Source organism: Xiphophorus couchianus, chromosome 2 (assembly GCF_001444195.1).
Source record: "Xiphophorus couchianus chromosome 2, X_couchianus-1.0, whole genome shotgun sequence".
NCBI lineage: Eukaryota > Metazoa > Chordata > Actinopteri > Cyprinodontiformes > Poeciliidae > Xiphophorus > Xiphophorus couchianus.
The window spans coordinates 27,320,252-27,524,530 of NC_040229.1; the positions used below are offsets into that span (position 1 = coordinate 27,320,252).

At 39.9% G+C, this 204,279-nt stretch overlaps 10 protein-coding genes across 15 annotated transcripts; 9 read left to right on the forward strand and 1 right to left on the reverse strand.

Moving 5' to 3' along the window:
• Positions 1-18,754: 18,754 nt before the first annotated feature.
• hsd17b12a (hydroxysteroid (17-beta) dehydrogenase 12a) lies at positions 18,755-41,814 on the forward strand. The gene is made up of 11 exons (XM_028037784.1): positions 18,755-19,108; positions 29,977-30,023; positions 30,835-30,910; positions 33,672-33,779; positions 35,201-35,265; positions 35,421-35,465; positions 35,830-35,864; positions 36,637-36,718; positions 37,599-37,664; positions 38,589-38,738; positions 40,503-41,814. The coding sequence occupies exons 1-11, from the start codon at positions 18,931-18,933 to the stop codon at positions 40,641-40,643; spliced, it is 993 nt and encodes a 330-aa protein (XP_027893585.1). The 5' UTR covers positions 18,755-18,930; the 3' UTR covers positions 40,644-41,814.
• Positions 41,815-43,286: 1,472 nt separating this feature from the next.
• Positions 43,287-55,844, forward strand: alkbh3 (alkB homolog 3, alpha-ketoglutarate dependent dioxygenase). Its single transcript, XM_028001241.1, has 10 exons — positions 43,287-43,436; positions 44,127-44,215; positions 45,227-45,333; positions 45,414-45,448; positions 45,591-45,638; positions 46,268-46,371; positions 50,437-50,525; positions 50,607-50,816; positions 52,136-52,234; positions 55,121-55,844. Exons 2-10 carry the CDS (start codon positions 44,137-44,139, stop codon positions 55,244-55,246), a joined length of 897 nt encoding a protein of 298 aa, XP_027857042.1. The 5' UTR covers positions 43,287-43,436; positions 44,127-44,136; the 3' UTR covers positions 55,247-55,844.
• A 16,323-nt stretch (positions 55,845-72,167) lies between these two features.
• Positions 72,168-73,634, forward strand: c2h11orf96 (chromosome 2 C11orf96 homolog). The gene has a single exon (XM_028025705.1). The coding sequence runs from the start codon at positions 72,489-72,491 to the stop codon at positions 72,861-72,863; it is 375 nt and encodes a 124-aa protein (XP_027881506.1). The 5' UTR covers positions 72,168-72,488; the 3' UTR covers positions 72,864-73,634.
• A 5,789-nt stretch (positions 73,635-79,423) lies between these two features.
• ticrr (TopBP1-interacting, checkpoint, and replication regulator) lies at positions 79,424-97,766 on the forward strand. 2 transcript variants are annotated; one of them, XM_028040165.1, is made up of 21 exons: positions 79,424-80,587; positions 81,660-81,897; positions 82,522-82,754; positions 83,905-84,139; positions 85,212-85,350; positions 86,368-86,486; positions 86,670-86,858; positions 86,947-87,092; positions 88,185-88,285; positions 88,393-88,483; positions 88,562-88,644; positions 89,096-89,320; positions 89,493-89,580; positions 90,568-90,640; positions 91,541-91,672; positions 91,837-91,927; positions 92,044-92,102; positions 92,611-92,879; positions 93,641-95,549; positions 97,057-97,182; positions 97,271-97,766. In XM_028040165.1, the coding sequence occupies exons 1-21, from the start codon at positions 79,910-79,912 to the stop codon at positions 97,387-97,389; spliced, it is 5,343 nt and encodes a 1,780-aa protein (XP_027895966.1). In that variant the 5' UTR covers positions 79,424-79,909; the 3' UTR covers positions 97,390-97,766. The 2 variants fall into 2 exon arrangements, with proteins under 2 accessions (XP_027895966.1, XP_027895957.1); XM_028040156.1 differs by having other exon boundaries at positions 79,425-80,587; positions 97,054-97,182.
• A 2,119-nt stretch (positions 97,767-99,885) lies between these two features.
• Positions 99,886-115,287, forward strand: LOC114158560 (creatine kinase U-type, mitochondrial-like). The gene is made up of 9 exons (XM_028040178.1): positions 99,886-100,197; positions 103,590-103,788; positions 104,794-104,889; positions 105,736-105,957; positions 107,593-107,678; positions 109,892-110,015; positions 111,147-111,281; positions 112,407-112,532; positions 114,358-115,287. The coding sequence occupies exons 1-9, from the start codon at positions 100,052-100,054 to the stop codon at positions 114,469-114,471; spliced, it is 1,248 nt and encodes a 415-aa protein (XP_027895979.1). The 5' UTR covers positions 99,886-100,051; the 3' UTR covers positions 114,472-115,287.
• A 4,178-nt stretch (positions 115,288-119,465) lies between these two features.
• pdia3 (protein disulfide isomerase family A, member 3) lies at positions 119,466-127,434 on the forward strand. Its single transcript, XM_028042771.1, has 13 exons — positions 119,466-119,775; positions 121,228-121,306; positions 121,398-121,515; positions 122,236-122,343; positions 122,428-122,551; positions 122,670-122,786; positions 123,486-123,611; positions 123,697-123,879; positions 123,976-124,084; positions 125,254-125,382; positions 126,418-126,497; positions 126,620-126,677; positions 126,824-127,434. Exons 1-13 carry the CDS (start codon positions 119,642-119,644, stop codon positions 126,944-126,946), a joined length of 1,488 nt encoding a protein of 495 aa, XP_027898572.1. The 5' UTR covers positions 119,466-119,641; the 3' UTR covers positions 126,947-127,434.
• Positions 127,435-128,081: 647 nt separating this feature from the next.
• Positions 128,082-132,642, forward strand: isg20 (interferon stimulated exonuclease gene). Its single transcript, XM_028001730.1, has 4 exons — positions 128,082-128,215; positions 128,822-129,460; positions 130,338-130,538; positions 131,827-132,642. Exons 2-4 carry the CDS (start codon positions 128,846-128,848, stop codon positions 132,010-132,012), a joined length of 1,002 nt encoding a protein of 333 aa, XP_027857531.1. The 5' UTR covers positions 128,082-128,215; positions 128,822-128,845; the 3' UTR covers positions 132,013-132,642.
• Positions 132,643-139,225: 6,583 nt separating this feature from the next.
• Positions 139,226-149,590, forward strand: rlbp1b (retinaldehyde binding protein 1b). 2 transcript variants are annotated; one of them, XM_028045100.1, is made up of 8 exons: positions 139,226-140,270; positions 142,239-142,311; positions 144,714-144,842; positions 145,727-145,931; positions 146,830-147,008; positions 147,524-147,682; positions 147,767-147,877; positions 149,151-149,590. In XM_028045100.1, exons 1-8 carry the CDS (start codon positions 139,993-139,995, stop codon positions 149,277-149,279), a joined length of 1,263 nt encoding a protein of 420 aa, XP_027900901.1. In that variant the 5' UTR covers positions 139,226-139,992; the 3' UTR covers positions 149,280-149,590. The 2 variants fall into 2 exon arrangements, with proteins under 2 accessions (XP_027900901.1, XP_027900910.1); XM_028045109.1 differs by lacking the exon at positions 139,226-140,270 and adding an exon at positions 140,290-141,810.
• Positions 149,591-150,046: 456 nt separating this feature from the next.
• On the reverse strand, positions 150,047-164,959 carry abhd2b (abhydrolase domain containing 2, acylglycerol lipase b). The gene is made up of 12 exons (XM_028045086.1): positions 164,538-164,959; positions 164,335-164,421; positions 164,189-164,237; positions 161,658-161,885; positions 161,393-161,568; positions 159,991-160,158; positions 159,642-159,825; positions 158,281-158,373; positions 158,013-158,114; positions 157,861-157,930; positions 157,581-157,665; positions 150,047-151,820 (listed from the first exon to the last, which is right to left on the reverse strand). The coding sequence occupies exons 4-12, from the start codon at positions 161,867-161,869 to the stop codon at positions 151,618-151,620; spliced, it is 1,293 nt and encodes a 430-aa protein (XP_027900887.1). The 5' UTR covers positions 161,870-161,885; positions 164,189-164,237; positions 164,335-164,421; positions 164,538-164,959; the 3' UTR covers positions 150,047-151,617.
• Positions 164,960-169,265: 4,306 nt separating this feature from the next.
• mfge8b (milk fat globule EGF and factor V/VIII domain containing b) lies at positions 169,266-196,856 on the forward strand. Of its 4 annotated transcripts, none has more exons than XM_028039437.1 (11): positions 169,266-169,481; positions 180,502-180,624; positions 180,822-180,953; positions 182,404-182,436; positions 188,180-188,293; positions 189,432-189,613; positions 189,831-189,986; positions 191,061-191,205; positions 193,074-193,276; positions 193,382-193,537; positions 195,647-196,856. In XM_028039437.1, exons 1-11 carry the CDS (start codon positions 169,412-169,414, stop codon positions 195,788-195,790), a joined length of 1,458 nt encoding a protein of 485 aa, XP_027895238.1. In that variant the 5' UTR covers positions 169,266-169,411; the 3' UTR covers positions 195,791-196,856. The 4 variants fall into 4 exon arrangements, with proteins under 4 accessions (XP_027895238.1, XP_027895245.1, XP_027895255.1 ...); XM_028039444.1 differs by having other exon boundaries at positions 193,092-193,276; XM_028039454.1 differs by lacking the exon at positions 182,404-182,436.
• Positions 196,857-204,279: the final 7,423 nt, after the last annotated feature.

Sequence of the window (204,279 nt, forward strand, 5' to 3'; positions counted from 1 at the left end):
TTCTCAGATGACTGACAAACCCTGCTAATGCCATTTAGATAAATATTAAAAAATGTGATTAAATATATAAACGTGGTGACTTGCAGAGGAAAAGCTGTGGCAAGAAATAAAATAATGACCAAAAAAAAAAAAAAACAACAATCAAAATGTTGGTTAATTTTTAAATTAGACATTTGGTGACATCTCCCTTTAAATCGGTTAAAGAAGGTAAATCTGAGTCAATTTTTGGTTTTAAGAGAAAAATAAAGCAAATTTAAAAAACCTGAAATGCTATTTTTGACTTCCCAGTCAGTATCAGATAATATATGAAATTTCTTGTGGTAGTTTTTGAATTTTTCATTCTGTCACGTTACAACTACAAACATCAATGGGATTTCATGCAGACCAAGACAAGCAGACACATTTTTTTTATTATTTCATAAGCACAACAATGAACAGTAAACTAATTTGTGTCTCTTTTATTTAGAGGACAACTAGTGCGTGAAGAAAATAATGCATTCACTCTCTTTTTTTTTTTACATTCGAATTTGAGTCAGCAGAAAGATGTTGAATACGGATACACTTTAGACATTTTTATATATATATATATATATATATATATATATATATATATATATATATATATAAAATGTACTAATAAAAAAAGTGCGTGATTTAAAATCCAGTGCAAGCGATTTGCTCTAGACGTCAAATTAGTCAAGTAAAATTGATTTGTATGGAATATTTCAGCAGATCTAAGTTGTGTTATAAAAACACAACACAGTGACCAATTATGACAAAAAGCAACAAACATTACATTTTTCATCAAAATCACCAGGCAAATACACATTGAATATATATCAATGTTCCAGTTTTTATTAATCAAAGGCGACTTTAAACAGCTGAGCTTTAAGCCTTGATTTAAAGGAGCTCGGTGTTTCAGCGTTTTTGCAGTTTTCTGGAAGTTTGTTCCAGATTTGTGGTGCATAGAAGCTGTTATTGCGCAATAGCCAGCCGCGCCCTAAACCTCACAACTCCCAAGGACTGACTACTGACCAGCTCTCCGTCTAACGGGTCCGGAAAATCTCTAACCCACCGAGTCTTATCCTAAAGCAGGTCTGGGCGAGATAAACTTCTTGATCTGCTTTTTATTACATCAACTCTTTGTATAATCATCAGTAAATCAAAGTACAGAAATACATTTCTAATCATCAATCAGTAATCACAATACAAGAATATACAGTATATTTATATATTTTAATCATCATTAAATCAAAATGCAAGATTACTTATGTCTCTCAGGCCTTCATGCTCTGTTTTCTGCGTGAACCTGGAAAGATCTCACCACTCTGTGCCAGTTTTCACGACAAAGCTGAAGAGGTCCGGACACAACTTTCACTGAATTAGTGAAAGTCTTCTTTGTGATCTGACGTTAGTACAAAACCGACGGCTCAGTGAAGAGAACAAGCTATACTTACGGTTTTTTTTAGGTAAAAACTTTCAAACCAGGTCAAAAAACAACGCCGTGCCTCTGCAGAGGATCTTAGATATGAGCTTCTTATCTCACAGGTAGCAATAAACACCATCCTGTCGTCGTCAGCTGAAATGCCGAACGCGATGGAGATTCTATAGTAAGAAAAAAGTAGCAAACAAAACAGTTAAAATGATGAATAAAACGTAAAACTATACGGTTTCACTTTTACTTTATGTTTTGAGACGCTTGAGACCAGATCTTCAGGACTCTGCCTCATTAAACTGACTACATTACCAATTAAATGACCAATTAGTCGTATTACCTTTTAGAAGAGATTTTAAACAGACGTACATCAATCAAATCATCACCAAATGAATCTGCGCTTCAGTTACATGTTTACATACTGAGCTATTTGCAGCACAAAGTCCATCTGATGTTTGGTAAATCTTCGTCTTTCTCTCTTCCTGTCTCTTACCTCTCCTTGGCTCTTTGTTCATCAGAGGCCTGAGAGGAAACGGAAAACCCTGACCGAATGAAACCTGGACGACAACGTCTCTTGCCTTCAGCTCCACGTTCCCACGTCTGTTCTTTCTGCTTGCTCTCGTTCTTCAAAAGCTGCTTTGTTCGTCTTCTCTACAACTCGTACGTCTCCGTCCACTCATGACCGTCCCCGCAGTCCTCCAGTAGAACTCAGTGCTTAAAATATGAAAAGCTAAACTCGGATGTTTTCAGACGGACCCTCATTATTAAATCCGAAAAAATAGGAAAATCTTGATATAGGTTAATTGCTTTTACATTTTATTTTTGCCATGAACTCACCAAACACACATACGTCTAAATATATGCATCCATACATCCATACCCACACACACTCATATGCATTAGCCTCAATTTACATATTAGTGCTAACTCTGACCCATATTTTTATAGCTTGTGTAATATTTCATTTTAAATTGTATTACATTTTTACTTAGCTTTAACTCATTTAACTTGTTCCATAATTTTACACCATGAAGTGAAATAAAAAAGCTCTTTCTTGTTGTGTGTAAACTACGAATCCTTAAGTTTGAGTAACCCCTCAAGTTTCTCTTTCAAGAAACATGCTGTGTATGAGCTCAGGCTGCAGTTTATTTGATACTTTAAACATAATTTGAGCCATTTTAAACTCCACCAGCTCTTCAAATTATAGATTTTAAGAATAACGGGTGTGTGTGCTCATAATAACCAACATCATGGATGATTCTAATGGCTCGTTTCTGTAGGATACCCAGTGGTTGTAATTAATTCCACACACTTCTGAACAATATGTTAAATGTGGCAAAATCAGCGAGTTATCAAGAATATGAAGGACATTCAGCCAGGACTGATATGCTTCTACAGAGTTTGTTCTGTAAATGTTTCGTAAAACAGCCACGAAAACAAATTTCTTTTTTTCTTACCACGTCACACGAGTCACGTGACCAACAGCCGGTTGTTAGTAATGGCGAAACGCAGAAGAAGGCGACAGGAAGTGGTAGGAGGATAAAGGTTTGTTTTGGGTTTTTTGGGGGGATAATATGCAGCTGGCTCCACAAGAGCTCTCACAGCTTAGCGCAGCTCATAAAAAGTTGTCATTCAAACGTGTTGAATCCATAACTCCTCGGTACAATTTCCCCAAGACGCCGCCTACGTAGCCGCGCCCGCCCAGGTGTAAGGGGCCTGTCCCCGCAGCGCCTGAATAAAAACACTGGTAACAGATGGCGAGTTCTCGCGCCGTGGCTGAATGGTGAACATACCTCATCTGTTTACATCCGTCGCTGCCATTATTTTTAATGACTTATAACTGGCTTATTAATGCGAGATTTTAACTTCATTTCTGGAAACGTCCGCTGGAGGTAGGCGCCAGCACCCGTCGCCACCTTAGTACGGATGAGCGTGTACGATAATTAATGGATGAATTTAATGGAAACGCTGCAACTGCAAAATTGTGGATTTTTTATTTATTTTTTTGACATTAGCAGAATATTAACAAAGATTTGCGCACATTTGTAATTTAAACGCAGCTGCTGTTTACAACACGCAAGAGACTTTTGATATTCATAAGTTAGTAAATGTCTTCAAGAAAATACCTACCTGAATAAATTCAGCCGTACCTTCAATCAGTGCAATAGGAAAAAAAACAACTCAATCTGACTAACAAGGCTGGATGACGAGTCATGTTTACCTTGACAAGATTACATTTTGACAACTGTAGCATCTTGTCTGTCACCAAAAGTCCATAGCAAACATTAGATCATATCCAGATCTTGAGACGCAAGCCAGGGCAAAGCCTTTTCTGTCCTAACCGTCTCAGTTCCCGGTCCCAAATACCAGAAAGTTACTGTGGTTTGAGCTGAAGAGACGAGAGGAACCAGAACCAAACACATTCAGCTAATGTGCTCCGCTAATCTGGAACAAACTTCCAGAACTCTACAAAACTGCCGGAACACTGAGTTCCTTTGAATCGGAGTTGATTCATAATAACTGGAACGTTGATCAGCATATTTATTGTACATTTGCTTGATGGTATTTGACAAAAATGTAATGATTGTTGCTTGTTTCATAATTAGCTTCTGTATTGTGTTTTTACAAGCACTTTGACAGTCTTTATTGTTGAAATGTGCTTTACAAATAGACTTGACTAGGAGAGGATCTAGGACTCTAAGATCTACATCAGAGGTTGGCAACTTATACAGTCCTAAGGCTGCCCTGGGTCTAGTGAAAGAAAACTCATTAATCAATCAGTCAGTCAATCAATTTTATTTATAAAGCACCATTCATACTAAAAGCAGCTTAAAGTGCTGTACAGATCAATAAAAACAAATGTTACATGAGGTAGTTTAAAAAAAAAGAAAGTTAGATCTAATTCATTTATATTTCTTAAGTTAAAAAAAGAAAGTAGATATGTTTTCTTCTTTGGGATGTTGATATTTGTGGAAAATGACATAAGAAAACGCACATAGTTTTCTTCCAGTTACAAGAAAGCAAAATTAGTCAATGAAAAACGAAACCCACTGAAGCTCTGCTAAAACCTGCAGGTGTTAACATATCTATATTTAAAAACAGTAGTTGGTTCTTCATTTTTAACGAAAGATATCAGGAACCATTGTAAAAGATGCAGGAAAAACCTACGTTGAGAGCCAATGAAGTCTCAGATTTCCAAACTTTTTACGGAGACAGTTTGTGAATAGATAATCAACCAAATCTCTGTCATAGGCATTGATATGTGGAACACACTTAAAAAGTATAATTCTTAACGTGGAATTTTTTTCCCCCACTTAAAATGTGCTCAAATTAAAGGTTTGCTTTTTTTAAAAAAAAAAAACAACTATTTTTTCAGCATCAGATTATGCTTCTCCAGTCAAAGTGGCACTTTATGCGTCTTTGGAGAACGCTGAACACACACACACACACACACACACAAGTAACGCAGGGGACAATTAATAGCACAGGTTGGTTGTCCTTTACTTTTCTTACTTTTAAAACGATTTCCTTTCAGTCAGCCCTGATGATCAAGCTTACCTACGAAAATCCAGCCTCGCCGTTTTGTCGCGTGAAATGCGTCACAGAGCTGAAGAAAGTATGAGCACAGGACTCTGTCGTCACAGACGCTGTTCTTTAAAAACGTTAAGGGAGGAAAGTTACTCTGTAATCTAACAAAATACTTACTCTTTTAGAAAAGCCTAAATTGTTCTGGTTGTAGGTCATCACAGGTATGTGTGTGTGTGTGTGTGTGTGTGTGTGTGTGTGCGTCTAGTCTTTTATTGCTGATGTCATAGTTAGCGGCGGTAATGACTCACCTAAATCGCACTCAGGCGTGTTTCTGACAGCTTTGCAGACGTGAATCAGGAAATGGGATTTCACTGTGATTTTCAAAGTGGAACAAGGTGAAGGTGTTTCAGTTCAGATGAAATCTGAGATTTCTGGAGCAGATTTTTATTTTTTATTTATTTTTTATTTTTTTGGTCTGTACACAGAATACAACAGCACGACCCCAAAGGCGTCCCGAGTCTGTGACCCGGGTCAGATTGCGGTCCAACACAGGTATGTTAGCAAAGCTGGATAAAAGCTGCAGTAAAAGGTTTAAGTAAAGAATATTGACGTTTCAATATTGAGCTTAAAGATCTTCACAGATCAGAAAGCATCTTCGGTTTTGTTCAGGTTTTACACATCTACCAAGAACTAATCAGAGTTTACAGATGACTAAAACTTTATATATAAATAATCATGATTTCATGTAATAGACCAGCACAGAGTCGTACATACCTGTGAAATGGAAGAAAATTGCACATAAAACTGATTTTGGGGCACATGTGTATTCATTTGTATTCAGCCCGGTCCAGTCAATACTTTGTAGAGCCACGTTTGCACTGAAGACTGAAACTCTTGCACATTGTTTTATGTATAATAACTACAACTCAGTTAGACTGGGAGGAGGGCGTCTGTAAACAGGAGTTTTTAAAGAGATGGGATTATGTAAAATAGATTTTTTTTAATTTAATTTAATTTTTTTTAGCTTTACATCATGTTATAATGTTATTCCCTCATCAAGTGTTGCTTTGATCCTTTCACGCATGTTTGAGAAATCCTTTAATCTCCCGTGGCAGTCATTCAGCTGTGCAAAACGCCTGTTTGGACCTAGCCCCGCCTCCGAGCCGCAGTTTCAACTCTTCTGAGCTTCTGCCTCACAGGGCAGCCCTCCGCCTCGTTGCTCCTTCAGACTAGCCAGCAGCAATTAGCAAACACCTGGTGGACCTGCACGTCTACTGAGCTCATTATAGGAGCTACTTCTCAGTTAAACTCTGGTAAAAACGAGTTAGTAGACGGGCCACGTTGTGGCGACTTCCTGGAGGCGGAGTCTCAGAAAGAGCAGCAGTTTTTAAAGAGACAGAGGAGCAATTTCAAGGTTTTAATTTGCAAAGTCAACTTTCTTTTATTTTTAACTATAGTATTTTTATAACACCTGAAGTTAACAGAGTTACTTCATTGTGCTTTAAAATGATGTCATGTGCCTAGAAACGACATAAAATCCATAACACCGCCCTCTTAATTTTGTCACAAGTTGTCAGTTGGGTTAAAGTCTGAATTTTTGACTTTTTACATCTGCCTGGTTTAGATCCCTGCATGATGCTGCCACCACCATGCCTCACAGTGTTTTGTTTTATCACAGTGTTTTGAAAATGGTTCCACTAGATTTTCTTCAGAAGTGTCAGAGTAAAAGGGGGTCGGATATACACTGCTCAAAAAAATAAAGGGAACACTTAAACAGGTGTTTAACACTTAAAGTGTTTCCTTTATTTTTTTGAGCAGTATATTTAACACACACCGAAATTGGCTGATTTTCATTTGAAAATCAAAATAAGTGGAAACTGCAGATCAGTTTCCTTCTGCCTCACAGTTATGCACTACTGCGTTTTTCTCTCACATGCAATCCCAGCAAAATGCGACGACAGAATGTGACTCACTCTTTGTTTCTGGATTTCTCCTCGACGTTCTTTTGAACGAAAAAAACAACAGCGACAAAATAAAACGCGTTTTAACCGGTTTGCAGGTTTTCTTCAGCCTTCTTAACTACAGTAGCCGTTCAGTCTTGCGACACATTTTACACCACTTTTGGCGTTTTATTTTATTTTGACAATCTCAAGGTCAGCACTTGACATTTTGTAGAATATGTGTGAACAATAACGAACATCGTTAGCTACATTTATCGCCTCATTCGGCACATTAAAGTATTTATTATTCCAAAAGATCTTGATTTGAATATTGAAAATTCAGGTGATTGCAAAGAGGCCTGGAGCTCATCACCAAAAATAAATCATCAAATTTTCAGCGGAAGCCTTCGTTGACTCCCATTCATTAATGATACATTGTTTTATGTAATAAGTAAAACGTAAATTTTTTAAAAAAGATGCATCGTCGTTTGCCAGTCCCACGTCCTGTCAGAAACGAACGTCTCGGTTGAATAAATATCATTTTAAATGTAAATCTGTCGACTGTATGAATATTTTTGGGCTTGTCTGTCTGTCGTTTTAACAAGGTTTCCTTCAGATGAGCAGAAATTTTGATTTAGTAGGAATTTAGGAGAAGCTGAGAACCGAAAACTGAACGTTTCTCCGTCTATTCTTAAAATCGGCATCACGCTAATAAAAATAATAATGTTTTTGTTAGTTAAAAGTACCATTTCTTTTTCTTTTTATATATTCTGTAGGCTATGGTGAGATTTTCTTTTTGTTTTTTTTACATGAACACCCCGTGGTGTGTATACGTGTGTGTGTTTCCTGAGATGGTATATTGTGTATACGTGTGTGTGTGTGTGTGATTTCTGTGATTTCATAGACGTAGGCTTGTCATGTCTTACAGAGATCTTCATTTACGCGTAAATATTTGCTCTCTTTGTTATATATATTTTTTTACACTTTTGCATCACAAACTTTCATTTAACAAAATTGTTCATGTAATGCGCACTTCCTTACAAATACAAATGTGTCAACTGATGCTTTTGTTTTCTGTTTTTTTGCTGCCAGTTTTGAGGAGCCAAATTTAGATTTTTTGGTAAAATGCTGAGTTTATATTCAAAGCAGAGGAATAAATCATCAATTCGATCCATTATTTTGTTGTTTTGTGATTTAGTTCAGTGAGATGTGAAGGCAGGCTGGTTGTTTTGTTGCGCACACGTCCTTCACATACGTCAGAAACCAACAAGTTCTCAAGTAAATTCTCACTCCTGCTGCGGCACACTCACTGAGTCACACTCACACTTTTGTCTCCACACACACACACACACACACACACACACCCGCGCACACCAACTCACACGTTCATTGAAGAGTTAATTATGAACACAATCGGACAGATTCTTGAACATCTTTTCATTTTTCAAAATCTGTTTAATAAAAGCAGATGAACTCAGATAACAAGAAAAGGAAAGAAATATTAATAACCCCAAATAACACATTTTTCCCACTCATAGTGCGTTATGTTCAGCTCACTCTTAAACTGTTCAAACAATCACCTCCACCTTTCATGTTTATCCATTTTTTCAAACATCTAGAGCTGCAACTTTGCAAATGTTTTACTTTCAAATCCGTTTTTTTCTTTCTTTCTTTCTTTTTAAATCTTATTTTGTTTCACTGACAGTCAAAATGTTACAACATTTTACACAGGAAACAAAAATACAACCCTATATTAATTGTATCAACCATCATGAAGGGCTTGTATGTTTTATTCTTAGTAACAATTAGAAAACTTTGTCTTCAGGTGAGGAAATTTGTTCAGTTTCTTAACATTTTTTTATTTCTCAACGAATACAGAGTTTCGGCTCTTACATGATAAGACTGAAAAGGCCGATTACTGCCATAAGAAAACAGTTATTATCTTACAAAGTCACTAAACGTCCCTCCTGCGACTCGCACTAATCTAGTAACTAACCTCCTGCTCAGAGTTCAGACTGAACCGACTCACGTTTGAAGCACATAAACATCGCAGCTGGAAAAGGAAGCAGACGTTCAGTTTACAGGATCCTACATGCATACGGGAAGTCTGAATCTGCAACCTTGAGATACAAAAATGCAGAAAATCACAGCAGACCGAGTGCTAGTTGTGCTCAGATTGCAGGTTTTCAGTTTTCTGTTGCAGCCTGTTAAACGTTGGCGCGTTCTGCAGACCCCTCATACGCAAACGGATTCAAATGAATCAGAATATTACAGGAAAGTCACTTTATTTCAGGAAGTTTCTCGCTGAGTGAAACGCGTCACGGTGACACCCAGACGGATGCTTGAAAGCCTCCATTTCTGTAAATGATCACAAGTCTTCTGCTTACAGTTTATGAAAACATGCCGTGTAAAATTAGAATATTGCATCAGACAAATAAAAAAAAAGTAAAAAAATGTCTTTAAATGCAGAACTGCAGCTTTATTGAGGTTGCTGTTTTCAAACGTTTAGTCTGACCAAAGAGCTCCATCGAAATATTCTCATTTATTGAACACGATTGTGCTGTGTAAATGAAATCAAATAGGTTTAACTGATATTAAAGACAGCAGTGAAGGTGTTCATACTCCTATGTTGAAATTTTAGCGTCTAAGATTCTCTGCTGATTTTTTTTTTTTTTTAAGCGCATCTTCAGCATGTCAGATCCCTCATTAAGACTCTGGACTCGTCATAATATTCTCAACACTCCGTATGAAATAATTGATCTTCAGCTTAGTGAGTTTTAGAAGGTTTATTTTTACCGCTTGCGCCGTTTTTCTTTTACTGGTTGTTTTTCTGAATCCCTTCCGACAGCAGCTCTGTGAACTCTGATGAACTTCATTGTGTTATAAATAAAGTTTATCTCTCTCTGGATTCTCCAGTTTATTAAAAAAAAAAAAAAAAAAACCTCACTCTGCATGCAGACTTTGAAGCAAAGCACTAATGCAACGCTGCAGATTTCAACTACTCCATAGTTTTTCTCATTTTTAATCGTTTTTCAGTGGATATGAATCATTTGCAAGCACCTGCTTTACCGTCATGAAAACTTATGAGCAATAACAGGCGAAACATGTTGCTGGATGTTGCCACTTCCTTCTTCTTCTACAGAGGAGTTGATTATTTTTAATGTAGAAACCAAGTGATAGGTTGGACACCTGTTTCTGTAACATAAACGAGGATTTGCAGCGTTGAACTTTATCCTTTTATGTCCTTTGTGGTTCTGCAGAGGTAAGTATGGAAATCCAAATTTGTAAAAAGTTTCCATTTGGATGAAACTTTGCTTTTCCTGACAAATCACAGACCTGACCCCTAACTCTAACCTTTCGCAAAAGCCTAAGCAGTTTAGTAGACGTCGTCCCGCTTCCTGTTTCGGAGTTCACGACCTTTGACAGGGGGGCAGGAAAACGTGGCTCACATGCACCGAGGCACGCGCCTCCTCGCTTTTTATTTGTCGTCCTCGGGTTTTAGTTGAGAGTGTTTTGATCTGAGCGCAGCAGAGGGCGGAGACTGTAGACGGTAAGTATTTGAGGAAACATGAAAAGCAATTGCACATTTTGCTGCTCAGAAAAGATTGAGTTGAGTGCTGCTGCAGACATCAGGGCCGCTTTCAGGAGAAATTCTGGTAATTACGGGGTTTTTTTTTTGTTGTTGGGTTTTTTTTTTCTTTTACTCTGTTCGGCTCATGAGACGTCACTGAGGACATTAGGAAACAAGCATCTTTTTCCAATAAAAATAATTTATACCAAAAACCATACTGTGCACAGATTTATATTAATTTTCTTCCCTACCCAAAACTTCAATTCCATCATTCAAGGTTATCAATATTTCTCTTTTATTTTTAAGGTAATTTTGTTTATATTGCTTGTTTTCAGCAAGGGCAGTTCAAAGGGCTTTCATTGTTAATCCTTTTTTTTTTTTTTTAAAAAAAAGGAGAAGAAGAAAGTTGTCCTAATGTTTGAGCTCACTGAATGTTTTTAAATTGCAGCCAAATTGTTAACGTGTCAGAAAAATGTAGGATTGCACTGCAGCAAGAAACAAATACAAAAAAAAGAGAAAGAAAAACTTGGTCTTTAAATTCTGTTTTTCTAGTGTTTCACTCCAAAATGCACAGTGTTGACAAAAGCCTAATCCATTTTGCCGTCGTCATATTTAGGTTTAAATTCCTGTGCAGCAGATTTGGGTTTAGAAGTTCATCTTGTCTTTTTCTTGCAGAATCGCTCCACAACGCTAATGATGGAACTGCTGGTAAGAATAGTGAACTGGAGTAACTTAATCTACATTCAGCACCCTGTGAAATTACTCGCGGGTTTGGAACTTGTTTATGTTCCGACTTGTAACAACCACAAACCTTAAAGTATTTTATTGGGACTTCATGTGAAAACAGACGTTAGAAGATGAAGTGTCTTTAAAAATATGTTTTCTTTCAAAGGTCTGAAAAATTACTCAGTTAACATAAAAATCTGTTCGTAGTTTCCTTTAGAGGTTTTTAAGAAAATCGATTCTGGTCTGGTTTTGATCTGGATCCCCAAAGGTTGAACTCGACACGTGTTTGGGATTGTCAAAGTTTCGGACATCGCCGTGGACTAAAGGCAGGTTTTACTGTTTTGGTTCAGGTTGTGGGATTCTGTACGGCGATATTCATTTCTTTTGGTGCTTTAGAATGCTGCTGCTGGCGTTCTCACTAAAACCAGGAGGATAGATCACATAACAGTTTTAAAGTCCCTCCACTGGCTCCCGGTAGCTCAAAGAATAGACTTTAAAATACTGTTGTTAGTTTATAAATCACTGAACGGCTTCGCACCACAATACATTAAAGATCTGCTGTTGTTGTTTCAACCTTCCAGACCTCTCAGGTCTTCTGGTTCTGGTTCTGCTCTGCATCCCCAGAACCAGAACCAATCGAGGAGAAGCAGCTTTCAGCCTCTATGCACCACAAATTTGGAACAAACTTCCAGAAAACTGTAAAACAGCTGAAACACTGACTTCTTTTAAATCTCGACTAAAAACCCACCTGTTTAGGATTGTATTTGAAATGTAATCAATTACAAATTTATTGATGGAACTTGACTTAATGCTGTGTTTTGATTGTTGATCCTATCTTGCATTGTGTTTCTGTGTTTGTAATGATGCAAAGCACTTTGAAATGCCTTGCTGCTGAAATGTGCTATACAAATAACATTTGATTGATTGATTGATTGATTAAAAGATACATTTGTAGCTTGACATGTTTTCATCCATTTACACGACATTTAGTGAAGCTGTATAACGACTAGCGATGCACCGATCCACTTTTTTACTCCCGATACCTGAGGTTTAGTATCGTCTGATACCGATCCAATACAGCAAAACAAAGCTGATTTGACTACAAACATTTCTCTTTTTAAACAGAAAATGTAAATTCAGTACATTTATTCAGGACATAAATGTAATGAATTATACATTTATCTGGTAACTCTGCACCAGCACAGCTCACTGAAATACAGCTTCACAGGTTTGGTCAAACTTGTAAAAATGACTTTAATTTGTTCAGTTTAATTAGGAGTAAAACAGCCGATGTAGAATAAATAATAAGACCAACTGCAAAAACAGAAACAAACAAGTTGAAATACAACATAGAGGCAAAGAAGAAATCAAAACAAATGAATATAATGTTTATAATTGAAAAAAAAAACCCATCCACATTCACGTCATTATATACATATAAGGAAGAAAACATGCACAATCAATACAACTGTTAGGTACGGTGGAGAGCGTGTGGTGCTGCGGGCTTGCTTCTCTCCAAATGATATCATGAACTATATGAAATAGTAAAAGAAAACTTTACCTCATGTCTGATGAGGCAGCGGGGAGTAATTCGACAATCAATCAATTTTGGGTATTTTGAATGCAGTTACCTTTAAAAAAACAAACAAACAAACAAACGCAAGACGACCGTTTTGATGAAACACCTTGAACGTCTCTGCGTGTTTAAAATCCAGACAATCAGATTACAACTTGAACAGAGCAGAAAAACGACTGAATGAACGGAAGCATAGTTTTTTTTGTTTTAGTCGTACAAATGGATAACCAGATACCAGTTTTAGTCGATTTGGATTTTTTTTTTTTTTTTTAAGTCTCCTGCCTAACAGAGACGTGTAGATTTGTGTCGATAAGCCTGGATGTGGAGTGAGAGAGAGGGAGGGGGGAAGATATTTCCAAACCTCGTTCAGTCCAACACAATCCAGAGAGACTGTTTAGGATCTGAGGAACGTTTCAAAACCCTTTAAATAGCCATGAAAACAAATGTCACCAATGTAGGTACTTAGAAAAAATAATCAGCTTTTCTTTTCAGAGTTTCAGCATAAAAGTTGTCAGGGTGTTTGTTTGTTTTTTTTTTTTCTGTTTTAATATTTTGAATATGCATTTTGCGAAGCAGGACGGTCTGTCTGATGAATCCCAGTAACGCCTCCGAGACGCGCTTCCTGTCGGAACGACGCTGGAAACCTCTCAGGAATCCTTCTGTAGTTCTTCTTCTGCTGTCCTTCGCATTTACAAGCTAGTTATACAAATGTATATTTAAAAAAAAAGAAAAAGGAAGTAATTAAATACATAAACAAAATACAGCCCGACATGATCAAGCTCATATCGTTGACAAGCTGCAAAAAGAAAAAAAAAAAATACACATCACATCACTGGTTTAATGTACATTTCATAAGGAATATCCAACCTGCTCATGGATCGATAAATGTTCTGACTGCTTTAATGTTCAGACGGGTTGACAGACGTGTGTGTGTGTGTGTGTGTGTGTGTGTGTGGGTGTGTGACGTTTCCAGAGTCAGGAGGATTCATGTTGGTTGGTTTCCAGCTGCTTTCGTAGGAATTTTCAGACATGAAGGAGCATCGCATGTGACAGTGTGAGAAAGGTGTCCAACATGGGTGTTTGCGTGGGCGTGTGTGTGAGTGTGTGAAAGAGAAAAAGTTGCTGTACGTCTGGAGATCAGCATAGAGGCATATTGGGAGCGTATTCTCCTCAGTGTGTGTGTGTGTGTGTGTGTTCAGTGTGTTTATCTGTCTGTGTTTTTCTTCCAGGATGAGCAACATGGCCTCCATCTTCCTCGTGCTGAGCAGCCACACACTCGGACTGGACACACACACACACACAGGACAGGTGTGTATCCGTTGCTTTTCACGGTCAGGTCACGTTAAACACAACAAACAGGAACTCCTGGCTGAATGTGTGAATTTTAAGCACTTTACAGTGAAATAAGAGAAATAAGAGAGTCGTCTTTTACTGGAGTGCTGATTCAAATCAGACAAGAACACAGAAGTTGGTGAAATGTTATTTTCCTATACAGACGGTTAAATGTCTCACCTCCTTTGTGTTTTCACGCATGTGAATGTCTGTAATTGTTAAAATCTTAGAACTAGAAGCGCACAAAGCGACTAGAAACATTCAGATCTGAACCTTATTTCAGAAATATGTTAGACGATCAGAGGTAAACATGAACCTACAGGTGTTTATTTTTTACTTCTTTTACAAAATATATCCAAACTAACACAAAGTCTGAGCTCTGCTGCAGCTACGTGTGCGCGCGTGTGTGTGTGTGTGCGTGTGTGTGTGTGTGTGTGTTTGTGTCCGCAGTTTTCTATTGGATAAATCGTTGGATTGATCGGATGTAAATCAGAACACGTGATATTTGAGTTTCTAGAAGTTTGTTGTGTTTTTCCCTGAGGTTGTTCGGACTACATCCAGCTGTTCAGGGTTCAGAAAGTAAAGTTCAGAATCCTGTCCGCTCCCTATGGAGCCGACTGTGTGTCGTGTCGTTGTGCTGTAGATTTAATCTGAGTGTATCGAGGCGTGTGACGCATGCTACACCTCGTGTTTGCCGCGCGTAAATCACGCAGCGGGAGCGCCGTGCCGCTTCTGGGAGAGTTTTGGAAACTCCTGTCCAGGTCAGAAGAGAAGAGAAAAGAGAAACAAAAACTCCTCATGCAGGTTTCAGCGGGAGCTCTGCTCGCTCTTAAACGTCTCGGATCAGATCTATGATTTATCTTTAATTTATGTCTGCAGAATTGCAAAAGAGAGAAACGAGGGAGAGAGGGAGGGTTTCTGCCGACTTCTCCCGAGACAAATTCAGCTTTTAAAATCTGTCGGTCGTTGTGTGCTTCACCGCGCAGTGACAGCGGAAACGTGGAAACGACATGGCGCACGACAGCCACGCCGTCTGCGCTGAAAAATGAGAAGGGAGACATGAGAGCTGCGCTGTCCTTCCGCAAAGCGCGTTTCAGCACCACGGAGCTGGACAGCAACACACGGAGCCGGAGGGTCAGTGATGAAAATATCACGTTTGAATCTTTAATACAAACCTGTTTACACAAACGCCTCGTATATTTGTGGCAGTTTTTTAAAAGAAGAAGAAGAAAAATCAAATAAAATCGGCTGAAAAATGTTTTGTCTGCGTGTGGAAACGATAGAATAAGGAGTGTTAGAGTGGAGGATTGATCTAAATAAATCTAAACTATATGACACGCAGTTACTGCGGGACGTATGAGACTGAAGTGAGAATGTGAGAGGACCCAAGGCCCCGCGGTGCACCGGAGAGGCTACGGGAATGCGCTGTCAGCCCGGACAGGGCGATGGGGTGTGTGTGGGGGTGTGTGTGTGTGAGAGAGAGAGATAGAGACAGAGGGGTCAGCGTGGATACTGTGGTAAAGACAGGGGGACAGAAACTTCACCAAAGCTTTCAATTTAAAGACGATGGTGGGGTGTTGTGATGTGTGTGTGTGTGTGTGTGTGTTCTTGCTGCAATAGCCCACGGGGGGAGTGGGTTTTACGTGAATGAAGGGCGATGAAAGCGCTGCTTCATGAAGCAGTGTAAGTTTTCATTTTGTTCCTTGTTTTAAATTCCTCTTGGTGTTTTAAGCATTGAAAGTGGCCGAGCTGCCTGTGAAGGTCCACCATCAGTTTTCTGTGTGTTTGCAGCTGTTGCACATTCCTGCTGAAGAGATGTAGAGAAAAACAAAGTCTGTAGATTTTACTGCAGCAGCACATTTATTTAAAGGGGAGGAGAATGAGGGATAAGCCATGTCAGGAGAGGATTGTTTTTATTTAAAAAAATAAAATAAAATCAAAAATCACCACCAGCTGATTTTTTGGGTGTTATCCTCATCCAGAAATCCCAGTTCTCACTCGACTGGTTTTTCTCCAGCCTCCAGTTCTGGGGGCTGGAGTCCAGTTGCCCGTTTCCTGTGTAGAGTTGAGCTTTGGTTTTGGATCGATTCCTTGCTTGAACAGAAAGCTAGTGTTGAGCCGCCTTAGTTTTCTGGCAGATTCTTGACTCAAGACGTCTTGGTGTTTTTCAGGCACTCTTGCACTCGTCCACCGTTTTCAGCCGTTTGCTACTGAAAATGTCAAAGTTCTTCTCGCCCCAACAGCTCCGGCTGGAGTGAAACGCACAGAAAGCTTCAATGGTTTCGTGTTTGTAGCTGGTAGGGCAGAAAAAGAGGCTAACCTCCAGTTAGCATGTTCGTTGACGCTGTCCACTGGTTGCTATAGAGACTGGATGGGTGCAGTGTGCCAGTCTGGCTGTAGTTCTCCAACAATAACTGTCTAACACTTTTAAGCGTGTTTTTTTTGTTTGTTTGTTTTGTTGTCGTTTTTGACCGTCCTGCTCCGCTGCTGCTTCCGGTTCGTCGTGGCTGCGTTCGTTTTATGAAGCGTGTTAAACTTTGGCCGTTAACGTACACGCCGTCACGTTTAATTGAACGTGTCTTGTGGCCGTTTGCTGATTTATGGCGTCCACACGGTTTTCAGTGCAGAGGAGACAAATGTTTTCTTGTCTTTCCCATTTCGAGGAGCTGCCAGGAGAGACGCTGCTGCTGATGCACAGCTTGAACACATTTGGAGAGAAAAACAACAACAAAAAAAATAATGAAAAGTTATATTTATATTGCAGGTATTTAATGCAGCAGTAATTGTGCCATGAATGATTTTGCTAAAAACAACAACAACAAAAACCATTATCATTAATAGGAATTTTTTACACATTAAATGAATTTTTCCTAAAAAAAAAAAAAAAAAAAGAAAATTCATATAATTTATTTTAAGTCTGTTTATTGGGTGCATAAATGTGTATATATCATTAGAGCATTATGAAAAGCTAAACGTGTTCTTGTGTCTTTGCAGCTGTGTGGATCATTGCAGTGATGTGAAGGTGGACTCCCTCTCAAGTCTAACAGGAGTGTGTGTGTGTGTGTGTGTGTGTCTAAATATTAAAGTGTAAAATTAAAGATGATGATGGGATGTATTTAAAAACAGCTTGATGCCATTTTATTTTTGCTGGTGCAACAATAATCACACTGTATATTAGTGCATCGTGTTAATTTGACGATATAATGTGAACATTTTCACATCTTTCTTTAAACTTGTAAGTTTTTTTTTTTTTTTTAATACTGTACAACTGTGTCCCATGAATTATGTATTTTAAAGATGACATTTGTGCAAATATGTATTTTTATGTTGTCGTTGCGACGACATGGAGACATTTTGTTCCTGCTGAGCGTGTTATGAAACTGTTACACAACTTGCATCTCCTTCCTCTCGGTTCCCAGAGCTTTGTGTCCAATTTTGCGAACAGCAGCGCGATTCACTTTCGGATCCGGACCCATTTTTATACTCTCGCCCCTGTGCAGAGTACACGACAGGCTTTGCCTTCAGCCCCGGAGCCTCGGTCTGCCTGCATTTCGTGTTCGGTTTGCCCCGTGTGGATGGACGGGTGGATGGGGGAGGAGAGGGGTGGTGGTGGTGATGGGGAGAAGAAGCATGGCGGCTTGCATGCAGAGAGAGAAAGAGAGAGAGAGTTTATTCCTGCACTTTCTTCTCCTGAAAAATAAAAATAACAACAACAAAAAAAATTGTGACAGTTGTTCGTGGAACATGCATTCTCTGTAAACAAGCGTGTGTGGAAATTTTAAAAACACTGTGAAATAAAAGCGATGGAAATTTACAAGCGTGCCTGAATGTTTATGTAACTCCCGCACACACACATCACATCCCAATGTTTTGGATGGGAGAACGAAATACTAGTGGGTAATCTCGCGAGAGTTCGGGCGGATGTTCCAGCTGGGGTTTGTAGTTTGTTTTTCTTTTGTTTTTGTTTTTTTAAATCTCATAGTTGCAGCTCTGCCGGATCTGATCGGTGAATCCAGGATGTTCACCTTCACCTGTTTCTTTCTTTCTTTCTTTGTTTTTTGTTGTGATTTCCAGCAGCACGGTGCAGACTGAATACCTAAAATAGTGGAGTGAGTCACGCTTAGCTGACCTCACAGACTGGCGTCCCTTCAGCCAATGGAGAGCCTTCAAACCGTCTCCGTCGGTCGGGAGGCACGCGCACATTCCTCACCAATGAGAGCACCGTTTCATTCATAAAGTGGTATGGGCAGTTTCTTCTTCTTTTTTTTATTATTTATTTATAGAAAGCGTGGGTTCGGAGGGTTTCATAATTCTAACTGAAACCGTCCAACCTGTTCGCGTCGGGAGCCAATCACCGGCCCCGAAGGGGACGCTGCCGCAGCGTTGCTCCAATCACAGCGCCGCTCCGGGTTCCGAATCGAACGCTTTTCTTTTTATTTTTTTTCCTCCCCCATACAGAAAAACCTAATGAATGAGAGAAAGCTCCGGGGGATGATTGAGGTGGAGAATCAGCCAATGAGGTGAGGCGGACTGGAAGAGGGACGCCTGCCGCAGCCGGTGAGCAGCGGAAGTGGGCGTGGCACCCTCAAATCAGGCTAGACAAGTGTTGGAGGAGGGGGTGTGGGCAAGGAGGAGGGAGAGAGGTAGGAGAGTGTGTGTGTGTGTGTGTGATGCTACAACCTCCTTATAAAGGAACTCTCTCTCTCACGTTGTGGCTTGGAAACTAGAGCACATTGCCTAAAAATTGAGGTCTCCAGTATTACGCACACACACACTCACATACACACTACACACAAGCCGGAGTCACCGAGAAGCCGCTGCCATGAACCGGGATAGCGTGGATGAGATGATGAGCCGGGCCGAGACGCCTCTCTTCTGGGTCGGCGCGTTCACGGTGGCCTCCCTGGCTCTGTGGCTGCTCTACAGGCTGCTGACCGGCTTTAGGATATGGATCCTGGGGAACGGGCAGCTTCTCACCCCGAGGCTGGGAAAATGGGCAGGTGAGTCGGGTTTCAGCAATTATCACCTCTTCCTCCTCTCCACCTGCCAGTTACATGGCGGACACACAAAACGCCCACCACAAAAAAAAAAAAAAAAAAGTGGAAGGTACAAACTTCACTTTGCCCTCTGTAAAAAAAAAAAAAAAAGAAGAAGAAAGAAGCTGCATCCTGATGTCGGAGGAGTGAGAAGGGGAAGGTTGTGTGAGGTTTGGGTGACTGACTTCAAGGATAGGATTTGTGTTGCGTAACAGGCGCAGGTGAGCTGCTAATTGACTGACAGGATTTTGGGGTTTTATTTGCTCCACTTTTTGGGGGGGAAACAAACAAACAAAAAACCATGTGGCTTCAATTGGCTCCCAATCAACCCCAAAATGGAGCCGTGTGGAGGGGTAAAGTGGTGTGTGTGTCTGTGTGTGTTTGGGGGGGGAACGGGTGCCCCATTTTTTTTTAGCCGAAATTGCGCAGGCTATGCGCACTTTTCAGTGTGGGGGTCAGCGCTCAACATTTTTTTTATTTTTATTTTTTATGACAATAAATATCTCTGAGCCACAGACTGCGAGACAAATCCAGGTACCTTGTAGTTAAAAAAACGCGACCCACGACTGGAGAGTTTCCGACGCTTTTGATTGACACGTGTCCCATTAAAGTTGTCGGTCCATCGTCTTTGTCGCGTGCGTCTTCAGTCCCTCGTCATCTTGGAGTCGCTTCACCCTGAAATGCTGCTCGGATGTTTGAACTCCGTCTGGATTCTGTCGGTGGAGTTTCTGTTATACTGGGAGCAGTGGTGTCGCCCCTCTTTGGTTTTGACCCACTTCTCCAGTCTCTGGTGAAGACTGCTGCGCAAATTTTATTTATTTATTTATTTATTTGGGTTCTTTCTCTTTGGCGTCGGGATAATGTTGGTATTCTGCCGGTTTCATCCAAGGAGAACCTGGTGATTTGGGATGGCTGTCCATTCTGACGCAGTTCTTCTCCGAACTCCTCTAAAAATGTTGTCTATATGATTTTAATTGCTTCTATAAGAGGGGAGATAAATTCTTGCCCCTTCAGGAATGACTAATGCACTCCCCACCCGCTGGTGGCTCTGACGGAGTATGCGGAGGAATGCCGCTGCACTGATGAATCATGCTTGTTCATCGTCATCAATTGGGTCTTACAGATTCTGATCACCCCACCCTCCTCCACCCGCTTCTCTTCTCCACCCAGAGAAGGAAGCCATTTATATTCAGGTATGGCACTAACTTCTTACCAAAAGGTTTCTGTCCTGCGTGCTGCGTAACAAGAAGTGACTCATTATGCATATTAATTGTGATCCTCCTGCAGAGTTCTTCCCTCTTCTTCTCCTTTTATTCATTTTTTTTGTGTGTGTTTGTTTTCTGCGAATCGAGCATGACTCAGGGCTCTGGCCCCTTCAGCCGCAGCGTGGATTTACCTTCATCCTAACTTTTCCACGCATGTTCTTTTGCGAAACATGTGAAGTTTGCATGCCACTCCCTGAAACCAGTGACCGCCACCAGTCTGACGAGTCTGACGTTCGTTGCCGATCGCAACGGCTAAAAGGATGGCTGTCTTAGGGTGAACGGGTGTGTGTATGTGTGTAAGCTGTGCGCCATGGATGAGCTGTTCTCAGCAGGTTGGACCTGAGGCGCCTGTGCAGCCAGTTCAGCCGGCGGTGGCGATTTTTGTATTTCTTTTTCCGAAACACAATGGGGGGGGTGACTCAACAACTTAAAGGTTTCAATCTGAGTCACTTTTATTGCTCTCTTTTTTTTTTTTTAAAGTAGTTTTCCCTTAATTTAATGAGACAAAAGTTTGAAGTCCTGCTCAGCTTCGCATCGCCTCTTAAATGAGACAAAAGTTTGAAGTCCTGCTCAGCTTCGCATCGCCTCTTAAAAGTCTTAATTTGGGGGCCTACTTAAAGTAAATTGATCTGGTTACGAAATGATGAAAATTGAACAAAACCAGCAGTGCTTATTAAACTGTCGACTTTATCTTGGATCCCACAGAAGTGTAGGTGTGTGTGCGTCCTGTTGAGTTTTTGGCAACACACGTGTAATGGCAGTGTCTTGTGACCAGAGCCGACCCAAGAAATTATGAGGCCCTAAGCGGAATGAGTTAAGGGGGCCAACTTCTGGTTTAGCCCATAGCCACCACAGCTCAACTTACCTTGATGCTTTATGCTGTTCATTTATACCTTCCCCCCATTAATATTATTCACAGTTGCATGTCAAACTTGAGGCCCATGGGCCAAATTTGGCTCACGATTACCATTTATGTGGTCTTTCAAGAAAACAAATTGTGCTTAAATATTTATCGATCAAATCAGTTTCTATTTATATAATGCCAAGTTGTGTCGATGTGAAAGAATGGCAAATAATTGTTTTAATTCTTCTAAGTACTCGTGGAATGCAGATATCTGTATTTCAACAATGTAATGGCTGCTTTTCTTAACGCACTCCTAGCTTCATGTCGCCCAAAATGAGTTTGACTCGCCCGCTTTAAGGTACGACTCTGACAGCAGCCTCAGGGTGTGGAGGGTCTGTTTAATCAAATTTGTGCCCAAAAAAACACAGTTTGTGCTAGAAGCGGTTTGTAGCACAAAGTTTCTACGAGCAACTATGGTGCTGACTCCTGCAGCCACGCGAGAAATCCGCCAGTACTTCAAGAACATTTGCTGATGAGGTCGTAAATCGTGATAAAAATCAAGTATCGGCAACAAATTATTTCATTTCAACCCATTCTCACTCCCTACTCATCATATATTGACGCTTGTGCAGGTCCCTCAGCGTCACATGTTGACGGGTCGGGTACCCCCTGACGCGTCACTTTGACACGTGGGGGTACCCGACGCATCAACATGTGACGCTGAGGGAACCTTCCCAAATCGTCACATATTGACGCGAAGGGGGTGCCCTACTGACGCATGGTCAGAACTAGTCCCAACTCGTCAATATATGAGGAGTCGGGAGTGAGAATGTGTTGTTCATATCGTCGGGAGGTGGGGGGGAGGAGTTGCTTGTTTTGATTTCAAGCCTGAAAAAAAAAATCTTGCTGACTTGGCTGATTACCTGGTAGTTATGGTAACTGGCATTTCCTGGTTGGACAGGTTTGAGTTCGACGAGGAATGCTTTCTTATAAAGGTGTTCTGTTTGTTTTTTAACAGGGACGGGTTTTTGTCTCTGTTGAGAAACGGAGTGGTAAAAAAAAAAAAACAAACTCCGAAGCTTGTGTGTGTGTGTGTGGATCTCTGCAGCTCTTACAGGCAGCTCAGGGATTCCACAGGAGTTTCTATTCAGATGACTGGGACTCCTAGTGGCAGAATAGGAGCATTGCAGCATGAATTAAAACTATTTCCTCTGCTTCTCTTCTTATAGACAGGCTGTAGCTTCCTAACTGATGATGAAGCCATGAGCTTGACGCTCTCAATTCACCCTCGTCCCCTCCCTCGTTGTCCACTTGATTACAAAAACAAAACAGACTGTATCTTCTTGATAAGGTTAAGCTGTTTACTTCCAAAATAAAAACGACACAAACGTAAATTATGGACAAAAACGAGTACAATAATTATACAACTGAGGTGAAAAACCGCTTCAGTAACTCCCCCACTAACAAAAAACCTCATGTAATTCAATACTGAATGACATATTAAAAGAAGTAATTCAATATGCAAATTTACAAGAGGAACTTGATCTCTAATATTACAAATCCTTTTTTTTTTTTTTTGCGTGAGAGTTTTGAACCTGTAATTTATCATCATGTACTTTTTTTGTACAAATCATAAGAAAGATGAACTTAATTTATCCTGAAGATCTGAACGATTTTATCTGAATTTAGACTTCCACACCAAGTATTTCCCCTTTTTTTTCTTTCCCCCAATGCTCAAGTCAGATTCACTTTGCAAAAATGAAAATATTAGTGTAGTTTTCTAAGCTGTTAAAACGTTTTGGGTTTTTTTCAAATCATTTTCACATCTTTCTAGTCAGATTTGCAGCACTCCTTGGGCTTACCTCGCTCCCCCTCCCTTTCTCCTCCAGCGTCAGACTCCAGCTTGCCATATTATGTAATCGAGCAGTGGCGTCTGCTCCGCTGCCTGCTTGTAAAACGTCATTAGAGGGGAAATAAATTTAGACCGAGGGAAGCTTTTTTTTAAAAATGTTTTCTCTGTGTGAGGATGGGAGTCTGATGGGACGCTGCTCCGCTTCCACCCCAACTTCCTCTCTGACATCAGTTTATTCAGAAAATGTCTGTTGTTATGCAAGGAGGATGCAGCCATTCATCAGCACAACTCACGAACCGACAATAAAGGCAATAATGGGAACATTATTTGTTTCTAATGCCAGTTTAGAAACGGCGCCTCTGAGAACACGGACATCCGTTTTTAACTGAAGGAAACACTTTATGAATCGGGGTTTCCATGGGCACACATGTGAATGAAATCCATCCTCGCGCGCGTCTCAATGGATGCGGGGTCTCTCCTTTCATCCTCGTGAATGTGCTTCCCTCCCTCGCGTGCTCTGGACGTGTGTGGGCAGCGGGAGCGCGCACGGCTGCTCACGTGAACACGCTCTGTCGCCGGGATGGAGGAAACGCAACGACCGGTTCGAGTCCTCCTCTGACCTTTCGCACACATTCTCCGTCCTCAAGTGATCCCTCTCTGCATCACCGTCCCTTTTTTTTTTTTTTTCTTTTTCTTAGCCCTCTCACAGCTGGTAATAACGATAGTAGGTTTTTAGCATTTCTTTATTCCCCTACATTTGGTTAATCATTTTAAAAAGACTCACTTTTCCCCTTTATAATGGTTGCTTTGACATTCCTGAATGCCAGCATCAAAAGTGTGACGTTTAAAGCAATTCTTTCCGTGGTTAGGTTTTACTTGTCTTAAATGCTTGTTTTTGAAATGAAACTATAGCTTGCTGTAGAGACGCACTATGATATCATAAATACAGAGCCCATATTGCCGATACTGATACTTTTTATTACTATTGTTGGGTTTGACATATCATTAAACGTCTGATCTGTAGGCATTTTTTGGTTTGAATTTTTTAAAAAAATATTTTTTTAAATTCAAATCCAGGACAGAATTTGAGCAAAGGTCTAAAAATACTTCAACATACTAACATGACAAATGGTAACGATATAAAAAAGTACAAAATATTATCGTTTGAGAGTCAATTGAAACAATCTTTGAAGGAGAGTTGGGGGAGAAGCATGATACTAAAATAAAATTTCAAAAGAATCTGACACTGAGTATTTGAAACATTATGTTAGTTAAATGTAAATTTATGCTGCAAACAAAGAGAGTAGAGATAGTCGATACAAAACATCAATATTACCAAGTCGGTCCGATGCCTGCGGCGACTCTGTATTAATACTGATATCTTGCATCGACTAGCGCTACTTTTTGTTTGCAGCGTAAATGTACCTTACCGTCTGAAGGAAAACATCTGGACAGTGGAAGAGAAATGTTTGCATGTGTTGGAGAAAGGAAACCTGAAAACAAGTTGTTCCTGTTGTTTTCAAGGTTTATAAAAGTTGCTAACTCTGTGGAAACTGAATTAAATTGAATTGCAACACATCCCCACTTGCAATCACCATTTCCTTACCATATTGGTGTGTTTATCTCACCTCTCAAGAGATAAGTGCATCAGTGCAACCGTCTCGGTCACGCAGGTTAAGCTTGAACCGCCAGCGTGGCTTGACGCCATCTTGCTTGTCCAAAGAAAATGTGGTCCGTTCAGTTTCGGATAGTTCTTCTAGGACGTTCTGGTAGGAATGTTCTGTGTCAAGTTACGCTGTTATCGCATTACATCACCTAGGCTGTGCCCAAATGTTTGCAAAAACTCTCTAGATAAACATGAGAGTTTATCTGGAGAGATAAACCCATTGTTGGGTTCAAATAGCTGAACTTTTAACTAGTGTTAGAGGCCGGCTTTTAAAGGTTTCTGGCTGCAGGATTAAGAGATTGAAAAAATACAAATGACGGCTTTTGATTTTTTTTTTTCTTTTTCTCCATACAATAGGTGTTGGGAGTCCTGCTCCATAATGAAGTTTTTAAAACAAATAAAAACAAGTAGGCAGAGATGAATAGGGCTGCTTGTAATTGTCACTTTGGAGCTACACTGCTGCTTTTAGAAAGGAAGAAAAACTGAATTATTTATTGTTCTCTTCTCCCCCAAAATAGATGCAGGTTTTATCTTGAGCAGCTCTGAAGTACATGTTCTGTTATTTCCCTCCCTTCCCTCTTCACTCCAGTCTCCTTTTGGCCTGATAGAGATTTATTTTAGTCTTGGTTTGATCCCCTCCCTCCTCCTCCTCCCCCTTCAGCCCATTTCTGTATTTTGAATGTGAACGGTGGGGAGGACGAGAAGAGGTGGGCGATATGGACTTAAAGACATATTTTGTGGTTTTGTAACGAAGTGATAAGAACTATTTATTACTACTTTTTTGTTGTTTTCGGTGACTGCATGGCACAGCAATCCTGGTTCCACAAATATGTTGCTCTTGAGAAACATCCCCATTTGTAAAGAAGTGTGATTTGTACACAGGAACTAGATATTTTTCATATTTATTCATGCTCTTATTGAAGGGAAAAATCGTAAAAGTAAGAATCTTGAGGATACGGTCAGTTTCGGGACTTCTTAAAAGTCCCGATAAATTCCACTTAACACATCGTTAATTGGAATTTATCGTCACCGCGATCAATCAAAATCCTAAGAAACTTAAGACGATAAATGATACGATAAATGTCCACCCCTAAGGTTGTATTATTATTATTTTGGGGGACGGGTACCGACCGATTATGTAACGCGGAGCATCATGATGACTGCAGCCTATTTGCAGTCGGCTTCACTAACGCCGGTGTTGTCCCTGTCCTCTGTGCTTGCAGCGGTAATGCAGGGTTGGGTGGAAGTCTCTGGACCGAGCATCCTCCTCCTCCTCCTCCTCCTCCTCCTCGGCGTGGCGGCCACAGTGACAGGTGGCGGCGGTGATGAGGAGGTCGAGGGAGGGATCCGATTGGTATTCGGGTGTTGCGGCAGGCAGCTCCCGGACGAGCCAGTGCAGGCGCTGCTATTTTTACTCCCCTGGCTGCTTTTTTTAGACCGTCAGAATAGTGAGCGAGCTGCAGGCAGGGGCTGCTCGGCTGCGGAGGCAGGAGAGGGCAACGAGAGGAGGGGGAGACGGAGAAGGCTGGCTGGGGGGGTGTCTTACACCTCCTGAATGTGTTGAGGTGCAGTGCAAACGCGCCCCCTTCAGGTCACACCGGATCCCTGCAACGTTGGGAGCGCTTCCTTCAGAAGGTGCTGGGTATGGGTGGCAGAACATGGACAGCGAGGCAACAGCCAGCCCCCCTCATTACACACACACACACACACACACACACACACACACACACACGCTCTGCTGTCGTCAGTGCTGCTGTCACTAAACATGCCGGCTTGCGTACACCGCCTTTGTTACGTTGGAGCTTCATGTCACTGATGTCATGCGATGGTCACGTGAGGTGTGGGAGACGGGAAGGGAGGGGGGGCTTTAATAATGAAGAAAAGGCATAATGAGCTTCTGATATTATCATTATTATTTATTTTTCTCTCTACAGCGATGAATTTCTTAGGACTCGAACGCAGCAGAGACAAACTCGGTTGCTGGGCAATATTTATTGAGGAAATTATATAATGGATGTGAGGAGGCTCGCTATTCAGAAACTGGTTGCGTGAATAAACATAAGCTGCATGTGTGTTTTATTTTATTGCCCGACTCCTCCGGGCAAATCGCCTCCGTGTCGCCTTCGCTGTAATTCCCTCCTGCTGTTAAAGCAGCTAAATTGTAATCGGGGTTTAAAAGGTGACAAATCAAGATGTTTAATCTTGAAATGTGGGGACGCGTATTTGAGTTCCTGGACAATTTCTGCGGTGCAGATTTTCAATGTACCGCGACTGTCCGCCTGTTGGATAAATACCCGTATCAGTGTGGTCCTGCTTTTAACCCTTTAAAAAAAAAAATAATGTTCAGGGGGGAAATATTTATTTCATGCAGATCACATCTAATTTACATGTAAAGGGGAAAAAAAAACCAAACAGTTACACAGTGGAGGTTCTTTATTAGAAGCGCACACTTGGAAAATTACAAACCGCATTCCTAAAATGCACGACGTGTCTGACAGGAACGTCAGTCTGAAGCGAACGGGTCAACACGGACTGGTTTGAGGTCGGAGAGCATTCCTGCATTACTGCTCATCTACGTGAGTGTGCGTATGTCGTGGTTCAAGCTCATTTTTGCCGTACGTGCATTTTGGTGCATTCTTGCTCCATTCCCAAAAATGAGCAACATTTTTTCTTTTTGCACCTGATCGCCAGTCGGTCCAGTGCATCCTGACTGCCATTTTGGGGGGAGGGAGAAACGAGTTTCTGATGCATTGAGACTTTGGTTAAAAATGTGAATTTCTTTTACTTGGTTCCTTGAAGGAGTTTCTTGCCGTTTGTCAGAGGGTCTTCCTCCACTTGGACAGATTCTCTTTCCTATAAAAGTATGTCCAGCGTTTATTTTTTTGTTTTTTTTAATTGCTGCAAACCCCCTGTTCCCTTCATGTCGGCAGGGGGTACCACCCTCTTCCTCCTCAGCCATTTTTCTTTGCAGCATCTGTAGCCTCCCCACCCTCCTCCACCTGCAGCTGCAGCCTCAACCAGATTTGGTTCGACCCGTTCAAGCCCATTGAGGCTTTTCTGCCTGGGAGCGTTTCATTCTTAACATTGGGGGTAAAGGAGGAGGGAGGGTGGAGGTTTAAAAATAACCAGGGATTCTTGCTCTCTCTTTCCAGCTCCTCTCATTCTCTCTCTTCTTCTTCTTCTCCTCCGCTCTGATCTCCATTCTGTAGATCTCCACTCTTTTGTTCTCTTGCTTTGCTCCAGTTCTATTTTTAGCCACCCCTAGGATCCCTCCCTACCCCCACTTCACCCTCCTTCCTCCCTCTCCATGTTCGTCATCACTCCCCTCCTCTCTGCGTCTCCCCCGCACCCCCCACCTTGTCATCTTCTTTTCTTTTTTTTTTTAGCCTTTTGCAAGAGAATGTCCTCTACCTGCATAAATCTTTTTATATTTCATGTCTTTTAAATACCTTTTTATATTGACATGTAGATAGATGTTTTTACAACACATCGTGTGTATGCGTTTGTACACTTGTAAGCAGCACTAAACTCCATGACCGCGCTCTCTGATCATTCAGTTTGGTTGGGGTCGATGGGCAGCACAAGTTTAAAAATAGCTTCTTTTTTTTTTTTTTTTTCCCTTGACAAGGTGAAGCTCTTACTGCCTCCGTCTCCTCAGCCCTTCCTGCTGTCGACTTCTACGAGAATCGGCTGCTTTTACCAAACCCTTTCTTCTCCACACTTGACTTGCCGCCGGTACTTTCTGTCCCCCGCTCGTTTTCTGAACTAGGGAGCATCGACGAGTACGTCACAAAAAGCAAAGTATAGTATAGGGTTTGCTCAAAATAATAAAAAAAGAAACTTTATTGATACCAAGCTAAATGTTGTAGCTCATGTTAATCCAAGATCCTTCTGAGCTGTTGAAAGCTGTGGACAGGAAGGATTCTTCGCCCTCTGATCTTGACTTTGAGCTGATTCGGTACGCTCCTCGGTAACTCCATGTCTCGCACCCTAGATGCTCTATTTTTTTTTTTTTTATCGGTTTCTTTAGATCAGTTTTTTTTATTTTATTATCATTTTTCTGGTGGGGATGGTGTTCACACAGAAGTACATGCCGTCCACACGCTCAGTCATGGTATAGATGTCGTCTTCATGAGGCTGGCAAAGAGCAATCCGATCTGTAACCTCAAACCAACCCGCAGGGGTGGGCAATCCTGGTCCTCGAGGGCCGGTGTCCTGCAACTCTTGGATGTCTCCCTGATCCAACACACTTGAATTAAACAGCTGAATCACCTCCTGAGTGCAGTCAAGTTCTCCAGATTCCTGCTAATGACCTCATTATTTGACTCAGGTGTGTTGAAGTAGAGATCCATCTAAAAGTTGCAGGAGACTGGCCCTCGAGTAGCCCACCCTTCCTCTAGGGCTTCTTTTGGTTTCACACTGTCTCCATCCTTTTTGATGGAGACAGTGTGTGTGATGCAGATTTTTTATTTTTATTTTTTTTACCCAATTTTTGAAGTCAGCAATATGTTTACAATTTAAAAAGCAGAAATATTGTCTGGTTACTTGCTGTCTTAGTTTTCTCATTTATTTGAACAAAGTATGAACCAACTGAGAACAAAATGGGGGGATGACAAGAAAATGTGTATTATTCAGGACATGACAGGAGTGTAAGTGAGGAAAGAACAAACCTGACGCACACACACACACACACACACACACACACACACACAAAAAGCTCAAATTGGCTGATTTAATGAAACACCTCTACATCTGGATGCACAGACTTTCCATATCCAACCCATTTTCCCCAGCAGGTGAATTTTATTGCAGGGTGTGTTCAACTGAATTTGCGTCGACTGTCTTTTTGCACAGTAAGATCTTCTGGCTTGACTCCATAACGAGGCGTTGACTGATGCAAGTGGCTAAACCTGCTGCTGGGTTGTAACTTTTGTTTGAACAAAGATCTGATTTGCGACTGCCTCATCGAGAGGAAATTCAGTCACTAGTTATCGTTGTTGTTTTTTTCTTCCTGCATTGAAGTGTGACTGAGTCATTGTAACGGTCGGCTTATATTTGTCACACTTGGAAATTGTGATTTCAGTTGAAATATCTTACGTCCCAGCTTTGAGACTCTTGATATCACCTTGGTCAGAGTTGTACTGTGAGCTTGTCAACATTAACCTCCACTGACCTCTCGCTTCGTTTCCTCTCGTTTCTCCCCAGTTGTGACGGGAGCCACGGACGGCATCGGGAAGTCCTACGCGGAGGAGGTGAGGCTTCCTGTCTACTGGGCCTACTGGGTTTTTTTTTTTTGTTTGTTTGTTTGTTTGTTTTCCTTTCTTGGAAAATCTGTGACTCATGCACATACTCTGTTCACTCACAGGTCACAGTAGGGAGAGAGTGTGCAGGCATATCTGAGTGCACACAGACTCATTGCACCCAAATGTGGTGATAACAACAACAATAATAATAAATCCTACATCCAAAAGCTGCACAGATTTGGTTGTTTTCTAGCTATTGCTGGTTTTTGTTGTGTAGGTCTGACCAGTCATTTCTGATATTTTTAATTCTAAGGACGATTCTATGATGTGCGCAAGAAGAAAATATGTGGAGGTGTTTCTTGATTACTTTATCTTCACTAGATACAATTTTTTTTTAAAAAAAGGATTGGAACCATCCAAGCGTATGTCTCTTATCTTTATTTGATTTAATATATAGATCCTTTAGTGATAAATCTAAAGTGCAGAACTTTAAATGCAGTCTAAGTTTTGGGGTTTTCGATCGGAGCCAGTCAAGTCGAATATGATTTTGATCTTTTTAAAAAATTTTTATTAATGCACCTTTGGCTGTTTGTACCTCAGATGAGATTGGTACCTTTTTTTTCTTTTTTTTATAGTATCCATTTACAAAAAGGCAGTCTCTCACCTCTTTAACCTCTCAGCTATTCTACAATAAAAGCATGTTGAGCATTTGACCACCTCTGTACCCACTATCAGTAATAAAACTACCTGTTCTTCATCATCATCATCACGGTAATCAGGCTGTGTGACATGATTCCGGTTTCTTCTCTCTGACTTGCAGTTGGCTCGTCGAGGGTTCGCCATGATGTTGATCAGTCGCTCCCAAGAGAAGCTGGATGACGTCGCCAGGTCACTTGGTAAGTGTTGACCCGAATGAAGCTGATTGTTTGGCGGCTGGTTTCTGTTTGGGCCTGGGAGCTGGACGTGTGAGCGAGGTGACGCTCTGCACGTCTGCACTGCTTCCCCAGTTTGTCAGATGTCGAAAATAGATTTCTGACATTTGTTCCGTTAAAACTTTGAAATGTATTTTTAGCAGAATAGATTATTGGATTCCAAACAGGGAGGGTAGAGATTGCTCAGGATGTTCTGGCTGATTTCAGTCTTTTTGAGCTGTCTGCTTAACTATTTCAGAGATCTGAAATAGGAGATTTTTGGAGATTTGTTTTCTAACCTCCATGCTTTTAATGATCATAATTCAAAGATGCTTTATTTATCCCAAAATGAAATGTTGTCACAACTCCGATAATCCAAGTATCTCTAGAGAGCTGCTGTGGATGGAACGATCTCCGGTAGCACTGAGTCTCGCAACAAAGCTGACGAAGCCTCTGACTGAAGACTATATGACCTTCTCATGACTCTCATGAAATGTTAACAGCTCAGTCTTCAGAAATGACAGACAGAGTAACACAATATGTCCTGGATGCCATCAGTTGTTAGCAATCACTGCTAATCCACCTAATTTGTTTTTGCTGCTCCTCCTTAAATCTCCATTTTCACTATAGAATTAAAAAGCCGGTCAGAGAGACGTTGGAGTAGGGGAGTGGACCGGACATAAAAGGTTGATGTTTTCAAAATGATCGGCGTATTAAACCATCATTCATCACGTACTCCAGTTTCAAAAAGGTACCGACAGAAGTGAAAAGCTTAAAGTGACAAAACAGCAACTTGATTCTGAGGCTGTTATCTGCCATCAGTCATGCTCTGGCTACCTGGCATGTCATAAAAACATTTGTCTCTTTGATAGCTTCTTAAGGTTCATTCACAAACAGCCTTGTTTGTTCCACTTCAAAGGAACTCTGGTTCACTTGCATAGACAGTCCAGTTGGTTTGGGGAGGTGTGAACGTGTAATTGCACTCTGATGCAGACCTAAAGTACAATCCTGAAAAAACCTTGGTCTCAGTACGCTTGAAGTAAACTCTGGTGCGGTTTGAATGCATATGTGAACGAAGATCGCTTCAATAGCAGGAAGCGGGCTGCAGCGCAGGGTTTTCTGGGTAATTGCAACCAACTCAAACGTGTGGGCTTACCTCTGGAGGTAGACGTGGCTGGTGGTCTTTCACCAGGCCCAAAAGAAATTCCACAACCGCTAAAATCTGACACGACTCCTTTCTGTGAAGAAGTTGCGTTCAGCGTCGTCTTCAGAGTGTTTTTTTTTTTGTGTCATTTGCTTCAGTAGTTCTTGGTGCAGCGCCGCCACAGGTGAGGGAGTGAACAGTTTGCACTGCCAGATTAACCAAAACCTTTGAACGGTGTGAAAGCAAATGTTACACTTTTGACCCCAGATCCAACCAACGCTACTATGAGACTATCAGGTGTGAAAACACCCTTATTCCTCTTGACACCTAACTGATGCTGAAAACGGTTCTGGGGCTCCACAAGTCACAGGAAGATTATCCAGCAACTGTTAGCGTGGTACTGAAGAGGAAAGGGGAGGAAGCTATCGTTTCTTTTTTTTTAAGAGTGGCTCGCCTTTCACGGAATAATGTGCCACAGCTGTGGCACATTAAAAATCACACAAGTTCTTTGCATTGCACAACTCGACTGGTGATGAAATGGTTGCGTACACAACAAACCTGTTGTTTTACTTCCTCTTTGTTCAGAGGGAAGAATTAATTAATTAATATTAATATCCGCCCTGCTTCGAGAAACTGCACCAACTTGTTTCTGTGTTCACATTTCCTCCTGCCTGCGATGGGGATCTGTCCACCTCTCTGCCCTCTGTCCAGATTTTGGCTGCATGACGAGCGTGCCCCGTCCCTCCGTCAACGGTGCCCTCTCTCGGCGACTCGCCGTCTTATTCCCATCCGTTTCTGACAGGTTTCCCCCTGTTGTGCCTCCAATCGACAGAGGGGGCTGAAGGGTAGTCACGAGCGAGGAGCGGCTCCTCACGATTAGCCTGAGAAACCCAACCTGCCTGACACGTAACCTGGCAACCCTCCCTGTCCCACCTGTGATTGTTTTTTTTGTGCGTTTGGGGTTTTTTTCCGCCATGTTCCACGCAGACTTATTTCAATCTCAGTTTCTTCTATACAGTCTCACAAAGTCACCACGGGAGTTTCTGTTTTCGTCCCTGATCTTTGTCGTCTTCAACATACAGGAGACTCTTACTACTTTTGTCAAAGTCAGCCGGACGTTTCAGACTTTCTACGTTGTAGTCCACCCTTAAGTTGTTGTTGTAGTTGAACTCTCTCCCACTTTTTATACTTTGTCTTTTGTTAAATAATTTTTTTTTTTTTCTGGACCCAGATCTGTAGAGCGTAAGCCGACTCTGTTGACTGAGCTCATGTTTGAGGTTCATCCTCTGCTAAACGAGTCTTTGGACAATGGGTTGTAACTGCAGCAGACGCGTCAAACATAAGAAGAAGACAACCACTCTAGTTTGTTGGTGCACAGCGCCCTCTTCAGTTCATGTCTGACACTGACTGGGAACAAATCTTGTAATAGGAACATCCTGTTGGGTCTAATTTAGGGAGCTTGGGACTTTAAAAAGTCCCAAGCTTTTAACCATCTTATTTTTATTTTATTTGTTTTCCTCTTGAGAACAAAAAAAAAAACGTTCTCACCTTTCTGCGTAATTGTTACTGAGAAACAGATGAACTCTTGTTTTCCTCTCACAGAGGAGCAGTTTAAGGTGGAGACCAGGACGATCGCTGTCGACTTTTGCAGACTGGATATTTACTCCAAAATTGAGGAAGGACTGGCTGATCTGGAGATTGGTGTTCTTGGTAAGAGCTGATTTGTTTTGTTCCTCATTTATTTCTCCGTGTCAATTTACTCTCATAGTGCAGTATCTGTCGATATTTGTCCTGCTTCGTGTAACTTTCCTTAACTCTCCTTTTCAATTGTGTTTTCTTTTTTTATTATTATTAATGATTACATCTTGGATCCCACATGGATGATTTTGAAAATCTGTATTCAATGGTCACAGATTCAGATGTCCAGCACAGGAAATTCTGTACTTTTAATGTCTTCCCTTCAAGTCCATCAAAAAAACTCCCTCCAGTAACGCACCAACCATGTTATTTGATCTGTGTTTGCCGCTTTTATACAAATCGGATGAAGGTTGGGGATCCGATCTTTGATGCATAAATGGAGAAAATCCCTCAAGTCCTTTTGTTGTTTTTATGAAACGCCTTCGAATCCTGCAGAAGCAAATCCTCTTCTTTTAGCCTGCGTGTCATGATTCTTTAGAAATATTCTTTTTAAGCCTAATCGCAAGTCTCCTAGCTGGTGTGGCGGAAACTCAAAATCGAGATGATTGAATCTGGAAAAGTGTATAATTTTGACATTATGACCTGCGTTAATCCCAGAGAGATGCCAGAGATTAAAACGTCTCCCGTAAAACCAAAAAATACAATTGGAAAAATTTGAGAATCTCTCTTTAGATTTCGTTAAATCTTCATAAAGTGTTGGAGCCTGACATGTTCCACAGAGAGAAGCTTAGCTTAGCTTTACTATTGTAAACTTTGGGGTTTGTGTTTTATGCTGTTGGTTACATTGTGAATGTTGCTGAATGAGGAGATGGAATTGTCTTGAAATTGCATAAATGGGACATCTCTTGTAGTTTGACTTTGGATCGGTTTATTTGTGTCATGGTACCATGTCTTCTTCCATCCAGACCCTCTCAGTCGGGTATTATGACCGTTTGACCAGACACATAAAATCTCATACTTACTTTGAGATTGCCGAGATTACTTTGGGGGGGGCAAAAAAAACTGCACTATCTCTTGAAGTCATTCAGAAACATTTCAACAAATCTTTATTTTTCTGTCGCTTTAACAACATCCCCGGAGTCAGGGAGGGGTGTGTGGGTGTGTGTGTGTGTGTGTGTGTGTGCGTGCGTGCGCCAAGCGGTGACGTTGGCCGTACATCTACAGAGTTCACGCTGCACTCTTCAGCTGAACATTTAAGGAACTCTTTGTTCTTTTTATGATACCAGTTTTGCTCCACTGGTTGCAAGGTGTGGCTGTGTCTGCCGTTTTGTGAATCCCTTCCCCGTGCTTGCTGGCTTTTGCTGCCACCCTGTGGTTGATGGAGATGATTTATTTCTTCTTTTTTTTTTTTTTTTTTTAAACTCTGAAGCTCTAACATGTTTTATAAAAACAGTGGATAAATTTTCCTCTCCCTCCCCTCTTTCTGTCAACAGTTAATAATGTAGGTGTTTCCTACCCCTACCCTGAGTACTACCTCCATATTCCTGATCTGGAAAATGTGAGTAAATCTGTTTTACTGGTGGGGGTGGAGGGAATATCCTGAAATCGAGTCTTTTTTTTTTTTTTTTTCTTTCTTTAAACAAATACCTCTTTAATTATTCAACTTTATTATTATTAAACTCTGAATCTGAACATACTTTCTCTGCGTTTCAGTTCATCACAAACACCATCAACGTCAACATGACCTCTGTGTGCCAGGTGAGGATTCTGCTCCATTTTTCTTTTTTTTTTGCTAATAACTGCAAAAGAGCCGTGACCCGAAGCCAGCCTGTTGCTTTTACCTTCCATACTTTCCTTTTCCTCTACTTCCCCCCCTTCCTCCTCTTGCTCTTCCCACCGTGGTACCTGCAGTGTCTCAGTTGTTCCCAAAGCAACGGTGGACTACACCATCACTGTCTGTGCTCGCCACCCACGCAACGCTTTCTCTCTGCTGTTTTGTTTTTTTCTGTCCATCTCTCACCCTGCTACTTTTAATCCTTTTCATCTTTATTCTCCTGCTATTGTTTGTTTGCAGTTATTAATACCGACTGAACTTATTGTGGGTTTTTTTTTTGCTTTCTAGATGACTCGCCTGGTGCTGCCCAAAATGGTAGAGAGGTGAGTTGTTGGGGCTTCCATGTTTTGCGACATGACTGCAGTCAAACAGCAGAGTGCTGAGTGGTGGAGTGAGGCACACACACCTCAGCTAGGATCGCCACAAATAATTATCATCTTCTGAGAGGAATGCTGTTTATATATTTATATATGAACCAGACACTTTTCATTAGGAAGTGGGATGAGAAATTAGTTTTGTTTCTTCTTCTTCTTCTTTCTCCATCACTGCATCTTTTTCCTTCTCCTCCTTTGTTCCAATGCTGACAAGCTTTCAATTCACACAAAGTGCTCTTCCCACCCAATTGGCTGCTCCGTTCCCATGTGATTCCCGCCGGCCAATGGAAACGGAGGCACATTTGGTGCCGTGTGAGGCTGTAGCGTCTTCACTACGTCACTGCAGCAACAGGCTGCCATGGCAACGCACACAGGGCACTGCCATCCCCTGTCTCTCTCTGTGTGTATGTGTGCAGGATTAACTTTCTGTGGAATTTGCCATAATTATCAAAATGTATTAAGAAAGAAGTTTGCTTCTGAGGAAGAAATGTGATGCACAGAATGCTTTCTGTTTTATCTGTGCTCTGCTGGATTCCTACAGTCTGAAAATATCTAGAATTTAGGTGTAATTTATTATAGAAATAGTGGGGAAATGTTTGCATTTTCAGACTTTATTCTCCGCTCCACCTTCTAAAAGTTCTGCTCATTCTGAGTATTTATTGTTCTCTTTGTTGTTCTGCTCTTCCCGAATTTACTGATTGAGTTTTTGTTTCTCTCTCAGATCCAAAGGCGTCATCCTCAACATCTCCTCTGCCAGCGGCATGTACCCCGTCCCGCTGCTCACAGTCTACTCTGCAACCAAGGTATGCGCTTAACCCGTTGCTGTCTGGTAAGGATGTGAAATCATTAAAATCACCTGATGCAGCAGTAACATTATGTCACACTAAAACAAAAACATAATAATATCCAGACTTCCTTTGGTGTGCATTCATTTACCGGAGCGAAAATATCACACGAGTCGGATGATCGGTAATCGGATGTGGCCACTGGCACAACCCACGACAGGAAGCAGTTTGGAGATCATGTTGTGGTTTTAGTGACTTATTGCATGAACAAACATATTAAAGTGTGATTTTTAAAAAAATTCCATTTATTTAATGGACACAGTGCAATTGCAATGTTTTCTTTGCGACATTAGTGGAATAACGACAAAGTTTTATGCACATTGTACCTCGCGGTGGCTTATTAATATCCCTTTAGCAGGGATATCAGCCTGAACTTCTTCAGTGAGATGCTTTGGTACAAAGACATTTATTTTAGGACTTTTTGCACATTTTTCTACCATGGATACCAACAAATTTTGCGTAAGCAGAGGTACTGTAGGTCGCTTAAAACAGTAAAAAACTGCAAACTGATGTTGAGTCTTTGTTACGGTGAAACGTGTTGCAACTAACTTTAGGTTAAAATCTCCAGACAAAAACAATGTCTGAGTTAAAAAAAAAAAAAAAAAACGACCATAAAGATGGACTTATTTTGCACTCCTCCTTTGATAAAAGTTAACTTAAAACCACACTAAGTTACAGACATACAAACGGGCGAGGTCAAACCGACCACTCGGCAGCATTCGGCGCGGCGATGTCTCATGGGTATTTTTAGTGCCATATGTTCAAAATGGCTCCTTCTTCTCTGTGACTTTTTATTGCTGATGAAAAGCTTGACTGTATTTTACGCCTCCGTTGGCAGGCGTTTGTGGACTTCTTCTCCCGCGGCCTTCATGAGGAGTACAGACGGCAGGGCATCATCATTCAGGTTGGTTTGGGCCTCGTCTGCTGAGACTGGGTCATTACTTCATCTTGTGCTGTACTTTTTGTTTGTTTTTTTGGGGGGTTTTTATGAGTACGCCATGCCCAGGCAGTTTTGATGTAAAATGTTGATGTAAGGAGCTGAGAAACCGGTAGACATTACAGCAGTAAAGAATTTTGATTCCTTCTTGAATTTTGATCCACAACTCCTAATCCCTTATGTGACAAGATTGAAGGAGACTTCAAATGTGCAGCTTTTTAAAGTCCTTCCTCTGAAATAAAGTGTATCTATTTTTTTTTTTTTGACTAAAAATGATAATAAATGTCATAAGTTTTTGCTGGACAATAAATCGTCCCTCGAGTTATTGCAACTAACTTTTTCTGAGGACCATTTTCAGGTAATATAATAATAATGGTAATCCAAGAACACGTTCTCAAAGATCAATAAACCTTCTTCTGTACATTTAACTCTGATACTGGAAGACATTTTAGCCAAACTAAGTAAACAAAACAAATGACAAATAAAATTAATCTGTAAACAAAATTGTCCTTTAAAAAAATAAAGTCCATATGCGACCAAATCACCAGACTGAAGACTTTTGCCGGCCTGTGTTCGGTAGAAAGAGACGGAGAGAAAAGCGCAACGATAAATCATGCAAATGTATCATTAATTTATCATGTGGTTGATTTCTTGTGACGGGCCTAAATTTGGCTCTGGGGAACCAAGAGCCAAATTTAGCTGTAGACATACAGTAGTTGGTGATGGAAACATGCTTCACATAAGACTGGGCTTTTCTGTTCAGCACTGTGGTGCACTTATGCCACCTTGTGGCCAAAGTGTTCATAAGTGTGATGTTGCAAGAGATATTTTAAGTTGAACTGCATTTTTATGTGCTGTAATTCTGTCTTTTCTCTTTTATTTCTTTTAAAGAGTGTGCTTCCCTTCTTTGTGGTAACCAAAATGACCCGCATCAGGAAGCCCACCCTGGATAAGCCCACCCCGGAGCGCTACGTAGCAGCTGAGCTCAACACTGTGGGTCTGCAGAGCCAGACTAACGGCTACTTCCCCCACGCTGTCATGGTATGGAAAACAAAAAAAAATCTATTTACAGTTATTGAAAAAGAATGCCTAAGTTAAAATTACTGTTCAGTGTAAAGCTTGAAAATACTTTTTTCCTCTACTCTGTGTTTGGCATTTGTTTAATTAATTTCTGGACCTTATTAGGATGGATTAAAAATATTTGCCCAGGATGAACACAAGCCACTTCAATGACTTTTTCAAATCTAAATTCAAGTGTAAAAGTTCAAATCTCTTCACGTTCAAGTCCTTTATATTTGGGGAAACGTTTTGTTGCCATCAACCAGCTTCTGGCTTAGTCATAGCTGGATATTTGACCATGCTCTTTATCAAAAATGGTGGTTTAAGTTGGTCTCCTCACACACAGCCCTTGTATTTAGCGGAGTAAATACATTTTCTTTAGTGCTGATGTGGGGGCTTGTCCGGGATCCTAATATTGGCCTGCTTTACCCATTACGAAATAAGTTTGGGTGTGGCTTTTGAAATCCTTTTTTTGTAGACGTGGTTGAAGGTGAAGCTGAAAAATTTTAAGATGGTTGTCTTCTTTTTGCATCGGCACAGTGCGTTTGGATGTGTAGCCGTCTTCAACTCATGCACTGTGGGGCTTCCTGTGCAAATTGTCCGATTACCTTGCTTCCGAGTCTGACGGTTTGGGTGAAATGTTTCAGATTTGGACACAGATGGGTGTTCCAACAGCACATTGAAAGAAATCAAAGCAGTCTATCAAGCGTCTGGAATATTCTAGATTTTACCCTTATTGAAACATCTGTCATAATTAAAGGTACAGCTTGTGCAACAAAACCAGTCAAATTAAATTAACCACCAACTTTGCCAGAATCTTGATGCATTTTTAAGAGGACTGTCAAAGTTAATGCATACAATTAATCTGAACATTTTAATGTGTTATTACATAGCTCAAATGAATGGAACTACCTGTTTTGGCCTAAAAGCCTTTCTCCCACCTAGTTCACAGCAGCGCATTATAGGCTCAACACATGGGGAGCAACAAACGGCAAAAGCGGAACGTTTTATGCAACAGAAGTAAAAAGTTTTTCGTTGCCAGCCCACGTTTGCACATCTACGTGTACGAGCTTGAATTTCACATGCGCGAATTACATCAATCGCTCGACTGGACGACGACAAGCGACTGTCTCCTCATCACAGAGGCTCCATGGAGAAGCACGTTTCTGTGACGACTCTTAAAACAAAATGACTTTCCTTAAACCTTCCTGGAGATAAAGACCTGGAAAACTGAGAATCTTCAGAAATGCTTGGATTGAGAAAATAAAGATTTTTCTTCAACAGTTTTGTGGAAAAACGTGCATACGGTGGTGGCTTTGATATGGGTTGTATGGGCATTTGCTCGGGGCGGCATCATAAAGGAGTGGGGCACTGAAGAACTAGAAAATGAAACCTTTCAGTTTTCCTGTGAATAAGTTTGCTACTACTAGCATGCATGTGTAGTAGAGTAAGTTTCCCATAGTTGTTGAGTCCTAGGAGACTACATAATCTGCTTTCTAATACAAAAAATAAATAAAACACCAGATAATTACTTGCATTTAATTAGTTGGAGAGTGTCAGAAGGAGGGGCTTGCCCCGGGTACCATTCCTGCAAAAACCACAACTTTGTACACATTTATACTTCAAGCTTGTTAATCACAACTGTAGAGTGTGATTAATCTGATAAATAAAAAATAAAATTAATCTATATTTGACTCCAAAGTTTAATGTTGCGTGTCTGTGTAAACGCATGTCTCCTGCTTTCAGGGTTGGGTGACCACCCGGCTGGTGCCGAGCAGCATCGTAATCTTCCTGGGGGCCAGAATGAACCGCCTTCAGCGCACAGGATACCTGCACAGGAGGAAGCTGCGGGAGCAAAGGAACGGAGCCAGTCTGAAAACTGAATAACGGCAAGGCCACAGGCGACACAGGCAGCCGCTCCTTTTTCGGCCGAGACTGTGCCTAAGGAAGTACGTTGGTGTGCTTCCATCCTCTGGAGCTGCCTTCAAATGTAACCCGTTTTGTGCCTTGAGTAAACGTGCACAGCAGACTTAAATCTGCGATAATCTGCCCCTGATGTCTGTCTGGGTAGGTGTGGCCAAAGAATTTAGGAAGTTGTGTGGTATAAAGTGCTAGTTTGTTTTTTCTTTTTTTGGTCATCGACACTAACGGTGAAAAATAACAAAGCAAATCGAAGACCAAACGCTGCTGTATTAGGCAGTGAAAAATGGTGATGGGCATATTTTTTATATATATACTTATTTATTGTATATTTGTAAGATGCACATGTAAAACACAAAATCTGCAGCACCAGCGTTGAACCTACACTAGCTCTCTTTACTAATGTAAGATATTTTTTAAAAAAAACAGGCAGTTTCTGCTTTTATTATTCCTGTTTTTTTCTTACTCGGCTTACATTCCCCTTGTTTTTTCTTCTTTTTTTTTGTTTGCTAATCTTGTGTGTTGCAGACTATTTAAAGTGTCACTGTGGTGGGTTGTATTTGTATTGACGTGTCGCTTTTTCCATGCTAGTCTATTCAAATTCTTAGTTTCTTTTCTTGTAATATTGCTAGAAACGGTTGGATTCAGTGACGGGGTGGTTGCTTTGATTTATCATGACAGGATCTTAAATGGGAATAGTGAACTCTTTTCTTTTTTCTCCCAATCACTTGACTGTTATTTTTGGTAGTTTTCTTTAATGTATCGGAATGGCTCTAATATTGACAGATCCCTCTGTTAAATGCTGAGCAAATATTTAATTGGAGTTTTTTAATATCACCAAACTAGGGTTGTAGCATCATCAGCTTTTCATCTGCAATTTTTTTACGATTGATTAGTTCAGATGCCACAAAGTGTTACATTTTCAAAATCAAACGATGCAAGTGTTTTTTTTTTTATTTTTTATTATATATACTTGATGCCTGCTGCAATACTCCATATGATGTGGTCTGACCTGGACCTCTTGTGGTATTCTTGTGAATTTTTTTTTCTAGTCTTTTATATGCCTTACAAATAGAGTTCCAAATGTAAAATGCTTATCTTTTCTACCGTTTGTTAATAAAAAAAAACTTTGGCAGAATAAGCTCTGTGTTGTTTTGTGTGTGTGAGCATGTTTAAATTAGACATGTTTTGTACTACTTGTTATTAAAGCTAAAGTATGTAGCTTTTATCCAGAATGTTTTTATACATATTTGTTAAAACTGTTGCCATGGAGTGAAACTATGTTGAGACAGGTAATCTATGAATAGGTCAATCTCCTCCTTGACCTTACTAATGCTGTGGGATGAATTGCACAGCTGCTGGTCAAAAACAACCAATCAGGGCCATGAGGAGGGTCTTAGTGCTGTCAATCAACCTCATGCACTTGCTGATAAATGTATTAAGGGTGAGAAACTACTTACCTTTATAGGAAAACTGTTTATCTGGCCTCATTGGTGGCTATGCTAACTGCTCAATATCTGGGCAGCAGAAATGATATTTCCCAAAACTAACGTAACAGAGATTTTCCAACATGCTGACGATGCAATCCTTCCTTCAATGCATCATGATCCATTTAGTGTGTTAAAGGCACTTTTAGATGTTTCTTTTTATTTTTAAGAGACTTGAAAGTGTAACACACCCCTGTGAAAAATAAAAATTAAACTTTCCAAATATTGACATTTATTCTGTATAGTTCAATTGAAGTACAGTGGCCTGGTTACGTAGATGTCCAGACCTTGACCATGAAGTTAAACAGATACAATGTATATACTTAAAAGGCCTGTCCCATCAAAAAACAGTCAGACAATTCTGATTTTTTTAGAACTAGGATCTTCATGAAGCCTTGAAGCAAAATCTAAAAAATATTTTTTGCCATGTCATTTACTTTGTGATATATTTTTTGTATCAGATTTGATACAGCAGGCTTTTCTTAGAACTTCTGGCTCCCAACAATGTGAGTTTTAGATGCAAAAACAAATGTTGCCTATAACAGTTGGAAAATATGGAACACTTTAGAAAGTTTTTCTTGTTTGTTTTTTTTCCCCACTAACAACTTTTTATAGGCATTTATTTCACATCGTGGTAGGAACCAAAAGAGTTTCTGTCCTTGTTCAGGCAAAGCTGTACCTTACACTTTTTACAGTAGATGTGTGCAAAATGATTTCAAGAACAGTACTTGCATCTCTGTTGGGCTTCCCATGTTGGAAAATGATTAATGTCATGCTTTCCTGGAAAACGCGTATGACCAATCTCATGCGAGGCGACATTTTGAAAAGAAAAGGAAAACGCTTTCTCTGCATGCAGTGCAATGATAATCCAGTAGATGGCAGAATACACGTCTCAAATTATATACAATAGGTTTTTGGGTAAGTATTGATCGTGGTATAAAAGATAGAGACCACAGAAACCTATGTATCATTTATGATACAAATGGCGATTTAGGGTTTTAAAAGTACTTCAATTATTGCTTAATATGTTTAGGTGAAAATATGGTGTTATTTTTAGGTACAGTGCACGCATTGAGAATTGGGTATATTTATTACATGACTGAGACCATAGACATGTCTATGATATGGGTGGACATTGCATGGGAACCTTAATGAGGCCTGATAGTTTGAAGTAGGAACTATTTTTCTGTAACACGGTAGCAATGGCTGACAGACGTCAGTATTTTTGTCTCTCTTGACTTAGCTCTGTTGTGGCGCTTTAACTTCTATTTGGGTGAGTATTTGAAGGTTATTTTTATATTTTTCAAAAGTCTTTCAGCTTATAACAATATTTACGTAACTTTAAACAGACTGGCTGTTCTTTCCCCCAGTGTATGAGTCTTTATGGTTACATTTGCTTGAGAAGAGCCACTTTATTGTGGGCATATTATTTGACGACGCATTTTATTAATTTAAGAACATTTTTACGTTATTGACAGCGAGTGCATTGATATTACAGACTTAAGGCTACTATCTAGAATGTTCTGTAACTTTTCTGTGTATCTAATTTCATCTACACGTCATGCTCGGTTTTTCTGTTTGCTCTCATGTTTTGTTGTAAATCGTTTTTTTAACCGAGATTTTTAAAAAATCTACCTTCCTGAAAAAAAAACATAGAAAAGCTTCCACGTTCACATAAGGCAGCTTTCTTCTTCTTCTTCTTCTTCTTTGTTGCAATTTTTAATTCACATAATCACATCTTTACCTCAGAGGTGTTTAGTTGTGTAAAAAGACACACCGCCTCTGTCTTACAACTAAGCAAATCAATGGAGGGATTCTCAAAGGAAGACCTTGACCTTGCTAAATAAAATAAAAAAACACCCATATCCAACAACATTGATGTGTTATTTTGTTTGATTTGAGACAAAATGACCTTAAATGTGAATGATAAGCCAGGTTTACCCGTCTATCTGTCTAACTGCAGATTGGATGGGATGTCAGATAAGCGCCAGCGTGCAAGAGTCCAGGGTTCCTGGGCCAAACAGCTGCCAAAACCCTCAAACAGTCAAACGGGTAATTTTAAGGTCTCTCTTTCAGTTGTGAACATTTCTGATCATTAACGTGGAAGTATTACGTAATTTCCAGCCACGTAGTGTCATTTTATAGCACAACTAAGTTGCTATGTTACCTTGAGTTGTCATAAAAATGCTGTATATATTAAATATGACTTAAAAAGTTTTGACTTTGTGATTTAATGCCCTGAAATTGGTATTCTGTTTCTTTAAACACTCCTGCTCTTCCTGAAGTCATCACAACATGGCTCCTCTATTAACCTTTTTAACGTTTTTACGAGAAGGATTCTCAGTTCCTCCAGGTGTTTGCTAATTGCTACTGGCTAGTCTGAAGGAGCTGAGGAGAGAAGTAGCAGGAGAGGGCTGCTCTGTGAGGCGGAAACTTTAAAGGAAAGGTGCAGTATTATATAAAATAGTCTTTTTTGAGTTTTACATCATGCTATAATATTACACCCTCCTCAAGGACATAGCTTCCAGTCCTTTCCCGCAACTCCCACACTTAGCTGCTTCAGACTAGCCTTCATCAATTAGCAAACATCTGACGGAACTGTGTATCTACTGAGCTCATTATAGGAGCTGTTTCTCACAGCAATGCTGGTAAAAATGTTGTTAAAAGGTTAATAGAGGAGCTATATTGTGATGACTTCCTGAAGGCGGAGTTTCAGAGAGAGCAGGAGTTTCTTAAAGAGACAGAGGCCCAATTTCAAAGCATTAAGTTACAGAATCATAACATTTTTAAGTCAAATTTGAGATAAACAGCGTTTTTGTAACAACTGAAGGTAACATAGTTACTTGATTACGCTACAAGATGGCACCAGGTCCTCGGAAAATACATAATACTGCCCCTTTTAATATTTTATTTTCTTGGAGACTCTCTATTTTGCTTTCTGTAGTTAATGAACTATTCAAAATCAAAGGAAATGCACATTTTGCCACTTTCTAAAAACAAAGGATGATAGACAAAAAATGTGAGCCTTTTTATTTTTTTATTTTTCTTTCTCCCCCTTTACAGCGGGCAGCCTAAACAATCAACCCAAAAATGTTAACGCCGCCTCTGGCACGTGGGGATTTGGCAACCAGAAAACATCCGAAGCATTTGAGTTTCACAAACCCTCCAAGGTAAACTGTGAAACTGATCCATGTAAGCTGTGTTTGAGTTTAAAATACAATCAAACTTCCCTTCATTTCAATCCCTGCAGCCAATAAGAGAAGTGCCTCCAGAGAAAGTAATAGAGTAAGTTAAACTCTGGTTCAGTTTTTAAGACTTACTGGGATTAAAAGCACATATTTGACCCTTTATTACATGGCGTATTTTTAAGATTTCAATTCTTTTAAACAGAGATGGACAAATAATAACGAAAACATTCTTTCAACAGACATTTGGGTGATTATGAAATAAGTCTCAGGCCTTCTGGGGTGTCTCGGTGAGTACGGTTCTAATGAGGAAGGAAACGTGTTTAAGTACCAGACATTTAAATAAACAATCCACTATACTTATTGAAGCTAAAACCAATCTGCAGTGCCTATTTGAGTCCAGTAGGTGGCAGCAATCACTCAAATAATCGGTCGCAGGTTGGCTTTTTAATTTCGGCAAATAAAAACGTCTTGACTTTTAGTTTGTGTCTTATGTGAACATGTGACAAAAAGAGGCTACAAGGAAATTTGTCTTCATCAAATGTAAATAAATGAAAACATACTGATTTTTACTTGTATCATCCCGTGTGCCTCATCATTAACCCCACTTCAGTGGTGCTTAAAAAAGATTTTATCAATGAGTCTGAAGGATTAAATATCACTTGTGATCTTTAATCAGTTAGCCTGCATCCCTGCCTCGAAATGACGCACATGAAGATGTGCGATTCGTATTACTAACATGTCATATTTTCATATTTATTGATGCTCAAAATGAACCGATAGCAGAAAAAGTAACCGTCCTGGTGGTACAGCGCTTGTCTTTTGCTGGAGTTTAGCGTTGTCAAGAAAAATCTACATTGTTTTCATGATGAGAGATGTGTCATTTTGTGATTTTTTTGTTTGTTTTGAATGCGTTCAGGCTGCGGCTGCGGCCCGGGTTCCTCACACCAGAGGAGGCTGACTGGATGTTGAGTAAGCTACTAGCAGAGCTGCCATGGTCCCAGAAGACTAACTACAGACTGGGTGGGTACCAGCAGAACCAACTCCAGACCTACAAGGGGGCAAAGTGGGGGGAACAAAATTCCATAGTTTATAATCTAGAATAGCTTTAGCAGCTTAGCTTTTTGCTTTGGGTTCGCATTGCTTTTAATTTCACTCCATAAACGTTTGTTTACGTCAGGTTCCACAGATGTTTGTCTAACAGAGTTAGTAATTAGAGTTGCCTTCTGAAACCATGATGACTGGAACATCGACCAACCTGTCTGATGTGTGTTGATGAGTTTGATGATGACACTCGACAAAATTGTTTCTCACAATTGACGACTGTCGGACAAAAAGAGAAGCTTTCAAGATGTAAAACACTTTGAACTTTGTTGCTGAAATGCACTTTGCAAACGAACTTGGTTTATTGATTAAATTGGATAAAAACACACTATTCACTCTGTATGAAGGCATCACGCTGAGCTGAAGCCACACTCCGGTCTCCCTTTTCTCCCAGCTGGCTCTCAGCCATCCGATGAGCAGTTCCGCGACAGCGCCGCTTTAGACATGACAACAGGATGATGTAAACCTAGCGGGGAGGTGGGAGGTCAGGGTCAGATTTTATAAGGTCTTCATTCACTTGGGAGACTTTGTCAGCAACATGTTGGTTGAAGGATCTGCTGAAAGAAGATATGCTTTGTTTCTGCCTTTCTGTTTGTATTATTCTTTATTTTTGAAACATTGAGATTACAGAAGCTTTATAGGGCCTCCAGGTCACAGGCTTTCTTCCTCCACTTTAGCATTTCCATTTTTAATAATGTATTTTCATCTTCAGGTTTCTATTAATAATTTTCTATTAATCATTCCAATATCCTTGCACGTTGTATTTTATTAACACGGACTGCCCATTTGGCAGATTGTAAACTTGTTCCTCTGGATTGAGAATGTTGCTTTCCATCACAGCCTGCGTTTCCATTACAAATAGGCACAAGCCGTCATCGCCATTACCCTAATGTCGAAAAAAACAAAACACAATTTTGGAATTGCGGTGCTTTCAGTAAGTAGGAAACGTAATTAAAATCAAAGTTTGTTCAGGCGATAAGTCATTAAAAAACATGCCACGTGCTACTTTCTGTCGTCTTCTTCATGACAAAGTCTAGTTGTTGGTCGTGTGGCTCGTGTGACGTGAAAAAAGTGTTTTCATCGCAGCTTTGTGAAATAAACTAATATTGATTTGCCAAATTGCGCAAATATATGGTCAGCGGTAAAGCAGCTGCAGTCAATGGACAGTAAAGATGCACCAATCTGATTATAATATCTGTATCAATCTAGATATTGAAAAAAATTCTAGATTGGATATAGTTGAAACGTGCCCGACCCATATACGCAGATCTATTCAGTCTAACTTTATGTTATGTGCTCTGAGTGAGATCATGCTGTAATATTTATTCTACATTATATTTACAATTCCTAATTGCACTTCCTGAACGATTTGAAAATTTGTTGCAGTTTATTTTTAACATGTTTGACCAAGCTAGTCAACCTATTGTTTTTGTCAGTTTCAGTTTCTCTATGATTTATTTTACGTTTGTTGTTTTACTCCTGACTGAAGAAATAAAAGTTGTATTGTTTTAACCAGTTTGACCAAGCCGCTGGGGCATTAAAGTGTGGTGCAGATGATCAAATGAATCTATTATTAGTAGGCCTGTCACGATAGCAAATTTTGCTCAACGATTAATTGTCTCAAAAATTATTGCGATAAACGATAATATTGTTTGAAGACCTTTTTACACTGAAAATGATGTAATAATGCATGTGACTTCCTGCCAAAGATAGATACACTTTATTTTCAAAAGAACACTTAACATTGGAACTGATAAACAAAATAAACAAAACAACCAAAAACAAAAATAAAATGGATTCTCAGTCTCCATGAACAAAAAATGTACTGGTAAAAAAACTAAACAACACAAAGCCAAAAAGTGGAAATAAATACTGCATTCAACCAAAAGAGTAAAGATTATGAAGTCTGTATATTATGTTGCCCTTCAGTAATAATTAGATTTAAATAGAGAAGATGGGCACATCGACTACCTGATGCAATAGTTCACACTACATGATTTTTTGCTCCTATTTTTCCCCTTACAACAATCTTAGAAAGTTGGTCTTTCTAAGACCAACTTTCTAAGATTGGTCTTAGAAGTTGGTCTTAGAAAGACCAACTTTCTAAGATTGTCGTCCTGACTTTCTCTTTTGGCCCCAATCCCACTAAGATTGTGATCCTGACTTTCTAAGACCATCTTGAAACGTTCATCTTTCTAAGATTGTGTGGTGTGTTATGGTAGATCGTCGTTGCCGCTCCGATCCAAATCAGGGTTTTTCCCCGACTGGGAGCTTTAACTCCACCTGTTCAATGTGACAGGTAGCCAATCAGAAAGCGAGGATTCTCCTCTATGCTTTCTGAGGTGAAATTACGGAGGGGAATCCCAAACAGCTGACACGTCCAGCGGACATTGGAGATGATATGTGGAAACAACATTAATGTTTATTCAACATGCAAAGAATATAGAAATGACAAGGGGAGGAAACCGGTAACTTTTCAGCTGTTCTTCGTTAACGTGACGTAAATAGGTTATAATGATTTTCATTCAGTCAGGACTTTACGCTGACACTAGCCACATGCATTGCAGGTAGATTGTAGTAAAGCATTGATTAATGCCTGGTTTTAAAATTAGTTCACTGGACTTGTAGCCATTATTTTGTGCCCATTGTTGGACACCACACGGCAGGAACGAACCGATCGATCAGTTATACCTAGGATTTCTGTCGGCTAATATTTGGTCTCTCAGGTTTTGAAAATGGGCCGACAATCGGCTGACAGCTCGTGTGCGCTGGGCTTTACACTAAGTAAAATGAGGAAGGAGGAGTCAGTGGAGAGCACCGGAGTTGAGCCTTTTTTCATTCAGTGTCTTTAGCTGAAAGAGAAAAAGGTCGGAAGAGACGATAGTTTAATTTATTGTACGATTAATTGATTTACCGTTTATCGCGACAGGCCTAATTATTCGGTACATTTATGTCTGTGTTTAAAAAAGAAAAAGAAAGAAAGAAATGTTTTAAGTCAATTCAGCTGTTTGCCTGTATCGGATCGGTATCGGCCGACACCAAACCTCAGATATCGGTGTTGGAAGTGAAAAAAGTTCCTCGGTGGGTCTCTAGTTCAGGGAGGACTCAGCGTCTGGTGACTGCTTTTTAAAAAAAATTTTACAGGTTGTAATTAAAATATGATACAAATATTTCATGTTGTCAGGTAAGCCAGAATGTAGATGGTGAGTTTAAAAAGTATTTTTATCTTTAAAATACTTACTGCTAATATTTTTGTATTTTTGTAATATTTTTTCTTTGCTGGGCCACTTTAATGCTCTGACTCAGTTTTCCCATCCATTTGGTGTCTAAATTAAGCCACATACAGACTTCTAACTTCTTTTCCTCTGATCCCGTCTTTTTATGGAAGAAGTGCTTAAATTTCTTCTCGTTTTTGTAAACGCTTGTTCCCCGGGTCCTGTCATAATTCAGTCCCAGTACAAGTGATGGCCTGTCCTGCAGCTTGTTTTGGTTCCACCGTGTTTCTGTACCAGAGGATCGGCCAGAATAAGCAGAAAGCCAGAGAGTCGTTTCTCGGGAGATCGGCCCAAAGGCAACAAGTGAATGAGAGTCGAATTAGATTTAGTCGACCGCTTCGCTCTGCCACCGGCTGAAAACACGCTTTGGTGGCAAAATGGTTTAGAACCAGTTCTCCTCCTGCTCTGTTCAACTCGGAAAGGTTCAATTTATGTACTGATGTTGTTTAAAGACATTAGGGATGCGTTTATTTAGATTTTTTTTTTTTTTTTTTGTTGCTGTTTTCTGCGAAGAAAAGTAAATTCAGAAAGGATTTTAAAACTTGCTACAGTTTTGATGTTTGTGTTAAAGAAGTGCATTGAATTTCTAGAGAAAAACCCCCCGAAAAAAACAAAATGCTTTCGCTCTAATAAACATTATTGTGACTTTCTCATTCTTATTATAGATATGGCCATTTTTGTAATGTTCTGATTGTTTCTATTTGTCCAGGTGAGGCGTATGACGAGCCCAGGCTCACCTGCTGGTACGGAGAGTTACCGTACACATACGCTCGCTCTACTATGGCTGCCAACACACAGGTACCTGAAACGATAAATAAATGTTCTTAATATTCCCGTCCTGAATCATTTTATCGTCGTCTTCTCATCCTCTCCACACAGTGGCATCCACTGCTGGTCGCCCTCAGAGAGGCGGTGGAGCAGGCCAGCGGCTGCACCTTCAACTCGCTGCTGTGTAACTTGTACCGAGACGGACACGACGGCATCGGCTGGCACAGCGACGACGAGGCCTCTTTGGGCCCCGAACCCACCATCGCGTCTCTGAGTCTGGGCGACACCAGAGTGTTCAGCCTTCGCAAGCAGCCTTCAGCGGTGAGATCATGGCGACAACAGCTGCTTTCCCTGCCCTCAAACGTTTCCTATTTGTTTCATTTTTACACACGTATATTAAGCAGTGTGCCCGCACGTCCTTAAAAAGTTTAAAATTCACGTGTCTACATTTAAAGTCTTACAAAATGTCTTGAATTAACTAAAAAAAGACTAAGTTGGCCTTAAAATACGTCAATCACAGGTCTTACATTTTGGACTGTTTGATTTTATATATTCTATGTTTTTTGGGGGGTTTTTTCTTGTGGGATTTTTCTGTCAGGTAAAAGTTTGAGCAACACTCTGCTCTACGGACATGTATTACGGTTGAGGCTTTTGCTAACTAGCTGCTAATATATGCTAGCTAGCTAGCTAGCATTTTTTGCGTAAATGTATCTCTGGACGATGTTTGTACATTTCTGTTGCATTTGAGTGTACGGAAGTACATTGTGGTTGAGGCTACCGCTAAGTAGCTGCTAGTACTCTCTTGCTAGCTAGGTAGCTGTTTTGCGACTGTCACTGGCAGTACAATGTTTGCACATTTCTGCGGACACGTTGGACTTCAATTCCATCCGTAATGACTTTAAAAAGTCTTAAATTCAATTTTGTGAAACCTGCAGAAACTTGGTTATGAATTTCTGCTCACTTTTAGGACCAGTTTGTTGGCAGTAAATTAGCTTTACAGTTCCCTAAAAATATTCTGTTAGATCCGTCGCTTATTTGTGTGGGTTTTTGTTTGTTTGTTTCTTTTTAATCCTCAGTTTGGTTTGGGCATCAGTGCCAAAATTTGGCTCACATTTAGTAAAACTGTAATTTTAATTAAAGCTACAGTCAGGTGAAAAAACTGTGATGTTTTAGGATTGCAAACTTTGCAATCCATAGAGCCATTTTCTCTCTCATTCCAGTGAAATAAAACTTGTTTAGAGCCGCAAAAATTACAAGACTTGTTGGGAGAAAAAAGATAAATATCAACTATTATCTGGAATTTTGTCATTTTTATAGAACCACTGTTTTTATTTTTAGGGTTTGAAATAAAAAATTTTTTTAAACTTTGTAAAAAACAAAAATTAAGGATAGATACATTGAGTGTTTCCAATCTATAACACAAGAAACAAAGAGATCCATAAATCATCTTCTGAGGTGTAAATTCTGATAAAAAGAGGACTTACTACTAAAAACCTGCATTTTGTATTACATGTGTATTTAAAATAATTTGTTGGTTCTTGCTCATTTGAAGTCAAAGGGATTCCTTTACAAACTCTGATTTAAAGGTCTGAGTTTCTAACTCTCGGTCCGTGTTTTGCATCGATCTGCTTCCATGTCAGGAGGACGACGGCGACTACACATATGTGGAGCGAATTCGGATTCCTCTGAGCCACGGGACTCTGCTGCTGATGGAGGGAGCCACGCAGGACGACTGGCAGGCAGGTTTTAACTCAGTTTTAATCAGGAGTGCAAGATTTCCACAACCAAGCCTCAATGTTTACAGTAAAATAGTCATGTGCTTTGACTGAAGATGTGTGACGGAGTTCCTTCCACAGCTGACAGGCGGCCAGGACAGATTTGCTTCTCCTGGCGAGTTTAGAGCCTCACATTTCAAGGAGAGACAAGTATTTGAGGCTCAGACAGCTTCTTGGTTTAAATTAGAGGAGGAACCTTAAAGTGGGCGACAGAGTGAGGGTATGATACCGTTTGCAGGGCAGTTTCACCTGGGTAAAATCAGAGCTTTGCGACAAAAACAAAGGTAAATGCATCGTGTCACTAAAGATTGATTTATTTCACTTTGTGTAGAAAAAAATTTCACAGAAAGCTTAAAACTGCCAAGCTATATGAGAGTTTTGTGTTTTTTGAAGCAAAATTAAGCATTCAGAAGCTGTTTTAAAGTAAACTAGAAGGCGCAATTAGCATCATCATCATTTAATTATTAATTATTTAATTATTTGTACAATCGGTGCTAGACGGCATTAAAATCAAAATGAAAAAGAGAAAACTGTGAAAATATGTTTGCATGTTATAATCTGAACTTTTGTCATCTTTTGTGATTTTTGTTTATGTAAAAAGTGGTCTAGTATAATCAGGAAAGCAACATTTCTGGGTCACAATAGCAGAGGCTCCTAAACGGTACCATGAGGAACTCCACATAGAATTAGAATTAGAATGGCTTTATTGTCATAAAGCACAACACATTTTAGAAAATACCAACACTGAAAGCAGTGCAAATAAATACATAATAACACATACTATAAATATATTTCAATAAGTGTTAAAATATAATATAAATATTCAAGAATTCTTTGTAAAATAGATGGACGTCGATACATTTTTGCCCTTAATATTGTTAGTACAAGTTTACATCAGAAATTGTATGAACACTGTTTGTACTCCCCCATGACTTTTCTTTTTTTTTCTTCTTCAAAGCTTTCCATCCATTTCCCTCTCATTAAACAGAATTAGTGGAGTCGTAAAGTGACAAACTAAAGAGCAAGAGAATAAAAAACGTGGAAAGTAAAGAGCCGGGGGAAAAGCTGCGAGCGCCAACAGAACATAAGATAAGGTCAGGCCTGTTTTATGTTGACGTCTCTCCAACTGACCCAACAAAGGTATCAGTGGTGCTTCAGATTGAGTTCAGGGAGAGGAGATCACACGGGTCATTAATCCGCTCTGTTACTGCAGTCAGACCTTTCAGTGAGAGTCTGAATGTCTGCTCTGCTTAAAGGGCTCCGTTTTAAAAACAGAATAAGTTGCGCCTTACGCAAGTGTGAGTGTGCAGTGGGGTTCAGGTAGAGGGATCCGGCATACTACTGTAGATCACCAATGCAAAAGGTCCACATATCGTAACTAAGCTGATCTAAGGGTGAATGAAATTTACTTAGGCTGAGAAGTGAATAAGTAAGTCTTGTTGGTGGATGCCATTTTTTTCAGTCCACTGTTTCCTACTTTTGCTCTTTTTTTTGCCTCTCTTTTTTTAAGAGGCTCGGATGTTTTATTGGTGTTGACTTTAATAGAGACCAGGAAGAACTGAGTCTCAGATGGTTTTACTGTATGACGCTGAATTTTATGGAACAGTGTTGAATTTGAGAATCTTGGCATTTTAGAAAACTCAAGAGCTAATGTAATGGTCTTAATTGTTGAGTTGAAGACAAAGAGGGGTGTTTTATGTTAAGACGGATTATTCCTCAGATTAAACGAATTGAACCCGTCACTTATTTAAAATCCAGTTTACCAGTTCAACTCCAAATAGTTTTTTTCTCTGTTTTAATATAGTAAATTATATTTAATACAAACACTTAGTAGGATTTTCCTCGTCTACTTATGTGAATTATTAATGACTCTCTAATTATTAATAAATCACTAACCAGAGCTTCTCTACTTTGATATGTGGTTGTCATTAGGCCAGTTTGATGTCTCTTCTTTCCTGTTATTGGTGTGTATGCTCTAAAATAAGGAACATTTTTTCATATTATTCTCACATTTATCATTAAAAGTAATAGAATAAAGCCTCTTTTTTTAACAGTGAATAGGTTAAAATGTTTGTCATCTTTGTTGTCATCTGTGTTAAAACTGCATTATGTAAGTTTTATAAAAATATATATTTTTCAGATTGAAACTGTCAGGTTGGGACAGTTTGGAATTAGACAGGTAATCAAGCTCCTCTGCCTCTTCCATGTTCTAATCAGAAACAACCAATCAGAGCCAGGAAGAGGGTCTTAGCGCTGTCAGTCATGCTCATGTACGCACCGCTGATCCCACAGCTTCTGTTTTGAATGCTAAGGCTAGTTAGCACAGCCACCAATTACAGCAGTAACGGGTTTCCTGGATTGGTAAGTTGTTTCTCCACCATTAGCACATTTAGCACCGGGAACATGAGGTTGATTGACAACGCTAAGACCCTCCCCCCTCGCTAAACAAAAAAGTGTAAAACAACTGAAAATACCCCTTATATTCTAGTTTCTTCAAAGTAGCAACCTTTTGCTGTGATTACTGCTTTGCACACACTCTGCATTTTCTTGATGAGCTTCAAGAGGTAGTCACCTGAAATGGTTTTCACTTCATAGTTGTGCCCTGTCAGGTTAATAAGTGGGATTTATTGCCTTATAAATAGTCATGAAAATAAAGAAAACCCATTGAATTAGAAGGTGTGTCCAAACTTTTGGTCTGTACTGTATATATATAATTTTTTAAAATAAAAGTTACATACTGCAGCTGTAAGTGTTGCACATTAGCAGAGACTTGCCCACGTTCCTGACACTTTATCATGCTCCTCCTAGCATTAGAGATGCTTTACTCATCAGTCTCTTTCTCTTCATCAGCATCAAGTGGCAAAGGAATACCATGACCGCGGCCCCCGCATCAACCTGACCTTCAGGACCATCCACCCGGAGCCGGAGGGCCACAGGCCGGGCACAAAGATGAGATTCACAGCAAAGAACCCGTAGGTTCCTCTCTGAGTCAGGCTCTAACGGCTGGTGATGGAAATGTTCACCACTTAAATGAAGATATGCTTTTGAAGAAGGAGGTATGAGTTGCAGTGGGATTGTAAATTGTTACACAGCCCTGCTTAGTTTATATAATCAGAGAAAACTAGTTGAGAAAAGTAGTGCTTAACATTTCTGAGGCTGCTGCTTTATCAAAACCTTGAAATATTTTATTTAGTATTAGCTTTGCCAACTTGAAACGCGGCTCCATCCACTGACTCCTGCAGTGTTCAATATGTTAAATAATATACTTTTTTCTGATTTTCACCCTAATGAATGAATTTCATCAGTTCGATGTAAAATCTGGCCAAAATATATTTTTGAACAACTGATTTTGGATGACTTTCAAGTGTTTGTGCTGGTTCATAGTATAAGAAGGATCTGGAGTGACTAATGTGTAAAGAAACTGCTAGTGACCGGAAGTGGGTTTATTAGTGGGGATAAACTTTCATGGAAAAGTTGATCAAAGAAAACTATTTTGTTTTTTGTTTGTTTAATTTTTTTGACAAATGTTCAAATACTGAAATAATAAAAACACAAAAGCTTTTTGAAAATTGAAGTCTGCAGTTTTCTGTATTCGAGAAATAAAAACGAGACTTAATGTGAGAAACTGCAAAACTATTTCAACCACTTCATTTTCTGAAGTTTGTGTCTTGTGGTAACATAAACCGAACCCGTCTGCTGAGCTGCAGAGTTTTTGTCTTAAACATTCTTATGTAAATGTTAATGTTAAATGTTCTCTCTAAATCTTTTCTATAAAGTGAAAGTGTTGCTACCTGGTCGGGAATTGAAAACAAACCTGAAACTTTCTATCAAACAATGAGGAAATTTGATTTAGTGTGACTTAAAGAAATAGATCTACAACTTAAACCAATATATTTACATACACCGACTAAAAAGAAACATACATGGTTTTTTTTGTTTTGTTTTTTTTTTACTCACTGCCTGAAGTTAAATCTGACCAAACCTTTCTTGATTTAGGTCAGTTAGAATTACCCAAATTATTTCTATTTCCTAGCTTCCAGAAAACGTTGCGAGAATATTTTTAAGAGATCTTTTTTTTTCTGCTTGAATTCAAAGGGTTACATACATTTGGTCATCATCCAGAATTACCATCTTTTAAACTGCATGACTTGCGGCTCCTCGATGTTTACACAATTAGACAATGGGTCACTGGATACACAACCTCAACCCACTGGTGGGGAGCCAGTCATTCCACTGGGCTCTCCATGTACTTTATAAATAGCCCCATTCAACATGGGAACTCTTAACTTGATCACAACCCAACGATCCTCTGGTAAATTTGGATCGAGGTGTGATGTAACATCTCTCCGCTCCTGGAAGGCGAGAAGGTTGTTTTGAAACTGAAGCTGAATTAAACAGCTTCTCGGCACTATGTGTTAGAGAAAAGGCTGCTGTGAGGAAACTGATGCAGCTCAAATGTGGTTTAGCTTCACGGCTAAGACTGGTGAAAAAGAAAATCCCGTTTTTAAGTAATTTACTTTTGACAGACAAAACTGTGCATCAAAGTTTAAGACTCACCAGAACCAACTGATAAAAACCATACAATGGGTTTTTTTCTTTATTATAATAATACTAAATTTCTTTATTATTTATTATTATTATATATTTCTTTTGTAATATTGTGTGTTTGATAAAAAAGAAATATTTTACCTTTTCTGTATTCTTAGCTAAAAGTAATAATATTATGTATTTTCCAGGAACATGGTGCCTTTTCGTAGCACAATCAGTTAACTATGTTACCTTCAGTTGTCATATAAATGCTGTCAAATATGACGTGAAAAAAATTTGACTTTGTAAGTTAAGGTTTTGAAATTGGGCTTCTGTCTCTTTAAGAAGCTCCTGCTCTTTCTGAAACTCCGCCTTCAGGAAGTCATCACAACATGGCTCCTCTATTAACCCTTTAATAACGTTTTTACCAGAGTTTCACTGAGAAGCTGCTCCTATAATGAGCTCATTATAGGAGCAGCTATGTGTAGTTTCACCAGGCGTTTGCTAATTGCTGCTGGCTAGTCTGAAGGAGCTGAGTGGGCGGGGCTAGGTCCGCCCAGTTGTTTGGAACAGCTGAGGTTTCTCAAACATGCATGAAGGAATTAGAAGCAACACTCCAGGTATGGTTTTGATTAGGTAATAACATTAAAACATGATGTAAACTAAAAAAAACAGTTGATTTTAAGCGATACTGCCCCTTTAAAAAAAAAACGATTCTGTAATTACTTTCAACTCGACAGTTTTGGCCACTGGGGCAAAAAGTTTGGACAACAAGAGTTGACTTCTGTCCTCACAACAAAACTAAACAGTGAGTTTAGTCTTTGATTTTTACTGACGCTCAAGATCAGACTGTGTTGCCATATGTTACTGACCGTTGTAAGGCTGAGGAGAGTCCTTATGAGTATGAATATTTTCACCAAACACCGCTCATAATGTTCGGTCCGGAGCAACCTGCCACCTGCTTTTGTTTACCTCAGTTTCCCATCAGTTACATCAAACAGTGTAACCATGGCCACAACAACTTTCTCTCGTCTTTCTTCCCTCTGACCACTTTTTCCTTCATGTCTCGTACGTCTGAGCCGAGCAAACTGCCCTCGCAGCTCACCGCAGAACAACACGTTTCTTAATCCAAAAAGGGGAAATTTGAGAATTGGGCAATTAGGGGATCTCATTGATTGTGGCAAAATGTCTTGTTGTGAGAGTACTGCTTGAAAAGTGTCAAAAAATAAACAAAAGAACAAAAACCTGCTGAATTTGAAGTGTCCGGGTGTGTGGTCTGGAACGTTCTGTACAAAATAAAAGGCACTCCACACCATCTCACATTAAATTAACTAGAGCCGAACATTAGATTTAATTTCGGCGCAGCGCCTTGATGTTCCAGACGAGATGACCTTGAGCACCGACTGTTCCAGCTAAGATGACAATAACAGCAAATCACTGAGAAAAACATCGTTTTGTCATTCGGTTTCATTAATCAGAGCGTAAAAATGGTGGATTGTGTTATTGTGTTATTTTATTTATATTTTTTTATATGTTATTGCAATTCTGAAATTTCTTCTGGCAGTTTTAACGGAGCGCCATAACAGACTTTTCTTTATAGACGTTTCTATTTTCAAAGGCTGATATTCCAGCTAAAGCTACTACAATGACTAAGTGAATTCTTTTTAAATTTAGACTCTTGTTAGCCTACCTACACAATTTTGCTCGATTCTCATCTCCCTTCGGTGCTCCATCAGAAATTTCTCTCATTGACTTGGATGGAGCGAAATCCAAGTCAATGAGGATTTTTCATTAACTTGAGAAATTCTCTCGTCCTTGACCTGGACGAGAGAATTTCAGTAAAATTTCAAACAGGCCAATCAGCAAACAGAAGGAGAAGTTGTGAACGATGATGTCAACTTTTTGTTTTGTTTTAGATTTGTAGGCTAATCTAAACACACCGACACAAAGAGCTGGACTGTCTGTGAACCTCAGCATTTAGATAACTAACATTGTACCTGTGGACACCAGAGGTTACTGCGGATTCCTGCTTTATCTCCGTCTGGGAATCTGTCTGTGTTTTCATGCTTCCTGTTTAAGCAGGAAATCGTCCTGATTTGCTGGGAAGCTGTTCTGGATTCGCTCTATTCCCGCCACTCCTGTCCTTTACTCTTCGCTTCACTTTCCAATAACGGTTGTTGACGGACAGGACCCCATATGGTCTGCGTGTTTCCCCGCTCAATCGCGCTGCTTTAAATAGTTCTGCAATCTTAGAAACCTTCCAGGAAGCTCTTTATAAGCCTGCTAATGATCCATTTATTTAAACAAGACATCTTCAAGCAGGGAAATGTCCTAAACATTCACAAGACGAGCCGTTAACACAGGAATAGTCCACCCTTGGCCTGGGTCGTGTTCTACGTGTCTTTACCGCCTGGCACCCTCCTTTTCTACTTTATCCTGTTTGGGCTTGTTCTATCATGTTGCAGCTGCCACTCAGGGATCTACCTCTGCGAGGGTTGATATCTGCTATTCTTTATTTAGCTTAAGTTCTCTGCTGGAAAGGATGCAAATTACAGCCTTGGTATTCAATTGGTGGACATTTCTCCCATGTAGTGCCCAAAATACTTTTTAGTAGGTACTTTTGACTGGATATAATGGATTTAGGGTTGAAACGATTAATTGCGATGACTCGGTGATTGGAATAATCGTCAACTAATCGATTAATTGTTAACTGGAGTGCACAGACAAAATGAAAACCAGGGCCAGTTGCTGAAAGAACAACACAATCAGAGCGGTAATTAAGCCAAAGTTGTACAAAAATAAATACATTTTGCATTTAAGATTGGGGAGAAAACTTTTATTCTCTTTACATATATTTGCCCGGTTCAAATTCTGCAAAAAAGAAAAAAGTTTCTTTCCACCTTTTAATGTATTTATAATGTTGTTTAAATGACAAATCTGTAGAATGTTGTTTTTTTGTCTGATTAATCAAACAATCACCAGACAAATCAATAGCTAATAATTAATTGCAGCCCTAAATGGATTACACCAATTATTTCTGGAACATTTCCTTAGCTTTATGGCAACTTGGGAAGCTGAAATTTGCACCGTTCTTCATATTGACATATTAGTTGCTCTGTCTCGTTGTGGAATCATGGAAAACATGACGTCCCTTTGTTTCTCTCTCTGTTGCCACCATCTGTCCGCCGCTCTCTAAATACTCGTCTTTCCTCTGTAGGCGTTAGCAGCTGGCGCCAATCCCATGTTAACATCATCAGTGGCTCCTTAAGTGTCTGTGAGGTCACGTTCGATAATAGTCTAAATATTTTTGGACATTTTAATCGACCTTTCAGGGCTGCACATGGTGTGCGATTTGATTGTCTATAGACTGACTACTCTTATGCCAAAAAATGGTGATAAAAATCTGTTTTCCAGCCACTTTGAACCAGATCGAGAACAAAGCAGCTAGTTTTTTGGTGGGATGTCATTTGCCCCACCACCATGTAGCCTAGCATGTACGATAAAACTGGTTAGCATCTAGACTCTTGCACACTTTTAAGCCTCCCCCGGTAGTAAGGGGAAACAGTTTATGACATAGTGTTATGAATCATGTGTGAATTCAGACAAAGTTGGAGATTTGATCAAATCGACTAACATGAGGGAGAAGATAAAGGTCCGCTTCTAAGCTAGCTAGTTCCAACTTTTGAGCCCCAACAAGTTGTGCTACCTATACAGACAAATTGGCTTGAACAAGTAGAGGCCACGGTTGAATTGGTGACGACGACTTGGGAAAACAATCGAGACCGTTAAATATACCAGGTGTCACGTCCCGATGTCCGTCATGTCGTCTCAATGTGATGAGGTGACGAAGCTGCATAGGGTCAACAGTGGGTAACGAAAAGTCCCAATAACTACAATTCAAAGTAGCACAAGTTAATAATCATTCCACATTCAACTGATACTTGCTTCATATTCTCTGGCTTCTGACTTTCCGTTTGCTTTATACCTGCAGAAACAAAATGTCGTTTGTTCCTCCCTAATTGCAAACAGAATAAAATGACAACCTAATCAATTCTCAAATTTAGCTTTGGGACTTAAGACATGACTTCAGTGTTGTTGCTTTTTGTGAAAATGCAGCATAAACAGACACTGTGTTCCTGATGGGAGTGCTTCCCACTGTCCACGTCTCATTCTATAAATAACTGTGTTCTCTCCATGTTGCCTTTAAGTCAGTCAATAAGAAAGGGAAAAAAAAACCCTGCTTGTCTTACAACGCTACGTTCTGTGTGGAAGTGGCGCTTGAGTAATTCACAAGATTTATTTTGACAAAACTGATTAAAATCAATTTTTTAATTTTTTAAAATAAAAGTTTACAATTAAACAAGCTCTAATAAAAATAAAGAACAGGTCAACATCGGTCAGTATTCACCTCAGAATGTTTACTTTACCACAGCTGAATGAATTGGAGAAGTTATAAAATAACGGGATAGACATGAAATATTAAGTCTTTGCATAAACTTTATGTTGACCTTTCAGACTCATCAGTTTTCAAAGAATTTATCAGAAGTTAAAAGATACGTTTCTGTCATGATCCCAGGGTGTTTTGGTCTTCATTTGTGTTTGTGGTTTGAACATTTAAATGTTTATTTCCATTTGTTAGTTCTTGCCATTTTCACTTCACTGCATTCCTGATTGTTCGAAGGGTGTTGCCATATCAGTTCATATCTTGTTTGTGTTTAGTTTCATAGCTTAAATACTAGTAATATGACCCTGAATGGTAGTCATAGTTACTCACATGGCAGTTTTGGACATATTGCTCACCCCTGGTCTAGGGCCTTTTTTTGTCTTATGGCGTACACAACGTTTGTGCTTGGTTTCTTTGAGATACAGTAGACGCTTACTGCTCATAAGGACAGAGGACATACTGTGATTTTGCACCTTTAATCCTCCTGCTCTCTGGAGCCTGCTGACATTTAGGTTGCTGTGCTAGCAGGAGTGTCCCGTAACAATGGCTGCAAGGAGATTTGCTAGTCTGGGAATGTGTTCCTCACCCTTTCACCCTGTGGCCCTGGATCATTTTCTTCCTTATATTTCTTCCTTTTTCACCACCGCCCTCTTGAACACAGTATTCAGAAAGAATACACATTGCACAACACTGTACAGTAAGTTAGCTCTGTATTTCTTTTAAATTGGAAACTTTTGTTGCATTTTATTTGATTTATTTTTATTTATTTTTTTTGCATGTTCAATCCAGAAGTAGAACTATGAAAAGGCTGCTTTGTATGCAAAATCTGCATTTTGATATGTCTTTCTATTGCTTTCTCTTACTATTATAATTATTTTTGTTTACAATTATACAACGACATAAAATGTTTGCTGCCTCTTTGACCTTTTGCATGTTTTTCTTTCCTACGTAAACAGGTTGGCTAATTGTTGTACAGCCAAAGGTCATCACTGTGGCCAGCACAGGCAAGCATTTGTGTGGGAAGGTTCATGCTGAGTAGTGGCTCCATGTTTCCTGGTTCGTCTCTCTGCACAGCAAACATCTTGTTTACGTTTGCCTTTAACAGATATGAAGATCTGATAAAGCGGGTAGTTCAATATTTGTTGAAGGTTCTGTTAAAACATCCATCCATCATTGTGAATAAAGTGTTGGTTAATTGGATAAATGCACTTGGTGTTAATTTTGGAGTCTGCTGTGTGTGAATCCTCTGTGACCTCTCAACGCTTTGAACAAAACGAATATACTTCAAGTTGCTACCAAGAAACGGTTTCTCAATCAAATAATCAAATTCTAAATACAAGTGTCTCAATTCTGTGAAGTGTGCTGTTAATTCTTTCACCAGCTCCTGATGTTTAGCGTTGCAACACTAATTTCCACGAGATGATTCCCACGGTCTAACCTAGAACCGAGACAGTAGCAACGCTTTGTTTGAGATGAGACCTTCTTTGAAAGCAGTTTTAAACAAACTTTAAAAAGATGCCTCAAGTTTGGTCTACATTCCTATTTATCTACCTATCTAGCTAGCTAGCAAGCTGTATAGCTAGCATTTTAAACTCTCAAATCAGGTGTCATATTTTTACTTTACTATCTACCTAGCCATCAATCTAGCTGTCTATTTAGCTACTTATATAACTAGCTAGCTATCTGGCTATCATAGTGGCAGAATGTTCTGACTTGTTCTTCCTGTAGACCTTTAGTCATTTTTATAATAAGTTTTTGCATGTTTAGGGAATTATTTCATCTGGTTTTGGACGCTGAGCAGCTGTAAAGCCAATGTTTGTTAGCGTAAAGCTTTAACAACGACCCTACCAGGGTATACAAAGCAGCTTTGATACCGTTTGACACCTTAATAACTACTCATTTGATCCGGTAAAATAAGAAATACGTTTTAGCAAAATCTGTCCAAACAAACAAAATGCATTTTCCCTAAAGGTCACGATTAATAGTTTTAATTTAAAATTGTATCTTTTTTTTTCAGCCGTGTGTTTATGTTTGAGCCGGTGCCAGTCGGTAGGACGGGAGGGGATTATGTCTTGGCTGCCTCTCGCTCCCAGCTGGGTGTATTCCCCTCAAAATGTCATCAGCTGCTGGACGCGGGATCTGGCATAACCCGGCTAACTGCGTTTCATTTGTGGCAAGAGAAGAATAGTTGTTTTTAACTGTATCATTTGATGTATTGCTGTGAATCAGCTGCATTTACATTTTACCCTGCATAATGCAACAGTATTTTCTTTGCTTCTCCATTTCTCCTTACTCCTGATTGTAACTTTCATGACCGTGCTTTAAAAAGAAAAAGAAAACAAATCACTACAGCAGAGAGCAAAGTAGTGGCTAGTTATGTTACAGAAACATAAATAATATGCAAAAATATATTTATATTTTCATTTAAATGTACGAAAAATTGGAAGCAGCGAGAGATTGAGACCTGCAATACCAAGTGTTAATGTTTCTACAGTTAAAAATAGTTTCTACTTTACACATTTCCAGACATCACTGCCAAGACAGTTTCTCTACTTGGCAGAAAAAAAGTATCATGTAAAAATAATGGATGACTCATTTTTTTGTTTGTTTGTTTGTTTGTCCATCCATCCATCCATCCATCTTCTTCCGCTTATCCGAGGTCGGGTCGCGGGGGTAGCAGCTTCAGAAGGGAGGCCCAGACTTCCCTCTCCCCAGCCACTTCTTCTAGCTCCTCCGGGGGAATCCCGAGGCGTTCCCAGGCCAGCCGAGAGACATAGTCCCTCCAGCGTGTCCTGGGTCTTCCCCGGGGCCTCCTCCCGGTGGGACGTGCCCGGAACACCTCACCAGGGAGGCGTCCAGGAGGCATCCTGACCAGATGCCCAAGCCACCTCAACTGGCTCCTCTCGATGTGAAGGAGCAGCGGCTCTACTCTGAGTCCCTCCCGGATGACTGAGCTTCTCACCCTATCTCTAAGGGAGAGCCCAGCCACCCTACGGAGAAAACCCATTTCGGCCGCTTGTATCCGCGATCTCGTTCTTTCGGTCATGACCCAAAGCTCATGACCATAGATGAGGGTGGGAACGTAGATCGACCGGTAAATCGAGAGCTTCGCTTTTTGGCTCAGCTCTCTCTTCACCACGACGGACCGGTACAGCGCCCGCTTGACAGCAGACGCTGCGCCAATCCGCCTGTCGATCTCCCGCTCCCTTCTTCCCCCATTCGTGAACAAGATCCCGAGATACTTAAACTCCTCCACTTGGGGCAGGACACCCCCCCTGACCCGGAGAAGGCACTCTACCCTTTTCCGGCTCAAGACCATGGCCTCGGATTTGGAGGCACTGATCCCCATCCCGGCCGCTTCACACTCGGCTGCGAACCGATCCAGCGAGAGCTGCAGATCACGATCTGATGAAGCCAAAAGGACCACATCGTCTGCAAAAAGTAGAGATGAGATCCTAAGGCCACCAAATCGGATCCTCTCAACACCTTGGCTGCGCCTAGAAATTCTGTCCATGAAAGTGATGAACAGAATCGGTGACAAAGGGCAGCCCTGGCGGAGTCCAACTCTCACCGGAAACGAGTCCGACTTACTGCCGGCAATGCGGACCAGACTCTGACACTGGTCATACAGGGACCTGACAGCCCGTATCAAAGGGCCCGGTACCCCATACTCCCGGAGAACCCCCCACAGGGCTCCCCGAGGGACACGGTCGAACGCCTTCTCCAAGTCCACAAAACACATGTAGACTGGTTGGGCGAACTCCCATGCACCCTCCAGGACCCTGCTGAGGGTGTAGAGCTGGTCCAGTGTTCCACGACCAGGACGAAAACCACACTGCTCTTCCTGAATCCGAGGTTCGACTATCCGACGGACCCTCCTCTCCAGGACCCCTGAATAGACCTTGCCAGGGAGGCTTAAGAGTGTGACCCCTCTATAATTGGAGCACACCCTCCGGTCCCCCTTTTTGAACAGGGGGACCACCACCCCAGTCTGCCAGTCCAGGGGAACTGCCCCCGATGTCCATGCGATATTGCAGAGTCGCGTCAACCAACACAACCCTACAACATCCAGAGCCTTAAGGAACTCCGGGCGGATCTCATCCACCCCCGGGGCCTTGCCACCGAGGAGCTTTTTAACCACCTCGGCGACCTCGCCCCCAGAGATTGGAGAGCCCAACCCAGAGTCCCCAGGCTCTGCTTCCTCAGTGGAAGGCATGTTGGTGGGATTGAGGAGGTCTTCGAAGTACTCTGCCCACCGGCCCACAACGTCCCGAGTAGAGGTCAGCAGCACACCATCCCCACTATAAACAGTGTTGGTGCTGCACCGCTTCCCCCCCCTGAGACGCCGGATGGCGGACCAGAATCGCCTCGAAGCCGTGCGGAAGTCTTTCTCCATGGCCTCTCCAAACTCCTCCCACGCCCGAGTTTTTGCCTCGCAAACCGCCCGAGCCGCATGCCGCTTCGCCCGCCGGTACCCATCAGCTGCTTCCGGAGTCCCACAGGCCAAAAAGGCTCGATAGGACTCCTTCTTCAGCCTGACGGCATCCCTCACCGAAGGTGTCCACCAACGGGTTCGAGGGTTGCCGCCGCGACAGGCACCGACAACCTTGCGGCCACAGCTCCGATCGGCCGCCTCGACAATGGAGGCACGGAACACGGTCCACTCAGACTCCATGTCCCCCACCTCCCCCGGGACGTGTTCGAAGTTTTGCCGGAGATGGGAGTTAAAGCTCCGTCTCACAGGGGATTCCGCCAGACGTTCCCAGCAGACCCTCACAACACGTTTGGGCCTGCCAGGTCTGACCGGCTTTCGCCCCCACCACCGGAGCCAACTCACCACCAGGTAGTGGTCAGTGGACAGCTCCGCACCTCTCTTCACCCGAGTGTCCAAGACATACGGCCGCAGATCCGATGAAACGATGACAAAGTCGATCATCGAACTGCGGCCTAGGGTGTCCTGGTGCCAAGTGCACATATGGACACCCTTATGCTTGAACATGGTGTTCGTTATGGACAATCCATGGCGAGCACAGAAGTCCAGCAACAGAACACCGCTCGAGTTCAGGTCGGGTGGGCCGTTCCTCCCAACCACGCCCCTCCAGGTCTCACTGTCGTTGCCCACGTGAGCGTTGAAGTCCCCCAGCAGAACAAGGGAGTCCCCTGGAGGAGCACTCTCCAGTACCCCCTCTAAGGACTCCAAAAAGGGTGGGTAATCTGAACTGTCGTTCGGCCCGTAAGCACAAACGACAGTCAGAACCCGTCCCCCCACCCGTAGGCGGAGGGATGCTACCCTCTCATTCACCGGGGTAAACCCCAACGTACAGGCGCCGAGATGGGGAGCAACAAGTATGCCCACTCCTGCCCGACGTCTCTCTCCCTGGGCAACTCCAGAGTGGAAGTATGTCCAGCCCCTCTCAAGGAGACTGGTTCCAGAACCAGAGCCATGCATCGAGGTGAGACCGACTATTTCTAGCCGGAACCTCTCGACCTCACGCACTAGCTCCGGCTCCTTCCCCACCAGAGAGGTGACATTCCACGTCCCAAGAGCCAGTTTCTGCAACCGAGGATCGGACCGCCAGGGTCCCCTCCCTTGGCCGCCACCCATCACACAGTGCACCCGACCCCTTTGGCCCCTCCCACGGGTGGTGGGCCCATGGGAGGGGGGGCCCATGTTTCCTCTTCGGGCTGAGCCCGGCCGGGCTCCATGGGTAAAAGCCCGGCCACCAGACGCTCGCCATCGTGCCCCCCCTCCAGGCCTGGCTCCAGAGTGGGGCCCCGGTGACCCGCGTCCGGGCGAGGGAACACCAAGTCCAAGGTTTTCTTTCATCATTGGGGTCTTCGGGCTGCACTTTGTCTGGTCCCTCACCTAGGACCTGTCTGCCTTGGGTGACCCTACCAGGGGCATGAAGCCCCAGACAGCATAGCTCCTAGGATCATTGGGGCACTCAAACCCCTCCACCACGATAAGGTGGCAGCCCATGGAGCCCATTGTTTGTTTGTTTTGGGCACAATGCATTGACCTGAACTGGAATGTGCTTTTTATTTCTTAATTTTCTGGTGGCTGACAAGTGTGGAAACAGCAGAAATGTCCAGTTTGTTTTCGCCAAACTGTGTCCGTGTTTACCACACACGCAGGCTTGTTGCTGTGAGGAAAACAACTGGACCCCACTGGCCACAAACACACAACACTTGGCCTGCTGTGCTGTCCGTTACAATACGGTTATGTTTCCTCTCGTAGCGTTTCAGAAACATCTACAATCAGGGCCGGAAGTACAAGGATGTGGCCTCTGGGGAGGGAACTGTTTTGTTGCCTTTTCCACTAAAGAATCGTTCTTTTGCTAATGCAAATTAAAGCACACCAGTAGGTGGTTCTATGCATAGTTAGGGATGAACTGATGATGGTAGGTTTAATGCGTTCCTTGGCCTGTAGCTCCATGTTGTTCCCAAAACAAATGACTATAACTTCATCATTTTCAAATACTTGAGTATTGTTTACAGTCTTAAAGATTTTCAAATATTATTACAACTCGCCTGATATGAGCCTGTGACTCTTACAGGAAGTACAAAGAAAAAAACATTTATCCATAAAAAAATAAATAAATAATCTGTACCCCCCCCCCCCCCCCCCCCCCCAGCCTGACTGGCAACAGCCGACCTTCCCCTTGCTGACCGTAAATCCATTCAAAACAAACCGCGGGGTCATTTCAAAGTTCCCGTTAACAAGATGCTGAGTGCGTGAGGGTATGTTTGCTCTGGCAAGTGTTTGCATGTGAGACGGAAGAGCGGATGACCTGTTCGCCTCCTGAGCTCCACTGAGCTCCACACCAGATGAATGTGTGATGAAATCGTGGCAACTTATTTAAAGGTGTAACATCACTCCTGAAACCCCAGCTGGAGGAAATCCCATGAGGCCATGCTTTGAAAAGCGTTCTTCCTTCAGAGGGACTGGTGATTCACTGACTGTGGTCTTAAAACTAAAAATGAAAATAATTATATCAGCTGTGAAGACTGCAGTTACAAGTAGAAGACACGTTTGTAATGAAATTGCACAGACATCACACTAGGGCTGGGCGATGAATCGAATTTTAGCAATTAATAGAATTTTTTGGTTTTTGAAGATTTGATTTAGGAAAAATCTGGATTTTTTACAATTTTTTATCTTCTCACCAAATCCTTGAGTTTTCACTGTCCCGAATGATGCCAGCAAGTCCAGGGCGGCCATCTTGTTTTACAAACGCGTTGTACAGCTTCTGTTTGTTTGGATTTTGAATATCAGGACCAGACTATGGATTTAATTATGAGAATAAAGATGAAACAAAGTGTTAACATTACCAGAATAAGGTCACAAGATTAGGAGAATAAAGCAGCAATCTCATGGCAACTCCTACACAAAAATAACGAAAAGGTTAAAACGAGGAATTTTGAGCGTTGTACTCTGTTCTACAAAGTTGTACTCTGGTATACGTTTTGCAGATTACAAATACTTCATCTTTTAACACATCAACATGAAATTATCACTAGTAGCAGGACTTTGAAACGATTGAGTCTACTTTGAAGAAAACCACAGACTCAGCTGCTCACGTCAGATCCTAGATAAATATATATATATAATTTAGAAGCTCTTTTCTTGAATTAGTTCTTTCTTATCATTTTAGACATTCTTCTGGTAGAATTGCACCTTTACTCTGCTAATATTATGACTATATTCTTGTAATTAAACAAAAATTCTCATAGTCTAGCACTGACACGCTGTCATGCAACTCACGACTGAAATAAAAGCCACTCTTTTGCAAATATTTTCTTTAGTTTTTGTAGTTTTGATTTTATGATGCAGTATTAAGGCCACATTAAGAAAGTAAAGAAATTATAATAATAATTACAAGAACAAAGTCATAATATCACAACTTTATTCTTGTAATACCATGACTTCTCGAAATAGACTTTTTTCCTCTAAATATTACGACCTTAGTTTTTGTAATACTGTGACTTTATTCTCATACTATTATGACAATATTTTTGTAATTTTATGTTTTTATTTTTTATTATTATTATTATTATTATGGCCTTACTCCCTTGTACTCTTTTTGGAAATGAAAGCAAAAGAAAAATGGACTTAACATCGGAAATCAGGTCCAGTATGAAGAAATCTGAATTTTTTATTTTCCAGCCACATCGCCCAGCCCAACATTATGCGCTTCTCTCGCTTTATTGCGTTTCTCATTTCTTTCTCCTTTTTTTTTTCTAGCAAAATTTAAATGAGTATGAAATCGGCTTTTAATATTTTCGATCAAGATTGGAAAAATGCGTCGAAACGCAGCTCCTCTGATCAGACATGTGACCTCTGATCAGACATGTGACCCCTGATCAGACATGTGACCTCTGATCAGACATGTGACCCCTGATCAGACATGTGACCCCTGTCACAGATCTGATCCCAGCAGTCCACTCTGGCTCTGACATCCCCCACCGTCAGCAGTGACACTGATAAATATAGTCACTACGGTAACAGCCAGGCTGACGTGACACGCTGGGAGTGTCGCTGGGACCGCTGATGAATCCGAGGCTTTTCTCACTGCCTATTCATCCACTCTGGTTGCCATTACCGGCTCGTCGCCCTCTTCTTCACAAACGTTTCCGGAACGAACCTTTGCGACGTGGCGCTGAAACGGACGTCACTGTGTCCATAACCCTGGAACTTCTTTGTTTTCTAAACTGACTTTTTTTTTTAAAAGTTATTATTCACCAACTAGTGTGTATGCAATAAACATTACAAACTGACAAAAAGCAAGAAGGGGTATTGATCTACAAAATAACTGACCATATTATAGAACACCAATAAAAATAAAATCTCCAAACGAACAAAACAAAAAAAAAACAAGCAAACAAACAAGGAAGTATACATTAAAAGATGCATCACGATTTTGCTTCTTACAACCAGAAAATTGTAAAACCTGCAATTGCTCTCATGCCTCTTTACTAGATACTGAGTAGCACCAAAAAAAAAGAAAAAAGTTTATTTTTAAACTTGAATCTGAATAGTAGTTTTGAACTTTTCCTCTCATTTTTTCAGTTTCAATTTTTTTTTTTCTTCTTTTGAACAAACTTTATGGCCTCAATTTAGCTCCGTATCCTTCCAAACTCGCACCCTCGGAGCTCATCACCAAAAACAAATCGGAAGACTAACAGAGGGAACAAAAAGCTGGTTAGCAACCAGAAGATGTTGTTGTGCTGAAAGTACAAAGGTCATGACCTGCTACGGTATCAAATGAGACACTGCGGTGTAAATGTGAGGAGATCTGCTCAGATTTGAGCGTAAAATCTAAAGCCTTGAAGACTTTGACAATGATCCAAAGCTACATTCTGTAGACATGTCTGCAAAATAAGGCAGAGAAGCTGCTGGATTTGTCCTCCAAAAATTTTGTCGCGTTGTAACTGCTGTGATTTGTCTTGATTTCTAGAGCTTTTTCCTTTAAGGTGAATTGGCCTCTTTTTCTACACATAACCCGTATCTGCCTTGTTTTGGTCTCTGGTCTTTGAGTGCAAGTTTTGCGCGTTTAACTGGTGACAGATCAGACTGATGTATCAACACGGGATCTGTTGCTACTTCCAGTATTTTTGCTCCACTGCAGTCATGCTTACATGTTTACAGTATTAACACAGAGAGGCCAGCTTTAAGTCATGCCCCTCTCGTGGGAAAGAACCAGGCTCCGTTTTTTTTTTGTTTGTTTGTTTTTTACCTCCGGTGAGATGAATTATTACACCTCTGCCAAAATTTGCTGTAGTTTATTTCCTGGGATATTTTAGTCTCACAGCCTACTTTGTAAATCTTTGCTTTGGTCCAGTTTGCTTTTTAATATAGCGGCTATTGAACTGAAGGCACTCTTGCACCGTGAACTTTCCCTGGTTGGCCATGTTTGTCGCATTAAGAAACGCACAAAAAGTGACCGTAACAAACTTACGTATATATTTAGATGTGGACATTTCACTACTTTGGTCCAGGCTATTTACTGCAAAAACTAAAGATCTTACCAAGTATTTTTGCTCTGGTTTCTCGCGCAAATATCTTAGTGTGCTTGAAATAAGACAAACTAACCCTATAAGTACATTTTCCACAATATATAGGAGTCAATAATTCCTTAAAGTTGATTTAAAGAAAGTACTAGTTCTGCTGGCAGATCATTTCATTTATAACATGGAAAAAATGTTTCACAGAGCAGCCCTCCCCGCTGCTTCTCAATGAAATGCTGGTAAAAAAAAAACAAAAAAAAAAACATTGTTAAAGGGTTTTTAACAACGTTTAATAGGAGCAATGTTGCGATGAATTCCTGAAGGCGGCGATTCGGAAAGAGCAGGAGCTTCTTAAAGAGACAGAGGCTCAATTTCACGGTATTAAATTACAAAGTCAGTTTTCTTTTAAGTCATATTTGATTTATACTGAATTTTTATAACAACTGAAGGCAACATACTGCAGGTACTTGATTGTACTATAAGATCCTACAATGTGACTGGAAAATGCAAACTATACTACTGAACCGAGCTGTGGGATGCCTCTCTACAGTAGGAATAGGAAATCTTTTCAGAGTTGATGGGAAGAGTTGGACTAAGCAAAATACAAAGCGATACTGGACCAAGTCCTGTCAGCCGCTGCATAACTGCAAATTGCTCAATTATACGGTCAACGCAACTAGAGTCTCAAAAGCTACTTTTTAAAACACGGTCTTAAAACATTATCTCTCCACACTGTTCTTGGATTTTGCATGTCCTTCGTTGCATATCCATGTGTTTATTTCGAGGGGCTGACTGTTTCAGAGGCCGGGTTTTTGACTGAGAGGAGGGAAGGGGAGAGGGAGAGCCCTGGTAAACACATGGTGTGGAGAGAGAGAGAGAGAAAGAGAGGCAGAGTGGGGAGTGAGCCACTATAAAAGAAACAGTCGGAGCTGTTGGTGGCATTCGCTCCAGCAAGCTGAAACTGGCACATACAAACGACAGACAGAGCTGAAACCTACTGACGGGGGTTAGAGTCGACAGCGGCAGCAATCGCTTTTTCTTCAAGACTGATTTTCTCCATTCTGCCAAGAATTGGAGGTCTGTACCCTGGTCCTCTCTGGCTTTTTTGTTTTGCTTCTGAGTGGAGAGATTTTTCTCCTCTTCTTCTACCACAAGACTCCCAAACAGGCAAGAGAGGACTAGCTTGTGTCCGCAGAGACTGTCTTAACATTTTCATTTCACTCGGGCTCCCGTTCCACCATGGCTGCTGTGCGTCAGATGCCGCCGGAGACCTCGGGCTTCCACGTGCTCTCAGCCCACCTGATGGCCACCGCCACAGAGGAGTTCCCCCAGCAGCTGCCCGTCCCCAAGAGCCCGGCGAAGGGCAAGAGTCGCTCCCGCCGGCCCCGGGAGGCACGCTTCAAAACCCAGCCCGTCACCTTCGCCGAGATCGCTGAGGTAGAAGAGGAAGGCTCTTGCCCCTTGGAAGAAGAGAGGGCGCGTCGCTCCTTCCTGCAGTCGTTGGAGAACCTCCGGCGGAGTACGCAGGCCCTCTACTGCCCGGCGGCGACCAATCTCACCCCCACGCCCACGCAGGCCAGCCTGGACTCCAGCGACTCCGACTCCACCCAGTGAGGACTTCAGATGGAGGTCAACTGAACAGAACCAAACTTGCAGTCCTGCCTTTATGTGTAAAGCTACTGCTGCCACGCAAACTCTGCATTTAGTTCACTAACTCACGCTGCTCGAAGATGCACATCGGACCTTTCCGTAAAAACCTCCACTGCTGGCTGGTTTTACAGCTGTACAGAAATAATGTGTAGAGGTAGCAAACAATGCAACATTCAGCACAACGTCTTGTTTCCTACCGTAGTTGTTTAGGAGTAATATGGAAGAGGAAGGGTATTTTCCCATTTTGGAGCTATAGAGCATGTCTGTTTCTATCTAGGATTTTCTACTTGATGAGCGAATGTGGCGAGGATGACTTAAAATGTTAATGTTGTGATCAATTTGTCTGTAAATACATTGACAAAGCAAAACATCCTGCAGCAAAAGTTAGATGTCTGGGCCTGGAACTGTAGAGGACCATCACAGATTCTTGTCTGGAGACTCGCAAAGGGGCTTTTTTCCTCGTAAGCTTCTCAGTTAATGAAATCAGTGCTGCTGCTTTGATTTCTGAGCAGAAATTCCCTTTCTGTTTTTCAAAATGAATTTATTTATTATTATTATTATTTGCATAACCAAGTACATTTCTAGATGTAAAGTTGTCGATGACTTCTGGTCACTTTGACTTTCATACAAACGATAACCTTTATATTTTGTGATTCCATTACTTTGTATGTACATATATATCTATATATATTTGCTTATGTACTTCAATAAATATTTTCAAGGACACTGAGCCAATTTCAGTTTCACTTTGAGAGGTTTTAAAGAAACTACAAATTCATAAATCAACAAGACATTGATGGCACCTGGAGCAAATGGCAATAATCCACAGTAAGAGGGCAAGTGGTGTACAACCTGACTTTTAAAAAATGCTTAGGATTTTTCAATACACTGAGGTTGGGTCCATTCAGAAAACATCAACATAGGCCAATGTTAACATAGGCTAACATTAACATAACTTAACGTTGATGCAGGCTAACATCAACATAAGCCAGCCTTAACGTAGACTAAAGTCAACATCAACATTGTCTTGTTGCACTATTTTGCTCAATTCAAATCTTGCTTACCCAGTCCGGGCTTTCTCCCGTTGACCTCGATCATTTCTCCTGACCAGTCAGCGAACAGAAAGAGAGGTTGTGAACAATGACATCATTTTTTTGTGTGCGGTCTTAGAATTGTAGTCTGCCTGTAGGTTTAGGAAAGTCAGCAGAGGAAGTGAACGAAACCATTTGGTCCATGTTGACCACACTTCCAAATATTGAATTAGCATGAGCAGCCGCCACGTTCGATTTGGTACTTTTCTTTTTGCAGTGGAGAGTGGTTGTTTACAGTGGAGAACATTTCCAGTAAGCTTCATGGCGTTGAACTGGCACATTACATACGTCATGGCCAAACATTAGGGATCAGGTAACGTTTAAAACATCATCAGAGTCCTCGCCTTACAGGAAACAATCGTTTCTCTTCAGCCAAGAGCCCAGAATCTCTACGAAGAAAAAGTACCAAGGGCTGGTTTTTACCAGGCTAACGTTAGCATAGCATTAGCCTGCCTTATTGATCAGAAAACAAGCTCTGATGTGTGTTTAGGGTCACTGTCCTACTTTAACATCCAGTTGTGTCTCACTTTCAACCACCTAGCTGTTGGTTGAAGGAGAAACTGAAGAATTGAGTAGTTGTTCTTCTTCCTTATTATTCCATCCATCTCTTGCATGGCACCAGCATCACTATTCCTAAACATTCTTACCAATTTCTTTTCATATGAGGTTCAAAGTTTTGGGTCCGACAATTGAAGCTTGGACAAGATGAGAGTTCTGACAAGACGGTTATCTCAAACTCGCACCAAAAAATGGTTTTGGAATGGATAAAGGAGAAAGACGGGAGAAGCGCTGATCTTAACTATGTATATAGTTATGCCACGTTAAATGATCTCCAGCAATTCCACCATGAATAGCAGTGAAATGTACAGGCATAACTAGGCCTGTACATCTGTTGATAATTGAGCCAAATATTAAACCTTTGGGCTGCACAGGTAGAGCTGTTGTCTTGCAGCAAGAAGGTCCTGGGTTCGATACCCGGCCCGGGGTCTTTCTGCACGGAGTTTGCATGTTCTCCCTGCGCATGCGTGGGTTCTCTCTCTGGGTACTCCGGCTTCGTCCCACAGTCCTGTCTGTCTCTGTGTTGCCCTGCGACAGACTGGCGACCTGTCCAGGGTGACCCTGCCTGTCGCCCGGAACGTTAGCTGGAGATAGACAGCAGCACCTCCCGACCCCGTTAGGGACAAGCATGTAGGATGGATGGATAGATGCATTAAACCTTTGAGCTTACAGTATATGTACAGTTTATAAAAATCGTAAAAATATTCAAACCTTTGCCAATCTTTATTCATTATTAATCATTCCATTATAGTTGAAGCTGCAGTATGTAACTTTTATAAGAAATGTTTTATTTATTTATTTTCTGCATATTTATTAAAACCGTCACACAGGCACAATTGACAGCACTAAGACCCGCCTCCTGGCTCTGATTGGTTGTTTCTAGTTAGCACTGGGTGAATCCAGAGAAGCTTGATTTTTCTCACAGATTATCTGTTTCATACTGTTGTCACAACACAGTGACAATTTCAACAAATATGTAAAAAAAAATAAAAAAATAAAAAAATGAACTTTTTAAAATGAAAGTTACATACTGCAGCTTTTGAGAATGGTTCAAATTCATTGTTAAATGGACCAAATAACATAACAGCTCCACCAATGAAAAGTGCATGTAAACTTTATCTGCCCATTTGTCTTCAGTGTTTTTGTCGTAAAAGGCCGATTACTTTCCGCTGACCCCGTGTGCGAACACTCAGTACTTGACCTGTGTCTGCCGCTCGGCCGGTGACGCACTTTCAGTAATGTCAGGTTTTTGTTGTTTTTTTTCCCAGTTAACTCAGCCACAACACTGTTCTGTCTGCTGGAAAACGGGCCAATCAGAGAGCTGCTCCAGCTCCTAAAAGAACCTAAATGAGGCTTTAATGAGGTTTCTATGCTTTACATTATTCCTCTTGTTGTCTGCACATCCTTAATGTTTCTGACGTCGCTTCGGAGACAAAAACAAGTGGAAAAATCCCCCAAAAACAAGCCAAGTCGTGTGTCTTGTTTTCAATACAAACAGAAGGCAGAGCAGAGGACGGGTTTGATGGAAGATGGAGGGTTTATTTTAGCTGGATCAGATGAGAAAGGGTTCAAACATGGCAGTGAATGAAAACCGTCCCGGTTCTGTGACGTTAATCAGACCTAATTTAGTCGGGGTAATGAGTGATGTCCTCATACAGAAAGATCAGCGTGACTAATATATCTGGTACAGTGTTTTTTTCTTTTTCTTTTTTCTCTGGAATAAGAGTCGTCTCTAGCATCTGCTCTGTGATTCCACCCACAGCCTGGGGAACATGATGCTAAAAACCTCGTTTGTGATGAGTTTTTTATTATTATTATTATTATTAATATTATTATAATATCATTATTGTTATTGTTGTTGTTGTTTTTCTCTTGCCCTAATTGCATTGTCGTGCATCTGTTGACGTTTCTGGCTCCTGGATAATTCTCTGGAGGATACTCGAGCAAAAAATTATGATTAAAATGCTCAATAGTGCTTTGAGATTTTAAAAAGTACCAAATAAGTATTAAAAAAAATTATTTTAAAGCGGAGCTATGTTTTTATGCAAAATGGATGAAATCACATCTGCAAAACTTAAATAATATATTTCTTTTAGCTGGAATTAAATAAACATATGAAAAGCAGAACAAGGAATTCACTGTAGCATAATGTCGCACTAAAAAAGGGGGAAGGTTTTACTATTTACTATTTATTTGATGAGGCAAAAAAATATATAGATTTTTCAAAGCAAACAAAGCTGAAGTATTTTTTATTATTATTTGTAATTCTTTTTTTATGTTTATTGAGGTTTCTAGAAACATTTCAGGAACAAACATTCAGATTGGTACCCGCAGTAAGATAAATAACCCACTGTGGAACGATACACAACAATATTACGCCGTGGAAAATCATCTGATGCTCATTTTTAAGAAGAGTGGAGGATCTTTGTCTTTCCAAGTGTTTTGGAAATCTTTGCCTGGTGCCATCAACACCAAAATACCAGCACATTTAAAAAATAATAATAATGATAATAATTTGGTGGCCCCTTATTGGGTGTTTTAGCAGGAGAATCTTCTGGAACTATTGCCAAATAAATACATAAATTGTTCCCTAGATGCAAACTCAGTGTTTGTGCATGACAGCACAGAGTCCCCAAACTTAAATAATCCATTAGCCTACCAGAGGCCTCACAACTCTGAACGAACTGGAGCAGGGATGTCCAAACTGCGGCTTGCTGGCCACTTTCAGCCACTGGACTGATTTTCTGTGCCCCCCCCCCAAACTGCAATTGTAGTCCATTCATTTGTTAGGAGGCAGCGCGCGGAATCCAATGTTCATAAAAAATTACACAATTCTAAATCAAAAGTACTCGCAAGCTTAAAAGAAAATGAGGGAAAGAAAGTCAACAAAAAAGCTTTATTCCTACTCAAAAATAAATTAAGCATGCAATAGTTAAATATTTTACTTGAACAAATTAAGTGTTAACTTTTTTTTTTTTTTAGGAAAGGGCTCTCATTCTTTCTTTGAGAACGACTGCTGCATTCAGATGAGTTTAAGAATTAAATTAAGGGCAAATCTGGACACACCAGAGTTTGCTTTGGTAAAAACGTCACTCGATAAATGCATTTTATTTAATGTGGAATTAAAGTGAATGCAAAATGTGATTATTAAAAAAACATTTTACCTTACATGCTGCACAATAAAAATATTTAAAATGTTCAGAATTTATTTTTGTTGTTGCCCTAATTCAAATAAAATAAAAAATCTAAATTTGGAAGGCCAAATTCATATCACTCTTGAATTAAAGGTTGGAGTTTTGTCGATTTATTCCTTAAAAATTGTTTTTCAGAGTTCATTGACGTTTTAGTTTGTTTTTTGGGGGGGGGGTTATTTTATTTTTTACAAACAACCAAGTTCAGATATTTATATTTCCTGGGTCAGGCAGAGTCCAGGTGTGTCATAAATGTCATTTCTGATACCAAGCTTCATGCTTACGCTCTTTGTCTCCCCCTGGTGGTGGACAGTTACAAGTGATCATAAATCCAAAGCAAAGGTTGCGGTTTACCTTTCAAACTTATTGTTCAGTTTCCTGACAAATCTCCGTGAAGTATGCGCTTGTTTTGAGCTTTTGTATAATTTCTATAATTGAACTGTAATAGCCATCTTCCTGAAAGGTCACGAAAATCCCCAGACCTCAACATCGCTGTCCTGCTATGAATCAGTCAGGACATTTTTCCCCTTTTTAGGCAATGCAATGCAAACAGAGAGAGAATGCCAAGTTCTCTTATAAATAACTGATGACCCAAAAAGGAAGGCTATTTCAGCCCTACGCAGGTTTAAATGTGCCTTTTACCTTTCAGACAAGGATAGAAAATAATGATGATAATAATAAATGTATTTTTAAACCTTAATTCCATATTGCTTCATATTTCCTGGAACCAAATGATTGGATATGTCAAATATTCAACATTATTTGAATATTTATCGAAACCATCTTTATGATAGGTTAAAATGTTTACATTTGTGTGGTTTTTGGAAGCCATGTTGGATTTTTTTTTGTTTTTTTGTTTTGGTCTGGGAGTGGGAACAATCAATTTTTACTGCTAAAAAAAATCTTCGAAAATACAATATGATTAATTTTGTAATTGACAGGGGCCCTTTTTTTTTTTATTATTTCAAGATTCCTGGCGGCGCCCCTGCGTGCTGGTCTCAGCGTCCTGGCGACGTTCAGTTTGTCACCTGATGCCGAGATCAACTCAAAACCTCCCGACGTATTGAGCCCCCTGCCCTGCTCTAACAAAGCACGAATAGTTCAGAAACAATGCGAAATGGGAAAACAGCGATTTGTTAACTGATTAAGTCCTGTTTTAGATTGTTCTTGAAAAACTAATCAATCACGGCTGATTAGTGGGTGCACTCACGGCTGCACAATCCACCCATTGATTTTTTAATTTTTTTTTGTTTTGTTTTTTTTTACAGCAGGCAGCCTCTCCCCTCTCTTGCAGGTACTGCAGAATTACCCCAGCTAAATCTTTTAGGAGTACACAGGACCCTACTTTCACCCCCCCTTTCAATACATATGGCAGTGAATAAAAAGTAAGATTAGGAAAAAATTTTAACTGGAAATATTTCTTCTAAAAGGTTTGAGTTAGTGCCGAGATGGACCTGCGCTTACCTTGTTCGGAAATAATAGTGGTTTTAAAAGAAAATGTAAAACATTGTGCTGATTTTCGAAATGATTTTTAAGGCTTTAACAACAATTTTGTAAATAATAATTTTAAAAAAATGCTTAACGCAACCTGCTCAATTTCTTTAGTTGACAAAAAAACCTCGACCAATGAACGTGTGCATACTGGACTCGTGACGCACGCTTGAGTTTACTTTTGACCAATCAAACTGGTGTTGTCATGGGTAACCAGCCAATTAGATGTTGGAGGCGGAACAAATATTGAAGTAGCGCGAACGGTTAAGAACAGCTATGAGGAAAATGGCGATTGTGTAGTTTAGCTATGCGAGTAACGTCGTGTGGACTCTCTACGCTGTCTGGAAAGTATCTTTTTTACGTTCCGGGGTGTCTGCTTTATAGCGCAGGCGTTACGTTATTTCCAAGAGAACCGTCAGAACGTTCGTTAAGCGTCAAGTCTGACTGAAGTTTGTACCGCCGCATCGTAACGTTGTTGTTTGCTAGCAGGTAGCTGTTATCGTGGAAACATGAAGTTAACCAAAACGACCCATTTAAAGCTGAGGTAAAGTTATTGCATGAAATGAAAGAGCGGGTGTATCTGTACCTCTAACCCCGTGACGGCATTCTTGGTCAACATTTAACCAAAACGTACCAAGTTTTTTTATGCCGTTTTGCCATTTATTGACCCTTTAACAGCATGGCTCTGCACAACCTAGTGTTTGCTATCGATGTTGATTGCGAAGATCACGCGTCAGACCATCCACTGGAGGTCCGAAACAACTTCGTGAGACGGGGAGTATTGTATATCCTGCTGCATTTCGGCTACAAATACGGATTTGAGAAAGTGCGCTGGGGTTATACGTTTTTCCAGGCAAAAGCTGGTCGCAGTGCCAGCGTCATACCGAGAGGATCCGACTTCAAGGAGCTGCGGCACAAAACGTTCGAGGACTTTGAGCAAGAGCTTGAAGCGAGATTCGACGTGAAGGATAAAGCGTGTCCTTCCCAACAGAAGCAACAGTCCAGTAAATCGGTTTCAGTTCAAAACGCTCTTAGGGAAACTCTGCTGGACTTCCAGTGGGACAGACCGGACATCACTTCTCCGACTAAACTTTCACTCAGACCCAGGAAGTCAAGTCGTGTTACAGGGAAGGCCGGTGTGTCTCAAGAACTCGACTCTTCAAGCAGCGGGAGGAACATGGTGTTTGTGGTCTCACGGTGTCCCCGTTCGAGGGCTCATCTTTTGGACTACCTGTCTGCAAAAGACGGCGACCTGCCAGCAGATGTGACCGATTATATCCTGCCGAAGAGTCTTAACGACATGGTTGCCCAGCAACAAGTTGTTCTGCACTGGATTGACACCCGTCCACATGTTGAGGTAAGTTCAGAGACTGAGTGGCACTCCTGAAAAGTCGACCAGATTTTTTTAGTTTTCATTAAGTCGATCAAATATCGATCAAAGATATTTTTAGTATTGTTAATTCAAAGATATTTTTTTTATTAAGTCGATTAAAGATTCTTTCTTTTTTTTTTTTATTAAGTCAACCAAAAATTCACATACCATCATCAGGCACATTAACGTCACAGTCGTTTGAGAAAAATCTTAAATCAAGATTTAGATGCTGAAGTTTGAATTTGTGGTGGGTTTTCTCTAATTCACACACCATCAACAGTTGTAGTTATTTTCATAAAACCACAATAATTTCCATATTAATATCTCCTTTGAAAGTAGCAAAGAAACTAGAATTATCTTTTTGTTGCAATCAACGAGGCTCCATCAAAATTCTGTTTACACGTAGGCTTTAAGGGGTAAAAAAATAAATATATATATATATATATATATATACAGACCTAAGCCTGTCACGATAAGAAATTTTTACCCAACAATAAATTGTCCCAGAACTTACTGCGATAAACCATAATATTGTTGTTTTGAGACAATTTTCGAGTAATATAATAGTAATGATGGAAGAATAATGCCAGGACACTTTCTCAAAGATCAATAAACGTTACATTTTATGATCGTTTAAACATCGGAACTGGAAGACATTTTAAAAATCCAAAACGCATAAACAAAACAACAGAAACGACAAATAAAATGAATTCTGAAGTCTCTGTAGACAAAACTGTCTGTCAGAAAAGGAATAGTTCAGACCAAAGCACCAGACTGAAGACTAGTTTTGGTAGAGACAGAAACGAGCAAAACGATAAATCAAGAAAATGAAAAATGGCGAGTTTGTTTTAGTGTATCTTGCGACTAATTGATTTATTGTTTACTGTGACAGGCCTGTACAGACTCATTGAATAATTTAGAGTATTATTGCAAAGAAACGTCATCACCAAAGTGAAACACATTTTATAGACGGATGTTTTTGAAACCGTGTTTTCAGCATTAATTTCGAAACGTCCCTCTCCGCTCATCTCCTGTGGAACCTTTCGTCTCGTTTCAGGTCATGAGCTGTGAGGACAGCTTCGGTTTCGACAAGCTGTCTGCAGTTCTGGCCCAAGCGGGCGGCAGAGTAATCCCCCTGGTGGCTCTGTTGAACCTCTGCTCCAATCACAACTCCGACCCGGGACTCAGGAGGGAATCCTCCCTGTTCAGCTCCAGCGTGGGCTTCCTGCTGTCGTCAGAGAGGCTGTACCGCCTGGCTTTTCCTGCCTCGGACGCCGTTCTACGATGGGATCACGGTTCGTGGAAACGCAGAATGTTTTCCAAAATGTTCCAAAATATTGAGAATTATTGTAACTTGAGTCTTTTTAAAAAAAATTTTTAAAGTTCACTTTACCTGTAAATAGGTCTGGGAGATAAATCGATTTTAATGATTAGCTAAAGTCTGGATTTTTAATTATTTTTTTTTTCCACCAAAGCATTCCTTGTATTCCCGGAGTTCAGAGTGATCTCAGCACACACACAAACTACCATCTTGTTCCACAAGTGTGTTTTTACAGCAGCTATTCATTTGGACCTTGAATTCAGGTCAACTCACAATAGGGATGGCTGAAGTAAAAGGCAATTTTTGAAAGTAGTTTATTAAATTTGTAATTTCTTTTCAAGGGAAATGAGTAAAAAAAAATTAGAAATTTTATTTTTAAGCCTTATAAGTTATTAACCGTCCCAAATATAAGCTGAAACAATCTTTTGTGTTGGTATTCTCAAACATTACCACATGGAACATAAACAATACCAAACGTGTTGTGAAACACCTAAACATAGATTTTACGTGATACAAATAAAGCATGTCTGCATATATTCATAAATAAACTTGCTGGTTTATTTTCTGCGTTGTTTTTTGCTATTCGTCACTAATCTAGGAAACGCATCTCACAGCTGCCATGTTGTGTTGGAGCCAGTGTGCCGAAGCCAGCGCCTTCTGCAGGAGTCCGCAGAGGTGTACCTGAAGGGGGCGCTGCAGGGCTGGGACGCCTCATGCCTGACTCAAACTCCCACAGAGCCCTGGCTGCTTCAGCTCTCCAGCAGCAGTGACGAGGAAGCGGCTGCCTTCCTGCCTCTCTTCACACAGCTGTCCGCTCTTTCACTTCACATGGTGAGAGACCAGAGAGAAGCTGACATTTAACCACATGATGGTTTTTATGGAGATTATATAACAATGGAACTGTAAGGTTTTTTTTTTTGAGGAGTAATATTTAAAGAGTCTCAAGTTTTAGATGAGCTGTCTCCCCATGTGAATGTGTATCCTAGCATGTGACACGGATGTGATTCTGCAAATGCCAAGCGAAGACACAAATTCTCATGTGAAGCTTTCTTTTGTCATTAAACACAAAGATTATGCACAAGCAGTGTATCGTCTATAAGCAGTGCAGTTCTTGATTATTTTAGTAATCAATTAATCTGCTGACGAACCGGGGGATTGCACATTTTACAGATTTTTAATTTAACCTCTTAATCCTCTCCAACAAAATATTAAAAATACATTAAAAGATGCAAATAAGCATTTTTTTAATATAAGAAAATAAATATTTAATTACCTAAAATGCAATGCAATGACATTCCTATAGAGAATTTGAATTGAGTGAAGCTAAAATTAGTTTTGGCTAAAACCTATTTATGGACAAAGGCGTTTTTATCTTTAATGCAAAAAAATTTAAATATTTCTTTGCACTTTTGGTTTAATTACTGCTCTGAATTTTTTTTCTTTTCACCAACTGGCCCTTTTTTGATTCTGTATGCTCCAGTTAACTATTAATTGATTACTAAAATAACTTGTGATTTTTTCAATAATCAGTTAATCACAATTAATACGATTAATCGTCTCAACCCTAATGCTGTTTTCTGTCTTAGTCGGACCTCTGTAAGATGGAAATCGCTACTATGACACAACAAAATACAGCATTGAAAGTTAAACAATCTTGTTAAAATCCAGTCTAAACATTGCATTTGTTTTTTGTTTTTTTGTGCTTTAAGTTGATTACAGTTAAGTTTTTTCTCTCCCCCAGGTTAGTTCTAGCGCTAACTCAAAGCAAGGGCACACCTTTTCCTTTTAATGTAGCTCTTAAAAGAAAAAATCTGGTCTGTCTTAAAAGCTGAGCTGCGTGGGGTTAAACCACAAAACGGTACCAAAAAACACAAACAGAATGAGATCATTTAACGCAGCACGATGTCTGATGTTTAAGCAAAAGAACTTTTCGTTTGGCCGTCTCCAATCTTTTCATTCCCTGCTTTAATTGTTTCCGCAGCTTGCTGAAGTCAGTCACAGTGGGCTGTCGTGTCCTGCCGTCTTCTCTCCGCTGTCCCACTCCACAGCTCTGCTCACCATTCTCCAGCCGATCGTCATTCAGCACGACCAGCTGCTGAAGACGAACATCTCCGCCCCTGTCGAAACGGAGACCTCCGCTGACCTGCCGGATGTGGTGAACAGCGTTCTGGGCGTGGTCTATGACATCATGAACCAGGACGGTGACGGGACCGACGGTAGGAATTAAAGGAAACTGAACCTGAAACAATTAATCGATTATTCAGATAATCGATTAATCACAATTGATTGATTATTCAAATAAGCATCAACTAATTTAGTAATTGATGAGTCCTTAACGGGAGTATACACACTCAGAGCAGTGACTAAACCAAAGCTGTTCAATAAAAAAAATCTACATTTTGCATTTAAGATTAAAATAAGAAAACAACCTCTGTCTCTAAATATGTTCTACCAGAACTCCTCAAGTAGCAGTTTTAGCTTCACCCAGTTCAAAGTCTTTAAATAAATCTCCTATTCAGCACCTTTTGCTATCCAATTATTATTCTGTTAATTCAAAAAAAATAATCAAAGTATCAGAATAGTAGAGAAATACTCTTTATTGTCTCACAGCGGGCAAAGTTTACGTAATCGGGACCATGCATAATAACAAGGAAATTTATGAAAATAAGAAGAGACTGTACAGTAAGGACAAATTTACAACATAAGACAAATGCTGTTGGTCTTTGGATTACTGAGCAACACTCAGTCCCAGGTAAGACTCCACTGACAGTTTCTGCAACATGTGTCGTGCATCTGTAGGGTTCATGTGTGCGTCAAGCCTCAGTTGTGAATCATTGTGCGTGTGCACGTTTTCCTTCCGCTCAACTTTTTATAAATATTCTATAACCTTTTAAAAAAATATTCAAACTTTGTGAGACACTGAATTTTCTGTTTTCGTCATCGGTGAGTCGTAATCGTCAAAATGACAAGAAATAAAGGCTTAAAATATTTCACTCTGTGTAATGAATCTGTATGAGTAACAAATGGCTTTCTGGATGACACCAGTCAGTACTTTTTTTCTGAGCTTGGGAAATTGTCAAATATTTTTTAAAAAGTCCTCGTTTGATTTGTAGTTATGAAAGTGTTGATAGTTTTTGCTCAGTTCAGATAACTGCAGATGTTGGTGCGTATTGTATGTTGTCTGAGAATCCGTCCCTGAAATGTAAATAACGTTGGCGTGGCAACATGTTTGTAATGCTAAGCTCAGTTTAAACGCCGTACGTAAATTTGCTTTTGTTTCTTGTAAAGATGAGATCCAGGACCCTCCTGCACCTGAGTGGGCTGCGCAGGAGCTGAGCCACAGGTCTCCAACGACACACACCTTAGAGGCCTGGTTCCCACAGTCGGATCAGTCAGGAGTCAGCGCCAACTTAATGGAGTCAATAAGGTACAAGAGGAAGTCTTATGTATTTATTTGTTTTAATGCTGCTGCTGTTGTCGTAGGCTTTATTTTTTCAGTTGCATTTCTGGCAGTGGCGATGGACTGTCTGCCTAAAATGAAAACTCAATTTACATCACAACACAAATTGCACCACAAATTATGTTAAGGTGTCATCCAAATATCCCTCTGCATATTTGTTACTCACAGGTTCCCAAAAAAAGGATTTTTGCTCATTGTTGGTTGCTTTTTTAATTTGTACTGTTATAAACATACCTATCTGCTTAATATCGTTTTGGTTTTTGAATTTTTTTATTTGCAGAAGCACCTTCTGTGTGAAACAATGTTGCATTGTGACGAGAGCATAAGAAAACATAAAAACAGACTTTAACAGCTTTAGCTTTTATGTAATGATTTAAAAAAAAGACACATTTTCCTGTCATTAACAAAATATTTTTTTATACAGCATTTTATAAATAACTCTGCTTTAACAAGAAATCTTGACCGATTTGTTAACACATGATCTGAATCTGCTTTGAAGGCATTACAGTCAGTAGCTACGTTTCCATTCACCATATTATTGCGCAATTTGACACTTCGAAAATAAATTTAGATTTTTTTTTTTTCACCGTATAGAAATTAGTGTATTTTGCAAAACTGCAGTGGAAACACTACTTTCCTATCACACGACTAACAGCCAGATGTTGCCACTGGTCCAAACCAAGAAGACAACAGGAAGTAGTTGGAGGATGATGGTTTTTAATAACTTATCACACAAACAAAATGACTTGCGTGTGATTTTAATTGCATTTCTTATTTAACGGAAGCAGTGTAATTGCAAAATTGTGGGGGTTTTTTGTTGTTTTTTTTCCGACATTAGTGAAATACCGACAAAGTTTTGTGCACATTTGTGACAGAAATGCAACTAGTGTTGCACTTCATCTAGATTTACTGCCAGGTTTGGAACATGATGACATTGACGTGAAGAAAGGAGAAACAAGCATTTTCTTAAATGATTGTTTGCAGATTGCTCCATGCCGTACCCGATGAGGGATCGACTGACAATCTTTTTGAGGCTCAGCAGGATCTGGTCAGTGGTCTGTCTGAACTGTACCAGGAGTCGGTCAGCAAAAGGGGGAAGAAACGTACGCAAACTCCTTTTTTTTAATATATATTATTATTCTTTCCACCTCCTACTCAAAATTCAACTACTTTAAAATCCAAAGCCATTTTTAAAGGGTATTTTTGTCCTACATTCACCTTTTACGGTTCTTTTCCGTCTTTTTTTTTTTTTAAAACCTCCTTTTCTTTGTTTCTTTGCCCTGCAGGAGGCGCCCACCGTACGCCGGTGAAGCAGAAGATGAAGACAATGAGTCGCTCGCTGCAGATGCTGAACGTGGCACGGCTGAACGTGAAAGCTCAGAAGAGTCAGAGCGAGGCCGAGCCGCCGGGCGCCGACAGAGCCGGGAAGAGACGGCTAAGTGACAGGAACAAACCCGCAGCGGCGAGCGCGCTCAGTAAGTTAAACTTCTAAATAGTTTGTTGCTATGTGCTTGAATAACACATTTCATATTAACTTTTGCTGCTTTGTTTTCTGCTTCTCAGGTTTTTCTAGTGAGAAAGAGCTGCTGTGCCACTTGAAGGCCTGTTACGACAAGACGGTAGCAGAGACGGACTCGTCTCTCCTGACCAGCGCTCAGCAGCTTCTCAACGCCGTAAAAACATTTCTGACTGCAGAATCAGACTGGGAGGTGACACAATGTGTTTTTGTTGTTGTTGTTGTTTACCTTATAAAGATATGTTTTTATTGCAGACCAGGGCTGGGTGATGAATACATTTTATTGAGCTTTTGAAGATGTCATTTTTGGAAAATCTGGATTTATTTTCACCATTAAGCTCTTTTGGGTTTTCATATTTCATAGAGATGTCGGGGCGGCCATCTTGTTTTTATTTTGGTTTGGAATTCTGGTCAATTTTATGACTAAGGGTCAGGCTAAGATGTTTTAGTTTTTATTTATAAAAAAAAATTATAATTTTACCAGAATAAAGTCGTAATTTTATGAGAACTGCAACATAAAAAAACAACAATGGAATAAATGGAGGAATACTGAGCAACTTGTGAAGTTATTGTTTAGTATAGTTTTTTACAGATAATACTTCACCTTTTTGCACATCAGCCTCAAATTATCATCAGTGGCAGAACTTTGAAATTATTGTGTCTGCTACTAAATGGATCATGCCAGATCCAGATAACTCCATCAAAGCAGTTTTTCTCATTAAAGCGACTTTTTATTCATCATTTTAAGTCATTTTTCTGGTAAAGTTGCATCAATTCTTCTAGTCTCAGAACTATGTTCACGTAATTAAAGAAAAATTCTCATGGCCTGGTTCTGATTCTTGTCTTTGATTGAAATAAAAGCCACTTTTGAGAACATTTCCTGTCATTTGTAATTACATTTTTAGGGAGAAAAAAAATTGGTCAACATTGGATCTGGTCATTTTATTTCCAAGCCATATCGCCCAACTCTACTGCAAAATCTTTAAGATTTTCCAGTTGTTGAAATTTCACAATTGATTGAAGTTGGTCTGTCCTTTATACTTTTTCATTAACTTTAAAAAAAAAAAAATAAAAAAATTCAGTTTCACTTGCCTCAAAATGAACATTGTCTAATGTAAACGTCACTTTAACGTTTCCCACTCTTCATGTAGTAAATATGTCTATTCAAAATGAAGAAATGATTACAAAGTCAAAGATGGTGCATAAATATCATGATATGAAGGCAAAATTAGGTAAACATAGCTGAGATTAAGTTCATTCTATAACCACATCGTCTCATCTGTAGGAAAAGGCGTCTTTGCTTGTGGAACAGCACCTCATGAAGACCGGCAAATCGATCCGCCAGCTGTACCCCGCCGCTGACGACGTTAATAGCAAAGTCAGAGAGTGAGTGATCGATTCACTTCATGAACCGATTCCTCCTCATCTCTCTGTTCTCGTGCCGTATCTGGATCGTTTAGCTCCAACTAATCCGACTAATCGAACCGATCTAGGTGCCAACTGCAAGTGATGCTACGGCTGGAGCTGTGCAGACGTGTCGCTTCCAAACAATCCCGCTTGGATGCAGATCGGATGGCAGAGGAGGTAAAAGGGTCAACATTCCCATCGATAGAACTGTCTTGTGTTTTTCTTCTAGTTTTAAGATGTTTTGTCTTTTGTCAGGCGGCGGAAATGCTCAGAATAATCTCGTTGACAAAAGACCCGGCGTGCCTAGCAAGGTTTCTTCAGGACGAAGTCCTTCCAGGGTAAGTGTGCACCTCTACCTCCCAGACGGGTGTTCTTTATGGTGGCCCAACAGGGTCAAGAAAATGCAAGAAAATTTAGGTTGTTTTATCTCACTGTCAAGATTGTTCCAGAAACTGACACTCCTGACACTTTCGCTCACACTTTTTTTGTATAATGATGAACAGAAATAAATAATTGAAACGTGTCACTCGGTTTATCATAAAACAGTTTTTTTTTTCGTATATACATTTGTACATCTCGGTTTGAATTAAAATTTTTGAATATATAGTTTGAGGTAACCCTCACCAAACCCACCAAACCAAAACACCAAATTTACCTTTATTACATGAAAACCTTTTTATTTTCTTCTTTTTTCCTTTTAGTTTCCAACAGTCCTAGAGGAGAAGAAACGGCATATTTAAATGCTTCTCAAGAACTAAAAACAAAAGTGTTGTTTCTCCATCCTGACAGCTTCCTGACTGCTGTTCCGAAAGTGCTTGCAGACGTTTACAACAGCCTGGGCACTCAGCTCCCTGACGCCCTGGTGGCCGTTTTGCCTGCTGACTTCTTCAGCGATGACTCTGTTGCCAAGGACAGCATCTCTCCCTCTGCCTCCTCGCATGCCGTCTCGGCACAGAGCCTCGTCTCTGAGGACGGCTTGCACGACCTGCAGAACCGTTCGGCCAACAAGAGGAGGCGGGTTTTTGCAAAAAATGCTCCAAGAAATTGGGAAAATAATGAAAGGAGTGTTGTAAAATTAACAGCGTTGCTGTTGTTTTTATTATTATTTGTTTTTTTTTTAACATATGGTAGACCTTCAGGGTTCAATATATGTTTTATAACTCTCTTTAATTTGTTTTCTAAGCAGGAGTGGGATGTTGACTCGACATCGCAGCATGACTGAATCCACACAGAGTCTTCGTCAAATACAGCTGCCCAAGAAGACCACAAGAGCAGTTAGTTCCTTTTTTTTAAATTAATTAATTCTTTTTAGATTTCATTTTTCACACAGAGCCATGTGGATTTGGATTTTTTTCCCCCGTAGTAATAAACACAAGGTTTCCCACAGTGTATGATAAGCCTGGCGGGCCACCGGGCTTTACTTGCTCCCCCACCAGGCTGAGCGTTGTTTGTTTATTATTATAGGTTTTTAAAAAAAAAGAGTTTATTCCAGTAACAGCGATGGCAGAAACGGGTTAAAAAATGTCTTTAGTGAAACAGTAACAACTTCAGCAACTAAAGTGACAAGTCACGGATCAAAAAAATTTGGACACTTTAATTAGGATGAAACGACTGAAGTGCAAACAAATTATTTTTATTATATTTATTTTCCCTCCCCTCCAGAGGGTCTTTTTGTGGGCTCTAGTGTCCCTTATATGAAAGTAGGCTGGAGAACAGGGGAGAAGACATGCGGCAAATGTCGCCGGGTTCGGGAATCGAACCCTCGACAGCCGCGTCGAGGACTCAAGGCCTCCAAACGTGGGTCGCGCTATCCCCTACGCCACCACAGCACGCCCCAAACAATTTATATTTATTTTAATTGCATTTTTCATGTTTGTCTTTTCTTGAGACTTTTCAGTTGGTGTGTAGGTGTTGTTAATATGTCTTCCAACAGCACATGTCATATTTTCAATTTTCCTGTTAACTTTTTAACTCAAAGACACGGTGGGCCACCGGGCTTAGCAAGTTTTCTGAAACGGCTTCATTTAATAACTGCATTCTCTGTTTACTTGTGTTGCCTCTAACATTTAAAATGCTTTGATTTTCTGCAAAACAAACGTGTGAGAAACATGCAGAAATAGGAAGCGAGGAACACTTTTTTTCACACCAATGCAAGTTAAAAACTGGTTGAAAACAAATGAATGAATGAACAAAGAAGTAATTGACACATTAATTCTCGACGAGCCAAGCACCTAATTCAAACTTATTTTTCTCCCCCTCAGTCCAAAATGAAGATCTCCACTGCTGTGGAGAAGCCTGCAGAAGTACAGCAACCTCAGAAACAACAAACACAAGGTATGTGCAGAAAAATTAAAGTAGCGCTGTCGGGATCAGACTAGAGGATGCAAAAGGTTTGTTTCTCACTTTATACTATGAAGAACATCCCACGACTCATCATCTTGTCACAAAAAAAACTGATTACCATCCAGACCCTTTGCTTCCCCTCAGTTTATAAGCTTTCTGCACACTTCAGAAACGACCAAGTAAGATTGTACAGTGTTGACTCTGATTCTGTTCTACTGCAGCATCCGGTGGATGCTTGAGTTTGTACAGCAGATTAATAAACTGGATTCTGTCAGCCGACATCTGCTGTTATGGATTGAAACACCAATCTGACCACCTTAGCACTTTTTTTACGTCCTAAAACTTTTATGCTGCTTTAAGCAACTGCTATCAAATTATTTGCGCGTATTTACAAATGCGCGCAAAGCTTTGTCGATATTCCGAAAAACAACAATTTTGACAATTGTGCCGTTTTCGTTAAATATGAGACGCAATTAAAATCACACGGGATTTAGTTTGTTCACGCGATAATCATCCTCCAACTACTTCCTGTCGTCTTCTTCATTGTGGATTCCACCAGCGGCAATATTGGGTTGTTGATCATGTCTGGCTCAAAAAAAAGTTGTTTGCATTGCAGTTTTGCGAAATAAACCAATTTTGATATGGCCCAAGGGCAAAAAAAAAACAAAACAGTTTCTTTGAAATTGATTTTTCCGTTATTTTCAAGATTTCAAATTGCTAAGTATGTGTTCAAAGGAAATGCAGCTACAGGCATAGAGAGCTTAGTTACTTGGTCCTTTAGTAGACTATTGCGTGCAGTGATATTGCGACAGAGCTAATTTTGCAATTTGTTATGAAGCCTTGCCTAAGTAAAGTATCAAAGCTTCTCAACATACATTTATCGGTCCACAGAGGTGACCAAAGTAAGAAGAAATCTCTTCAACCAAAAGATTGTTTCGCCTTCCACGAAAAGGAGACTATCAAGGAGCCAGTCTGTCTCTGCTGTGGAAGGACTGAAACGGAAGCGTCCTCTTGAATCTGAAGGTAATTTGGTCAATCGCATGAAATGCGCAGTGTTTTCCATTATTTGGCTGTGCTACTTGGTATTCAGATTTCTGAGATTGAACAAAAAATATATATATTTTTTTTTAATTACTGTATTTTAAAAAATATATTAACAGGTCTTTTTTTTTTTTTTTTCTTTTCAGAAAAGCACAAACTTCTCACAAAGAAGGTGTGTGAGACGCCTCTCCACAAGCAGGTGTCCAGTCGCCTCTTAGGGCGGCTGAAAGCAGGGAGGTATGTTTCAGTCATTCTCCTGTTATTTCTGGTATGACAATTATATTACCTGAACCTAACTGCATCCATGTGCAAATGAGCAATATTTGGTTCAGTTAATTAATTATTTTTCACAGGAAATCTGACCATAAAGGGGAATGCATAGTAGAAGAGTCACCAGTAAAACCAGCTGAAGGTAATTTTAAATGACATTTATGTACATCACATAATAATGTATGCATGTGAATTAAGCTCTTCTTTTCAGAAAAAATTAAATATATATATATATTTCTTTAACTCAATAATCTGGGACACAATTTGTTATATGAATGAATAAATGGAACTAAATTCAATGTTACTTTTCTTTTTAAAGTTCATAGAAATCCACCAACCTCAGTTTTAGGCTGACTTTTTTATCTCTAAAACTTAAAGCTGCTGGTACCGATTGTTGATAACTGTAAATAACGTCACTAACAATTTTATTTTGATCGTTTATTATTGGAAAATCTCTGTCTTCTTGGTTTCACCTCGATTCCTTTGTGTACCTCTTAAGTTGTACTTGAGTTTATCGGGCAGAAAGCATTCTGATATAGAGTTAAATCATAATTTTAAGTATTTTATTTGGAAGACACTAGCTTAATACAATGTAAACATGATTTTAAACCACAAAATGTCATTTTCTTTTCTTTGTGATTTTCTGTCAGACCTGAGAAGGAGCCCCAGATTAAAGAAATTCGCTAGAAGACACTCGAGCATCTTCTACTCAAGTTCTCAGCCTCGCTCCAGGAACCTAGAGAAAGCTCTTTCTTCATCTCAGCTTCCACTCAGCGACAGCAAAATCTGTAGCGTTAATGTGAAAACAGTTCAGTCTCCCTTGCGCATTCTGTTCGGCGCGGCCGAGTCTCCCAGTGACCAGTTTGGTGAAACCAGAGTCACCCGGTCTCTGTTGTCCTCAGACTCCAGTGTCTTTGAGGTAATTTATCCTAATTCATACCCAAATATCTCACACTTTGAATACTTTGGCTTTTCATTATTGAAGGATTTTGCCAGAATTGAACTAAAGTAACATCCTTAACAAGTCTTAAATTCACATATCTAAAGTTAAGGCCTTCAAATCTCTTAAATCTGTCATTTTTTTTCTTTCTTTTTTTTAAAAGTAAGTTGACCTTCAATACGTTACTCACAGGTCTTAAATTTTGACAATGATGGGATTATTTAATCTCATATTTTTGATGTCCCCCCCAGCCCCCACGGTTCTTTTCTGTCTGGAAAAGTCTGAGTCACACATACACATTTTTCTTATGTTCTGTGACTCTAGATAGCTAAATCTACTGCTAGCCAGCTGCTAATATTCACTTGCTAGCTAGCTACGTGCAAATTTCTTGTCAGTTGTCTGGATGAAGTGTGTAAATTTCTGTAGAGATATAGGTCTTAAATGGTCTTAAAGTCTAAAATTTAAGGTGGTGAAACCTGTAAAAACAATGAATAATATCTGAAGCCTTTAATTAAATATCTTTTTATTCGAAGAAGCACAAATTCTATTATATACTAATTTTATAGCACTATATCTTATGCAAGATGCCTGACTCGTTTCCTGTAAGAAACTAAATTCTTAGTTGAATGAAAGTAATTTTAAGTGCAAATCTGGCAGAGATATGAATCATTTGAAATCATAATTCGTGCTGAACAACTGACACTTCCATCACTTATATGATGTTTTTGTTGTATGTTTAGAGCCCAAACAAAACGCCATCAAAATCACCCAAGAGACGTGGAAGAAATCTATCTCCTAAGACGCCCAGAACACCCCAGACCCAGCTATCATCTAAAATACAAGTTTCTACGGTTGCAGAAAGTCCTGTAGCTGATTCTTCTGGACTTGGTAGTATTGTGAAGATCAGTCCTCTGAAACCTCCAGGTAAAGAGTCCATCTTTGTAAATACACCAAGTAAACAAAGTCCTGTTCAGAGTCCTTTAAAGGGCATTCTTAGGACTCCAGTCAAAGCTTCTGGATTATCTAATCTTAGCAGCCCGTTATCCAAGACTCCCAAGAAGAGTGTCACATGGTCTCCCTCTCCTCAGAAATGTACAGTGGAGGCAGACCTTGCAACTTTTAAAGTCCCCAAGTCACCAAGTACAACTCATCTAAACTCTTTGAGACAAATGAAGACTCCCAGCAAGCTCCACAGTCCAGAACAAAGCACTAACGCTAAAAGAGACATTTTTAAGACCCCGGATAAGACCTGCCAAGTAAGCCTGGTACGGCTGTCCGAACAAGACTTATTGACTCCAGAAAAGATTCTGAGATCTTCGATATATAACACAACTGAAAATGGGACGGTTCGTCTGGAAACGACCCCTACACCGCTCCTGGCATCCTCAACCCAACATAATTCACCTCAGCGCAAAAGCAGAACTAAAGCAAAGATTCCCAGTCCCGTTCATCAAATGATCACTCGCTCCGGACGAACCCCGAGGAAAGAGCCAAACACCGAATCCCCCATTGAGGTGGCATACCCACCGCCTGAGGGGGATAGACTTCCAAATAGTTCATCAGAGGAGCAGACTGAAACGTCTCAGTCCTCCGAACCCGACTCTAGTCTCCAGACTGAATCGCAGACTTCTCACTGTAACTCCACAACCACAGATGACAGTTTGGACATCGTCGACGCTACGGTTGTCAAGACTCAGCTTAACCAGGGTATAAAGATGAGCATTAGTTTCTCAAGGAAGCCTAGTGTGTCTAGTCCTGACTGTCCTGGGAGGACGGCTTCCCCTGTGCCACCCCAGAACACCCCGGGGCGCAGCTATGGCTTCCGCCAAACCCCTGACCGTCAGCAGAGGGAGGCCGCCGCTCGTTTGGGGTACGGAAACGACTCCCCTCGATTCTCTACTCCCAGAAGCTTGGCGAGATCCAAGAAATCCTCACTCGCGCCAAACCCTCTCAGCTACCAAGTGGAACTGGAAATGCAGACGTCGGGACTTCCGAAACTCAAAATTAAACGGACAGATTCCATGAATGCGGACGACATTTCTTCTGGGGGTGCTTCTCAACCGGACGCACAGAGCCCTTTGGTCGGCACTAAGCCTCTCGTGGAAAGCCCCCTGACCTTAATGGCCAAACACAAAGACGCCGCTTGTTGCTCGTCATCTCTCTGCACTCATGTCACTCCAGCCAAGTGTACTCCAGGAAAAGGCAGCAGCGTCCAGACGTACATCTGCCAGTCCTACACGCCTACGCAACACTCTCCGGTGGCAGTAGCATTGGCAGACATCATCCCTCTCACCCCTTCGCCGCAGAGCGTGGGCAAACTAACCCCAGACAACCTGAACAGCTGGCCGCGCAGGAAGAGGCCTCAACTCGAGGCCTTTGGAGGCAAAGACCGGGTCCCGAAAGGGGAGCCACGGCTGGAGGAGCTGCTGGAGGAGGCCGAGCTCGGAGTCAGTCGCCTGCAGGACATCGAAGACACCGAAGAACCCTTGAGCAGCGCAGCAGAAAAAGAGTCGCGCTCAGTGGCAGCAAAGGTGCCGCCTCTTTCCCCCATGGAGGATTTGTATTGGATGACCAAGCTGGCTGAAGGGACAAGCAGTGCTGATTCAGCTGAAATCATCTGGGCGTGTGAAACTGGAAACATTAAGTCAAGTAAGCAATATCTTTAAACAGTTTGTAGAATGAATGTATGTGTTAGATATTTAAGATTTAAATATTTTTGTATATACATTAAAACTAGACTTTTAGATTTTAGGTCTAGCAATAATTCAGAAGAGTATAGAGTAGGGTTGGGCAATATGGACTTAGAATTTTATTGTGATATTTTGTGGTACTATTGTGATAACAAAAAGAAACAAAATTATTTTATATATCAAGTCATGAGAACTTTTTTTTCTTCTATATTCAAATGTTTTGATATTTACCAACATCCATCTATCAATTCATCTGTTTGCCCATCATCCACCCATTCTCTCTGTTCATCCATTCGTTCATCGGGTTCTTCATCATCCGTCCTTCTCTCCTGTGAATGGCTTTTATAGGTTCTGTATACTAACACTGGTCAGTGCTGAAATAAATAAATTTGTACTAAAGTTGTTATATTTATACTTAAAAAAAACTCTAGAAGAAAAATTTAAATTAAAGTCTGGTAGAGTTTGGAGTTTTCAAATAAAACATGAGTTTTCTTTGCCTCAGACTGAGGTCATGCTGGGGCAAAGAAAGTCAGCCAGAACGTGGAAGATCAAGGTCTACAGCAGCCTGGTTGTGTGATAAAGCATGATTGTGTGCAAAATCAGCTCTAGTGTGGTTGTTAAAATTCACTATCGCAGTAAAGTTGTTTCCAGGTCGTCGGTTGAGCGAGGAGTAGCGCAGCGTTAGCATTGCCATCACTATGACACGGGGCCTTCCCACTGCGTTGGTCATTGAGAGTATAAAGCAGTGGTGCAGATGTGGCTCTGATTGGTTGATTCTGACTGTGCTGTGGTTTTCTGTAGTTGCCATAGGGAGAATGGGGGCGAGGGGTCAAATTTATTTCTTTTTCACAGATAAGCTACCTCACAATATACTGTCATGACATAGTGACAGTTTTTAATAAATATGTAAAGGTATTTTTTTAATAAGTTACGTACCCCAGCTTTAACACTGCAGGAAGTTTTGTGGATTCTCTGCAGCCCAGTCAGGTTCTGATATGTTCTTGTTTGTGAGGAGAGATGAATGGCCTTCCTCACTCTAGGTTGAGTTTAGCAACTGCCAAAGGGACGTCTGAATGAAATTAGCTAACTCAGACACATTTATGTTATATGATGTTCATTAATATGCTCCGTCGTTTTGAAATCCAGTGTAAACAGAATTGAATCAATGTCGTTTTGGACATTTACAGTGAGTTGCTTCTAACAAATGACTAAAACTGTACTTTTTTTTAATGTACGCCCTTAATTAAGAGTAAATTAAAAGAATATCTGTCAGAACAGTGGTAAATATTAGCATTTTGGGGTAACAAGGTCAGCTATTACTTTGGGTTTTAAGCTTTTAATATGAACGTGATGACAAACATTGTGACGGTACACAGAGAAAAGCTTTGTTTGTTTCAACCTGCTGTTGCAGCGAGGTCGAATTTTATTCATTCACCTGCTTGTGTTTGGTCCTCTCCTGGCAGCAGCGAGTCCTCCCAGTCGGAAGGGGAGAAAACCAGTAACGCCCAGCGGCATCTTGGCCCTCACTCAGTCTCCGCTGCTGTTTAAGGGCAAAACGGGCTCCACCAGTAAGAAAACACCAGATTTTAAAGGTAATGCTTAAACACGCGACGTATCTGTGCGAGCATCTTGTTGTAGGTCAACTCATCCCGCTTTATTTTTTTTCCCTGAATTTTCCAGACGAAGCCTCATCTGGGAAAACAGATCGTGAGCCGGAGCCATCTCCTTTCAGCCTCTCCCAGCCAACGAGGCACTCCAACACGGGGAAGACCTACAGCAGGAAGAGACTACTCCACTGAGATAAATGACATAAAAAGCTTCAGCAATAAGACTGTCTGTTTTTTGTTTTGTACTGTGAAGCCGTGAGCCTTTTCGTGGCATGTGTGAAAGGTCGGCTAACCTCCACCGGAAAGCTGCTTTTGTTCAATCAGAACCACTTCAGAGTTCAAAGGTTGTTTAAAATTTCCCACCGATATTGATGGGATCAAATTTTTTTTCTCTCTGTTTTACAATCAAGTCAGATCCTGTTCTTATCCGTTTAGTATTGTTTATTTATTAATTTCTCCTTTTCTTTTTTTTTTTTTAGCTGTTCTTTTCAGTAAAAATGGATTTTCTGAAATCTTGTAAATACGTTAAATGTTGACAAATTCTTTTATGAATAAACAGTTTTTCTTAACCATTTGAAAGTGATTGAAAAGCAGGAAGTCCAAACCCCCTAGCAGCGACTTGCTGAAAACTGAATTGGCTTTTGTTGCGCCTCGTGCCGTAAATGTTACTTTAAGAAGTTTATCAGCGCCGCCCGTACATCAGTGCTCATCTGGCTTCAAAGATCAGCGTGGTAAATCAAACACGCCCTTTTTTTTTTTTTTTTTTTCTATGCCACACTGCAGCCCAGCTACATCTGAAACTCTTTTCCTTTCACTGCCTGTGATTTGACTAAACCATTTGGTCCTGTAGCTTTTAAAGCACCGATTGTCGGGTTAAAGTTTCCTGTCTAAATTGTAAGACTAAGTACATAACAGAAATGTCAGTCATAAATTCAACTAAATTGATACATTTTAAAGTTTTTAAAAATTAGTTAGAAATTTTTTAGTTTTTAAATTTTGAAAGCTAAGATATTTATAATTTCTGATTTTTATTTCTTGCAAAATTTCCCTCCCCCTCCCCCCTCCCTTTTTTTTTTTAGCCTGAACAACTTTTAATTTTTTTTAAATATTAGTAGTTTGTAAATCAAGTCAGCCCCTTTTACAGGATGTTCCTTCATCATAATGTTATGGAAAGCATTTATGTTTTACTAATTTTAGCACATTTGATTAATTTCATTTTGGTTTTGGTTCAGTTCAGATAATTACCAAAATGGTCGTTCTGTTTGAATGACTTTGTAAGTTTGCTGTGAATACTTTTTTTATTTTTTATTTATTTATTTATTTTTTTAGTCTCTTAAGAATTTAACGACTGAAAGTATGTGAACTTTGAGCAGATTTATCCTTCCATAAGGAGCTCACGTACAGGATTATAACATACTTCCTGTTATAATTCTTAATAGTGAGTTCAAAACTAACTCCTACTTTCTGTGCAGGTTTAAAATACATATTAGAAAATTAGCATAATTAAGTTGCTGTAAAGATAGTTAATTCTTGTAGCCTTTGGGAAATGTTGATATAAATTCAGATTAAACTACTGTTCAGTTAAAAAAAAAAAAAAAGTTATATAAAAATAAATTGTGGTCCGAAAGATCACCTCACTGCAAAACGCTGTTAGCTAATGTTGCTGCGTTTACTAGAAAGCCATTTTCAAATCGGACGATGAAGGTGAGTGCCACTAAATTCCCCTTTAAGTCCAATCAGGCGTGACGCAATGAGGAAGTTGCGGCAATTTTATTGTATGAATGACTGGAATAACCTTGTGAAGAAAATCTTTTCAAACGATTTGAGCTAAATTGGGTGGGTGGGTAAGTAAGTATGAGCGGACTGTATTTGTATTTGACACTGTGGTTTAGCTGAGTGCGAAGTGAAAGCGCCAGTTCTGCAGTTCTGTTCATTGTTTAATATTCTTATCATGCATCACATTACCTTCATCAAGTTAGCCGACAAAAAGCACAACGAACTTCCTGTTGAGGCAACACTTGCAGTACGACGTCTTCATACTTTGTCCCATAAATGTTTGATACTTGGGTCAATATTTGAAAAAACAAAATTATGTATGTATTTATATGTATGTGTATGTATATATATATTAAATTACGTCGGAATATATTTTGTAAATTGCATACAGGTAAGTCTGTTTTGCAGAATGGTGTTTTATCAGGAGTGCAAAGAAAATCAAATGCATGCTGTATTTCTATTCAATACATCCAAATTTTAATCTACCATTTTTTGTAACAATATGGTAATGAAAGAAGCAAATTGCCTGTCAGTCCACCAAACAAAAACGATATAACTATATAAAATTGTTGCCTAGTAAAATAATTAGAAAAAAAATGTTCTACTGTTATGTCATAAAGCAAAGAAAATAGAAAATATTTAAAGGAATAATTTTTCTTCTGTTTATGTCAGGTGGGTCATTTCCATACTTGTGGGAAGTTAAAAAAAAAACGTAAAATAAACACGTAGACCCCTGATTAATACCTAAGATGAGGGTTAATTCATCAAAACGCATACAGTTATATGTGAAATGAGAGCAATGCAAATGTTTGACTAAAATATAAATGTAAGTATTGTCCTTCAGTTGTTTCTAATCATCTGGATACTTTTATTTTGAAGCTGCACCTTCACTTCCGGTCCAGTCCTCGATCTCTCCGTCCACCTTGACGACCCATCCCCGGTTAACCGCTCTCCTTATAATTCCATCAGAGGCGCTTCACCACCTTCACTCCATCAACCTGTCTTTTCTTCCCCGTGTTACCGTCCAGCCCTGTCAGTAACACCATTTCCTAAACACTTGAATTTCAAGGAGGGAAAAATGGCCAGCAGCTTCACGAGAATCCTCTCCTCCAAGAGAAACGTCGGAATCCTCTCGTTGGTCGGAGGCTCCGTGGCGGCTGGGTTTCTGCTCCATCGGGAACATGTCACCGCCGGAGAGCCTCTGCGCAGGAGATACCCCGCCAGGTAACTGCGCCCTTCCCGCCTCTATGGTCGTTATTTGATTTTTTAAAAACATTTTATGGACAATTATTTTTTGCTTATAATTTTTTTTTAACAAATTGGACGTCGTTTTATTGACGAGAAATTGTACGTAACCGCCATTAAAGGGCAGTACGTTTTTTTTTCTTACTTTTTTTTTCTCTCTAAATAGTAACGGTTCGTTTTAAACGTTAGAGTTTTTAGCTAATGAGGGTGGAGGAGTGAGGACTTCTGACCTCTTCAGCTGGTCAGAAGTCCTCAAATATAGGGCTTCCTGAATTATAAGGTCATAATTAGGTATGGGCCAGATTACGACAAAAAAAAAACTCCCTTCTAATATCTTACAAGCACAATGGGATTAACAAAATTAGCTATTCGACAGGGATTAGATTAGCGCTGACCGTTGAAGACCAAAAGGGAGCAGAAACTGGACCTTTGCTTATCCCGGGAAATTAATAAATGTCTAATTTAGGACATGCAACAGCCACATGGAGACTATTGTGCCATATCTAGGTCAGAGAAAACCCGAATCACACAGCGCGGCCGAACCACTTTACAACACATCATAAATCCAGATTCATATCCTCATTCGGATCTGGGAGCCGGGCAACAATGAATAATCTGGTTCTTCTGCATGCTCTCGAGATTCAGTGTGCCACACCGACGGGAACACATGCATGCCGCACACATAAAACACGTCTGCTTTTGTTGGATTAATAAATTGCACCTTTTGTGAGAAACAAAATGAGGTCATCGCGGATACAATTCTAGCTCACAATAATCTCAGATTGCACAGCAAAGAGCTGTTTGTCGCTGCAACTTTAAAAAGCGCTTCCTCCAACCGATCAGCAGACTAGATGTTTACTTACCAAAAGCTTGCGTATTAGAAATATATAATGTCTTGCATTACTAAATGGATGCTGTTTGGTGTCAGTCCAACAAAAGTTGTGTATGTGACTCCTGGCACACCTGCATGGACTATAAAACACCGTCACTAGATGGAGATCAGTAAAACATTATCTGCTCCTCAGATAAAAGTCCTTTCATTGATCACAGGCGAGGTTGCAGATAAAGGTTTTGCACACAATTGTTCCTTATTCTACTTGAATGAATGAATGACTGAATGAATGACTACCGTCGATCTACAGTGAAACAGTGGAATGAAATTAAATAGTGCTTTTCCTATAAGTTGCAAACGGTACAAATTAAAAGCTAAATTACGCACACCACTCTGTACAAACATAAATGTGAAAATGGAGCCATTTTTCTGTTGCTTCAAAACTATTTATTATTTATCCTTTAGCAAACATTTTCTTTAGAATCAGGAGCATTAGGGCGAAAGGTGCATTTTGACAAAATATCTTATTGAAAATTTTTTTATTTTTTAATTTCAGTACTTAAATTAGAAAAAGTGAAAGTGATGGATTTCAAGTGCTTACTCCTATTCATGTGGATGACATTGGCTTACTGCTAATGGAAAACCCAAGCAGAAAAAAAATTGAATATTACATGAGACCAGTGTAATAAATAAAGCAGGTATTTTTTTTATACTAATATGTTGAGTTATTGCCTAGACTAGACAATCATGCCCTATTCCTGCTTTTAACCAAAGGCAAGTTTATTTGTACAGGAAATCTTAGCAACAAGGCTAGTTAAAGTACCTTACATACATAACATAATAAGCAAACGCTCATCAAAAGTTGCAATCCAGACTAGAACGATTGATCTTCCATTTGTTAAAGACGACTCTTTGTAGACCAGGATTTTTCTTTTGCTTTGATTTAAAGGAACTCAGTGTTTCAGCATTTTTGTAGTTGTCTGAAAGTTTGTGGGGCATACAATCGGAGTGCTGCTTCTTCATGTTTGGTTCTGGTTCTGGTGATGCAGAGCAGAACCAGAAGACCTAAGAGGTCAGGAAGGTTGATACAACAACAGCATGTCTCTAATGTGTTTTTGGTGCCAAGCCTTTCAGTGATTTGTAAACTAACAGAAGTATTTTATAGTCTATTCTCTGAGCTACAAGGAACCAGTGGAGGACTTTAGAGCTGGGGTGATGTGCTCTGTCTTCCTGGTTTTAATGAGATCAGCTGTCTGATTGACTTTTTGGCAGAGCTGTGAAGACACTGTTGCAGTAATCAGTGTGACTAAAGGTAAATGCCTGGATGAGTTTCTCTAGATCTCGTTGCGACATTAGTCCTTTCATCCTAGAAATGTCCTTTAAGTGATAGACGGCCAACTTTGTTTACATGTTTCTGAAAGTTCAGTTCTGAATCCATCACTACACCCAGATTTCCAACCTAATCCGTAGTTTCTGGCTGTAACAACTGGAGCTGACTCTTCATTGTTTCTCTTTAGATTTCCAAAGATAATAATTTCAGGGGTTTTTTTTGTTCAGTTGGAAAGAGTTGTGGCATATCCATGCGTTGATTTTATTTAATTTTTTTACCTCAGCATCTGTTCGGTTCATGGATAGGTTCATAGTCACCTGTTGACATTATAATATAGAGCTGTGTATCATCCGCATAATGATGGCAACTTTATAATCTGAGCTAGCGGGACTGTGTGGATATTAAATAAGAGGGTCCCAGGTTTGAACCTTGTGGTACTCCACATGTGACTTTGACCCATTCCAATGAAAAGTTCACTGTTGTCACTAAGAAGTCCCTGTTCTTTAGTCAAGAATCCAGTCAGATACTGTAGCAGAGAGTCCGACCCAACACTCCACTCGCTTTAATGGGCAACGGTGTTGAATTCTGCACTCAAGTCCAACAGTACCAGCGCCATGGATCTTAAGTGTCATCAACTATTGTATTTATATCTGGTTATATTTATGTCTTATTGTAATTTAAAAAATACAATTAAAAAAGTGCAACCTTTTAAGGTGAAGCCAAAAGTACAGGGATATTAAAACAAAGGAAATTTTGTTTTACCGTTTTTTGTTTTCATACAAATCATCAAGATTAGCCTTGTGCTATCTTAGTATTTAGCTATTTTATTTTTTTTATCCATACTTAAAGAGACACTATGATGTAAAATCAACTTTTTGAGCTTTACATCAAAAATCCTGGAAGCTTGGAAACAACTTGTTTCGCCTGTCAAAAACAACATCTGGAAAGCACAATTTAAAAAACCCAAACCTGGTCTGTTGGTCTAAAAATTCTTACTTTTTATCTGTATTAATCATCCTTAAGCCTACAGTCTTCAGTCTTTCTTTTTTTTATTATTTAATTAAAGATAATGGCATTAAATCATTTACAGTTTGAATTTGCTGAGTTAAATATTTAGTGAGTTAAAGTTTCTGCACTGGTGCCCAGAGCTCAGCAGCACTGTCAAAGATTAATAGAGTCTTGGCTTATTTCATTTTCCTATGTGCACAGCGCGGAGTACCCTGACCTGCGCAAACACAACAACTGCATGGCCAGCAGCCTGACACCGGCCATCTACGCCAAGCTGTGCGATAAGGCCACGCCCAACGGTTACACGCTGGACCAGGCCATCCAGACGGGCGTGGACAACCCGGGCCACCCCTTCATCAAAACCGTTGGCCTGGTAGCAGGAGACGAGGAGTCCTATGAGGTCAGACACAACTCCTGGACCGGGGCGCGGCTTTAAGCAAACTAAATCCACCTCCTTTAACTACAGCTGGTGCATTTGTTGAAATCTGTTTTCGGTACATACTCACAGTTTTAATGCAAAGTTGACACTTTTAATGCAGCCTTTAATGCAACTTTGCCTTAAAAATATCACTATTTACTCTTGACAATAGTTGTAGATTCATGAAGACTCCTTCATGTTCATGACAGTGTGTCATGTGAGTCTTATACACACCTCCTCAAAAGAAGGGTTACCTGATTTTCCTCTGTTTTCATTGTTGGCAAATATGAACACAATTCGTGATGGCAAAGATACTTTGACAAAAAGAAGCCCTTCTGCGCCGACCAAATAAAACTTGTTCAATGGCAGATTATTCCGCTCATAACATGGGAAAAATGTCTTGTAATAAGTGAATTTATTACAAGACATTGTAAGTACTCTTTCATCGATATTAAGGAATTATTTACTGAAATGAGCTCTTATATCTTGCTGAAAAGTTACTTGTACGTTAGTTTTTCTTATTCCAATTGTACTAAGATATTTGCACTATAAACTAGACCAAAATTACTTGGTAAGACTTTATGTTTTTGCAGTGCGGAGGCGCTAGGACAGTTCACCAGCGGCTCACTTTTTTGTGCTTAAAAATTGTTAAAAGTTACAAAAATTCAGAGGCTTGTGAACAGATGACATAAGTTCAATATGTCAGCTATAAAGCCTAGCTTAAGCAGTCTTTGCTGTCATTGTTACAGGTGTATGAAAACACTATTTAAAATAAACGAAGCAACGCCTAGACTGGTGGGGGAGGCAAGGAAAGCCCTGTGGCCCTCCAGGCTGATAAGACAGTGGGAGAAACTCTGCAGGCAACATCAATAAAAATTGACCTTGCTTTCATCTCCCTTACGAAACAAACTTTTAGGTTACATGAAAAATAATTGCAGATCTAAATCTGAAATAATCTTGGGTTTAACTGAATGTGTTTCCGTTTAGGTGTTTGCAGAACTCTTGGATCCTGTCATCAAAGAGAGGCACAATGGCTACGATCCCCGTGCAATGAAACACCCCACTGACCTGAATGCCAGCAAGGTACTTCAGCTCTATTGTACTGACTCAGCAGTCAGGTCAGATTTTTGGTTTTACCTCATTTTAGGGGAAATTCCTTTAATTCTTTCTCTTTTTTTCCCCATTTCCTGAAACCAACTGGCGCCATCTCGGATGTTATTAGTTTCTTACTTTAAAAAGGAATTGAATTGCTTGTTTATTTGCTATTTTTAATGTATTTCTAATATTGTGTAAAATAAGGCTTAAATGGTTAAATGAAAAATCTGCAGAATGTGGCAATTTTTTGTATCCACTTAATCATCAGAATAATTGATAGAATAATAGATGAGGGGTGGACAATTATCATATTGTTTATCATTTATTGTGACAATTTTCTTGACATGATAAGCATTTTGATTTATCGTTGTCTCAATACGTTTTTATGAAATGATGTCTTTTTTTTGTCAGGATTGTTATTTTTACTATTTTCTCCACTGTTTGCTCAACAAGAGCATCAATGAATTTGAAACTATGATTAATTGCAGTCCCTGTGTGCAGTTTAGTGATATAAATCCCTTCTTTATGTGACTGGTGTCCTAAAGAATCATCTTTGATTTAATTTCACTTTGGGATCAATAAAGTATTTTTGAATTTGAGTTTGACGGCACGTTTTTCAAGTGCAGCATTTTGTGTTTGTCGGGTTATGATTGCTGTTCATCCACAGCCATCCAGTTACCTAAGAAGAAATAACTAGTTCTTTATGTTCACGTTTATCGTTTGTCACAATGTTGTGATAAAACTGTAAGTCCATATCGCCCACCCCTGTAACCGATTTACTAAAAATAATTGTCCATTGCAGCCCTAATCGACGAACCTCTCTAAACATTTCAGATCCAGTCCGGTGTTTTCGATGAGCGCTACGTGCTGTCGTCCAGGGTGAGGACCGGCCGCAGCATCCGGGGCCTGAGCCTGCCCCCCGCCTGCACCCGGGCGGAGCGCCGAGAGGTGGAGCGAGTGGTGGTGGACGCCCTGTCTGGGCTGAAGGAAGACCTGACCGGAAAATACTACAGTCTTACTCTGATGACAGAGCAGGAGCAACAGCAGCTCATTGATGTAAGTGATACATGTTTAATATCAGAAACAACAACTGTCTGGGCTAAACAATCATTTTAACTCTTCTGCATGTTGGTAAAGTGGCGTAGGTCGCCATTTTTGCAACTTCTTCGGAATGCTGAGTAACTTGGGTTCTTGAAAAAGAATTCCAGATCAGGTATCTGTGACTATCTAGTTGTGCAGATCTAGTTAGTCTAATTTTACGCTTTGTCCTCTGAGCAACATCATGCTTTATTATTTATTTTACAGTATTGTTAGAATTTCTAATTGTCTGAACCATTTTGTTGCATTTTATTTTTTAAATATTTGACCAAGGTAGTCAACCTATTGTCTTTGTTCGTTTCAGTTTCTTATTTATTTTTCATTGGCTGTATTACCTCTAACTGCACCAACTGAACAAATTAAACTTGTTTTTACATGTTTGACCAAACTTGTGAAGCTATCGGTGTATTTAACTGAGCTGTGCTGGTGCAGCGTTATCAGATAAATTTATAGTTCGGTACATTCATGTCTGTTTAAAAAGAACCATTTTAAGTCAATTCAGATGTTTTTTCTGTATCGGATCGATATCGGCTGATACCAAACCTCACATATCGATATCGGAAGTGAAAAAGTGGGTCGGTACATCCCTAATAAAATCCAAATAGTATCAACTGTTAGGTTATATTACAAGAAATTTTCAACGTTAAAACTTACATTTTGTATTAAATATCCAAATATGTTAGAAAAACAAAGTTGCCCATTAATACTTTGCAGATGTTTTATGGTTTTAATATTTCTATATGATTCTATTTCGCACATTTATGATCAACTGATGAAAGATTGTTGGATTGTATTATGTTGTTTTCTATACTATTTGGGTAGAGGCTTTATATAAGCCCACTGGGCTTTTCCCTCTTCCTGCTCTATTATTATTAGTTTTATCTTTGATCTGTACTTTAAATGTGCAAAACAAACTGAGCTAAGCTAATCACAGGCTTTCATAGCTTGGTAACCTAACATTTCTTATTCAATGCAAAACCTACACTACATGTGATTCATTCAAAAATATAATACTTTCATATTCTTTATATTTTCAAACTCTAAAATATGACAGTATTGGGTATCTGTGACCATGTGCAGATACGCAATACACATGAGTATCTGCACCCATGGTACTTTAAATAGCATTTAACTTTAAATAGTATTTAAAGTACCATTTGAAAATGAAGAATTTCTTGTTCTGCTCATTTTAGAACTATTGTTTACAGCTTCAAAATATTCATTCTAGTAAAAAAAAGATTTTCCAATATGATAAAACTTTCAGAATAAACCACAAAAGAATATAAATAAAAAAGAAAACTAGGCTTAAAATATTAAATTTTGTCCCTTTTGGCCTTCCTTATAGTCACCTTCCTCAAACAGTAACTTCTAGCAATAAAGAGGCCTTTTTTGTTTGTTTGTTGTTTTTTTTGTCAAAATTATTTCTGGGGAAAAAATGACTTAGGCCATTATCTTAGGAAGGTGATGATATGTGTTATAGGGTTAATATGGTTTATAGTTTATTATCAGGTTACTTAGGTTTCCTAACAGTAAAAAAAAACTTTGTCCAGTCTAAGTTTTGTATAAAAAATATTTTTTGTGTGTATTTATCAGGATCACTTCCTGTTCGACAAACCCGTGTCACCACTCCTGACCTGCGCCGGCATGGCCCGTGATTGGCCCGACGGCCGCGGTATTTGGTAAGCAGAAAATGTCAGGCCAATTGCATTTGTCGTGTTGGTTGTGCTCTGACTGGACTTTTCAACTTAGCGATGATTCATTTTAAGTAACCTTTGGGTGAACTTTGCCTCGGCGTTTCTGCTGCTCTTTTGTGTTTTGCTGAGCTGAGGTGAAAACGAGACGAGCAGCGTTTCAGACCGGCCCCAGGAATAACCCCAATGTGCCTGACTTCCTCCATGTTTGTTTCCTCTGTAAAGCCTATCAGTCACTCCTCCTCTTAATAATGCAACCTTCACCTCATCATCTCCTCTTTCAGCTGAACTAGAAGCTGTTTTTTTCCCTCCCTCTGGCTCTTCTCTTGTTTCTGTTACTCCCTTTATTCTGTGATCTACTTTTCCTCTCCTCTTTGTTTCGTTCTGTCTTAGCTGGCCTTTCCTCCCTTGACGCAGACTCCGCCCTCTATTAAAAAAGAAGAGAGTGGTTTGAGGGGAAAAAATGGATTTTGTTGCTTTAAAATGTGAAACTTACTCATGCTAAGAGATCGTCATCGCGACGGGGTTCATACAGGTGCTTGAAATCCTTGAAAATGCTTGAATTTAGTTTAGGTGTCTTCAAGGTTTGGAAAGTACCTTGAAGTATAAAGTCATTGAAAACGTTTGATATTCACACAGCATGATTTTGTAATAAAGTTCAATCTAACGTTTGATTAAAAACCTAAATTTGGAAAACGCTGTTTACAGTTGAAACCAGATATTTTCATACATCTAATAAAACACAGTTGGATCAGACTAAACTTTTCTTGTTTTAGGTCAGTTAAAATTACTAAAATTGTTTCTATTTGCTAAATGCCAGAAAAAAGTTTTTAGTTTTTTGGGGGGTTTTGTAACTTTCTCCATATATTGTGTTTAAGCGTTTCATTTGAGCAGGAATGTCATTTGCCTTTAAGATTTGTTTGGACTGTTTCAATGGAATGAATATTTATTATTCCTAATAACTTAACAAATTATTGATCTGTTTAATTGAAATAACATATTCTAATTTTAAACAAAGTTATTAAAACTGGGAACTTTTTTATTAAATTAGAGTTTTGTTCTTGAACCACTCAGGTGTGTAGCATATGTGTGTGTTAGAGACACTTCAAAACATGACATTTTGTTACGTTTCAGATTACATAGAATACTATCAAAAGACTAATAGAAAATAATAAATTCTATCATATAATAATGAATTGAAACCATGTTTTTGAAACCATTTGTACTGTTTTGAACTCCAAAGTGTGATCCTCAAAACGTTTAAAGCTTGAATTTTACTGTGGGGAAAAATATACAAACCCCATTGTGAAGACTTAGCAGAAGAAGCATCACTGTCATCAGCAAATACTAACCGAGACTAATATTCAGTCTGAGCCTCAATGTTGGACTAATACACCACATGAGAGAATAGAATTGGTGAAAAACTGATTATTTTACTTTAAAACTTGTATGTTTGTTTTTGGCCCAAAAAGATGAAACGTTTATTACCCAACAGATTTCTGGCAACGACAAGGCCGGCATTTGTAAGAAATGTACATCCGGCTGTTAATCGTCATTCGTGTCATTTCAATTTTTTTGGCTTTATTATTAGAGAACAAATGGCATCGTTAGATTTACAGAATAAAAAAAACTTTCACCATGTCGAATTTATTATGAATTTATTTTTAAAGCTGCTAAATATTTCAAAGTGTTGTCGTCGTCACAATGTCAGTGCTGTTAAAATACACCCGGGGAGCAAAATCCAGTAGAATATTTAAAGCTCCATCCATTCAGATCCTGCACGCTTTATCCGTCCTCGATGACGACACCAGATGTAGATGTTTAATGGTGCTAAAAAAAAAAAAGCTTCATCACTAAAAGCCCAAATTGAAATTAAATTCATGCTGACATTCACTGTGTTTCCATTACAAATGTGCATAAAACCTTGTCGTTATTCCAAAAAGTTTGAAAAAACTTTTTTTATCACCATAAGTTTTTATCACACTTATGGTGTTTCCATTAAAGAACAAGGTTACTCAAAATGGGCGTGTTTCCATTAAGCAAACCTATTTCCAAAGTGTCAAATTGAGCAATAATATGACTCCTGAGTGCGTGTGAACAGTTAATCGACACTTTGTGTCTGTGCACCTGAAAAGAACAGATGGTGCTACAATACCATGCATCCAAGCTGTTTATGAAGTAATAAACCTCCCTGTGTGCAGGCACAACAATGAGAAGACCTTTTTGATTTGGATCAATGAGGAGGATCACACCAGAGTGATCTCCATGGAGAAGGGAGGCAACATGAAAAGGGTCTTTGAGAGATTCTGCAGAGGCCTCAAGGAGGTAAGACATGCTCGCAGTTGAGACTGGATACTTCCTGATTACTTAAAGGGGCAGTGTTATGTGTTTTCCAGGCATATAGGGCCATTTTATAGCACAATCAAGTAACTGTCAGTTGTTTTAAATATAGCAAATATGACTTAAAAGAAAATGTACTTCCTTATTTAATGCCTTGAAATTGGGCCTCTGTCTCTTTAAAAACTTCCATTCTTTCTGAAACTCCACCTTCAAGAAGTCATCACAACATTGCTCCTCTATTAACACGTTAACAATGTTTTACCAGTGAAGCGCTGAGAAGTAGCTCCTATAATGAGCTCAGCAGATTCTCAGTTCCACCAGGTGTTTGCTAATTGCTGCTGGCTAGTCTGAAGGAGCTGACTGGGGGAGTGACGGCTCTCTAAGGCAGAAGCTTGGTTGCTTGGAATCTGCAGCTCAGAGGAGGAGCTTCGTCCTCGAAGGCAGAGCTAGGTCTCCCCAGGGTGTTTTACACAGCTCAGTGGTTACCATGGAGATTAAAGTGTTTCTCAAACATGAATGAAAGAATCAAAGCAACACTCCAGGTATGTTTTTGATGAGGGAATAACATTATAACATGATGTAAAACTTAAAAAAGTCAATTTCACATAATACTGCCCCTTTAAGATGTTGAGGGAAGACGGAAAGTAAGCAGCTATTCTTGTCGATATTTGTCGGTGTGATGCTAAGTGGCTCTGTGGCAACTTGATATGCAGCCCAGAACTGACTGCTCTGCATTATCTAATATAGATGTGCTTATATTGTTATTGTTGGCTGTTTCTGCTGCTAAACGGCTTTCTAAACTCAATGCGGGGCCATTAGTGTAGTCTAAAGATAGGAAGACGTCCTTCTGCTTCCAAAATAAAGCGTGTTGGCAGACGTACAGGGCACACCGCCCACACATGGTCATGTGAATACAAGTCATTTCCTAGTCGACGAGTAAAGCAAAAATACCACAGCTTTCTCCAACACGTTTGATGTCTCACTCCCACTTTCACAATCATACAAGGATTTTTTTTTGAATGTGTGTGTGTGCGTGTCATGGATGGTTTGTAGAAAAAATGTAAAAATAAAATGCTGTTGAGTTAAACTCCTCCTTCCTCCCTCCACCTCTCTCAGGTGGAGCGGCTGATCCAGGAGAGAGGCTGGGAGTTCATGTGGAACGAGAGGCTCGGCTACATCCTGACGTGCCCCTCCAACCTGGGGACTGGACTCAGGGCCGGCGTCCACGTTAAGCTGCCCCGACTAAGCAAGGTAACACACGAGCTGAAGCAGAGCCTGACGAGAAACACACAACTTTACATGGGTTTGGTCACGAGGAGCAGCCGGAGCTGCGTGTGCATTGCAAAATGTGTCTGAAAAAATACAATTTTGCAGTTGTTGTGTTTCTGTTAAATGAGTCATGTCGAAATCACGTGTGAATTCTATAAGTTATTAACTTGATAAGTTATTAAAAATCATGGCAGCGACTGATATAAACAGTTACATGAGATATATTCGAAATTCATCCATGGCGCTCATCATCCAGCAGAGGAGATGGTGACATCTTATTCAGGTGTTGGAGCGACAAGCAGAAGAGTTTTGAATTCAACACATTAATAATACACAACGTTATTATTTCAGTGACACAATTACAGGATTGCCCTTTGCACTTGTATGTTCTCTTGGGTCGGTCTAAAATACCTTGGTGTGAAAAACTTTAACTCAGGGAGGATTTAATCGTATGTTTTGTATTTATTTTATTTTGCTGTTATCTGTCTGTTGATTTTGTTTTGTTGTTTTGTAATCATTATTACATTTGTTAAGAACACCTACTGTCTCATCTCCTGTTGCCAAGTTGTAATGCATATGACAAATGTCAGTAAGAGACGGAAGAATGTAACCTTGAACATGTGTTGAAAAAATAAAAATAAAGTTCAAAAAAAATAAAATAATACACAACATTTTATGAACGGTGAGAGCTCTGGTGGAACCAGCTGCATATTGTCTGGAAAAAACAAAAACAAACCATCACCTTCCACCCACTTCCTGTCGTCTTCTTTGTCGTTTCCAGCAGCAGTAATGCTCACGTTGTTGATCACGTGACTCCTGTGATGTGATAAGTGTTTCCATAGTAGGTCCAAAATAGTTCAAACTTTGTCAGAATGGATGTAGAGCGTCTTTGACCCGGAACTTTCTGTATTTACATCTGGACTTTAGGTCAAGAAATCCAACAGTTTATGATGAGATGCTTTTCAAACCTTTTATGCTAATTGTTTTCTTTGTTTTATAACACACTGGTACCAAATGGTAGTAAAATGGATAAAGTCATCCAGCAGATTCCTGGGGATTTGTGTCTTATCAGCGTCCAGGCTGACTCCTTTCTTTTTTGCCGAACAGGATCCACGCTTCAGTAAAATCCTGGACAACCTGCGCCTGCAGAAGCGCGGGACGGGCGGCGTGGACACGGCGGCTGTAGGCGGCGTGTTTGACATCTCCAACCTGGACCGCCTGGGACAGTCTGAGGTAGGGACAAACCATAGCATGTGGCGGATTACATCCATACGTCCAAGTGTTTCACTAAAGTTTCCTATCTGTTAATAACAAAAGCGTTCAGTTGATGCAAATTAGAGTTTGTCGTCTTGAACTATTTTTGTTTATGAGAAGGGTTGAAAAGCCGGTGACAAAATAATTTCCAGGTAATTTGTTGCTTTTCTTTTTTAAATATGTGAAAGCTCACTGTTCAAATTCAAATTCCACAATACTTTCTTGATCCCAAACAGAAATAAAATCTTGTTGTAACTCGTATTCATTCAAATTCTTCAAAGATTTGTGGCCTGAGACATAACAGGATTACTTAATACATCCTCCCTACTATGAATTTTGCAATAACTGTAAGATGAATAAATCTTACCCCACTCTATCCTTGCAGGCATGCAGGAAAAAGTCTAGTAGTTTCTGACGATTGCGTCAGATCCACTACAAGTTTCTACATAGCTTTATCTATGTAGAAACTTGACATCTGAAAATGATGCGTAACAGAGTTGGCACACAAATTCTCTGACTGCTTCCTGTCATCTGTTTTGTTGTTTCCAGAGGTTTTTCTGAGCTATGGCACTTATAGGTCCTTACTATTAAATGTACTCATCATCAATGATTTAATTTAATAGTTATTGATGATTTGTGCCTTTATTTAAATTCTGTATGTGAAAATCATGTTGTTTAAGTGTTTATTTCTGTATATGAAATAAGACTATTTTCATTACAGATAATTGTTATGTCCATGTCATGGCCTACACAGTCATAGGAAGGACTCAAAATGTGTGTGTGTACATATACAGTATAGACCAAAAGTTTGGACACACCTTCTAATTCAATGGGTTTTCTTTATTTTCATGACTATTTATAAGGCAAGAAATCCCACTTATTAACCTGACAGGGCAGGTTGACCTATGAAGTGAAAACCATTTCAGGTGACGACCTCTTGAAGCTCATCAAGAAAATGCAGATTGTGTGCAAAGCAGTAATCACAGCAAAAGGTTGCTACTTTGAAGAAACTAGAATATAAGGGGTATTTTCAGTTGTTTTACACTTTTTTGTTTAGTGCATATTTCCACATGTTATTCATAGTTTTGATGCCTTCAGTGTGAATCTACAATGTCAATAGTCATGAAAATAAAGAAAACTCATTGAATTACAAGGTGTGTCCAAACTTTTGGTCTGTACTGTGTATATATATATATATATATATACGTGTATGTATATATATATATATATATATATATACTTAAAATCAGAGTGTCCATGCATCCTTAAAAAGTCTTAATTTTATGAAAGGCCTTGAAATGGCTTAAATTCATTTTTAAAAAGTAAATTGGTCTTAAATACGTTATTCACAAGTCTTAAATTTAGTTTTGGCAGAACTGTGTAATCTAAAATATTCTATGTAGCGTTTTGTCACGGAATCGCACGCAGACATCTTCATTGTGTTCTTTGACTGAAGGTGGTTTAGGCTACTGCTAGCTAGCTGCTAATATGCCCCAATATGCTAGCATTTTCCTGCCTAGCATGGCGAAGTTCAAAGATGTTCTCCGTTGGCTCACTTCTGTTGCCAATGCAACTTTCATTGTACATTTGTTGTGACATCCGTAACGGTCTTAAAACAGTCTTAAATTTGAGTTGGTAAATTTGAGTCTTGAATTAAAATGTTTAATGACTTTCTTGCTCGGCAAATCAAATAGCCATCAAATTAGTTGCTGGTTCTCAATACTTAGTTCAGAAACATTTTGCCATCTTTTTTTTTAATCCAAGGAATAACAGGATCTAAATGTGGTGTTTGTGTCCTACTTAGGTCCAGCTGGTGCAGACTGTGATTGATGGCGTCAACTACCTAATTGAGTGTGAGAAGCGGCTGGAGAAGGGCCAGGACATCAAGGTGCCAGCACCCATTAAGCAGTTCAAGTAGACACTGGTCCCTTCACCGCTGCACACAAACCTCCGGGCACACACACACACACACACACACCCAGCCGTGTGCCCATAGATATTTCCAAAAGATATCTATGTTGTCGCCTCATTAATAATTATTATTATTACTCTACCATCACTATGCTACCTATCTAATCAACCACCCCGTCCCTGCTCCTCAGTATACTCTATAATTTCATCTGTATATGTAATATGAAACCGTCTGGCTGATAACATCCCAGAACTTCATCAGACTCAGAACGCTCCGAGCTCAGATCGTAATCTTGCTCTGACAGGATAAAAGTGATTTATAGAGTTATGGAAGCTGTGGGGCTGTTTTATTAAAGCAAAAGAAAAATTATCAGCTTCTCTGCATGGCCAAAAAAAAAAAAAAAAAAAAATCAACAACTCTCCCTTTCCCATTACTCCCACCTTTACTCAGCCGCACGTCCTGCACTCTGCCCCCCCGTCACCGCCCTCTCCCTCCTGCGTGGTGATTTCCCTTCCTACCTGGCGCTTGTGTAGTCCCATACATCCGTGCTCCATCCTCCATTGTGGAATGTGTGTACATAGTTTCTTTTCAGACGTTTGATGATTTATTTTGAATGTAGATTTTATGGGGGTTTTTCCAAGCGGAAGGCTGGAGAGACTTTTGTTTTCTCCAGCAGACGTGTTCGTCTGGTTCTAATGTTCCGAACACACACTTGGCCGGGTCGGGCTCCGTACTGTAAGCTCCTGAAGCAATATCGTTTGAGCCATAACAGATTGTCACACTGTCATGCCTTTTATTAAACAAATCATCTATTTAACAGTAGCACCTCTGTTTGTGTCTCATTTCACAAATTTTTTTCTTTTTTTTTTTCTGTTAGCTTCTACTGTATATCAGCTTTATGAAATCCGGTGAGGATTTATTTCCAGTAAACAAGAAGCCCGAGCTTTAGGTAACCATGGTGACTAAGCTTTCAGGTCATAATTGTGATTAGCATGGTTCCTTGATGCTGTGTGACCCATCTTTAGTAAAAAAAAAAATGTTCACACTGTTCCTATTTTCATACAGACATGTGATCTGACGTTTCTTTCGTTAAATTTTTTAAATTCAAACACTGTATTTTATAAAACTTTTTAAACATTTCTTACAAAACAAAAATCTGAAAAGTGTGGCGTGCATTTGTAGGCTGCTCTCGTGGAAATATTTATCCACTCTCCTTTGCAAAAATAGCTGAAGAACAGTCAAGTCTGGAATGTCTTCTGAACATCAATCTTTGAAGGTATTGCCACAGATTTTCAATCAGATTTACATCTGGGCTTTAACTAAGCCATTTCTGCTTCTGAAACGCAAGTCTCTCTCCTAGTCTCCACTGTTTTACAGCCCTCCAATTCCAACAGGTCTCTGGCAGATTTAAGTTTGCAGTAAAAAAAAACAACATAATTTTACCATTGTGTTTCTTATGATGAGATGTAATGTTAATGTTTTTGGAGTGACCTAGCTAGAGCCTGATATGAATCTGATCATCTATGGAGGAAGCAAAAGATTAAAAACGTAGCTCATCACTAAAGATGAATCATGAATATACTAGTGTCAAGTGTAATGGACAATAGTAGGACCCAGATATTAACAACAAACCAGAAAATGTTCAGTTGTCATTTAATAAATCAAAATGAAACTTAAATGGAACTCTAGAGGTGTAATGGGGGATCCAGCAGTGAGAGAAGAAAGGGGAGCGTAAATACTGCGGAAGAAGTGGAAATGACAAAACGACCAGAAGTGCCAATCACAGGTGAGTGGGCGCAGCTGGGAAAGGGAGCAGGCAGAGGCGAACGAGGAAGTGATGAACACCTGGGAAGGGGAGCAGAACGGCAGGCTGAGGGCGAGGTGAAGCAAAGCAGAGAGAACTTCAGGAGAGAAAAACTAAAATGGGGGAAACAAGTTTAATGCAGAAATAAATGAACTAACAAAAGGAATAACTGAAATAGCAAGATCCAAGAAAACGAACAAAATCTGAACATAAATGAGAACCAAAAATCCAACGATCAATAGAAATACACAATAAGAAGCGGTTAATGTGAATAAGGGTAAAGAAGGACATAAATGACTTGCCATGCCACTTTGTAAATATAATGTAAATAATACAGATAAATTAAAATCCATAGTCGTTTTTTTATATATATATGTCTTTTGAGAGATGCACGTCTCCTTTCCTATCAAAAACAAATGTATTTGTTAGACATAATAGTTTTAAATCTTAATCCACCCAAAAATATGAAAACCTCAAGACTTCATTTCATGCTTTTCTGATTAGAGCATCCCTCCTCACGCAGCCAATCTGTTTTCACTTGTTTTTCATCCTTGGACATAGATTTCATCTTCCAGCGCAGCTCCACTGAAATGCTCCGGCCTGCTCACGAAGCCCTTTGATTTGAACGGCGTTTTTCTTTGCGGCGTAGGAAGTCTGTGACGAGAGCTTTGTCCCGTTGCGAACGAACAGATACTTTCTTGTCACGACAAAACGGCCAACAGATTTCCCAGTGTTTCGGTCTGGCGGCCGACGGGACAACAAGGCTTCCACTGTTGTGAGGAGACACGGCTGAGGCGTCAACAGTAGGTGGTGTGAGGCACGAGAGAGCAGTTTCTCTCTCCATTTTTTATTTTATTTTATTTTTCTTAAGGGTTTTGGAGGAAAAAAAAGGCTCTGATGTCCCAAATACACCCCAGATTTCTTCCCTCCCTCAGCAGTCGGAGCGTGTCACCACGGTGGACGGCTCATCTTCTCCTTGCTCCAAATATAGAAGAGGAGCAGCACGGTTGTCATGACGACTCCTCTGAGAAGCAGTGGGGCTACTGTGGGGGGTGGGAGCTGCCGATGAGGCTGTGTGGGAACAGGAAGAACATCTCTGCAGTGCAGAAGTGCGTCTTAGGCTCGCCGTGTCTGTCGGCTTCTGTCTCGGCTCTGCAGGTTTACAGTAAACAGCAGCAGGTGCGACAGAAAGGCATCATGGGACCGAAGGATTACCACAGTCCCCTGATCTCCTGCAGGCCTAAAACAATACGATACTGTGTGTAAGGCGCTCCATCACTCTAACGCTGTAGAAACAAGAACGTTTTGCAGCAATATTCGTCCTGCTCATGCCAACGCGTGAAAAAATTTGAACACTTTCTAACCGTTTATTTCAGGGGCTGTATTGTGTAAAATCGGCTATTTTTGAGCTTTTGCGTGATGTTGTAATGTTATTCTCTCACCAGAAACATACCTGGAGTGTCGCTGTGATTTTATTTGTCATGCATGTTTGAGAAATCTTTTAATCTCCATGGCAACCAATCAGCTGTGCAAAACGCCTGCTTGGACCTAGCTCCGCCTTTTAAGGAGCTATCTACGTCCTGCCTTGAATAATAACTATGCCGGAGTTAAAAGCAATAAGGAGAGGAGTAAGAAAGCCTTAAATCTGAAGCAGAAGTTTTGTCAGAGAGTGCCATCTGGTGGCTGGTCCATACAATTGCAAAAAGGTATAAATCGAAAGCAGTTTCGTGAGGTTTTAATAATCTTCATTCACTTCATTACCAGCAGGTGGGGAAAAAAGCTGTGAGGCGTGTCAACAGAGCATCCAGCGATGATCTTTCAGTCATCTCCAGTCGGTTTTATGTCTCAAACAATCTGGAGTCTCTCGTCTTGAAGTGAAAGAGATGATTGGAAAACGTTCAGGGCGGCTGACAGCTGGATTTCCTGCCCGATACTCAGAAACCGACAATACTTAGAGAAGAAAATTCACTTCAGTTTATTGGTGTGAATGCTGTAAATCTCTACTTGGATCAAATACATTTTTAATCATAATTTGTTTTATAATAAAATCTGATTTGCTTTTCAATCATTTATATGTTATATAAGTTGAAATCATTTACTGAAATGTTCTATGCCTTGCTCGTCAAGATGTTTTGCTCCTCAAACCAAGGTAGCAGAGTGATATGGAAAAGTTTTCATCCAAGCATTTCCATTTTAGGTCTCACAGTTATTATTATTATTATTATTATTATTATTATTATTATTATTAATGAACTGCTGGAGAACGTCTGCTCACATTGTTCATTAATGTTCTCAAGCACAAGACTCTTCTTGTTCCAATTAGGTTGGTTCTGTAGGAACCCTGAATTTAATTTAGATGTATCTTATTAAAAGGGGTAGAATAGAAATTAGTGAAACTAATCTCAGATTTGTATTTATTAGGTGGGAAAAAAGCTCTGAGCCGTCTATAGTTTTCCTTTCACTTCTCAGATACTTTACCTAAAAGCAGCATTCAGCTTCTATGCACCACAAATCTGGAACAAACTTACAGAAAACAGCTGAAACACTGAGTTCATTCAAAACAAGGCTAAAAAAAAATCCCGATCATTTTAGAGCTGGTTTTGGTTTATAATTGATGGAACGTTGATCAACATATTTGATGTATATTTGCTTGATGATTTTGATTATGGTGTTTGACAAAATGCCATATTAATTGCCCGTTTCATAATTCCTGTATTATCTTTTTGTAGTTGCTGAAATGTGCTAAACAAATAAACTTGAAAAAAAAAACCCCTCTTTAAATGCGTTTAAATGGTGACAAAATGTGAAGCAGTTCAAGGGCTGAGAACGCCGCTGCAAAGCACTGCAGCGCATTCCCATGAACTGGGTGGTTATACTGGCAGCCTCCATGATTCCCAATTTAACACAGATTACGGCTCACAATGCGGCTTTATCAACCCGGGAGTTGAGCCACGTCATTTTGTCTCTGTCAGTCGTAAAGAAAACGTTTGAGCAGTTTGTGAATAACCCAAAATTTCAAGTGAAGCATTAAAGTCTTAATTTCCGCGTGTAATACGGACTTTTGTCCTACCCCGATTGGCCCACGCGCGTCGACGCTCGATTTCCAGAAATTTCATTGGTCAGTCAGAGCTGAGCGACGCAGCGAGTCGGCCAATGGGAGGCTGCCACACTATGACTACGGGACGAGGCCGTGCTGCTTGTGAGCATCTTCACCTCCTCCTCCTTCGTCCCCTTTCTCTTTCAGTCTCGGCCCTGCTCTGAGTGTCCTGCGGCTTTTTGGAGAGCTGAAGACGGGCCGGCCACGACTCGCGTCTGCAACCCGAACTTTTTGTGTTATTGAGGCCAAGAGACTCTTAGCCTTCTCGGTGTGCCATGTTGAGGCTGATATTTTTGGCCGCTCTCGCCGGACTCAGCCGGGCCAGTGATGTGCTGGAGTTCACGGACGACGATTTCGAAAGCAGGATTGGGGACCACGAGCTCCTTCTCGTGGAGTTCTTTGCACCCTGGTGAGTTTCTGCAGGTTTCGTTCACCCTGAACAGAGAACGTTCAGGGTGTCGGAACGTTCTCTGTGGTTAGCAAGGGTGAACATGTCTACTGAAAATACGCCGTCGCCTCGCGGTAAAATGGACTCCACTGTGCAGAAATGTCGACTTAAAAATGTGTTCAGTCTGTGAGCGTTTGAATTGCTCTTATTTATTGGGGTCTATTTATTTTATTTTTATTAGAGTCGAGACTGTCAAAATCCTGCTTGTTGGCTGCAGACCAAATGTTAGCATGTTAGCTAGCGGTGGACGCCTAAGGCTGTACGAATTGCGGCATTTAAATTAAATGACTAATTTGGTGACTATTATAGCTTAATGGAACTTGCGGCTGTTAAAATGTAACATGTTTGCTGATTAAAATCTAGTTTAGGTTGTTGTAAATCTCGGTAATGCAAGAGAATGAGGCTATAAGGAAGTTGGGGGGGCGTGTCATGTGATAGTTGTAACGCTCTGATTGGTTGGGGAAGTTTTGGTGTCCACCTCTGATTGGTCAACAACATATTTGACGTGTTTCCACGGTGCCAAACTTGAACAAATACATTAAAAATAGGTCAGACTTCATATAAAAAGATTATCTTTAAAAGTAAGGAACATTTTATATTAAGAAATTGTTAAATAAAAATGTTAATGATGCATTTTTCCGTGGATTCCATTCAAGAGGTGTTTTTCTTTTAAAATGTTTGTAGAGAAAATCACTTTGGGGAAAAAATTACTTAAGCCTTTACTATGGAAGGTGACAATATATTAAGGAGCAAACTAATGTGCGCTATATACATGTTTTTGTTTTATTTGCTCACACAACCTTTTTTTCCTTATTGTGTCTTATCATTCTTACAGTATATTTTAATTAATATATTTAAATCAGACACCAAGAAATCAGATGCAGCCAATTTATCAATCCTATGTTACTGTTGTTTTATTATTCTTTGCAGTAAACATCTTGAAACAGACTAGACTTTTTATCTTCCCACGTATAGATGAAGTGGGAATTAAACAAAATGTTTTATTTCAAATGTATGTTTTGTAGGATTTTTTTTTTTCTATTATGCACCTCTAGATTTGTTGTTTAGTCCCAACATTCTTGGTTCAATAAAGTTATTAAAAGTTTTCCACTCAAGCTTTAGGTTGCTAGATGTGAAGCTTTACAGCAATGCTTAATTGTTTTTGTAGGGGAGAAAATGAAACGTCAATACAAAAATGTTCTACTCTGAAAATGTGTTTTACAATTATTCCATAAAAAAGAAAACGAAGAAAAAATAAACTTTCCACCTATCGTTCTATTCAACAAGCTTAGTTAAATCTCCTTATTATGAAGAGGTATCAGGTTTCTTGGACCTTCAGCTCCTTCCCTGCCTCCGATCCGATGTGTAAATCGTCCTCCTGTTTGACTGGTCCATGTCCTCTTTGTCCTTTAGGTGTGGTCACTGTAAACGTCTCGCGCCCGAGTACGAGGCAGCAGCCACGCGTCTGAAAGGCACCGTGTCGCTTGCCAAGGTATTGCGCAACGCAGTTTGACTTTCCAAGCCGTAGTGTCATTTTTCTGCGTTACCAACTGTTTGCTAACGGTTTGCTTGCCACTGTGCAGGTTGACTGCACTGCCAACAGCAACGCATGCAGCAAATACGGCGTCAGTGGCTACCCAACGCTGAAGATCTTCAGGGATGGAGAGGAATCTGGTCCCTACGATGGTCCCAGAACTGCAGGTATTTATTCTACCTTGTTTTTTTCTTATGTGTATTAGAATATTGCTTTCAACATCGGTATTGATCCCGATATTGAAAAAAATGTTTGACCAACGTAGTCAATCTATTGTTTTTGTCAGTTTTTTATTATTTATTTTACATTGGCAGCTTTACTGAACAAATTAAAGTTGCTTTTACATATTTGATCAATCTTGTGAAGCTATTGGTGTATGTAAGTGTGCCGTACTGGTGCAGAGTTTTCAAATACATTTGTGATTCGGCGCATTTGTCTGTTTTTTAGAAAAAGAAACTTTTTAAGTCAATTCAGCTCTGTTTTTTGTTTTTTGCAGTGTTTTTTGCAGTGTTTTCACTCATGGACCTTGATACAAACATCACAGATTTTAGAATTACCTTTGGAAATCCAGAATTGGCTTTATTGGTGAAGATTGTGTGCACAAATTTCCTTTGTCAAATTCTGAAGACGAAGGAAGGTTGTCTTCACTTGCAGCTCACAGACGTTCAGTAGAAATGTTGGAGGAAGTAAAATGGTGAATAAAAGGATCAGATAAATTTCAATAAATAAATTTCAGAATTACAATAAATACAACGGAGCTCGTAGTTCTAAAGCAACGACGATGTGAAGGTTCATGAGGCATAAAAAAATATTCATGTATTTCATTACAAATGTGGTTTTTATCAGTCCTTTTGGTCATTTTTTTGTTGTTTTTTTGCCCTGTAAAGACGGGATCGTTAGCTTCCTGAAGAAGCAGGCGGGTCCAGCTTCAGTGGAGCTCAAGACCGAGGGAGACTTTGAGAAGTTCATGGCAGATCAAGACGCCAGCGTGATCGGTAAGGCCTGGCCGAGCGTCCGATCCACCCCACACTTAATCGGCCATCATAATGTTAAAAATGTTTATCCTGAATTTCTCTCAGGTTTCTTTGCTGACGACAAGAGCTCGGAGCAGACCGAGTTCCTGAAGGCCGCCAGCGCCTTGAGGGACGACTACCGCTTCGCCCACACCAACGCCGAGGCCCTGCTCAGCAGCCACGGCGGAGAGTGAGTTCCTGCGTCACGTGTCGGAAAACTGAAGGGGGAGAGGGGGAGTGAAAATGGTTCTGAAGTTTAAAATGAAGCGATATATTTTAGCGAGGATGTTTCCTGTGTCTGATCGCAGGGGAGTCGTCCTGTTCCGTCCTCCACGTCTCACCAACAAGTTCGAAGACGGCTCCGTGAAATTCAACGAGGACAAATTCACCAGCAATAAAATCAAGAGATTCATCCAGGACAACATGTGAGTGCAACTGACGATCACGTTAGGAATCGATTAATTGGCACATTCTGCAGACTTTTCATTCAAGACTTTTATCCAGCATTAGAAATGCATTAAAAGATGCATTTAAAAAAGTTTTTTAAAAAAATTTAATGAGAAACTATAAATGTGTATTGCCTGAAATGGAGTGCCATCATTCTTAGTGCACACTTGATCATTTGTAGCAAAAGATGCATTTGCAGCTGACAACAGACTTCTAACATCAACATGTAGGAAGCTCAGCCCTTTCTGCTTAATTTGGCAACAACACCGTGCAGGGCTGAGGTGTTAATTTATTTTTCTAATTAACCAATTAATTATTGGACACAATTTTAGAATTGCTGTGTTCCCATTAAACAAGAAATGTAATTAAAATCACACGTGAAGGCAGGAGCAGTCATTAAAAACTTACCGTGCCATCATCCTTCCTGGTTGTCTTTTCCACCAATAGTAACAGCCGGTGGTTGATCATGTGACTTGTGTGATGCAAACAAAAACGTGTTTTATTGCAGTTTTGTGAAACACAAACCAAAACCACTTCATCTTGGCGACAAAACTTAACAAAAAATGAGTTTTTACGAAATCTGCCTGCTTCCACTGAGCGAATTTATTTTCAAAATGTCACCTTTTAAGGCTGAGAGAAACGCAGCTATTGATAGTTTCCCGTTTTCTCCGTCCTAGCTTCGGAATCTGTCCCCACCTGACAGACGACAACAAAGACCAGCTGAAGGGGAAAGACCTGCTGGTGGCGTACTACGACGTCGACTACGACAAAAACCCCAAAGGCTCCAACTACTGGAGGAACAGGTGGGCGTCTCAGGCGTTCCTCCGCGCCCCGCGCCGACGCGGCTTTCTTCACACACTTCTCCATCTTTCGCCCTTCTCCACCAAGGGTGATGAAGGTGGCCAAGGGCTTCCTGGACCAGGGGAAGAAGCTGAACTTCGCCGTCGCCAACAAGAACCAGTTCAGCCACAACCTGTCCGACTTCGGCATGGACGGCGTCTCCGGGGAGCTGCCCCTCGTCGCCATCCGCACCGCCAAGGGAGACAAATACGTCATGAGCGAGGAGTTCTCGTCAGTGCACCAAGCTTTACTTTAATATCTTTTTTTTTTGTTTGTTTGTTTCTTTGGTTTTTTTCCTCTGATATCTTTTGTTTTTGTCACCTGCAGCCGAGACGGAAAGGCTCTGGAGCGCTTCCTGCAGGACTACTTTGACGGGAAGTTGAAGCGCTACCTCAAGTCGGAGCCAGTCCCTGAAACCAACGACGGGCCCGTTAAGGTGAGGGATTCCTGGATTGGCTGCTTGACAATGTCAACATTGTTTCCTCTGACTGTAAGGAAAGGAAAATATGGATTTAAAAAAAAACCAAATCTCCTTTTTAAAAAAAGTACAAATGTCAAATTTTTAGAAATGTATTCTAACTTATTCGTAATAATGAAAAATACTGTGGATAACCCTTAGCATCTTCAGCATGACTGTAGTGGATAAACAGTGTCTTCAGTCAGAGGCTTCTTCAAATTTGCTGTGACATAGACTGCTGCAGGAGAACATTCCTGCCCACAGTCATCAGGATCTACAGCAACTCTCTGAAGAATCTTGAATTAATGAGTTCCATTTAATTTCCCTTTGGGGTCAATGAAGTATTTCTAAGTTTTATTTTCCATTTGTAATTTCTGCAAATTGATCTCAATTCAAAGTCCAAATAAATATAAGCTGTAATGTAAGATGGTGAGCTGATCCTGCTCTAAACAACAGAAGGCCAAAGAGTGCAATGGTGGTGGTGGTGGGGGGGGGGGGGGGGGGGGGGGGGGGAGGAATACTTATTTTCCAAAAAAGTAAATCTTCCTAGACTGCAAATTTTGATTAATGACTTGATGATTGATTCATTACCCATCTCTAGTGGCCTTGTCTGTCTGCTTGGTTTTCTTTAAATTAATCAAACAAGTACAAAACTCTGACAATGAAACATTTTGTGGAACTATTTTTTTTTTCTTTGACTGTAAATAAATATTTTTTTTAAACCTTTCTGGTTATCAATGTGTGGGAACATTTGGAGAGAAGAGTCTGTAGTTGGATCAGTTGGGACTGTAAGAGTTTCCTGTTTTAGTTTGTGGCTCTGATGGTTAAACAGATTTTATTTATTTTAATCAGTCATGATTCCTGCAACACACAAGATGTTCTTCCCAAGTTTCGTTGTCAAGCAAAACTTCCTAGTAGAGACTGGAGTTATTTAAAGTTTAAAATGTTTGCAGCGCTTCCGTTTTTAGTTTTTCTTCCTGCAGTAACTGCTTCCACACTGAAGAGTGGCGATGTTGGGATCTTGGTTGTAGTTCATCCACTGGTCAGAAAACGGAGATCGGAGCCGGTCCAGGTGGAACTGTGCTGGTTCCGGTCAGCGGCAGACTAAGTGCAGGTTTGGACTGAGCCCGTTGCCTCTGTGTCTCCAGGTTCTGGTGGCTGAGAACTTTGACTCCATCGTCAACGACGACAGCAAAGACGTCCTCATCGAGTTCTACGCACCGTGGTGCGGCCACTGCAAGAACCTGGAGCCTAAATACAAGGAGCTGGGAGAGAAGGTAGGATCCTTTCTTTTTTCAATTTTTCTTGGTCATGCTCATACGTTTTAGTTTTCTTGCTTTTTAAAAAAAATCAGATTACCAGTAAAATTACTAATTTCATCAACTTTGTTGGCTCTTGTTGAATGCCAGTGCTCTGTAATTTGTCCTCATTTTGCTGTATTCTCACACTGAACTTCTCATAACCAAGCATGACATTAATAATGTGAGTTTCTGTTGTTGGTGTAAACATGGAGGTGAGCAGCGGCTGTGAAGAGAATCGCTCCATTGCCGACTCGGTCGATCTTGAACTTATTAATATGCCAGAAAAGCCTCGTTTCACTTGTTACAAATAGAACATGGAGCTGCTTCAACATGTTTTCTTTATAATTTGTTGTGCACATTGTAGGCCTGTCATGATAACAAACTATCTTTGATAAATTGTCCTAGAATTTATTGCGATAAGCGATATTATTGTTTTGAGGCCATTGTCTTTTAAAGAATCTGCTGACTGGACCCACAATGCACCAGCAACCAGACTCATGTATTTTTTGTTGTTTTTTTTTTTTTGAGTGGGGAAAATAGAAACATTTAAAGCAATTTTATTTTCCTTTCTTTTTTTTCTTATGCTAAGACTCTTATTGTGAAGGTTTAGGGGAAGTTCTGGCTAGCTTAATTTGTTTCACTGATGGTTTTAATTGAAGTGGCAACATTTTTCAGTCAAAACGGGCTGTTTCCCACCACAGACCAAAGAGTGCCAAGCTAAACTCTCTTAAAGCAGATCACTGTGAAGATCACAATCGTCTAGAAGTTGCCTTGGTTGGCGTCAGCCTGTCGGGACTGCTCATCACGTTTCCCTGAAACACCTTTAAAAACGGTCATGTCCAAAACTTGGCAGCGCCTAACACTCGGTGCTGTTTTGTTGAAATATTCCTGCTTTACTGTTTGAGACAAAACACGTTCAAAACTTTGAGTGTAGTTTGAATATCACAGTTAATATCCATCGTTTTGTTTTCCTCTTGAACTGATCTTAATGGGTCGTTTCTCGTTCTGCAGCTGGCCGACGATCCCAATGTTGTTATTGCCAAAATGGACGCCACAGCTAACGACGTGCCGTCTCCATATGAAGTCAGCGGGTACGTACTCTGGGTTTTTTTTGTTTTGTTTTGTTTTTTTCTCCTTATGACTTCCTTGTTTTAAGAATTAACAATTATATTTAAATTTCATGATTTTATTTTATTTTTTTCTCTCTCCCCAGATTCCCCACAATCTACTTTTCCCCTGCTGGACGCAAAATGAGCCCAAAGAGATACGAGGTGAGTCGCAGACTACCTGCTGGTTGTAACGCCTCTGGGGGTTGAGCGTTAGCCACAGCTATAAATGCTAGCGTCTGAACATGTTGGCAGTTGGTACTTTGTCCCTATCAAATAAAGAGAAAATCCTGCCGTTGTCTGTTGTGCAGGGAGGTCGAGAGGTGAGCGACTTCATTTCCTACCTGAAGAGAGAGGCCACCAACCCCTTAGTGGTGCTAGAGGACGCCAAGAAAAAGAAGAAGAAGAAGGACGACGACAAGTTAGAGCTATAGAGGCTCTTAACAGAAACTCAACGCCCCCCGCACTCCCACACCACATAACAACAGGAGGAGGAGGAGAATCGGGGAACAGAAAATTATATCCCACTCGCTTAGTGAACTACCAAAAGCTCTGAAGCCGACGTCAAAAAGCCGGCCGCTCCTTGGCTCCTCTGCTGCTCTGGAATCCTGTGGAAGGTGGAGAGGCGGCGGCCAGGGTCTGCCCAACCGTTTTACCACAATAAGAAATTTTTAGGGAAAAGGGACAGCTTTTTTTGAAATGACATTTCTATTTCCTCTGGTCTGTCTACTACACCTCAGACTGATGCACTTTGGTTCGATACCAGTTTCCAGTCATCTGTCGCTTGTTTTTCTTCTCTTCAACAGAGGGGGACGACTTTATTTTTTATTTTAATTTTTTTCCTTGTTCGTAACTGGTCTTTGTTTTTGTACATTTGGAAGGATTGTGAAATAAAAGGCCCACAAAACCTAAATGACTTGTACGATCTTGTTTCTGACGTTTTTATTCTGCTGTGACAATTCAAAGCTTTCACCAAATTAATATTTAAAGAGCCAGAGAAGATTCTACAAGGGCATATTACCGCCATTATAGACGAGAAGAAAAAGGAGCACATTTCTGCCAAAACAATTCTGAACGTTTCTAGAAAACAAGGACATTTGAGTTTGAAATGTAAAATTTACTAGAAATTTTGAGAATTCTAGTAAATCTCTTGCTCTCAGATAAAAATACTTCAAAGGGTGACTATTTAAAACCAATCTTTGGTAAAAGGTGAACAGAGTGGGGTTTTTTCCCCATTAACTTTTCAGAGTTGGACTATTTTGCGTACACCAAAAATGTGGCAGAAATTAGTTGGAATCAAACCAACATCTCTACTGCAATATGTATAAACCCAAACCTAGAAAATGAATTAAAAGGGTAAAATGTGTAGATGGCCCCAAATCAAACCTCGTTTCTATTTTTTTTTTAATTTAAATTTAGTTTCCACTAACTGCTGTTCAAAATGTCTCGGCATATTCGACAGATTTAATTGGAAGATTTCCAGTAAGTTAAGTAACATGAGAGAATGTTTTTGATGGATGACGGAACACCAACCTGTGAAATTATCGGTTGTTTTTTGTAGCAGTACTTGACGTAATGCTACATCCCACCACTAGGCGATGCTGAGATGGAGCACTTACGATAAACCATGAACGAGGAAGAGAACGGAGTCAGCAGGGAAGTTGTTCGGGCATGATCCTGTTGTCCACGTGCAGCTTTAGAAGGTACGTAACGATTCAGAGTTTTTTGTTTTTAAAGGAATTTATTTTAATTGTTACAAACGACAACAAATAACACGAATATATTGAAAACACGATGATTTGACGTTTATTTGTCACTATATCTCTTGTTAAGCGTTTTTTTCGTCTTTGTAGCTTATTCTCTTATACCGCTGTACCAATGTGCATTCACATATCTACAGTTTAAAGTCAGTCAAAGCTACTAACAAAACTATAAACGATATAAATTACTAAACTACGTTTTCATAAACTGTATACGTCAGTGTTCAATTCGGCGTATGTCCTGTTTGTCAAAATTAATATTTTAAAAGGCAGTTACCTGCTCATGTGGAGAATATCATGTCACAATTCGCTTTGTAGTATGTGATCAATAAATGCAACTAAACTGAAAAAATTTATTGAGTTCTGCTCGACTGTTAAACTGGCTTTGAGTGATACTTGGAGTTGGTGTAAAGTGTTGTCTTAAACTCGGCTTAATTTCTATGAATGCTGTCCTGACATTGTAGCCTCTGTAACACAAAATAACATTTTTGTGACCATAGTGATTGATAATACTAATTCTTCCTTTCTGACTCCCGCTGTCCCCCCCAGATGTGACCATGAGACACTTATTACATGATGTCCGATCCGTCAAAAAGAAACAAAGTATCAGATGGCCTTCTTGGCAACTACAGGTATCTGTGCAAGAAGTCCATGACGATTCGTGCAATGGAGAGCGCCGTACCCAGGAAGAAACGCCAAGATGTGAACGCTGCCTCCAACAGGAGGAGGAGGAAGAAGAAGAAGAGAGCCCGCTCCCTGTGCGAACCCCTGGAACTAAACGCGCTGATGAAGAAGGCGAAATTAGTCGAGCCGAACCCGGACAGCACTTTAAACTCCGCGCCTGAGCCGCACCGCCACAGTGTGATGGCAGTGCTCAGAGACAGCTGGGAGGTTGACAGCGGCTTCTCTGAGAGCAGCCCTCCCGCCAGCGGCCGCAGCTCCCCCTGCCTCGGTCCGAGCCCCCTGGCTGCCTCCGTGGTGGCGCTGGACTGCGAGATGGTGGGCACCGGGCCCGGCGGCCGCTGCAGCGCGCTGGGCCGCTGCAGCATCGTCGACTACCATGGCAACGTCTTGTACGATAAATATGTCCGACCGTGTCAGCCTGTCACGGACTTCCGAACGCCCTGGAGCGGGATCCGCCGGCACCACCTCCACAACGCCGTACCGTTCGCCCAGGCCCAAGAGGAGGTACGGCTGGTCCGGTTCACCTCAACATCCATTACAAATGTTTTGTTTTTAATGCATGTCTACCGGCTTTGCCCAAATCTACAACTGTATATAAGGCTGGAGTAAATTTCTTCCTACAAAATAAAACTGATTTTTTTCCTTGAAAATTTCAGAAATTTTGTAGAAAAAAAAAACAGAGCTTCAAAAGTCAAAAATTTGTGAGAGAAGAATCATAAATAGTGATTTATCTTAGACATTTTGCAGAAAAAACGTGCAAATTTGAGTTTCAAAACCCAAAAATGTGCGAGAGAAAACTGACAATTTTGTATTAATCTCAGAAATAGTTGAGGGAAAAAAAGAACTCCAGAAGTCAAATGATTGGGAGAAGAAAAAAAAACTTAAAAGAAAAATGTAATTAAAAATGGCACGTAACAATTTACTAATTTTACTTGCGCACAACTTTTAAGTTATGTGCATAATGTTTTGTATTTGCACACACGTAATTTTTGATAGCTTTCTTACCCCATATATTGAGAAACTCTGAAAATTTCTAACGGTGAAACTTTTTAAACTCTTAAAACAAAGAAAATTTCTGGGGTGTTTTTTGTAGAAAACTTCTAAAAGTTTGAGATTTTTGGTGGAAATGTACTCCCTTATTTTCTATCTGAATCTGAAGTTAGAGCCTCTACTTTCAACCAAATATTCTTTGATCCAAATGCTTTCCCTATAGCTCTGTATGTTTCTACATCTTTTGTTTAGCTAGTGTTTAGTTAAGACCACAGGGAAAATCTTATTTTCATAAACATAAGTAGTTGCTCTCGATAGCCTTAAAAGACAGCCATTTTTAATCTAACAAACTATTTGTACTGGGTAAAATGGTATTATTCTCCCGCTGCAGATCCTCGCTATACTTGAAGGCAAGGTGGTGGTGGGTCATTCCATCTACAACGACTTTGAGGCGCTGAACATGGACCATCCCAGTCACATGGTCAGAGACACCAGCACGACGCGTCACCTACGGCGCCTGGCTGGCTTCCCTCATGGACGCCGCTCGTCTCTTAAGCTGCTGGCCAACAAGCTGCTGAACCGGAGGATCCAGGTAAGAGCTGTGGACTTCACCAGCTCTCACTTTCTGTGTCTGCTTCTGTGAAAATAACTGGTCAGCAGAATGTTTTGGTTTTCATCATGCCTGAGAACTTCTCTGGGTCAGTTTACCCATTAGCATGTTCGTAAACTCGCTAAGTACGCTAGCATGCTGCCATTTTGTACCACCTGCTAGTGGTGCGCCGATAAATCAACCACTGTTTAATTCATAGATTTTACGTAGGTTATTTTTCTCCCCCCGGGACTTTTCGGTTAGGAAAAAGTTTGTGTTGCACTCAAGACATTCGTTGTGTTCTTTGACTCTAGACGTTTGGGGCTAACGCTAACCAGCTGCTAATATGCCCATGTTGATAGCTAAATTTATTAGTGGAGGACATTCCTCTTTGCCACTGGCTCACACCCACAGGTACGTTGATTCTGAGGCAAAGATCTTGGCACTAGTACAATGTAAAACATGCCGTTTCCTTTTGTACGTTTCAGTTGTGATGCAGGTCTTAAATTTCATTCATGGCGGTCTTAAAAAGGCTGACATTTGAGTTGATGTTGAAACCTTGTGACTGACTGACCCAACCTTGTTGGTCACTGTTGTCAACTGAGTGACTTTGTTGCAATATTTTTGTGACTTTTCATTTTAAAAAAAATAAGTGAATCGCCGTTGTCAGGCTTTTTGAAAAATATGTGATTGGCCAGAAAACTGCCATTGTTTTCACGGTCACAAGCTGGCCTTCCTTTACTAACGTGCACAAAACTTTGTCGATTACAAAATGGTTGTTTTTTTTGCAGTTTTTTTGCAAAATAATCCAGTTTCAATGCGACCAAAAAAAACCCCCCACCACATCCTAGAAGCAAAACTTTTAAAGTCTTTTTTCCAAAATTGTTTCGTTTCCATAAAGCAAATTTATTTTTAAAATGTCAAACTGCTCAGTTACATGGTGGACGGAAACTCAGCTAATGTCAGTAAATATTACTGAAACGTTCCATTATTTCAGCTGATTAAGTGAAACACATCAAATACACCTGATGTATTTGATCATCAATGTATTTGATTTGATTAAACAAATTGAATTTTCTGCTGACAGCTACTAAAAAAAACCCCACAACGTTTACGATTAGAATATTAGATGTAAACCAAATTACAAGTAAACTATTTTTCGCCGCCTCTTGGTAGACGATAGTTATTGGGAGTAACACAGCCCTCCTGCTGTGGGCTCCACCTGGAGGAAGTGATTTTCCGAAAGCGATCCCCACTAACTGCGCTGCCCCCTGTTGGCTGCTCCGTCCAGGCTGGGAGAAGGGGCCACTGCTCGGTGGAGGACGCCCAGGCCGCGCTGGACCTCTACAAGCTGGCTCAGGGCGCCTGGGAGCAGGAGATGGAGAGGAGGCTGGGCGACGAGCCGACCGTCCACTCCTCGGATCACTACATGCAGGACGAGTTCTGGCCGGACGAGGTCCTGACAGACGGCCCGTGACAACCGTTGACCGCTTCGGCAGAAAATGTCGTTCGTGGCAAACGGGTCGGGATCTCCGATTCAACTTCCTGAGGTGGAATGGAAACTTCAGCGGTGGAATTTTTTTATCTTTTTTCCCCCCAAGATGGGAAGGTTACAGCAAGTAAAGCGTTTTCATTTCATTGTTGTGATGCTGAAAGTTAAATCATGGTGATTTCTGTCATATTTATTATTAAGAATTTGATTGTGTTTTGGATTAATGGTGCAGTTAAAGTTGAGGTTACAGTTCTCTGTTATCTGCTTTTGTCTAAAAGGTGAGAAGCAACAGAACGTTCCTCCATGCTGAGTGGAATTAAATATGGATGAAACATTCATTCAGTCCTTTCTAACAAACTAGTTGAACTACTAGTTTGGTGGAGGATAACCGATGCTATCGGATGTGATCTAAACGGGTTAAACCTGCCAAGCCAGACTTTGGCCTAGAGAGAGCGGCGGGTTCTTGTGCCGCTCTCAGGTGGATCTGCAGCCGTTCACAGGCGGTGTTTGAAACGTGATCGTCCTTCTGTTCAAACGTGACGCTTCATTACCTCTGGTTGTATGCTGTCCACCAGCCTTCAGGTTGTGAGAAATAAAACAGTTTGGTTCAAATCAGTGTGACGTGGCTTTTTATATAAAGTATATTTAGATACAGTTATTTACACCAGTGTATTAAGGCCTTCGTAGATAGAAGAGGAAAAGAGACCATTTCCATACAAAAAAAAACCTGAACATTTTTTTAGATTAATCTCAGAAACTTTCTGCTAAAGTTTCAGGCTTTGTTTTCTCTACCATGTCCCTAATCTACTGCTGTAGTGCTGTACATCATGCATCACATCTTTCATGCAAACTGCAGTGCAAAGTGCTTTTACTGATTGGAAACAGCCTGTTGTATTCCCTAAAAAATAAAAGCAGGAAAAATTGAAGAATAAAATGACAATAAAGTGGATTATTTAAAAAAATAAGAATGAAATTGTTTAACTGCAGTTATAGATTAATAGGCATTAGTTGTTTGCTAGTTAGTGTAGCTGCTGATGCTAACTAGCCTGATTAACAGCGTTTTCTTAAGCAACATACAAAGGATGATTGACAGCTCTAAGACCCTCCCCCTCGCTCTGATTGGTTGTTTCTGACTTGACATGGACGGCTTTAACAAATATGTGTTGGGTCTAAATACCTATTAAACAAAACACAGGAAAGACAAGAGAGTTAAATTCTTTTTGTACTCGCGAGGAGAGCAGACAGAGAGATGCTTTCAGTTACAAATCTCCAACCGCTCTGAAAACACATCTCCCGCTCCCTCTATTTTATTGCTTTTTTAGGGGACCCTCTTACACTGAGCGCTTTAACTCTCAAAGGGAGGGGAAAACAATTTATCACATTGTTGCAGCGCTAATGACATTTACTATTTAGACACATGTTATCTACACTCTAAATCTTTCTGCTCCAGTCGAGTACCAGACACGGCGTCGAGTACCACAGGAGAGCAGACAGAGTTGTCTCCGCTATCTCCACGAAGGCTTCACTGCTCTCTTTCTCAAAGAGGTCACAGGAAGGAATCATAATTATTCAACACACAGAGACATTACTTAGAATAGAGGAAAAAGAGAAAAAGCATATAATTAAACATTATCTAAATGTTACTACAAAGCTACATGATACAACGAATATTTGATAATTACTAAAAATACAATTTATCCAACAGTTCCCCCCTGTTTATCAAAAATTTGTTCCACATCTCTTATCCCTCCAAAAACAGTCACTTCAAATGATTTTCAACTGGGAGTTCATTTTTTGGAAAGCAAACATTTTTACACTCAGGGGTTATACCCAGTCCAAAAGCCAGGATCTGGATACCTGTCAGAAGAGTCATCATCAGAGTATTCTTTGTCAACATCAGATTTTTTCTCTAATAAAGGATACATCTGTGCCATCACCTATCACAAGTTGTTAAAACAGACATTACATCATCGACAGGAGTTTTCATTAGCATCATAAACATAAGCACAACATTCTCTAGTGTCATCGTCATTATCAGTGTCAGCATAATCAAACAATGGCTTAACTTAAAAAGAAAGTAAATTTGCTTTGTCATTTTCCATCAAGGGAATTACTTTAATCCTTTTTATCAAAGAAGCAGACCTTGAATGAGACCACATCCGCAGGGCACCAGGAACTGCAAAACTGTTATGACAAAACAGAGATCAGATTCTCCAAAGGCATCAATTCATTTGTGTAGTCATCACAAATATCTTCAATTCACTGTGTCCGAGTGAATTCTCCAACGCTCGTGGCTCTGTGGCTGCTATCGTCAAAACAAGTGTGCAACCGCTTCTTCAAGCAGTGGCACTCTGCCTCAGAGACAACAGCTTGTGTTGCAGAGTTCAGAGTCAGGCTTGGAGCTCAGAACTCCAGGGCAGTCTGTATGTAGTTAGCCATGAGCAACTCATCACGTGAAGCCTTATCTCCTACTTTGTCCAGTTCTGCTCATTAAATGGTGGATGTGATCTATTCAATCCATGCTTCAATTATATATATATATCACAACTCCAACCGATGGAAAATACCAAAACCCTGTAATCACCAGCTTCAAAAGACACGTTTCCAAAGTAATGTCAACTTAACAAATCTAGACATTTTCAAAATATACCAATTTTACCTAGGTCTTTTACTTGTCGTTGAATTTAAAGTTTTATTCAAAATCGTTTTAAATGGATATAAATCAAAACAAAATCAAGTTTAGAAAAATCACCATAATCCCACCTGAGTACTTTTACTGATTAGTGATAACTTTAATCAATAACAGATTCTTCAAAACATTTCTTAAAACATTCTTGCTCCATTAAATTAATGCTCTGAAAATGGCTAACACAATAATATTTTTAATTTCTATAATTATTTTCCCAAGTTAATTTACCAAAATATGCTTCATTAATCGCTATAAATTTGTTATCTATCGTTTCAAAATACTTTAGCCCATTGTCAGAACATCTTTCAATGGAGAACGACTCAAATCCATTTAAAAGAAACATATTTCACCAGACCATATCTTTCCTTTCACTTTTTTATGTGTAACACAGATCAAACATGTTCTTCAAATAAAAAATTTTATTTAAGTAATATAAAAGATAAACCTATAACATATTCTCCCCCCTGATGATGCATTAAGTTTCTAACGCATCACAATTTCTACTACTTTAAATAACAATGTTTATGAAACAGGTTTATGATGTTCTCTGAGAAATTCTACCAAATTCAATGCTGCCTTTTTTCCAAAAGGGAAACTCGTCAAAACAAACAAAACAATTCATTTTAGCATGCTTTAAATCTTCAAGATTACTATTTTCCCAAAACACTTCACGTTACAGTTTTAAAGCTCCTTATCTCATTTTACTCTTATGATTGTCAGATAATTCATTTTACAAACTCCTCAAAAATTTTCACTAGTGTTTGACAAAGCGTGTTTACCAATTAAGACTCTGTGAAGGTTTTGCATAAACCAGCCAGAGAGACGTTGAAGAAAATTCAAAATATAGTCAATAAAAAAATCCAAAAAATGATAAATTAGGCCCATACTGAAATCAACATAACAAAAAAAAAAAAAAACAATACAGGTAGTCACAGAACAACTCAAACACAAACTGACCTAACACAGACATGAGGGGACATTAGATAATGGCTGATCAGACCATTAACACACACTAAGGGGTAATTAAACACACAAAACCCTAACAAATACTGGTCAGTATATGACTAAATCTACAAATGAAAGAAAGTAATTAGTAATATTTAACAAAATAAAAGCACTGATACTTAAAGTTAACTAAATGAGTGCCCAACAAATAACCAACCAAAGAGTCAGACCAACGAAAACAATTCAAAAATAAAAATCCAAACTACTCACTACTCAATATATAAAGTAATATTAAAAGAAAACAGAAAATCATTACCAATAGTGTCTGTGTGTGACGTCAGGACAGCTGTCACAGACTCAGTGATTGGATGCAAAAACTTACATTTAACATTTTCCACATTATTTCAATGCTCACTAAGTATTTGCTTGTTTAAACTATCTACACTAATCTGAGCAACCTCTATTGTCAGATCACAAAAGGAACTCTTAATTTTTCTACTGCTTTATTAGGCTTTGACACTCGAATCATCAGATATGTTTTAGTTTCTTCTAATTTTAAAATTTGAACTTAAAAACCTTTTGTCGTTCCACTACTAAAATTGTAACTTATATTCTGATATTTTGTCAGGAGGTACTTTTAGATGTTGGGAGAGAAAGTGATTTACATCACACCTTCTCGTTCTGTCTTGCAGAGCTACTGCAAGTGGGGGTTACTTCACACTTAAAAAATAGTGGTATGCAAAAAGGCTTCACATGTTAATTAGTTGAATCTAGTGGGGTAGCAGTTACAGCCCAACTCTGTGGCCCCCCCTGCGGAGCTGCTGCAAGGGGGCTGCAAGTCCCCTGATCTACATTATTCTCTTACAAAAGTTCCACCAGATCCTCTTTGATTAACCCATAAGTTATTTCTAACTTAATATTATCCTTCAACAACAAATTTTGTAAATTTTAGCAAACTTTTCTATATTCAATCAATTTCTATTTAACAAGAAAGTTACTTCTAATTTATTCTGTCTAAATCCTCAATAAGTCCTGTAGATTTTAATGATATTTTATCTATCCTAAAGTTTTGGTCAGTTTAAAAAGACTGATTGTGAAACTATCTAGAATCGGTTGCATACTGCAGTTTGTTGTTATCTGAGCAATGCCTCTTACAGTTAGAGCCTGTTTCTATTTATTTATTCACTTTTGTATCTATCTTACCATCCCCCCAGTTGAGACATGCAAAACCGCCATGGCTCAACATTACAGCCCACCTATATAAGTTTTTCGGCAAGATAGGCTTATTTGCAGGTCACTTATAGATTTGATCTTCTATTTTTGCTCCAGTTTTAATCCAAAGAACTTTTCAGGAAGAGCAACAGCTGCAACGGCTGTGTGTTTTGTATCTGTATACAGATAGGTCACTGTGATCTTAGCTGGAGTGACCTTGTTGAGCCTGTCTTCATAATTCTTGTCAGGCCCAGCCGCATTCTTGAACCAAAGAGTTATATGTAAAACTACAGGCCTACCATTCATGAAAAGAGTTATTTCTGGTCTTACTCTATCCATAGATAATAAATCCTGTAGATTTAATTGGACCTCTTCACTCTCTAAACTTTCTGATTCTAGTCATGCTGACTGATCTGTGTATTTTTCTGGGCAATTTCTGGCTATGTGTCCTTCCTTCCCACAACACCAACATCCTAAGTTGTTTTGTTTAAAATTATTTTGTCTGAAATTATTTTGTCTGTAGTTCCCTCTTCCCATTCTCCCTTTCTGTCCTCTGGGGTTTTGACCTCTACCCCTAAAGCTTCCTCTTCCTCTCCTTATAAAATATTGTGGGGGTGAGGGTAAGTCGGGATATAGTTTTGTTATTTTGGTATCTGTTAACTTCAGCTACTTCCCCTCCCCCTCCTGCTGCTTGCTGCTCCGCTGCCTGCCTTTTGACACTCATAAACCCGTCTCATCATCTTCCTTCCTATAGAACATCAAATTTTTTGATTTCTTTTCCCCCTCTTCTCTTTTTTGTGCTAATTCTAACCAAAATTTCACATCCTCATACCCTTCTTTGCGCATTTTCTTTAAATTTGACTTTGTTTTTTTTTTTGTTTTATTTTATCCTGCAGTACTGTTAGTTTTTATATATTTTTTTTTATTTATTTATTTATTTAGACGGCCGTCAAAGTTATAGTTTGGTATTCATTTATCTAAATGTTTAATTTTATGCGGATCCTGATTTTCAACATATTTCCAGTCATTTATTTTTAAACTGTCTGTTGGCTTATTCTTACTTATATTTTTTCTTATTTATAAAATTTAGCCCAGTTTGTCGACGCCTAGGGAATCCTAAAAACTGGGGTTCTGTTCAGTAGGCCAGCAATTGAAACAACCTGTTGAGGTAACCCACGCTTCAACTCTTTCGAGTGGGGGTTCTTACCTCTGCATCCTCAAGAGGTTTGCTGGTTACAATCCTACTGTTTTATATGAGGCAAAATACCAAGTGGTATTTACACCTCCAAGCACTCGCACAATCACACACTTTTTATTTAATTTTTTCTTTTCCGTCGCGGAATTTAAGCGCCTGTTCGCGCAGGACTCCGTCGTCCTTTTTTGCAACGGGTATTCGTCGGGCCCCGTCTCCCAGAACAGGAAGGCACCAGGCTCCGTCCACCTAACCACGAAATTTTTACGGAAGGACTTCGGACGTCCTCAACGGATTTTGTGCACTATTTTTACCTGTTAGAGTCTAGAATTTACAGGGTTTTGTATTCGCGCAATGACCCCCAGTCAGTCGCCACACTTTTAAACAAGAATTCACTCACCCCCGTTGTCTTTCCCTGGCGCACCGTCAACCGTCAGAACCCAGCAGGCAGGTCGAACCTCAGCCCTTGAACAGGATCTGATAAGCTTCCACTAGGAAACTTGCCGTGCGCACGGTCTGTACCGAAGTCGACCAAACCTGCAGGAATCCCTCAGGTGTATTGGCGACCGGCAATCGAAGGACCAAATAATGTTGGGTCTAAATACCTATTAAACAAAACACAGGAAAGACAAGAGAGTTAAATTCTTTTTGTACTCGCGAGGAGAGCAGACAGAGAGATGCTTTCAGTTACAAATCTCCAACCGCTCTGAAAACACATCTCCCGCTCCCTCTATTTTATTGCTTTTTTAGGGGACCCTCTTACACTGAGCGCTTTAACTCTCAAAGGGAGGGGAAAACAATTTATCACATTGTTGCAGCGCTAATGACATTTACTATTTAGACACATGTTATCTACACTCTAAATCTTTCTGCTCCAGTCGAGTACCAGACACGGCGTCGAGTACCACAGGAGAGCAGACAGAGTTGTCTCCGCTATCTCCACGAAGGCTTCACTGCTCTCTTTCTCAAAGAGGTCACAGGAAGGAATCATAATTATTCAACACACAGAGACATTACTTAGAATAGAGGAAAAAGAGAAAAAGCATATAATTAAACATTATCTAAATGTTACTACAAAGCTACATGATACAACGAATATTTGATAATTACTAAAAATACAATTTATCCAACAATATGTTTGTTTTTTTAAAAATAAAAACATAAAAGTTAAATAGCTTTCTCAGGATGAATATAAATACCTGAAATATTGGATCTTTCTTCATTTTGAGTCTTGAATATAGGCTGGAATAAAAAGGACAGAATCTAAGACAGGAAATGGGAAAAGAAAATAAAGAAACGAGATGGATTCAGAGTACCGCAGATTAAAGAAAAGCATTTTTGACCAAGAGAACTCGGGTAAAAGTTGGATTCAAAATGTTTTCTTTACGGAAATGACCTCATCACTTCAGGCAGTTCATTGCAAAGGTGAGGCTCTTTAGGCAGCATCTGCTGGATGTTTCATCTTTGCACTTTAGGAATCGGCTTCAACACGTTTCACTTGACCAGAGGGAGACGGCAAAACGAAACACATGTCCAGAACTACTGGTGCACACATGTTAAAAACTCCGCCTTCCGTCCTCCTGACAGATTTCCCTTTCTCAGCATCATGAAACGCCTCCGCGTCGTCTGCTGTTGGGAAATATTTTAATTCTTTGTCCAAAATCAGCTGGTGGGAATTTCACGAAGAGCTGGACCAGGAAATGACATCATTTTATGTCCAAGTAGGTCCACCTTGGTCAGGTTGGACAGAGCCAGCATTATTCCCTAATGCTGTTTAAACACTTAGTATCACAAAGATTTATTAATCCACTGAAAACAATATAGATTCACCTTGAAATAAACACTCAACTTTGCCCACGCGGTGAATTAGTGCGCTACGGATTGTTTTTGCAAGTGCGAGCAGAGAAAGCCGCTTTGTGACAACAACATGTTGGGAGAGCAGTGGCCCTCTCTTACTCCATCAATAGCTTTAAACCCTGTTCTCTCTCAAACGGGCACACACCCTTTCCAACACTCAAAACACAGATTTCAGAGCGGAGCCCCCCACCTACCCCACCCGGGGGAAAAGAGAGGCCATTGTTTATCAAATCCTTCTGATTTCGCCCCCCGGAGCCGCTTTATGGAGCCGATTCAGCAGATTACTGGCCGGGTGCCCGCTTGGACCGGCGGGGTCAGCGAGGGTGAGACGGACAAACTGGGCAACTGGTAAGAAATTCACCCCAAAAGCAGTACAATCTCATATTTTAAAATGCATTTATTACATCTTTTTGCACTGGATCCAGTCGAAATGTAAAAGGTGATTATCGTGTGACTTGTCTCCTGTACTATCGCGATAGGACAGCTGTCGTACATACGAGAACTATAATGCCATCTCGGGGAATGTTTTGATTCCGTGTTTGCGAAAGTCGGAGCTGAAATAGAAAACAAAATGCCGCCGTATAAATTCACTCCGCTGTGTATGTAACCAGTTTTGTTGGAGGGCGGAGGGGAAAGGCTGGCATCTTACATATATATATATATATATTTCTTCTAATATTAATAAAACGGTTCAATAACAGATTAATCGATATGAAAGATTCCTGGCCGGTTTTAGTAAATACTTATCGTGTAAAGAGCGGCACATCCGGTTTTTAGACTTTCAGGTTGGGGATCGATTTTTTTTTTTCTCTTTTGAAAAATTAAATCAATATTTAAACATTTTTTATTGAAATATTTTATATAAAATGTAACTTTTTTATTATTATTACATCAACAACACTGTGTGGAAGAAAACAAACATTGTGAACACACTAGAGTGAAACCTGGTGGCGGCACCATCATAATGTGGGGATGGGTTGCGTCAACAGGGCCAAGGAAAACCGGTCAGAGTAATGAAGAGGCTGAATGGAGTTAAATGGAAAAAAATATAAAAAATGCTGGAGGAAAAACCGCAAAACACTTGAGAAAATAAGGAGGTTTCCATGGCAGCAGGCGATCAGGGGGCTGAATACAAATGCACACTTTTGGAACGTGATCCTCCAGAACCAGAACCAAACGTGGAGAAGCAGCATTTGGACTTTATGCTCCACAAATCTGAAACCAACTTCCAGAAGAAAAAAAACCCGCAAAACTGTCGAAACAGGCTAAAACACACCGACTCAGTGATGCCTTCGATTAATAACAGCTGGAACTTCGACCAAGGCATTTGCTCAATAATGGAAATTTGACAAAATGTAACGTCGGTAAATTGCTTGTTTAAAAAATGAGTCGCTGCGTCACGTCGCGGAAATGTTGATGTTGATCAACTTCACCGCTTCTCGCGGGTCGCTCAAAAATACAAACGTCTAAAGTTGCAACACGAAGTCTGAAAGAATCTTAAACGGTATTCATGAATGCGAAGCGGGTCGACAGAGACTCCACTTGTTCGTCGCGTTGTCGCACTCGAATCCTTCTGGACTCTGATCGGATCCCGAAGTTTTGTTCGAAACCTCGCATCACCCGGAAGACGCGCGCCGGGTCTCCTTTCCTCAACAGGAGCTCCTCCGCCCGCTTTCCGTCACACCTACGGCCACTTTCACGCTGATTGAATGGAGACGAGAAGGGGGAAAAAAAACAAAAACCAAGCAAAACCCCCCCCCCTAAAATCTGCTGGTCGTAATCTGGTGTGACGCCACTAATCCCAGCACCATAAAATCCCAGGTCCCTTCCACCTCTGGTCCACACGGACCGCCGCTGCTCTCCGCCTTCTCCTCCATATCTGCGTCAGGTAAGCTTCCTCTCCTCAGCGTCTTCATCCTCCTGCTGTAGATGTCAGGCAGAAATGCAAAACCTTTCCCTCTAATCTTTCAATTCCAGAGAAAAGCGTCATTCATCTTTGTTGGAAAAGTTTCATCGGCAGCTTTCGGTCATTCCTACAAGCTTTTCAGCGTTAAATCGTTTACAAAAATATATTTTTTAAAAACTTTCGATAAATGTAGTACTGAGATGTTGGCAAACCAAAAAAAAAACCAAAACAAAAAACCCAACTATATTTATGTCAGCGTTAACCTGAAAAGGCCTGAAACCTCCTGACAAATCCTCCAGAAATAGGCGAGCGCCAAATATAGCTCAGTCAGGTTGCCCTGAGAGCCGGGAGGACGAAATAAAGGGGATTAATACGGAAGCACAGAGTGTTGATTGTTCTCTCATTTACAGGAATTCACTAAATCCCTGGTTTTCTGCAGGACGTGCAAAGCCGATCGGAAGAGCAGGAAGCATGGCTGTAGTCGTAAGTATTTTCCCACATTTACTCTGTTAAAGCTGCTTCTAAAGCTTCTTTTTTTTCTAAAATAACTCTTAACTGGCTTTAGGCAGAGTTTGTTACCCATCGATCAACCCATCAGGGTCAGTTTTCTATTTTTATTTTTAAATTTAAAAGATACCCTCCCCAAAAACAAGCTGGCAACAGGATATGACATCACATGAGGCAACTGATAACTGATTGGAGGCGTTTAGTAGCTTTCTGCCTTTTGATTTAATGGATCTTGTTCTGCGCTGGCCAGAGCCAAATATTGCAGCCGTACTTCCCCCCAAAAAAGTCCCACATTTTTCGGGTTTCACCGGAAGGAACTTGTAAACCCGAAATGCGATTGCATTTATTCGTCATACAAGAGGCGAAAAAAAAAAAAAAAAGCGCCTTGAATTTGGTCAGATGGAAAATATTAAACTGGAATATTAAATTGTTTTTACTAGCTTAACGTCCGAAGGCGACCATCGTCGCGATTTGCTTCGGCTTCGCCATCCGTGACGGCGTTCCTCATCGCCTTGGAGTCAAAAACAAAACAAACAAAAAAAAAAAAAACTCAAAAACTTCAGCGTCCACATTGAGATCGGCCGCGGTGTTTACTAATGAAAGCTGACCGGCTCGATTCTTGTGCTTTTTGTGACGTCACTTCCGCCAAAACAAACACAGGAGTTTCAGTTGGTGTTTTTTTTCTTCAGCGAAAAAATTATTATTTTTAAAAAAATTTTTAGATTATATCCTGTAGCTGGAAATCCACAAAAGATGTGTTTTTAGTGCGAGTGCACATTTGTTAGAGAAAGGGGGGGAAAAAATGCGCCACTGTATGTCATCTTTAAAATCTGGGGTCGAAATTAAAGGAGGGACGGAGCTGTGGCTGAACGACCAGCAGCTACTGGTTTCCTGTTTCACACGTCGTCCTCGGTGTGTATTTACAGGCTTTTCTGGACTCATGTGAGCAAGATTAATAAAAGTCACACACACACACACACTGAGCCCTATTGATTGTGGTCCAATAACACTGAAGAACAGGCTTTCCTACCCATGTGGATTAGATGTCTAAAGCTCAAAGAGCAATAACCAGCACATGTGACAGAATTATATTGACATGGCAAAACGTTTAGCTTCATCCAGAGCTCTGCACCGAGTTAAAGGTTTCATTTTAGGTCTTTGAGGATGCATTTGAAGACGTGTCTTCAAGTGTGAATCATTATACAAAGAAGAACTTCGGTGAATTTCAAATACAGGAATCTTTTTTACCAAATCCACACCAGGTCAAAATTATACGTACAAGCTCAAATATGTCACATATCAACAAAACTGTGGTGATGGGAATCCATAAGGTAGCATATTAGGGCTGTTGTACATAGAAAAAAAAAGAGGAGTAAATTTCCACCAAAACGCTCAAAATTTTGAGATTAATCTCAGAAATTCTCAAGAAGAACCATGGAAATTTCAGACTTCAAAAGTCAAACAAGTTTCCAATGTTTTATTAGAAAATTTGATATTTTTGACTGAAATTTACTAGCTATCTACAACGGCACTAATCCTCCAATCGAGAACCGGTTGCTAGGAGTTAAATTCCTTGGAATCGTGAAGGCGCCTGCCCAGCCGCTGGTCTTGTCGGCTCCAAAGCGTCCAGACGCATCTGTGTGATGGCGCGTCACACACGCTCCGTATTTTTGACTTGGAGAATATCCAAGATGGCGTCGCGGCAAAAGCACTCCGAGGCACGATTACATTACAAAAATAAAAAATAAATAAATTATATGATATTATAAAAGTATCATTTTTAAAACATTGGTCATTTAAAAAAACAAAAACGAGCAGCACACGGCTGCAACATGTGCAGAGCTTTAATAACGACTTAAGAATGAAATGCCTCCATTTCCACACCTCATTTACCTTTAGAAACATGAGCACAGTTGGGTGTTGCAACAGGGAAAATGGTCTCCAACCCAAATCCGTTGAAAATGCACGGACTACATTTACAGGCCGAGTCCGTATGGAAAACCAGAATCTGCTAAATGAGCTCCACCGTTTCTGCGGTGGAACCGCTAGCCACTGGCTGAAGAAGATTAAAACCAAACACCAACAGGAGTGTGTGGTGATTTTGGTGAGTGTGTGCAAACGTTTTACCAGCATTGTAAGCAAGATCTTTCCCGTAAGCACGAAAAGGCGCATTCTGGGAAAGAGCCAGGAATCAAATGTGAAGCAGAAAAAACGAAAGTTTTACCCTGACAATTACTTTATCACCCTAAAAAGTTTGTCTTTTGTGCAATAGAGAAATGAATATTTGACTGGATGCTCTGCAGCGGCAATAATTGTTCATTTAAACGGCTCTGTTTAAAGGGGACAAACTGACTGAGCGACTTCTTCTTTCCCCTCAGAGTGGAACTTACCGCATGGTGTCGGAGGAGGAGCAGGCGCTCAGGGCCAAGCTGGAGCATCTCACCATCAAGGACCACGGCGCCGTGTTTGGACCCTGCGCCAGCCTGCCAGACCACACCAGGCAGAAGGTATCCAGACCTGCACTGTTGCCTCAATCCCCGTTCAACTCGATAGCTGAGCCATATTTTTACTTTAATCACTGAAAGGAAAATGTTCCTAAGCAGGGTTTCGGCAGGTTTCACCAGCTCAAATTGAAGACGTTTTAAGGCCACTATGAATTAAATTTTAGACCCGCAACACCACAGAAAACAAAATAAATAATATATGGCAGAGGTTGGCAACAGAAGTGAGCCAGGGGTTTAGACGAACATTGTCCAGCCAGCTGATGGTAAATTTGCACTTACCAATGATTGGCTTATAAGGACTCGCTAGCTTTAGCATCTAGCTACCAGTACGTGCAGCCGTCTTGAGTCAAAGAACAAAAAAAAATGTCAACGTTTTGCATAACAGTAAAGTCCTGCAAAAAGATAACTATGTAGAATATACAAGTCCTGCCTAATCAAAATTTAAGACCAATTTATTGTAAACCCAATGAATTTAAGACATTTTAAGGCCTTAATGTTAGTTAAGTAAATGTAAGACTTTTTTTAATGATGCACAGGCATCCTGTTAAGTGTAATTTCCAGAATATATGTCTGAGTTTAAGTCAAATCAAACCCATTTATTATAATTTTATCTTATAGCTAAAAAGTACAAACAACAAAACAACATAGCACTTCTTCCAGATCAAGGTGCTCCAATAACTTTTACAGCTCTGGACGTTTTCAGGGCCCTCTGGTCTGCTGGATTACAGCAGCAGTATAATTTTTTACAACATTGGTTATTAAAAAAAACAAACAAGCAAACAAACCAAGTCCCTTCTGTTTCCCTTAAACCCTTCTGTTTCCTTCTGTTCCCTTCTGTTTCCCTAAGTGAACTGTTAGCTAAATGTCAGGTTTGGCTCCCCCTGCAGGCCAAAGATGAGCTGAACGAGACGGATGAGAAGCGCGTGTCGGCAGCGAAGGAGCTCCGAGGTATCATTAAGGAGAAGGCGGAGGCCGGAGATGACCTGGCCAAGGGGGTGCAGGACACCTTTGGGGAGAAACCAGACAGTCTGCTGGTCCGCTTTATCCGCGCCAGGAAGTACGACGTGCCCAGAGCCTTTGACCTCATGAAGGGTGAGGCAAACCAACAAGCTGAAAGGAGCTTCATTTGATTTGCCGACGCGAGCGCAGCATACTACTGTAAAAATATTTAATGCATTAAAAACTCGGATTCTAAACCGAGTTTTTCTTTTACGTTTCCCGTTAGCCACTTCAATTAGGAGATGCTGGATGTTTTTCAACATGGCCGCCATTTTTGAGCGATTTAAATCCGTTATTGCTGTAAAATGTTCCCCCTTTTCGTGACGTGGATGAACTTTATGTCGCATTGTACCTTTATAGTCTTCCTATTCATACAACTTTAAATGAATATGTGGCAGAATCAGATGTCAAAAGTGAAGTTTCTCCGTTACAACCATTTTGAAAAATGTCCACCAGAAAATGGAGACGCAGAATCAGTGAAATGGATCTGATTTTTTATGGTTCCAAACATATAGGCTCTGATTTGACTCCAAATACAAATAAATATAGCTGGCAATTTTAGAGCAAAAATAAATTTTCCACGACAACCGTGGTGGCCATTTTGAAAAATCCCCCCCAAAAAAAGATTAGTAAATGTGATTTCTATGGGTTCAGTTGTGACACCAGAAATATTCATCTGTGATTTTATTGGCAGACTCAGTTCAAAAAGACATCTTCCCAGATGACGTCCATCTTGAATTTTTTAGTGGCTAGCTTTTTTTAAAAAAGCAAACCCCTGGGGACATGAACATCTGTCCCCAGTTAGGTTCTTGTTGGTGAAATATCTAATTTTCTGCTGCACTGTACTAATTAATTTCTCCTACATATAAGTGCACTTTTAATCACATGAAATAAATCCATTTCATACTCCAAACATAAAATGAGACAGACACTTTCTAGCTCATTTTCCCAGCAGGGCCTGACTGACCCTTCCCCTTGGCTCTCCGTTCAGGATATGTCCGCTTCCGGAAGGATTACCCCGAGCTGTTTGAGAACCTGACCCCAGAGGCCGTGCGCAGCACCATCGAGGCCGGCTACCCCGGCATCCTCCCCAGCAGAGACAAATACGGACGCGTGGTTCTGCTGTTCAACATCGAGAACTGGGACTACGAGGAGATCACCTTTGACGAGGTGGTACCCCGAAAGGACTAGTCAGGAGAAGCGTAACTCAGGGATTTTGAAGGTTTCACCCACTCAAATTTAAGGCTTTTAAAGACCAGTATGAATTAAATTTAAGACCTGTTCCACGACATAAAGGTACACTGTAAAACCGCACATTTTATACAGTAGTGTCAAGACGAATGACAACGAATGTTTGCTTCTATCACTTACCCTTGATAGATGCAAGAAAGCTAGCTAGCTAGCAAGGGCATATTAGCTAGTTAGCAGTAGCTTCAAACCTACTCAAACGCTTGCCAGTCAGAAAAGTCCAGCGAGAAAAATAATTAGAATAATCCTGTCAGGACAAAATTTAAGACCTGTGATTAATGGGTTTAAGCCCACTTACCTTTTTCAGAAAGAATTCAAGACATTATAAGGCCTTAACTATAGATGCATTAATTTAAGAGTTTTTAAGGATGCGTGAATACCATGGCGACTGGGAGCAGATTTGATGAGGCTCTCGTGGCAACCTCTTGTGCGTTCAGATTCTGCGCGCCTACTGCGTGATCCTCGAGAAGCTGCTGGAGAACGAGGAGACTCAGATCAACGGCTTCTGCATCATTGAAAACTTCAAGGGCTTCACCATGCAGCAGGCGTCAGGGATCAAACCCACCGAGCTCAAGAAGATGGTGGACATGTTGCAGGTAGGGTTGTAATCCAGCTTTCCTTTCGCCGAACTCTTTAAGGATCGGGTCGCCTCAACCGCGTTGCTCTTGGCGTCCCACCAGGACTCCTTCCCAGCCCGTTTCAAGGCCGTGCACTTCATCCACCAGCCCTGGTACTTCACCACCACCTACAACGTGGTGAAGCCCCTCATGAAGAGCAAGCTGCTAGAGAGAGTAAGTCACAAACATAACCTTCCACAAACTCTCTGTGCCAGTCTTTAATGGTTTCACATTACAGCCACAAAGATCAGTGTGTTTACTCAGAGTGTTCACTCTGCAACACTGCAAAAACATAAAATCTTACTAAGTGTTTTGGTCTATTTTCTAGTGCAAATATCTTAATAGACTGAAATAAGGCAAAACTAGCTTAGAAGGCACTTTTCAACAAGGTAGGAACGTGTTTTAAGTCAGCGATTCCTTAATATTGAGGAAAATATCAAATATAATCCACTGGCAGATTATTACACCATAGCAAGACATTTTTTCCCCATGTTAAAAGGAAACAATCTTCCAGTGGAACTAGTACATTTTTCATTATCAATATTATGAAATTATTTACTTAAAGCTAGCTATTGTGTCTTGCTGAAAAGTTACTGATGAGTTAGTGTTGTCTTATATCAAGTGTGCTACAATATTTACTTGTCCATTTACCATTAAATGGACAAAAAAAAAATACTAGGTAAGATTTTGTGTTTTTGTATTGATTGATTAGTTTTCTGGACGATAACAGATCTTTAAAAAGCCAACAAGAACCTAACTCGGGACAGATGTTCATATGTTCCCAGGGGTTTGATACTGGCCAATACCAATATCGATGTTGGCTTATTTTGGCCAGTATTGATATTTTTTTGTCTGGTGAAAAAATCATAATAGCCAAATATGTTGAGAAAGCCACTAAATTGGCAACATTTGGGGTGAATATTGTTAACCGCACACCTGGTGGGTGGATCTAATTTTCATACCTTTGCAGAGCTAGATCAAATCGGTTTGTCATGTAAATATCGGTTGATGTCCCAAAATGAAAGAATCGGAGGCCGTTTTATCATCTGACCGATTTATCGCAGCACCCCTAGTAGATACAGTTGAGAAAATGGGGGGTGAGTTTTGGAAAGTGAGTTTCACAGATCCTCTCCATCCAATCTGGCTGAGCTCAAGCACAAAAAAAAAACAACACAAGAGTCAGTCTTGAGTCAAGTACAGACTCATTTTTAATTGAATTTAAGAAATGCACCGAAGTTTGTTGATGAAACCTTAATAAGAAAAAAGCTAGATACGCTTCTAAATTATGTGCAAAGAGGCTCCAAGAACGGTTTCATTTTGACTAGAGGTGCTTAAATGCTAGAAACGGCCGCCTCCAAACATCTTTTTGTCCACCATATGACGTTAATTTCACCATGTGAGTGGTTTCCTGCACAATCGTCCCTGACAGCCGCTCTGTTTGCTGTAGGTGTTCGTTCATGGAGACGAGCTGGAAAACTACTACAAGGAGTTTGACCCCGAAATTCTTCCGTCCGAGTTTGACGGAAAAGGTTCCAAGTACGACGGCAAGGCCACGGCGAGCAAGCTGTTCGACTAGTCGTCGTAGAAACCTGTCGCCCAGCAGTCTGACAGCTGTAATGCAGTGGAGAAAAAAATGTAACAGAATAATCCAGCTGTGTGGATGTAGGAAGAATAGTTACGAATGAAACATAGGAAAGTGTGTGAAAGGCTGACGAAGAATCCGTTTTCCAGATGTTCTGACAAAACCCAGTCCTACAGAAAGGGGGCAGTACCGAGCTGATACCTTAGCTTTCTCTAACTCATGAATTTTGAGCAGAAATTACAAATGGTTTTGTAATTTAACAAATCTTTTACCCAAAACAGATGGCAATTTAAATTCACACGGAAACCATCCATCCATCCATCCATTTTCTGTTCACCCTTGTCCCTAATGGGGTCGGGAGGGTTGCTGGTGCCCATCTCCAGCTACGTTCCGGGCGAGAGGCGGGGTACACCCTGGACAGGTCGCCAGTCTGTCGCAGGGCATCACACGGAAACCTGATTGGAAAATGAATATTTCTTTCTGCATTAAAAGAGAAAATGTTGTCCACTTCCCACTGATTTCCCAACACAACATCTTAGAAGCTGAAAAAGAAAGTTATGGCTGAATCGCCGTGGCAACTGGGTATATTTTAAACAAATTTCGGGAGTTTTAATGTGTTTTACACACCAGATGATGAGACTCGAAGTATGACATGTCTGTCATTTTTTTCTTTAGATTCACTTTCAGAATAAAAGCAAGTTTTACCCGACACACCACCTTGTACTCCAGCAACAATGTCAATAAATGTACAATAAACTGTATATAAATATAACTTTTGGTCATTTTATTAAGAAATGTTGAGAACAAATCATGAATGACGAGATCTACAAAGCAGAGGGTTGATTAAACCTTTTTGTTACCCGTAGAGATTCATGTTTGACAAAGAAAAGAGACAAAAACGATTATTGATCAACAATAGAGGCATAAAAAAGCTGAATCATCTACTGACTTTCAGTAACACCCACCTCTTCATTTGAGCAGTATATAAAATCCACAATTGCACAAAATAAACATTTCTTAAAGGAACAACAGATTTTTCTTTTGAAAGAGGGGTTCTGTGAGAAGATCATAAGCAGTTAATATCTTACCTGTGGTTTAAAACTTTGGCATAAATACAGACGATTAGGTTCTGGAGGCTAAAATGTCTTCAGACAAACATGTCAAGGTAGTTATTTTGAAAAGCACTTTATGAACCTTAAGTTTGTCTCCAGCTGCTTTTGGCAGAAGCTAATGATTGTTTAAATGAAAAACAAAAAGAGGGGATGGTGCCTCACTGATTATCCTCCTCAGTGAAATATGCTCAACAGATCATGTGAGATATTTCTAGACAGAAACTGAGAACGTTTTATTTGTTGGGACTGGAAGCGCTACATCTTTCGCTCGGAGTTGCAGTACGCTTATTTACCTCAGGTAAGATATTAATTACTCGTACCTCTTCAGCAGAAGTTTACTTCAAAAATTCAGGACTTTTATTTAACAGCATAGTGAACAATTGATTTAAAAAAAAAAAAACTACATGAAAACTATTTCCAAATTCAAATCTTGCCTCTGTTTCCGACATAATAATGTTACTGTGAGAAATTACGCAACTTGATGCTTTTGTTTCAAGCATTTTTAGCTAATGAGGGGAACGCTAAGCTAACCAGATTAAAAATAAACCTCCCAAACTATTTCAATCTTGCATTTATCTCTAATCCGAAGCGCTCCCTAAGCCACAATGCTTGTACTTGTAGCTTTTAACGGATCTGTAAGAGACTAGAAAACAAAAACAAAGCAGTGGGTCGATTGCATTGTTTTGTAGGATTAAAGTGAAAACTACAGTTAAATAAATTAAGGTGTTCTTGGAATGGTGAAAGTTGTGAAATGTCTGTGTTGCAAAAGACATGTTGGGTTAAAGTGCTTATATAGTACAGTACAGTCAGGATGTCCTAATGATTGTACACAACAATTTAGGTTTAAAAGTAAAAAAAGAAAAAAGTGTTCTGAGTAGTTTAGTCATGTTAGGGAAATTAGGACATCTGAAAACAGTGTAAACAATAAAACCAGTCCAGGTGGTTCTGATCGGAAACCCACAAGTTATCCAACAGGAACAAACGTTGGTCTCGATCTCTGAAAGGACTTTTCTACGTAAAACTTCATTGAATTTCAACGAATGCAAATATATTAGCATTCGTTAGTCGGTCTGATCAAGTGTTTTCATCGGCGTTAGTAACGAATAATTAGCTGATGCTCTGCAGAGTACGCAAACTGACCCAGCAGATCCGAAGGCCTCGGGACGACCGTGCTGCGGGTCAAGTCTTTGCGTGTCGGCGTCACCCGCTGAGGTTCAGTTTTAGTGCTGATGGGAGGTTAAGTTTGAGTTTCCGCTCCCCTGGCAGGCCTGCTGCTTCTTCTCCCAGTGGCAAATGGCGTCGGTGTACTCCACTATGACCTTGTCCATCCAGGTGAGGGGCTGTGGGAAAAGAACGGCCCCCTCGAAGAAGCCCATGTGGCCCCCGTGCTCAGTCAGGGTGAACATCACGTTGGGCATTTTCTCTAATGTACAAAACACAGAAAGAGAGCGAGGAAGGTCAAACCACATACAGTTCTGGTAAGATGCTAACTTCCACTTATCATGGTCATAAATGTCTGATTCATTTTGTGGTTTACAAATAATTATAGAACTTGGAATTTTTGATTTTTTTTTTTTAAGTTATGTATTTTCCAGGCACAAGGTGTCATAGCATAATCGAGTAACTATGCTAACTTCAGTTGTTTAAAAATATTATGTATGCATATATATCAAACATTACTTAAAGAAAATTGACTTAATAGTTTAACGCCTTGAAATTGAGCCTCTGTCTCTTTAAATAAAAAACTCCTGCTCTTTGTGAAGCTCCGCCTTCAGGAAGTCATGACAACATGGCTCGTCTATTAACCCTTTAAGGACATGTTGTCTCTTGTGAAAGATGAACTTGTACCAAACTCGTAGCCGAATTTTGACAAATTCATCTTTCCAACATCTAAAAACAGAATATTACTCCTTCGACTGATTTATTTTTAATTATGAGCATAAAGTTATAATATTAAAAGAATACAGTCATAAAATTACCAGAACAAAGTCGCATTCTGCTAATATTCTGATTATATTCTTGTAATTAAACAAATTTAATACCGAATTGTACAACTCACAGAAGGGTTGATTGAAATAGTAACAGATATTTTCTGTCATTAGTAATTTATTTTTTAGAAAATAAATGTTCAAATTGTTAGAAAACTTTGAACGCCCCAGGCTCATTTTGGACCACTGTTATCAGCTACCTTCCACTTCCATCTGCTGTTCACAGTTCAACTAAGGTCTAACATAACATAATAAACAATAATAAAAGTTTAACACAGTAATTTGATCCACTGCTAATGGAAAGTAGATATTACGGCATCTCCAGTCTTACTTTAAGAAATGCATAAAACCGATCCTAGAGTAACCCAACCCTGCCAAACTGTCCTACTGTCTTATTAAATTAGGCTTTTGGACGTGCCTACTAAACACAAAGTGTCCTGTTGGAGTCTTATTTCATGTCAGCTGGCCAAGCCCGTTTTGCTTCTTATGTAACCTCTGTGATAAATAAATAGGGCATAACATGATGAAAACAAAACTTACATCAAACTGGCTGCTAATTCTAAAAGAAAAAGTCTAAATATTATTAAAGTTGCGCGATTAACAGCTATCGTTTTTAAATCTATTTTTGAATCAGGTTATCTGAAGCTTACAGTAGAGCAATATACTTATTTTCCTTCAAGTTTGCTTCTAACAGGAAGTGACGACGTCCTCTCAAAGGTAATAAAACAAAGGTTAACAGAGCATTAATCTTGAAATGCAAAAGACAAGAAACAGAAGAAAAGGAGAAGTTTGTTAGCCAGAAAAATATATAATTTTTTCCCCCATGTTTCCGCTGGTATTTTGACCATTAATGAGTTCCCTGTCGCTGAGGATAGAAGACCTTCCCATCAAATTAATCGTTAGCTCCAACCACAGATTCATGTCAGGCTGGGCCGTTTCACAAGTTAAGAGTACTTCCAGTTAGAACAAACATGTTGGTAAATAAATCAAACTTTAAATCTAAATCTCTCAGGGTATGATTAATTGTGGCCTAAACTGTATATGCCAGGTTATTGCTAAAGCAAGTGGAAGTAATTCTGAAGAAAGCAAAGTTTAAGTAAGAAGAACCCAAATACTTGATAAATATAGCAATTCTGATAAGAGAGTATATGAAAAATGTTTGGTTTGTTGCAAGGTATGCCAGTGAAACTGTCTTCAATTCATCTTTCTTTCATTTTATCAGGGATCGGGTTGCAGAGGCAGCAGTCCAAGAAGGGAGGCACAGCCTTCCCTCTCCCCAGCCACTTGGGTCAGCTCCTCCGGGGTAATCTTAAGGCGATCCCGGGCCAGCTGAGAGACTTAGTCCCTTATATAAAAGGCTCTACCTTTGGGTCTCCTCCTGGTGGGATGTGCCCAGAACACCCCGACCAGACAGGACCTCATCCCCGACCCAGAAAAAGCACTCCGCCCTCCTCTTGCAGAAGACCATGGTCTCGGACTTGAAGGTACCAACTGTTCTAGTGAAGAGCTAGAGATAACGATCTGATGAAGTTGAGAAAAAGAATCACATCATCTGCAAAAGGTGACAATCTGAGGCCATCAAAACGGATCCTCTCAACACCTAAAAACTCTGTCCAAGAACATAAAATTGATCACAAAGAGTCCAACTCTCACTACAGGCAATACAGACCAAGTTCTGACGGGTTGTACAGGAACCTAACGGCCCGCATCAAGGGTCTGGTACCGCATGCTATAGTACTGTAGTCCTTTTATGAACAAATCTGGTCTTTCTTCCAAACTTTTGGCCTGTACTCTATATTTTCTGTGACAATGAAAGCCTTTGGCAAAGACAATTTGACTTCACAGCACCATAGAGAAGTGTTTCCCAGCCCTGGTCCCTCTAGGCACACTGCCCTGTAAGTGTTTTCCTGCTTCTGCACAACTGATTCCAATTGTTGGGCGATTAACAAGTTTTTTGCTGAAGTGCATTCCTCTGAATTAAATCAAAATCAAATCAAATTTTATTTGTATAGCACATTTCAGCAGCAAGGCATTTCAAAGTGCTTTACATCATATCTAACACAGAAACACAATGCAACATAGACTCAACAATCAAAACACGACATCAAGTCAGGTTCCATTAATAAATTTGTAATTGATTACGTTTCAAATACAATCCTAAACAGGTGGGTTTTTAGTGGAGTTTGCATCCATAGAAGGTTTACCTGTTACACTCCTACTGTGTTATATGGAACAAAATACCTGTTTTTGTTCCCCCTCACGCTCACAATCACACAGTTTAAAACAGCATTTTAATGGGCTTCTCGCACGAGGCTCCGTACACCTCTTTCACTGAATTTCGAGCAGGGACTCCGCCGTCCCTCACAGATTTTTGTGCAATTCTATGGTACCTTTTAGTGTCTACGTAGAATTTACAGGGTTTGTGTTACGCGCAGTGACCCTCAGTCACTCGCCGTTTTTCTTCCGGCACCAGGCTCCGTACACCTCTTTCAAGGAATTTCGCTGGACTCCGCCGTCCCTCACGGATTTTTGTGCAATTGCAACATAGAATCAACAATCAAACCATGACATTAAGTCAAGTTCCATCAATAAATTTGTAATTGATTACATTTCAAATACAATCCTAAACAGGTGGGTTTTTAGTTGAAATTTAAAGGAAGTCAGTGTTTCAGCTGTTTTACAGTTTTCTGGAAGTTTGTTCCAAATTTGTGGTGCATAGATGCTGAAAGCTGCTTCTCCTCATTTGGTTCTGGGGATGCAGAGCAGAACCAGAACCAGAAGACCTGAGAGGTCTGGAAGGTTCATACAACAACAGCAGATCTTTAATGTATTGTGGTGCGAAGCCGTTCAGTGATTTGTAAACTAACAACAGTATTTTAAAGTCTATTCTCTGAGCTACAGGGAGCCAGTGGAGGGACTTTAAAACTGGTGTTATGTGCTCTATCTTCCTGGTTTTAGTGAGAACGTGAGCAGCAGCATTCTGGATCAGCTGCAGCTGTTTGATTGATTTGTTGGACAGACCTGTGAAGATGCTGTAGCAATAATCAATACGACTGAAGATGAACGCAGGGATGAGTTTCTCTAGATCTGGCTGAGACATTAGTCCTTTAATCCTGGAAATGTTTTTCAGGTGATAGAAGGCCGACTTTGTAACTGTCTTTATGTGGCTCTGGAGGTTCAGGTCAGAGTCCATCACTACTCCCAGGTTTCGGGTCCTGATCGCTGGTTTTTAGTTGTAATAACTGAAGCTGTGCATTGAAGCTGTGCAATTAGGTGCTTTAAAGCAGGGAAACATCTAAAACATGCAATGTGCCTTGAGGAACAGGGTTGGCAAACACTGCCATTGAAAATGTCACTCTTCAAGTAAATAACTACCAGTACAGTTCAAAACTGCACAAACGGGATGAGTGATTACATAAATATGACTTACTGAATGACAGTGCACTGTATTTTTCATGACTGCCATGCTTACAGTAATCAGTAAATGCTCTTTCTGACCTTCGTTGTCTCACTTTGGTTTTCTGGATAAGCATTTCCAAGCATGTCATTAAAGCTGCCTCCGTCTTGTCTGCCCAACAATAAATAATTAAGGTTCCCAACCTTTCAGAGTGGAGGGTATGGTTAAAAGTGCTCAGTGAAGTAAGCAGCGACTGAATCCAGTTTCCGTAGAGAAGTAAACCACGGGCTCTTTGCCCTTCTGTTACTCTAAACACCTCGGGTTCATTTCCTGCCCGACACAGTTTACCTTCACATTTGATAACCAATTTTCTGCAGAACGTTCTGCAAAAACCAAACGAGTTACGAATATGTAATGCCTTGCCAAATTATTTGCATCACTTCCACATTTTGCCATCCAATTTTTCATGGATCTTGAGTTATTTTGCAAAGAAAAGTGGCAACAAGTTCAGGATCTTCAATACCTCTTTGAAGAATCTAAATGAATGAGTTACAGCAACATTTAAATTCCCTTTTGGATTAATAAAATATTTTTGAATTTGAATTGAATTGAATTAGACGTTCAAAACTGGTACACAAAAGACTTTGGGTGTAAGACATTATTGACTCGGGGTACTTTTGGATCACACTGCTTAATGCTGCAGTTTTGTCCAGAAATCTGCAGTGAAGTCATTGTTTCATGAAAAATGTGACTCATACATGATGTTGGAGCATCGTAGATCCAGAACTCAAAAAAAACTCCAGATAGAAAAGGACCTATACTGAAGAGCTCACGTCTCCGTGTAAAACAGATGAAGTTTAGAATTTCACTCCTCGCTGTCAAACTTATGACACGCTTATGATTTAGCCGCACGCGGCATCCACTGCATGTCAATCCCTGATACAAGACAAGGCAGTACGTGCCGGCCAGGGAGACGCGCACAGACCCACACAGTGCTCTATATATAATCCAGCAGCCAAGGTGGATCACATGTCTCTGAAAAATTCAACAAGACTCCCTCGGCAGAGCGGCGTTAAGGAGAACGATGCGGCAAAACTTTATCAACACTTAAGACAATATGATGTGTGTCCAACGGCAAAGCAAGGACGCTTGTTCACTCTATGCTGGACAAGTTATTGTCTTTTGTAAGCGGATGGAGAGTTGAGCGAAAAAAGACCAAGTCCTGGCAAAAAATCTGAAATTCTATCAATTGGAGGAAATTCAGTCTGTATCTTTTACTTGGCAGTTAAAAAACATTAAATGCTAAGTAACCGCCGGCATGACCTTTCCTGTTTTATCCATAGTCTTCATTCCAAGCCAGTATTTGTTTGTTTGTTGTTGTTTTTTGAAAGCAGTTATGAGGCACAGTGGCGAAACCTGAAGCTGCTGCCGCACAAGTTACTCAACGGCTTGTTGCTAGGTAACCAAAACCAAGACTGAATGAGTGAGTTGATGCCACCAACTTTTGATAGCTCATCGTGAGAGGCTGAGTGGCTAAAGCTTTTCCTCTGCCTACACGCCCCAGAATGCCATGCGGTTCCGGATCGGAGTTCAGTGAAATTACTGAACTTTCAATCGGACGAATTTTCTATTGGTATTGATGACGTTTCTATAGTGATACATTGTTATTCATTTATTGTCCGGCCCTAGAGTGTAGAATACCAAATAAGAGGAAGATCAAAGTCTATGCTTTTTTTGTCCTATGCAACCTCATGTGCATAGGAACCACATGAGGGTTTGTTCTGAATTGACCACTAACCTGCAAGCCTGTATGGTATAGCCAGAAGTGACCGATGAACTAGTGGATCGTCAGAGGAGTTGACCAGAAGGAGTGGTACAGACACCTGGAAGCAAGTTTCATACTCGGTTTACTCCTGCTAGCTTAGTTTCAGTAGCATTCATTCAAACATTTATCCTGCAGAAACCAAATCAGACATGTGTCTCTAACAACTCTACAATAGTTAATCAACAGGAACAACGTTCAATAAAAGCACTGATGACACATAGTAGAGATTTTACTACAGATATTTCAGACTCACGTTGTGGATGTAGTGCACACAGCTCTCCTTCTCGTAGTACTCCCTTAAAGAGTTGTAGCCGTGGAATTTTCTGTAGTGTGATAACATCAGAGACAAAGCGTTTAGAACACATTTGCATCCGTGTCGACTTTTTAATCCCAACAACATTTCACCTCATGATGTTGTCATCTATCTGCATCAGAGACGTGGCTGCGCACAGTTTGCTGAGGTCTGCATCTCCGATGTTGCTGGAGGTCATGTTCAACAAGCTCCCCCTGGGAACCGAGATCAGCGTGGAGATAACTTAGAGCATTAAGCCGACTAAATGACATCAGCGGCCACATTAACGCGTCTCGATCTTCTCACCTCTAGCTGTAAGGCGTATTAGCCGATTAGGTGTGCATCTGAAACTAGTAATTTGTCCATGAAAAAGTGTCTAACCTGTGTGACAGGATGAGCTTCTTCATGTTGCCCGCCAGCACAAAGTTGTAAAGCCTCCGACACTGGTCCCACTGAAGGAATGTTTCCTGTGCCCTAAAGACACAGAAGACACACAATACTACACCGCATGAGGAAAATTCCTTCTTACAGTGTATTACCCTTAAACTTTCTCACGTTTTGTCACGTTACAACCACAGACTACCGAGTTCATTACAGTTAACTAAAACTAATGAAATAACAAAAACTGAAATTGAGAAAACATTTCAACTGAAGTAATACAAATGTAAACTGGAACTATATTGTATGTTTATAAAACTAACTAAAACATACTGAAATTGTAGACATAACTTCCTTCGTTTTTGTGTTTAGGAATCTATTTACTGGCCTTTTGACCTGATGTGAAATAATTTTTTTTTGTCCCCCCCCTCAAACAAGCAGTTTACATCAGCTGTCTGTAAATTATGCCACTCCATACTGCTCTTGGCGGCACTTGCGCTAGTCCGTAAAATGGCAATCGCAAAATTTGAGATAAAACACCAGAGGCACTTGGTTGTTCAACAATAACTGAAAACATTTTTTGAAAATGGCGTCTTCAGTTGAGTATTCATTACCCTAAAAACTAAGTAAAGGGGGCGTGCCGTGGTGGCGGAGGGGTTAGTGCGACCTACATTCAGAGGCAACGTGGCCTCGACGCAGCTTTCGCGGGTTCAACTAAACGACAACGTTTACCGCATGTCTTCCTCCCTTTCTTTCCCCCTTTCCTGTCAGCCTACTTTGAAAAAGGGACACTAGAACCCACAAAAAGACCCCTTGCGGGGCGATAAAAAACAAATAATTAAAAAAAAAAACTAAGTAAAACTAACTGAATTAGGCAAAAAGTCAGGACAAAAATAAACTAGAAAGTGTGCACTTCCTATGAAAATGCAAGTGTGAATGCTCAATGCTGAACGCTTTTGGTAAAAATGGCAAAAGCGTTAGAAGCCGACCTGAGGCATGAACTGTGAAACGCGACATTTTATATTGCAATCCTCAAATTCTGCCACAGGATGTAGCTGTTTCCCCCATTTCTATGGGGTGAAAAATTCATAAAAAGCTGAATATTATATAAAGTATGAAGGTTATGAATACCAAGAGATATAGCCGGCATTAGGAGAGCTGAATAGTATAAAAGTTGAATGGTTAGAATAGCACAAAGTATGCAGGAGAAGAAGCACGGCGGAAAAAGAGCAACCAGAATAATAATAATAAAAAAAAGTGGAACTCGATATATATTTTGGGCTTTTTAACATAAAGCCCAAAACTATAATAAACCGGCGAACATATTATTGGGATGTAGTGTGATGCGAGTCCCATTGACCGACCTGAGGGCGCTGTATCCCTGGCAGACGCTGACGCAGCACAGCACCTGCTCCTGGTTGGATCGATTTTCTCCCAGGAACTTACACGCTATGTTCCCACCCAGACTGAAGCCCACCACCACCAGCTGCGTTTGGGGGAAAGCGCGCTTGATGTAGGCCACCATGGCCCCAAACTCCCAAGTGCACCCTAAATATATATATTACAAAAACAGACAAAACAAAACATGCTTTTCTGAATATATGGCACGTTAAGAAATTAGGTTTTACATTAAAACGTGTAAACCCATTGGGAATGAATCTGTTTCTCTAGTGCAATCGCCTCGCAGTGCAGCATGTTGTTAGCCCTACTTACCGTAGGTAAACATGCGCGGCGAGGTGAGCTCCATGTCGGGAAGAGCTCCCAGATGGTTAAGGACGGCGCAGCGGTAACCCTGCCGCTGGGAGTAATCCACAAAGGTTCGAATGTAGTTCTTCTCGCTATGGTTACCAATCCCAGGGCAGATTACCATGGTAACATCGTCTGACATGCAAACAAAGAAAGCAAGTGAAAACATCTAACTGGAGTCATGAGTGTCAAAGTGAACAGCGTGCGTGTGAGTTGATGAATCCTCCCCTCATGGGAGTTCAGCAGAGTTGATGAAGAACTCGTGCGCTCTTTCAGCCAGACGTACAAACCCGGCAGGCAAAAGTCGGGACTCAAAAGAGAAAACACTGACTGCTGCAAAGGTTTTTCAGAAACTTACAGAAATGACTTGTCTTCTTTAAAAAGTTGGACAAGAAAACAAGACGTTAACGGTCCAATTTCTCCCTCAAAGGCGGTTTAAGTAACATAATGTTTTGAATGATTTTTTAAAATATCTTTATTATTGGTTTTTAACTACTTATGTCAATTTCTCATTCCTTCAGTAACCAAAACGGATTTGTTTGCAATGGCAAGGTGTCAACATTTAGCCCTCCATACTTATAAACATCTCTGAAAAAAACACTTCCGACAGTCAGTGAGGGATTTTTGATATGTGCTGTATGGGCAGTTGCCCAGGGGGGCATCAGACAGGCGAGGGGCACTCAAAAATTAGAAAACAAAATATATCTTAGACATTTTCAAGAGAAAACTTGAAAATTTCTGACTTTGAAAAGTTTCAAATGTTCTAGAAAAATCTCAGAAATTTTGAGATTAATCTAAGAAATGTTCTAGAAACAAACGTAGAAATATCTGACCTTAAAAAGTTTAACTCTGAGATCTCAGAAATTTTCTAGAAAAAACATGGAAAGTTCTCTGTTTCCAAAGTCAAAAATGTTTGACTTTTGGAAAATTTCTGAGTTTGAAAAGTTTACATTTTTCCCTTTTGAAATTCCAATATTATTTTTGTTTCCAATATTTTTCTAGAAGGTTTCTGAGATCAGTCTCTAAATTTCTGAGTTTTTTGACCAGGTTTACCACTTCTTTTTTTTTCTATAGCCCTAATACGCCATCATAGAGAAGTAAGCTAGCGATATTTGGGGGAAAAAAAGTTCCAACGACAAACATTAATTTCGTAGTATTTCAGAAATGTCTAACATGCCATGTTCGTGGTAAGCTTGATTTTGTTTGTCCAATCAGGCGTGGCAGATTGGACAATCGCCCAGAGTTTTCTGGGAATCGCCCAGTTTTTTCTGTTTGTCTAATGAGGTGTGTCCAGTGAGAAACATCCTCCTTTAGAAACGCCTACGTTGTCTGCAGACTCGCTAATCACTGAAGTCATTTTTCTACCGACCTCCTGTGCTGTGCTTTCCTAGAGCTTCAAAGAGGTCAAAGGTGGCTGTGGCTCCATCCTGCATTGGGAGGAATTTGCGAAGCCCGCAGGGCGTTGGAGTGTTGACGCGCCCCATCTTGCCGTACAGAGCCGTCTGGAGGTGACCGCTCTTTCCCCAAAGCAAAGGAGGAATGTACCTGAAGGGAGTCACAAGCTCTATATTATAAAAATCATCCGGGTTCGGGAGTTTTAGCGAATAACTCTGAAAAATCTCTCTAAAGCTCACTGTTTGGACAGCATCGGGCAGGACTTGAGCAGGTAGCGGCAGAGCAGCGTGTCCTGGCTGATGACCTGCGGGGCCGTGGTTGGGCTCGTCAGGTTGAGACAGCGCACAACGACGTAGAGGACGGCGGCCACCGCGGCCAGCTTCATGCCGTCAAACATGGCCGGCAGCTCAGAGCCAAAGGTCTGCATGTCGCTGTCCTCCAGCATCATCATTGTGAGAATTGTAGACCTGCAGGTTATGAGCGTAAAACAAAAATAAAAAAACACGCAGAAGTATGTCGATTTCTTGAACGTTGACGTATTTTATCGCAATAGACCAACTAAATGTAAAGTTTACTTATTTCTTGCACCTGAGACCTTCACAGAAAACCCACATTTATGCAAAGATTACACTCCACTTACTAAAACGGGGCTCAGTAAAAAATTCTGATCTGTGAAAAATTTTTTAAACTTATATTCTTTTCCTTCCACCTCACTATTAACCCTGTTTTGAGTCGGTATGTCACATAAAATAGTAATAAAATACACTGGAGACTCTAATTACTCTCAAAGAATAAGGATGGTATTACGAGAGCAAGTTAGCATATTTCTACAAGGCCATTTATACATATCTATGTCAGAAGTATAAAGAAAAATTCAAAGATTTTTGTTTCTTTCCTCAACTCTTTCCTTTAAAACACTTAAAAGGCTTCTGACAAAATTTTAGGCTTTAAGCACAAATGTTGAGTTTGTCTTTTGGACACTTTTTATGTCAATTTCCTGTGTTCAAAACATTTTCTATATATAAAGATAGCAAAAGTATCAATAACATGTTTTATTTTATTGTCTGAAAATGACAAACACAAGGGAACGGTGCTTTAGAGGAAACAAGCAAATCAGTTTTTGAGAAATGCTGATATATTTTTTGGTTTAACAATAAAAAATTATGTTTTTAGAAAGAGTAACATTAGCTAATCTGTAGAAAATAGTGTTCACAAACTTTATAGACTATAATGTTAAACAACCAACTATTTAAAAGCATCTGTTTTATACTTATCCTACTCCAAACAATGACATTTCTCATAGACACGAAGCGCTGCCTTTGAGCGAAACGACTGGATTCCATTTTGTAGTGATTAAAAAAAAAGTCTGCACACCCCTGGTAAAATTTATGAGATGTAAAAAATAAACAAACAAGACTTTTATTGTAATATATTCAAATATGTTACATATCTCACAATTCCACAACAAAATGTACAAACTGTACAACATATTTTTTTAAAAATAACTAAATGAAGCCGGTCAAGAGGCGAACAGCAACACTGAAAGACTTTCAGGAATTTCTGATTGATACCGACTGGGTTCTACAGGTTGCAGCCACATTCTGTGTTCTGCAAGACAAAAGCTTTTTCTTCACAAGAAAACATCCAGACGTGACTAAAACCACCTGGTGGTGGCAGCATAATGATTAATTAGGACTCATGAACACCTCTAATTAATTTCCAGGCAGTTTTGGCCTTAAATTTTCAGAAGTCTTCTAGAGATTTGAAGATGAATGAGTTCATTTTTTAAAAAATTACTACTGTGAGCTGAGGTATAAAGTCAAAAATAAAGAAAAGAATGGCTTCACCAGAGAGAACTCAAAGATTTGGAAATCTGGGATGCTGACAGACTTTTACCAAAGAAAACTTAATGCTAAACTAGAATGAAAATGTACTTTAACAATTATATACTTTTTAATTCATTTGTTTGTTTGTTTTTTTAAGATGTTGCATTGGAATAAATATGCCTATTTTCAGCTGAAAAGTGTGGTGAAATGATTTATTTTGGTCTCATTTCTTTACGTCACAAAAACATGATACTGTTTAGATACCAGTGCATATATAAGGACTTCAAAAAGGTTGTTTATTTTATTAAACACTTATGAATCTTTAAAACAAGATTGGAGAAACTGTTCAAAAACAAAGGTTTTACACTAATTTACGTTTCTCCATACTTATAAAATTTTTAAGCACTTTTCTATCTTAACTGAACATCTGAATGTCCAAATAATAAATCCTTCCAAAAAAAAAAGCCATGGAAGAAACTCATGCCCAGACTATTACATATGTTTTATATACAAAGTGTATTAAACAGGAATGTAGTGATAGCACAAACTGCCTCCAAATCTAACCCAGTCTATACATTGAGTCTACCTTTTAAAGCATTACTATTATTTTTAATATATCTCCTAATATTTATAGCATAAATATGATTTACTATTATAATTTCTGGGGGGGTCATATTTAATTTATAAAGAGAAATGACTGGTGACTCCCAGAGGAGTCCCGACCCTTATTTTGGGAACCACTGGCACAGTATTACAACTTCAGCTACATATAAATAAACTTCGCCTAATTAGTTTCCTTTTATAACTTCTGTACAGCTCTAAATACATTTCTCACAATAGAATTACAAATTATATGGATTTAGTATTTCTTTAGTCCGTAAATAATCACCGACGAAGTTCAAGCGAGGGATTTAAATGACTGTTGAGCAAGACTTTTGACTCACCTTTCTGTCCGAGCAGGGATAATACAAAACGGTGAATTTTACTTGACAGCTGGTAGGGAAAACACAAAATAAAGACAACTTTAGATAGTGATACACTAAGAAAAACGTTTACTAACAGAGAAAACACAAATCGACCCAAAACGTACATCCAGAAAGCGTGACGGGAGCCCGAGCGGCCAGCCTCAACAGGTTCCTCGCTCTCCGTCTGTCTTCTGCTCCAGGTAAAACTCTTCCTGTGAGGGGCAGCAGAGAAACCGTGTTCCTAAGAGTCCAAAAAGCCGACGCTGACGTCAAAACTTGAAACGCAGCAGTTTTCTAAAGTTTAGAAAACGGACACTTCCGGACTTACCATAGCGTTTAAGAGTCTGTGAGAGTTGTGGCCTGCGTCACGGACTCGCTAGCAGCTCCGTCTCCACTTCACACCGCGGAGAAACTGACCAGCAGAGTCTCGAGCTCAAGATGCCTTCAGGCTCCCTTAATAAAGCTCCGACATTAGGCTTTTAGTTCTCCCACAACACTAGAGACGTGGATTTCTACAACACATTTAGTCGGATGTTGCTCCATTCGCTCTCAAATCACGTAGGTGTTATATGTTTATTCGCCCCTTCCGTATGGAGTAAATGTCCGATTTCTGTGGAGTTAGCTATACCCCCCCCCGATACACCAGCACGTCCAACAACCCCAAAAGGCACCACAGCAGACAGCGATACTTCCTACTGAATCGTACCTCAATTTACAGTAACTTCCCTTCCCCGATTCATTGGTCAGACACACGCCCCATGACTGCTCAACACTAATCTCACAAATATGTGCACTGATGACAGGAAATACTTACATAATCCTTCTGAATAACACTCGACTTGCAGCGTGAGCGCAGAGCAGACAGAAGTTCACAGACTAAACCAAACTTACAGTAGATTCCATTAAAAGTACAAATAAAAGCTGTAAGTGAATTCATTCTGATCCGTGTAAAATTGGAAAGACTTTGAATGTGCAACCCGCAGTAAAAACAAAAACAAAAAAGAAACTTGATTAAAGTCAGAGAATAGCAGCAAAACAGTCACAACGCACAATTATGTAGTATAAATCTCTGCAGACCAACTTAGGCTAAATGGGTTAGGCTCAATTTCACATTGTTTAAACCATTCTACATTTTTACCATATAAATAATGATAATAATATAACATAAGTGGAGCATTTTGTTAAATTCAAAGAAAGAAACGTTGCACACATTTAGCTGGGGATGAAGGATGCCCAAGACACAACTGTGACGTTTAACTTGTTAATTTTTTTGAAAGTTATCTTTTTTTTTCTTTCTTTTTTTTTTTTTTTTTTACAATAAATCTAAAAAAAATAGTTTTTATAAAAAGAAAAACTATAGTTAACTAGTTATCTCAGTTAAGTATATTTTGTTTATAGTTCTACTTGATCTCTGCTTCACCATGGTGCTTTAACTTTTCTCTCATAAGTTGACTTTCTAGTGAGTTTCTTGGTCAATTTTAGTCTACCAAGGTTCTGAATGCCACAATCTCGGGGTGTTGAAATGGGTTGTGGCAACACAAAATGACAACATATCTTTAATTTCAAATTGCATATTATTTATGTATTATAAATAAATTATATATGTATGTATCTTAATGCTTCAAAATATGGGTAACGTATAACGCAGCGCTGTTCAATCGTTTTATTGAAACGACTGAACAATAAAACTTGGGGATTTGGGGCCAAAATCCCCAAATTTAAAGTATTCTTAGCCAAGATGTTACTTTCCCCCCTTAATTAAAAACCCCAAGACATTATAGTGAATTCTATCTCTTTACCTGCACAGCAATAAATTAAACATGTTATATTTTACGTTTCACTTGTCGTTTACAGTCATTTTAATTTTTTGGCATCTCTGTCTGATTGATGCCCTCCTCACCCTCCAGGCCTGGCGCAAGACGTGCTATTTAAGTGGCTGCATAGGCCCCCCACACCACCAGGGGGCCCACAAGAGCATGATAAAAATCTTTTAAATGACATTCAATAGAACAAACTAAATGCAATTTTCATATTGTTTTAGAGTTATTACACAGATAATGGTTAATCTCGTCCTGTTGATGGTTGCTGTCACTGTCGAGGAAATCTAAAATATCAAACTTGTTACCTTGTTTACTGTAAATTTAGTGTTTATCGGTTTATGTTACTTTCAAAGAGTTTAAATAATATGTGAAATATTTTTCATTTAGATTTTTACTCCTGGACGGTTCAAATCAATAGCCATAATAACACTGGTAGGGTGGAAGCTGGATACAAATATTGCTACTGATGGTAGGACGGCAGTCATCAACTGGAAAAGATGAACCATTATTTGTGAAACTACTATAAAAACAAGAGAAATTGTTTTTTCATGTGTAATAGCATTTAGTTTGAGAAAATGGAAAAATGTTAAAGGGGTGTGGATACTATTGCAATTCACTGCTTTTCCAGTTTAAATAATTCCCTTTTGACCACAAGAGGGCGTTGTTGATTTATGGGTTTGCATGTGCACTCCGCTTGGCTTAAACACGGAGACGCTTGTCACGGCCCAATTGAATTTACAGAAGCTGTAAAACTGTAAATGTCAAAATGAAGAATTAGCTTAGCTCCTTTATTTTATTATGTTCGCTTGGTCTTTGATGCTTTTGGCAAAAAAAAAAAAGTTGATGGAACGGGAAAAAAACAGCTTATAGTGGACCAATTATGTTTTTTTATTTTATTTTTTAGGTCAGGAGAAGTGAAACATTGCAGCTGCACAGTTGCAAGTCGAGCATTTCCTTTTTTTTAAATAGGAAAACATGGCTTCCATTACTGAATTCAAGCAAAACTAACCACACTGCACCTCTGGCATTTATTTCCACCATCATTACATGATGGGAAGCCCATTCTGTGGCCTAAACTTTGCAAAGGTTGGCTGTGTGTGTGTGGGGGGGGGCTTTTTTTCTGAGAGCAACATCAGACGACTCAGCTGTTGTGGACTCTCACTTCAGTTCGCCAGTAATAAATGTCAGCCAGCCAGGTCTGTGCTTTTATTTTGTCTTCCTTTATGTATTTAGCCAGTATTGATCATGGAATATTTCTAAGGATGCTCCAAAGTGTGAGGCACTGTTAAATCTCACAAATGCGAACACGGAGAAATGATGTAAAAGTTGCAATCTGTTCTGAAGGAACATTGTGTTTCACACAACATTATCCCAAATGAAGTCAGTCATTAATCATTTAAAATAAGTGTTCATTGTGAACATGAAGGGAGCAGAAATAAAGCCAGGCTGGAAATCTGGTGACAGTTGACCATCACCGCCTTCCTCTACTGTGTTTGAGCAAGTCGTCACATGTGAGATAAGCTACATTTAAATCGCCTTGGCTTGTTACTAGGCTACAGAAAAAGGTTAGATTTACACTGCCGCTGAAAATGTGTTGACTTTTTCTGAGGCAGCTGCTGTTTAAAAGTCCAGTAATTTACAGGGAAAGGTCAGTTCCAGGACGAGAGGAAGACGCCTCCCAAGCCAGTTTTTAGTCATCTCGTTCTCTGAAGTCGCAAAACAATTGGACTCGAGTTTTATGTGTTATTGCCGTCAAAATTTGTGCGAAAAAGACTTGAAGCACATTAAAAAGATTCTTCAGATCACAGTAACTCTCTCTGACCCCACTTTGTTGCCTCAGTGCAAGAAACACCCACATATAAACCAAATTGTACAGGAAGTACAATGAAACATTGGATTTAGTTTGCACTTCAAAGGGATTTCATCTTTTTTCCTCTTTGTTTTAACATTTAACATCTCTACTGCTGTGTATTCACAGCCCTTGAATTTGTCCACTGAATGCAGTCATTGGCGTATTTTCTTGGCATTTTACTTTGTCAACATTCCGCTAATGTTTAAAAGTCTCAATTTTGCAATTGTGGTGTTTCCGTTAAATAAGAAATGCAATTAAAATCAACTGTGAATAAGTTTTTTCACGCAAGAAGTCATTAGAAAAACTTGCTGCGCCATCATCCTTCTACCACTTCCTGTCGTCTTCTTATTTGTGGTTTGCGCCAGTGCCGACATCCGGTTGTTGATGTGACTCATGTGATGTGGAAAAAAAGTGTTTTCACTGCAGTTTTGAAAAATAAACCATTTCAATAAGGCCAAAAAATAAAACACTTAAATAAAAAAATCACCTCATAGCTGCAAGATTTTTTTAAAATTGAAAAGCGAGTTTTGTTTTTTGATTTTAATTGGCGCGTTTCCATGGAGCAAATTTATTTTCAACATGCCAACTATCACAATGATATGATTAATGGGAACGCAGTTAGTGTTTTGTTTGTTTCTTTTGGCCATCTACATCTAAATTTGACTTTTTTTGTTGTTGTTGTTCATTCTTTGATGTAAGATGGTTCAAGTTTAGTGGGAAGCATCGTCCAGTTTCAAGCCTCTCCACATAACAATGGGATTCAAGACAGGACTTTGACACGGCAGCTAAGAACAAAACACAAGAGCCGCAATTCAGACAAGCTCACTGAAACTACGGAAGAGATTTTAAAAATATTCACTGTTCTCCAATGACCTCCACAGTTACCAGATCTCAATCCAATTGAGCACTTTTGACATGTGTTGCAAAGGGAGTAACATCCTGCATGCGCAACCAACTATGAGTGAATATTAACATGACCACCCAGACTAAAATCCAGTTGATAGGTAAAAGATAGAGTCCAGTCCAGCCAAAGTGTACCTAATAAAGTGGCCGTTGAGTCTATACTGTGATTAATGGATTCTATTTAATTTTGTAAAAATAAAACAGATATAAAGCAAATGTCCTTCTCACTCCACCTTAGTTATGGAGGACGTCGTGTTGGCCAGTCACATAAAACCCCAGTAAATACTCTGATATGGCAGTAGTTACACTAATACAGCTCCTTCACCCTAAACGCCCTGGTTTTCAAGGTTAATTCGGTTTTTATTGATTTCTGTTTTTTCCAGACCCGAAGAAGTGGGTGGAGCTAAAATTAAATAACAGGCCGCTATTGGCTAGGAGCTGATGCGCACGTGCTCCTTCTCTCCGCCTGTTGACTGGGAGTTCATAGCGCTCGAGCCACCGCAGCAGCAGCAGCAGAGTCCAAACCAAACCGCCGCGGAGTTCCGACTGAGCCGTTGTCCCGCAGACTGACAAACTGCAGCTTCTTTCTTTTTATTATTATTTTTTCGACAGACGGAAACAGCGGCCATGGAGGAGCAGGCGCGTTACTTCTTTTGGGCGCAACTTCTCGCAGCTTGCCTGGTGTTTGGGGTGAAAGGTAAGCTGCTCGCGCTGTAACAGTTCTCGTGTTTGTTTACAGTTCAAACGAGCTCATTAACGGCCAGGACGGCCGTAGTTCTGCTCGAGTGATGGACGCAGTTCTCTAAAGTTGCTCCAGGTGTCTTTCTTCTCGAATTAAGTTAATTGACTCACTATAAAACCCCGGGAGACCGTGTTTTACTTATTTCTTTGATAGCGGAGACTCAGTTTCAGGTCGCCAAATCATTAATTCAGTTGGGAAGAAATGAACTGAAAAACGAGCTGTAAAGGCGCACTGATGAGTAGAAGGCGCAAATGTACAATACATGTGAGATATTCAACACATACACGCAATTTGTCCACCACATTTTATGAAGGCTATAACTTACCATCGCGTATTTTGAGAATAGTTTTAATAACAACTAAATTATTCAGTAATTGAAACACTTTAGCAACATGGATTACAGAATAATAAAAGCCTTTTGGTATTTTTTTGTGCCTTGACCTCTTTTTTAAGTAGCAGTAGACACGCAGGCTGTCTATTATTCGTCTCCAGTTTTAACCTCCTGCCTTTGGCATCTTGGTTTTGTTTGTATTTCCATGCATTGAAGACATTTAGGCCAATGAACAAATGGTAAAACGTCTTGACTTCCCCCTGACCCCCTCGCCTCCATTTGTGCTTACCAACATACCAAGGAACAGGAAATGCTTTCTTAGGATGATGGATTTTCCAAATGTCATGCTGTCGAAGCGAGGAATACACAACTTGGTTGTGTATTTCTCACCAGATGTCAGCCTGTGGCTTTTCCTCCTGCAGCGACCCACGCTCCTGAAGTCTCCTTGTTTGACATGAAGCGTGCTGTAAGAACCCCCCATCACCAAACCCCACATTTGATCAAGTTTTGTTGTGGAGTGAGTCTTTTATGGCTTGTTTTCTTAATCTCAACATTTTTTTTTTACTGAACTGTTGATTAGCTCTAAGTTGGCGTTTCAGAAGAAACCCCATTTAATTTTCTCAACTGATCACTCAGTGCTTTAAGTAGCAGTAGTCACGCTGTCTATTATTCGTTACCTGTTTAGTTTTTTTTCCTTTGAAACGATGGCATGAAAACCAGAGGACTCCAGAGGCACGGGATGTCTCTGAACATGTTTTTTTTGTTTTTGTTTTTCTTTCTCTGCGGTTCATGGGTGACAGTTATTGAAAAATAGGTGTGGTGATAAAAGATTAGTCATATTTCCTGGATTCTGTCGCTGGATCTTCCACTCCTAACAAAGTGGACATTTTAGCCCGGAGGATGACAGATGGGAGCGATGCGTCGCTATCTTGTCCTGTAAAATGCATACAGGGCAATTATTTAGAAGGAAGAGCTGATTGCATGGTTTAACGTGATAGGTTGTGTTCAGCAGGTTGTAGGTTGCTTGTCTGTTGCTTTAGCTGCTGAGTGGAGAGAAGTGGAAAGCTGTGTTCTGTGTCAGGGCTGAGACAGTTCTTTTTTTTTTTTCCCTCACAACTGAAGCACTTTTGTTGGCTAAGTGAACCAGGGCTAAAAATAGCCTAACATTGGACCAATGGGAAAGCTTCATCATGCGTTTGTGTATAATCTTTGCTTGTATGCAGGTATATATGAACCATTCTGTATTAAATTTGGTTCAAATACACTTGAAGATTAATAAAGATACATTTTAATTGGCAATATATCACCCAAGTAATGCTGACCTCAGTGTCTCAAGCAGTGGAAAGCACACAGGAGTTTAATTTCCTGCTAATATAATAATGTCTGTGCTTTACCGTTACTCAGAACATCGTGCATTGACTAGTATGTGGGTTTAATTTAGGGTTTATAAAGCATAACTCCTGAAATGAGGATGTTGGTTTTTGCGGCACATGTTGTTCCTTAAGCTGCCGCTAGCTACACTGCTCATGTAGCTGTGAACGTTGGTGTATCTGTATCTGGAGATGAATGAGAGGTGCGTGTAAAAGTGAAGGCCTCAATCCACGTCTTCTTCAAGCATTGGAGCAACAAAACCCATAGACTTAGGAAATTGCAGTGGGCAATTTTTTTATTTTTTTCACAGAAGAGTTATGGATTCAACTTGTTGGACAAACACAACTTCTTATGAACTTTGTGATGCTGTGCTGGTGGAGGTAGCTGTACATTGTCCGAACAAAGAAACAAAAACAATCAATCATCATCCTATTTCCTGTCGTCGTTTTCGGCAATAGTAACATTCGGTTGTTGATCATGTGACTCGTGACGTGAAAAAAAAAGCGTTTCAATAGGGCTGAAAAAACCCCCACCTCATCCCACCGCAAAAACTTTATCAAAAAATGTTTTTTTTTTTTTTTTTTCACAAGGCCTCAATGTTTCCATTAGTAAGATTTATTTTTATAGTGTCATTTATAAGCACCTTGTGAGACCAATTCTAGAAAAAATAAATAAAATAAAATTTTATTGTATGATTGTTAAATAATTGAGTTTTCTTGTATGGAATAAGTATTTGATACTATGGGATAAGGTTTATTTGGTTTATAGTGGCTTGATCTCATCTGACCTCCTGACCTTCTCCTGCCCCTCTCTTCTGGATCCTCCAGCGGCTCATCGGAAAACTTCAAACCGACCTGGCCTGGATTGAGCGGAGGGACTTAGGTCTCACTACAGGATTTTAATCCATGACTGTGTAATGTGTTACTAATGATAACCAGATACTGTGGGGAAAAACTGTGGAAAAAAATATTCGCAATTGACTTAATCAACTAAATTTTCAGCAATAACATCACAATTAAATGTCTTCCAGATCTTGTGCAGCCCTTGGTACGTCTCGTGGTTGTGTGAATCAAATATGAATATTCCAACAACAGTTCTGACTCGTCCCATCTGCCTCTGATGGGATTTCCCTTCAGGCCTCTGCCTTTTTCAGCACTGATCACTTTTATCCCCCTTGTCTCTCAATACAAGATTTTCTTGTGTTTCCTTTTGCCCTTCATCTCATTTCAATATTGAACAGCTTCCCCGATCAATATTTTATCACAGTGTGGAATGTCTTCTAATTTTGGATACTTTATTAGTATCTGTCACCCTACTTTCCAATCTGCTGTGTTCAATATTTTACATGCAGCCATGTGATTTTTTTTTTTTTTTTTTTAACAGAGCCAGGGAGCACTTGAATCAGAGATTACAAATTGTTCATTCAAATCAGTTCAGTTTAGATATAACAAGAAAGAGGAAATCAGCATGGGCTTTTATGGTTTGAAAAAAGAAAGAAAAATCAAGGTAGTTTTTGAAATGCTTTTATTCCCGGATCTTATTCAGTTCCAACTCTTCAGAGGAAAGTGTGTTGTGGCGTTTCTGGTGCGTGACTCCGCTGTGTGTATTTATAGACTTTTAGAGCAGGAGCAGATGGCTGTGCTCTGGAGTTGCAATCACAGATTACAGAAATCTCACCTGCAGCTGGAGTCCTGCTGATCTCAGAATATGCACAAAAAAAAAGAAAAAAAACTGCACTCTACATTTTAGTTAATCCTCAGTAAATTCATTTCCTGTTACACTTCAGGTTTGACTCCCTTCCCCTGAAGCTCTCTGCTCTGCTGTTTTCTAGCTGGTTGTTAACGAGCGCCACAGGCTGCCTGAACGCACGTCAACGCGTCTTTAATGGCTTCCACAATTGCTGAGAGTTAGGGTTACGAATGCAGGCGACACGACACTCGCTCCCTGGCTTTCTGGAACACTGAGTCCTGCGTTGTCCTGCTGGTTTGTGTGGCCCAGCATGACGGTGCAGAGAGCAGAGCGCGTTGCTGCGTAATGCGAAGACTGACTTACTACTTATTCCTGCTGTCGTAATAATGCAGCTTCCGTTCTTCACATATTTTCCTTTCTTGTACTTTTGTCTCCAGCTGACATCTCAGATCTCACCAGAGAAGCGTCATATGTTTCAGATACTCAAATTAAATTCAAAAATACTTTATTAATCCCATAGGGAAATTAAATAAAATACTCTATCACATGATGGGAATCAGAAGGCAGGTACTAGCCTTGATAGGCTCTTCAATAAAGTAACCTAACAAAAAAGTTTACAGGTACAGCTTGGTATGATTTTTTTTTTTGTATTTTTAGTTGAACCATTGATTATTTTTATTCTTAAAGGGGCATTATTATGTAAAATAGAGTTTTTAGCTTTACGTCGTGTTATGTTGTTCCATCATCTTAAAGGTACCTGGAATACTGCCTTGATTCTTTTATGCATGTTCAAAAAATCCTTGAATCTCCCAGGCAACCATTCAGCTGTGCAAAACGCCTGTTGGGACCTAGCTCCGCCTTCGAGGCGCAGCTCCTCCTCAGAGCTGCAGTTTCTAAGCTCCCACCTCACAGAGCAGCCTTCCCCTGTTACTACTCCACTCAGCCCTTTCTGACTAGCCAGCAGCAATTAGCAAACACCTGGTGGAACTGTCTGAGCTCATAACAGTTAATTGATTCTTCTATAAAGTTTTTATTTTAAAGAAATCAGCCTATTTGCTTATTTTTCTGTAGAACCTAGCTAAAATGTATTTTAAAAAAGTGATATTTTCAAATTTCTTGTCAACTTTAACATTTTTTAACTCAAAAACATGATTGGCCGTTGGATGAATGACTGCATGCCCTAACATCCAACCACCGGGCTTGGCAAGTTTTCTGGGGGAAACCTTGAAGCACAAATAACGGTCTTTCAATCTAAGTACAATTAAATAACCGTAAACAATACTTTTTTTTTATGTTTTTTTTTTTATCATGGACACACCAAAAAACAAAATGAGTCAAAGCGGTTAAAAGTTCTGACTTTTGACCGCTCCCAATTTAAAGGTCTATTCAGTGTAAACATACTGAGTGGGATGTGGTCATCAGGCCGCTGTGCTGAGTCACTCGTAATAACATCCTCTGCAATCTCGCACAGAAAACATGCTTTGTGCCAGGCATCATTCAGAAAACATTTATCTTGATTACTGCAGCCAAGAACAACTCCCCCCGTAAAATAAACTGCCAGCATAATAGCCTGGCTGCTTTCCTCAAGCTTAGGTCTGAATGTTTAAAAAACCATCATGCTCAAATGCTCCTTTTGCGACTTAGCTTCTGGTTTTGGGGAGTCACATAACATCCCTACCCCGTGTTTGGTTTGTGTCTCTGGGGACTGTGTTGTCACTTGCAGCTACCTCTCTTTGTTCTGGTATTTTCTTGGGTTGAGGCTAACTGGAAACGACTCAGACCATGACTCATAATATGGACAGAGAATAACACAATGCCATCTGGAAATGGCTTTTCCTGCCAACTATAACTCTGCATACCTTCCTAATGGTGGTCAGGACCGAGCTGGCACAACACTGGGTACCTTCTTAACTATTTGGACAAATATGTGTTTTTTTCTTTAGTATTAGGTCATGCCCATATTTAGCAGAAAATGAATTACATGATGGCTTGTTTTTCTTATTGTAGTTAAAAAAAAAGACATGGCATTTAGGCTGCGTACACACAACAGGTAATTGCAACTAGGCCTGTCGCAATAAGCAATAAATCATCAAATAAAGAAAATTGGATGATAAATTAACATTTGCATCATTTTTTTTTCTTTTTTCCCTCTTTTCTACCTAAAACTAAATGACAAAAGTCTTCAGTCTGGTAAATTAGTCTCAACTATATCTTTTTTTGAACATCAATTTTGTTTAGAAATTTCATAATTCAATTTATGGTATTTGTTGTTTCTGGGGTTTTTTTTGTGGATATTTAAAATATCTCCTAGTTCCAGTCTTCAATGTTCATTAAAATTTGAACATTATTGATCTTTGAGAATGTTTCTTGCATTATTATGCCCTTACCATTATATTACTAGAAAATTGTCTCAAAACAACGTTATTGTTTATCGCAATAACTTCTGGAACAATTTATTGTCCAGCAAAATTCATTGGGACAGGCCTAATTGTGACCCACATCCAACTCTTTCACAGCAGTCCAAACTGCCCAATTCCGAAATAAATAAATCCGATTTGTGCAACTTCCCTATGTGGAACTAAATCGGATATGTATGTGGTTGCTTTCAAAGCTTCTGGATTCTGAAAGGTCATGTCGCATGTTATACGACTTTTGTGTCGATGACACGAGACCTGCGCCATAATTCTGTACCAGAAGAAACGAGACGCAATAAATCCAGATGTGAACAATTGCTGAAGCAACTACAATTATTACAAAAACAAATTATGAAAGGTTGGTTTTGACTACGCATCCAAACGGGCTTCTCTATAAAAATTGCAGTCAACTCTCCACAAAAAGCCCCTTGCTATTTGTGTTGCTTACATTTTCTTGTGACAACACTGTTGTCTCCCATTGGTAAACAACTTTAAAAGCGATCCATAGACGGTAGCGTGCATTATTACTTCCACAAACATTACAATCTATGACGCCTACCTTCTTCTTCTGCGCATACGAGTTGTTTTGGGGTGACAAGCCGTTCACACACAAGTCTGATTGCGGTCACATTTAATGAGCAATATGAACAACTATGCAAAAAATTATCTTATTTCGGCAAAAAATTGGAATTTAGCATCAAGACCTGCTGTGTGAATGTAGCCGAACTAGGCTAATTGATCCAAAAATAGGACATTTTTCTATTTTTTCCAATGACAAAAATATAGAGTATTTCTATTTACAAGCATCTATGTATTTAATATATATTTTTAGCAAACACAACTTAAACCCTTTGTGCATTTCATTTGTGGTAAATGAAGAAATCCCCTGAAATGTAAACTAGCCTCCGCCTTAAACTGAATCACCTTTATTGTGAGACAAGCTTCTCGTTTCCCGTGAAAAGAGAACAAGCCATAAACAACCCAGGCAACTGTGTAACACGGCTGCTTATATTTTAAACTGAAAATCATACTTCATCATTTGTGTGGCTTTACGCAGGTTTTTCTCTATTCCTCATTTTATTCGTGTGCGGCTTTCACAGACGATCTCATCATTTTGGGAAATTTCAAAGATGCTTTTGGTGGTTTTGGTCTTGGCAGACAACTTTTTACTGTTTCATCACTAATTTAATTTCCTGGCTGGGAGCTGACTTTACCCCCTCAGTTTGTGCAGACCACAAACATTTACAGAGACCGTTAAATAAGCCGAGAAATCCGTCTAGTTTTAAAAATTTTTTAAATTTATTTTACTTTTTTTTTTTTAATACAACAACCTGGATCAGATTGTTCCAGAAATCCATTTTAGTTTCCTGAAAGGAGCTGGCATAGGAAGGGAGGTTTCATTCCTCCCCAAAGATAAACAAGCAGCGACTTTTCAGATAAAGAGGAGTTGTTGGGCTAATGGTGGGAGAATCCCATGAGATGTGAATGTAGTCGACAGGCCTTGACATCGGATGTGTCTCTCATATCTCACCGTATCCACAGGAAGTGCTTCTCTGGGATAAACCAAACGAGATGCTTCCAGAGAGGATCTCTTCTCTCTCTTACTCCGTCAGCAGCGTAGAGCTGTTCACCAGGCATCTCCACAATTCTTGCTAAAATATTACTTAGGTCGTGTGTACTGCTCGACATGGGTAAAAACAGAAAGGTGTTAACAAAACACATATTTATTTGTAAGATTTATTTTTTTAATTGACCTTTCTTTGAAAATTTATTCATTTATCTGTACCAGTAGAGTTTGACTTACTGCCACTCTTGCTGTTTAAAAGGAAGTGTAATTTAAATGAATTGGTATATTTATTTTGTTCTGATATCAATATCTCTACTTGTCCTGATGTTAAAAAAAGTTCTAGATCAGACAAGGTATCGGGGACAATGCGCCCGAACCAGAAGGTCAGATCTATTCAGCCTACTTCCTTGCTTTTGTGCTCTGAGGGACATCAATTGCACTTTCTGTACCATTTGAAAGAAGGTTTGTTGCATTTTTTTTTTTACATGTTTGACCAACATAGGCAACCTATTTTAGTCAGTTTACATTGACTGTTGTACTCCTAGTTGCACTGACTGAACAAATTAAAGTTGTTTTTATATGTTTGACCTAACTTGTGAAACTATTGGTGTATTTAAGTGCTGTACTGGTACAGAGTTACCAAATAAACTTGTAATTCAGTCTGTTTGCAAAAAAGAAATATTCAATTCAGTGCTGTTTTTCAGTATCGGAAGTGAAAATATTGGATTGTTGGCTCCCTATTGATAACTAGAATCAATTGGAATGTGTGTATGATTGAAATGAAATGACTTGCCTTAAGATGAAAGATGTTATGGTGCTGTACTCTATAAATGAAACTTAATTGGCTTCTTTCGAAAGCGAAAGGAGAGAGCTTCCTTCTAAAACGAACAACTATGTGAAAACTTTTTGCAAAGTTGCATTTCAATAAACCACACAGTTTCTGTCCTGTCTATTATATACGAATAATATTGATGTTTTGTCAGAACCCGTAGCACCATGTTTGGAGAAACTCAGGCCCTGACCTGGATATTTCACAAAACTGACTTTTACTTTCTGGAATACTAACAATTTTCATTGTAAATATTTTTGCAAAACTCTGGCGGTGTATACATGTGAACCAGAGATTCTTAAAGATGATCAGGCAGTAGCCCAACCTTCTTTGCTTAGAAAAAGGAAAAGCATTAATAATGAAGCCATTTTTATATTTTCTTCCCAAATCTCCATTTCTTTGTCTGGACTGATTTCCATTGAGCTTTAAATGTAAGTTGAAGAGCTGCTGTATGATGGGGAGCAGAAGGTAAACACAAGCCGTGCTCAGAATCACCTTCTGAATGATGATAGTGATGACCACACAGCATGAGAAAAACTGATTCATAACAGATGTCAAACTTCTTCTTTTTTTTTGGTCTTATTTTCATCCTGGCCAACTGGCAGACGCCTGATAGCTTGAAACCTTTTTTGAATTTTGGTCGTAGTAAACACCAGGCCATCTGTTAAACTGCTCAAGCTTGACAGAGTAATGCAACAGAACTGAAATCCCAACTGTTTCATCAAATCTACAATAGAATAACTAAAAGACAAAATGTGTGGTTAGCACAAATCCAGTCAAAGGCCAAACAATGAGCTGAAATTCTGTCATTTACACATGGGGAGCTATTCATAAAGTAATGCCTATAAGCCAGGGGTGCCCAAAGTCGGTCCTCCAGGGCCGGCATCCTGCATGTTTTAGTTCTCTCCCTGGTTTACCTGCATCAAATGATGGTTCGTTAGAAGGCCTAAGAAGAACATTGACATGTTGAAAAGCTTGTTGGTACTACCAGGGAGAGAACTAAAACATGGAGGATGCAGGCCAAAGAGGAACGACTTTGGGCACCCCTGCTATAAGCCTTCATGAAAATTAGTGTTAAAGGGGCAAAAGTAAAATCTACTTCTTTTTTTTTTAGCTTTGCATCATGTTATAATGTTGTTTCCTTATCAAAAAACATACCTGAAGTGTTGCTTTGATTCGTTCATGCATGTTTGAGAATTCCTTAAATCTCCATGGCAACCATTCTGCTGTGCAGAATCCGAGTGGACCTAGCCCCGCCTTCGAGGACGAAGCTCCTCCTTGGGAGGCTCCAATTTTCTGAGCCTCCGCCTCACAGAGCAGCCCTCACTGTGACGCCTTCACTCAGCTCCTTCAGACTAGCCAGCAGCAATTTGTAAACACCTGGTGGAACTGAGCAACTTCTGAGCTCATCATGGAAGCTACTTTCCAGAGCAATTTTGGTAAAAACATTGCTAAAGTTTTAATAGAGGAGCCATGTTGTGATGACTTCCTGAAGGTGGAGTTCCTGAAAGAGCAGGAGTTTTTAAAGAGACAGAGGCCCAATTTCAAGGTGTAAAATTATGAAGTCAAATTTCTTGTAAGTCATATTAGATATATGCAGCATTTTTAGAACTAAAGGTAACAGTTACTTGATTGTACTATAAATAGCACAATGTGCTATGGAAAACACATAATGCTGCCCCTTTACAAAGAGAGAGCCACAGGGCTTGCTGTGCTGTAAATTCTTAGTTATTTTTCTCATTGTTTGGTAAGTTTGTAAAGACCAGACATCTGAAATTGATTCAGTTCTTAATGTTTTCAAATGGAACCTTGGAGCCTCTTCTTTTCTATTTTCTCTCCACTCAGCTTTATGTGAGCTGATTTTCCTCATCAGAGAGAACTGCCAGCTTGTCAGCTTCATGTCATGCAGCAGCTGCCTGCTGGTGGAAGTATCCAGTGTTTGTTGTTTACAGGGTGGCGATGGCTTACTCAGCTGTTCACACTGTTGCACTCAACCTGTACCAGGCCGGTGGTCATTTAGCCCAACAATGCAGCAGCATAGAATACAACAGAACAGAAAGAGGGTGGATTCTTATGTCATTGTTTGCTCCTTAATGTGATCTCAAAACTTAAAATTAAATGCATGTGTGTTTTAGTTTATGCCTAAACTATACAAATGCACTCTACCTACAAGTCGGAAATCTCCAATAAATAGAATTTTCTGGGCCAGAACTCAAGGCCTGGAAATATTGCATTAAGAGTGGGCATTTATCGTATTGCTTATCATTATTTGTAAAAAAAAAAAAAAAGTCTTGTGATAAGAATGTGCTTTATTTATGCTAAATAACAATTCAAAACTGACAGCATTATTGGAAAAGTTATTCTTACTATTTTCTCCACTTGTTTGTTACACAAGATCGCCAATAAATATCATATGCTGCTACCATTTGAGGTTTTGGTGAAATAAATGACTTTTTAAATGTTTTTTCTTAGTAAGTGGAGTCCTGTAGAAGTTTGTTTCAAATGGGATTTTTTTTCCTTTTCTTTTTTTTTCCAAGAGCAATATTTGTGGCGCTATGATTGCTGTGCCATGCAGTCATGGCCATACATTTACCTTAAAAAAGAAGTCATAATTTTTTTAATCATTTTTATTGCAATAGCACCGCAAAATATCACAATAAAATTCTAAATCCATATCGCCCACCCCGATATAGTATACAGACATTTGGATATATAAAGTGTTATTATAGTTGTAAGATAAGTTTTTCTTGGTGTCGCTCTCGCTCTGCTTGCAGGTGACCTCTGTGAAGTGAACGTTTGCAACCACGGGGGAACCTGTGTGACCGGCACCGGGACTCCGTTCATTTGCATCTGCCCCGACGGCTTTTCAGGTGAAACCTGCAATGAGACTGAGACAGGTACGTTGATTCTCCTCATTTACACACCAGATGTTTGAGAGAATGCATAAAATAATGACATTATTTGATGCCATTCGGAGCTCCTCATGGTGTTGGGATATCCTAACACCATGAGGAGCTCCTAACACGTTTAAAGAGAGGTCACATGATGACTTGCTTTGCTTTCACGTTCTTTTTGCTTTGTTCTCGTCCTAAAGGGCCTTGTAGCCCCAACCCCTGTCAGAACGACGGCATCTGCGAGGCGACTGGCCAGAGCCGGCGCGGTGACGTCTTCACCGAGTACGTCTGCAAATGTCAGCCCGGCTATGAAGGAGTCCACTGCCAGACCAGTAAGACTGTGCTCCATTTGAAATAGCTTTAGCATTAACGGAATGTTTATTCTGAAGTTTTTGGGTAATAAAAGGTAGTCGTTTTGGTTGGCAATACAGTTTTTGTGTTCCTGTGGTCTGATTTAAAAATAAAAAAAATTAAAACTGTCTTTCAGCAGCTTGCTACCGTACGTTTGTTAAATTGGTTGTGAAAGTTTTGGATAACGGTGTAGAATTACAGTGGACCCCCTGCTTATTCACAGAGCAGGATTTGCAGATTTTTAAACTCTAAATTAAAATCGTCCAATTCACAGATTTTTTTGTTTTGTAGAGCTCGTCTAAAGTATTCGACAGAAAAAGTAGCTTAATACATAAGCATAATGCTACTTGATAAGTTATTGGTTGCTGTTCAAAAGCAGGCAGTCATTTTTCTTGCTGTTGTTGAAAGGGTGTTACAGCGCCTTTAGTGTGTGGGAGATGAACAGGAAGGGTGTGTAGTCAGTACTTTACCTCTGTTATTGGTGATATTTACACACACAAACACCTGTTAAATACAGAAAATGCTGACTAGAAATAATATTTCTGCCACTGCTATGACGCCCCGATTAGCGCAGCGCCCACTTTTTGGAATGACTGTGGATGTTAGTTTCAGCTATTTAGTGATTTCCTAATCCCCATGAATATCAGGGTTCCACTGTACTGTATTTTTTTAATGATTGTTTATTAATCATTTTTTAATGAAAACTGCACCATTTTGACAAATTTCAACTTTGCTATAAGCAAATGCAGTCTTATTCTGGCTGAAAAGCAAGTTTAAAAATATGAATATGATCTCTTCGCAATTATGACGTCCTGGTTTATTTGTTACTTTACACAGTAATTGTGCATTTCATTTTGTAGATTAAAGTTGGAGGTTTTCAATTCATAATAAACAAAAATAGAATGTAGAGATACCTGCTCTGAACATCAGCTTCTGCACCAACTCCACTTCAAAAATCCAACATAGCTGTCCATACCTATTAAAACTTGCAGTAAATTTTGAATTACTTGTACTTAATATTTTGCATAGCAGTAAACCACAGTTGACACACATACAGCTTGTACTTGTGAAGATGGTGTTTAGAAGCAAACAATACATTATTGACTTGTCTTGTTAATAATAAAATACTAATAACTGCTATCCTGACCTGCAACTGGAACATTAACTTGGATTTGCTGTCTTTCCCACATATGACCTCTAGAAAGTTGGCGGCTGTCCTCTTGTTTGCGTACTAAGACCACTTTGGTTCACTCAGGGTCATCCCAAAAAGCACAAGGGAACGGTGGGAACATTTGCTGCACACGCAGACAGATGGCTGCCGTTTACTTGAAAAACAGCAACCAAATGTGCACTAAGAATAAAATTAGTCAATTAGTATATCAGACAAGCTCAAGTTTGTTCTGTTTGATCATGAATTTCTTTCCCTCCCAGGTGTCCAGGGAGCAAATCTAAACTCTGCAAAAGGTAACGGTGGAAACGCAGCTTGAGAAGCAATCACCATGTTTGTGTGTGTGCGTGTGTGTGCCTTGCTGTCTCTCTTTCGCTCTTCAGATCTAGATGTTCTTTTGTTTTCTTGGCTGCATGGAGAGGTGGTGGAATACCAAGAACACACACATAAACACAGATGGGATAATCACCAGTTACAGCTTTATCTCTCACAACAAGGAATTGTTCGCGAGCCAAGGCGAGGACTTAAAATATGACTGTTATTTCTGCATTAGATGCCCCACAAGGGTCTTATCTTACCATTCTCGCCTCATACTGGCTCCTGAGCCAGTTAAGTCCCTTCCTATTATCATCTATTTTAAACCAGAATCCCTAGAGTACAACTTGGATTACTCTCATTTAACTTTTTAAATACAACCCAACTATCTGGTGGCCGTTTTGCTCAACCGCAAAAGCCACAAATCACAGCTCATTAAAATCTGTTCATCCACAAGTCAAATTTACTGCTGGATTAACAGGCCTCTGCAGAAAAGTCGTTTCCACTAATTGGTTGAAACCATCCCGTCTAATAATATGAAGACTTAATGTGGCAGTGCTGAGTCATGGGAAACTCTCATGTGGACTACGAGGTCGGGGAGGGTTCAGCGTCCCTTGACACGAGTGACAGCGGAAGTGCTCTTTGTTGGTGGTTGGGGGTCACGGGTTGGCATCAGACTCTCAGGATATAATAGGTAGAAAAATCACTGAGGCAAAAAGGCTTTAAACGAATATATATACATATAACTAGGGGTTTGCAGGGGTTGGCAAGGAGATGTCATACAAGATCTTGCAATATTAACACATCACAATATTTCCAGTTGAGGTAAAGGCTGTCTCCTGAAAAAGCTGTAATGTGAGCTACACTCGCATCATTTGTTTGGCTCAATTTTGGGTTTCTAGTTGGAACTATAAATGCAACAGAGACAAGACATGAAAAATGTCAAAGTACTCCAAGTTGTTTTAGATGTAAGAAGAGGCAGAAAGCATTGCTATGACAACCACTGGATGGATGTCTAATGGTACCTTAAGCTACATAACGATCACAACCCATTATCAGTAGCAACTGGGAAATAAAGTATGGCAAGCCGTGCATATGAAACAACTGTTCTTAAGTCTGAAGAGATGAAAACGAATCAGAAATGAAACTTCGGTTTGTTGAATTTGTGACAACAATCTATAAATATGCAGCATAAAAGCCTTTTTAAGCATAAATTTGATCTTCGTAGTTTTCTCGAAAGTAATATTAAAATCTCGTCTTGGCTCGTTCTTGTGAAATAAGTGTTGTGTTTTGTGAGTTTTAAGTATTGCTACCCCCCATTTATAACAGAAAATAAGTTTATTATTCGTACATCTGCTAAAATAACTATTGTAGTTATAATAATATGTGGAACGTTTAAATATTTTTGCTGTATGAAAAACACAAAGTGATGTCTGCAATTTAGTGGTTTTCAACTTCTTATTGTATCGAATCGTATGCCTTTTCCACAGTGTAAGAGATGAGTCGCTCTTTAGTCGACCAATGACAGAAAGAAGAACAGTTTGTTTCTGTAGGCTCTGTTCCTTCAGTGTGAACAATTTGTTCAGTTTCTTTAGTTATATTTTCCATGACAGTTAAGAAGGCAAAATTTGAGAAAAAGAACATGTTAAGAATTTAAAATGGACTGGAATAGAGAGCTAAAAGTGACCGTGTTTGGTCTATTAGGATTTGGTGTCAACTGTGAAAAATATGTTCAAAAGCATTTTAGATCAAATGTTTTTTTCTTTTCACTTTTTTCCGTCCCTTTTTAGAAACGGATCAAGGGAAATCAAATATGAGAGAAAAAGCTTAATCACGTGCTCGCTGCACATCCCACAAGAATAAACCACACACCGCTCATGATCTCATGTACAGACTGTTTTATCATACACACACACACACACACACACACGGTTCATCCCTCACGCAAATGCAGCCAACAGAAAGTGGCGGTCCACAATGAATGTCGGGAACGTCAGCTCTGCTGCTGTTGCCGGGCGAAAAAAGCGAACATGGAGGCGGAAAGGTGAATTAAGTCTGCCCTCTTTACAGTGTCACACTCGCTACTCGGGTCTGACTGCGGCGTTTCTGACCGCCCTGTCAAACCGGGCTGAGTGCCTCCAAGGGTGGCAGAGGGAAGGAAGTGCGTTCAAGAGCGTGTTGGAAAAGAGAGAGAAAGAGAGAGTGATGCCACTAGCGGCTCACTTCAAGCCAAAGCAGATGGATGGAAACAGTGAGGGAAGGATCCTTCTTCCTGTTTATCATCTTCTGAAGCCAAAAGTTTCAGAGCGGCTTCAGGCGCATATTTTTACTTTTTGGAAGTCGCCAGATAGCGTGTATGAGTGTACTAATCTGTCAGTAGATTTGGGGAGAGTTTTCACTCCTCCCAGGATGTGGTTGTGTGTGTGTGTGTGTGTGTTTGGGCAGACTGGGCTCCGTGGTCCCTGATGAATACATACAGGGTGTTGGCATGCGTTCTCGCCCCGTCATGGTCTGGATGGAGAGGGGATGAGCGTTTCCTGGTTTATTTTGTCTGAGTTAAATACCCTCTTAACATGGAGGACGCGAAACTACATCAGCTGGACTTTAATAAGTTGTTGCCCTTTAAGTAGTCAGCAACTAGAACTGCAATATTTTTTTTATTTTGACCTCAAAAAGGTTTCACTTTTACACCATTTCAAACAACAAAAAAAAGCATCCACATGTTTACAAATCACAAAATTATTTAAAAAAAAATTCCTGGACAATAAATTGTCCCAAAAGTTATTGCGTTAAACAATAATGTTGTTTTGTGACTGTTTTCAAGTAATATAATGGTAACGGCATAATAATGCAAGAACTCATTCTCAGAGATGAATGAACTTTTTACATTCTAATTAACATTTAACACTGCAACTGGAAGACACTAAGAATTCAAAATAAACATAACAGAAACGATGGATAACTTCAACTTCTAATCATCAGCCTCAGAGCAGCTCTCCCCCACTCAGCTCCTTCAGACTAGCCAGCAGCAATTGGCAAACACCTGATGGAACTGCAAATCTGCTGAGCTGTAGCAGCCACTTCTTCTGTTAAAAATATTGTTAAAGGCTTAATAGAGTCGAGGAGTTTCAGCAAGAGCAGGAGTCTTTAAAGAAACAAAGGAACAATTTGAAGACATGAAATTACAAAGTCAAATTTCTTTCGTCATATTTGGTGTGTACAGCATTTTTACAGCAACTGAAAGTAACATAGTTTCAGAATTTTGCTTAAAAATGGCGCTGTGTGCCTGGAAAATGCATCATACGGCCCTTGTTAAAAGTTTGCTACACTGTTTTTTGTTTGTTTGCTGTTGTTAGTCTTCCTCTTCACAAGCACTATGCAGGATTAGGTTTCAAGCAAGGCCCCGAGATTACCACTGGTTTTTCACTTTATACAAGGGGGGAAAAAAGTAGGTTAGTGGATTAAATTTAGGAGCTTATGAAATTAAGTCGTAGCTCAATCCTATTGCAGCAGAGAGTTACGCAGCTTCACCTGAAGCTCGTGGGATATTTATTTATTTATTTATTTCCATTTTATCAAATCGCATGCAACAAACATTTTGTCAACTTTTTCACAATGTTTGCCTTTCAATCAAAATTATGGTGCAATGTTAGGTTTTAAAAATTCTTCAGTCACCACTTAGCAGGCAGGCAGTTAATCAACCTGTACAAGTGGAGTCATGCCGTCTGACGTTCTGATATTTGAATTTAACAATCCAATTCTTCAATTTTGTCCATTGTTGGAAATTAATTTTATCAATAAAATATTGCTGTAAACACTTGAATATTCCCTCTGTGTTTTAAAGGAAGCTGGACTCTCCATATCTGAAAAACCAGTGTGCCTAATTATCCAGAGCGTGCGGCTGCACAGTTCAAAATTACTATATCCCTCCTATGATGGGTGAAAATAACTGTTTGGACACAGAGCTATTTATAGAGGCAGTGTGTGGGCGGTAAGATGAAACTGTGTGTGTGTTTTTGCTGGTTAGAAACATTACATCGGTCTCCCTGGTTGGCTTGTGCGTTTTACGCGGCAATGACGGTAACCAATAGGGATTGAAGCTGGAAGATGTGTGTTGAAATGTCCTCTAAAGTCCCTCAGTTTTAGTTGTACACACAACTAAAGCTGAGCTTTAAAAAAAAAAGTGTTAAAAGTATTCAGAGCAATTTGTCGAAGGTTGCATGGGTGAGAAATGATATTTTTACTTGTCCTAATCTGAATATTATTTTGGGGGGTAAGAACTATCGGTGCTTACGGGCGCCACCAGGGGTCAATGGAAGGAATTGCAGGGGGAAAATTAGCACATTGTACACTGCACTAAAATTTTCCCTTAATACATTCTGTTTTTAGTTTTCCTTATATAATCATCTGCTTAACCACATGATCTCTTGGTGCAGCTGGACCTTACAGACCGCATCAGTTTTACAAGATTACATGAAGTTACTAAAGAAGAAATAATCTTACTTCACTAACCCTCTTTTCTCTGCAGCTGTGGTCTTCCTGGTTTGGCTTCGGCTTCAGTGCCTTCCCAAATTATTCGTGCACAGTGAACGTCTTCACATTTAGCCATTTAACAGCCACAAACTTCAATAGATTCATTCTATTTTTGTTTGTTTGTACATCCTTATAATGACGCTTTGTAAAAAAAATTCTCCTCCCTTGTTCTTGTATCCCTAAATAAAACCCAGTATAGATTCCTTCGACGAGATAATGAGTCGTGCATTCTACAAATCCGCTTTTTACTAAAGTGGGAAACGTCGCAAACAGAACCATTTGGCTTGCATGCAAAACACTGTGTTGTTGTTAAGCCGACATCACCTCAAACCTACTGAAACAAGCATGATAGTGACCTTAAGCATACACGCAGAGGGACACCGGAGTGGTTTAGATCAAAGCATATTCTTGTTTTAACTCAGTCTGGTTTTATTTTGCTGTTTTAACTAAAAGAGGAAATAATATGAATAAAAATGCGCTCCAATTGTTTCAGATTTATCTTGGCTAAAAATCATTTGTGGGACTTCTGAATCGAGTTAATTGCAGGGTCTGTAATTTAATCACAGTTAATTGCATTTTAATCAAATTATAGATCGACAAAATGAGCAACGTTTACAACTCAAAAGTCCCTCTTTAGAATGGATACCCCCATTAGTGTTTTGGACGTCTGTGCTGCTGCTACATGTTGCTAAACTAGTAATAGTTTCACTAAAAGGCTAACTCCTTTTAGCACAACTTCAGCACAGCAGCGGTCTTTTCTACCGTCCCATCAGATCGTATTTAGAATTAAAAATGGACCCCAGCAGCTTCATTGTCCATTGCTTTTTTTTTCTTTGTGTTGATGTTGCTTATGCGTCAGATTTGCGGTCGTACCAGAAACCCGAATGCAAAGGTTCCAGGCAGAACTTTTGTATGTTTAAAAAAAAAAAAGTTTTAATTTTTTCCTATACTGGATTTTATTCAGCCAGTGCATTAATGCCACATAAAATCCCTGTAATTCATTGAAATGTATCAATCAGACCTTGCTTGTTCAAGAATCATGAGTACTTTTAGAGGGCACTGTAAGCTTTGCTGAAAGCATGACGTTAACTTTCTCTAACATTTCTAACTCTTAAGTTTTATACAAAACGCACCGAGGCTGGCCGTCCTCCCCGACCGCAGTAAATGACGAAGTGATTCATCTCTCCGCAGACGTAAACGACTGTGCCGACCAGCCGTGTGAGAACGGCGGCACCTGCCGGGACTTGGACGGAGACTTCAAATGCCACTGCCCCTCTCCATATGTGGGCAAACATTGCCAACTGCGTGAGTGTAACCGACTCGCACCGTCTTCGTCTTACAAAATGACAGCAGAAGTGCTGGGGCGAGTGATCGATGGCTTTATGGAAGGGGTGTAATAGAGAAGTGAAAGGCTAAACCGAAAATGATTGAGTTAGGAAGATGGCCAAGTGCGGAGCTCCAGGATGATCGATATGTAGAATAGAAATGGCTTTCTCTAAATGAGAGATCAATACTTTTTATTCAGCTCCGCTGATTCAGTGCTGTGTGTCCTGAATGAGTTTATGGTCCTTTAAAGAGCTGCAAGTGGATAGCCATGCATTTAACCATCCATGCATTACTTTTCTTTTAGTGCAGCACCCAAAGAAAATGCTTTTTAAATGTGTGGCATAAATTCAGATTTAATAATTTGATTATTTTGTGGTTTAGGAGAAATTTGACTTCATTAGTGTTGAATGTTTTCATGGCTTTAAAAGTTTTGGGTTTTTTATGACGTTTCCGATTTTATGTTAATTGTCTTATTTTTTCCCCTCAATTTTTCTAAAACGGAAATTACAAATGACAAATATTTTCAAATGTGGCTTTTATTTTAAATCATCCCTACTGTGAGTTGTATGAAAAAGCATTTCTGTTTATGAGGACATGGTCGTCATATTAGCAGAATAAAATCACAGTTTTAACAGAAAAAGTCTTAAAATTAAGAGAAAGTAGATTTAATAAGTGAAAAGATTTGATGAATTATTTCCACGAAACAGACTGGGTTGTTTTAAAGTCCTGCTAGTGGTAATAACTTGATGCTGATGCATTAAATGATGAAGTATTTCTGTAAAACTTTTATCAAAATATAAATTCACAAAATGTTCATCACGACTAATTAGTTTTTTGTTTTGGAGTTCTCATAAAGTTACTGCTTCACTCTCCTAATATTGCAGCTTTATTCTTGTAATACTATGACATTATTCTGGTAACAACAACAAAAACCATTTGTAGCCTGGTCCTAACAATCAAAGTCGAGATAAACAGAATCTCTGGTCAAACAAGATGCACGGCTCTGGGCGTGCTGACATCACTAAATTTAAATTTTGCAAAAAACTAAGTCAAAGACCAAGAATTTGCTTCACCGCCCTCCTTTGAGGCACAGCATTCATACGTCTCTCTTCCTCAGGCTGTATTTCTCTCCTCGGCATGGAGGGCGGGGGCATCGCCGAGTCCCAGATCACAGCCTCGTCGATCCGCTACACCATGCTGGGCCTGCAGCGCTGGGGCACAGAGCTGGCCCGCCTCCACAACAAGGGACTGGTCAACGCGTGGAGCGCTGCTCCTCATGACAAGAACCCCTGGATACAGGTCAGCACAGTCACATATTTCAGTGTAACATGAGCAGCTTGGATCCATACTGAAGAAAGATGAACTACAGTAGCGGAATCAATTCAAGGTTCCTATTTATGACTTGTTAAACACTGGAAAGACGGTTTCTTTAATTCCATTTTGTCTTGCCTTTTTAAGCGCTAATTATCAACCTCACTCGACCTGCTATGAAAATAATCCTGTTATCTGTTGGTAGATCAACATGCAGAGGACGATGCGTTTCACGGGCATCGTGATGCAGGGTGCCAGTCGTATCGGCACAGCAGAATTCATCAAGGCCTTCAAAGTGGCTTCCAGCCTGGACGGCAGGACGTACACCATGTACAGGACCGAAGGACAGAGAAGGGACCAGGTGAGGACGTGAGGAAGGAGACATAGCTTCTGACATTAAGGAGGTATCAAACTGATCAGAATGAAGGAAATATTTTAGGATACAGGCAGTCTGATTTATTTACAACTATTTGCAATTTATAAATTAGAATTATTTTTGAATAAGAAAATTTGAAAACTTATAAATGGTAACGTTACTGCCACAAACATTATTCTATTTTATTGCGTTTTTATGTCCTAATACCTACAAGGTCGAGCAAATTAGTGGAGTGGAAGAAATATTAATGTTCTAATTTTATTGGCATATTTAAAATAATTTAATTTCCGCTTTGGATCAAACTAATTTTGAATTTGAATTGGAAGATTTTTACTAATAAAGATCTAAAAAGTGTGGCATGAATTTGTAATCAGACCCTTTTTTGTCTGATACCCCAAAATAAAATTCACCTGAACACTTTATTCTGACTGGGAGATGCTATGGCCGCAATCTCATTTAAAAAAGTCTTAAATTCATGTATCTAAAACTACAGCCTTAAAATGTCTTAAATTCATTTTAAAAATGCAAGTTGGCCTTGGAAACATTATTCACATGTCTTAAATTTAATCTCTATTCTATTCTGTGTAGATTTTCTCGTGTAACATTTCTGTCAAGCAGATGTTTGACAGAAATAATTGCCTCTGAATTGAGGCTACCGCTAAGTAGCTGCTAATATACCCTTTCTAGCTAGCTAGCTTTTTTGTGTCCGTCATAGGTAGGTGCAAATTTATTACCAGTTAGCTGGATAACGTTCATCTTCACCGCTGTACGATGCTAGATACATTCTGTGCAAAAAAGCTTAGTGCTACTACTCCATAAAATGTACAGGTTCCTTTGGTACATTTCTGTCGCGACACAGGCCTTAAATTGTCATAATGGTTTGAAAACGGTCTAAAAAGCCCCAAAAGGTAATAGTTTCCCTTCAGGCCTACCATAAATTTAAAGTTGAAAATGATTGCTTGCAGTTGCGCACCGTCCAATCTGACCGAGCTTCAGCACTTTTCTGAATAAAGCGTGGCGGGTCAACTATGGGTTTTTCAACGCCTTCCTCGTTCCCAGATTTTTGCGGGGAACGTGGACAACGACAGCACCAAGACCAACCTGTTTGACCCCCCGATCATCGCACAGTACATCCGCATCATCCCTGTTGTGTGTCGCAAGGCCTGCACCCTGCGCGTGGAGCTGGTTGGCTGTGAACTCAATGGTAAACACACACCTCCACACCCCCCCACACACACGCCCACACACCCAGAGTCCACGTTCTCAGGTCACTAACCATTGAAACTAACTTTATGTTCACTAAATCCAGTTGGCGAGAAGCGATCTTTATATCTGCTAGCAATTAGCTCCCGTTTCCTCAGAAACTGAATGTACTTCAAAGGTTTTCTACCCTGCGGGGAACAAGCTCGTCTCAGTGTGTCTAAAGACGAGCAACAAATGTGGAAAAAGTCTGAATATGTTCAACACAGATTATTGTGGTCGGTTTATTTTGGTTCTTTCAAGCTGCAGCAAATGTCTTTTCACCACACGCTTCCTTTGAACTGGGCTTTTGCACTGCTCCATGTTTTTGTTTTTACCGTCGTCTTACTCGTCACATCATCGTCTCTTCCCTCTTACGCTTCCCCCAGTATTAACTCATAGTTTCATAAGAGCAGCATTATTTGAGGGATTTCTGTTTTTATTTTAAACAGTCATTTGAATGTCTGTCTTGCATTGTTAAAAATCGTTTTGTTTCAAAGCAGTTTCTCCTTCCCTTGATGTCATTTAGATTTACGCTTCAATTTGTTTAATACAATAAAGGAAAAGTTGAACAGCTAAATAATTGTGAAACAGCCTAATTTCAGGGTTTGTACAGGTGCTTGAAAACGTTTGATATTTATTTAGGTGTTTTCAAGGTTTGGAAAGTGCTTGATTTCTGTATAAAGTCCTTAAAAGTGCTGCGCTATTTAAAAACTGCGCAATTTTATAATACGGTTTGATTAAATGCCTAAGTTTGGAAAGTGTTATTGTACAGCTGAAACCAGATACTCACGTAAACCTGATAAAAATAGACACATTTTTTTTCATCACTGTCTGAAGTTAAATCAGAATAAAATTTTCTTGTTTTAGGTCAGTTATAATTACCAAAATTATTTCTATTTGCTGAATGCAAAAACATTTTTTAGAGATTAGACACATCTTTAAAAATACATTTTGTTATATTTAAGTTAAGTTTACCTTGTTCCTGCTGTAGAATGTAAAATACCATCAAGACATTATTAACAGTAATAAATATATAATGGTGAACTGAAACTGTCTATTTTTAAGTTCATTTGTGTTGTTTTTATTTCTGAAATGTAATGCTGGAAAGGCTTTAAAACTTAGCTTGAGAAGTGCTTGAATTTGACTGTGAGGGAAATGGAAACAAACCCTGTAATTAGCTGTTAGACAAACCCACAATCATTAAAAATGTGCTCTAGAAAGCGTTGAGTTTCCTTCTACTTAGAGATGCATTAAGAAGTTGGTGACTGGAATCTCAAAAATCAGATTTTTTTTTTTTTTGTCTTTTCAGTGAACGCACCGCATCTTAAAACAAGTGAATTGAGCTGTTATACTGGTTCAGTCAGAGCCTCTTGGTTGAGATTCAGATTTTTCTTCTTTATGGAACTACATATTTAACCAGTAGATGGCAGCAGAGTTAAATAACCACACTTTTTCCATTGGGAACTGTTTGATATTTTTATGTCCTAAGTGTTAAAATGGGGGAATTGCAAGGAGTTAAATCAATAAACCTCAGTTTTACAGCAGCTTCTCTCACATAAGGATGGATAGAAAGAAATATTTCGAAACTCAAAAGATTTTGGTACAAGCAGATCAAACCTTTACAAATGTTACTAACTGTGCACTAAACTCTGATTGGTTCATGTCTCGTGTGTGTTCACTTTGTTAATTCAAAGCCCCTGCTGCTCTCGTCCTCCCTTATCGTCACTTTGATGTCTGCTGCTCCACCTCCCCGGCTGGCCTGAGCTGCTCCTCCCTCTGCTCCCTTCTCTTCCTCTTCCTCCTCTCCTCTTCCTGGTCTCACCTCCGCAGTGTATTCAAACACTCCAGGTTGTTCGGAGCCCATGGGCATGAAGTCTCGCCTGGTGTTGGACCGCCAGATCACGGCTTCCAGCACCTTCCGCACCTGGGGCATGGACGCCTTCACCTGGCTGCCGCAGTACGCCCGGCTGGACAAGCAGGGCAAGACCAACGCCTGGATTCCCGCCACCAACAGGCGGTCTGAGTGGCTGCAGGTGGGAGGCGACGCGCCAGAAACACTTTTTAAATTTTTTTATCTGATATTCTGGTTTGTAAAGTTGTCTTTTTTTGTGTGTGTGTGTCTGTGTGTGTGAGTTTAGGTGGACCTGTTGTCTCCCAAGAGAATAACAGGGATCGTCACTCAGGGAGCAAAAGACTTCGGCTCTATCCAGTTTGTTTCATCGTTCAAAATAGCCCACAGTAATGACGGAAGGTCCTGGACTGTGCTGCAGGACGAAACCACGCGCAAAGACAAGGTTGGTCCAGCATCATGGATTGAACTGACCCCCACTTACAAAAAAAAGTTAAAAAGTAGATGTGCTTATTGAAAATTAAGTGAACCTAAAATGCTTCAGCAAGAGTTTTTTTCATTACACATTAAAAACTTTAAAATAAAACCGACTAATACAAGTACCGTATTTTCTGCACTATAAGGCGCACCACATTATAAGGCGCACCTTCAATGAATGGCCCATTTTAAAACTTTTTTCATATATAAGGCGCACCGCATTATAAGGCGCATAGAATAGATGCTACAGTAGAGGATGGGGTTACGTTATGCATCCGTTAGATGGAACTGTGATAAAGGGAATGTCAACAAAATAGTCAGATAGGTCAGTCAAACTTTATTAATAGATTACAAACCAGCTTTCTGAAAACTCCATTCATTCCCAAAATGAATAAACAGCTGTTTTATTATTTTCCATGAGGTAAAGTAAGTGACATATTTTCGTGACACAGTTTATCTTTTAACAACAGCAAGGTATAACATATAGTGGAGGGGAACTTTTCCTTGATTCAATAAACACGTAAAAAACAGTCTGATACTGTTACGGTAAATCAAACGTCAGTGCAAATCACAATATATATCCACTTCTGCACCATTGATTGGTTCATGTTAAATTCTCTCGCTGCTGCTCTATTCCCGTGTTCTACTGCGTGACTGATCGCCTTGAGCTGAAACTCTGCGTCGTAAGCGTGTCTCTTAATAGGAGCCATTTTGGGGTCTTTACACAAAACCCAGCGTGCACCGCGCGCTTCCTCTTCTACGGGGGAAAATGAAGTCGGCGGCTGCTTACCGTAGTTGCGAGACCTGTTGTGGCTCAATTGGTCCATATACTGTATAAGGCGCACCGGATTATAAGGCACACTCTCTGCTTTTGAGAAAATTGAAGGTTTTTAGGTACGTCTTATAGTGCGGAAAATACGGTACATTGCACAGAATATATGAGGAATATGATCGGGAGGGATGTTTAAAAAGATAAGATGAAAGACGTCAGGTTAAGTCAATATCACAGGAAAAATTTGTACGTTGTCTCATCTTTACTTTTACTTCAAATCCTTATTATACTTTCCTTAAGAGACAAACACTGCCCTATATATGAAAGAGTTTAATTTGTACTTTGCTGGTTGCTAGACCGTTTACAATTAGATGAGGTTATCCAAGAAATTTTTTTAAATCCTGCAACATTGCTTTTTACTATTACTTTTCTTAAACATGCATGTAAACATTTTAATACGATATCTGTGGTTTAGTATCAGCCGATACCGATCGATACAGTAAAAACTGCGCTGAATTGACTTAAAATGTGTCTTTTTCATCTAAACACAGACATAAATGTACTGAATAAAAAATGTATTTGATTACTCTGCACCAGTACAGCACACTTAAATACACTGATAGCTTCACAAGTTTTGTCAAACATATAAAAACAACTTTAATTTGTTCAGTCATTGCAATTAGAAGAAGCCAATGTAAATGAAATAATAAAGAAACTGATAAAAAGAATAGGTTGACTTCTTTTCTCTATGCAATTTCTTTTTTTACATGTATTTGGTCTAACATGTAAGAATTAAACTGCAACAAACCTTCTTTCAAATGGTACAGAAAGTGCAATTAGAAATTCCAAATATAAAGTAAAATAAATAATAAAGCAAAAGATCACAAAACATAGAATTTGACTGAATAGAACTGTCCGTATGGATTGGGCACATTGTCACCAACATCCAATGCAGAAATTGTTTCAACATCGGACTGATGCAGATATTAATATCAGTTCGGTGCGTCGGTCATTTTAGAGAGGAATAAACAACATTTCAGTCTCTAGAGGTGCAAAACTTTGAGACGTCATCTAAAGGACCAGGAGGCTGAATCCAAATTATATGGATGAAGTTAAACACTTTTCATCAGTCTGTTACATAAAAGAAATCCTCCTAACATTCAATTGTTGGTCGTGATGTGGCGTTCTGCATATACCAGCTTTAAACGCAGCTCTCCCAGTAAAATTTCAGTTCTGTTTTACAACTAAAACCACTTTGAAACTTTGCTGAAGAGACGTTGTGCTGTGCTGCTTTTGTCTGCCCAGATCTTTACCGGCAACAGCGACAACAACGTTCACAAGAAGAACATCTTCGAGCCGCCGTTCTACAGCCGCTACGTCCGCGTCCTGCCGTGGGAGTGGCACGAGCGCATCACCCTTCGGATGGAGCTGCTGGGCTGTGACGAGTAGCACAGTCTCTGCTCTACGTCCACATCACAGCCCCCACCCTGCCCCAATCCTCTGTTCTTTCCTCCGGAGCCATACCTGCACTGCCTTGCTCTCAGCTCTAGGGGGCAGCAAACAATAGCGTAGCACCCCACTAAAAGCCTGGCTGGTCAGAGGTGGGAGTCGTTGCCCCCTAACCACTGTGAGCAGAATCTCGATTCAGCTAAACTTGCCTATTCTTTTTTTGTTGTTTTGTTTTTCCTGCTTTGAATCAAATCGCTTCAAGAAGCAGAGCGAGGTCCGCTCTTATCCCCCTATGTTTTATGAAATAAAAGTGTTGACTTCCTCCTCCTTGTGTCAGAAGTCAGGGCGACTCAGTCGGTGCTGCTTGAACTCTGATCCTGGATCAGCTCTACCTGGAACAGCGAACCTCAGAGACCCACAGCTGGTGATGTACATAACCCAACCTTCAGTCCAGCACTTACTGTCCCTTCAAATCTGTATGTAGATTATCTCTAGACGACGCGTTGAGGTGTACATATATGGTAGTTTTAGCCTAAAAAAAAGTATTTTAGCTAGAAACCTGAACGTTTTATGAACATGCTTGCTGTGATTCTGTTAAGTAAATTAAATAGTGTTTATAAGAGTTTTATATTGGTGAAAAATCTAAAGTTTATGTTCCTCTTCTTCCCTTGTTTTGTGAGGTTTTACATTCAGAGAGTAAACTCTGTATTGTTGAATTCCTCAGGAAGCATTAAAATTTTTTTTTTTTTTTTTTTTTTTTACAAAATTCTGCTAAACATATGTCTGAAAGTATTTGTAAAATCTGGCTGCTTGACTCCTCCCACTGTGGTTTATTCTCAAGATGCCATATTTGTGAAACCCAAAGTGATGTTGACGCTCGTAACAAAAGAGGAATGTTGAGTCGTTGTTGGCTGTGATTGGTTACTCTAGCGTCACGGTCAGTTCCAGAGACGAAACAAACACCCACACTGATCAGCTATTGGAAACAAAGGGAGGATGGGAGGATGATGACTGCAGGGCCATAAATTTAGTAAAATGCACAACAACTTTCAATCAGAGCAATTTTCAAGACGCGAGAAGTGGACATGATGCGGTAAGTCGTAGCACAAGATGTCCAAACATCACAAAATCATAATCATGAGTCGAAATATCCCGAGACGTCGTAACATCTCGAGAATAAAGTTGTAATATTACGGCTTTGTTACTTTAACTTTTTCCTTGCATGACTTCTTGTAATTTTACAACTTTGTTCTCACATTTTTTTCTTCATTTCAAAAGCTATTTAGTCAGTTTTTCATCAAAACAGTATCAAATTCAGAGACTAAAGACTGTGGGTGAGGGAAAAAAGACTGATGGATGTAATTTCAGGTTAGAGCCACTTTCCTCCACATGTACCCTAAATGCTACTTCTCCTCACTCTCTTCACTGTTTCCTGGTTGTTTCACTTTTTATGGCACTTTGTTCGTGTTTCTTTATTGGCAACTAACAAAATAATCTTGTGTATTGAGTGTTAAAATGTGGACCGTCACTTGTCCCTCGTTTAGGAAGACTGAGGGAGGCCTTTACGTTTTATTATCATTCGGCTTGCCAGCGATGGATGTTAACGTTTGCCGCCTTGATTTACTGTTTATTTTGGGTCCGGCATTATTCCCTCTAGTTCAACTATAAAAGAAACCAAATTAGAGCCGATTGTTACGCTTTTGCCGGACCCGACGCGACCTGCCAAATCATCAGCATCCGCGGCCCCTCCCGCCGCCGCCGCATCCAGACCCTTTCTCATCCCATGAATTATGAATTTTGGGCTCGTGCAATATTATACAGTGTTGGTTTTGATAACAATGAATATAAATTCAAGGCGTTTAAAAATGCATGAGGGGACGGCCGCGCCACTGAGATGCTGATGTCAGACACTGTACAATATTTATTACAGCCACCCTGTTCGCGTCTGCATGCGTTTCTATCGACAACGGCGACATGATTTCATTTCCTCTGCGTTTAGGTCACCGTTTTTAGTTTTCTATGAACGATCAGTAAAAAAAAAAAAGGAAAAAGAAAAGGCATTGCTGTGTTTAAGAATTCTAAATTTATTTCTTGGCTTTTGAGTGGATTTGATGTTCGTTTTTAATCCAATGTTCACAAAAAAAAGACCTTTGTATATCCAAAGTTTAAATAAAGAATTTAAAAACACAATGTTAATCGTGTAATTTTTTTTTTTTATGTTGCTGCTTCGATGTGCCTGCATTGAATATTTGAATCATATGTCTAGTAATAATACACAATTGACGAGGGCTGTTTTCCATTTAAAAGGTGAAAGATTAAAAGACCTGAAGCACCGAGGGTCGTTTTGCATTTCGGCGGCCCCCGGGGGCCTAATCCCTCTGTGTGCGCTCTGAAATCTTTAAAAGGCATCTTCATCCGCGCAGAACTCTTGAATTCTTCTCTTCTCATTACGTTGTGTGTGAAGGACACCCTTTGGAAGTGTAACCCGGTCTGAACCGCACAGTCGATATGGAAATGGATTCCAACGAGACTGTGAAGGTTAATTTGAGTCTGTTGAGACAAGAACAGAATAGAAAAACCATTTATTGTCCCACAGTGGAGAAATTCAGGTGAACCAGCAGCAAGTTAAACTGAAATGGAACCAAGGATGCAGCCGTCTGAACACAAAATCAAAGCACTTATGGAAAAAGTATCCCCAGTTCTAGCAGATCTCTGCTTGTAAAATTGATGCAAATTTGTTAGAAATGTCCTCATAGTTGGAAACTCACTGTAAAGCAGCAGTTTTTTCCTCTCGTCTGAAACTCCTTCACTTTTAATCTGAACTTTGAACCTTAATCTTCTTTGTACAACGGATGGTTTTCATTCTTTTCTCTTTTTTTTGTGCTACATGCTCACTATTTTCAATTCCTGATTGGTTTTTACAACCTTCACATTTTTTCTAAAGTGAACAAAGCAAAATCTACGAAAACAGTTCACAACTTTAAGATGGATCTTGCTGAAAGAAAATGTAGCAGAAATCTGTGAAATCAAGGCAACCCAAAGATGCAGGCAACACAATCCATGATATGGTTTAAAGTTCCTGGTAGAATCACCAAATGTGAGGTAAACATTTCCTGCTTTTTTCCTGCTCAGTTTTCTGAGACAATACTTCAAAGATTAAAACATGTTTAAGGTAGAAGTTATTTGTAAATGGTCTTGAGTGACACCCCAAAAACGAGGGTCAAAGCTAACCTCGGTGCCTTTAATTCTTGCTGGAGTTCCTGAGTGAAAAGGCAACGGACATAATGTCGCAAATCAATAGCGTTAAGTAAATATGGACAGAGTAACTTAAAAACCTTTATTTCCCAATCTAGAGTAAATTTGTAACCAAAAATACTCCTAGAAAATAAGAGATCTCCAAACCAAACAGAAAAAGACTCCCTCCTTCTCAGTGGAGTAACCATCATTAAGGTCTCTCGTACACAAAGGAGCAGAAGAGTCCACCCTCCTCCTAAAAGGAATAAACAAACACAAAACACACTCCTTTCTGGTCCAAACTAGCCTCCCCACCAAGGAGTAACCTACCAGAATAGACGGGTTTTGTTTGGTCAGACGTAACACAGAATATTGCCGCGCCTGACGACCTCTGCAGTTCTAGTGAATATTAAATGGCTGAAGAGGAAATCGCTGCATCCACCCGCACAGCCTGGACACATTAGCAGGAGAGGGAGATGTATGGATGCAGCGACCTCCATGTTGGTTGACTGCATATTGGTAGTGCTGCTCCAGAACCCATTGTATTGCTGTTGTAGCTTCTTCCAATCATTGTTGGGTTAAAAGATGAAGACTCGCCTTAGTCCAGCTTCCAGACACATTTGGAACAGTTTGAATTTAAGCTACGTTTAGCTACTGTCATGTTAGCCATTATGTGAACTGATTGACAACTAAAAAGTTAAAAAGTTCTTTACAGCATGATGGGTACACTGCCGTAATTCGCAAGGATAGTTTTAAGCACATGATGAACCAGTGCCATTTTGATTTTATTAGATCACATGATTTTGTTTTTCTGAGTGTATTAATGTAAAATTCAAATGGGCAGCCATCTCCGCTTGGCCCCTCTACCATAAAGTCCTGATTGGTGTAATGCATTATCAATGGTTGACTTTCTTGTACGTCCCATGGCGGAGTGGGTAAAGCTGCAGATACTATAGTCTTCGTCGAATCATCCAAGGTACTCTCCCTACCTGGTACCTTTGTCTTTATCTTCTCTCTACCCCATTTCCTGTATACCTGCTGTCAGAAAATGGAAAAAGGCCACGCCCCCCAAAATACAATGGTTGACCTTCTGGATGGGTCTCAAATCGATCCAGGGGAACAGTGGAGAAACTGGATGCGATTGAGTTCAATGCCAAGTGGATGTGAATGTATACTCACTTGTGATGTGTTTATAGTTCTCGAGGTGGTTTCCTACATGTTGGTTCAGACCACACTAGTCCTGTTTTGTCTGCATTATTCAAACTCTGCCTAGAAAGTCAGGTTGGTTTGGGGAGGTGTGAACAAGCAATCAAACTCTGATGCAGACTAAAGAAAGCGAACTCTGGTCTGCCTACAAACGCAAGTCTCGGTTCAGTGGAAGTGAACTCTGGTACCATTCGAATGCACCAGAGTGCACCAGAGCAGAAAGTACACTTTAGCCCTGGTCATTCTGGGTAAATACAACCAAAACAAACATGTCTAGCGCGAGTGGGACAAATGGCTTGTGGTCGTTTGCAAAAGAGAAATCCTACAACCGCTAAAATCTGATGCTACTCCATTTTGTTCACATTTTCTGAAGGAGGAATTTGCTCTCAGCGTCTTCTTCGGAGGTTTTAGTGTTTTCTTCATTAGCTCTTGGTGCAGCACTGCCACAGATGAATGGGGGAACAGGTTTTTCTATTAGTTTGGATTGTTTGATCCCCAATCGAACAGAGCCTACTGGATTATCGGGTGTGGAAACATCCTAAAACTTGCAAAACGTTTCCGTGTGCACAAATTTGAGGGAACAATAAACTGAATCCACTTTGGAATAAGGCAGAACATAGAAATACCTTCCAATTAAGAAAAGACAATATTTTTAGACTGCAGTAATTGTTAATGGGACAAACTGCTTCAGCTGTGCTGCTCTTCCTTTTCATTTCCTGGATGGAGGCATCAGCTGGAAGGGGAGAGGAAGCTGTAGGTACTACTCCTGGATAAGAGCTGCTATTTTAGACCCGATGTAAACATCTCCTCCAGGAATGTCACCTTAAAACCTGCGCTATTTCTGCTCAAATAAACGTTTGAAAGCTGGTTTACTTGGCACGTGATGAGAGACTTTTTTTTTTTTCACACAGTGGTGATCAAAACCGTACCCCCTAGTTTGGCATTTTTTGTATTTTTAGTTGGTTCCAAAGGAACATTTGAGAGTTGGGAAAAGGGGAGAAATTGCAGTGCTTAGCGACTATTATAGTTCATTTCACCTTCCGTCTTTTTAATCAGGCTGGAAACTGTCTCTCCTGGTTCCTGATGGCCTTTGATTGAAACCTTCCTCTCTAATCACTACAGTGACACCAAAACCGCACCATCTCTCACACTCTCTCTCCCTTTTTGTGACTAACGGTCCTTTTCTGAGAGAAGTCTCTGCTAATGACAGCGTGCCATTGCTCATACCGACACAATCAGCTCCTTGTCTCCTCGATCAAACACACACATGCAGACTCATTCTCTTTCGTGTTGTCTCTCAGGGCTCCAGGTCGCGGCTTGTCTAACCTCTCGGGGGCGCTGAATGCGGCTTGGCTGTCGCAGAAATTACACCCCTCCGAAGACTCAGCCGCCCGGCAGTTCACATGGGCTGCTGGTATTTAGGGCCCCAGGCTAAGAGTCTTTTTATCTGGGGGTTTTGGGGGGAGAGGGCTGGGTCCTGTCTCTTCAAACACACAGAGACATAATGGCTTTAGGGACACACAGGGAGGGGAAGGGGGCCGTCACAGTAGCTGAGTGTGGGGGGGCTGCAGTCAATAACAAACAGGGAGGGGTCAGGAAATGTAAGGAGTTTTGTGTTGACCATTGACTGCGCCGCCTTTAATGATGTGAGATTTGATTTGAAAATAAAATAATTATGCAAATTGAATGCTCGAAGCGAACCTGAAGTCGGGAGCATTTAGTTCACACACTTCCAAGCTGCTTTAGGAAATGTACTTTGCTTAAGATTCAGAAAAGGAAAATAATTATTTTTGCAACGTTTAAAGGGGCAGTACTATGCAAAATTGACATTTTTGAGCTTTACAACATGTTATAATGTTGTTTGTTAAAACAAAAACATTCCTGGAGTGTTACGTTGATTCTTTCATTCATGTTTGAGAAATCCTTGAATCTCCCATGGCAACCATTCAGCCGTGCAAAACGCCTAGTGGGACGTAGCCCTGCCTTCGAGGACGAAGCTCCTCCTCGGAGCTGCAGTTTTCAATCTTCTGAGTTTCTGCCTCACAGAGCACCTCTTTCCCGTAACTCCTTCACTCAGCTCCTTCAGACTAGCCAGCAGCAATTATCAAACATCTAGTGGAATTGCTGAGCTCATTATAGGAGCTACTTTTCAGTGCAACGCGGTTAAAAAAAACTTTTTAAAGGGATTTATAGAGGAGTTTGGTTGTAATACCTTCCTGAAGACAGAGGCCAATTTGAAGACAAAGTTCTTTTAAGTCATATTTTATGTGTAGCTTTTTTTTTTACATCTGATAACATAGTTACTTGGTAATGCTATAAAATGGCGCTCTGTGCCTGGAAAACACATAATAGGGCATTGTTGAAAGAAAGCCAAATTCCTGTTTGCTGTTTGTCGAAAGCCATGTAACTGAATGAGGATTCTCTGGTTAATACACGCAGAACGCTGTGCCTGGTCCACAGTGACCATCAGTCTGAACGCATCATCCCTAAAATGAAACACGGCAGTGGGAGGATCACACTGTGTGGATGTGCCTTGTTAAAGTCCAGACTGAAGTTCAATGTGAAAGTCTGACATGATTTCTCTTTCACTTCACAATCATGCCACAGTTTTATGATGGATATGTAATGTGATGCATGTCAAGTTAAAGCTGTGTACATTGTCATCTAATGACATAATAACATGGCGGATTGGTAGTAAAACTAGTGGCTGTTGGGTAAAGACAAATAAAAGTGATCATGGTTCAGAGATGGGATTTCTGCCTCTACCTGGTTGTGCTCTTTAAACTGTGGTTGTAATGCAACAGAACTGGGCATGCTCAGGGATCCTAAAACTCAGGTTCGCCTTCCTCTGAGCTTCCAGAGAATGTCAAGAATGCTTGTTTGCGGAGAGGATGAGTGTTTCTTTGTGGTGCGAGGCAATTCAGAGCATATGTCCTTTCAACCACGAACATGTCAGCTCCTTGTTTTGGGCTGTAAATGAAATGATTTAGGAATTAATAAATGGATTGTGATAAGAATTGGTGTTAAAAAAGATGTTCATAGAACATTTTTAGTATTCATTTCCTGTAAAATCAGAGCCGAGATGTTTTTCTTCAAAGTTCATGGTTTCTGAAAAATTAAACGGCACTTGTGAATGTGTATCTAGCTGCAGAGCTTAAAGCTTAGTTTATGTTTTGTTTTCTCAAGAAAAATAGCAGAATGTGGCTTGGTCAAGGTCATGCCTTGAAGACACCAGAAGAAACGCATCATGTTCAAAAAATGGCCCTAATATTCCCAAACCAGACACCGTTCCATCTATCACCATGCCTTGAGATCCTGCTCATGAACACCCCAAACAGGATCTGTGACGATAGCTCACCAACCAACACAGGGTCCATGGTTGAGATGTTCAGCTGAAAATGTAGACACAACTCTTGCTTTGGTTACTCAAGGTGTGGAAAGCCCATACTCATGTAGCAACCCCCACAAAATGCCTAAGGGGAGATGGTTGTAAGCCTGCCAAATCCACAACAGACATTCAGGAGGATTAAGGAGGTCCTGAAAGTGCTTCTTTCATCTCTTGATAACATTGCCTGTCTTTGTCAGCAGACTAAACTGAACACACCCTTGAATGGTCTCGCTTCTCCTTTCCTGAGGTGTGGAATAGGTTTCTAGAATTCCCTTGCGTCCAACCCAAAACTCCACCTTACAAGTCACAAACAGCCATCAGGACATGAGGGAAGCTCTGCAGGAGGAATGACTTCAGAATGGGAACCTCTGTCAGACGTTCCCAGTTCATCACATTTCCTTTTCCCTGGTCTCTCAGGATCTGGATGTCCACGAAATGCCATGCCAGGTCCAATATCATAATTGGAAAATTTTACTCTCACCCTTCGGATCAAACTGGTTTTGTGCCAATTGCTAAAGACCTTATGCTCATATGGTTCGGACATGGTTTGTTTTTTTATGTTTGTTTTATGAACAGTGCAGACCAAAATAAAACAGAAATGACATTAATTCTGGTTGTAGCAGCCCCAGACCATCACACTTCTGCCACCATGTTTGAGTTG

What these genes read in the sequence shown, in the direction of transcription:
- hsd17b12a (XM_028037784.1), top strand. Translation starts at nt 18,931, where the DNA reads ATGAACCGGGATAGCGTGGATGAGATGATGAGCCGGGCCGAGACGCCT. An exon ending in TCTGGAGATTGGTGTTCTTG is followed by an intron (nt 33,780 to 35,200) that starts GTAAGAGCTGAT and finishes TTCTGTCAACAG; the next exon opens with TTAATAATGTAGGTGTTTCC. An exon ending in CAGTCTACTCTGCAACCAAG is followed by an intron (nt 36,719 to 37,598) that starts GTATGCGCTTAA and finishes CTCCGTTGGCAG; the next exon opens with GCGTTTGTGGACTTCTTCTC.
- alkbh3 (XM_028001241.1), top strand. Translation starts at nt 44,137, where the DNA reads ATGTCAGATAAGCGCCAGCGTGCAAGAGTCCAGGGTTCCTGGGCCAAA. An exon ending in AGTTTCACAAACCCTCCAAG is followed by an intron (nt 45,334 to 45,413) that starts GTAAACTGTGAA and finishes CAATCCCTGCAG; the next exon opens with CCAATAAGAGAAGTGCCTCC. An exon ending in CCTCCAGAGAAAGTAATAGA is followed by an intron (nt 45,449 to 45,590) that starts GTAAGTTAAACT and finishes TTCTTTCAACAG; the next exon opens with ACATTTGGGTGATTATGAAA.
- c2h11orf96 (XM_028025705.1), top strand. Translation starts at nt 72,489, where the DNA reads ATGGCTGCTGTGCGTCAGATGCCGCCGGAGACCTCGGGCTTCCACGTG.
- ticrr (XM_028040156.1), top strand. Translation starts at nt 79,910, where the DNA reads ATGGCTCTGCACAACCTAGTGTTTGCTATCGATGTTGATTGCGAAGAT. An exon ending in AACTTAATGGAGTCAATAAG is followed by an intron (nt 85,351 to 86,367) that starts GTACAAGAGGAA and finishes GATTGTTTGCAG; the next exon opens with ATTGCTCCATGCCGTACCCG. An exon ending in CCAAGAAGACCACAAGAGCA is followed by an intron (nt 89,581 to 90,567) that starts GTTAGTTCCTTT and finishes TCTCCCCCTCAG; the next exon opens with TCCAAAATGAAGATCTCCAC.
- LOC114158560 (XM_028040178.1), top strand. Translation starts at nt 100,052, where the DNA reads ATGGCCAGCAGCTTCACGAGAATCCTCTCCTCCAAGAGAAACGTCGGA. An exon ending in CGCAGGAGATACCCCGCCAG is followed by an intron (nt 100,198 to 103,589) that starts GTAACTGCGCCC and finishes CTATGTGCACAG; the next exon opens with CGCGGAGTACCCTGACCTGC. An exon ending in CCCGACGGCCGCGGTATTTG is followed by an intron (nt 107,679 to 109,891) that starts GTAAGCAGAAAA and finishes CCCTGTGTGCAG; the next exon opens with GCACAACAATGAGAAGACCT.
- pdia3 (XM_028042771.1), top strand. Translation starts at nt 119,642, where the DNA reads ATGTTGAGGCTGATATTTTTGGCCGCTCTCGCCGGACTCAGCCGGGCC. An exon ending in TCCAACTACTGGAGGAACAG is followed by an intron (nt 123,612 to 123,696) that starts GTGGGCGTCTCA and finishes TTCTCCACCAAG; the next exon opens with GGTGATGAAGGTGGCCAAGG. An exon ending in GTCATGAGCGAGGAGTTCTC is followed by an intron (nt 123,880 to 123,975) that starts GTCAGTGCACCA and finishes TGTCACCTGCAG; the next exon opens with CCGAGACGGAAAGGCTCTGG.
- isg20 (XM_028001730.1), top strand. Translation starts at nt 128,846, where the DNA reads ATGATGTCCGATCCGTCAAAAAGAAACAAAGTATCAGATGGCCTTCTT. An exon ending in TCGCCCAGGCCCAAGAGGAG is followed by an intron (nt 129,461 to 130,337) that starts GTACGGCTGGTC and finishes CTCCCGCTGCAG; the next exon opens with ATCCTCGCTATACTTGAAGG. An exon ending in TGCTGAACCGGAGGATCCAG is followed by an intron (nt 130,539 to 131,826) that starts GTAAGAGCTGTG and finishes TGCTCCGTCCAG; the next exon opens with GCTGGGAGAAGGGGCCACTG.
- rlbp1b (XM_028045100.1), top strand. Translation starts at nt 139,993, where the DNA reads ATGTTGGGAGAGCAGTGGCCCTCTCTTACTCCATCAATAGCTTTAAAC. An exon ending in CAGACCACACCAGGCAGAAG is followed by an intron (nt 144,843 to 145,726) that starts GTATCCAGACCT and finishes CTCCCCCTGCAG; the next exon opens with GCCAAAGATGAGCTGAACGA. An exon ending in AGAGCAAGCTGCTAGAGAGA is followed by an intron (nt 147,878 to 149,150) that starts GTAAGTCACAAA and finishes TGTTTGCTGTAG; the next exon opens with GTGTTCGTTCATGGAGACGA.
- abhd2b (XM_028045086.1), bottom strand. Translation starts at nt 161,869, where the DNA reads ATGATGATGCTGGAGGACAGCGACATGCAGACCTTTGGCTCTGAGCTG. An exon ending in TGCCCGATGCTGTCCAAACA is followed by an intron (nt 161,569 to 161,657) that starts GTGAGCTTTAGA and finishes GACTCCCTTCAG; the next exon opens with GTACATTCCTCCTTTGCTTT. An exon ending in CAGGGATACAGCGCCCTCAG is followed by an intron (nt 158,374 to 159,641) that starts GTCGGTCAATGG and finishes CTGTGTCTTTAG; the next exon opens with GGCACAGGAAACATTCCTTC.
- mfge8b (XM_028039437.1), top strand. Translation starts at nt 169,412, where the DNA reads ATGGAGGAGCAGGCGCGTTACTTCTTTTGGGCGCAACTTCTCGCAGCT. An exon ending in AGGAGTCCACTGCCAGACCA is followed by an intron (nt 180,954 to 182,403) that starts GTAAGACTGTGC and finishes TTTCCCTCCCAG; the next exon opens with GTGTCCAGGGAGCAAATCTA. An exon ending in ACAAGAACCCCTGGATACAG is followed by an intron (nt 189,614 to 189,830) that starts GTCAGCACAGTC and finishes ATCTGTTGGTAG; the next exon opens with ATCAACATGCAGAGGACGAT.